The sequence below is a fragment of the Cyprinodon tularosa genome, unplaced genomic scaffold (assembly GCF_016077235.1).
Source record: "Cyprinodon tularosa strain WSP-4 unplaced genomic scaffold, ASM1607723v1 ctg45, whole genome shotgun sequence".
NCBI classification, from domain to species: domain Eukaryota; kingdom Metazoa; phylum Chordata; class Actinopteri; order Cyprinodontiformes; family Cyprinodontidae; genus Cyprinodon; species Cyprinodon tularosa.
The window spans coordinates 1803757-2092114 of NW_024039174.1; the positions used below are offsets into that span (position 1 = coordinate 1803757).

The 288358-nt window shown below is 38.2% G+C and overlaps 1 protein-coding gene across 6 annotated transcripts; it reads right to left on the reverse strand.

The window, feature by feature from the left end:
• Positions 1-52600: 52600 nt before the first annotated feature.
• Positions 52601-235804, reverse strand: rnf220a (ring finger protein 220a). 6 transcript variants are annotated; one of them, XM_038300446.1, is made up of 17 exons: positions 235374-235801; positions 224017-224153; positions 223330-223417; positions 219475-220554; positions 99440-99569; positions 92784-92832; positions 89221-89316; positions 84588-84630; positions 82279-82403; positions 79156-79285; positions 70857-71049; positions 70714-70769; positions 70462-70573; positions 62927-63038; positions 59759-59953; positions 59300-59374; positions 52601-54272 (listed from the first exon to the last, which is right to left on the reverse strand). In XM_038300446.1, exons 4-17 carry the CDS (start codon positions 220127-220129, stop codon positions 54201-54203), a joined length of 2043 nt encoding a protein of 680 aa, XP_038156374.1. In that variant the 5' UTR covers positions 220130-220554; positions 223330-223417; positions 224017-224153; positions 235374-235801; the 3' UTR covers positions 52601-54200. The 6 variants fall into 6 exon arrangements, with proteins under 6 accessions (XP_038156374.1, XP_038156376.1, XP_038156373.1 ...); XM_038300448.1 differs by lacking the exon at positions 224017-224153 and having other exon boundaries at positions 82357-82403; positions 235374-235804; XM_038300445.1 differs by lacking the exon at positions 224017-224153.
• Between the last annotated feature and the right edge of the window lie 52554 nt (positions 235805-288358).

Genomic DNA, 288358 nt, shown 5'->3' on the forward strand with positions numbered 1-288358 from the left:
CCTCTGCAGCTGTTGACACTGCAGAACTGTGCTGACTTTTGCAATGTCTGTGCATCAACATCCATTTACCCTAGTCTGTGATTTTACATGCCCTTCCACATATGGCTGAGCTATATACTACCACTAAGAGCTGGCAAAGAAACATTTTGTAGCAAGGACTTTTAGTGGCCCGGCCTCTTACATAGATATTGATTGACCCTAAAGCTTATTCCTTGACAAATTGTCCTATGAGCAATATACACACCTACATGCTGGATTGTATATGCATGTGGTGATTTAAAGCACTATAATCCAATGATATGGATAGGTGATCGTATATTTTTGCAATAAATGTCATGCTTAACATTTTCAATTTAAACTAAGATTTGTTTGCAAGGTCCAAGTGCTGTAGACACAGAAACAGTGTTATACATAAAATAAATGTTATCAATGTAGTTTGTTTTTTGTTCTGTATTTTAAACATGTTAACTAAACTGCCTAGTGTAGGGTGATCAAGTTGATCTACAGACCACTGCATCTTTGCATCATATTGTATGATCAGCTTTAAAAATACCCTTTTGTTATTTATTTTTCTTGTTTAGTTTGATGCTGCAAGCCATATCTACCAGTGGTCCCTTGAGGACCTTTTTGTTGTAGTCAGAAGTGTCAACTCCTCTAAAAAAAAAATGTCCATAACCAAATATCAATAATCTGTTATCACTTAAGTTAACTGAGCACCACACATATAGGCTGTGTCCGAACATCCGCCCTAACCCCCAGATCCCTCAGTCATTATATAGAACAAGGACTATATAGTGGACTTTATATTGAACTCAGTTAACTGACTGTTCAGACAGATGATCACTACGGTAAATACTGTACTTATATAGCGCTTTTTCAAGTCAGGAGACTTGACCAAAGCACTTTACACTATATTCAGTCATTCACCCATTCACAAACACACTCACTGTGGCAAGCTACATTGTAGCCACAGCTGCCCTGGGGCTCACTGATGGAATGGCACCACCATCAGTAGACAATGCAGGTAAAGTGTCTTGCCCAAGGACACAACGACACTGAAAGTCGGAGCCGGGGCTTGAACCGTCAATCCTTCGATTTCAGGGCAAATTCCTACATCCAACACCACTGTCCCCCACTACTTTTCACTCCCAGTTGGTCATGTAGCTCCGCCTCCACCACGCAATGTCTGCGCTATTTTTGTCATTAGTTGCCACTGTCGGGTAGCGATAGCAGGCCTCTGTGACAGCAAATCCCATACTGCTTTGCAAGAATAGCAAAGCACTACGGAATCTGCTCGTTTAGTAACCATGGATGTTCACTACTTTTCAAGGTGCATTGTGGGAAATTTCGAGACCACTGCATCTTCATCCCCTAGACCTTGGGACACTCCTTTAAAATGGTGTAACTGCTAAATAGTGCCAGATATAGTGATTAGGGTGGACATTCGGACAAAGCCATAGTGTATGTAAAAGTTAAAACCGTGGTACTCTTGATGCAAATTTCACATAAGTGTAGAGGCTGTGATAAAATATGGACCTTTCTAAGGTGTGCCTAATAAACATTAGTCAATATTTGGCCCAATATATGGTCAGAAAAATAGTCCACTTTGGGTTGATTTTAATCAGTGCACACACTCATTTTTATGTTATTAATTAGCAGTTTAAAAAAAATTACAACTTTTTATAGAAAGATAGCGGAAGCACAAAAACCTGTTGGAGATCTACCTCAGCTATTAACTTCCTGGAATAGCAATCAAAATTCCAGCTGAAATAAACTCAAATACAAGGACATACGTTAAACCATCCCCTTTTCAGAATCAAAACTGTAGTTGAAACTTGCCCCTTCGGACTTAAAAAGAAATGAATCCACATTTCTTACACACCCAAACCTAACAAAGAGGTTATGATTCAGGATGTTAACCAACTTGTCTTTAAAAACAAAGACCAGTTAAAACTCAACAGCCAAGATATCCAGTAATCTCTCATGTGAGGATTCTTCACGTGTTAATAGAAAAGCTAAAACAACAGTGTGTGAGAAACAATGTAAAAGTAAGCATTGTGTCAATAAGGCAGGGCAGAGTTATCCTGGCGTGTATTTAGCAAAACCTGTCCAGTTGTATCTGTGTGGGAGAGTGTGCTTGTGCATGCAGTCAGACATCTGTATTTAGTGACATTTTATTTTAAGGTTTGCTCTTTTTTTTTTAAACATATGTCCCCACAACATATATCTGTTCTGTACTGTATGGATGTGAATACAACAGTACAACAAGGAGAGAGGGAGAAAACCTTTAAAGTCTGAGAAAACCTTTAAAGTCTGTGTTAAAGTTTTGAAAACAAAACTTTAACACAGAGCAAAGACAGAACCGAAGAAGACCTTGAACTGTAAGGCAGTCAAAGGCTTTAGGCTGACTTTCACCTCCCTGCAATCAAAGACCGATTCTATCCTATGTATAGTTTGCATGTTTTCCATGTGCATGTAGGTGAACTCTGGTTTGCTATGATGTTAAAAAACATCCTGATGTTTGAGACCAAACTTTGCCCTAAAGTGTTTGGCAGGTCTGTAAATGTTTGATTTGTTCTGGTGTTACCCTGTGATGGATTTTTCCAGGGTTTTTTTTTTATCTCTGGATGGATGGATGGATGGATGGATGGATGGATGGATGGATGGATGGATGGATGGATGGATGGATGGATGGATGGATGGATGGATGGATGGATGGATGGATGGATGGATGGATGGATGGATGGATGGATGGATGGGTGGATGGATGGATTATCAGATTAAGGGAATCTGCCAGTCACTGCAGAACAATGACCTCAAGAACAGTATGGTGGCACAGAACATGGCCATTGTCTACCACTCAATATAGGGCCCAGGATTCATCCATCCATCCATCCATGGATGGGCTACACCCTGGACAGGTCGCTAATAAGTCGCAGGGCAAAGACACACAACCATGCACACACACATTCACAGCTAAGGACAATTCAGAGGAGTTAATTAACCTAACAGTCATCTTTTTGGACTGTGAGAGGAAGCCGGAGTGCCCAGAGAGAATCCACACATATACAGGGATAACATGCAACTCCATGCAGAAAAACCCCAGACTAGGAATCAAATCCAGAACCTTCTTGCTGCACAGTAAAAGCGCTACCTAATGCCTCACCGTGCAGCCCAGCCCAGGATCCAAGTTGTTTAAATGTACAGGAAATATGATCTATATTGAACATCAAGGACAAGTGGCTTTCCTGATTTCTTTGTGCCAAATATCATAGGTCTCAAAACACCTGTTGATTTGTAACAGATACAGTATGAAAGTAGTATCAAGTACAAGAAAACATGGGGAGCCAGAGAAATGAAACAGATGTCAAAGTTGGATAGGTGTTTATTTTACAAGAAAAACCACAACTTGGCAGTCCAAAGCTCAGCTGAGGTGTTCAACAGGTCATGTTGGAAAAGCACTAACAACCTGATGAAAATCATCTGTCAGATCTCTCATGATTTGGGATGAGTCAGGAGACCTGGTAGCTTCACGCCCCAACACTATCCACTCACACATCCTGCCATTGAGGTAAGTTATAACCTGTCCCCACCTGTTTGTAAAACCTTTTCAAGCTGACCTGACCTTTGATAATTCTCATGCCAGGATTAGTTAAGGTCCACTAAAAAACTGGTTAAACACCATCATTGAGGCCTTGCTGAAAAGAAGCACACGCCTTTCACTATCGAGAACTGAATGCTTCAAAGCAACCAGTTCTGACCTTTCTTTCAATTCCCCCATCATTCTCTTCCTGCTGCTCTGCAACAGTTTTATGTTCTTCTCTATCCTCTAGGCTTTTTCCTTCCTGGTAGTTCTTGTACCTGATGTTCCTTGGTACACTGACGCATGTAATGCACAGCCAGCTGTAAAAACACATAAATCCAGCAGAGGGGGGCAGGAAAAGTGGATATTTGGAATTTGTGGAATAGAATCAGTTAATGTGCCAAAAGATAACAAAAAAAAATGAGGATGAAAGCAATACAGTTTGCAATGTTTTGGGGTTGTTTGACTTTTTGTGTGTAAAACTTGAACTTTCCACCTGCTATTCATTGTGATGTTTGGGTATTTATTTTATTTATTTATAGAATTCATTATCTCTTTGGAGTTTTTAGGCTATTCTCTAAACTTCTTAGCTTATGGCTTATTCTTGTTAGATCTCTGTTCTGTTTTAACCCAAGTTCTGTTAATTTTTCAGTATCTGTTCTGCTCCATTCATGTTTAAATACATTTTTTCACTCAAGCAAACAGCACAGTCACATTTAGACTACCTGCACATCACTTATCCCTTCACCTTTCCATCATATACGCACTAATCATTAATAGGTGGGCTCTTGCTTCTGGAAAGCTGATTAAAGAATGAAACACTTTCATTTTCTTCGTTGAGCAATTGGCTGGAAACTGGGGATACTCTTTGTACACCCTGCTCACTCAGAAATTTGCCCTTTTTAAATAATTTTAATCTGCATATAAGATATCACTAAAGAATACTGCACGCATACGGAAATCCAACTTTATTTACATCTACTTTTCAAACCATAAAGGTGATTGCCCATCTTTCTTCAATTTTATTCACAAATACTTGACTACTCCCAAATGGGAAATTAAAAGTGGAAGTAACTCATCAACTTTTTTTGTACAAGTTAATTGGTGTAGACAGAAATGATCTGTAGAGATGTACCTTGCACTGAGAAGCCTATAACTGAATCCCAACAGATCAGCCATTACAGCTTAACAACATGATGAAATCAGGGGAAGGCAAAATTAAATTTTTTTGTCTGTTATCCCATGGTTCCAGTGGAAGTTGCATGGACACACCACATTTAAGCTGCACCACAACTTTTCAAAGACACCATTTTCCACTGTGATTGTTTTCAAAGTGGAGCATCTCTGACTAGTTGGATTTTGATAATGTCAGGATTGCAGTACCCCACTATAATGGTGTACTTACATGCTTATAATAGAACAATGAACCAGCAAAGTGTTTATTTAACCAGTTTTAACAGCGGATTTAGTCTCTTATTTGTAAACTTGACTGGATCCGCTTTACTTTTCATCAACTGACTTCCTGCCTGAATGATGCACTCAGCTCTAAATTGGTGCATATGCACCACTTTCACTTCCAGTGAAACATAGGGGTAAATTAAATCCTGTTGTTGGGCCCAAAAAAAAGATCAAAGAGTTAATCATCTGAGAATTAGTCTTTAAGCCACTTGCTGACTGTCCAACTCCAGGCTTTTTTGGAGTCATTTACCAGGGACTACAAAAAGTCTTTATAACTTAACAGAAAAAAACAGGAAAATGTCACAGAGAGAAACACTCAATACACATAACAATACCTTTACTAATTGGGGGCCTGAGATGATCCAGGAGAGGGGACAGCCCAAGAACCAAGTTGTAAAAGACATAAATAGTGCCACGCCAACCAGGACACCATTACTTAGTTCCACTTCTGAAAATGCCTAGAAATCTCTCTCTTAGAGTCACAGTTTTGTCACTTTTATGGATATCTTCAAGATAATTGCAAGATGTATTAAATACATTTATTGCATTGAACAAAGATATCCTTTAATATCTCAGGTGTGCCAGTGGCAAAGTAAATAAACAATGAAAACACACGGATAAAGACAAGACAAAGGTAGTTAAAAAAAAGATAAAATACACCTTATAGTAACACTGAGGAACCCATCTCAGATTGTTAAATGCTGTGCAGTTATTAACGAATTGCATTCTTAGATTAAAGGAAAAAGATTCAAGAGAAAAAAGAAAGGGAGGAACTCAAGAGATAACAGGTGAATGGAAGCATGGATATAGAAAGTATTATGAACTGGATAAAAATATGCAACTACCAGAATTATAACAGCTGTATAACAGCAGCTAGAGAAAGGGAATCTGTTGTAGATCTCCTTTGTGCTCCTACAGTGGAACAGTCTTTTGTTACATAAACTCTCCAGTTCCATAATATCTTCATGATCAGAGTGGGAGAAATTGTCCCACAGTGAACAGCAGAGCAACTATCTATTGACTGTCTGGAAACAGATGTGATGGATATTTCTGAGTGGCATTTACAAACAATGACCTTGACTTGTTGCAACTTTTCTAATGACCCAGATTCTCCTCTGTCTGTATCTTCTTCACATAGCGATCGCACATGCCATGTTTTCAGTCGGTTGCTGATTGTCACTGCCTTTGGGATGTGCAAATAAAATCTGCTCTATTCGAAACTGCTCTCAGTCTTGCTTTTGCAGCAGTTTTCTACTTTGCTGCTCTCTATTATCCGTGATTGCAGCTTTTCTAGTGGATTTTTAGGGCTTGCAGTAGCTACTCCTCAGCCACCGAACAAAGGGCACGAGGAACAACAACAACATAAAAAAAAGATATTAATAAGCAAAGCAACTGAAAATTTGACTCAGTTACACCAGTTCTGTCCCAAGGAACAAGCAAGCAAGTTTAAGGAGAAATATGCACTAAATATTTGTCCCAGGTCACACAATTTAAAAATGGTTGTGTGCCATTTTATACAGTGTAATGTCAACTCCCGGTTTGGCAGGGAATGTTGTCTAGAATTCCTTAACGATATTATAAAAACTTTTTTTTTGTTTGGCTTTGTAATGGTCCGGTAAATTGTCCTGGGTTTAGTCGCCCTCCTGCCTGTTGGACGAAGCTCCAGCCCCCAGCAAGTCCTCAAGGATCATGCTGGCATGGAAGCTTGATGAAAAGATGTCTAATGTTATGTCATTTGAATATCACTATTGGCATTTTATTAATATTTGTTTTACTATTACCACTTGATCAATATGATTTCAGTACGATTTGATTGCTCTATAAAAAAAATAACTCCCATCAGAACAAACTCTTTCCTTGTGATACTTGATAAGCTGAATAATGGACTATTTTTATCTATTATGTTTATATTCTCTTGCTGCTATAGTTGTGTTGCAGATGGAAGTAGCACAAAAGCCAATCTTATAAGAAACTACTGTAAATTGTTTTACAGGCTCGAGTTTTATCCAGCTGAAAGCTTATGCCAGTGATGAAAGAACAACCTTGCAGTGCCATTTCTGGATTATCTGGCATAAATTGTATTTGAACAGATATTTAAGTTTCTTCACATGTCAGTCTCTAATTATTACAAAAGAACAGCCTTAAAGCAGGTACCAGATGAGCACACACCCTTTGGCCAAAGCTATAATTACTCTGCCATCTTAATCATCTTATTTCAAATAGTCACAGCCAATTAAAATTCTTGTTCCCAAAGTTCCTCAGTTCACGTGTGAATTGGTGAACCTCATATTAGAAAGTCATTAAGGTCAGAAATGTGAATAGAACGATTTTCTTTTCGTAGATATTCAAGAAAATCTATGAAAATCTCTAACACAAAGGATTATGGGAGGTTTTAACCTGGAATCACAGGTGTTATTTGTCAGTAGCCTGATGGCTCTGATGAGCTGCTCATCTCTCCAGGAGTCCAAAGACTGGCCAGTATAACCAACACACCCATCTCCTGCTGTGCCAATTCGAATTCCTTCCTCTGGCGTTCCCATTGGCATTCACTCACTTCAACAAACACGCCCCCATTCAGGCACCCTTATACATGCGTGTGTTCTCAGTCCACCCAAGTGTTTGATCATGTGCTAGAACGACAGTAATGAAGGTGGTTTGCTCAAGCGAGTCAACATAACTTTGTCTTAGATAATAGCTCTCAGGTATTTCGCTGGAGGGGAAGAGGTTTGGCATGTTGTCTCTGGGAAAAGTGACTCTTGAGAGTCGAGTGAAGAGAGCTCATGGAAATATGTCTAGGAAATATACTTTTTGAAGAATATATTTTGATTATATTTATTTATTTTTGTGTGTTTTAGAATAAAAAGACTCACACTGCGTCTTAACTGATAGCAATTACTTTTTTAATCTTTTGTTTGCATGCGTACTTTGAAATAAAATGGTGGAAACAGAATTCCTGACAGCATGCCAGGAACAGCAGTTGCTGCATTGCTTCAGGGAACCTTCAGCAGTGATGTTATAGACACTTGTAATGTTTAATTAGCATGTAGTTCAATGAGCCGTAAACAAACGATAGAGGGTAGTATGCAACTCTTTTTGTAACTGCCACGTCTATTAAAGCTAATAACATTGTAAACATCACAAAAGGGATGCAAATATTCAATGCAATTGCAGGAGCGAAAGTGAATTTTATGAGAAATAAAATTACACCTGAAGTCAAATTGTAATCAAAACATAACATGCAAAACACAAACTCTGAGAACAAAAAAAAACAAAAAACGAAAAATTGTTGTAGCAGGAATAATCAGGAACGCAGGGTTGACTGTGCAAAAAATACCAATATTTTCCACGCTCATTTTCTTTGGGTTTTTTTCACACCAGACTTTTTAAATGGACCAGACCGCCTGCAAATTGGACAAGTGGACCAAAATCATATCCAGCATGATGCTCTTCATACATGAAATGAATAAAGAAGTGCAGGAAAAGCAAGCAGAGAGCATAACTGATATGAATGCATCGTCATGATTTCAAAGATTTTAGATCAACAGATATTTTCTTAAAAACGTGTCACTTTCTGTCTTTGGTTCACTGGATAGTCATGTAGCTTTAAATGTAAATGAATCCACTGACTTCATTTGCCAATGAACCTAGACCCACATCTTCAAACAGATCAGGTTCTGCTTGTTTTATCCAACTCAGAGTTCAGGGGAATATTTAATCCTTCCTGAGAACAGTGCAGAATCTAGGGAAGTAAATTCTGGCTTAAAAAGCAACAAACAACTCTGCTGTGATAGGCTGTGTGGGATAGAGACGTGTTTGTGATGCTATTTTCCAAAGGTATGGACTGTATGGCATCATGGAATCACCAAATTGCCATCAAAGTTCCAATTCTCTCCAACATTTAAATTTCATAGAGTAACACCAAATGTTGTTTGATTAAGTTTGGAGCATATGTGAACAGCACAGATGTACTGAATGCCATGGTATAAAACTAAATGATCTTCCATGGACACAGGACTTTAATTTTCCTGTCTCCAAATGTGAAGTTTTTTCTTTCCTAATTTTTATTTTATTGTAAAATGAGGGATTTTAAAATATTCGCATTTAAGCATGGAGACCCCTCTCGGCCCTCAGAGGCTCGCCACTCAGTGTTTCCAGGACTAGAACAAAGCAATAAGAAACAGAGTTTAGTTTTTTGTCTTCAGCTCTAAACCAACAAATCTAAGATGTGCTCAATAAATGGACCCTGAAAACATCACTTCTTAGTAAAGATTATTCATAAAGTTCAAAGACTATAAATTATATTTTTAAGTCCCGTTTCAGAATTTAGTTTTCTATGTTGGTTAAATTTTACAGATTTCTATGCATTTTTTGCTTTATGGTAAGTTTTCTTTAAAAGCCTAAATGGTTTTTTGTGATTTGTGGACATAAATAAAGTCTCTTTATATGTTAATATTTACGGTATGAATGCTGCATTATCTTTTCTCAGTAACAATATAACTGATGAAGTGAGCAGAGTTTGCCTCTATTGTCTTTGCATTGGTGAGAGCTAATATTAAAAAGGTTTCTCATTATGAATTATTTTGTCAATCAATTAATCACTATTAATTATTTCTTCTTATTTCACCCAATTGATGAGCTAGATCATTATCACATCTGGAGAGTTTCTTTTGTGTAATAATTAGGGCTATAACTAATGATTATTTCGAAAATCGATTAATCTGTAGGTAATTTTTTTAGATTAACCGATTATTAATCGAGCAGCCGAAGGTTCCTTACAGAAGATTTTTTTTTTCATTTTTTTTTTTTTTACAAATTTGATAAAATTACTGCGAGTTTCTCTATCAGCTAAAGGTATTTTTTAAAGTCTCTATACTCCAATTATTGATTATTGATTACTAAATTAGTTGACGATTATTCCAATAATCGATTGACCATGATTAATCTGAAGAATTGTTTCAGCCCTTATATTATTTGTTTCAAATTTTGACTCTTAATCATCACCTCAATCTAAAGAAAGTTATGGTGCAGAGTTTTGCTGGGCATTAGTTTCTGAGTTCCTCAGAAGCTGCCTGGAAATAAAACAGCAGTAAACCTAACAGTCATGCTGTCTGCTCATTGCTGCAGAGCAAACAGTTTTATCACTTAATGCTTTGTTTGAGAAGTTTCATTTCCTCCTAAATTTTTTATAATCATTATAAGATGCTTCCGTTAACTTATTGTGTTGTTTACATATTACCTTAGTCTGACATTTTTAGGGCATTTAAACATCTTAATGATGAGTTAAAAAGTCAGTAAGCACAGAAATACAAAGATTTCTGTATCTACAGATACAGCTTCCATTGAAGCAAAAGAAATACCGCAACAGTTGAAACTTTACTTAACTGATTTTTTTATTTCTTTTGCTCTCAACACAACCAGTTCTGGTAACCAGCATCTAAATCAGAGACATAACACAAAACTGCAGACCAAACAGGAACTACATCACCTTATTAAGCTACAGATATGATCCCTGAGGCTTGAGCTTTCCTACATATCACTTAATGTTCTCTGTCTTTCTGGCTTAGATAAATATTTCCCACACTGGTCTGTCTCCACTGCTCACCTCAACCGTAAATGTGGGATATTGAGGGAAAACCCCCTGTAATCCCCACTTTCTGTGTGGCCTGTAAACCCCAGTTCAAAAGGTCTTGTAATGTTCTAAGAACAAAAATCATCTCATGAAAATTTCAACACAAACTCATCAGATGAAAAATCAAAGGGAATCAAATATTTAAATAAGAATCTTCTCTCGATTTAACCCAGTATGAAGGTATACTATTGCTGTTCTTTATAAATGTAAATGATTTGGGTTAAGATTCAGCTAGGCGAGACCACTAACTAGTCCCCATTGGGCCCTCTTAATAATTTACAGCTAACTGATGGAGACAATCCAAAGTAGGGGAAGGAGACTGGATCCCCTGTTGAAAGACTTCTCTCTATAGAGTTGGTGTGTGTGAGTGTGTATGTATGTGTGTGTGTGTGTGTTTTCTTTCCTCAAAAGAGGAAATGCTGCTTCTCTGGAGACCCTCATTAACATGAAGACGGAAACAGAGCTGTTCTTTTTTTTCTTCCCAACTTCCCAATAGAGCGGAAATGGCACGTATGTGGTCTGCAAATCAGAGACATGGATGGCTGTAATAAACAGAGAAAGGAAATGTGCTGTTTGTAGTTGGGGACAGCTAGAGAAACTAGCCTTTCAAAGCATAGTACCTAAACTTTGGACTTATCATTACCCTGCAATGGTGATCCACTTGAGGTATACCTTTAGACTTTGCAATAAATAGTTTCATGCACACATAATATATGGTTTGAAGTTTTGCAGGCCTGCATCCCCACTGAAACAATAATTTGTGGGAGTCGAATTCAGATTCAATTACATCTGCAAATATTTGGGGGTTTGTCTATATCTGCTTGACATATCTATAAATCCAGAGGTCCCAGCGCAGGAAATATATGCTGCCTCATACCTTTGGTCAAAATGCAGGACTGAGCCAAGATCCAACCAGTGGTTATTATGTCCCACATTATAAGTCCTTAGAACAGCTGGTTTGTGAAATAAGAGCAGGTCTTTTTTTAAGCTGCTGACCCCCTGATTTGTTTTTTTTTATCAGAAGGGTCTGGAGTAAAGGATGCTTTGCTATGCATGCTGTATTGAGGCTACAGTACCCCTAAGTAGATGAGCAAGGAGCTTATTTGAGGATCTTATTTTCTGACTTATCGAGTACCTTTAACAAAATTCAACCAAACATTGTATAAAACAAGACAGAAGACTCGAAAAAGGGACTTGAGTTTGTTAGATTACAAAACTCTGTCTTAATAACTGTTAAGAGTAGTTTGGTTCCCCTGAGGAATGCGCCTGGACCCATTTCTGTTCACATATACACATCAATGATTAAGCATAACTCAGTTCTGTGATTTTTAAATATCCTAAACTCTAGTCGTGCTTATGACTCAAAGTACTTTTAAGGACGTGGGTTACCAACCCCAGATCTGAACAAGAAATTTAGCCATCTTTAAAAGTCATTCTGCTTTGCCAAATAGCTGAAGTTCAGACAAATTAAATGGAGATCATCAGTGAATGGAATATTGTAAAAATTAGAAATATCCAAAAGTGACATTAAAAAAATAGTTCATGATTTTCTCAAAGTGTAATCAGAAGCTATCAGCTAAAGAGTATCACCTGAGTTCTGTTAAATGTAAAAAAAAAAAAAGTCTGATCTTTCATACCTAGGTTCCCTTTATTTTCCCCCCATAATATATAATAATATATAATTTAAAAATATCCTTCTCATGCCCAAAGCAACAAAAAACTCAGTTCTATCTCATATTGATCTGATTGTTCCTTATGTTCTAAACACAGCACTCAAACTGGAAGGTTATTGTGGTTTCTTGAATTTGTAAAACTAGAATGTGAGACAGATATTTTAGTTATCAGGCTCCTCTCTTGCATAACCAGATTACAAATTTAATTCATGAGACAGACACCATGTCTAAATTAGGCTGAAAAAAATCCTTTTTGATTAAAGTTAGAGTCGCTCATGTTTTCTCAAGCTATCTCTATTGTTATGCTGCTATAGACTTAGGTCACTGGAGGACATATGCACCACTTTTCCATCTTACATTGTACTTCTGTTGTTCGGTTTTCAAAATTTTTTACTGGAACTTCAATCTTTATTTTCTCTCTGCCTTTTTCTTGTCCTTGTAGGTTATTCTGGCCTGGTTCTGTTTAGCTGTGACACTAGGAAGAAGAAAAGCTAGGCTGCTGCCATCAACTGCTTCAATAGTAGAGGATAGAGCTGAGCCTCTTTTTCATTATTTACTCGTGTTTCTTTACCAACTACAAACTCATATTTTGTACTGTATGTTTTCCCTTTTATCCTTTTTGACATGAGAACCAGATCTAAACTCATCTGCTTAACTGTTTATTTCCTAGACGGAGACACCTATGGAGCTAATTTACCTTCTTTGACATATAAAGTATTTATAGTACTGTAATACTATGTTCCCTTTGTGTGTCTGCTTTGCTCTGTTGAACTCCCACTCACTTACATTAAGCCTGGTTGTCCTGGAGGCTTGTTCTTGTTAGAAGGGAGTTTTTCCTCTTCATCGTCCCTTCATGTCATTGACTCTGAGTTTTTTCTGTGGAGTTAATGATGCAATACAAAGTAATGTCTACTCTCAATACATTTTAATCCAGGAGAAGGAAATCCTTTTTCAACATATACATTGTTCTGATGTTTGCCAAAAAGTTAGACTTTGTATTTATCTGACTGGTGAACCTTCTTCCACATGTTAGCTAAGCTTTGTTGCTCCACCAGATTTACCCTCGATCTTTCAAATGCATCTGTGATTAATGATTTGCTTCTCTGGCCTGTCCTTTTTGGTGAACAACCAATGTCTTAAAAGGTCTGCTTATTTGTCACAAGTTTTTAATCCTCATATGTTAAATGGAGCAATAATTTATGGAATGTTCAAAGGTTGGAATATTTGGCCTCATGCAAGAAGTAATGTCTTACATCGTTCTTCTGAGTGATTTAGAAGTAAATGTCGCATTCACCATTTTTCTCCCCTATTTAATGTTTTATCGGGCACAAACAAACTTTACGAGTGCTCCAGATTGGACATAGCAGTCCTGTGCAATCAGTCAGCTGTTTTTCAAAACTAGTTTTTCACTAAATTGTTACATTTGATATTACTTAGAATGAATTGTCCATTTTGTTAGGCCACATCATCATATGTTATGTAACTCTGGAATTATAAATGCCATTTTTATTTGCTGATGATAGAACTATTGGTCACTACGCTTGCAGCTGTCTTGTTGGTGTCCAGGAGTCACAGGTTTAATTTGCTGTTATTTTGTCAAAAGGAAGTGCAATCAGCAAGCTCTGTGAGATCAAACACCTGGAACAGAAAATAGTTCAGAAAGAGGTTCATCAGCATGTAGCTGCTTGAAACTCTTCTAATGGTAAGACATGCATTCAGTTCACTTCATGGCATTGCATTGACTTTGTTATATTATCTTATATAAGATATATGATGGTTCTTTATGTCCCTAACAGAGCACTTCGCTCTCAATCTGCAGGTTTACACTGCAAAAATGGAAATCTAAATAAGTCATTTTTGCTCAAATTAAGTGCATTTTTTCTTGAATTGAGGAGGTAAGTGAGACACTCTGCCAATGGAACAAGACGATTTACATGTAAAACAAGAAAAAAACAATTGCATTGTCTTATTTCAAGTGTATATTATCTAATTATCTTATTTTAAGAGTAAAAATACTCATTCCATTGGCAGATCATCTTATTTACCTGCTCAAATTAAGGGTAAATACACTTAATTTAAGACATTTTTTACCTATTTCTAGATTTTTTTTGCAGTGTACTAGTGGTTCCTATAATTTCTAGAAATAGAATGAGAGGTAGATCTTTTAGTTATCAGGCTCCTCTCTTGTGGAATCAACTACTACCAAACTACCAGTTTTAGTCCATGAGGCAGACACCCTGTCTACTTTTAAGGGTAGACTTAAAACTTTCCTTTTAGATAAAGCTTATAGTTAGAGGGGCTTGCGTTATGCTGATCTATGTCTATAGTTATGCTACTATAGACTTAGCCTTCTGGAGGACATAGGGACCTCTACATCATCTATCTCTATTCTCCCAATCTGCAGAATCTGTTAGTTCAATCTCTAACATTTTGCTCTCTCTGCTCTTTCTCATAGTAGCTTTGTCTCGTCTGTCCCTGTTTGGCTGTGACAACATCCTGGAGAGAAATATTATCTGTGCTGCTGCCATCAACACCTCTGTTTAAAGATGGTGGAGATCGGCCTGTTTTTCAGTGTCTGTTTCTCTGACTGTGACTGGCTGGATGTGCTCTCTTCATCCTCTGACTTGGGAGTTGGCTGGGAGCTCGTCTGCCTTGCTGTGTGTTTCCTGGACGGGGCTGACCTTTTACAGTTTCTTTTTATATATCTGCTTCTGTCTCCTTGAACCCCAGTCGGCCTCAGCAGATGTCTGCTCACATAGAGCCTGGTTCTGCTCCTGGTTGTGCTGCGGGTTTCCTCCTGTTAAAAGGGAGTTGTTCCTCTCCACTGTCGCTACAAGCATGCTTAGTGTGAGGGATTGCCTTCGAGTCAATGAGTCGATGCAATCAACTGATTTTCCTTAGATAGAAAATTTTGAATCAATTTGACTGTATGATCTGGGGAACTGTTGTGAATTGGTGCTATATAAGTAAACTGAAATGAATGAATTGTTATTACACAAAATGTGGCTTGTTTCGATGGAGTCTTTCTGAATTCTTCAAGTTAGAGTTTAAGCATTAACATTTATTATGCGTTGTATGAAAGAGATGGCGAGTGTTATGAAGAGATGGCAGACCTGGTCTATAGCTAGAGATGTGCAGTTCAATGTGCATGTGTATTAAAAAGAGATTTTGCCCAATATTGTGTCGTGTTGGCTGCTGGCGAACGCATATAAGCAATTACATGTTGCTCTTTTTGCCTACATCAACAGTTTTCATTGTCTTTCTTGCTTTTGCTAGATATGTGTTTGACACTTTTTTTGATTTTTAATTGATTTTTCTTTCTATTATTAATCTTTTCTTTAGTTTAGTCTTACTTCTGTAAAAATGTATCCTAGTCATTTACCAGTCTTGTAAATACCATTCAATACCATTTCTGTGAATGAACATCCTTGACAAGAGCTGGTAGCTATAATCTTATATGGAATCATCAAGGTGGTAATTGTCCAGACTTTCAATTCTCATGAACACGTGCTCACTCACGCACAAGTGGACTGCATCATGTATTCTAGCATAATTTACTGAAGTTCTGAACGCATGAATCTCATGTGACACACTCGTAGGTGCCCATGGTTGAAAAAGTGTGTGAAATTTATGACAAGAATAGAAAAATGTTGTTGCATAAGCCCAATTGTTTTATAACTTAACCCTACTGTAAACTTCAGACGTTCAACCCTGACTTTTGTGCTGTTCTCCCTTAATAAACTATCCAACAAATTCTTTCTGCTTCATAATTATGCATAATTTTCTTTGCTCTACCAAAAAAAACCCATGGATTTACTGTAGCAAGACAATGTAATAAAATAACAGGGTGTGAATACTTTTGCAAGGCACTGTATGCATTTAAATTTTGATAAAAGTAAATATTCAGAAATCAAGGCATTGGTTATACAAGATTCTTTAATGACATTTGGGACCAAATTTTGTCTTTTAAAACAGAATCTTTCAGGTGGGGTTTGTTTCAACAAGCCTGGAGTCCCTTACTTCCATTAAGCATTGAATCAATTGGTCATGATGTGGCTAATTTGTCATGCATGTCAATGTGCAGCACCCAGGGAGCAATCGAGGGCTAAGCAAGACCCTTAAACCTCGGTTTCTCCCCAGGCATCATGCAATGGCAGCCCACTGCACCCCAAGGGGATGGGTTAAATGCAGAGGTACATTTCTCCAATGTGAAATCAATTAAGTTTAATTATTTAATTATTTTTTACTAAAAAACATCAAGGGGAATTTTATGGGTAGCTCTAAAATAAAAAAGATTAAAATTCTATTTTTGAAGATTCTCTGGAGTGTATATTTGTACTCCATAAAGATCTAATGTAATTTCAGTGTCCTTAAATGAAGAAAAAAATTAATTAAATTAAATTAAACTGCATTAACTTGAAAAAGCCTTCTTTAGTCTACCATCTTAAATGTAAACCAGTGAAGTTTGCTAATCTTTTTTTTTTTGGGGACAGTGTATCGATACATGTGATATAGTGCAGTGACCCTAAGCTCCATTGCAACAAACAGTGCCGACTGATAGGTGGAGAGGTGAGTATGTTCTGGTCCTGTTTCTCTTTTTAAAGTGCCTTGCTAAAGTGTATGCCAACATGAACTCTTTAAAATATCAAGATAATGTCAGAGAAAAAAGTACAATGAATCGATCTCCACCACCGCTTTGTGCTTTAGCCATGTTAAATATCATACAAGGCATCTAGTGGTTTAATGCAATAGGATTTTCTATATGACTAAACGGCAATGGTATCAATGTCATCATGAACATTTTTGATATGTTTTAAATACATCAGGAATTTACACCAAGTCAAAAAGAGAGGAGATGCCCTTTGAAAGGTAGAACTTGTTGTGGACTTTTACAAACTGGCTGAAGTACATATTAGATTCATTTTATGTGCTGCCAACTGCCAGCCAGCATCATTATGAGACTAACATGGCACAGTTTGCTCCATAAATAATTTAATCAACAAGTCTTTTTTCTTACTCTTGGCACATATGGAGATGAGCTCATTTACTAGTGTGTCCATTGCCCTCTTCTGCTGCTGCTGCTTCTGTTCACTTCTGTCACTTCAGTTGCAAGCTCTTTTTGTGTAATTTATCTTTTGTAGACATCAAACACATAAAGTAATTTCGAACAGGTGCTGGATAAAGTGTTAAAGCTATATAGAGTAAAAGAAGCCAGAACATAGGACTCTGAATGACTTTGGGCTGCATGCCCAGACTGATTATACTGCAGTGGATTGTGTTTACTGGTCCACCTGCAGAACGTGGAGAACAAAGCAAATAAGGGATTTGTGTAAATAGTCCTCCTTGCACGTCGTAATAAGGCTATATGTAAACAATTATCCTTTCATCATTTAGTAGCTAAAAAAAGAACATCTAAAATATGTATTAGTACCACTGAATATAGAGTAGCATACACAACTAACACAATAGAAAAGGAGTAATTTCAGGCAGCTGTGAGCACAAAATAACTATAGACAGTGAATTTCAGAAGGGAAGCGGAGAGTTAGGATATCCGAGCATTAGTAAAATTACACCACTGAAACGAGAGCTTGTTTGGTAAGTTCACTGGACAAATATGTTCTAAGCCTACCTCCCCTTCATCAGGACTCTCCTCTTAAGGCCTCTGCTCTTCAAGTCGATAATTCATTGTGACAACAGAGCTGCATGGGACGTCAGTTTTCATTCATTTCGTTCTTCCTGATTCAACATTGTGAAATACAGCCGGTGCACCTGGTGAGAAGCATCTGGCAAGATATTTTACATCAACCGCCTACACGGCCAGGATGAAAATGGCTTGCAAAGTTTTCACATTGTTGAACCCATTTACATTTTGTCACGTAACAATCACACACTTTAGTGTGCTTTGTTGAGATCAACACAGTAAGCGGTATGCCACAATAAAGTTACCGGTAAAAGACAATAAACTCAAAAGCCTTTCTTTTTAAAATAAAAAAATAGGAGAACTGTTTTTTATGGGTCAAAGAGCATTTAGAAAAACTTGCAAATACCAGGCACAGTTTTCTGAGGACAAAAATAAATTTTGCATATAGCTGCATTGCTATTTTGCAAATCTGTTGCTCAGACATCTGCGAGTTTGTTGACAGGAGACATAGTCAAACATGAAGACACCTGTCAGATGTTATTATGAGACTGAGCAGTAATGGGCTAGGGTTCATTTGCAAAATTAATCCTCAGGTAAATGTTTATCACGCTACAATAAACATAAAATAATGCAACCCTAAAAGAATTTCCTACAGAAAAGCTGTAGCTAACCTAAAAAAAATCATGCACAAGGCTTTATACATCAACTGAAAGATCTTAAGAGAAATTAACACAAAAAATACTAACAGATAGCGATAACCCAATTCATTAAGTAAGAATGTAAATTAAAGCATATCTGCAGCTCAGTGCACTTTCTTATCAGGCGTGGGACCGAGGCCAAATGCGTTACACATAGAAGCAAATTAGCCTAAATGTTTTTGTGCATCATTACATATCTCCTATAAAGCAAGTTTTAGTGAAAAGGTATGATTTAACATGAGAGAAAAACAAGACAAGATGTGCTCCTTGTGCATTCCAACTTTTACAATACCAGGAAAAAAAGCCCGCTCATGCTGGCATGAAGCATGGCACGTCTTGTTGATTCCCTCGAGGATGAAGTCACAAACTGGCTCTGTAATGCAAAGAGGAAGTGTTGAGTCTTGTTGCTGACAAACTTCAAAAGCCCCAGATGGGACGCTTATTTGCTCAGGAACATTTTCTTTTTAGATGATTCTGCAGCTCTGGCACCACTGAAGGTATGGGAACCTACGTATTTCAAATCCTGCTGGATTCCCCCCTCCCCCTTTTTTTTTTATAATTTGACCAGATTCCCACCACACTTGGTTTGCTCCTTTGCCCAAGCTTTATTTTTGTTTCTTTCTTCTTATTTGAAGTTTTTGGTCCTTAGTGTGGTCATATCTACACCACATCCATGCTTGGTTTATCCAGGGCTCCACATCAAACAGTAGAAATGCTGATTATACCAACACAGTTAATTTGTTTGTCTGAAACTTTGATATGCATCTCAAGAATTATGTGATGGTTTTTTGCAAACCTTTTAAGTGTAAAACTAATTCATCTGCTGCTAAAAGCACTTTTTGTGTTCATAGATTTTACTTTAGGGACAATTATTGCTCTGATTGGAAGATAAACATGATCTATTCCGAGTAAAAAAAAAAAAGATATTAGTAGCTTAAAGACCCAGAACAACCTATAAATAACTCCATGAAACCAAATATTTCTATGTACGTTGGGGAGGGGGGGCTGTTTATGTATGAGTACAGGCAACTTCCACTGAGTAATTATGTCCATACAGACAAGTCATAAACCTAATTGGCTGATAAGAAGAGGAGACGTGATGAGTTGATCTAAGCTTAGCACACACACATCACACACTTAACTGGAACATGAACAAGCTCTCTTGAAGGGATGTGATAGGTTATCAGAGGCCATGCCATATACAAACAAAAAGGCAGACAAGTATCCGGGCCAAAAGGAAAAAGAGATCAGATGCCTATACAAATATCTTAATTGCCCATCTGTATGACTAGGTAGTAAAATTTGCATGTGAACTTTGGTGAATATACATACAAAATGAGCCAAAAGGAAGTTTTAAGGATGGGGAACATTAGGAAAACACTAGAGTTAACTTGATTTAGATATATGAGTTTTTAGGATGGATTATGTACCAGTAACACTCTAAGCAAGGCTCAGTAAAAATCAACAGACTCAGGAAAATGCCTTATGCTACGTTCACGTTAAGTGAAACACTTTGCTTTGCCAATGGAACAAGATAATTTACATTTAAAATAAAAAAAACAGTGACATTGTCTTATTTCAAGTGTATATTATCTAATTATGTTATTTTAACAGTGAAAATACTCATTCCATTGGCAAATCATATTTTCTACCTACACAAATTAAGGGTAAATAATCGCAATTTAAGAATGTTTTACTTATTTCTAAACTGTTTTTGCTGAGTGAATAATCTATGGGCATTTGTAAATGGAAAGATTAGTGACACCAGACACCAGCAGTGCAAGACTGTACTAAGACGATAACTAAATCACCTAGATAAATATATTTAGATGTAGTGGAATAGGTACAATCATAGAATTGTTTTCAATTAAATCATTCAAATACCTGTCCTTACATGTATACTCTCACTTGCCTCTCAATTCAGTCTTTTTATGAGTGAAGTGAAGGAATTATATTAGTTGAAAATATTGACTATGACATTAAGAATATTTAAAAGTTGTTAAAAAAAAAGATTATTATCGTTAAAAAAGACAGAAATTAAATATGTAACTTCTCAGGTATGATGTGCCTACGTATTTTGTAAACAACATTTATTTACATTTCTGCAGAAATCTGCTGAACAAGTGCCCCTACAGCAATAATGACATAGTAGTCATAAAACGATTGTTCAATAAAAACATGAGCGCACACATCCTGAAACCTGACCTGCACTGAAGGTTTGATGCTCTTGGCTTGATAAGATCTGCTTCATTGAGGGGTATTTAAGGGCAGTAAACTATGACTCTTTTATAGTTTTGTTGCTCTTTCACAACTGTTCACTTTAGGTTGTGCAAAACTTTGTTAATTGATATGAGGAAAGCACTGGTAGTTGCAAGAGCTTTCATTTCATTTCAAAATGACATACTGTTGCGGAGAGGTGAAAGAGATTTTGTAAATAAATGTTTCACAGGAAATTCAAAAAGCTGACAAAAAACTGCAAAATAGCTGACAAAAAACTGCAATTTAGCATCCCATAATGTATGTCCTCCAGACCACTAGGAGGAGAGGGCCATCAAATCATATTGGACCAGCCCCTTAGAATAGACTAAGGGGCTGAGGTCCATTTCACAAAGCAGTTCTAACAAACTCAGACTTGAATCCACGGCTTTCAATTGATCTAGCCTGAGGTTGGAAACTCTCAGTTTTTTGTCTTTACAACGGCTGGTGTTAGTTCATTTAATCAACTGTGAGAAGGTCCACTCAGAGTCAAGAGTGTGCATAACACCTATTGAGGGCCAATTTTCAGTTGAGCCCTGCTTCAACGAGTCACCATGAAAACAGCCAAGAGAAAGTTCCAATTTCACACCACTGTAACTGCAGGTTTTAATGCAGGCATATACTAAGTTGAGGCATGTGTTTAAAAGAAAGAGCAACTGCTACAACTGCGAAGGAGAGGGAGATGGTGGAGGAGAAAATTGCTGCTCGAGTTAATGCCTAAGTTTATTTGTAACCTTATATGACAGGAAGTTTTGACATTTATCTAAAGCCCTCTCCTCTCTGTTGTTCCATTTGTAGATCACTGAAATCTTATTCTTCCTGGTCAAAATCACATTCCTAGTCATAGGTGTAATAATAGACTTCCCAAATTACTTTTTTGCCAACAGAAACTGGAATTTTCAGAATGTCAAAAAACAAAACTGCAACAATAAGAATTAAGTTTCAGATACCTAGAAATGCTTACACATTTTAGTTGCACATTATGACCTTTATCAGCTTCACTGAATTTATATTCTTGATAGATTTAATACATCTCATTTGGCAATATTGAAAATAAGAAATGTTTAACTTTGGTTTTGTACCATATTCCTGTACGGCTGTCACCACCCCTACTCCCCCCCACTTCTCCTGACTCTTCAGCGACTGATGTGCTGATGAGATACAGCCTCCCAGGGAAACTTAGCCTCATATACTTCTGTCTTTGTAACTCACTTGTCAGATGTTGAGTTCTGACAATCATTGTGCGGTCATATTACAAGTGGTCTCTTTTCTCTCTTCCGTTTCACGGTATAGCACAACAGTGTGCATCCATTGCACATATTCACTGCCATAGCAGAATGTGGCCCCTGTTTGAAGATGTGGCCCTATGTAAAGCACATGTTCTACATTTAGGCAGGGGAGGCCTTGGATAAGATTGTGGATGTATGTGATGGATTGTGAAAGTTACAAAAATAACTTTCTGAAAGGGCATCTCTAAGTGCTCTGAGAACCCTCCCCCAATCGACTGGATCCTTGTTAAAAGGACATGCCAAGTTTTAATTTTTTTAACACTCTTCAAACAAGGTACAAAGGTGATATTTAGTAGATAATGTGTAAAAATTTTTTTTTGCTTTTGTGACTTTATCAATGTGTAAATCATATTCTAATGACCATACTGCACAAATTCATAAGCATAGGATATGCTAATGTAAACGTATATTACGTACAAAACCATTTTCCAAATCTAACATCACAAATCAGCCAGACAGACACAATGTATACACGTTGTATTAGTCTGATAAGAAATTTTACAATCCCATTTAAAAGGCAGGACTAATAGGGTCAGTCTTATCAGATTAGAACTAATCAGATAACTACAGATGTGATGCAAAAACTCCAAGCAACATGCTCTGTTTTTTTTATTTTTCTAGTGCGAGAAACATTTTAAGCCATCAAAAAACTCTCCAGTGAAAAGTTTCTGTGGGTTTTGCCTAAGAAATCTGAGGATATAAGGTGGGCTCTCTAGTATGTTCTTATTTTTCATTGCAACATTGCAGTCGCCAGCTTGTTTTTATGCCAGCAGAAAAGGGCTGCTTCATTGCGGGTTGTATAATAATATTAATAAATAAATAGAACAAAGAGCCTGCACAGACACCTGAAACACGGTTATTTTTCTTTTAACTTTAAGATAGGCTTCAAAGTGCACTATGAATGTCTTTGAGTATTATCTTTCTTATATATAATTCCATCCATCCGTCCCTCCGTCCATCCATCCATTTGCCATCACCCTTATCCCTGCTGGATCATGAGGGGTGCTGGTGCCTATCTCCAGCTGTCTACGGTAAGAGGCGAGGTACACCCTGGACAGGTCGCCAGTCCATCGCAGGGCAACACAGAGACAAATAGGACAAACAAACATTCACATAAACACTCACACATAAGGACAATTGAGAGAAGCCAATTAACCTAACAATCATGTTTTTGGACAGGGGGAGGAATGCGGAGTACCCAGAAAGAACCCACACATGCACAGGGAGAAAATGCAAACTCCATGTAGAAAGACCCCGGGCCGGGAATTTAACCCGGAACCTTCTTGCTGCAAGGCAGCAGTGCTATGTATTGTCTCATTTAACTGGCTGTTAAATTATCGCACTGTTTTCCAGCTGTGAACGTAACACTTTCCTTGAAGTGGCAATTCAAAATGACAACCAAGAAATTATTGTTGGAACTATAATTTCTGCTCTAAAAACAGTGATAATGTATGTACAGCTTTCAATTTGTGATCTTCAGCTCTAACACATTCAGGTCAATAATCCTAAACACAAGAAAAAACGCCACTAAAAGGCAAGAAAAATAATATAATACAGTTTGGAAACAGCTTGTTTAAAATATAAACTTGTAAAGAAACCTGGATACTGTGGCATGATATTAACCAGTTTATTATCAAAAACCTGAAATGTTACTAAAATTTAACCATTTTGAAAAGACAAGTGGAGAAAAAAAACATCTTCAGAGGGTGAAAAAGGTGCAAGATACAGCAAATGCCTGATAGCAGATGTTTTCACCATATTAATGGGTTTAGGGGGTAATTATATTGGTCCAGATCTAAATCTTTGCCTAAATTACAATTATACTGAAATTTGTTGCATACAATATTTAAAAATAGGTCAAACAAAAAAAATAATTAAATACTTTTTTTTTTTTTTTTTTTTTTTTTTTTTTTTTTTTTTTTTTTTTACAGTGTCCTGTCTGGCAAGGTGGCAATAAGAATAATTGTCTTGATGCCAAAAGGAGCCCAACAGATTTTACTTTCACAAGTGTAGCGGTATCGCAATTGCCATACCGCTCCACTTGTTTCATGTATATAAATTGCTTTATTATAATTATGCAGGGAGTTTTACAGTTCATATGGACACTGCAATGTAAGTAGAGCAGAAAAACAGAAGAAGAAGAAGGAAAAAGAAAAAGAAAAAAACAGGACAAAAGATGAAAGAAAGAGGAGATAGGAAGGAGACAATGACAAAACATTTTCAGTCTGCTTCAACACCTGTAATGAGATGGAGAAAAAAAAAAAAAAAAAAAAGAAAAAAGAACAGCACAACCAAAAAACATGGTACGAGATATACAATAAAGCAAACACCTTGAAACTATCACTAAAGTAATATTATTAAGTCTGACATGTACTCTGTGTTACCTGAAGATATGAATGTGGGGTTTCTGTTTGGAAGTGAATCTCTAAGTACCTGAAGCCTAGCACCTGTAGTTGTTTGTGAGGGTGAACTTGTGCATGTAAAGTTTTAACCATAGAAAAAAATGCTCAATAGTGGTTGTGGAGAGCCGGAGAGGCACACCCCCCAGAGCACTGAGTCCAGCGCCGGGAGACCCAAAGCCCCAGGCGCCCAAGGGGACCCCAGAAGCGAAGGCACCAAGGCGGGGCCAGCCCCGGAAATCAGACCCCACCAAGGCAGGAGGAGAGACAGCCACGAGGAAGCCCCCCAGCCACCGCCATGCCGGCGCCCCGGGGAGCCGCGGGGACGAGTCCGCGGGCCCCGCCGGCAGCCGGCCACCCCGAAGTAGGGCCGGGCGCCGAACACCAGCCCCCCCACGGCGCCGACCGAAACGCCCCAGCCCCACAGAGCACCGAAACACGCCCCGCCCCCCCGCACCAAGCCCCGGCGACCGGCCGCAACACCCACCGCGACCGCACCACCCAGGAAAACACTAAGGCGGCCCCGCCCCCGGCCGGGGCCCATGCGCATCCGCCGCGAACCGGCCACGAGCGCCGCGGGACCCCCCCCAAAACGCCCCCCCGGCCAAAAGCGCAGCCCCACCCCACCAAGACCGATGCCAACAGCGCGCAACGAAACACACCGCGCACAGAATCAGCCCGAGAGCAGAAAAATACTTTTTAAACACATTTGATGTCTTTCAATGTCAACCCAAATCAAGCTGTAATGTTGGTTACTTCGAGTTAGGGTAACACATGCCTTCAGGTATTGCAGGCCTTATGTAATGAGGCATGTAATGTGCTTATATAACATCATCACACTCTATACAGGATGTTCAAATTCAAATACCTTCTGGATGCCACAAATAATTTACGCTTCAGTACAGGGTACAAGGTGGTGTAGGGACTCCAAATGTTAACATATAAAGATATGAATATCATTGCTGTTTTGTTATCATAAAAGAAAAAAACAAACATGAAATCCTTAAAAAGATTTTTGATGCTTAATAATAATTTCAGATGTTTTAGATGATGTTAAAATGCTCTGCATTCACCTTGGCTGTATTACTGCTTCCTCACTGAAATTATTTACTCAACAACTGGGCTCTGTAACGATATCCTGAATGAGTTAAATCAGCAATAGTCCCAAAAACGAATGTGACAATGACAATTTGGTACATTTGATGACTGTTGAACATTATTAATATTGTGTAATTACACAACACTTGCAGGCTCTCTGATACAAGATATATTGTCTGATCTGTGGCCACAGTTAGCCCTATCTTTTCTGTTAAACTGCTCTGCATACACAAGTATTCGTACAAATGTAAATATTTGTAGAGTATTACAGCAACTATCGGGTTTCCATCTGACCCTTAAACATGTTTACATTGAACGCTCTTCTTAGTAAACAAAGAAACATATTTCTTTTTCTGTTTATGCAAGGCTTTTCAAAGTAACTATGGAGACTGAATGGTGTGGTTTTCAGGGTGTGATGTTCTAGTTTTTTTAATTCTTTACTGTAATTTGTAATCCAGATATCTATCTAAACAGCTATCATTGAAAGACAAAAGCTGAACATACAAATAATTTAATCTTAACTACAATCAGTGAACCGTCGCAGTCTCTCCTGCTTTATTAAAGGATATTGTTTAATAGTCTATAAGACACCAAATGGGTTGAATGTTGTAGAACCCTAAGGCTTAGAGAACACTTCAATCTATGTTTTAAAGATGAATACTACACAAGACGAGGCAGAAGGTAGAGTGTATTCACTCAAGGAATGTCCTTTGGCTCGTTTTCTTTACCTGAACTAAAAGCAGGTTTTTTTTTTCCATATAGTGCAGTTTGCTTGCACGTTTTGCAGGTGGACAACTTATACCAAAGTGTTTTGTGTGGTGGTCATTGCTTCAAGTGAAAATAAATGACAAGGATAAGACAGAGCACACACCCAGAAATAGAGGAAAACTATCAGAAGTCCTGCTTCCACCATATTTCTGCTATTAATTAGACAGTCTATTATTGTCATTTTGTATACAAAGAGTGTATACAAAACAAAATTTCATTTAGTACAACTTTTTAGACAGCATATGAACATTTCCATTCCATAAAGTGCAAGTTCAGAGCATTAATACGTATGGTGCAAATAAGCAGTATTTTTGGTTTGGCGTTGAGTGTGATGCAGAGTCAGTGACATGATTTTGAGTTTTTCAACAGTTCAGCTGTCTGATGGTGGTGGGGAAGAAGCTGTTGCAGAATCTGCTGCGCCTGCATCGAATGCTGCGCAGCTCTTCCTAAAGGGCAGCAGGGATGTGGGGGTGTGAGGGGTCATTGATAATGTTACGCACTCAGGACACACAGTGCTGGGATGAAATGTTTTTTATGGAGGCAAGAGGAGCCCCGATGATCCTCTCTGCTTTCCACACAATATTCTTATGTTGTAGTTGCAAAATCAAATATGCTTTATGTAGCAGTAAGATTACAGATTGCATCAGATGGAGAGTTTCTCTTTAAATAACTTAATTATCTTTCTGTTTTGAGGGAAAAAAATCATGCCACCTCCCTGCTCATTCTCATGTATCACTCTCCCAGTCAGTCCCCTTTGACAGCAGGTTTGATAATAACATATCACTCACATCCATCTTTTATAGGAGGATCCACACAAGAAGATTCAGACACACACACCCATTCACACAACTTCATGTGGTTTCTGTTACAAGGTTAACCAGATGGACACCATTGTGAAGAAAGAGAAGTACTCTAAAATATCCCAGTGTGCTTGTGTCTGCATGTGTGTTAAGCCTGGAATTCATTGTAAAATAATCTGGTCATATTTTTAATCAACCCCAACTCAAATTGTGTTAGTTCACAAGTTCACAGGTTTCAACATATATACTCAAAGATGAAATGAAACTAGTTTGTTGATTGATTTCTGATTGGGAGCTTGTTGTGAGGTGCAAATCGCCTCTTGTGACCCCCTTGTATACTGCATGACTCTCGATTTGGCCAAGAGTCAGCCCGATCCCCAATTATTTTGCAACACTGGAACATTTTCTCAAAATTGACCAAAAATCTTTATGCTTTAGTGTGTGTGTGTGGTGTACATTGCTGGAGAATAAACTTAAGACAAAGAATCCATCTTCACAATAGGTCGAATAGGACAGACATATTTAGTAAAGCTATTGAGGGAATGCATCATTCCTTCGAGAGCTTGCACTGAGCTTGCAAGGCAAGTTTACATAGCACATTTCCGTGGCAAGACAATTCTGTCCATGAGAAAACATCAAGAAAGAAAGTGTTGTTTTCATGCTCTGTCTGATTCATATCAAGTTTTTATGTTCATTTAAATAGCTATGTTAAATGTTTTTCTCCTTACAAAACTCTTTGATTATCATATCATAGGGAAAATTTGCCAAAAATCTTGTCTTTTTCCAAAAAAAAAATGTCCAAGAGCTATCTAACTTTACAAATTAAACTGCAAATATTTTCTGAGAATTTATTTCTCAGTTTTGAGGCAATTAATGTATGTATGGTTTGAAAACAGTATAGGAGCTTCAGCATATTAGAAAAACAGATGAAGTTGATGCTCTTCCCACTTCGATTTGAATATTTTTACACTAAGGTCAGAAACCAGTTTATACAGAGCTAATCTCTGAAATGAACTGTTAAAAATCATTTCAAGCATCCATGTCACAGCAGATTACTAACCAGCATGTAATATCCTTGAAGCGCATTAACATACGACAAGATGTTTACTGCACTATGTACATTTTGCTTTAGGAAAATCAGCCTTTGGTGAAAACACAGCCCCAATAAGAAGTTTAGTAGTGTGTCTAGTCCAGATTTGATTACTTGATATAATGTTATGTTTAAATTTATTTTGAAATTTCTTACTTCTGAAATCACCTTTAGCATTAAGAAAATGTAATGGTTTTGTTAACTTCATAAAATTAGTTAGTTAGTAAGACTTAGAACTGTGACAAGACAATACACGATTTAGAGAACCACATGAGACAATTAAAAAAAATACTTATTGAGGAAAATAAAAACCAAAACCCCTATTTTTATTTCAAGTACAAATATAAAAACATTTCCTTTATTTTGTATTCTACAGTTAGCATAAAGGTGTTTTCTTTGTTTGTCACAATTAGAGGCTAATTATTAATTGATTATTTAATTAATTAATTGCTGAAATGGACTACATGGTGGCACATTTTGTAGCACTCTTTGCATTGGTTTGGTGCTGTCATTATCCAAAATGTCAACCTTGCCCTTGTAACTATGATTGCCAAAAACCAAACTTTGGATGGAAACTTTGACTGTTTTCCCTGAACAGATGTGATGGGGACAGGCTTAGATTAATATGGGGCTTACCAGATGCCCAAGCAGTTGCTTCACAAAAGGTTGAAGAGAAATAGAGATTGAGCTTTTACCAGCAGCGGAATTAGATTTTATTAGTTTGCTTGTTTACATCTACTGAAGGGGGGGACCTCTCACTCTTACACATAAAAACAGAAACTAAACTTAAATTTCTTAACTTAATATCTGACAGCCTTCATTTGCTTTGTCAACGAGATTATTGCTTCTCATTGTGATGGCACATTTGTAACAAGATCTTTTTACACCCAGTTTGTAATAATTCATGTTCAGTGTGAAGTTATCAAGTTCAAATTTGATCAGTAAAGTATCTTTTTTACTGTGAACAAGATATGATTAAAATGCAGTGACAAAACCGTATGAATAGAAATATAGTTATTCAATTAATTGCTGATAGATAACTAAAGCGGATGCTAGCATTCTTAGCAGCTAACTGTTAGCTGGTTTAAAGTAGCCCAACAGCAGCTACATGGGAAACACCTGTTAGTTGACTTTGTCAACATGAGAACTGCTTCCTTTTTACAAAATTCATTTCAAGTTTACTCCATATATTACCCTGTATTAGCAGCATATTTACAAAATTCACTGAAAAAACCTAACCTTAACAGTTCATTTTATCTAAACTTTGAAAACACAGTGCACGTCAGTTTGCTGCTGAAAACAAAGAGAAGATCAACATTAATTGAAAGGCAACTTAAGCATTCAACCCCTCTAATAACCAGAGAAACATAGAAACTCTCTTTAAAACCTTATCTATTATACAACGTGACAAAAGCTATTGTTTCCTACAATGCACAAGTAATACGTAGAGAGACTATCCCTGTGAAAGCTCTGGCTGGTGGTATCAAATACGCAGTTAACACTGCACGTCAAACCCTTCGTCATTGGATCCAATGGATAAACCACTAAATCACACCACAATAGCCGCAGACCTGTCTCATTCACACAGGCCACATGAAAAGGAAAAGGAGAAAGAGGGAAGTCTAACTTCCATGGCTCAGGCCGAACCAGACAAAAGGCTCTCGAACTGAAGTGCCTCAGGACAAAATCATATGACACTGCTGCACAGGAAATCACCCAAATTGTCCTTTGTTTGGGACATCAAAATCCCTCTGCCTCGGTGCAGGTAATGAGGAGTGGGGAGGGTTTCAAAGAAGATGGACGAGAGACTGGGAGAAAGTTGGGACGTGACAGAAGACGAGCGATAGGGTTGTAGATGTTTTCTTGCCATGTTCTAGCCATGTTCTTCAATACATGGAACATGCTTTTATAATGTTTCCACACTGGAGATTGTGCACAGTAAATTACACAGTGTTAAAAATGTATTGTCAAAGTACATTGACTCTTTTAGAGTTATTACAAGAACAACTGGAGTAAGATATACACTACGTACAGTTATTATATAACACAAATTCAAATTGGGACCAAACACTGCACTGGTTTCTTTCTATATTTTTTAGTCTTAAATATTCTCCATCTGACTACACTTGCCATCTAATATGTAGTCCCTCTGCAAATCTGTTTAGAAAAAATTATTATGCATATAATCTATTATTTCAAACTGATATTGCTTAAAGTCAAATATTGTCCTTCGTATATAAAAAATATACATAAAAACCTCTGCCCCCCTTTCATCTGGCTTACAGTTGAGGATTTGATGTTGTGGCCACATCTTATTATGCAATAATAATGTGTTCCAAAATTATTAATACTATTAACCCTAAAATAAAAAATTGTTATATAGACTCAAAATTACCAAAAATCTTTCAGTAGAAAATTCAAAACCAAACAGACTTTTTTTTTTCTGATTACACATATAAGCTTTTTTTGAAAACCCTTTAGATTGATTTAGATTTTGGCAAAGACTCCCACTCTTTGTGCAACTACATGTCATGATCTACTTTGATAGCTGGCCTTAATTGCTCATTTCACTCACCTGCCTAGTTCTGCCCAGTTCCTAATCATCTCTGATCTCATCCACCTGTAGGTTCTGCTTTATATTTGGTCCAGCCCAGCTATACAGGCCAGATCATTCTTTGCTGTTTGTTTGATTTCTGTTTGTTCCCTGTTTGCCTTTTGTTAGTGTCCTGTCTGTCGGTTTTGTTGATTTTAGTTATTTCCAAGATTCATGTCCCTGGTTCCAGTAGGAGATTATTTTTGAGCCCATGTCTTCAGGTTAATTTATCCCAGAACCAGTGGTGAGAGCTTTTCAGCGTTTATAGAGTGATTGTGATTTCATGAATCCATTCCCTCTCATCCACTGGCCCTCTCCATCCCCATTGGATCGGTTTGTCCGAACCTCGATTGGACTCCTGCTGGATTCTGCCTCTCTGTGCGTTTCTGTCGGAGCTCTGGATGGCTCAGGGCTGCTTCTGATGATCATCTTCTGTTCAGATGATTGTGTTGACTTTCCTGTGTTTCTCTCTTAAACCAGAGAGTCAGTGATTGGGCGCTGCCCTGCCCCTCTCCTGCAGTCGCTACAAGTTTGCAGATCTTCAGAAGCCCGTTTCTGTACCGTTGATGTTTTGTTGGGTGTATGTTTGGGTTCAAACACCAAAGTTTATATCACTCCGGTTTTAAAACCTCTACAAAAGTTACCGGTTTATTAAAGCATTAATTTTAAACTCCCGAGGGACATATATGCCCTGTGAGTTATAGATTACTGATGAAGACGTAGACAGCTGGTTTTACTTAAGATGTTTTTGAAAACAATTGCCTATTTATGTGTGTGTGTTTAATAGTGTCATGATCTTGGCACTGATGTCTGGTCTGGTTATTCATTTCACACACCAGCTTAGCTCCGCCTGCTTCCCATTGCCTTCTTATCTGATCCAGCTTTACTAGTCTCTGTATAACCAGCCATCAGTGCCACATATTTTTGAACCGTTGTTGAGAATTATTCTAGCGTGCCTGTATTATGACTGTATTCTGTATTCCTGTGTCTGTTTGTCTTATCCGTCTTCTGACTCCTGTCGGATATCTGGATGTCCCTCCTGCAAAGGTTCCTGCCTTAGACGCCTATGCTGCTCTCTTCGGCTCAGTTTCCAATACACGTTTTGAGAAATCTGTTTTTCCACCTTTAATACTGGAACCTATTGTACTGAGCCTAAAAAACACAATATCAACCACCATTAATCTTCCTATCAACTCTGAATATCCTTGTATGTTCTTGCTGAAAGTATACGTCAGTTTTCCAGTCATGTCAGTTTTAGGGCCTATTACCAAAGTACCTTCTTCAACATCTTTGGGTGTTCGCTATATGGCTTTTAGCTATAGGTGTATAATGCACCAATGCAATGCTAATTGTGGTCTAACCAGTTATTCATTCTTTTTTTTTTGTATTTTTCCTTATCTACTAGTTTTCATGTTTTGGTGAATCCCATGATTAATAGAGTTAGAATGATTAAAAAGACTAGAAAAAGAAAAAGATTTTCCGATGATTGTGCAAATATTTAAAAAGCAAAGAATGCAAAAGAGATTCAATGAGCATTAACCAATGTAATCTATAACATCCAAACCAAACCTGCAGCAGCCCCCCCCCATGCTTACGGATGTATTTGAACAGGTGAGTACAGTCAAAGAGGGATGAGTATGAAGGCAGCCGGCTGGCCAGGCCACTAGGTACTGCCTGAGGCAACAAGGGCTCTCATCTATTCAGTCTCACAACTCATCCAGACAGACGGCTCCCCTCTGGTCTTCCACTTTATCCCTTATGTCCCTGTTTTCCCCCACCTCTGTTCTCTGAGAGCAACAACTCTGAACCACACAAATACACATGAAAAAGCATACATGCAGTCCCACAGTATGTGTGTTTTTTTAGATTTGCTGACTACAGATGATTGTCTCTGTAACTTAGCATGTTATGTTTTCAAAAATGGTTCTTATATAGCGTCTTAAATAAACTAAACAAACAACTTAGTATACACATCTCAGCAGATGTTTATACACATACTTAAAACTGTTTATTTTTTAATACCTGTTATACTGCTGTTCCTATGTATGTTTACTTGTCTGTATCAAGAGCATAATCAACAAAACATTTTACTTGTGCATTAAGACAATACTTGGTAATAAGGCCTTTTCTGATTCTGAGAAGGTTTAACATACAGCAAACAGACATCAGTAAGTACATATATCTTGGGTAATGATACAAAAATACAGGCATGTTATATCCTGTCTATTTGGTGTGTTGTGTGCGCCGTATTTGAAAACACAAAGAAATTTTGCAAGAAACACACCCTTTTTTTCAAAGTTGACTTTTCTTCACAAGGCAAATAAACAGTTAGCCAGCATAAACATACTGCTCAACAGGCTGCTGCAGCAGGGGCATACAGAGCCCCTTAGGAAAATTCTAAGTAACATCCTGTTTGAATGTGCTTTTCAAATCTTGCAACACATTTTCATTTGGATTGGGTCTGGACTTTGATTAGGCCTTTAAGAGATATACATTTTAACGATCTAAATCAGTGGTTCTTAAAGTACTCTTGCGCCGTTTAAACATGTCTCTATTCCTGATCTCCGGATTCAAATGATTGCATGACTAGGTCATCAAGATCTGTGAGATCATCAAATGCTAAGGGAGCCTCTCAATCATACATTAATTTTAGTCAATGAGTGGCAACAAGGAGATGTCCCCAAAGCATCCAGGATATTGGTACTTGCAGCTCTTGCTATATCTAAAAGTATTGCTGTGCTGCTGGGAGGGAAAGCTCCTCCTCCAGATAGGATTTTGCATGTGGGCCAAAAGGTTCAATATACGTCTCTCTGACTAGTGCATATAGTGTCACATGTTTTCTGCTTCCTCTGAAGGGCTTATGTTACCAATAAATCATTTAATTAATAACTTTTTTTTTTCTTCACTCTTTCAAAAACGCCCGATGAGCAGATTGTGCAACTAATAGTTCTTCCTTCACCACATTCTACCACCTAATCTCCTCCTTAGCGTGGTACTATTGGTACTTCTCTGATTGATGATCTCCCTATGGGTTTAGTTTGATTGCCTTGTCCTGGTAAATATCCTATTGTGCCAAGCTCTTTTAATTTTCAAATTATGGATTGTATGCTCAAAGTGTCATTAAAATTACGGTCAGTTCGATTTAGTTCCAAGACATTCTTTTCTTTTTTGTCAGTGTTGACTGATTGGCCAAGTAGTCTCTGGCAATGCCTTTGTTTATTATCATTTTTCCTTGTCTTTTTTACTTATTCTCCAGTTTTACATTCAGTAATCAAACTCCTCAATATATACACCTTCCTTGGTTCAAATACTCTCTGTCAAATCCTGTGTCGATCAGACCCTGCACTGTCCCTGGCTCTTAAGGGCTTTTATTAAACTACTTTATCCATTTTTGCTGTTTATTTACTTTTCTGCATGGCTTGCATTCAGGTCAAGGTAAAGGTCAAGTTTATTTATATAGCATATTTCAAGCAAATCATGTAGCAAAATGGCTTTACAAACTAAGACTGAGCAGAAATAAATAAAATGCTCATCAAAATAAAGAAAAATTAAACAAAACAAGGAATTCCACATTTCTTGACAACAAAAAAGTAGTTAAAGCTACAGTGTGCAATAATTACAGGGAAATACATTCAGAAATGTAATATATTATACATAACTATGTTATTTATCATCATCTACGAGCTCAGCCTCTTAACCTTAATATTTGCGTTGCCTTAGAATTTGTTATTTATAATTACATAGGAGCGGGTCTCGCAGCCATGGAGGCAGACATCTTTGCGCTACGGCAGCGCAGAGCCAACAAACTAGCGATTGCGAGATCGCCCATTACGCTCGAAAGTAACTACGGCAAGTTGAGAGAGATGAAATGAGACGGTACTGAACAATATACCCTACACAGACTAATGAAATACTATCTGTAAAATTATCTATGTAAACAAACCTCATCACTTGAGAAGGTAGGTGATGCGGACGTCGTAGAAGACATTTTGTCCCGTAACGCTCGCCGTGCTGTTGGGGGGGGGAGAAGCGGTGGGGGGGAGATGTTCATGTTGCTGCAGTCTGCAGTCTGGACATTAGATGTCGCTGAAAATTACACACTGTAGCTTTAAAAAAACCCTCTGTCCTGCTGGTCATCTGCAAATCACTGATATGAAAGATTATACATTGGAATAGTTACCCTCAGGTGCAACAGAGTGCTAACAAAGCCAGACCCAATGTTTTAGTTTTAGCCTTAAGGCACTCTAAACTAAAGTGGGCTATATCCAAGCTTTTGGGTCCCATATTCGAATGGAAACGTCCCTCCAAATAAAGAGGACATAAAACACTGAAAAGCATATCCTGTAAAGTCACTACATGATTCCACAGATGATAAGAGGATAACATGCTGTTAGGTCCAACAGCAAGAGGGCAGCAGAGCTTAAGTCACTGATTTTGAAGTGAGGTGGGCATGAAGACCAATAGCTCAAAGGTTTAAGCATTTGTAGTCATTGCTCAAAATGAAAAAAAAAAAAAACATTTATCTGATTGTATTTAAATTGCTCCTGTTGAAAGTAGAAAAAAAGCTCATAACACAACAGGTTAAGAGGTTCAGCACTGCCTGGGAATATCTTTATCTTCTTATAGAATTGACAAAATGGTTTTTAAGACAGTTGTTTTCATAGTTTTTTCCTCAAAAAAGGAGGAATCTCATGTTGCATTTCCCTTTTGATCCTTCCTAAAGACATGATGAAACACAGGGTGCTTATGTCTTTGTGAAAAAGGCCTGGAGCAAGACATTGAATATCACTCAGAAAGCTGACCACAGTCTCCTTCCTATGAGGTGTCAAAATTATTCAGGATCCAGGATGTAGGTTAGTAAACTGGGCTTCACACAAGGTAAGTTAATGGGCACTGTGTCAGTGGGGTTTGAGCACAGACAATGTGAACATTATTAGCTAAAAACAGTAGGGTTGTAATCCATGTCTGCATTAACCCTAAACCAACCAAGCATTGTCTCAGTGTTTGCCTGAGTATGAGTGCTGAGTTTACCCAATAGCCTGTAAAAATCTTTACAACAATAACAGCCACACTGGACTCTTCCCCTTTAACAAACTGACATCGTAGATATAGGATTAGGACATGGATCAGCTTCTGTCAGTTGCAAGTGTTACAATCTGATTACTGAAGGACATCTACAGAAGAGTTAGGAGGGGGCTCCTCAGGAGAGCTCAAGAAAGGCAAGGCTTTGTTCACACAGCTGAACTCCACTAGATATCCTGAAAGAAAATTTACAACATCCTTATTCTTTCAGCTGGATGGATATCAGCTCACAGATCTGACTGTTGAAGAAACTGCTCAAGTTTCCAAGAATTCTGCCTAAAGGTTGCTGTTCAAACTCTTTTACTGCATTTAAATTATCTCTCTCCCTCTCTCTCTATCTATGTACATATCTATCTTCATATAATGGAGATATAATGATAGATAGATAGATAGATAGATAGATAGATAGATAGATAGATAGATAGATAGATAGATAGATAGATAGATAGATAGATAGATAGATAGATAGATAGATAGATAGATAGATAGATAGATAGATAGATAGATAGATAGATAGATAGATAGATAGATAGATAGATAGATAGATAGATAGATAGATAGATAGATAGATAGATAGATAGATAGATAGATAGATAGATAGATAGATAGAAGTGGCCACGATAAACAGTTAGAGAAGCATTTTATACATCTCCAGTCTGCCACATCATCACATCATTACATCATACACGTGCATCATACACAGATCAGGAGACATCCATGGCTCCAGCTTATCAAAATATTACACTTTGGTTTTAGATCAAGGACACCATTCTTATTCAATTCCCAAATCTTTGCCACATGCAAAATGAAGGTGATAACTGCATATCCTGAAAGAGGAACTGTGCTTATTACATAAACTACTGGGAGAAACATTGGTTTTGACATGTAACAGGCAGGTAATATTAGGGTGTAATAAACTCACACATCATTAATGATAATTATCCTAACAAATTACCAGGTTGAATCCCCACAGCCTGCACTCTGGGTCCCTAAGTAAGTCCCTTGACCCTACACTACTCTCCAGGCACCGCACAATGACAGCCCACTGCATTTAACCGCAGCCCACTGCATTTAACCCATCCCCTTGTGGATGCCTTCAAGCCAACTGAAGTCCCCTACTGTGTCACAAAGGCCTGAATCCCCTCAGCTAAATAATCAAAAACACTAGATACAGACTCAGAAATGAAGCCACTATAAGCCACCGCCTGTACAGGGAAGGTAATCCACGTAGATGGAATTGCGCTCCCAGATGGGAGAATAGTAGACGTAGAAGGGAGCTACAAGTACCTTAAAATACCACAGTTAAATGGCAACCCCAAAGAGGGCACACGGAAAGCAGTAAAAACCAAATGTCTGCAAGTTGTAAGGCAAGTTCTAAAAAGTCAGCTCAATTATAAGAACAAGGTCCAGCCAATCAACAGCTATTCCATGCTGGTAATCAGTTACCTTGCTGGAATAATAAGTTGGCCAAGGGAGGAAATTCAACCCACCAGTTTAAAACAGGAAAGCTACTCACCGGGCATGGTGGATTTCACCCCACGTCTAGCATCCACACACCATACAGTAAACGCAACGAAGGAGGCAGAGGCCTGGTGAGTATCAGACACACCATTGAAGATTAAATATCAAACAATACATCAGGAAGATGGCCCATAAGGATGAATTGTTGAGTGAATGTCCCAGAAGATGGAAGATGGAAGAGAAGGAACTGGATGAATCATCATGGAAAGAAAAACTCCTGCATGTGATGTACCTCAGACAGATAGCTGAAGTGACTGATATAACCAAACCCTACCAATTGTTAGAGAGGGTCGCACTGAAACACAGCCTAGAAGTACTGATTATAGAAGCACTAGAAGCCCAGATCTACCATACCAAGCCAGCTCCTGGGTGTAGGCAATGTAAAGAGGCCCCAGAAACAGTCCAGCATCTCACAGTAGGGTGTAAGATGCTAGCAGGCAAGGAATCGATAGAATGCTATAACAAAAGTGGCTGTTATAGTGTACAGAAACATTTGTGCAGAATACAAATGGGAGACACCCAGGTGGAAATTGGAACCACATGGCAAGGTGATGAATGAATTAGGAAAGATTCTGTGCGACTTCCAAGTACAGTGAAAATGGGCGATCATAATTAAAGGAGAAGTTCGGTTTTTTACACTTTAAGCCCATTTTCTGTAGTGTCCAGGATGAAATCGAATGATCGACACCAAAAGTTTGACAATTGCTCCTGTCTCTGCTTTTTGGCTCATGCAGAATCACCCCCTGGCTGCTTTAGAATGGCTTGCATAGAGCATGTCCGATAATGTCCTTAAAACAACCTTAAACGTTCTTTTTTTAAAATATGCTACTCACCGGGTCGTCAGCGCTGTTCAATGACGTTCCAAAAAAGTTTCGTGAAGAAAAAACGTTCCTGTAGTGTTTTATTTAGCATTTTGTAAATCCCATTGAGTTCTGTTGGAATAGTCAATATTCCGCTGCCACCGGAAACGGAAATGGGGCCTGTTTACACAGTTGTAGTCTTTTCGCTTCACTCTGTGTACTCCGACGTCGAGAATCAAGAATCCACCTTTCGTATTCCATTTTCAGAGTTTTTTAAAGTGTTTAACAGAGACGTTAGCACCTCGACGTCGGAGTACACAGAGTGAAGCGAAAAGACTACAACTGTGTAAACAGGCCCCATTTCCGTTTCCGGTGGCAGCGGAATATTGATAATTCCTACAGAACTCAATGGGTTTTACAAAATGCTAAATAAAACACTACAGGAACGTTTTTTCTTCACGAAACTTTTTTTGGAACGTCATTGAACAGCGCTGACGACCCGGTGAGTAGCATATTTTAAAAAAAGAACGTTTAAGGTTGTTTTAAGGACATTATCGGACATGCTCTATGCTAGCCATTCTAAAGCAGCCAGGGGGTGATTCTAAATGAGCCAAAAAGCAGAGACAGGACCAATTGTCAAACTTTTGGTGTCGATCATTCGATTTCATCCTGGACACTACAGAAAATGGGCTTAAAGTGTAAAAAACCGAACTTCTCCTTTAAGCACAGAGGAAGATTCATATCAGAATGACAAAGCATTCCTAGTTGATGAAAATTAAGCATAGTTTTTAATGAGATTATTAGAGCTGTCCAATGTAAGAGTATTGTCTATCACCAATAGTAAATTATCCTGGACTGTGTCCTACTACTAAAGGCATAGTCACCCCAATTCTTAATCCTTGTGATTGGTGCAACATGTACATGGCCTTCTTGGGGTATGGTCAAAATGGAGGTCATTGTGCTTATCTTTATCTTTCAGATATGCAACAGATGAAAGGCTGCATGCATGATCAATAAAAACTAGATGGTTATTACAATAAAGAGAAATCCAATAAAGCCAAAGTGGGCTTAATGCTTTTAAACTCTCTCTCTCCAGTAAATAGATGAGAAGCAGCATTTTTTTATCAGCTGCAAGCAACAAATTAATTGAAAAAAAAAGTGGAAACATGAATCACTCTTTAGGAATCTTGAAGACAGAGATTTGCTCAAATTTCAAACTGGAAAAAGCTTGATTTACAATAGCCCTGAAATAACTGTCCATTTTAAAAGAGCTGGTAAATGTCACATCCGGTTCCTCATAGAGGTTTTACTATAATAAACTAGGGGCCCAAAATGTGATAGGTATGTTTTCAATCAATTTGTTTTAATAGAATTGCCTTAGTTTTGTTCCAATTTAAGTTAAGAATGTCCAAGTTTAGCTCTACTTTTAAGTCATCTAAATTGGGTAATAAAGGCCACAGTAATGTTTATTTATATCCTATTTTTAAGATCAGATAGATTTGTGTATAATCACAGGGAAATAGTCATGGGGTTTGGTAATGGTGGAATCCAAAGGTAGTTCCAATGAAATTGGAATAGGGCCAAGAATAGACCCTTGAGGGACTCCACAGGAAAGTGTCCATTTAGCTGGAAAAAGAAGGACAGTGATCCAAAGTATACCAAGCAAATTTTATCCTTCTGTTTCCGAGCAGGTGCTCTATTATGCAGAGGTTGTAATTTTGGAAAGTGGACATACAACAAATTCACATTTGGGCATTTCTAATTCAAATAACTACTATGAAACATCTCTAGGAATAAGAATTAGTGCTAGACAGTGTCAAAGTGTTTCTAATTTTTTGCACATATCAAAGATACATCAGCTGACATGTGTTGGAATCACATACCATACTAGTTGCATTGATACCACAAGCAAAGTGTTGCTTCATGTTGAAACTGGTAGAGCAGGCATCCCATATACAGAGGCTTACAGTTCTGGATGAAACTATCCTGGGATCAATTCCCAGCTAGTGTCATTAACTGCCTGTCTTCTCACTCTACCCTTTCCTGTCTAGTAAACTGTCAAATTAGAGCTAAAAACTAAATTGCCAAATGTCTTTGAAGTGAATTTGCAACTGTAGAAGGCTATATAAAGCTTTAAATAACTTAAAATGTGTAAGGGACAAACAATCCTGATCAGGGCATCAGTGGAATAAATTTCAGTTTTTAAATCCCACTGAATATTTTCAGCTTGGATTGTATTATTGTAGGTGTGGGGTTATTCTTGAAGCCTGACAAAAAATTTCTTTTCAAAAGAGGCTTTTATAAGCTACTATTCTGTCTATCACCTTCTGTTGATCTTTAGTTTATCCCTTTGCTGATTGCAGAAAGCACCGTGCAAACAAAACCTATCATTACCTTACAGTCAGGCTTTGAGAAGATTAGTTGTGCCTCCAAAAAAGCGGTCTGTTACCTAATATGTTATGCTGATATTATTTGGGAGCCTGTAATGGCTGTAGTAGATGTTTTATCCAGGTGTAATCAAATGCACAAATTAAACATACCTGCCTGTCTAGGTTTTTCAAAATGAAGCTGTTGTCTACTGTTGTGTATTGAAGAACTTGGAATGATACTAACCAACATAAGTGTTCTTTGCCATAGCCCCACCTAATATGTCAACAGTTTGTCTTTTCTCCACAGCATGTAGGTGGGATTAACGTGGATGCTACTTGGGATCAGCGGTGAGCTTGGGTAATGCCAAGCTTGTGTTCTTTCATGCAGAAGCAGGATGTGAGTGTTGCTCTGCGTTGGCCGGATGAAATGGGTGTGCTTTGATCTGTGTAGCAGGTGATAAGAGGATGTCACTTTACACCTGCAGTCAACAGGTTGGTTGGTTTCTGTAGGTTTTGGATTAGTTTGTTTATTGAAAATTTCAGCTAAGGCTTACACTTTTTTGCATGTATGCCACATATTTGTTAAGTGTGCACAGTCTGTCCGGCTGTGTTGTGTGGATATTTTTTTTTTATAAATAAAAATTACTTTCAAAAAGATAAATGCAATTTCCTAAGTTGGTGTTAGTGCGTTAAAGTATCACACGTTTTATGAGCTGATTTTAGGAGGAAATTAGGTCTACCAACTGACACACACTCATGTTCCAACCCTGCTAGCCCATTATCTCATGTTGTCATCTCTCCCTTTCAAGATATGGGGATCCTCTGGCAAAACCCCCAGACCCCCACCTCTTTGCTTGACACACACATACTCACACACACAGTGGGCCAGTGTTCTCCCCTCAGGGGGTTGAACAAGATGAAAGAAGGTGTGGTGAGGGGTTACTAAAGCAGGAGATGAAACGGATGACATGACCTCGCTCCTCATCTTGTCTTTTGCTCTGCTTGTTTCCTTTATAAACCACTGAAATTTGCTTCCAGCATCCGAGTTGAACTTCAGCTTTTGCTTCAACACAAAAGCACATTGCAGATTTATTCATTCAATGATCATAAATGTCAATGAATATTATCAGCATTTTATGTGATTGGCCAAAGAAAATAGTGGAAGTTTGAAAGGGCGGGATAAAAACTCCCATAATTAGTGACAAAGATCAATCTTTGTATATGTAAATGAGATTTATTTATCAAGGTAATGAATAAATAGCCTAATAAAGAGCAAGTAACACGACAGAGTGGTCAGAAATACGTTTCCTGTTATACTGCACAAAGAAAAAAAAATGTTTTGGAAAGGTAACTTTTTAAACAGCTAGAAGTGAGCACAACAATGTTTTAATGAAACAGCACCATCGTGTGGATTCTTAGTGTTACTGCAACTGTCACACGAGGAATGATATGATGCATTAGATATTTCACGGTTATAAAGTCTAAGATTTCATAAATGTAATATCATCAAACCCGTGTAAGAATCATAATGGCAAAAAGAGGGAAAATCCCACCGTTTGTAAGATGGGGACTATAAGCGTATACTTGTTTTTCTGTTGCCCAAATTTTTATTACCACTTTCACACCCATTTAAAGGATACAACTAGAAAGGGTAAGATTGTTAAGATACATTGAAGTGTATTAAAAAGGTTAAATAATTTTTTTTTCTTTTTTTTTGTGTGGAATCTTTATGTCAAAAAGTTGCCTCCCATGATCCCAATCTTACTGATGGGTTGAATTTTGAGCATTTAGGCTTAAAGATTTCTCCAAAATGTTCAGCTTCTCAAGAACATCAACATCATACATTTAGTTGCAGTAATAAAAAAAAAATATATATATATATATATATATATATATATATATATATATATATATATATATATATATATATATATATATATATATATATATTATATATATATATAGTATAAATAAGTCAAAAATGGTTGGTAGATTGTCGAAAATGTTAAGGTGGCTGAAAATCTTAAAAGTGTGGGGTGGTTTTTATAATAATTTCAATTATTTTATAGTGTTTGTCTTTGCACATACTTTTTTATTTTGCCCATTGAAAAATACCTAAATCAGATAAGTCGTAGAGTGTCTTGTGAATGGCAGCTTGTCTGGATTTGGGTCTGAGCATTGTCCTGACAATTCTATCACATGAGTTTAATTTGATGTAAAGCATCTAGTTTCATTGTAGCTCTGACTTCATGTTTTGAATTGTTGTCCAGAACAAACTCAGACCTCCCCCTTCCTTTTGTGTAGCCTCCAAAAATTTTTTTTCCTCTGGAGATACCCTCTTCTTAGCTCCATCTATATTTCCATATACCCTTACCAGCTTTACTGTCTTGCTATACCAAAGCATAACTCCAGCTTAATTAGGCTACCATTACTGTTACAGGTGGTTAGATTGTATATATGGAGTGAACCGTGACCTTTGCCTTACATTTAGGAGACTTCCAATTCATTTTAAAGGCAGCTGGCTGTAAAACAGTAAAACAAAAACTCAATTTTAAGAATGCTTTTTGTTCAACAATCACCATATAACTTAAGCACCTTTCTCTACATATATAGGGGGAAAACTAAAAATATTCCTTCTTATTTTGAACATTGAATAATTGTTTTTTTGATTTACCTTAAAATATCGAGCAGCAATAGTGACTTACGGACTCTTAAGCCAAAGCAAGCGCTTCTCATTCAGTCCTGGTAGTAGGAAAGAAGGCAGGAAGAGGAAGCTGGATGTTTCCTATCAATAGTTCATTTAGCATATCTAGATAGGACCCTGCAAGATTCCAATCTGGCACCTAGCAACTATACGGATTACTACAAGCTTAATGTTTACTCTGTGTTACACATGCAAATATGCATATATTCATATGTTTTTCAGTGTTATGAGAGATTTAGGTATTTGCTACATCTATGTAACTTCCATTTTTTTTTGTACTTTAGAAAGGCTGTAGTCCCAATTTGACCAGAATCTTGTATATATTTCCATTGAGTGATGATGGCCGCAAGGCTAAAGATTGTTCTGATTTAGCACAACAGTCAGTGGTTCCTTTGCAGGAGTTCCTGTTCTATATATGATAGTGTCCTTCTGTTGACCCCAAGAAATGTGACGGAAGAGGAGCTAGGCACTACACAATTTGCAGTGTTTGGATTAAACAGATGAAGAAGAGGAACCCATCACAGGTTTGGATATTTTATTATAGTCCAACCCTGACTTGTATTTCTACTTAGAGAGCTGCTCGTGGTGTGTAATCTTTTGTTTAGTGGGATTGTATCTTCAGAAAAAGGTGTTTATATAATGACATACTATGTGACAGATTCTTATCATGTGGCCTTCATTTCACATTTATGGGATTTTTGAAGATGCTTATGCCACTTCTTTTTTGTTTGTCTTTATTTTTATTTATTTTTTTAATCATATAAATTTTTCTAATTTCTCTTTAGCAACTTAGATTATTTTTTGCAGATCATTAATAAAAATAAGATTAAAAAAAACATTAAGATTACAGGTTGTGTAATAATATTAGGTAAAACGCGTAAGGGAAAAATGTTTTTGCAAGGTATACAGAAAAACGTATGAACCTGGTAATGTAAAATACATGCTACTGTACTTTTCTTTTTACTGTTGTTGACGTCAAATTTCTGATATTGAAGTTGACACATTGGTGATATTATTCTAGATTTGGCTGTAAAATAATCTGGGAAAGGATATATGATGACAACTGATCCTAATGACTTTTAACCATCCTTAAGGGGGGGGGGGGGGGGGGGGGGGTCTTCTCTGATCTGGTTCAATATCCTGCCTCTTTCTCCAGGCGCCTTTTGGATAGATTACCTGGTACCTCTGGCAGCTGACCTGCGGCTAAATAGGTACAGTCCTGTTGGACTTGCCAATGCTTTGTGTGTCAGTCTTTAAATCAATAAGCACTTTGTGTCTAAATTTATGCACACACAGGGTCTGTTCACATGGGCAAACTAGTGGTAACTTTCAGGAGGTAGTTGGTGAAAAGGGTTAGATTGGTGATACTATTCAGTTTCATATTGATTAATCTGTGTGAGCTTGGGCTTAAAAATGCCAATATTGACTACACCACCACATTTACATCCTCATTAGGATGCTCGCTGTGTGACCTCCAAAAGATATGGCTCTGACATCAATAGAAGTCAGAGCCGTACCATTAGAGCAACAAAGAAAATATATAGAAAACAAGTTGTTGCTTTTTTTTACACCTGACATGATAAAAGGGCTTAACTATATTTAATATATGTAATTATAACATTTAATAAGAGAAATAACTATCAGAGGTAAGTTTTTCCTTCTAATTTATGGTGAATGTTTGCCTTTCATACTTTCACACTAAGACTTTGTGTTACTTCATTTTATATCATTTTCAAAGTTTTGGCCTAAATAAAGCACATTCTTGTGATAAACATTTCACTGGGACTCAGACATTAATCAACCCCCTTATGGGATGGTTCACCAGGTCAAAACTAACCAATTCATACCATTATTATTATTTTCAAAGCACTAAATACAGCATCAAATATATATATATGTATATATATATATATGTGTGTGTGTGTGTGTGTCTGTACATGTGGTTATACACTTATTCCATGAGGAAGATATGACGGCCCGAAGTCCAGAGATGGAATTTCTTTGGAGGGCCGAACAGCCCTCCATGTGCTCGCCAGAGGTAGTATGACTGCCATTATGAGACCATATGCTGATACTGTTGGCCCTAGATTCCTCCTGATGCAGGACAATGCTAGACCTCATGTGACTGGAGCCTGTCAGCAGTTCCTGCAAGATGAAGGCATTGAAGCTGTGAACCGGCCCACCCATTCCCCATAACCTGTATCCGATTGAGCAGATCTAGGGCATCAGATCTCTATCAATCAACCAATGTCACATTGCACCACAGACTTTCCAGGAGTTGGTGGATGCTTTTGTCCAGGTTTGGAAAGAAAATACCTCAGGAGACCATCCGCCACCTCATCAGAAGCAAGCCCAAGTGTGGGAGGTCATACACATAATTCCAAGCCTAATTTTTACCAGTTTTAAGGATGTTACATCAAAGTTGGATCAGCCTCTAGTGTTTTTTCTCTTTCATTTTGTGTGTGACTCCAAATCAAGGTCTTTATGGTTAATACATTTGATTTGCATTGAAATGTTAGGATGGAGCAGTTCTCTAACGTATTGAGTTCCCTTGATTTCCTTCCTCAGCAACCTCAAGATATCTTACTGGGAGCCAAGTAAAAAAAAAAAAAAAAACTATTTTTTTTTTTTTTTTGCATAGTCTTTGCAGGCAAATACCTCAAAAGTGTGGCATTGTATTACACCCCCTCTACTCTGATACCTTTTAATAAAAATGATTGCAACCAACTGCCTTGAAATCCTCCCTAATTAGTTTTGATCCAGGTGAGCTGGGAGGTTTGTCAATATCATTGAACAAACAGAATCATGAAAACCAGTGAACAGGGTAGACTGGTCAAGGATAAAGTTCTGTATAAGTTTAAACCAAGGTATCGTCATCCAGCCAAGACCACCTTACAGTCATGAAATCCACAAAGCTGGCTTGAATGGAAAAAAACTGTTGTAGGAAGAAAGCTATCGTTGAAAGAAAGCCAAAAAAAAGTATTGTTTAGTAAAATATATATAGGAGACAGAACAGAAGAAAATGTTTTGGTTAGATGGGATTAAAATTCAACCTTTTACCCTACAAGCAAAAGCATTGTGTTTGGTGGTAAACTAACCCACATAAACTGAACACACTAAGAAATTAAAAGGTAGAAAATGCATTATTTTTGTTACATTTAGCTATTATAACGTTCTTTATGCTGGTAGGTGATAGTTGGGTAAGATGACAAAAGCAGTATCAAAAAATGTGATAAATTTGACATATAAAACCAAAAGGAAAACTGCTCTGACTAGTTTTACAAGCTACATTGTCCTCAGCAAGTTAACAGTCGTAGCCGGAAATAATCTTTTGAGTTTTTTTCAGGGAAAACAAATAAATACCATACAGTCAGTGGTACAGGTCCTCAGAACATTAACTAGCTAAGCAAATTGTAGGTTAATTTATAGTCAGTTCATCACTTTTTCTCAAGAATGTTTTACAAAGCATTGTTCTTTTTTGATAACCTCTCTTTCGTGATGCTTTTAACAACTGACAGCACTAAAAGAAGACCTTATGGTGTTCCAGATATGAGCAGCAGTTGTTAATTACGTAACCTCTAATGTTTGGCACTGTAGGTGTCTTTACAACACTTTAAATAAAGTATACAAGTAAACTCACCCACAAAGGGTTTTTTGCAGAGAGATGTCAATGAAGGACCTGAGTTCAGAAACTTGGCAGCAAGAGCAACTTGTTTTTTGTTTTTGTTTGTTTGAAGGAAAAAGTACATGTCAGGTTAAAGCCTCTAGATGGTGATATTGTCCTGCAGTTGTTTTCATCTGAAAAGCATTTAATCTGTTTCCATCTGCTATCCATATAAGAATTGCCTCTTGCGGGTTTTACCACCCATTTTTTTTTTATTATTACAATACAATAATAATTAGAATAAACACATGTATTACAATACTTTTTAATAATTACTCCCAGTACTTGTCCAGTACACATGTAAAGATCACTTGCAAGTGCAAAATAAAGCATTAGATATAGCCTATACCAACTTCCCTGTTATGAGATCTCTGTCATAACGGTTGAGCTCTTTATCTGTCATTCATTTTTATTTTATTTTTAAATGTGTGTGTTAGTTTTCAGTTGCCATTTTGATTCTTTCATTCTGCCATTTTGCCACTACCTAGTGGTTTTGGGAGCAATTTATACCTTCCTGTCTTGCCTGTTGGAGCAAAGCTGCACTGGTGCTGTGGTTTCCAAGTAAGGAACAAAGACTTTTCAGCACCTGACAACAATTGTCTTAACGACTGACTGACAATTATCTAACACCCATACATGTTGGTATTTTCCCTTATAGAAAACATGGCATGCTCTGTCACAGCAGGGGGTTTGGCTAGTTTGCAGAGGTTGGGGAAAGTGTTTATGAAGCAGGCCTGCTGACTAATGGAATGAGTGATTCACTTCACAAATGAATCAATTCACTGTTCAAACTACTCATCCCTCAAACACATTAATATTGTTGATAGTACATTTTTTATGTTGTTTCTTTCACCAAATCATACCAAACTAGATTTCTATCGTGCTCAAGCTGTTCTTTTTTGGGATAAATCCTGCTGGTTATCATCAGAGACATACGTACTGACCAATACTTGTATATAACTCATGGCTCCTAAGAATGTAACGCAAACCCTTTGTAACTAAAACAAATAAGATCGTCTTAGCTGCTGTTGGGGTTAATATTTAAACCAGTTGTGCAATTGTTATGAAACTTATAGGGATTCTTTTTTTTTCAATTGAAAGACCACAGTGTCATCAGTCAATTGAAAGTGTTATGAAAACTGGTTTTGCATTTTTAGGAAAACATCCACATCCAACCTTTTTATCAGCAGATATTCATCTCATGCCCATATACAGCTAAATAATAATAATAAAATTAACCCCCTACCCCCAGACGATGGTGCTGCTCCCTCTACCTTTCACCTCTGTCTCTAGTGAAGAGGAAACTGGAGAGACTGAATTGTAGTAAGTCCCCAGACCCTGATTATGTCAGCCCCAGAGTCTTGAAGGCCTGTGCAAAACAGCTTTGTGGGATTCTACAGTACCTCAACCTTAGCCTGACCCAGGAGACAGTTCCAGTGATTTGGAAAACCTTGTGTTGTTTCATTACCAAAGAAGACTCAGCAAACGATCCTCAGTGACTGTAGACTTGTTGCCCTCACATCGCACATCATGAAGGTGCTAGAGATCTATTGGTTCACCTCAGGAAACACACAGCCATCAGGACCACCTACAGCTTGCTTACTGCCATGGAGTTGGGGTTGGAAATGTCCGTATACACATGCTTCAACAAACCCCCTGTTATCTATACAAGGCAGAGGATCATGTTCTTTGATTTCTCCAGTGCATTTAACACAATTCCCCCCAACTCACATTGTGAGAAACTCCAGAAGACTCAGGTGGAAGCATCATCAATCTGCTGGATCAAAGACTACCTGACAAACAGACCACAGTTTGTTAGACTGAGGGGTCGGCTGTCTAATCAAGTAGTCAGCAGCACAGTAGTACCACAGGTGACAGTGCTCTCAACATTCCTTTTTACTCTGTACACCTCTGACTTCCAATACCAGACAGAGTCCTGTCATCTGCAGAAATACTCCATTGACTGCAGTCATTGGGTGCATCAAATATGGACAAGAAGCAGAGTACAAAGAACTGGTGAACCACTTTGTGGCATGGTGTGGAAACAATCATTTCATCCTGAATGTCAACAAAACAAGGGAGATGACTGTAGATTTCAGAAGAAACAGGAACAAAATGAATCCTGTTAAAATCATGGGGGGGAAAAAGTGAAGGTGATAGAAGAGTTTAAATACCTTGGTTTTCACTTGGTCAACAAACTATGCTGGAGACACAACTGTGAAGCCGTCTACAAGACGGGACAGCAACGACTGTGCTTTCTAAGGAAACTTAGGTCCTTCTGTGTTTGAAACAAGAGACTACATATCTTCTATAAATCTTTTGGAGAGTAGGGCTGGGTATTTTCCCAGTCCTGAATCAATTCGATTTTGATTCATACAGTTCTAAATCAATTAATTTCGATTCGATCTGTTTTTACAATAATGAAAGTGGTTCAACTGTGTTTCAAAATACTCATGTATTTTGTTTTTTTCCTGTCACATTAAATGCAAAGTGCAAACTTGTAAATCAGACAGTTTAAACATAAGATGTGAACAAAACTGTCTCAAAAGTGCAAACTTGTTTTTGACAAGTAAAAAAAAAAGTGAAGCCTCACTCGAGCAAGCAGACGTGACACAGAAGACATGAGCTGCATTATCTTCAATGCACAAACCGTATTTGCAGCGTTGACTGTAACAACTACAGGGTGTTTTCTGGTCAGCCCCCATTTGTTAATGTCTTCGGTCAACCAATTGGGTATATTTGCAGCTGTCTGGCTTGAAGTTATCTTGAGTGCATCTTTCCTGCTCATTTGAATGTGAATGTCACCATAAAATGAATTGATCTCATTCCCTAGACATCGATTCAAAAACGATTAAATCGATTTTTTTACCCAGCCCAATTGGAGAGTGTGATTTCTTCCTCCATAATCTGCTGAGATAACAGCATCAGATCAAATGATGTTAAAAAGCTCAACAAGCTAAAAAAGAAAGTTGTCTCTGTTCTAGGAACTCCTCCAGAACCTTAAGACTGTTTCACAAAGAATTCTTCATAAAGTAAATGGTAAATATGCATCTTCTTCAGAAAATTTTTAAAAAGTGTCTTCAGGAAGAGGCTTCTCAAGAACTGGTAGAAGACACACTGATACAGAAGAACTTTCTTGCCTACAGCTTCTACAATAACTCAATGAAAACAATATTTAATTTCCCTTTGGGATTAATAAAGTATTTTTGAATTTAATTTATCAGATACAAATTGTGTAGTAGGGTCATGATTCATTTCATTTCGTTCATTTTAAAAAAGTTAATTCAGATTTGCTGCAATCTTGTAGGTCTTGTAGAATTAAAGTCTTACCATGGTCTGAAAGCTAGCTTCCGTGACTAGAATCCATTAGACATATTGGTAGTCTGACATTTTTTTGATAGACCTCCTTTTAAACCCTTTGATAAATTCTCAGATTGATGATAACTTCAAGAGAAATTATGCAATTTGTGGTTGTGGAGTTGCGGCTTGTATCCATACATCAATGGTGATGGTATTAGTTCATTGGTGTCTGATTTATTGTAGGCATTAAGGCAGCATTTACATCTTTTAGCAGACCTAGAGTAGGTGCTTTATCAAACAGCTTGCCAATCATAGGCATCTATTTTTTATGGTCAAATCAGTTTGAACATGTGCAACAAGACCCTACTATAAATGACTAATCCCTGATTTGATATGTCTAATTAGCTTTCCTTTACTGCAAATCATCAACCTCAAGATGTGGATGGGCATTTTTTAAGGCAATGTGTAAAATCTTCTTCCGTCTCCTTTAACCACAGTTGGCTTTTACAGATGGCCGCTCACACTGAGTCTGGTTCTGCTGGAGGTGTCTTTCTGTTAAAAGTTTTTTTTTCTCTCTATTATCGCTACATACATGCTCGGTAAAAGAGAGATTGCAACAGAGTTAATGACAAAATGTGAGTGAATATTGACCCATAAGCTCATCGAGGAGGAGAATGTCTTGGAAGTCAATGATTGGATGTGATCAATTGGTTTTCCTTGATAGAAAATTTAACCCAATCTGACTCTATTGTCTCTGTGAATTGCGGCAATATAAAGAAAATTATTACTATTACTATCTTTCTAGCCCAAATTTGTTTAAGTCTATGTTTCATTCCAGATAAAAAATATATTAAGTTTGCTGTTAATCAGGGACAGGTTTTAACAGGCATGGCCATTTTTCCAGTCATTATATCTGCCATGTATGGACTGTACATAAAATGCGACTAATGTTTTAGCTTATACATTAAGGATTAACATAAAATCAGAGATGGGAAGTAAAGAAGTACAAATACTTCGTTACTGTACTCAAGTAGATTTTTCTGATATTTTTACTTTACTTTACTACTTATTTTTATGGCGACTTTTTACTTCTACTCCTTACATTTTTACACAAATATCTGTACTTTCTACTCCTTACATTTTAAAAAATTGTCTCGTTACTTTAGTTTTGAATCATTTCAATGGAGTTACCGTTATTATTTTTTACGTCATCAATACCAAATTCAATCTAATTGGATGGGAATCTACGTTGCATTTGACGCACCACTACAAGATGAATGGACAGATTCGGCGGTATTCATTCGCGGCAAATCATTGCAGCTTGGTGGCGGTGGCGTTAGCATAGTAGTATGGACGACGAGATGATTGAAATTGAACACAACGGAGATCTAGTCCTATTGGCAGACATCCATTTAAAATTTAGGCAACGGCATGAAAAAAGTAGTTTCTACTTTTACTTTTATACTTTAAGTAAATTTACCAGCCTGTACTTTGTTACTTTTACTTGAGTAAAGAAGTTTAATCAGTACTTCCACTTTTACCAGAGTATTTTTTAACACAAGTATCTGTACTTTTACTCAAGTACGGAAAGTGAGTACTTTTGCCATCTCTGCATAAAATACTGGTAAGAAATAATAATCTCCATTGAACACTACAAGAGACATGAGGACCTACAAAAAATGCAATGGAGGCCATTCAATATACAGAGATTTAATCCATGTCAACCGTTTCTTTCAAATGGGAAAGACGTGTACCATTTTCATAAACATACAAGACAAAAACTGGGACTGACAAACCTTTAAAGTTTATAATGTGAGGGACAGTCCAAGTTACGCATTTTAAAAGTCAGGTTAACAATGAAGTATCAAATCCTATTAACAGTATTTCACCTGCTGAATGAAGCTGCTGATTTATGAAGGAAAAGCTAAATTTTGATCAGTTATGACTGGAAGTGACAGATTTAATCTATAATATAGATTCAAAATGTTCAGTTGTTGCAAAACTGTAGCACAGCATTTAGGCCAGCCTGTGGAAAACCAATTTCTCTTTCAACAATGAGTCCGTTGGATTTAATAAAAAAATCCTAAAATGAGTTCATAAGAAATCTGACTATTTTTAAATATTTACCAACTTTATTTGAAACCACTTTTCACCATCCAGGTTGGGGCAAGAAGTCCACTCGTAATATTTGAGAAGTTTTATTTTTCTTTTTTTTCAATATTTCTTACAACATTACAGACATCACAGATTACATAGGTTTACAAACACAAAGCACACGACCATCTTGGCTGCTGATGCCGCTGCAGTAAAGGGGCGAAAGGGAAAATGCCATGGGTTTTTGAGATTGCCAGTACAGCCTTGGGCATCTTTCTTTTAAAGAGCCTTTACTCATGTCTTACAAAAAAGAAAAGTATGCAACTGGACCTTTTCCTTGGGATCCCTTTATGTAGCACACCATTGTGGGAATATTAGGAAAACTTTCCATTTGAGACAGGTAAGGGATAAAAAATAAGTGTTAACTATGATCTGATCATTGCGTTACTCCAACTTCGATGAGGAAGAAATGGTTAACAGAAGAAGCTTGGCTGGAAAATGTTTCAAAGAACATTATCAATGGTCTGCGTGGTTCCAGGAAATGCTGGACAAGAGGAATCTCACCTTTCAATTAAAAACTAACATCTGTCCTTGCTTTATGATCTAAAATAGTTCCTCAGGGCATCCTGCAGAAAAGCTAGATCACCTAAATCTCAACCATCTAATCTTGAGTATTTATTATTTTATCTTTTTATTCCTGTACATTCAAATAAAACTTCCACAGATCTTGTATGATCTTTTTTTTTTTTTTTTCAAAAATACAGAAGGCTTTTTATTTCAGCCATTTTTTCCCAACCAATACATTACTCCCAAACTGGCCTCTGACTTAAAAAAACAAACAAACCGATTTGAATGTATACTTTGATGTGAGTCTTTTAATGGTGATGTGTGTGAGTGTACAAGTGTGTCTGAACTCCATGTCATTTACACCCAACATTGTAAACTTACATAGAACTATATTACATGTGCTTGCACTGCATTTTGGATGGGAGAGAATTTTGGTTTACTTCACTAGAACACCACAAAAAGGGACAAAAGAGGTTTAGGAAAAGAAGGAGTGGAGAACAGCAAGTGTCAAACTTCTTTTCAAAGATTCTGAGGGTATTCTCAGTTTGGTTGAAAGCTCAATCTTGGGTGGCTGGTCTAATTTTCTTTTTGAAACACTCAAGCAGAAGTTCTGTGTGGAGAGAATTAGCATTTTTAAAACAGGAAAAAAAAAAACATAAAAAAGAAATTAACACAAAGAAGCTTTCTGTCAAGTCATCAGTGTTGCACCTGCTGTCCAGCTAGAGTCAATTTTGAAGAAGCACGGGAAAAAGTTCATCCCCAGCAGCATGAAGCTATCAGGAGTCAGCAGGACTTGTTTTTTTTTTTGGGTTGGGTCGGTGAGAGTCTCCATTGATAGAAGTCCTTCAGCAGAAGAAATCTGTTAAGAATCCTGGACTTCTGGATTCCATATTTCCTTCTCTTTATGCAAATAAACGATCAGTCAGCAAGTATCCACAAGTCACCTCTTAAAGAGTGTCAGCCTCCAAAAAGAGTCAGGGGAGCCTCAGAGACCGCCACATTGTCTCAGAATGCTCTCAGAGGCTTAGAACCTACAGTCCACAGGAGAAAATTAATTGTGACTGGGAAGAGGTGGAGTCCAGAATGAGAGAACTGGAAGAATGAAGAGGCAGCCGCTGAGCTCTTTACAGGTAGACACGCCTCAGGTCTCCAGGTGAGGTGATGGTGTTGCACTGCGGGCATAGCTTCTTGTTCCCCTGTGGTGAATGGAGAGAAAAGTTAGCCGAGGAGCTAAGAACAATTGCAGCTAAAATTTGCCTTTAAATTGAAGCTTTTATCAAGCTACATGCTGTTAGGGTCACACAGGAATGAGATCTCAAAATTGAATGTTTTGGAAAAGTTGGTTCAGTTTAGAATTTTTACTCACAAAGGTTAATCATGCACAAAATACATTTTTTGGATGTACAGATCCATATTTCTTCACTTCTGATCCCAATTTGAATCCGACACATCTGTCTTAGAGCTCTGTTTGCTTCAAGGTGTAAACGTTCACAGGAATTTCATTAGTTTCTACATCAATTGGTGAAACTTTACATTGCTTGTTTAATGACTACAGAAGTGATTCCTCCTGGCAGTGGCTAATGTATTTTAACCTATAGCTAAAGAAAAATGTTTGCGCTCTCTAATTGGGACCTTTTGAAAATGATTGAATCATTTTATTGCATTGTTGCTCATGACAGAGCTTCTACCTCTCAATAAAACGGACTCGCAAAAATCACACCGTTCTGTCCTGCTTAGCGGTGTTTTCTTGTGTTATAAGTTTTTACACTGTAGGGATGATGTGATGTTTCAATCTCAGGTTAATGTAGAGGGCAGAGGCTCTAATTTCACAACTCTGAATTATTTTTACTGTTCATGTATGTGCTTGTTAAACCCTAATATTACCTGCCTGTTAAGTGTCAAGACTCATTTTTTCCCCGGCAGTTTATCTAATTAGGACAGCTCTTAGACAACTTTTATTGTCCAAATAAATTTTTTTCAGTGCAGCTTTTCAGATAGTAAATGAACATTTTCTTCTTTCGGGATAAAAAGTATTGATCTTCATTATGTACGTAACAAAGATTTGGGAAGGAAATAGTAGCATACATACAGAGTGGAATATTCTTGACAGATAGCTCAGTCACTGCACAATCAGGTTGAACTTGATCTAAGAACACTGTAATATTTTGATATGGCTGGAGCTGGTGAAGTCTCCTCATGTACAAACGTGTATGATAAAATTTTGCGAGTTTTGATGTGGCAGGATGTGACGCTGAAAATGTATAAAATGCGTCTTTAACTGGTATTCTTGGCTGAACGTCTGAAGAAGCAAACCCAGTGCTAAGCTCTGCCATCCGTAAACTGAGCCACTTCCCTGGTCTGAGTACGATTACAATTTCTGTCAAAATCTGTTTTCATGTCTCACAGTCATTTAACATATAAACCTTATAAAGTCTTATTTAAAGTGTCAGTCCCAGGTAATCTCTTTTCAGGAAAAAAAATCAGAGAGAGAATGCTTAAACATGTAAATGTAGATCTTTCCTTTACATCGTCAACGTTTTCGAAAGCCTGACATAAGTACAGAAATTCCTGGTGACTCTTATTACATCCTTTCTAAAATGCAGGTCTAACTCAACCTGTTAACAACAGTACACCTTTTTCTCTCTTCACCCTTTCCCCTCGAGAGGTTCTCCTTTCATAACGTGCCATCTGTAGTAAAGCAGCAGGCGATAATATGGAGCTCAGGGCAGGGAGCATTCTTCCACTCTGAGTGGGTGGTCTCAAAAGCTCTCCTCCACCCCTCCATCTTTTCAGCTTCCCTTCCATCCTATTTGTTCCGTTGCAGGTACATTCCTTGTACTAATTTTCAACATGTAATGGTTATAGGAGAAATGTATAAATGACAAAGATCTGGAGATAACTGGAAACAAAAATCAAGTTAGATGTTTATTTCTTTTGCAAGATGTAGAATATGGGTCATTATGTAGACCCTACTCTGATTCAAAGCTTTTGGAATGTTACTTTTCCCTTAAGATTTAACCTCTTGAAACTTCTCTGTCAAGCTTCTGCCAGAAAAACAATCGATTCAAATTATCTTTACAATTTTTTAAAGAAGCACTGTGTGGATCCAAATTATAATACTAAAAATCTAGGAATTAAAATTTAACATCATGACAATGACTATATGTTAAGATAGCCAGAAAACTTCCATATCATATTAGCTTAACCGGGATTGACAGGATCATAGCGCTTTGTACTCATGTTCCATGAAATTACTACATCTACACATTGAATTTACTGTGTAAAATGGAAGCCAGCAAAAAAATAAAAGAAAAAAGAACAATGTTGTTTTTATTAAATAACAGTTATAGAGTCTATCATTATCATTACCAAATTTCTGATTAGAACAGATGTTTTGTCCGGTGTTTAGAAACATAGCTGAACCAGACCAGTGTCCAGTGTTTGCAAAGCTGTGGTACAAAGAGGTTTAGCCTTCAACAGATAATTATCAATCACTCATTTGATTGCACACCTGCTAATGTTTCCTACTACTGTGCAGAGAGGTCAGTAAGTGTGCTCCCATCAAGCTGCGCTCCAGCTGCCTTGCTCATTACAGCAGCCAGGAGCTGGGGGTTGTTGTTAACTAGATTCCTCGGCATTTACTTTGATCAGTTCAGCCCTCCCATTTTTACAGCTGTCTTCAGGCTATGAGTTTAATGCTTTATAAGTTAACGCCCACAGAAAAAAAACAACACATGTAGACAGAACAGTTTTTCTTGAAAACTAAATTACAGTTAAGGTAATTAATAAAACATGCTCAGCTGCCTGCTTCTTTGTACTCGGATGAAGTTCTCCATGAATCAGCATTGATTTTAGATTAAAGTCATGTTCCAAACAATCATTAACACGTATAAATGCCAAATAAAAGCTTATTAAAGGCAGACCATAATACCCCACAATGCTAAATCAGAGATGCTTGAACTAAGCTTTGATTTAATTTGAATCTAGCCTCCATAGGAGCTGCGCCTTTCACTGTACACTATTGCTGCAGTTTGTTTTTGACAGGAGCGGAGAGTTAAAGAGCATTTTAGAGCTTTATAGATACTGATTTAATATGTGATCCAAATGATCTGAAACAGAAAAAAGGAAGTGGAGGCAGATGTTTCAAAGGAAAACATAATAGCTACACTTACAGGGACATAATGGGTCAGAATAATTCCCCTTTGAGTGGTTAGATGCTATCACAGCATTCTGAATTGCATCTTTATAGGACATTTTTTTAGTCAGCTTTTAGTGTTTCATTCTGATCACTTATGTTCATATAAAAGATGCAATCAGATTGCTTTTTGCTTTTTAATCTGAATACTTTCAATCTGGCAATGAAATTTTGTGCATGTAAACGTAGCAACTGAACAAGGGCAGCATTTTTTCGTGGACTATCGCCGTCAAAATTGTTTAGGTATAGTGTAGGGCTTTTCACATTAATTAGTTTATTGATCAAATAGAAAAAGGTTCTTTAAAGAGGACTTTTTGAGAAATTATACCAGGTGAAATTTAAACATTTATACTTGTGGAGTTCTGGACAGAGCTTATTGACAGACAATTAAATTTTTTACAATTTTTGTATAATTGCTCCTCAAGGTGGGTCCTTCTGTCAGCTAAAGGCACGTTTTAGAGTCTTTAAATTCTAGTTAATGATTAATCAATTACTAAATTTTTTGATGATGATTTCAATAATCGATTAATCACGATAAATCCGATAAATTATTTCAGCAATAGTATAATGAGAGCAAATATTTGGTTAATGTAATGGTGAAGCTGGAGGAGTGTTTAATATGTATAGGTAAAGTTAAGAAAAATGTAATGACTCAGAACAGTTGGGAGGCTGTATTCTGGTGATGATAAAGGGAAATTTTCTGCATTGACCAGAGCCTGCTCTCTATGTGTGCTATGGTGGGATTACTGGTCAATCCCACCATTGGATTACTGTTCCCCAAATGGCAGGTCAGGGTGGGCTTGTGCAGAACGAAGTGCACAGAGGGGTACAGACGCTGCGCACAACGCTGCTTGAGACAAAGTTGGTAAATCTGAGTCCTACACTATAAGGTAATGTCCCCAGCACACCCAAATAGGACCATTACCATATAATCCATCTGTGTATGCTTTAGAATGATGCCAGTCCAACTTTTGCATTTACAACACACTCAATTCTTCTTGGAAGATTTTTTTTTATATTTAGGAGTGTTTTCAGGAGTTTTGATGTCAGGGATTTGCAATGACTGGAAAAACAAACCAAGCTAGCTCATCTATGTCTCTTTTGGACCATGCTTTGTGCATGTTGAAACAGAAAGAGACAAACTGCAGAGGTGGAATCCTATCATTGGATGATGGTTGAAATCACTGACCTCCTGAAAGCATCTCATTGTTTTACAAATGTTTGGAGAAAAAAAGTTGCATCCTTAAATGGTGGATTTTAAACCAGCGTTACGATTCTCTAGAGGTAAGTTATTAGTTTTGGCATTGTTTTTGAATGTGGCTTAATGCTTTAACTTTTTATTTTCCTACAATATTCAGAGCATCGGTTGCTACATGTTACATAGTATTTGTGCCCCAGCTCAGCAATACCGTGGTCATTACTTCCCAGAGATTAGAGAGTGTTACTTTTAATATGTCAGCAAGTTGAACAAGACCTGAGGGATAGGATGTGACGGAGTGGGAATAGCAGGAAAAAAGACATTAATAAGCAGCTTATTTAAAGAGATAATCCGAGAGGGAGGAAAGAATTGAGACTGTTTATTTTCCCGACTTAAACAACCCGGTTTTCTTCTACTCTTTGTTACCACATTAGCCATGGCTAATTACACCACAACTGAATATATTAGACTAACTAATAACAAACAAAATCACAGAGCTGGTGTGAACAAGGACCTGGGGCTCCATGTATTAGATATTGGAGGTCTGAGTTCACTACTTTATTCCAACATCTTAACAGGCCTTTTGGGGACTATTCCATCTAAGCTCTTCTCCTACTGAGGCTAAAAGTGTTTGCACTGCCTGGATTGTGTGTGCAATATTAGAACAAGTCATTTGGGGAATATTCCATTTTAGTTTCTCCCTGTTGGGCACGAGAACGGCGAGAAAGTCACTGACTGTGAAATGAGGCTGCAATAATTGCATAAAATGAGGAGCTGCAGGAAAAACGAGTCCGAGGAGAATGTGTGTGTGTGTTTGGGTTGAGACGTACCAAAGTCCTAAGCCAGCACTCTTCACAATGGACATGCCAGCACTGGATAGACGTGAGAGGCATCGTGTAGGAGTCCTAAAGAGAAGAGAAACATTTAGAAATCTGTCCAGATTGACCGGCAACAAACGTCACCGACACAACAACTACAACTCAAGGCTCCCTGACCAGTTCACCACTGTCCATGAAACAACACAGCCAGCAGGGTACAAACCACTGAGCAAGGCAGCACAATGAGGACGACTGAACCGCAAACCTGCAGGTGAAACACACTCACTGACACGATATTGGGCAGGCAACGACTACGGATGAAGGAAGGGCAGGAGAGGGAGGGGATGCGGGACAAAGCCATGGAGAAGCAGCGCCGGCTTTTCATCTCAAAAACAAAATGGAGAGATGACTTGGGGATAGCGGTAAGGAGGGGACGAGAGGTGCAGGAAAAGGAGGGAGGTAGTGCCTTACCCTCCGTAGGGGTTGAGGAAGGAGCCTCTTTATGCTGCTGCCGTAGCCACCAATCACAAGGCCCCTGTACAGACAGTACAGGCCGAGGGGGAGGGACTTAGGTTGCCTCTCTCCAACCTTATTGGCCAGTGGCCGGGCGCCCGACCACACCCCTATGCTCTTGATCTCTGCGCCTGGCTTGAGAGCAGGCTTTCTCTGCAGAAGGAGGGGAGGGTGAGGTCACGGAGAGGAGAATGAGGGGCGAAAGGTTGCAGCTAATCATGAAGCTAAACTCATCGTGCTCAGCGACACCAAGGTGTGACAAACAGGCTTGTGGACAAACACGAACACATACACACAGGGCCACAATGACAGCCATCAGAGGCCCGCCGACAGCCAGATAACCTGGAACTACACTGTAACCAGCAGAACCACTTTGTCTCAGTAGATAATGGTTAATCCAAGGCACTTAAGGTGTTTGCTACCATTGAGGAATTAAATGCCTTACATGGGAGAGAAACTGAAATAAAGAACTAAAATAAAATGGGCATTAAAAAATCCCTACGTGAAAAAGTCCCATGTTATTTTACCAAACAACAAACATTCATTTGTTGCTGGGATTGCATGTGACAGACCAACACAATTAAGCACATCTTTTAAAACATATTTTGCCTTTGATTTGGCTCCAACCATCCTCCTGTCATCTCTGCCCAGCTTTTCTGTTCCAGCTGAAAGACATTCCCACAGTGAAATGGTGGAACCACCATGTTTCACTTTGGGGATTGTTCGTTCAGGGTGATGTGGAGCGTTTGCTTATCACATGGTACTTTGCATGTAGGCCAATATGTAATAAAGCATCTGCTACAGAAGCCTGTACACTGGATGTCTAAAGGATCTTGAACTCAAAAAGATCGATAGATTTTTGAAAAAAAATATAACTGATCGTCCTGACAATTCAATTCAGTTTATTTATATAGCGCCAATTCACCACACGTCATCTTAATGCTCTTTACAGTTCACCAGATCATACAGTCAAATTGGTTCAAAGTTTCTATCTAAGGAAAACCGGTTGATTGCTTCGCTTCATTGACCCAAATGCAATCCCTCACACTAAGCATGCTTGTAGTGACAGTGGAGAGGAAAGACTCCCTTTTAACAGGAAGAACCAGGCTCAGTGTGAGCGGCCATCTGCTGAGGCCAACTGGGGTTCGAGGAGACAGAAGCAGAGATACAAACCCCTTACAAGGGGTTCTCAAACCCAAACTTAGGAAAGCCGCTGCTCCTCCATACTTAGCATACGTCTCTTATTTGCTTTATTTAGTAATATTTTTATGTAGATCTTAAGTTTGGGTGGACGGCCATGTTATGTCTAGTTAGGTTAAATAACACAAGCTTGCTTTATACTTCCCCACAGCTTCACTTCATGTGCACCACACTTCAAATCTTTTTTGCAAAAGCTTTTCAAAGTCATGGACCTTTTCTTTCTAATTGTGCAGCAGTATGTGCTGGTATACCCAACAGAATTCCAATGACGCTTCAAATTGTAATCCAACAAAAGGGGGAGTTTAATGGTTTCAAAGCATAATATTTCAAGATCTGTACTTTTTTGCATTGCTTTCCTACAAAATTACATCTTTTTTCAAATGGCAGTTCATTTTAACAATATGGCGTCCAGAGAAAGCTAAGAATAACCAAACTTTCCAACATGACCAGTAGATGGGGATAGACATCCACTGTAGCTGCTGTACTGAAGAGCCAAGCTGCCCATAAGCCAAGGATGGAGAAAAATTTGCCAACATGGTGGCAGCAGGACTAAGTCTCTTTAAAATAACTACGAAAAAAAAAAAATGAAGGAAAAGTTATAAGTCATAAAGTTAATTATTCAGTGAGAAGCTGTCTTTATGTAGGGAACTCCTTACTGCTTAATAATATACTCTGATCACTAAGCCAACTCTGCTTTTTTTGTATTTCTGTATGAACTTTAAGGCTCAGAGAAAACCTGCAGCTCCTATTCAATCTGCCCGTCCCTGGCAATAAATACGGCTAATCTGATGACTTTTAATTTCAGACAAAGTGACAGGACAGGACGGAGACAACCTTAAGACAGACAGAGATAGATTAGAAGAAGGGGTGTGTACACATATTTGCGTTCCTTTCTGGGCCCCGGAGTGTGAGAGAGATAAGGGACAGTGACAGATGAGTGGTGAAGAGCTGCGTGTCCACGGGGCAGTGAGTGATCGATCGCTGTGCCTTGCCCTCCGCGTCACCTCAGGCACTAAGTGACCTTTAGGAAGCGCAGGCGTTGGTAATTACCCGTTTTACACACACACACAGGAACAGAATGCCAATGCTGAAGTCTCTACAAGCTTGAAGGATGACAGGATGGGTACTTGACATAAAGTGGGGGGCACAAACACTGATCACAGGATGTAACCTCGTGTGGGAGGGCTCTGATAAACATGAATATTTTCCTCCTTTGGAATGATATGGTCACTCAGAGATCTAATTTTTCTGAGCAGTGAATCTCATTAGCTGTCAAAGAAAACTGCAAACTGCACAGCACGTTTTCCATCAGTGTGTGAGTGTGTGTGTGAATGGGTGAATGAATGTAGTGTAAAGCGCTTTGGTCAGGTCTCCTAACCTGAATAAAGGCGCAATATAAGTACATGCCATTTACCATTGCCATGCCAACTCTGTTAATATAAAGAACTGGCACATGGATTTGGTGGCAAAGCATTTATTTGCATAAGAAAACAATTACATCCTCTTCGGCCATGCAAGCCCTAATCCAACATAACAAAAGTTGCACAACACTCAAGCGTGGTGCTGCTCATAGCATGCACATGGGGGCAGAACAAGCAGGCAGCAGGCGAGATACAGAGAAACTGCAGATTTCTTTAATATCAACATGTAGAAAGGTAAGAAATTTTAGGAAGAAAATAATAAATAGAAAAAAAGCACCTCTTGCCTCAGTGACAAAAATTGCTTGTCTTATTAAAAAGGATCAATTGGATTGAGGCCTGGACTTTAACTAGGCCATTCCACCATATGAATCAGCTTTGGTCTGTCTGTTTCTATGCTAAGGGTCACTCCTCTACAACTTATAAAGAGAAAATACTCTTGGAAGATCTCCAAGCTGAGGCATGATGTGCTGCCTGATGAACAGCTTTTCCAGGAGTTTATACTCACCATGCAGATAAGACACTTGTATCGGTCTCCTCGCAGGATCTGCTTCTCCAGCTCCCGGATTCGGGCCTTCAGAGCCTCCATAGTGGTAGCTGTGGACTCTTCCTCTGTCACCCTAGAGCACAGAAAAAAAGATTAGAAACATGAGAAATATTAAGGCAGTTCATAGCTATAAAGAGAACTCTCCTAAGGTTAACCTAAAAACAACATCCTATTTGCTCCTCATATTTGTTCAGCTTGACATTTAAGTAAAATCTGAACTGATTATTTCTACATTAGACATATTTTATGTTGGTATAAGTAAGCATTTACCTCAGTTATTTATTGATGACTCAAAACCCCTTATCTCCATGGTTTTAATATTTTCCCCACATTCATTTATACAAGTCAGATATATTCCCTGCCTTTAATATTATTATTATTATATATTTGGTGGAGCTTTACATCCTTTCTCTTCCTCCTCTTGCCATCCTTTACTCCCTCCAGTTGCCTTTTTTTCCCCACTGCCTATAAGGAGACTCTGACTAATGTGTAGCGTGATGCCAGAAAATGTGCATTTAACACTGTTCAACAGCATATGAAGCAGCCATAACTAAATCAATACCAACCACAAACGTTGATGATAATTCGGTGCAGCGAGTCGAGAGCACACGGCGAGATGTTTATTACAGCCATCCATTCGCTCTCGGCCGAGATGCACTGGGTGTGTTTGTGTGTTTCGTGGAGTGTGTGTGTGTTTATGGTGATGTGGTCATTTTGCAGCCTGATAGCTTGGTGATCTATGGTATTGATCTGGCAGGGGAAGGACAAGCAGAGAGAAGGAAGGGACAGTAAACGCAAGCAGTAAGTAGCTCTGTGTGATATGGCTCCATTTCCACCGTCCGCACACGAAACAAAGACCACAGGAAATATAACGCTGGATAACTTTCTCATTTTCCTTTCTAAGTGTGACACCAATCGTTTCAGGCCATTTATACTTCAATATATACACTATAAAATCTAGTTTATGATACCAAAGTAGCCTAAAATGTTTAAAAGTTTTTTTTTTAACTAAAAAGTTAACTTATGATGCAAAACCACTTTGAAAAAGATGGTATAGAAAGAGTTGAAATTACCAGCTTTTTATTAGCCTGACGTAGTCCGACTCAATTCTAGTCAGAATGTGAGTCTGATACTGCTCCATAGAGCTGTGATTATGGGGCGTGTTTCGAACGAACCAGGAAAAAAAATGCCTCTGCACTCAATTGGATAGATCTACAACCAATAAGAGCAACGGAGTGCGTGACGTATGTTAAGCGAGGCATAGTTGTTGTCCACAAAAATCAAAGCGTGCAGTTTCACGCCTAGAATAAGAAGATGAGACTTGATCGCGTTTCTCTGTTCCTCTTTTAAAATTAATTTGCTGTCGATATCTTCTAGAACAGACCTAATAGCAGAATCTACTCACCCAAACTCTCCAGCGGCAGCCATTATTGTTGTCACCCTAGCGCGCTTTGGTCACGTGGTTGATTACGTTACTCTTGATCATCTGTCCATCATCGTATAAAGCCCGCCCTGACAATTTGATTGGATCGCCTGACAGTGGGCGATAATACTCGCGCTACTATGGAGCAGAGCCAGACCGAACTTCCCCGAACTCAAACCTTGTGGGCGGGACTAAGTTCTGACTGGCACCCAGGCTAGCTTTTTATAGGCGCATCGAGAGGAAGTTTTTTTTAAATGTTACCCTTCACCACCAGTTTCTGTACACTGCTGTTCAGCTGGATTAAGGAAACCTCTTCTATTATTTCTCACTTATAGAGACTAGTTAAATCCAAATTTAATGCTGCAATCTGACAGGTCAGATATTCTTACTCTTAGCGAACATATTCACTTATTGTAATGTATGGGGATTTTTGTTTTCTGCATTATGACCCAACCCCTTGGGGAGCAGTGGGCTGCCATTGTGTGGCGCCTGGAGAGCAATCAGAGATAAGGTTTTTTCCTCAGGAACCGAGAGGGCAGGCTGAGGGGATCAAACCGGGTACTTTCAAACCTTCTAACCACCATGCCAACACTCCCCAGGAAACAGTGTCACCAGTCTACTATTTGTCCAGCAAGCTGATTTGGATAAAAATTGGATAACTTTCTACATTTTTATTCTTTATTTTAACAAAATACGCATTTCATTTGTTTTTGTTTTTTTCATTTTAGCAGATTTTCAATACTACAGCGCATTTCAATAACTGCTTCCAATTTCACTCCAAAATAAAAGTCTTAAAGTTATATTTAGGGTCAGTCGGAAAAAGCACACCATTAAAATAAGAGCCTTAATTTTTTTTTTTTTATGGTGACACTTAGCTAAAAAAGGGATTTGACAGACAATTCATTTGGTTTAAAGGTTTGGGTACTGTAGTAATCTGGGTTTCATGCTTTTGGAATCCTGCAGCATCCCTAGTCTCACTGAAGAGCAGCGAAGAATAACAAAATAAAACAAAACCATATTCAATTTAAAGCTTGATTCTTTCATTTAATTAGATTTCTTTTAGCAGGGAGCTCAGGCTTTCTTCAAGTCAGATGTCAACCACAAGTCCAGCATTAAGTTCCGGGTTGTTTTCTAAAGCTGTATGCAGAGCAGAGACCTCCTCCTCCCTGTAAACCCATCATCGTCCTATGTCTATAAAGACCCAGCCTGATGTGCCACCAACGTGCCCTATAAACTGCCATACCCTCTCCTCTTAATAGTGTCTAGCTTGTAAAAAGCCATTTAGCCTTGATTAGCCTGCCAGCAAATAAAACAGCCTCAGATTCAGGACAAAGCTGGACTGTAACTGTCCCTTAACAGTTCTATTAAGTTTCTTTGCATCTTTGCCGCCAACCAAGCTGTCGAGGGATATCTTCCATTTTCTTGAGAGATGTTAATAAAAAATCGGAAAAACTGTTTTCATTTTCATTTCATATTGCTCTTTTTTCACTTTTAATCTCCCTTATACATATTTATTAAGCACACTTCAGTAGTACAGATTGCTTTGTGTTCCACCAATGTTAACACATTCATCTTCCTTTGGCAGGATGGGAGCTTCTAAGTGAAAGTAGAAAAAGCTATGAAAAACAGTCCTTAGGCCTCACATACAGAAAAAGTTGGAGAGAAAGTAATACAACTTAATCGGGCCACATGTAAAAATCCTTCAATCCTTTGTTATTTCACGGACTTAAACCAGCTTAGGGTCGTTTAGCTTTTAGCCAAAATAGGAAAACTCATATCCCTTTGGGACACAGGTTGGGCAAGCACAATTTGGATTAACCTAAAATGTAAAATAGTTCAATAACAGAGAAGAGTCATAAGTGGTCTGAACTGGTCTTCTTTCAGTGGGATAGAAGGTTTTATTTCAAGAGGATGTTAATGAGGACATCCTGATATATTTAAGGTGCTTTATCCCCATAAGGATGAATTCATACAGTAAATACACCTGCCCTACTCTCTCATACCCACATATGCATATGTAGGGAATGTGAATAAACAGAACTTTTTTTAATTCCTGTATAATATCTTGCAGTTTTAATCTCAATTTAAACGACACACCCAATAATTCATGGCGCACCTGTAGAGGATGTAAGAAGTTTAAATATGTCATGCATATAAAGTGCATTAAAAGAAAAATCTAATTACCCTAAGATAGCTTAGGGTATTGTTTCTTTTTTTTTTGTGGTAGACTTGTGTTCCTGTAATCCCACATCGGCGCGCCACATTTCTTAAACGTTAGTTGAACTTCTTCGGTAGGGTGTGTAACTTTCCCTCAGAAATCTTCCTCGTAGGAAACAGCAAGTGAGAAAGCCAAGCAGAGACAGATAGATGGCTCTGCTTCTCCTCTATTTAGCGCTCTGTTCCCAGCGTCTGTGGGGCTATTTCTCATTTCATTAGCGTGGGTGTATGTGTGTGTAGCGGGAGATCTCCACCATCCATCTCAATCAGCTCAATGTCTTCATCTGCTGTCTATCTACATTTTGGCCTCACTCAGCTTCCGCCTCAGCACCGGAACATACAGCTGATAAAATTTAACACAAATTAATTTGAAATCCTCTCCGGGTAAGCATTTCGCCCTTAAATAAATCCATCAAGTATGTGCTGCTGTAAAACCCTTTAGAGCATAATTCTTTGCATCACCCCGTTAGCCCAGGCCTTAACTACACTGAGACACTATGATAAAACATTTAAGTCACTATTGATTTCCCCTGTCTTTCCCCCTGTGTGAGTGTGGGCAGCAAAAGTTAAGAGATGGGGGATTTAGGGGAACCTTGTAAATAGCTGAGAAGAATTGAGACAGAGGACAGGAGGGGATGGAGGAGAGAAACCAGACAGGGATGGGAAGAAAGATGCACCACACTGTAAAATACGGCAAGGAAAGGACGGCGAAACACAGAGATGACGACTGGGCAGTATGTGTGTGTGTTTCTGTGTGTGTGTAAGGGGGTGGTGAGGTGCATGGTAGAAATCTAGCTTCATCACTTCCAAATTGAGGACAGATTCAATTATTTGCAGAAACCACATGGAAATCACTCCGCATTGTTCCAGCTGGAGCTCCAAATTTGGCAGCAATCGCATTGGCGGCATTGGAGGGGCCATTTATCTTGGAGAGGGAAGAGCGTCTCAGGCGATGTATGCGTATATGTATGTGTGTGTGTCAGAGGGAGAGAGAGAGAGAGAGAGAGAGAGAGAGAGAGAGAGGGAGAACTCATTTATCTTGCAGGGGAATGAGCAGGGGAACGAGGACGCCCCGGGAGGCGACCAGATCATTACCCATCTGGGATCAGAGACAGAGAGAGGTTTCACTAACGCTACCTTGTGGAAAGCCACACACACACATACACACACACAATGTATCAATGTAACAAAAGGAGACAAATCTCATTTTCATTTGAGGATGGAAGGGCACAGAAGCTCCACAAATACGTGCATTTATAGCAAGCTAGGAGGAGTAAGGCAGGGAATTGTTCCAGCCAGGCACCTGACTGCTTGTTCCAATGCAATCATTCGGTATCTAGTTGGCCTCACCCTAAATGGATACTTAGATTAAAGCATGTTCTGCTCCAGGTGCCTGCTAAAGCCTCAACAAGAACATCAAGTGGTAACACACCAATATCTGCTGCATGAAAATGACAAAAAAAACCAAGAAGAAAAAGTGGAAAAGAACAGAAAAGACCCAAAGCAAGTAAGTTCTAATCATAATAATTAGAAATCTTTTCAAAATAGTGGGAACTCTTAACATTTACACAATTTTTCAACCCATCGTCTATATTTGATAGCATTATGCAGTTTAGGGACCTAACTAATTTGCTATTCCGTTAGTTGGACATACAGACAGATACTCCTTTACTTAGTGAGTTATTCTATCAAGGCCTTTAAAAATTCAACCATTTTTTTAGTCATTGAATGAACCACACCTAAGAGCTACCACATGGCACTTAATACTGAAAGTTAGATCAATTTAGTACCAGTAAGGAGACACTGAAGCACAAGATGAACTGGTCTTTTTAATGACATGTTTAAGGGTCTACAGTTCAGCCAGACATAGAAAAGTAAAACTAGAGCTAAACTTTCAGCAGTCAACAGGAAGGCTAAATGTTATACAACAAAGTGGCTTTGTTTCATTGGTATGAGTTATCCACCTCTAGATGTTCTGGGACGTGCTAGATTTAGAAATGTTTGCAATGATTAGGAAATCTCCCCTCATTTAAGGAATGCACACAGAGATTGACATCTATGCTAACTGGTCTAAGCTGTTCTTTTTTTTATTATTTTCATTAGCAGAAGCAAGTAGTACAGATAATATCTCCAGTGCACAAATCAATTTTCACTTCACAGATGCTAAAGTGGAACTATCATTTGTATAAAATCTTTTCTCTTCTAATTGCTTAATTAAATCTACTGTAGACCACCAGCTCGATGCACCAAAAGGTCAATGTGGTATTTTTCAAGCATCCATGCAGGCATGCAAAATAACACAGCTGTGCATGTGTGTCATTTTAACTTATCATACTGGTAACCAAACAAATCTTCATACCACAACAGGCCAAACGGCATCAACAGCATTTCTTAGTAGATTTGGCTCTTTAGATCCTCTACAGCAGCTCCTAGTACTGCTGTTCAAACATTATGTAAAACTAAGCGGGTTTTTTGTACAAGTTTTAATAAAAGCAGATTTCTAGCAGTTGTTCTATGTGGTTTTGGTTCATTATCTGCATAGAAACCCCATTGTCATTATCCAGGAACGTGGAATTTCCCATCCACTTAAATTAACTGATTTATTTTAATCATATCAATAGACAGCGTGGATGTTCAACTAAAATAATAAAACAAAATAGTTTGACTTAGATCCTGGATGCATTCACATAAAGCAAATCAATAAAATATGTTAAAACATAGAGCGCTCTGTAGGGGTTTGTTGGATCTGCTAATTGGAAGCCAAAAAACCCGAACAAAAAATAAAAACACACCTCTAGTTCTTCAATTTAGCTGATAAACATGTTATATATGCAGCTTTATCACCTTTAGAATGAATCATAGGGTAACTGCTTGCTCACTGTAACCAACAGGGAACAAATGGATCGTTTCACCTAACAAACACTCACTCTGCTCTGACAGAGGAGTTTCTAATCAATACATCTCAAGCGGCTCAGTTTATCCACCAATTATCCAATCTGCTGATATTTAATATGGAGAATGTGCACAGCCAGAGTGCTGATTAATTCATTTAAATAATCTATTGGATTGAACTGCCTACATGACTGAAGGGGAAGATGTTAGTTATAGCTGTTTTACAGTGACTTAAATGCTAACAGCTGAGTGGACAAAGTCCCTTTTTTAAAGTTACTACTGCAAAAATACTCATTTGGGTTTTAGGTAACATCAACACAAAATACAAAAATGTGCATCTATCAGCTGTCCACATGTAGCATATGATATATGGCCATGCTTCTTTAGCTTGCTCTCAGCCAGATAGGAGGGACATCATCTTTGAACAGAAACTTCCAGTAGTTTCCACTGGTTTGCTGAAGGATTTAGGTCCGGACTTTGGCTTCATTTTTGTTGGATTTAAAGTGCATCTTTAGATTCGGGGGCGTCTCTATTTTGGGTTATTTTCGAGCCCGAGTCAAGTTTAAACTGCTTCCCTCCAGGATCCCCCCTTTGAAATTTGAATTGTGGAAGATGTAAAATTATATATTTTTTTTTTTCGCCAAACACTGCATTTTGTACATTTGTCCTTATTTCCCATATTTAGTTTGTCCCCTGTCCCGCTTGAGACAATGCACAAATAAGACTGACAAAATTGACAAAACCTTCAACCAACTGTTCATCTTTTAAATCCCTATCAAATAAGTTCCACCAGTGTATTTTATATTAAAATATAAGACAATTAGCCTAATACTGGAATAAATAAATATTGCTGTATGAGGTATGTTAATATAAAGAGGAATTCACAGAGGCTAGCCTTCACATTTTAATTTTCACCAACTACTTTCCCATCAGTTGCCATGTTCAATCATCTAGTTTCACCTACTTCTCAATTTCGCTGTTTTTACAGGTTCGTGGAGCATTCGAAGAAGAAGAGGATGATGATGGAGTGCTGGGCTCTGTCTTGCTGCTCTCCCCATTGCTCGTTGAAGGCATCTCTGTAATCATAAAGAAGGTAAAAGTTCATTGGGAGCTCTTGTTTTACAGCAGATTTGCAAGATCTTCTCATTTTCAAGATTTGCCATCTTCTGGTCTCCTCTGCAGCATGAATAGTACCATTAGTTTTTGCTTTTCTTACCATCGTTTGCCCATTTGGAGAACTCTGGCGTTATTCTGTTGGAAGGCATCCCGCCGCTGCAACAGTAGGGCAACTATCAGCATTTACAGCAATGCAAACTGTGTACCTTTTTTGAGGATTTTAGTTCTATCTTGAGTTCATACTTGAGCACAGCTCCTCGTAGCGCTTCCCTCTCCCGGGCTTCTCCTTGATCCTCGCCGGCGCCAGAGCAGGGGATAATGTCGGCCTCGGTGTACTGTGCCTTTCCGTACTCCAACGTATCGTCTCCGTCCACGTCAAGGTCAGCATCGCTATCTGCCGCGCTCTCCTTGATGCTGCATGTGGCAAATCCAGTTCCTGGGAAGAGGGAAATGTTTTTCTTAGGAAAATTATGTCTTTTACCAGTGGTACACATGGAAAAGTGGACCATTATCCTAGAACACTCTTAAGCCTTCTTGGGCCTTCGCTAAATATTCATCTGGATGATTCAACTCGACATTACTCACAGAACAAAAACTATACATCTGGAAAAAAAAAAAAAAACAATTACAAGCTTAATAGTTTTGAGCTCTCTAACTCATGAGAGGGAAACTATTTTTTTAAACGCTCAACATAAACAACTTCTACCTTAATGTAACCAGAGAAGACCCAACTTTCTGAAACACCATTAGCTTATGTTAAACTGAGCTCCTCTGCATATCAACCAGGTGACAGATGAGGTAAAAAAAAAAAGAAGAAAAAAAAGTAAGATGCAGTCAGAGAGATGGTGTGAAGTGATGAATTCTGATGTGTTCAGAGAAACAGAGAGAGAGGAAGGTTGTGTGTTTGTTTGAATGGCACCTTTATAAGCCTAGCGATGAACGCTCAGACAAACCCTTGCCGCTGCCTCACTGCTCCCTTCAGCTCTACTTAACCACCAAGTTGGCTCTGTGTGTCCATCACTTCCAGGTGTCTCTTCCATGTTTGTTTAAGACTGTCTGTCCCTCTGTCACTTAGGTCCATCTCTCCAACGTTCCCAAGCTGTGTTTGTGGACGCGTGACTATGAGCCTATCAACCTGTCACTTAAACTGCGTCAATCTGCAGCACAAAGGTAGTTGGTAGTTTGGGGGGGGTCGAATGTGGGTATTACTCCCGACTTACTATGTGTGAGTTGCGACTGAGGCAGTCTGTGTGTGAGTCAGCCAGTGACAGACCTGACAGCCATCTTATTTACACCTATTCCAATTTCTACAAGCTCTCAGGTGGACGAGTGGGCTGCCTACGAGTGTCTGGGGTGGGGGGAGGACCAGACAGAGCTGACACCAGTCTTGTTCAACCTGCCTGTCTCTGTGTGTGAGTCTCCAGACTAGACTTCCTTTCCTTGAACAGTTGCTATCGGTAAACAACTGGGGTCTTCGTAGGCGAGCAAGAGTCCAAAGGCAACTTCAACTCTGATGGTAGGTGTGTAGCTAAATTTGTTTGTGTCTCTTTCTTTAAGGTTTTGATCCATAATTTCCATCTAATAGCTAAAAGGTTCCTCTAAATTGGGTCGATCTATAATGGTTTCTTAGAAAAAGGAAAAGTTAAATTTGCCTTGAAAGCTTCCCAACCAACAAGGCATCTATAATTAACCATAAAAAGAAATCTTTCCAGACATTTGTAACTGTCTTGTTAAATACGATGCTGCTCTGTAATTTGAGTACTTGCACTTATACTGTAAGCTGAATCCTCCTGAGCAGATGTGGGTGAATACACACACTGAGTCGGTTCGTGTGGCCTGTTTGCTCTGTGTGTGTGATCCCTGTTCTTCTATCTGTTCCTCTAAGCAGTCTTGGCAGGCCAATCTAATCTGGCCAGGGAAAGGTCAGCCACACTCTAACTGCCTTTCACTCACATTATGTATCAACACCCCCACCTCTTTCTTTACCTTTCTTTTTTCTTAATTCTCCCTTCCTTCCCTTATTTCCACCTTTTTTTTTATCAAATCATTTAATAGCCCATTATATTTTCAAACATCTTTCATTTATTGGTTGATAAATTTATTAAGAGATTAATTTAACTTTTCTTTGCCCTATATTATCTTTTTTCTTCCAATTTTCTATAGTATTTAGTATAGCTGTTCCTATCCCGATTAGGGGTGTGGGAAATAATCGTTTTGGTGATATATCGTGATGGCTGCCCAATATAATATCGATCTTTCACTTCTTAGTATCGATAAAAAAAAATAAAAAAAATGGTTACATAAAACATTGATGGGAAAATGGGCTACCTCTGCACCCCCACTCTGACAGAAAGCACTGTGGAACCCTTTAACTCTATTGCAGCACCAAATCTGTATTTGAGGCAGTCACAGTAGAAGAAAACCCCAAACAACATGGATAATAATACCGAATCAATATTTTCTGATGAAAATATACAGCACTTGCTGTTTTATCTCATCATTTGATTTTGATAGCTGGGGAAAATATGGCAATATATAGTGATACTGCAATATAGTGATAATATCGTATCGTGACCCAAGTATCGCGACATGTATCGAATCGCAACACTCATGCCAATACTTACCTCTAATCCCGATACAACTTTTAGTATTTCTAACACGACATCAACATTGCAGCTTTGAGTATTCAAATACAGACATTGACCCCATACAATAGCAACTCAAATTACATACTTCTATTACTCCTGTAGTAGTGTGAACTGTTAGAAAACACTTTATAACGTTATATTACTCAGACAGAGATCAACAATAGGTATGAGAATTTATCTATACATTATTAAGCCATGTAGGGGTGGGCACCCAGAATTGATCGAAACAGATTTTAACCCTATAATTCTCCTGGAATGGTTCAGAATCTTTATTTTTGTTGATATTTCTATTTTCGATCAGTGTGGCAAAAGCATCCTAATATCAGCAAAGAAGAATCCACAGAATCTTGACGGTGTGCAACCAACTGTTAGGATGTGGCATTCGAACACACAGCTTTAAATTAAATAAAAAAGTGATCAGTCAGCTACCTGTGACACCAGGATTATATTAAGCAAAAGAAGGCAAACGGCGAACATAATTTAACACCACCTAACTTATCTTTGTGGGTAAGGCAAGTTTCCTGAGGGAATTTGTTCCTCCTTCAAATTCCTAGCACACCTTCTGCAGGGAGAGTTGAGCCTTTTTTATGCCTTCTTCTTCTTCTTACTTTCCATGTCAACAGACACCTGCCTCTTTTCCTAGGCATTCTGGATAAAATAAAAAGCACTTTAATCTCAATCGGAGTTATAAATAATTTCAAGAGTGACTTCGATTGTCTATTTTGTTTTATTTGGATCTGTTTTATATGACAAAGCGTGATTGTTCCTTCCCCCACATATGTGAAATATCACTACTTTTCTGTCAGAATCAGATAAATAAATAATAAAATTGTCTTATAAGGCATATGTATGACAAGAATCAGACACCTGATATGTTTAAAGGCATTTAAATTAGGTTTTAAATAATAAAGCTTCTAACAGTAATGAAATTGTGAAAAAAAATCATAAGGTTTTACAATATAGATATACAGAGTTTCTAGGTTTTATATTTATATTAATATACTAGTGACAATAACTATGTGTTAATTTATAGCAACATTTAGAAAAATGTAGATTTTCAAATGATTGGGCTAAAAAGGACACCTTTCTAATTTAAGATTACAGGCCTGAGTTTTCCACCTCCTCATTGAACCCTGGCTAACAGGCCTGAGCCTGCTACTACCCTGCAACATCTTCCTGGAGCCTCGGCTAACAAGTCTGTTTCCTCACACTGATCCCCCAAAGTTTCTGGTAATCCTTTTAAATGTCGACATTTTCCAGTGGAACAAATACATACTCAAAGCGTTAGATCATAGGAAACCTCCTCGGCCAGACATGATAGAACTATATTTTCTTCAAATAAGCTGCTGATTTTGTTTCACAGCCTCTTGTAATTCTTTATAATCTTTCGATTCACAACAAAGAAATTCCTTCCGTCCACTTTCGACAGCTCTTTACTCTAAGGAGATGATCCCGTACTTTCTAACAATCATAGGCTTATGTGAAATTTGTGTGCCTTGTCAAAAATCCTTGAATCTATTCTCTGTAACTAAAAGAGTTCCTATGCTCAAACAAACTTCTCTCAAGGTTGCAATCGGGCTTCAGGGAAAATCACAGTACTATCACCACTTTTACTTAAGTGCTTAATGAAATGCTTGCTGATTTTGATAAAAAGTGTCACTTTACTTATCTTAACAAAAATCTTTATCCAAGTCAATAGTTCCCATGAATCTTTCCTCCTACATGGCAGTCCTTGGTCCATCTCATGATCACAGCCACATTCCTACAATCTTGCTGAATGTTTACCTTGATTATTACACATTTCCTCCTCTCTTTTCTAAGGCTAATAAAAGCATTAAAAAGAGACCCTTAATTTACAAATATGTCAGCACAACATGGCTACAAGCACAGATCTGAACAGGCAGGATCAAAGGCCTCATCAGGCCAACCGGCAGCATGGCTCAGCCAATCCAGTGACCTCTGTTACATCTTGTTTCCATAGCAATTATCCGGACCCCCTAAGAGGCTGAGAGGAGGCATGTCAAAGGTGATCGCACTATCTTTCTGCCATTTACAGGTCACAGGCAGAGAGGGAGCCAGACACAAAGACATGAGACGGCCATCTTTGAAGTTCAGGTACAAAGCAGAGATTCTTCTTCTTCTCAATCCTTCTGGCCCATCTCAACCTGCAGTAATCCCCCTCCTCTCCTCATTGGTCTCTCAGGACAGCCTGATATCAAACCTCAGGATCTGTCTGCTGCTTCCCTTTAAGAATGTATCTGGGCTGTTTTGGCTCACATTTAGTTGTTAAAAATGTGAACAAAAAAGGAAAACTTTAACTTTTAGTATATTTTGTATTTTTTATTAACAGAACCTATCCAGAACTAGTAGTGATCAACTGAGGTGGCTCTCAAACCTATTACTGTTTTAAGTTATTTTTAAAGATCTCAGGTTTCAAAGCAGCTTTTAGATTGTTTTTCTATGGCTCAAAATTAAACGAATTATAAGAAAGTTTGAGACTGATCCATGTTGGTGGCAATCATCAGGATCTTTATTAACCACACAAGCTATCAAAGTGGTCAAACACATCCAGAATTAAAATGTAGCACAAAGGGAAATGTTGTTTTACTGTTGGAGCAATCAAATAAAATGATTATAGAGTGAAACATTATTTTAGATTAGATTAATTCAGCTTATATTTCTAAAATACAATTTGGTTTGGGTTTTTTTTTCATTTCTGAAAGGAAATTAAATAAATCAAAGATTTTTCAGAGGAACTGCAATAAGGTCAAACATCCTGGTTGGGACCTTTTACTTTACCCCAAATCTATCAAGCATCAGGTTCCAGAGTCCGTCATCGGCTGAACCCTGCAGGTCGTCACCTCTGCTGAAAGACGCTTTATGTTCCAAGTTAACACGGCCATTTTCTTGTATTTCCAGTCTACTGGAATCCTTTTATAGACTTGCATTACTATAAGCATTAGTTCTTAAAGGTATCCCTTCACAAATATTGATTAGGGATGCACGATATTGGGATTTCGGCCGATATCCGATATGCCGATATTTTAAAACTCATGTAGCCGATAACCGATATCGATACCGATGTTAAAGCTGGACAAAAATAATTAGTCATTGAAAATAGCAGTTTTGTTATCCATTTCTGACACTTTGAAAAATAATATACTCAAATATATTTTCATATGCTGATATCAAATTGATTTTAAAAAACGCGGTATCGATCTATTTTACTTTCAAAATCTCATGAAATTTCATCGTTCTGTTACAAACTCTCGTGATATTTAGCAAATTCTTGTGAGATTTTGTTAGTAAAATAGATTGATACCACGTCAATATATCAACATATAAAAATATGGCAAAATTTTGTGAATTTTCGGCGTATTTCGTAGCATAACGATGACATATAGCAATATTTCATTAGTTAAAGAGATTGATATGGTGTTTTTAAATGGCAATATATCAACATATGAAGATATTGTGATATTTTAATGTATCAATATTTTAACTTATAATAGTTTTTAAGTCTGTAAAAAAGAAGTTTTTGAGGAAGAAGAAGTAGTATTTTTTTTTTTTTTTTTTTAGACTTTAGAAACTTAGAAGCTGATCAAATATCAGGTTAAATATCGGTGGGGTGGCCGATGTCCGATATTCAGTTTTAAGGCCGATACAGATAGGGGGCCGATTATATCGTGCATCCCTAATATTTATATAATAAAATTATCCTCATCATAATTTTTTCACCTCACTTTAACCAAACAAGATAAAAACAAATGCAATAAAACTAGAACATTAAATTTAAGACAAAACCTTAATGTTAGGAAATCAGTGCTGACCTTGGGTACCATCATAGCTCCATTTAAATCTGCCCCCTACTCTGAAACTTTTTTAAAGTGTCCTCAATACTGAGAAAAGTTACAGATCACTTTGCAGCTTATAGAACCATACTACCAGACAGATAAATAAGGCTCTCTATCTGAGCTATATGGCTTCTTTCAACCCTCCTAAGCTGGTGTGAGACGCAGGGAAGTCTTCACTCACACACACTTGAATCATAAACTGATCTTGTTCGATTTTCTTCACCCCCCTTCTTCTGTCTTTCTTCCATGTGCTCTCAAAGGGAGGGAAGGATGGTGGTGCTTCACAGAGGGATAGGCCTTCTCTTCATCTTGCCAGCTGAGGAGACCCCACCCCACCCCCCGACGTCTCTATATCCGTTTAGCCGGTCACAAGCTCCAGAGAGCCTGCTGGATGCAGCTGTGTGTTAGAACCACTGAGGAGCTTTCAAGACAAATCCACCTTCTGAGCCTTCTGCCAGGATGGAAGATTGAGCGTGTGTGCATGCGTGTGTGTAAGCACGTTTCAAGTTGCTCTCCCCAGGCCACCTCAGTTATCTGCGTCACATCATAAGGTTCCCTATTAGAGCGCGGCAGAAGGGTCCAGGCTGTGGCTGCTCGTTTTAACAATGTGAAAGGCAGACAGACGGATGGAGGGAGCGCCTGGGAGATAGATGAAGAGGGGCTGAATCCACCTCACGCCCTAAGTGCCTCACTTTGTGGTGTTTTAGTTGAGACTTTAGCATTGATCTGCCTTGTCTCCACTTGGCAAGCAGAGGAGAAAGGGAGGCAGGTGAGGCTCAGCGTGTGTGTTTAACAACAGATCGAATGTAGAGAGGAGCACATGAAAGCTGAGCTCGCTGCTCCGTCTGTCCACATCATCCGACTTCACTCCAATCCCTCTATTTCACACTTAAATGATTACAATAAGTTTAAACAGTGACCATTAAGTGGAAACGTTGACCATTGGGTATAAATCACGCCAAAGGAAGTTTAATGATCCAGTTTACAGAGCTAAGTTCTTTGAAGACCAATTTTGGAAAGACCTATTTAATGCATGTATAATAATAAATTCCAGGTTGATTTATTTATTGTTTTCGCAGCTTTAATTTATGCTGGACTTCTAATAGAGCTGCAACACACCTCTTTTCAAAACAAATTAATCTCTGGCTTAGAAATCTAATTTCCTTTTTTTTTCTTCAAAGATTTAAGGAAAATAAATCCTAAAACACTTTGCTTACAGCAAAATAAAAATAATGTACATTAAAAAAACAAATTAGCTAGGCAGAGGCTGTCCGGTATTATGCCATAGTATTGTGAAATTAACTTATATTGATAATTAGATTTGTTTTAAAGCAACTAAATAACATTTAAGAAGGTTTACAATAACTGTCTGCCAAATATGAATAGATATAACTTTTTGGAGGCAAAAGAAGTGTAAAGAAGACAAAGAATTTATGTAATTTCCAGAAACTTAACATTAACGGAGGCCCATAGTGAGCACAGTGCTTCAACATAGGTTATGCTGTGTCCCTGAGCCGCTGCTGCTGTGCTCCCCAATGACCAGCTCTCCTATCCGGCTCCATAATTGCATTTCTGGGCACACACACGAAGCGCTGACCAGTGGGTCAATTGCCCAGCTAAATGTGTTTTCCTTCCTTTCGCACAGAGGGTTGTGTGGGGTTCAGCCAAAGCCGAGTCAGGCTGACCCCAGGCCAGCCTGCGCTGCAGCTAAACCACAAGTACCATTACCGCTCGCTGGTCATATTTGACGCCGGACTCAGAGAGCTAACGGGGCTCACATTGGACAGCAGCGCGGTGAATGATGGATGAGCAGGGAAACAGAGGAGGAGGCGACAGAAGAGGGAGGAGGAGAGAACAAACTGCTGGGACTGAATGTGACGTCTGAGGTCAGTCAGTCATCCCAAAGTACAACATCAGACACCTATACCATCAGATACCCCCCAAAAACACACAACCTTTTTCCATTAGTGGGGAATACTACCAACAATTAGATGAGATGATAATAAAGATGGGAGAAAAGATTGTTTTTTTTTTTTTTACCTCTGAAGCCTCCCTCCAGTAAAGCTGTGGCTCGGATCCTCTTTTGCCCCGCCCATTCATACTCATCGAAGCCCCGCCCGTTTTCTCCATCCATGTCTGCAGAGTCTTCATCGGCCAAAGCTCCCTCACGCTGGCAAGCAAAACACACAAACAAAAAAGGATTTTTTTTCTCCAAACAGATTTAGCAGAAGATAACTGCCTAACTCTACATTCCTTCACCATAAATGCGAACCATGACTCTGAAACCCATACATGCTTTACTTTTTCTTTACCGCAATGTTATAAGATGAGGCTTCGCCACTTCTACTCTACTCAAGTACAAGATTTAAAGCTGGCCTATTTTTTCTCATCTTAAGCTCTAACTCTATACAGTTACACTAAATATTAACCCAGCCTTTACAAGTGTACATGTAGATATTGATCTGCTGCAAAAATTTAACAGACATCTATATACAGACATCAAAATTATACCACTTTAATATATTCCATTCAAGTAAAATACAGTATTTCAGGAGAATCATCATTAAAGGATTTAATATACAATGCTTTGCAAAAGTATTCATACCCTTTTAAGGCCTTCACCTTGTGCCAGATTAAAAACACAAGTTTTATTCTATTGAATAACTGTTCATCACTGAATCACTGTGAAATGGAAGGACGGTTGTGTATGTTTTTGATTCCCGCTATATAAATATTATGAAAATGTTTGTATTAACTCTTTAATCTGATAAAAATTCTGAACAATTAACTCCCTTTAAAAGTCACTTTCTTAGTGAGTAATAGAGATGCACCGATCTGATACCTGGATCGGATATCTGCTCCAATATTGACTAATTAGCAGGATGGGATATCAGTGATTAGATATCGGATATAGGCGAGCCAATCCAGAGCACTCTACATGGGACTAGGGCTGCAACTAACGATCAATTTGCTAATCCATTAATGTGTCGATTCTTTTTTTGATTAATAATCGGATAGCAAAAGGATAGCTTAAAGAACTTTTTTTTGCAGAATTAAACCAGGTGAAACAAAAAATTTCCACTTCAGGAGCTCTGGGTAGATCGTATTAATGGACATATTTGAAATATTTTTTTCTTTTTGCAATTTTGGTATAACTACAGCTCTAAGTGGGTCACTCTGTCAGCTAAAGGCACATTTTAGAGGCTCTATACTCCAGTTAATGATTAATTGATTACTTAATTCATTGACGATTATTTAAATAACCAATTAATCACAATTAATCAAATTAATTGTTCATCCCTACTAGGGGTGTAAATAATAATCATTTTGTATCGATGCATCGATCCAACAGCCGACGATCCGATGCATCGACACGTCCAAAGAGTATCGATTCATGTTTTTTTTTTTGTCTCCCGGTCTATTTTTATCCATTTGCACCTGGGCGTAACTCTCCCTCCCGTGCTGAGGTGTCGCTAAACCTATTTTGCCCTCCTACCTCGCCTCCTGGTTATACTCCTGCAGCAGTGTGTCACAGTAAGCTTGACACAGACAGTTTTTATTTATGCCCAATGTTGAAACGTGGTCTGTGCTACACGCTGGGGGTCTAGATACGGCCGAGGCGGGGAGGCATTGGGGGCGAGTTTAGTCTGACAACGGAGCGACATGAGGGCCAATAAGAGCGGAGATCCAGGTAGAAAAAGGGTCTCAGCGTTCTCGCGCACATCGCTCTTCTAGTGGGTCAAACTTCATGAGTTGTTTTCCGCAATTTCGGCCAGAAAAACAAAACAAGCCAACCTCCTGTCTGCAGTCAGCTACAATTTGGGAGAGGTGCAGCGGAGTGTCTGAGGAGGGGGCGGGGACGTTGACACTCTGGAGCAGAGGTATTGCATTGCACTGATTTTGTGCAGTATTTTTTTGATGCAAAGCCTTTCAGAATCTATAACGCAGGGGCATTATGGAGTACAACTTTTCTACTTCTGTTTTTTGCAGTTTTTTCTCAAATAAAATGCATAACAATATTACAGCTTTCAGTGATAAATTTCTAATTTGAAACATTGTCTAGCCTGTAAGGTGAAAAGAGTATCGAAACTAATCGAATCGTTGGATCAGAAAATCGATACTGAATCGAATCACCATAATGGGTGTTATTTACACCCCTAATCCCTACGTGGAACTGATCTTTCTTTCTTTTGCTGCTTAGTTTTTAATAAATAATACATAAGTAAATTTACTTTTGTGTACATTTTCTTATCTTTTTAAAAAAATGTTTATGTCAAGACTAAAGCCTTCCCACATGAAAAGATGTATGGTAAATCCATTTAACAGTTGAATCAGATCAGTATCAGATATTGGCCAATGCTCTCAGCCCAGGTATCGTATCCGATTGGAATGGAAAAACTGGATCGGTGCATCTCTAGAAAATAAGAGTCAATCTGTGTTTAAATCCGACTGGACTTAAGCCACTTTTTAATGACTGAGGGGCAAAAATGTGACAAAGAAGCTTAAATTTCATGTATAATTCCATCCGTTAATATATATAAGAGAGATCAGCACCTCTGATCGAAACAAAAACTTTTGCAAGGCAGTGTACGCTAGCCTCCCTTTACTGTTACACAACATAGAAAAAACATCAGCTTAGAACACTTGCAAAAGTAAAGTCGCTAATGGATCTAAGTCATGCCGGAGAAGAAGAGAGATTAGTATATCTGTGTAGTTTGACAGCTAGCGATTGGTGACATGAGATAGAGAAGGAGTTCATCAGAAGCAATGATTTATCCCAGATCTACTCTAAAAGAGATGACAGCTGTGATGTATAGCAGGGACAGGTGAGGAGAAACCCATTGTGGGAGCTACTTCTAGATTCCTGTTTGACATACCAAGGGTCACATGGGATAACTGTAGATGAGAGCTGGCTGGTTTAAAAGCACACCATTCTGAATGAAAACAGCGTGAATATTCCAGTATTTATTTAGCTTTATGTTCAAATAATTCGCAGTTAATCCAATATGATGATCCAGTGACTCTTATGGTTTGTTTTTACAGTTGAGGATGAATGGGACTGTTGAGAATCTACAGGAAGTAGAGAGGTGAGTGGGAAAAGAAGGGAAGACACAGGCCGTCCAGGTGGCGGTAGGCGGGGTTCTAGGGCCGGGATTGTACTACCTGGATCAGGCATTGTTCCACATGTCTACTCATCTCCTCCTCGCTCCCAGCCAATGGGGCGCTGCACAGCGGACATACCTGCCCACCCTCCTCAGGCTTCCTCCTCTTCATCTTGCCTATACGAGCTGGAGAAGGACAACAACAGAGAAAAAAAACACATATAAATAAAGATATTTCTCTTTGGAAAAGGCCTAAATCTCAACATGCCACCTTCAGGAAGATGTTCTGCGTGACACAGTCTGACGTGACAGTCTCAACCCCTTCATTTTTCTCTACATCAGTGCCTTTGCTCTGTTCCTTTTGTTTCTCCCTTCTTCCCCTCGCCTCCCTCCTGTCATGGCATACCCTTAGCCCCCCCTCGCCCATCCACCCACACATTTAATTAGAAATTTAACAGGGCCGAACAGCCGTCATTGAACCCTGAGTCTCTGTCGTTTTTTCTTAACTGCAAATGGCGCACGAGGACATTAATTTTTAGCTGGCTGGGAAAGCAGAAGAGGCCAAGAGAGAGTGGAAACAGAGAGGGAGGAGAAGAAGAGGAGGACATAAGGCAGCATGCCATAACTGCAGGGCAAGAATATGGAGGGAACGATGGAAGAAGGGGCTTTCACGCCATTTCTCTCTCTGACACTAATCGAGAGCATCCCTGTTTAAAGAGGGTAAAAGGCTGCTAATTATGAACGGCAAAAATTTAAACACCCTATGCGGACACATGATGCTAATCAAAACTGTGCCTTTGCAAAACAACTTTTTGTTTGACATTAAAGGATAAAGCCAAAAACATTTAAGTCTTTTATTGGGATTTCCTGCGATAAACTAACACAATGCAGCAGATAACATAATATTTAACGTAAGGAATATCTTTCAGTTCATCCCCAGAGAAATCTGAAGTGTGGTTAGCATTGATGCTAGGCAGCCCTGCGATAAACAACTGTTTACAGTCTTATCAGCTTTTAACATTTTAATTATTTTTCTTTTTTGCAAACCTCAGTCACAGACTGGATGGAGAACATGAAGATCAATATGAACCAGATTTAGGTCCAGACTTTGACCAGTAATTTGTCATCTACAGAATTCCACTGCAGCTCCAGCTGTATATTTAGCGTTGATGTTCTGTTGAAAGCCCATTTCCTCTCTTTATCACATGTTATGCAAGAATTCAGTTTTGGTCTCACATTTTCAAAGCACCCCCCCTTTCCCTTTGTTTTTGAGGTTTCCCCTAAATCGCAGATGAGACTCTTCATGACTTTCTTTTAATGATTTATTGGTGCTAAACAAAAAGCTAGTTCAACAGACTACCATCTTTGTGAATCTTGGCAGCTTCTCCAGAGGTAAAACTTTTGTGATTCATGTTATCCTTACCGCCATCCTGTCAGTATAAGGACAGGTAGCTTTGCACTTGGCCCACACTTCTTCCATTTTCAGATAATGGACTTAACAGAGCTTTCATAAGCTAATCTTGACTCAAATTTCTCAATCTGTATCTTTACCTGTGACTGTATTTTTTTAACGGGACTAATGAAATTAAGCGAAGATGAACTGTGTTAACTACTTAATTAACATCCAACATTGTACTGATGTTTATTTTGGGGTATCAGACTGAAGGAGAGAAAATACAAAAGCAGGCCACACTTTTCAGGTTTTTATTTGTTAAAAGCTTTAGAAGACATGTCAGTTTTCCTTAATTATTAGACACTTTGTGTTGGTTTAGCTCACATAATGTCAGTAAACAAACTCAGGATAGTGGATTTAACTTGACAAAATATTAAAATTTTAAGCAGTATGGAGACTTCTTAGGACATTTTTCAAGAACCCCACTTACTGAAACCACACACTTAAATCACTTTTTCATTTTATTTGCAACTGCTAAAGTGTAAAGTGCTTTTTTTTTTGTTAAAAAAAGCTTGTTTTCAGATTAAAAAAAATTGTATACATTATCTAACTGGTAGAACAGATTAAGCAATGAAAAAAGGAAATCATCCACAACCTGTTATGACATCATAACATAAACAACACTACATATGACAGCAAAACTAAAAAAGGCCATTTGTCTTCTCAGTCACAACTCAGTCCATTTATTCAGTTTTTTTTCATTAATTTGTTCTTTAACATTTTGTAAATCAGTTAAAAAGGTAAGTTAATTGTAATTTCCATTCAGCAATATCTATTTAGGTTACATCTTTGCTATTGACATTTTATAAGCACAATCAGGATTGATTTCACAATCATTGTATTACATACAAAGTGATGGAGAGCTGAAGTATATGATTATCAAATTAAACAGGGCATTAACTGATGTGTGTACATACCATTCAATCTCGTTTGCCTGTTTGCCCGAACTCGTAAAAATGTCTGTAAGAAAAGAAAAAAAGGAGAGAGAAGATATATTAATGAGATGGTAATTAGACAAAATGCAGTGTTTTCAAGTGCAAATTTCGCTGTTCTGATTGGGATTGCTTTGGATACTTTCGGGGGCGCTAACGTAAACAGTTCCACCTACTTCTCTCTTGTTTTCCAACTCCTCCATGTCTTTCTTGCCTCCCTGTCGGCGGCCTGCCTTAAACTCGCTGCAGCACAGAGCTCAGGTCTACCAGATACTCTGCATCACAGCAAACTGAACACTAGGACTATAAATTCAAATGGATGGAAAAGGATTGAAAGTGGCGCCCGGCTCGGCTAATAGCTCTCATGTCTGACGCCATGTTGGCTTGTTGTGATCACGTGACCGTCCGGGAAACGGAAGCAGGCAGATCTTCTTCTTCTTCTTATGGGGTTTTATGGCGGTTGGCAGACTTGTGAATTGTGCATTACCGCCACCAACTGATATGGAGTAAAGCAAGAAAACAGAAAACGATTCACCCCCCCCCCCCCCAAAAAAAAAAAAAAAAAAAAAAAAAAAAACCTGTGTAACTTAAACCAACATAATACTAAATCACATTTGCCCATATAATTTTTAATTTACTCTAGGTCATCTTAACTCTGCCAGTTTCTGATGGTCCCATCGGTCCTCCCATCATACTTCCAACCATCTCCCAGTTCAAATCTTTAATGTCCAGATATTTTTCTGCAGCCTTCACTATTATTTTGATTTTTTCCGTTTTTTTTGTTGTCTGTGCAGTACAATTAATTACTTCTACCATGAAAAGAACAAAATTTGTCTTTTTAACAATAAGTGAGTCTTCATCAATTTTTTGATTCTCTAGAGGTTTGGAATTTGCCGTGTGTTGAACTGTAGGTTTGGGTTTTTCTGACTGAGATGGGATCCTTTTTGCAGCTTCAGCGTAGGTTATTCCGAGCTCAAATTTCATTTTTTTAATTTCCTCAGACCTTTTGCTTGCTTCACAGCCGCGATAAGCAGCAGTATGTTCTCCACCACAATTACAGCATTTTATTATAGCTTCTTTTCCACATTTACCATATTCGTGTTCTCCTGCACACCTTCCACACCTCTGTTTCCCTTTACAAACTGCTGCAATGTGACCGAATTTTTGGCATTTGAAACATCTCAATGGTGGAGGATTGTAGATTTTGACATTATAGCTTATGTAACCGATGAATACTTTGCTTGGTAATTGCTCTTCCTCAAATTTAATTAGCACTGATAAACTGTCAGATCTTTCTCCGTTTCTTGTTGTTTTTAACCGTTTTACTTCTTTTACTTTTGCACCGCTTATGTTTTCCAGAATCTCTTTTTCAGAAATTTTTAGAGGAACTCCTCCAATGACTCCCCTGCTGATCTTTTTGTTCTCCATTAGGCTGCACTGAACTCTTATCCCGTCAATTTTGTTGATCCGTATTGCTTTGCCTTGCTGGGCGCTGTCTCTGCAGTTAATTAGCAGGTCTCCACTGTACAGAATTCTGGCACCTCTGACTTCTCCGACAAGTTTATTGATGGTTTTTGTTAAGTGAACCGGATTCCAATTTGTAAAAGAGTCTGCCTGATTAACGACTTTGAATATGACTTTGAATTCATTTTGTTGTGCTGTGGAATGTATGGAATGATCATCACTGGATTGTTCTGAACTAGATTCCCCTTGAACTGATCTCTGTTTTTTCCGCTTTTTCTCATTTTTTGATGTTGCTATCTTCCACCCTTCATTGTCACTATTTCCCTCTTCCATCCCACAAGAATCGCTTCCTGTTTCCTCACTACTCACGGCCCAAGACATTTCTCCATAAGCAGCTTCAAAACACGCGCCATGCACCAAACGACCATCCACATCCGACCGACCAAACAGCACCCAGGCAGATCTTAGTTGTCAGTTCGTCTTTTGGACACTAGGGGGAAGCAGCGGGTTTCATACTAACGCTTCAAGAGATACAATATAATACCGTACTACACATATGAAACTGTCATTAAATAAATAGGTCGTATTATACTTCTGAAACCCCCTCCCCAATTTTCAAAATCTTTATCTTTTTAACATCTTTTTAGTTATCTAATATGGTTTAGAACCATACAACAGGTTAAAAAGTTAATCTTAGATACTGTAGCTATAATTTATTCCCCTATATTTTATATATTACTATATTATATATATATATATAAATCTAACTTTTTCACTTTATAACTGCCTTTGTTATAAACTCACTTTATTATTTCTGCATAAGGTAAATAGAACATTAAAGGTAAAGTGCCAGATTTCATTAGTGTAAGAATGACTAATATTTGTCCTATCTATAGACACTTCAACTAAGTATCTCTAGAGTTACCAAGGACCTGATATTTTAGGTGAATAGTCATATTCCTGTATGTTTGTTAACAGTGCTCTGTGATTGTATAATCCATCATCTACATTCTCTGAGACTCACGATCTGTGTCCTGATCTCCATAAAGAGTTTTTATGAGACCTTCACAGAGGTCACTCTAAATGACAAAAAGGAATTAACAAATTTAGTGTATCATTTACCTACTTCTTTACATTTATAAACAACTTTATGGTTGTTATTAAGAAATATGGTACCCTGTTTGCACTAGAAAACAGGGTTTTCAGGTCACTCAAACCATGGTGAAGAGACTGTAGGTAGAAACTCTCTAATACGTTCCCTGACAGTTATTTCAGTTATCCATATAATGTCATTTAATTTATTCTTTCATTCATTTTGCACCATAAACAATTTAACTGCTAAGTCCTTTAATCACTGATTATCATTTAATTTTAACTAAAAATTTTAATAAACTGTAAAAAATATAGAAATGAAAATGATCTAATTTCACATATAGTTTCAATCTTACATAATTTGAGAGATTAACTCTTCTGATCAAATCAAACCTCTGCTAGTTATTTACATTAAACAATAACTAAAATATGAAATACTTTAACTCAACAACAGTTTAAAAAATTATGAAGCATTCCTAAGTTGGATTCACATTGCTTGCTGCCCGTATTCATGCAGTGCAAATACTAGAGAGTGATGATTAAGCTATTTTGTGAACACATTTTCCAATTAAAAAAATTTATATATCTATATCTATATATATAGATATATATACACAATATGTAAATTACTCAAGGGCAGGGTTGTCCTCTGCAGAGGAGACACAGTAGAATCTGTAGAACTTCTAAGACTGTACTTGAGTCAATGTGCTATTTGTCACTAGCAGTTACAAGATAAATTATTAATCATTTGTGGGGGTGTTGTGGGCATATCTGAGGTCTGAGCTACTTCAGGTTGCCTCAGGTGAATTACCTGCATCATTAAAAATAATGGCTTCAGCAATAAATGTACAGTATTATCCAATTAATTGAGGTCAGACTCATTTGGCCTATCCACCTCTGTCTTTTACAGAATGTATCCCTAAGATCTACCGGGACTCAAAGTAAAGCACTGTATGTGGTAACTATATGCTGACTAAAGTATTTCCTCTTACAGTTATAGATACACTCTCTTTGGTACTGCAACAGCGCACTTATTGTCAGCCCATCTGCTATTAGTGGAGACTATTGAGCAACCAGGCCTTCACCTTCCCCTCTCTGATTTTTTTTCTCCCCATCTTCATTCTTAGAGTTATCGGCTCACTGGCTGTGCATCACCACCACAACCTTATCATTATGATACACTCACTGAACGGCTGAGGATAGGTCAGATTTCCAGGAGACACGAGAAAGCATAGAGCACTCAGACCTGACTAAAAAAGAGGAGGTGGTGAAGTCTTCCATTATGCTTCATTTCAAGGTGTTAAAATAAGTCACCATCGACTTAATCATTTGTATAATATAAGGTGATTTCAGCAGTTTCACCAAATGAGAAAATCTCCTTTATTGCTTTAAGGTCTTTATGAGCTAAGTCATCCCAAATGTATGGATGTAATGTCCACATGGACTTAATAGTTCCTTCTTTATGGTGTTAAGGTGGAAACCCACTTAACCTAGAGATACATCATCGGCAGAAGAATATCCTGAACAAACTTTGATGAATAGAAGTGATAAAAGTCAGGGTGAAATCTGAGATTAAACAAGATTGATCTGTTATTTAACTTAACTGCTGAGAAGGCACGAGAAACCTTACAAACTTACATTTTTATTCGGCTTAATTGATATGTGCGCCATTATTCCTTTACTGCACTTTATGACTAAATACTTTTCAGTACACTGTTTTCACAGTCTAAGTGCGCCTTACTTTGAACATCTGTTTAGATTAAGAGGCCCATTAAATAAAAGCCCATAAGGGAGAAAAGTTAAAAAAAATGTACAGATGAAATACTGATTTTGAGAAATCAAAAAATAATCATTTACCCTGAGCTGAATGGTTTGAAAAAGAATGAAACATACTTGAATTCACAGACCAAATGACATGAAATTACTTATATACATATATTTCTAATATTTCACATTAAAGTGAGAACCTTCTGGTTAAAAAAAGAGTATAACTTCAAAGTATAACTAATGTTGTTATAAATGATTGCCTGGAAGCTTGTGTGTGTGTCCGTGTTTGTGTGACCTGATATCTGTCGGAGTGGTGGGCATCCTCAGATGAAAGTGGTGACACCACCGGAGATTCCCCCTCTCTCTTGATGTGCACAGACAAAAGCATAGACTGCAGAGACAGAAATGCAGCACAAAATAAGTGAAATTGTATGCAATGTAGAAATGTTTAAAATGGAACATGTTGCAGACTGAGAGCTGTATAAAGGAGAACAAGAACCAAAGAAGTACATAGATCTACTGAAAAAATTATATCTAAGCTGAATGCTATTTTAAAACCAGGTGACTTCTTTTACACTCCAAATTATAAGACAAAGGGAAACCAGCAACCAAATAAGTTATTGAATTTGTAAAAAAAAATGTTACTTAGAGATATTTCATATAACATCAAAGACCTCAAATGAATGTACTGTAAAAAAAGACACATATGTATTGCAGCATTTAATTGTGGCTCATTGGGGGATAGCTTCTCTGTTCTGTTTTTCTGCCTAGGCAGCATGGTGGACAATGAATCTAAAAAGTTTCAGTTCAGGGAGAATAAATTAGTACCTGACTACGTGTACATTTCATTTAAAACAGATTTCAATGTGTTTATTGATTAGTAAACAGCAGCTACTATTGTAGCGAAATAGCACAGAAGCAGGGGATCTTCCTTAGATAAAGATTTGAGGGGAGACAATTAAAAGCATCACATAATGTGTTAGAATTGAACCCCAAACATTTGTATAATGCAAATCCAAGCAGCAATAATTGTTACAATTTACTGTAAAAAACTGCAGCAGAATCTTAGAAAGAAGTTTGTTCGTGCATTACACAGGATTAAAGTTTATTTATGTATTACAAAGCTCTATGACATAAAAAAGACGTAGAATCATTACCCTTGGAGAACTCCGGCAGTGTTATTGCCTCAGCTGCTAAGGGCAACACGTCACCGATGATGACTGTAACCTGCCTGACTTTGTCTATAAAATCCCTTCCTCTGATTAGACTTAATGTTTATGGGACGTTAAGAGGAGTTAGGGAAGAAAGAGCAATTGGAAAGTGAGGAAGCCCTTAGGGAGAACAGAAGGAAGTGCAGGAGAGCGTTGGCAGGAGAGAGGGTAAACATCTGACATTACAGAACACTGCCTGTCCATAAATCTGTCCTGCAATAGTATGTGCTGCCGCTCCTGCACACGTATAAAAGAATTTCCTCTTCTGACCCACTCTCCATGTCAAAGACATTCAGGGGACTCTTACAAGTGACTAAGGAGCAAGGGTTGTAAGAAGAAGGTAGTGATATGATGATCACATATGAGAGAACAGGAGAGAAAGAGAAACGTACAGTAATGTCTCTCTTTAACAACACTCAGATCTTACTCTCTCTCCATACTTGTATTTTCATTTTTGCCTATTCGGCTGCTTTCGTTTTTTTACAAGGCAGCTGTGAAATATTTGTATTTACAGTCGTCTTCTATTAATCAAGTGGAAAGGGGCAGAGCAGAGGCTTAAGTGCTCGACAGCAGTAATCTAATAATAATATGTGAGAAATGACCAACCTCCAGTGCTGCCACAGTAAATTGGACATTATGCATGGTGCTTTTCTGCCTGCATGAATGTGTGTGTGTGCATGTATGTGTGTCTGGTCTTTCTCCTTTTTTACAGGTTTAAAAAGGTCAGGAATCCTTTACCTGGGGGCAGTCATGGAATATATTTAAGTTTTATCATTAGAATATGACATTTAATGGTAATCTACAAAGAGGTTGTAGATGGAGGTCTATCTCCAAATGTGGTCTTTAAGAAGCACTAATTAAATCAACATGGAAAAAGATCAGTGCAAAACCAGAAGCATTTAAGAAGTAAGTTACAATATCCATGGCTGATATATCTGACCATGTGGCTCATAGGCTCATATGGCTCACAGAAATTACATTGCAAGTAATTATGAAACTACCTTGCAAGTACAACTCAAAGAGACATAAGGAGATGTTTTAGGGTTAATCCTGGGTATAAAATGGGTGGGTGGTGCATAGCAGCCAGGGGAGAACAACAACAAGCCCATATGCTTCAGACTGCCCCTCTTCATTCTCTATGGCCTGCTGCAGAATACTAAACATTAGCAGCAAGATGCACAGTCACGGCTGCAGAGGAGGGCCAGCGCTCACCCCTCAACCCTCCTCCGCCTGTCTTACTCAAGTACAAGCCCATCCGCACCGCAGTGAGCTCTTCTTTAAGCCCAGGTCAGCACCTTCTACCCAAGTGTTGGGGCTAAAACACCACTGATTTGTTCAGGATCCCTGGTGGATTCATATGCAAGTCAAAGGTTCTTTGCAACACAGTGTTCGACTTTCACCTGTGCTGCGATTAGAGGAAGACAACACATATGGAGACGATTGCTTAGGTTTGGCCTTTCAGGATGTCACCATTCAAATTATTTCTTTATAAAATAATAGAAAATAATTAAGTCAAAAATATGCTAAAAAACTGTCTAAAATCTGTTTGGCTTGAATGGAACTTTTCTATTACGCTTTGCAAAGTTGTTAATTTCTTTTGAATATTTCAACCAGTAATTTATGTCCCTATGGTAACAGAGAAAAAAAATGATAAGAAATTAAAAACTGTAGTGCGGATTTTGCAAATAATCCCTAATCAATACTTTAAGAGCAACTATTTCCTTGGGGGCATGACAGAAGTATACCTCTTCCAACTTTGAACATCCAGACATTTACTTTACAAAATAGCTCTATCTCACTAAGATTCTTTGATCTAAACCTTTCAATCTCAGCTCTGGCTATATATTTATTGTTACCCGATTGGATGTAGGAATTTATTTCAAGTCAATTTAGGTTATTTTTATCTGGATTACCAAACATTTAGCTCAAATCTTCGTAGCTGTCGCTGCTAAAAAATGTATGATGTGGCCACCACTAGGAGTTAGTGTATGGGATGCTGGGGTGCTGTCATGGTGATATCTTTTCGTCTCATCTGATAAGAGGTTTTTCTAGGGCCTACGGTGTTGCGTACATTTCACCAATCTGTTCTGTAAATATCTATCTCTAAGACTTGATAGAAAAGCTGCGTTTACACTCAGATTCAATGACACAGAGAAGCTGTTCATAGTTGTTTTTTTTAGAGTTCTCAGAGTAAAACAGGACAGGATGCAAATGCAACCTTTAGGATTTCTATCAGTAAAAAAAAAAAAAAAAAAAAAAGTTTTTAATTTTCCATCCGGAAAAAAATTATTCACTATGATTGTCTATTACACTATTTTTGTTGAAATACACAAAAGTCTGTGATTTTCCCAGTCTAGGACTGGTTAGTTCAGGAAAAAGTTCTTAATCCTATTCCTCTTTTGATTCGAGTCCATCCTTTATTGGAAAAAGAAAAGTACAATTCCATTCGGACCAGCTGCCTATTGAACCACTGGACATGGATAGTTGAAGGGAGTATAAGAAAATATGTATATGGATTTCTTCTGGGGAAACACATGCATATGAAAACTTGACAGTGATGAGTCATACCAACGATATTATATGTAAACATGTAAATTACATGCATGTATAAGGCAGACACTGTTCTGAAAAATGAGTGTATCCTTACCTTGGGAGTTCCTGGAGTGGCAACACCATCCTTGGATGAGGGGTTCTTACTGCAGTCAGAAAAAAAGGACAAGAGGGAAATAAGTGTGGATTCAGTACACTGAGGTGAGCAGAGTCTGTGCACACATTGCATACATGTTTAGCTGTTTTCCTGGATAAAACAAGCAGTATATGTACATTTTAACCACATCAGCAAGAAATTGAGGGGATTCTTATTAATGCATTTACATATTTACAGGTTTCTTTTTTGCCTTAAGCCTTTTTTATTTATTGCTTGCTTTCCTTTCTTAGAGTAGTAACAGCAATTATCACTTAAAAGCTACTCATTCATCTCTTTATGCTCACAATATGCAAACAGAACAGCAGAATGTGTGGGTGTTGCTGAAGGGCGATCACTAGAAGTCTGAGCTTAAGGCCATCATTTGGCTCGCTCTAGCTGGAAACAAGTGAGACAGCTTAGATTGGATGTTAAGAATGGAAAGTCAAAATGTATAAAATAGACAGCTTTGTGTTTTATTCTGCTATCAAACTAGACATGTGACATTTTGCATTGTTTTTTTCCATTCTGATGGCTTTTTCTGATACACTCATTCTCAATCGATCTACTCTTCCTTCCTTCTATCTTCCTCTCTTTTATTCGGCGCCCTTTTCTTTCCTTTGCCTTCTTTCACTCAAACACAGAGATAGATTTCTCCGAGCCTCATGAAGCGTTGCAACAGGTTTGACATTGACACAGCGAGGCAGGGTTGTCATGTTTGCTTTGAGACCCTGTTAGCAGTCCAGACCCTCGGACACGCTCGCACAGGCGCAGCCACTCACTCATACACACACAGACTAACAGACAGTGGCAGATCGAGGAAGGAACAGTGCCCAAAACTGAATTGAGCGCAACCTCTAATCTGACAGCACGCCTTGGTAGACAAGGGATTTTATTATTCAACGGCTGAATGGGTAAATTATAGAAATAAGAGGTTTTATTTATATGTAACTTCTCTAAGGGAAGAGCTGGTGTAGAACAGTTGGTAAAACTTTTAATCATTTGTTTACACGTCTTCAAAAAAACATATATAGCATATTTTCTCAATCCTTGTCATTAAATTAGAAAAACATCTTCTGGTTTTTTAATTTTTACCAAATTTTATGATCAGCTTTTCTAACCCCTAAGCACTGGATTAATTGATTCGGTTTTCCTCTCACAACAGTTTCTTGGAGTGTTGTCCTGTTCCTCCAAACAGAACTGGTGCAGCTGGTGTTAGGTTGTACTGTATGTCCCCTTCGTCTTAATAACAAATTCAGCTCAGGCTAAGATTAGGGCAGATGTTAATGTTTGGTTCTGAATGCTTTTCTTTATCCACCTAATATGGTTCTTGGGAAAATAGAGCTCATGTAAAAGCATACTTTAGGTCACATATGATAAGGGTTGAGATTATATTTAGTAAATTCTTCTAAAAGGATGATACAAACTACAGAACGGAAAGAAAGGTTATATAAATTCCCTAATAATAGCTTTAGTTTAAACTTAGGAAATGTTTGCTGTACCAATATTATTAAATGAAAAAGAAAAGTTTTGTAAAATTGCTTCTACACTTCACCAGCCCTTGATTTTACACCATGTCCCTCAAAAATCTTTTATCTCAGTTTGAAAAACTTTTAGCTCTACAACTTGCCAAAAGTATGGAAAGACATGAGGATGGATCAGGAAATAAAATAGACGTTTTATTTTGCCTTTATCTTAGATTGTGTTTGTGCTCGCTCAAAAAACTTTGATTCCTTCTATTTGTTGTCATTTGCTGTTAACTGTGGATAGTTACAATGGCTGATCTGTATGTGGCACTGTCATGAAAATTAGGCAAAAAGAAATTAGTCACGTAACACGTGCACATTAGTCTGTGAGAATATGACCTCATTTATGCAAAAAAAACCTGTCCTGTTAAAAGGGAGTATTTCCTCTCCACTGTCGCTACAAGCATGCTTGGTGTGAGGGATTGCCTTCGAGTCAGTGAGTCGATGCAATCTACTGGTTTTCCTTAGATAAAAAACTTTGAATCAATTTAAATGTATGATCTGGTTGAATTGTGTCTGTAAAGCATCTTGAGATGATATGTGTTCTGAATTGGTGCTATATAAATAAACTGAATTGAATTGTATTGTTCATATAGTTGTGTTGCTTTGAAAGGAACAGAGGTAAGGGCTCTAATCTAACGGTGGTTTTTTGTGGGGCCTCCATTGGACTCATCTAAATTCAGTACAATGATCCTCAATATTTCAAAACATATAAAGATAAGCTTAAATTCACAATCTGGTAAATAGCTCACACACTGTGAGCAATAAATTATGACAAAAAAATATCATGTTACAAACTTTTACTAACAATATATGTGAAAGGTATTTCAGTTCTGCATTTACAACTGTGCATGTGCACCTGCTTTTTTACATGTTTGCGCTGGCCTCCCCTTCAGCAACAAAGAAAGCCAACAAGGGCTGACACAACCAGGCTGCCGTGTAATGCAGCTGAATCTGCCAACCTCCCCCTCTGCTTCGCACACACCTCTTTTACTTCGTTCCTATCTCTGCCACTCTCATCTCTCTCGCCCCCTCTCCCTCTATCTCTCTTTTATTCATTACCTAGAACCTTTGCAGAGGCATCAACAATAACAGCCACCTCCACCTGCTTGTTGACAGTGTCAAACAGCGACAAGAGAGGGAGCGAGAGGGGACAGCAGTTGCATGCCTGCCGAAACGGGGGAAAATTGCCACATTGACAGAGAGGGTGATGGAGAGATGAAAGGAGAGAGGAAAAGGAGGAGAAATGTGAGGTGAAAGAAAGATGTGGTAAAGGAGGATGAGCGGGCGACACAAAGAGCAATGATGAAAGGAGACAGAGAATAAGAGAAATAAAAAAGAGGGAGTGACGGGAAAGTTGGCGCTACCTCTTCTTACGGCTTTACACATCGGCTTGTCTGGTTCTATGAATTTTTGATAGTGGGGGTTAGGGGGCCTAAAAACTCCAGCTGGCTGCCATCATGTCAAAGAGAGAAAAGAAAGAAACACGGCGAGCAGGAAGCCACCAAACAAGCTGCTGGAATTGATACAGTTTAAAGTGTGTTTTGATAATGAGGTAAGTGAGAAGAGGGAGGACAGGTGAGGGCATGAGGGTCCCTCTAACAACTACTTCCTACAGCTCTTTGTCCTGTCCCACCACTTCAGGCAGGGATATTATTTTTCTTGAGTCTGAACATGCAGACAAGAACTAAAACATTAAAGAGAGCAAGTGGAACATAAAATAGATTAAGTGTAGATGATTCTTTAGTGTGTTTAATATGGGCAAGCATATTTTGCCTACCTGAAGAATTCCTTTGTTCCTTTGTAAATCACCACCTCCCACCTGGTCAAAAGCTTTGTAAAAAGTTTCATACTTCTTAAATTAAAATAACTCTCGACTGTAAATTCGGCTTTTTCCAAATAACAGAGCGATACCATGATGACATCTTTAGCCAGACAGATTTAACAATGAGGCTGTTTGCTCAGGGTGATAGTTTTAAACAGTCCTAGTTTTTTATTTTTTATTTTATGCAGGCAGGATCACATTTGCTCTCATCTGATCAGAGCTTTTTCTTCCACATTTGCTGTGTCCTCTGCTGGACTTCTTTTAGCTTCCTTTAAACATGTTCTTTTCAGGATTCCACACAGGCCAGATTTGAGTAGTGCACAAAGACTGATGCCCCTACCTAAGCTGAGGATCTATTCTATTCTATTCTATTCTATTCTATTCTATTCTATTCTATTCTATTCTATTCTATTCTATTCTATTCTATTCCCCAAGATATTAAATGTCTGTTTTTGGTTCCAACATGAAAAAAATGTAAACAAAATGTAAGAAAAACTGAAAAACCTTTGTAAGGCCCTGTAACTTGTGATGGACATCCCTGCTGCATTGGGAAGGATGTGAATTTGGTGACGACATGGAGGTAGACTCAAGGAAACAGTGGACTTAAGATACTGATTACTTTTAACTTTTTTGTGTCATTTGGCAGGTATGGGGTTTTTGCTGTGTCGACGTAAATTGATTATGGAACAGGACGGAGAGGAAGGGACAGCAGAGGGAGGATGGGGGGATGATAGGATATGCAAATTTCTTTGCCACCTCCCTGAGCCAACTGACATGTACAAGGCATGATAGATTTCCATTTGCCACACTCTACATCTGTGTGTGATTTCCGTGCCTGAAGTTGTTGCCCATGTAAAAAGAGACACAGCTCATAGTCATAAGGGAGGACAAGATGGCAGTTGTAATCCAACCCACACACATTTACAAGCAGGCAGAACAGGAGCAAAGACAGAAGAACCAGAAAACAAATAGCGACACACAGACCACATCAGATATCAGGAGCTAAACAGATGCAGCTTTTGCAGCCCTTCGTTTCCATACCCGAGGCTCTTTATTTCAGCAGCCGCTGTGTGTCATTAAAGGCAGATCTACTACAAATTGGACCAAATTTCCACTGTCACTTTCAATAATGGCTGCCACCATGCAAAGAACCACAGAGAGGAAGAGGCAGAAAGTGATTTAGCATAAGGTTAGTTTTGTGAAATAACACATAGAAAGCCATCCCTACTGCTTTTTTCCCCTCCAGATTTTGGCATTTCTTCATAAAAGACAGATTTATTTTTGATTTACTTGGGCTCACACTGATAAGATTATCCAGTGACCCCCCTCCCTACCTTTTTTTTTTTTTTTTTACAGTGTATCTCTGGGTTAACGGTGAGTAGGTAAATCAGCCAGGCGTGACGTTAGCCTCTATCCCATCTTACCCAGGGATGATGCGATTTCTTTAAATAACTGTGTGTGTGTGTGTGTGGCCTGAGCTTCCCCAGTTTGGTATCCAGAGGGAAGGACAAACTCTAACCTTCATTATTAATTGAAACACTCTTGCACCCTAACAGCAGGATAAATGGCTTTTTTCTTCACTTTTATTTCATCCTGATGTAAGAAAAGGAATAAAATGGGAAAGAGCCTACCTTAAAAATTTTATAAGAATATCTTTTGATGTATGTAATATTGAAACATTTCCAATAAATCATCAATCTTGCAATGGGATTTCAAAGCACTCTAGATTTTCTGCATTTCTGCTACTTTAAACTTTCATCTCTGGCCACACAAAACTGCCCCTTAATGCTTAAAATAATTCATCTTAATTTTTTTACAAAGCATTACAGATTTTTTAATCTTTTATTGGTATAGCGTCTGTCAGATAGATGCATCAAAATTAAAGAACAACAGACTAGACTCTTGTGCTTACAAAAATACTATTGAACATCATCCCATCACCTTAACATTTTAGTTCGAAATAAAAAAAAAAAAAAAACAACTTAAAAACAACTTCAGTCTTACTGGTAGTTAGACTATCATCACTTAAAGATTTTTTTCTGATGCGTTTTTGCACAATCAACTATGGGCTTTCTCCAACTGGAGATGTTGTAAACATATTGTAGCTCAAACTTGTCTTAGCCCCTTATATGCTAGTCATTAGCTTCAGTCTTGATGACCAATTCATCTGGATATATATTAAAAATTAGGACACCCAAAGTGCTCTCATCAGATCTTTTTTTCATTGAGCAGAAATCAATAGAAACGTTGAAGTTTTTTGGATTAATTCAGTGATAAGTTTGAGCCTTTATGACAAATAAAAGAAAGTCCTGCTGTATTTGCCCTCTGAACTCTATTAAGAGATATAATTTAATGTCATTTCATATAGCTTGTAGCGATGAACTTAAAAAAACAAAAGATTTTGATCATACGCACATTGTGACTAGATGAAAAGAGAGATACAGAAGAAGCCATAAAAAACACAGAAAATAAGAGATAAGAGGATAAAGAGATAAAACTAGAAAAAAGATGATGAGGGTGATTGTAGGAAGGAAGGATAAAGGGATGAGGTGCAACTCCTAGATTTAGAGGCAGAGGGACAGCAGGAGCACAACCAGCGTAATGGTTCAGGAAATAAAGTATGATTTCCATGCGGGGTGATGCTGTCTGCTGCCCTGTTTCCCCGGGTTAATGGGGACTATCATAAAGCTAGGCCACCAAAGTGCACAGTGGGTCACGCAAACACACACAGACATACAAACACGCATGCACAGACATACATAGGCCGGCATGTGTTTGAGGTGAAATATGGATCCTAATGGCTGTGTCCCATCGTTAAAAGGGCTTGGAGTTGATTTATCCCTCGTAAAACGGCTCGTGCAACTGCCACGAGGAGGAGAAAGAGGCGGTGTGGAACCTGGGGTCACAGGTGTGAATCCTAATCCCTGTAGGAAACACTTAGCTTTACATTGACGGCATGCTTCTCCATTTTATGCAGATTTATGGCACCTAAATGTGTGCAAGAGAGAATTATTTCTTGGTGAGCTGAAGGGCTGAACTAAGCTAAAGCCCACTCCTTACAGGTTAAATGACCCCAACAGTAACCAGTGTCTCATATGTTGTTTTCTGGTTTTACTTTTAGTTTCAAGCAGTGTGTTTCTCATCCTGTTTTAAACCATAAACATGATTTAGTATTATATGATGTTATGGTTTGGCACATGCAAAATTAGAAACGAATTAAGTTAAAACATAAACAAATCTTAGAGATTAGATAGGCTTGCACAACCTACCTCAGACATATGGAGGCTAGCCTCTCGATTTCTGTCTCCATGTGTTCCTGCAGCTCTCCGGGCCTCAGCAGCACTTGGCAGATAGGACAAACTGGAGCCTGGCTGTCATAAAGGGACATCTTCTTTTTACCTGGAAACAACAGCAAAGTGGGTAGAAAATCAGTACAAAAACAGATTGTGACTTTGTGTAAGTCAAATCCCAGATTTCTAGAGCCATGACAACATATTAAAATCCACCAAATTATAAACAAATAGCATAAAAACATCTAATGCCATTTGTACTTCTTCCCCTACTAATATCCAGTGCAACCATTTGTCTTTGCTTATCACTTTAAATACACCATCTGCACCCTGAAACATACAGAGGGCAACGTCCTGTGAAAGATGTCATTCTTTAGCAGGCACAGGGAAGCCAGTCTAAGTCAAAAATCATTTAAATAATGCTGGAACATCATCAAAACAGCAGTGTGGATCAAAGCATTTTTATGTTAGAATGGCCAGACCTAATTTCAATAGGAATTTGTTGAAAAAGAGAATGATCACAGATAATTTTCATGCAACCTGACTGGCACTGAGATATTTTTACAAAGAAACACAAGCAAACACCAATGTAACTGCAACACAGGGTGGTTCTAAGAAATAAGTTAGTTTGGCTGAATACATGTGCTGCTGTTTAGATATTTTTTTCTTTTGCAAAAAATACAAATAACAAAAGAAGGTGGTTTTTTACACCTAGTTTATAACTTTATTTGTTTGATCAGACAGAATCCCAAGATACTGTAATACATTGAGGTTAATGATTGTGTCATAACAAAGTGAGAAAAGTTGAAAGAAGATAAATGCCTGTGCAAAGCACAGTAAATTCAAAAACAAGTAAATGCAAACCAGCACTTTCAGTTTAACCATAGCTGAAACACTTTTTTCCCCTCACGCTCTATAAAGTCCCAGAGATTGAGTGAATATACATTAGATTACTCACACAGAAAGCAAACCAGAGTGCTGCTCAGACTTTATTGTGTAATGTTGCTCTGAGGTCAAGGTGAGGGGGTTGGGGTGGTTGGGTGGGGGTTTTTAAAGAAGTGTCTGCTGTGGATGAGATAATGCTGTATAGAGTCTGCCAACACCACCTCACTTCATTGTCCTTGATCAGCGGGGCAGCAGGGTGGGGCCCACCTGTTTTGTGTGTCAGCATGCGTTTCAGTGGCCGTCCAGCGCTTTGGAGGAAAAAACGAAACCTTTGCTCTGTGCAGGCTTTGAGCCTCTTGTGTTTGTACACGTACAGCGGTGTGAAATCTGCCTCTTAAAGTTCCCCATTTGGTCTGTCTGGGTTGGCTAAAAATAACACCTATTGAAACTGTATTGGGGGTTCATTTAGGAGGACTCTTCCTGATTCCCAGTGTTCAGCCAATCAAACATGGCTTTTTTTAGCCCGTGAACAAAAGGCTCTGTCTCAGACAGGACATCCTGTTTAGACTGCTTGTCACCACGGCAACACTGAGAGTCAGGCTGGGAGGACTCTCTTTGTCTTGTCTGTCTTTACGCACTCATACAATCATGAACATCATACAGCCCTCATAGGATGAGAATCTCTGTCAATAATCTTATTGCTTAGCTGTTGGTGTGCGGTCATAAAAATCCTGTCTTGTATGGTACTTAAATCAACCATAAGCTCTAAAAACATTACGTGATAAAAAATAAATCACCTCATCATACCTGGTTTCAAATGGGATTTCTTTTCATATCTTATAACATTTTTACTTTTCTTTTACCTTGCTACCGTTCCATGGTAGTCAGATGGAGAAGTTTATTAGTAATTAATAGCCATAATAGACTCTACAAGCTGTGCTGTTCTGAGATTAAATTGCACAGGTGAACGTCATCTACTGTTGCACTAGATTGCATTTAGAGGCATAAGGGCCTGGTCTTCATAAATCCATTCATCCATTTCTTCTGCTTATCTGAGGTCGGGTCGCGGGAGTAGTAGCTTCAGTAGGGACGTCCACATGTCCCCAGCCACTTGGGCCAGCGGCTCCGGGGGAATCCCAAGGCGTTCCCAGGCCAGCTGAGAAACATAGTCCCTCCAGTGTGTCCTGGGTTTCCCTCTGGGTCTCCTGCTGGTGGAAATGCCCGGGACACCTCACCATGGAGACATCCAGGAGGCATCCTAACCAGATGCCCGAGCAAAAGTATTTTAGATGGGGAAATAGTGTGCAGTTTAGGAGTGGCTGTAAAAGAAAGGTAAAGTTTAAAGCCACCGAGTGGGAAGTAATAGTGTTAATTATTAGAAAAAAAGAAGAGATGATAATCAGCACCAATAAATTTAGGGCCATGGTTCTGAGCCCAAAAAAAGGTGCCTGGTTCATTCAGGTTGGAGGAGAGTTCCTGTCTTACATGGAGGAGTTCAAGTATCTCTGGAATACATGAGTGAGGGTAGAATGGAGTGGGAGGATCAGTTCGGCTGTAATGCGGATGTTTCACCGAATATTGTGCTGAAGAAGTGAGTAAAAAACCAAAGCTCTTGACTTAACTGTCAATCCACGTTCCTACCCTTACCTGCACTCTAAGAATAATTTGGTTTTTGTTAGATTCTTCATTATATTGCTTTCAGATCAACCAATTCAATTGATTAACATAACAACCACTACAAATGGTAACTGATGGTGTAGTCAACTGGTTTTCTTTAGATAGAAAACTTTGTATCAATTTGACTGTATGATCTGGTTGAACTGTAAAGTGCCTTGAGATGACATGTGTTGTGAATTTGGCGCTATATAAATAAACTGAATTGAATTGAAATAGTCAAGTGTAGTGTGTAATACTTATGGACCTAGAGAACAATAACAATGGAGTGTACGTATAGAGCATGCAAATCTTGGTGTTAATCTTTGTTGTACCATTATTTTATTCCAGACACTGGTAGTCAAGTCCAAGCAGCTTAAGTGTTGACAGTGGCATTGAATGCAGGAGTTTACTCCTCAACTGGAGGGTTATTGGTTCAATCTCCGGCTCCGGCCTTTAAACTTGTTACACAAATTGATCAATACTTTGGCCAAAGTGACCAATTTGTATTGTTTCTCCCTTTGACCAGTATAGAAAAAAAAAAAAAAAAAACATTAGCTTTTTTTTTTTTTAACCAAAAGATTAGTTCGACATATAACTACCAACCAGATTGGTAAAATTCAGCCAATTTTGTGGCTAAAGGTAGTATAAGTATGAACAATTAAAATAATGAATATTATATGGAATGTAATTTACGTTTATGTATCTCAAAGTGTTGCATACAAAATAAAAAAATAATAAAAAAATGCAAAAGGTTAAAGTTAAAATTTTTATATGAATAAATATAAGGATGTGTTACTAATATTCAATAATAAATATTAGTATGAACAATCGATAATAAACCTAGAAATGTGAACTTTGTCAGTGTTCCCAACCACGTTAGTCCGGTAAGCAGCCCTTGACAGATTCAAGCTCTCTCACTTACTCCCACTTACTCCCTCACAACAATTAATTAACTCAAGATAAAAATATTGCAAAAAAATGTTTATTATTCTACATAGCTGCAATAAAAAACTATTGAACTCTCCCTGTACACATCATCCCGCTACTTTAATATTTCCTTTTTGGAAATATCTTTTCCCCCAATACAAGTAATACAGATGTTGTTTCTGACAGCCTGAATATGTTAAGATGACCACAGACTCTCTCCCTATTATCTGTCAAGGCACTTACATGCCTCCTTTCTGGAATGCAACATTTTTGTATAGACGTTTTCACCGTTAAAACATCCTGAATACAGATGCAAAAAATACTCTTGGTCTGATTTGATTGGATTTTTAAACATGCACAGCTTTATCCTTTATTATTGCCCTGACAAGATAATTTGAGTCAAGCTAGAGCCTCTGCAGAGCTTCCACTGCAAAAAAGACTATCCAAAGCTCAATCTGCAGCCAATGAGGCTTCATTTAACCTGTAAAGACATGCATTTCTATATTTCTAAGGTAAACACTAATGGAAATGGATGCACAAAAAAATGCCAACATTTTTGAAATTCCGGCTTTTGTAATGATAGGAAACCTCTGAGCAGTTATGGCTCATTTTATGTATAACAATTTGAAATTATTTTCCTTTAAACTTTAAAGTGCTCTCTATAATGTAGATTTTTTTTTCTTTTAGCAATTGAGTTTGAACTATGAATGCAACAATATAACAAACAAGTATTGGAGGAGAAAAAAAAAGACTAAAAGACATTTTTAAAATGTAAATTGATTTGTTCTCTCCTATTTTTTTTTTTTAACAGCAAGCAAACTGTTATTTTCACCTAGATTACATGAATCCAACTCCTCTTTCAGCTATTCCACAACTTTATTCCTGGCCTACTTGTTATTTTCCTTTTTCAGAATAGTGTACCTTTAAGACATCTCTAGTCATTTCTAGAAAAACTTAACACATAGAAAGCCATTTACATAGCTGCACTGTGCTTTCTTGTTTGGTTTCTTAGGATATTGCATTTGATTAAAACGTATTGAAGGGGGCCTTTTAGACATACACTACAGACCAACATTTTCAGATAAATCCCTTTTTATAAACATAAACTGTTAGGGTCTCTAGGGTTTTGAGATTATTCTGGTATGGGTGAGCTTCCTGTCACATAGAAGATCTTTACTGGTGGCTGGGCCGACCCGTGTTGCAGCACACCTGAGAACATTTCTCAATCAAGATAATCAGCTTGTATATAAGTAGATGAAGGATCATCCCTCTTCCCTGGATGATTACCCCTGATGACAACCAGTGAACCTCAGTTCGTCTCTGATCTTCAAGGAAAAGGTCCCACGTGTGGCAGTTCTCTGTCTTCATCACCTTCCTGCACTCTCTCCAGCATGATATTTCTTGCAAATACCAAAGCTCTCGGATCCCATTCACATTCTGCTGGACTTCTGGGGTTCAGTCTGCAAAGCCTACTGACTGAACCCCTACAGATCCGTGCTACGTCCCCCTCATCTCTTAAGTTAGCAAATCAATCGGTCATCAGTTGTCATTAAACAAACTCATTCCTGATCAGTCAGCTTTCTCCCCTCAGACCAACCAGTAAGTTCAACTGACTTTCTGCAGTTCTCTGCTTCCTGATTCTTGCTGCTGTAAATAAATCATTAAAATTCACTGGTTCTCTGTGATTCTGCATGTGGGTCAAAAAACTACAAACCTACATGACATGAACACACTCCACTTGATGATCTATGTTATAAATTGCATAGATAACAATCACTGAAATTTTTTGTTTTGATTTTTTATTAATCTTATGACCTTACTGCATGTTTTCATATTTGATATATTGAAATTTTGACCATCAATCCTTTAATACAGGTAATCCAGGTGTCGTTTTACCTACCACTTCACTGTCAAACCGCATCATTTTGGAATTTTCCTCTGCATTTTCCTTTGTTGGCCTTTGAATGAATGATAGACAATGATAGAGAGAGGCCAGCAGAGAGATAAATTCAGTGAACAAGAAGGGGAACAAGAGGAAAGAGTGGGTTGTTGATGTGATGCAATGTCCCACACCAAGCATGTCAGCCTCTTAAACGTGATTAATGTTGGGCCAAGCTCCTCACACACGTTTGTACCCGCATGTCCTGCTTTGGACCTCACACCTCCAATAACACACTCATCCTGTGGTCCAACAAGGGAGCATTTAATCTTGAGAAGCACAGGGAAGAAACAGCAGTTAGAAAAGCGGGGGATGAAGGCAAGTGGATATCAAGGAAATAGGCCTGACAGGACATTTTAGTTGAGAGATTCCTCAGTGAAAGGGAAGTGAATGACTGTTGGATAGATGCACGGATGGAGGGGAGAACAAAGTTGTTTCCCTTCACGACAAGAATGATGGAATATAGGCTTAATGGGCTAAGATGGATCATCTCATCTCTCTTTGTTTCGATGTATTCTCTGTCTTTTCTTCTTCCCATTTCAATCCTTTCTCTGTATCTTCCATTTCCTTTTCCACCTGTGTCTGGTATCCCCTTACATCATTACATTTCTGCCTTTCCATCGACAGGATTGAAAAGAACCTGTTTTGTTCATGTCGCAGATTAGTCACGTGCAGAAAGCAAGTCCTCTGACATATTTGCTACCTACTTTAGTAGCACTACCACACTTTGTCTGGCTGAACCAAAAACAGCCTCTGTCTGAAACTGAGACAGTGCTTGAGTAGCTTCTTAAGTTCAGTTCATTCCAGAACTTAAGATGTTTTTGTTTTTGATTAAGCAAATATCAGTGTGTTTAACACTCCATTACAGGTACCAACAGTCTAGTCACTTTTGTATGGACTTGTTATTATACCAAACACATAATCTCTTTTGTTTGACATACTTTGCAAATTCCAAGTCAAGCTTTGGATGTGTTAAAATGAAACATGTGGCTAAGCTTTTAGATCCATAAAATAACAGGATAAGTCTTTTAAAAATACACAACTATGGACCATTACACACAGCAGATGGTAAGGAGGAGGAAGTCAGATCATACGGAAGAGTGGACACCAAAGACATGTGGTTTTCTTTTTAACCTGTCTTGTTTTGTCCTTGTATTGTTATTCTCTCCGTTTAATCTATGCTATCAAATACTCTAATCTCCCTCACTTCCTTTTGCTTTCTTACAATCCCATACTTATTTTCTCTTCCTAACTAACATTTTATAAGTACTTTTATTCATGCAATAACCCTTCCTGTTCTTTTTAGGTATGCTAACATGTGAACATCTAAACAATACTAGAAAACCTCTGAAAAATGTGAAATTATTCCTCCAAAAATTGTTAAAGCATTTCTTGCTAGGAAAAAGGGCTAATACCTTTTAACTATTTAAGGAATGTTTTACTTCATTTGAAACCTTATGCTCTCTGTCTCTCAGCATCCCTCTCCTTTCCCTCTGTGGCTCAGGTCCAGATGAAGCGGGAATCAATAGATGCTAGATAGCACAAGCTGCTAGTTACAGACTACAATGGGCTGAGGTAAAAGGCCACCTCCATAGACGACAAGGATTGTCAGCTCAATACTTACTTTCTAAGGGGCCTGAGATAAAACACAATTCCGGGGTGTCCCTCGGCTCAATGGGCTAAGAGGCAAAGCATCTGCTTACTACTTGGAGGGTCCAAATCCCATTAATGACCTGTATTTCATGTTATCTCATCGCTTTTATCCTGCCCGTGACTGCTGCCTCTCACTGTACAGTGCCTCCCTAAGTATTTTTGTAAAGTTTGATCTGTAATATAATTGAAACCAAATAGCAACCAAATATGCTGGTGAACAATCTCAATCATCCAGGTCATAGTCATTCCAAGAGTTAAAAAATAATCCATCAGACAAGTTTGAAGATGTTTTGCTTCCCATCCAGAAAGCTTTTACAAAATGTCAGAATTAGCGTTGAGTTCGAGGCTTTATAGAGTCGACCAAAACAACGCCTTGTTTTGGCTTAGAAAACATGCATATTGAACTGGAAGAATGGGTCTATTGACCCTTATTGGGTATTGCAGGTTAAAAAAGCACCCAAACGACTTCCCATTTCTAAGGGGCAGACCTGTTCTACTGGTTCAATTTGCATGTTTTTTAAGCCAAAACAAGGCGTTGTTTTCATCCACTCTATAAAGCCAAGAAATCAACGCTAATTCTGACATTTTGAATTGAAAAAGCTTCCTGGATGGGATTTTTGAGAAGTGAAAGGAAAATGTCCTTGTCTTTCACAGCTGATTAAAGTGGATAAATTACCACATCAGCATGTCACAAAAATATAAAACTTTTCATTTGATTTTAGTTTTGAATCACTGATTTTGCTATAGGTTTTTTAACATTGTCAAGTCTCAATGATGAGCTTAAACTGTTTTTAGCAATACTGCAAACCCACAATGCTACAATGATCATGTTCAAAGAGGAAATGCTATAGATAAGCTGATATGTAGTTACTTTTATACAGCAGATAGATTTTAGGATTTTGCATTACACCAAAAGGTTTTGTTTTTTTCTACGGTTGGCACCTTCTGCCACATGTTTTCTCCACAAAAATAGTACCAAGTACTTATATCTTTCCTCCAACAATTTATTTCTTCTTTCCAATCTTCTATAAAGGACAGATTTTTGTGCTAATACCGGTAGTCGATCCTTGAAGCTCCTCTGGAGTTCCAACAGGCTTCTTTGTGGCCAATGATCTTGTCTGACACTGGACGTTAGATGAAAGTTAGTTTTTAGGCCTGTTGTATTCCTTTCATTTTTTGATATTATGAAATATTTTAATAAAAAGGGAAACCAAAATTGAAATAATCTTTTTAATAATAAATAAGTTAGAAAACCAAACATCCTTCCACCTCCACTACACATTTAGTCACTTTTTTGTGCTATCACATTAACTCCAAAATAGAACTCATGGACATTTGTGGATGCCAAAGTAAAAAGGTTTCAATACTATAGCATGGGATGCACATCTAAACATTAGAAGTGTATTGTATTCTAAAAGATTCTTGAATTTACTACATAAAGTCAGGAATGAAATGGCCAACATTCCTCCAGCTGGATCTTTTTCTTTTACATCTTTTCTTTATATCTTCTGAAAGGAATTTATCAGACCTGTAAATTATATGCACAATCAGCTAATGACTGCTGGGCATGTAAACTGGATTTAAATGCAACAATAAGAGTCTGATAAGAGAAAGGGACAGATTTATGGGCTGGCACACACAAACAGCATGTATTTTTGTGGGTGTCACTCCAACTCCCGCTCACAATGTATTGCACTGGATACTCTTGCAAAATGCACATGTTGTAAATCCATCTTCCAAATGGACTTGCAAAGCCCTTCCATGTGGAGTCTAAATTGATGTCCTTGAAATAATCTCTTTTTGTGTTTTACAAAGCCATTCCTTACTTGGTTATTCCTCTGTATGAGTTTTTAAGCAGCCGTCAAATGTTTTCCTGCTACCCTAGTTTTCATGTCCTCCAACCCTCTTCCACATCTTTCTCCAGCTTTGCTCTCCCCCCCTTTCCTGGTTAGCTATAACACCCGCCAACATTGGTAAACAAGGAAATCTCTCAGCCGCGGCCTGGCGCGTAACCGCATTACCGTTCCCGATAACCTCTTCAAATAATGTGCGATAAGGGGAATTTGATTTGATTCACGAAAGGAAAAGTGGGGGCACTTCTGCCACCACCACCTTCCTCCTTCCTTTCCCCGTCCTTTATTTCTTTCTTTTCCACCATCTCCCCCTCCACTCCATCGTCTTCTTCTTGTCTCCTTTTCACTTAGCCTGAGGGCCCAGGCCTCCTCCTCTTGCCACACTCCCCTTCTCCAGAATGACACTGCCTCGCATCCGCAATCAAATAAATCCCGCCGAGGTGTCAGCCTTCATTTTGAATCTTCCTTGTCTTCTCCCCAACCGATGCAAGGTGAGGTGATAGGGGCTCTGTAAAGCCGTCATCTCCATAATGGCAAATATGAGCCCTAAAGCCCAAAACCAAGGGCCATATTAACACAAATGGGACTAGCAAGGTGTGTGTGTGTGAAGGGATATGGTTTTTTGCTTAAGGGAGCTGTGATTTAAGCAGACTAGACACTGATCTCTGTCTATGGAAGTGTGTATGTGTGTGTGTGTAAAACAGATGAGGCTGTTTGGCTCATTCAGAGGGCATCTGATGAAATGGAACGGGGGTCAACTTCAGTTTGCCACCCAGGCTGCTTTGCGTTACTATGTGCATGTGTGCATTTCCTGTATCCGTCAGATCTAGCGGTTGGGTCTGTGTGTGTGTATGTGAGTATGTGTGTGCGCAGTTTCACTCCCTGACAATGATGCATGGTGCTTTTAAATAGCACTCCTCCACGCCCTGCTCAAAACTCATCACCAGGCTCTTCCACTATTCCTCCCTTGCTCCCTGGGGTTGTCACTTTTAGAAAAGCAAATGAAATGTCGGCTCAGAGGAGAGCAGGGATGAAGAGATGGCTGGATAGAAGGATTGAAGGGGAAAAGGTGTGTTGGTGTGTGTGTTTAGGCGCCTGTGTTTGCTGTCAGCTTGAGTCCAAACATATCTTTGATTAAATGAGAGGAGAGAATCAAATCTAAAATAAAAGATGTGATTTCTTTTTATGAATAAGACAGTTTTTGAGGTTAAAAACATCAATTATTTTGTCGCAAAAAAAAGGTTTGAAAGGGCTCAAAAGCATTTTCTAGTTTTTTCAGAGCACCCTCTAAAAGTGTCAAGTAAATGGATGGAATGGAACCTGTTAAGTTTTATAACCAGCCTTTAAAAATACATAAATCATATTTAGAAACTAATTTTTCTTTCAGTAGAATAATCTAACACAGGAGAATGTAGAATAGTCAAAGTTTGAAATCGGTGAACTTAATTCAGTTCCAAAAACTGCTATTAAAAGAAAGACCTTTATTTAAGTTTTTGGTACCTCTAAGAAATCTGTTAGTAAAAACATCACGCTTATTATTAATTAGATTATGGAGGAGCATCTTTAATGCTGTAAGCCTCTTTCTTTTCCAAAGGCTGTGGGAATCTTTTTGGAGTTCCGGGAGTAATGACTTTTTATGCAGGCATTTTATAAAAATTCAGTTAAATCAGTTATTAAAAAAATGCTCCATTACTTGGTACTAAGTGTGCATTTAACTAATCAAACCAGACTAACAGCGCTCTTTGGAAACAAACACTTGAATGGGGTTATTATAAAACAGAGGATCAATATGTTGAAAAGCAGTGATTGATCTTTACTGCTGTCAGACGGTTTCTTTACCAGTGGGACTGAGTAGAGTGTATAGCAACATAAACTGCTCAAAATGAAAGGTTTTAGATAGAAATTTTGATAGATTCTAAAAAAAAAAACTGAAAATTGTTTATCAGTTTATTAAAATGTAATCAACATAAAAAGGGGGTTTCCAGAAATCAAATCAGTAATATTTCATGGCTATTACCATCTTAGACATAAATGCAATAGAATATCTGTGGAGTGAAATACGGAGAGGAGATCATAAGAGACACATTGTACACAATATTTTCAGTGTTGTCAATATTTCAGATGTCTGTAAGTTTGTCAAAAACAATTATGCCTTAGAATAGGATTCATTTTCTCAGTAAGTGTACTCAAATTAACGCCTGGGTATTTCTAATGTCTTTGAAGAATTTAAGTGGTTAAAAGGACGTATCTATATAAAGTGTTTTTTTTTTGTTTGTTTTGTTTTTTTTTTTTACATATTATTAAGAGTAATTTGAATAAATATGGCCACTGTTGTTTGTACAAAAAAATAAATTTACCCCCACAAAAAAAAGCCTAGACTAATAACACATTTCCATATCATAAATAATCAACAGCCTATTTGAGAATTTACAATGATAAATGGTTAGTTGATGACCTGTATGTATGTGTGTCTCTGTGGCTGTGTGTGCGTGTCTATAAGTGTCAGGGTGAGTGTAGCAACTTTTACTCCTGGGACAGTGATGCACACACGTGCCTGTCTGAAAGACATCAGTGTGATGCAAGTGAGGTTATCTCTTTCTACTGACAGCTGTTTATCCAATCCATCACCTTGTTAGAGGGTGTGTGTTACTGTGTGTCAGCGTGTGTGTGCCAATGAGACCACTGTGGGAAAGACAAAGGTAAAGAAATGGAGCATCATCCAAGGAGCTACAACTAGTAGTTAAAGGTTAAATCTTGGTTTATGACACTGAATTTACAGCCATTTGCCATTGCGGAAATACAACTGAAAGAAATTAAGGTAATCTGTATAAAAAAAACCCACAGAGGATAAAAAAAAAAAAACAAATCTACAATATAACCCAATCTTATTTTTACAAACACTATCACGTTTCTGTTTAATTTAACTTTCTTTTATAACAGCAGTTCACAATAAATGTAATTTCAAGGACTATTATACAGCAAATATTTCAAACTCATTCATACATTCAAATACATATATCTGAACTTAATCCAAGGTGTATGATCCAGATAAACTATATAATGCAAAAGGTAAAAAGTTACCCAAGTCAGTTATAATTGCCTAACACCTGTTTTATGCTTACTATTTTTGTGCTTGCAAAGAAAACTCAAATCACAAACCTACTAATGCCGCCTTTTTTCGAAATTTGTGGCTGGTCACTTCAGCTGTTTGTGCACAACCACATCTTTGGTATAGTCCATGTACAGTCTAAGTTGTGCCCACAAAAAAACGGAGCCCAAAATAATATGTGTTAATAGAATAACAGATACATGTTTAATTTCAAATCCAAAAATAAATCCTTTATTGCTAAAATGACTTTATCTTAAGACTTTTCTTCTATGACCAGCTGTTGAATAAATGGTTATTCTATCAGCAGTTGTTTCTACTAGAACAGCTCTTTGTAGCTAAACTCTCAAGACAGGAACTGAAGAGGTGGAACTGCTTTCATGTAGCCGTCTAATACCATCTAAAACTCTGTGTGGTTTACCCAAAATCTTTACTTTCACACTCAGCCAAAGGTCATAGACTTGATCTTATGCTGACTTATGGAATCACATCCTTAGTAAATAAATAATATATAAAACTAAAGTTGTTACTTACAGTAAGAAAACCATCATTTTTTACTTAACTCACTTCTATGCAAAATATGGATACTGCAGAATTATCAAGATACATTCATAATTACAGTTCTTGTAATCTAAATTGTTAAAAACAACTAAAATGGGTACACTGTATTGGCTATTGTTGCATGCATTTCATATTCGGTGTGCATCAGTACTGTACAGTAAGGTTTTGGGGCATGCACACTTAAAAGGGAAATCTCTACTGACCTTTACACTGTCCCTACTGCCAGATTGTCTCCCATATCTCCTTCCTCAGCTGTCCGGAGGAAGGACAAAAGAAAGGTGTAGACTAGTGGGGGCCTGTTGACACATATTTCCATCCCAGAGGAGTCTAATCATGAAAGGAACTGCCTTGTCAACAGCTTCCCTGATTCAACATTAATCAGTATTTTTATGCAGAATGTATTACAACGAACATTTTATAGCATTTTTTAATTATCATAATGGATTGTTTTTAAGTTGGTGTGGTTGGAAAGTGGAAAAGTAAATCCTTATGTCAGATAGCAATTATAATTTTCCTGCATTAACTTTGAACTGACAACATCACTTCTATGATAGACAGTAGCCATTTTAAGCCACACTTTAAACTGATACATATAAAGATACACACTGGTATATGAATGTTTTTTTTTCTAGTGATCACTTGTCTCATTTACTCAGTCCTTTCTTTCCATCAGTAAATCCTGCTCTTTTTTTCCCCCTCCCTTCGCTGCCTTTCATTACCCCTCTCCCTGATGCCTTCATATGGTCGAGCAGCTGAATTAATTACCAAAGCCAATTAACGCTAGATTGGCTGATGTTTTAACTAATTAGCTTTAATGAGGGTGCCGTGGCTGCCTGCTCCGTGTTAATTGAATCCTAACAGCGGAGGAGGCAGTCTGTGGAGGCAGGACGGGAGTGATGCAGGAGATGGATAGACTTACACATGATTCCTTATTGATGATATTCAGAGCGCATCACAGTACCACCCATCCTGTTGTTATTGCAGGCTTATCATTAACATTATTAGCCCTTTGTGGGGAATATCTCGACTTCAGGGAGAAGAAGCAGAAAAGAAAGCAGCATTTTATTAAAAAGAGGTGCAATTATGTTTTGTTAGTGTGCACGCTCGCCGCTTTAGCTGGGTAAAAGTTTCTCTTGGCTAACAAGGTTTTATTAATACAACTCATATCCTCGCTGTGTGTCTCCTGGTTATTCCTTGGCGTATTTGGTACAGCAAGCGTGCCTGGCGAAGAGGAGCAGCAGATTAAAATCTTAGATCAATGTCATGCTGTCCTCTTATTCCCCAGTTTACCTGCTGCACGCATGAACTGCATTTTGCACCTGCCTCATGTTAGCAGGATCAGAAGGGAAAATATTGAGCATTTGTGAGCAAGTGTTTGTCTGACAGAGCTTGCATAAGAACCATATATTTAACTTTGTTTGATTTTAAAGTAGCACCATTGATTCAAAACCTTAAATAATGGATTTTCTTAGTTTATCTAGAGTAAATATGGAAAAGTTTGCAATGTCACTCATGATATGGATATGATATTGCACTGCTTTAGAAAAAAAGTTTAATTGATATATTAAAAGAGGACAAATTGAATTTTAAATAAGACTAATCAGACATGCATAAACAGAGCAATATACATTCAACTCATTTGCTGCTAAAAGACACATATCACAGGGAACGCAGTTCCAACATTATCTCTGCCGCCCATATTCGTCCTCTCTCATCTTGCTGATCTTAAGGTACCGACGCCGACAGATTGTGGCCATAAAAATCTGCATGGCTGTGTAAAAGGCTTAATGATTTTAAAGTTACAAGAGAAAAGAGCCTGCAGTTTGTCTCATCCATCAAGTCTAGCACCGCTGGCTTCGCCAAATGGCCCTGCCACCTAACCTGGAGCTGAGCAATGCAGGACCCAGAAACACATCCCCCTCATATCTCAGTGTCTCTAAAACATTCGATTTCTCAACAACTGGAATGACGCTTCTGTTCGTTTACTTTTTCTCCCTCTCTTCTTTTTTAGGGTGAGATCTAAATCTTTTCCTTTTCAAAATCTCAATTAATAAAGCTCCCAGTTTTACACTCATCAGCCACTTTATTTGATATAAGTTGCATCTTAATGCAAATAGCTAATGTAGCAGCAGTTAGGTATCCAGACACAGTGAAGACAATTAAAATAACAGTTAAAACAACTGAAAAGAGGCACCACTGGCTCCAAATTTGGTAGAGACAGCATGAACGCATGGTTTCATTCTGCCTTCAATCAACGGTTCAGCAACAACAGAACGCAACAACTAGAATGTCTAATTTAAAGTCATTGATTTCTATCGATAACATGAATGTAATTCTGACAGTAAACGGCCATAGACACACTTAAGCACAGCCTTGCTGCCAACAATAAGCGAATGTAAATCTGATAAGTAGATGAAATTGAACAGTCATTCAAACAGGCCTATTTAAGTGGGAAGCCTCATGAGCCCTTTTGTACAGCAGATGCTATTGTAGGTGTGTGTGTGTGTGTGTGTGTGTGTGTGTATTTGTGATGTGAGTATGTTGGCTTGTCAGCAATTGAGAATAACCTATTTCCTCTTGCAGAATCCCAGCCTCTAAATGATGGATTGATATCTCTGTCACTGTGAATTGTGTGTGTGTGTGTGTGTGTGTGTGTGTGTCCCAGCCCTCTCAGCCTCTTGCTGCCTCTCCTCTTAGGCCCTTATCAGCGCTTGTCACAAACAGAGGATAGGGGATAATCCTTCATACAAGGGGAGCAGTTTTCCCTTCCATCTATCTAGCTGCCTGCTATATTACCCGTCTCTCAGGGGTGTCACCGGAACAGAAATCAAACGTCCACAAAGCAAACTTCCAGCATTCTGGTAATCTTTGTTGGCATGACTTACCAGTTGAGTTTGAACCACTGAACAAAAGACAGTACTAATGTTTAAAGTTCAGATTGTGTAAAGTTACTTTTAAAATGTTTTTCTTTTTTTTTTTTTAGTTGCTGTTAGTGTAGAGTTTAACAATTTGGGTTGGCTTTATTTGTCACTTTCCAATTTAGTTGTGTACCATAACACTATGACAGTGGTGATGCTGTGGGTCACTTCGAGGCCTGCACAAGTAAAAAAAAAATTTTTTGTGAAAGCTCATCATTTAAAAAAACACCAACTGACATTTACAATAAAAGTAGATGAAAGTCAATTAAAAATAAAAACAATCAAAAGCAATACACAACAAGGTGTGGTTTGGTGCAAGAAGAACCCATATTTATAAAATTTACAAAAACTGTAACATTTGATACGACCAGACCAGCTATAACCCTGTCAGCACACATCAGGTGTTGGATAGATTATACCTGAAGCTACTTTATGCGAAGGTGTGCTTCTGTATGTGTGCTTATCAAGCATCAGACAGCTGCAATTGGACATCATTGTGATCTTTATCAGTTTCTTATCTCTCTGCTCTACAGCACTTCACCTATCAGCTATTCTTCCATCCTTTTTTTATTTTTTCCTTATTGCCTTTCCTCTTCATTCATTCCCTATCCTCTCCTCTAGATTCCTTTTTTTGGTTCCCTTATCTTTCCCTTCCAACCTTTTTTCCCTTCATTTTATTCCTCCATCTGTAAACTGCATGGTAACATCACACTGTCCAATAGAGGGGGTAGTTTCATTAGAATTTGCTCGCGCTGGGCCTTTGCTGTATTTCTTAGACTTTAAAATGTCACATTATTCCACATCTTTAAAAACATTTTCTTTCATGTAGTTCTATTTATAAATGCCCTCATATATCAGAGATAAAATATGACTTGTCCGGTTTCTTGGTCCTCTTTTATGTCCATCAGTGTTGATTTTTTTACCCTAATTTTATGTCCACCTTGAAGTTTTTTTTTTTTGGTTTTATGGTCTGTTTTCCTTTTCCCCCCATTTATCATTCATTCTGTCTCTTCTTTTACACCCGGTCCTAATTTTTCAATCATCATATCTTGTCATAAACCACTTGCATCCTGAAACAGGGTATCTGAGATCATAAGAGATTTTAAAAGCAATTATATCAGACCATTTCAAAGTCAAAATCCTGAATAAAAAACAAGGGTTCAGAGACGTACACTTTTCACCAGACAGTAATTAGGTTGTCTCTGCTTTTGTTTACTCTGAGATATCTTTAGATTCTAGATGGCGACAGCTTGGAGCATCTTTCTCTCTTTCACTCTCTGTGCTGCACATACACATACACACAATCGCACAATTGAGGCGACAAGTCTGCTTCTAAAATCAATAGAAAATTAAAGCTACTGAAATGGCTCCTGCTCACACATTAACCTCCATTCTCTTTTCTTGTTTCTTTGCCTTTTTTTCAATTCCTCCCATCATACCTTTCTCTCAGTGTCTCTTTCTCTCTACTAATAGCCGGTGGTGAGGACGACATTGGCGGTTCAGCTGAGCTGAGTGTAGGTTTAAGTGACAGGATGAGAGGAGTGTTTTTTAAGTTGGAGGCTTACCAATGGTGACCAAAAAGAGGGGGATATGGTCAGGTTGAGGGGATGGGGGCAGTAATAGCATGAAGACGACATGGGCTTTGGATGCTCTGTGTCAGGACACACACACGTGTACACACACACCCTCTCGCCGTCTAGGGACTCAAATCTCAGAGCAATTTTCAGGGCAGATGATTGGCAGCTTGATGCGTGGTCTTCCCTTCCAAGACGGGCTGATAACTCCAGCCATCTCCACCTTACCCCACCATCCCTCCATCTCTCTCTTATTCCTCCACTTTTTTTCTTTTTTTTTTTGTAACTGTTACTATTTCAACGCCCCCTTAACCTGTTTCCCTCCTTTTCTCCTCAACCTATCTGTCTCTCCATCCTTCTCCCCCTGCTCTGTCCCTCTCTCTCCGGGCCTGTTGTGGGGCTAATACAATGACAGAGGCGATAAGGGACATTTATCACATGTGCGATGGGCTGAGCAAGAGAAAGCCCTCAACAGGTCTAGAAGGAGAAACACACACAAATTTCCCAATACACACACACACACCCTACATACGTTTCAACACAGAGATGTGCAGAAAATCTCATGCACTTAATACATGCAAATAGTTGCTCATAAATAAACCCACCACTGGCTAATATTGCACATGCTTGCATGCAACTGCATAAACAAACACATCCACACTTGCCCCCCCTCCACCAAAACACACACAGTGTGTAACAGTGAATCATCCTTTTCCTCGTTTTGTATTTTGCAGTTGACTGAGGCCATTCCTCCATAATTCAATACAGTTGAAAAATGAAACCTCGGTAAATCGCTACAGCGATTTTACAGATCCCCGCTTATCCTCATAATTCATTATTTCCAAACTGTAACAACATTACATTTCATTTGTAATGCTCAGCCTGCCTCAGCCGTTTGCCAATTGTTATATCTTATAGTTTTTTTCCCCTCTCTGAGAGTGAGAAAAGTGAGTTATAGGGGGAGAAATGGGAGCTGGCTGGCTGGTTGGTGGGCCTTGCTTGTGCCCTTCCTATCTACCTGTTTTTTGTCTCCTCATCTATTCACGTATCTATCACCATGACTGCCTCTGGATCTTCCCCTCCAACTGCTTCAGTCAACTAACCTGTGATGGAGACAATCTAGAGGGACCAGCATAAAAGAGAAAAGACTTTTTGTTTTCTTTCAATGGTCAAGTGATAATAAGTCTATTGTTTGCATCCTTATAGAAAAATGCACTTAGTCTCACACTGGCTCATTGTTTCTCTGCACCGTGGTACAGTCAGATCCACAGCTGGATTGGTGCAAGGCAGAGACTGGTGTGAGGATGAACTGCGGTTGCAGAGAAGTTGGAGATTGAGCAGCTAAGGCCCTGCCAATGATGTGGGATGGGAAATAGAAAACTGAGAATGCCAAGTGAAGTAAAGACAAAGAAAGTGTCCTGCACAACGGATGCTCCTAAAGGTTTTATCAATTTCCCACATTGCAACTATAAACTTTAATGCATCTAATCTTTTTTATTACAGCTCTGGGTGCGTTTTTTGGGTATCTTTTTTCATCAGGTTTTTGGCCATATTTGCCTTGATTTCAGCTTAACCCCTTAAGCCCCGTGGGTCTTAGGAGCAAATTCCTCCTGAAATGACATATGTGCATTAAAGCAAGTACGGCTCCCACACTATAAATCTGAATTACAATTGTTTGTATTTGTATGACAGAAAGGCATTGAGGAATAATTTTCAGGTGGAACCACTATTTTAAATGCCATCATGCCTGATTTATAGGTTATTTAACAAAAAAAAAAAGAAAAATATTTAGCCTCGCCAATTTGTTTTCCAAAATAAACACCATGAAACCCCATTTAAAACTCTGGATGAACCCTCAGACTTTATAGATCCACATCCTGACTATAAGTCAAGCAAATTTGGACTAAATAAGTTGAAGCATGTTTTTTCCACAAAGATTTTAGTGAGCAGTTCGCTAGGCAGAAATGTGATTTTGGCACAGTGGTGCCAAAAGTAGCCAAATTGCACCAGATGCATTTTTCCACTCATAAAAGGGAACCTGACTCGACAATATGCTGATTTACATTATTGGAGACCTTGTGCATAAGGCAAAGTCTTTTCTCCTAAGATTTCGCCGTTGTTTTATTGAAATTAAGAACTGATACACAATAATATGACCTATCTGAGTAGCAAATAAGACGAATTGTATAATTATTGTCACCAAACAGGGATATTTTATTGAAAAAGCGAATTAGAAATCCAAAAACTGTACAAAAATGTACAAATAAATTAGAATCAGAACCTTCTGTCAAGAAAATGTGCAAGATATTCATTCATGTGAATTATTATGTAAAACAAATTTGCTAAAAGTGTTTCTATTATGAGGGGTTGCCATTAGATTTTCTTTCCGCTAGCTAGATTGTTGTTGTAAAGTGAGAAAATGCAAGCATTTCTAAATACTATGACAAGTCTAAAATAAATACAATGTAAACTGGTTAACATACAACAATTATTATATTTTATGAGCAGTTTGCTTGAATGAAAAGAGGCCTGCTATAAAGGGAGGAAAGAAACATTTGGCAATCTAAAACTTTACACCAGAAGCCAGAAGCTTTTGTCAATAATGGAGAGGAAAATCCTTTCACGCTCTGTACTGTGAGCTGTGTCGAGAGGGGTGTTTGCAATATTTACAGCTTCAAAAAGGCATTCTTCAAATAGAGGAAAAATCACTTAGATCAAATACTGGAATTGCCATTAATCTCAGGGCTAAAAACACGCTTTGATGTCTCTCTCTTCTCTCTCGTACACACACAGGCAGAGACACCATCCTTCCTGTAATCCCCCATTTATCACAGCTGTAGCCACTCTGCAGCCCTGCCCATGTTACTGTACCCTGTCACCCTGCTGGCTAAACAAACTGCTTCTTGATGTATGAGGGCCTACGCCGGCCATAAACTTATTCACTTTTAACTAGCGTGCTACCGGCTGACCGCGGCCCCGGCATCAGCTTTACCGCTTGTGTGTGCAGCGTTTGAAAACTGCCGGTGAGAAATTAACCCCATGGGTCCTGCTTCATAACTCACTCTGCTCTTTCTTTCCTCTCTCTTCCTCTTGCTTCCCTCCCTATCTATCCATCTTTATTCTTTATTGTGGAGTCCAGGCATTAGTCCAGTATCTATTAGCTGGCGGAGTGTTTGAGTCTGCGACAGTGGAGGAAATGGTTTACTGTTTGAAGACTCAGAGGAAAAAAGCAGAGATGTAGGTCTGGCATGTGTCCTGTCCTGAAAGGGAAAGTAAAGACATCCGTCTTTGATGTCTCACTTTTTCTTTACTTTTTCTACCTTTTTCCAAAGGACGTCACAGCTTTCTTTCACCTATTCTCTTAATTTAATTGAGTAAATCCAGATATGGCAAGAGTGTAAAGCAATAACTAGCATCAGGTTTATGGTCGGGCTTATGATGTTGGCACCTTTGCTCATGTGTCAACCCACACCTATCACCCTGTTCTCCCATGGTGCTTTGCCGTTTTATTGACTATATGTATTTATTGTCTCCGGTCAGTCTGGAGGCAACTGAAATCACACGCTAACGATTAACGATTAATTGATAGCGGCTAAGCTATCCTTACTCTTTCCTTCCATACCCGGAACTTTCTGGAAAAATCTATTTAGACATAACAGATAGAAATCCACAGAAAAAACAGACACATTTATATTCCCCAAATGTACAAATAAGACCAAAACAAAGCCACCCCGCACAAACACCACAACAGTGAGCACCATATAGTACACACCAGCTTGTAAAGGTTAATAACATTATTCTTTTTTTCCCTGCATTTTATGAGTGCAGTAAATTGTAACTGCCCCCCCTTCATATCAAGCAATAAATTCATTAGCAGTTAACACACCTCACTGGGGCAGCTCATTTAGCTCTGACAAACAAGATTAGAGGACAGACTGGCTGACAGGAAGGATCTGGACAGAGAACTCAGAGATCATAAGACATGGATGCATACACAATAAGAAAGAAAATACTAAAAGTATGATTATGAGCAGAGCAAGATATCGAAAGTGCAAAATCCCCTTAGGCCACAAAATTAACAAAGTTGCTGATTATTGAGCTGTGAATGGGACTATTAGTTAAGTATAAACATTGATTGGTTAATAAATACCTCTTTAGAGTTGACTTTTACTCGCTGTGCATTATTGAAAATGCGTAGACGTGGAAATTACCCCCCCATATGAGATGAGATGAGAACATGTCTTGCAAATTAGCTACTGTAAGGCAAACATGTTGCTTAAGGCAAACCCAGACAACCAACGGCAACCATGACATGAAACTTTATAAACTTGTGTTTGTTAGAATCAGTATTCTGGAGTAATCCATGTTATCATAGCATTTATCCCTTACAAAATAAGTATGTATGTTTTTTATGGTCCTAAATGTGTAATACATGATGCTTTGCATGAATCATAAACATGTCTTCCATGCTAAAGTTATTAGATGAAAACAAAAAAAAACTTACAAAGCAAAACCAAATACAACATATAGGAATAATTTTCTTTCAATGTATTAAACCAGAAAATATTTTTAGAGGTAAATATCTTTATATGACTGGGCATGAAACCAGATACTATATACTTTGCAATTCAGCCAAAAGCCTTACTTGCATTTTCTGCATTGTTGGTAATACAAATACAAACTAAAAAACACCTGCTGTGCTCAGATATTGTCTAATGCTCCAAACATACAGACAGTACAGTTTGTTTTATCTCATTTTAAAAGGGTGTCACATAGAGATGTCATAACTTCCATAATTCGCTGGAGGCTTTAATAAAAGCATATTCTAAACACAGGATGTGACACATTTGTATCTTGTCGGATGTTGTTTTGTGAAACCATAGTATTGCAGCTGATCAGCTACTGGTCAGTATGCTTAACACAAAGAGTAAGGTTAGCATTCTGAGTCCTGCACCAATAGGATACTGATGTCTCTCTATGGCACACCATCCTCAAAAGAAACACTTTTTTTAACTTGTGTGGAAACATAAAAATTACACATTGTAACTTTACTTTGATAGAAAAAAATATATAACCAATGTATGTTTCTTTTTCATTTTTAAATATCTATATGGCAGAAACCATGAGAGGAGAACAAGCTTTGTGAATAGTGCATCCAAAATTGATCCTTTTTCAGGATTAAAATAGCCATTGGAGGTTTTTCAGATAAATATTTAAACCTGTAATTTTTCTAAACATTTGGTTAACAACAGGACAAACGTGGCATACATTTCTTTAATGTACTTACTGCTGTTACTTATTACTACTTTCAAAGCACAGAATCACAGCTTTTGCAACTAGATTTTAAACTGCAAAAGAAGTCTTTATTATATAGTACATGATAGTTTAGGACATAGATAAACAACGAATGCTGGGTGATCTTAATGTGGGATAAGTGGAAATTTTATATCTTATTTAACCTCTTAATAAAAGACATTTTGTGTTTCTACCAAAGAAAGGAGCTATTAAACAGAGCGGACAGAGGGTAGCTACAAGCTACTGTACTGATTATGGATGTTACATTACTAGGGCTCCTGAAACAGTGTCCAACAACTCATAAAATAAACAATTAAAATTATGCCTGCAGTAACGAGCAGACAACGTGAATGGGAACTGATGGCTCCCATAGTATTGCAAGTCACTCATATCTCCTTCTTGGTAAGCTCTAGACATTTCTATTAGTCTCACTCTCTGCTTTGAAACAACAGTGGGGCTCTTTCACTTATCAAAGACAAACAAAGGGTAAACCAGGTGCTTTTGACACACTTAAAGCTTAGCAAAAGTTTTGTAAGCGAAATCTGATAGTTGCAATAAAAGTAGGATCTGCATCCTAACTACATATCGCTGCTAAAGAGCCTGTTTTAGGGTTTTCAAATTAGTTTACATAAGACTAATAAAATGCAGAAATCCTCTACGTTAAAAACAAGAAATTTTCAAAGAAAAGGTTTAGATTTATAAAACATATATTTAATATATTTAAAAAGCAACAATTTATTAATTCTTTCTCATATGGAAAATAGTTAATAAAATGATTATTATTAAATAATCTTAAAGCCACAACAGAAAGTGAGACAAAGAGAGACTAAAAAAAAGGATGTGTCATATGTGATTTAGTTTTGTGTGGAAACTAAATGGAGCCTAGCTCATGCTTAGTTGTGTAACATGAGGAAGAGGTTAACCTGCACTGGCATTGAGTGTGCCCTGTAGTGTAAGTACAGGCTATCCGTTAGCTCTCCTGAAACCGCACACATAACACAGCCCCTTTCCTTTCTTGCAACGGCTCAGCAGGTGCTGTAAAAGTGTGTAGCTACAGGAAACGAGTTGTGCCCTGAGAACGAGACTGACAACACGATTAGCTAAGAGTGTGGTGAAAGACAGAAGGGGGGAAAAGAGATGGAGGAAAGAGACAAGGAGTTATGTGACTGTAAATCAAACCAACATAAAAAAAGCCACCAGTCTATGGATTTAAGTAACTTTCTCAAGGTTTAAAGAATCCAACAGACCTACAGTCACACACATAACATAGAATTGGATTGGTGCCATATGGAGAATGACGCAGACAGTCGTGTATTCCTACAATCAAAATGCCATTACAGATCTATGAGAACAAAACTGAAACAACTGCACTTAGCCATCATATGAAATTCATTAAAACACTCTCTACATAAACTCACATTCAGAAAAAAATAGGGGATGGGTCGCCTCCTGCCCTATTATTCTTATGTCAGTAAATGTGAGATAAATCCAAACCTTTTAGCCGTCTTCTCCTCACTATAATATGGCCATCACCATTAGAATGGTTACGCACACACACACACACTCACACACATATATATGAAAGGTTTCTTCTCTATAATAAGGCCATCACCATTAAAGCCGTCAGAGAAGGTGTTGAGGAATACTGCTTGGAAATTACACCTCACTCACCCTCCATGGCCTTGTCCGACCTGCAAACACACAAAAGCTCTCTGGTTGACCCTGACAAACTGCAGCTATGTGTATGTAAAAATGCAGTTACATATGACTGTATGTCCTGATACCTCTACACCCACTTGAACGGAACTAAAAACATCTCTGGCATGCATCATTTTACATGACTTTCGATTAGAAAAAAATTGCTTTCATGGACATTCTGTGATATTCATTGTGGAGTGTTCAACTTAGATAGGAGGCGGACACTCTTTAAGAACTGAAGGCACATTAGTTAGAAAAAAACAAAAAAGCGAGAGGGTATGGGAAGGAGTTTTAAGGGTTGCTACATCTTCGTTTGGGTTGTGGAATGAAAGCAGTATGAACTAGAAGCAGGGCTTAGGATAGATAATATCCCATGACCTGAAAATAACATCATTTAACTTTTAGGGAATTTGAATATTTGACTAAAAATGTTTGTTTATTTCCTGACATTCACTTATTTGCACCCTTTTAGCTACAGTTTACTGAGGTCAAAATGAATAAAAAGGCACGACTCAGAAGAATTGTTTTGTTGTAAAACATAAAAGGTCACATCAAACCCTAAAATTGGGTACTATGTTACAAAATGCATGTACATATATATGTACAAAGACAACATTGTGAATCCACAAAATAAAGCCATATTTTGTGGTGGCAGCATAACAGAAGTGGAGTTTTTGTTGGATTATATTGGATTATAAATCTTCACTAATAAGCATCAGTTTCAAACCCAAACCTTCTTATACATTTTATTCTGCATCGGACTGATTCTGAGTTGGACTTCCCAAAAAGGAAATAAAAAGTTTTAAAATGGCCAAGCTGGATTCTAAACCAAACTCTTAATGGATCTATGCCAGGTCACCAATGCAACAATTGTCAAAACATGTCTCTCTTTCATTACTTTTTATGTATTCCGTTTAATTGTACATGTTGATATGAGCAATAATTAAAATTAAAAATATTTACTCTGCATTTTTTTTGTAAGGGTTCACTTTGGCATGTTAACAGAAGTGTTTACGTATATTTGTGGATGCACTGCCAGTTAAAGCTGTATTTAGAGGTAAGAAAGTGCATATTCAGTTTGAAAAAAGAAGAAGAAAAAGATTGTTTTTTCCTCGACCTGTGGCCTTTAAGTTTAGATAATGCTGTCTTAAAAAAAATGTGACAAAACCTTGGCCTCAGAACCTCTTGGCACAAGCGCTTGGCTCACAGCATATTTGAAAAGCCATCAACCAAATTCAGAGACACACAAAGTGCCCCAAGCGAACGCTGACGTATTTATCACATTAGTATTAGCCCTTCTCTCTGCCACAGCGATCCTCACAGCTGGTGTTGACATGCAGTCCCCAGACCCCCACAGCATCCCCGAGGCCTCAAGCGTGTGTGTTTTTCTCTGTCTCTGTGCAAAATGTTGTTTTCTTTTCCCTAAAATGACAACTCAACAAAAAAGGCGTCATGTTATTAAACCAGGAGCTACAGAATGATAAAAGAGCAACACGAATGAGAGGACAAAATAAAATAAAGGTAAAGACATGAGCAGAACCAGGGTCTGCAAAAGGAGGCGGGGAGGAAGAGCAACAAGGGAGACACAAAGATTGGTGATGCCAGTTTCCATATGACAAGTAGCGATGTTATGAAGATGGACGGGCGGCCGAGATGGGGCGCCTGACCTTTCCCAAAATGCCACATGTCACCATGCTTTTATGTCACTCCCCGCAAAACAATATGTCAGGGGCATAAAAAATCATTACACCAGCGCTGAATTATGCTGTTATGGCGCACCGCAAAAAAATAATCATTAAGACGACATTATTCCACATTTAACTAGCAAGAAGATGAGGACGGGGGTGGGGGCTTGTTGAATTTATGATTTGTCGGGATTTCTTGGGTAATACAGCTGTGGTGAACCATTGCCTTTTGAGATGTACTGTTATGACTTTTTGAGCTTTGACATGGGACTTTAGGGAAAAGCTAAAGTAGCCGTGATGATTGCATAGACATCTCAAATGAAGGGATGACTTTTCACAATGGAGCAGCAGCAGTTATCACGCAGAGCTACTGTATATTAATGGCCTATTTAAAGGGAGGATAAGAGACCTTATGGAGAACACTGACTCAACAGAAATGCTGAAAGGAAAGCAGCTTCAGAGAAAGATTTCCTATGTGACTGTTGAGTACTGAAATTGTCAGGTTTCAACTCTTTAAGGTGTGCAAATTACTGGCACAAGATTTTAAGGTGGAAAGCATTAAGCGTAAATTAATGTAAAACACAGTGACATTTTAAACAGGTTTTTTTTATAGAATGAAAGCTTTGATTAGCATGCTTAGAGAATAACATGTTAGATAAGTTGAAATTAGATTTTCCATTTGATTTAGTATCCAACAGTGTATGGACAAGTGTTGTTTATTTAGCAGAGGGTGTAAATTAGGACCCACTGCCCTGCATCTTTTAAATGTGTCTCTTATCTAGCAAACCTGCATTAAATGATTCACCTCCCTCAACAGCAGCCACTGCAGGCTGCAGGGACCTGCTAATTACCAATTTATTTAAGTCAGGTGTGTGGATGCAGGGAAATACCTAAAACATGCAGGACGGTTGGTCCTTAGGAAACCACTGACTTACGAGAAAGGGGACAGAGTAAAGTCTATCATCATTGAAAACAAAGTACATCTAATTAACAACAAATCTCCAACCATCCATTGTCTTCCTCAAACGGTTGTGTGGGTAACAGATTTAACAGGGTAATCCAAATGTTTCTCTTCCCAGCTATACTCTGCAGCAGGGGTGTCAAACTGTAGTTCTTGAGGGCTGGTGTCCTGCAGCTTTTAGATGCATCTCTGCTTCAACACACCTTAATTCAATAATTAGGTCATTAGCAGGACTTTGGAGAACCGAGGAGATTCTTGTTCTGGTAAATTGGACCAGGGACACATCTAAAAGCTGCAGGACACTGGCCCTCAAGGACAGGAGCTTGACATCTGTACTCTACAGCTTATTTTGGGAGGTTTTAACTTATTCCCATACCAGAAGGGACAGTTCGTCCCTCTAGTGAGCTGTTGGCCCCCCTCAGGGTATTTTACCAATGTCACATGCCAGGAAAAAACTCCAGAGGGCGGTGATAAAGCAATATCCTGACCATAGGATAGAATCACCTCAGCTGACTCATTTTAATCCAGAAAAGCAGCTGCTCTAGTTGGACGGCAGAGCTCTTACCTCTCACACTAAGCTTGACCCACCACAAAAGAAGCTCATGTAAGATCGTTAGGTTATGATCCATATCTAACACCCATGGGTGATCAGCTGTTTCTTCATGACATTACAGGGCAGCACTTGCATTATAGCAAACAAAGCCGTCATCTGCCTTTCCACACCCTAATCCAATCCTTTTCTTTACTTGTGATATTCAACACCTTTTCTTGAGGAAGGGACTGACTCTTTCCAGTACCCAGCATTTGAACATCTCATTAGATTTGAGATTAGGGATGTTTTTATTAAATAGACACCTTGTTGAAGATACTTTTATTCATCAGTGTATATAAGTCCCTCGAAAACAAACAGGATCTATGTTTGCTACCATTCAGGTGATACATGGGGGGTCATTTTGCATTTGGTTACTGTATTGTAAGCGGACAAACTATACTTGTCAATTGATGTTTCTTTCCAAAAATATGTAGGAGATTTTAATCTAGTTCAAGTGAAGCAGTTTAGTTACCTTTTTCTCTACTGAGGTGGTGCTCATTTTGCCCTTTCAGCATATTATTCTGACATCAGCAATTCATTATTTACTACTCTTAACTTTGGTAATGGAACAAAACATTCTTGTCAGAAAATCCATTATAAAAATAAACCATATTTTAAGTTTATCCTTCTCTATCTTGCCAAAGAAAATCAGAACACTGCTGCTTGTCAGCATTTTGCTGACACTTTGACATTTTGAAACAGTTTCCATCATTCAGAAAGTTTACATGTATGTTCATGTTGAATTACTGACATGGAGACGTTGGAAATCTTCTATACAATGACATTCCAGTATTTATAAGTCTTCAAAACATTTCACCATGTCAAAGAAACCAAGTATTGTCTCAGAAAATATTGTTAATTTTTGTGAACTGACTATTTCTGTTCAAATAAAGGAACTTGGTTCTACATTGTTCATTTTGACTTATAATCTACAAAAATAGATAAAGATCATTATAGGTCAAATATCTCTTAGCATGTAAGCAGACTGTCTACAGTAATGCCTTTATGTCCAATTGAACTATCTATCGACGGGATCACCGAGAGGCCGAATCTGACATTTTGCCTGGTATTTCAGCTGGGAGATGTTCCAGTTTCAGACATTTGACCTATGTAACCCTGAACATGACTGAACATTAACAAAAGCAGAAACAAGCACAAATTACTGTACACACAATTGCACAGTAGTGACCAGAACTCCATCCAGTCTGCCACGCCACGCATGTCGTCAGTCATAATAGCCCCTGGCATCAGCAGAATTGAGGTTAGAGTCAATGTGGGCATCCCCTATAAGCCAATCATCCAATCAGAGCTCTCAGAACTGCTTGAGTCAAAGGGCAAAGTGATGTCATACTTTCTGACAACATGACAAAAAGACCCCGAGAGACAAGGGGAGTAAGAGGGAGAGAATTTCTCAGGGGTTTGGGTTGCCGTCATGATGTAGTGGTGGACTGATCGCTCGCAATATGCGCCTCCAAATCTGGCAGAGGACAATAAAGCACTCAGTGAAACATTTATTACTTTCATAAACAACAGCCAGTGATTAATGTTAGCCCTCTTCTTTGGGATTTCTAATAAAGTATGACACATTTACACCCCCGATCAAAGCAGCCAAAGCCCTATAAAACATGTTTGAGAGGATAGATTGCCACGAAGTGCACTCTGACACAGACTTGCTCACGAAAAAAGGAAATTAACTAAACAAAGCATGGTGCTTGTTTTTCCATTTAGGTCCTAACAGGCAAATCCTTGTTGCCTACATTTTGCTATGATATAAAAGATTCCTAGTCCTGTCTGTCTGGACTATCCAATTGGCTGTGAGTCATCCATCTTTCCTGCATAACTGCAATCATTTAAGATCGCTCCTACTCCTCTTTCTCTTGTTTAACAGCTGGTCTGCATAGGAAGCCTTGTAAAAGCCATGATATACGATCATGAATATTAAGAGGGTAAAAAAAGACCAACAGGACTCTTGTGTCTGAAGAGCTTGGCATCTTTATTTGTTGATTTCCTATGGGAAAAAAGCTGAGCAATGTTTTCGTCGAAAAAATCTTCAGCATGCACATTCTGAGTTCTGTCTCAATTATTAGTTTTCCCTCATCCTGATCTCTAACCCTAATACTCTTTAGGGGGTTGGAGTTCTTATGAAGTATGAAATGTCCTGACCAAACAGAACATTCTTGTTGTTTTTGGCATCTTGTGTAAATAGACACATTTCTCTCAGCTCTGTTTTAGATGTGCTAAGTGGTCTGAAGTTTCAGACAACTCCTGAGGGGATGGGGAAAGGGAATTCAGGGGAAAAATAAGGCAAAGCAATTGTATGGAGAGAAGAAAAAAAGTATTAATAGTGTATGAGATTGGCTCTTATTAAAACACTGTTAAAGTAATGTTCACATTTAAAAGGTAAAAAATAAATTAAGCTTCGTGAACAAGTCCAATTTAATCTTCTGTTTTGGATATTGTCAAGTCTCCCGAGGTTCTGAAGGCTATTTGAAGGTCAATATGTGTGTGTGGCTACAAGCCAAGCAGTGACTCCATCTCTCCATTATACAATAATAATCTAAAAGTAGAGAGAGGCATTAAAGTCAGAATGAGTGGATTTTCATAAGGGGGAAAAAAATGACTGCCAAAACCACAAATAGTGAGTGTCGCAGAAACTTATGTTTACCTTTAGCCTCCGTCCCAGTAACACTTTTTTGAACAGTTAACTCTGTTGTGAGGATAATTACTGACTCTGTTGAGACTAACAAAAAGCAGCATTAGCCAAAAATTGCACTACTACACTACTGCAAAAATGTAAAAACTTGTTTGTTCTAGAAACAATTTCTGGGTAAAATGCACCAGAAAAGTGTCAGATTTATGTTCTTTCTCATTTGCACTTTTCACTCAAATATGTTAGATCATTAAGAATTGAATGCTCTATTCAAAACTCCAGCAGCAATTGAACATCAAAGTTACCGATATGCATCAGCAGTCTGAGAAGGATCACAAAGCCTTTTTCAAGGATTTGTATATATATACTCTGGGAAGTGTAAAACTCTTTGTCAAAATTTTGCACTATCCAGAGCTGATACAAACACCTTATGCTAGGAAAAGCTGAAATAATTTTCTTTATGTTTTCTATTATAGAGATACTCTGTCAAAAGAAGACAGCTTATGTTCTCTTGCACCTTTTCTCTCATCTGTGATATTTTCCAGCACACAAAGCGATTCCCAACATCTGTAACCTTTTCTTCTAGTCTTTACCAAGAATCCCACCCTGGTTCCACTTCAAAATGAGACTTAAGAACCACAAATTGTTTTACAGTCCTGTGTTGACTTCTCAACATAAGAAGTTAATGCTTTGTCTAATAAAACCTTAATGCATATAAGGTGGATGGGAAAACAAAACTTTATGTAACTATAAATTCTTTGTCTTAAGAAGTGATCATTTTAATAATTTGTGCATGCCAATAATGTTAATGAGTTTTCACATTGTAAATTGGAACCAACACATATAAAGTCATTGATTTGCAGAGTGCAAAAAATAGAAGAAATGTACTAGACATAAAAGAACCGCAAGTTAGAGTTAGCGTATATGAGATAATAGGAGGGTTTAGGCGTGTGAGCTTTCCAGGCTCCCTGCTGGGCCACCGTTCAAATAAGCTGCTCTTTTACAAGGGACCCTGCCTGGCAGAGAGGGGCCAATCTGCCAGGATAAAAAGAAAGGGTTGGGCAAATCAGGTCAAAGATGCAACTATTGCTATGCAGAGAATATGCATTATGGTGTCTTGTACCTCTCAATTCAATCTGGTTAGAACCCATCATGTGACCCATGATGACCAAATGATAAAAAACGATGCATCTGTTACTAATATCATAAAAATAAGTAACTAGGCTGTAACAAAAAAAGTAAGCAACAACCAAACAAAAACACTCCAAGACTTGACAGGATGTATGAAACTCTTAATGTGGCAGTACATTCCATGTAGCATGTCGGCGTTATGTCTGAGGAGATGTTGGTGGTGAGAGGGAACTCTCATTGTGAAATCCCATTGGTGGGTAATTAGAATTCAATAGGGGTTAGATCATGGCTGCTGCCTCAGTTCCTTTGAGAGAAAAGCTATGGGGGATTAGAAGTCGTTAGCCCATAGTGATGTGAAGTGGAAAGTAACAGCTGGCTCTCAGCTAGCCACATGGTGTATGTGTGTGGAAGAAAAGATAGTCAGCAAAAGAGACTGCCCTTCTCTCTGTTTCATCTCTCCATCTGTGGCGTGTGTGGTACCTGGGGTGCAGCCTTTAAATCAGATACTGCACCACGAGGGATTGAGGTTGGTTTAAAAATCTCCAGATGATCGCATTTTTGATCTAGTCTCATGTATTGTTGATTATTGTTGCTACTTCAAAGAGAGAAGTTTTAGGATTGTAGATTCTGCTAGAATGTCAGTCTTGCATGGTTTTACAAGCTCTGTGCAGGTTTTATAAGGGAAACTGCACAGGTTTGTTGAACACTTTCTCCGTTTTATATGTGAGGATGAAAGGAAGCAAAACAGGGGCAGGGGTTAATCGATCAGTGGTAAATGGCTAGTGGTATTCAACAGCCATTAATTAATCCCTCAAATCTCACAATTACATAGTTTGAAACAGAGGTTAGAAAAGTGAAGTAATAATGATTGGTTTTACAAAGCTAAACACCTTGTCATATACAGATTACAAATAAAAGAGGTAGACTTCCATCTATCCATCCATTTTCTGGCATGCTTAATACCAAGTGGGGTCGAAAGGGGTGCTGGTGCCTATCTCCAGCTGTCTACAGGCGAGAGGCGGGGTACACCCTGGACAGGTCACCAGTACATCACAGGGCAACATAGAGACAAACAGGACAAACAACAATTCACGCACACACTCACACCAAGGGAGAATTTAGAGAAACCAATTAACCTAACAGTTATGTTTTTGGACTGTGGGAGGAAGTTGGGGTACCCGGAGAGAACCCACACATGCTCAAGGAGAACATGCATTCAAATTCCATGCAGAAAGACCCCAGGCCGCGAATCGAACCCACAACCTTCTTGCTTCAAAGCAGCAGTGCTACCCAAACATTTTTAATATATTCATAAATAGAAAAAGTTTTTATTCATAAACAACCCCTTATTTCAAAAACGTCAGTTCAATAAAACATAAGCATTGACAAACCAAGGTGTCCCTGCTGCCCTCTGGGAAGAGGCTTTGCAGCACTCTTTTTCCCCGCTGCCATCAGACTGTTGAACTGTTAAAAAACTCTAAATTAAGTCACAAATCGAGACTCTGCATCACACTGTTAACATCATACTTGCACTACAATGAATGTGTAAATCTTCAAAATAGAACTTACGGTAACTCAAGTTTATTTTACTGCATTTTGCACCATATATACTTATTTATGTTTGCACTGTTCTTAACCTTCCACATCAATACCTTTTTGCACCATGTCTCTCCCATACTGAATACATTTGATCACTGCTACACTTTATGAATGGAAATGTTCTTTTTCACTGCTAAAGCCGGGCATACACTGTGAAAATATACAAAAAAAATTTCAATTGTTGCATGCAGCTACAGCTCACAAAGTACAAAGAAACCTTGCGGTTTCATCTTACAGTGTGAGTTCACAGCTCACAATGTATGTTCTCACACTGTGTGGCCCGATGCTCTGATGCAATCTACCTGTTCACACTGTACATCTAACAACCACGTTGGATTCAGCTCCGCAGTGAGATGGAACTACTTGGACTCGTCTATCCGGAAGCCAAACGAGTAGAAGAGGAATATGAAGCTCACTAGAGTGAAACGCGCTGCCTTGGCATTTTTTGTACAATTTTGCATGCTGAAAGCCCTAAAAAGAAAAGGTGACAATGTATTTGGACAAAGACATGGCTGAGCAACTACTAAGGTCTGTCAATTTTACAGAAAGAACTCCATTTCACTCGCACCCCCACCATGCTTCTGTATTTTCGCCTGAAACGAAGAACAATGAGAATCCTTGTTTGCGCATGCCAACTTAGCAATTTGCCTATGACCACCTGACTCAATTTCAAACATGTTTGATTTTCTCCCGACCGCACAATTCCTGATCGGGAGGTTGTCGTGAGAGGATGATCGCCCCTCTTTACCCCCTGTACACTACAAGATGTACAACACACAATCAGGCTGAAAGTCGGCCCAATCGAAAAATGATCACACGACTGGAGAATCCGCCCGAAAAAGGCAAAAAATCGTACAGTGCCCGGCTTAAGCTACTGTTGCTTCACTAACAGAAAGTTGTATAAAAACAAAAATTGTTTTGTATACACTCTGGGTATACAAAATGACAATAATGTTTGTCTAAGTCTAACTAATTTAACTAATTTATCTCCTGTGTTAAAGATAGGCACCAGCACCCTTTGCGACCCTGCTTGGGATAAGTGTGTCAGAAAATGGATGGATGGATGGATCTCCTGTGTTTATGGCCAGTACTGGTGATGAACACTGTCAACATGAAAGAAGTCAATGAACTGACTTATCAAGTCAGAGGAGTGTTAGTGTTAGTGCAGGCTCAAGTCAGCAAATCAATTCAACTGGATCACCTGAGTCACTGTGATGCTGACTTAAGCCAAGGAAGCAATTCAACAATGAACTGATTCAGCTTACTCAGCCAACTTCACCATGTTTCTGATCAGTGAACTCCAGCGACCAACCAGCTAAATCAATTGTTTCTGATCAGTCCTCTGTCATCAGTCCTTTCTATATGCCTAATAATTTGCCTTGCATACTTAACATCTATTAGGACTGACCGTGATGATATCATTCTTCTTATTTTAAACTCTAGGCAGAGGCTCTGTCTACACGACTGAAGAACAATTAGGCATTTCCAGCAGAATATTTAAGCGTTTAAAGACTAGTGTGGCAAGGGATTTGACCTTACCATCTTAATTAGCTTAGGATGTATGATGCATGTGTGCTTCATTGAGGGATATAACATTTACATACTGTTACTGTCTAAAATTTTAACTTCTAGTTCTTTAGTGAAACATCCTTATCCAAATTTCTCTTCTTTGAAGATTAACAGCTCCAAAAACATGAGTTTTCACAACTGGTCAAATATGTATTAGGACTTGACGTTTCACAAAATATATCTTGTGAACTTGAAGCCCAACATTTAAATATGCCAACATATGTGGCAAGATAGCGATAACAGGGTGACAGCAGCTCTTTATATTTGTTGTTTATACTTGACAGTGATTATAAGTGGTTGCTTTGTTTTATGTTTGAATCAAAATAGCCCATATTACTCTTACTTTTCTCAGAAATTAAGGAAAACATCTACAAAAACTTACTTCTTGAAATAATGAAATGTTTGGAACAATTATGCAGAGTTTCTAAGTCTGTCCAATGAAAGACTGCAGAACTGCCACACATATCTCCTCAGATGATAGGCACGGCCTCAGGAAAGACCTCAATTCAAACACTGTATGGGGTATATCAGACCTTTGCCTCACCCCCCTAGGGGTCAAAATGACAAGATCCACTCCTCTCATCAATGTCATGTTCTCTCTCTTTCTCACTTTTTCTCACTCTCAGACCATCTCTCTCTTCACACAGCCAGGTCAGGCTATTAAATGGTGGAATACATTAGAAGAGAAGGAGGGCTAATAGATTGGAATATTATAACCATACAATAATTTCATGAAAAAGTCAGGGAGGGATCATCGCTCTTATTAACTCCAAGAGAAATTGAGGCTGAAAAATGCTCAAACAGAAAATGTTAATGCCAGGCCATACTACATGTAATTGTTCCGGCCCCATTCCCTGGGCTAGCTCCATCCATGCCACTTTATTAGTGGTAATTGAGGATATGAATTATAAATGGGAAGTGATTTCTTTCCCTTTCCTACTGAAAGTGACGCATAATGTCCACTGCCATTGTTTAACCTTCATGATCGCTTGTTCTCCTTTCTTTGCTTTCCCCTTCTGTCCTTTTCAGTTTTTTCTTTTCCTTCTTCTATTTTCATTCAACCTAACACCATATTCTTCCAATTTTACAAAATATGGCCAATGTTGTTCATCGCATTTGCTTAATCTTTTTCTTTTATTGGTACATCTTTTCTACCTCACTTTTTTACACCTTTTTCTGTCCTTTCTTTTCAGGCTTGTGTTTTATAGACCTAAATTAGCAGGCAAATGCAAGACAAACACAGATAATCATACGCCCACACACACAAGATCAGCCAGCACATTTTACTTTGCTGTGATTGTACAACACACCCTACCAATGATGTGAGTGCCCCAGGCAAAAGACCTAGCAAAAAGGGCCAGAAGTTTTCTTGGCATCCTATCTGAGAAGTTCACTTTTTTATTTAGGCTTTTTAAAGATCAGCAGCTCCACACCTCCCACCCAACAAACTCCATTAGCCCCAGCCTCTCACCCACGACCAGTCTGCTTTTTATTTACAACATCAAACGTTTCACTTCATTAAATTACCTTTTCTTTCCCCTTCCTCATTTCTTGCACACACACCCTCTCTCTTTCTCCTTTCCATCTTAGCTGTCCCAGTTACATTAACTTAAAACATGTTTTCAGAAACAAAAGGACGTGGGGTGAAGGGGGGATAAAACAGCCCTCCGATGTAGTCTGCAGTGGTTTTATAGGGGGAAATAATGGGTAATTTGGAGAAAGTATTTAATAGGAAACCGACGCTGTGCTGCAATGTAACTGTTGTTAAAGGAGACTCAGTCGGAGTCTCTGAAACGTGGAGCACTGCTGCTTACTATTTTCCTTTTTTAAGGCGTTAGCTGGCTTTTAAGTGGTGATGACGGCATGAGTGTGATCTGTAGAAGCTTTAGTGTGTGTGTTTGTCATGAGGCAACCTAAGCTTTACTATGAAGATTCAGAGATATGAAATGTTTACCAAGAAAAGGTTCTTAGCATTTACCTTCTTTAAAACTATCAGTTGCTACTTGCACTTTTGAACAACTTACATTAAAGGTAAGAATCGCCAATTAGGGATATCATTTCCCTGATCTGTGACTCCATAAGGGACAAACTGCAATGCACTGCATTCTCCTATTTTTCCATTAGAATCACTATTAGTCTCTTTAACATTAGCCGTAATTCCATTCAACATTGGAATTTTAGGTGAACTTTTGAAAGTTAGAAAAAAAGGAAATGTGAATTTGCCATGTTTCCTTTTGGTTTAAAGCTAATGAACCAAGCGCTGCAAAGGTGTCCTTCATAGGCATCCATATTACACGTCGTCCATCGCTATAGTAAAAAGGAAGTGGAGCCTGCAATCTAACACTGACCACAGATCAGGAAAGTTTTAATGAATGTATTGTAATCGGGGAAGTTGTTCTTACATTGACATGTTAGTTAGTAATGGTGATGCTGCTTCTAGCCATGTCTACGCTCATAATAGGAACATCAAGGAAGACGCTGATAGCAGAAACAGCTGATCAGTCATAAAGGTAAAAGTTTGCTACGTCAGAGCTGATTCGGGGAAAAATCTTTCCATCTTCTGTTCTGTGCACGAGCCCTTTGTCGTACAAACCAAAAACCAACTCAAGTGAGTGTAAAAGTTGTAATTTTAGGAAGTTTCATCCTATTTTCCATCAAGCTTATCTGATGTGATACTTCGAAATATACATTAGAAAAATGTGATGGAAATGCACTTAATTGGAGCTAAATTGGTTTGTCATTAACATCAAATAAGATCAGCTAGTTTTGCATCAATAAGTCCATAGTCCTGTTATTGTTCACTTACATCTTTCTTTTATAAAAAAACCCAAAGGATGTTCTGATCAAGTCAACATGAGCTGTTGTCAAATTTACCAATTCTAACCTATCCTTTTTTTTAAGGAAAAGGGTTAAGGTGTGCACCCACAAACAACAACAATAAACAGATAATTAATATTTCTCTCTTCACCTTTGAGACATCTCAGTCATATGCCTGAAATTATCTTAAAACATGCAAATACTCTACGCAGTTTCTATTAAGCACTTTTTTTTCTCAAAGATTTGATCACGTCCCAGCCTCCCATTAGATACCCCAGATGCTTGGTGTGAAATCCCGTCTGAAACTAAAATCTTTTTAGCGCATTGATTGCAGTTTTGATTTGATCTTGGTCCCTCATGTACTGCCACATCTGCAGCATGTACTGCTGTGTGAAGCGGGCGTCAGCTGTGTGAGCATATAAATGAAACCAGAGAGGAGTGAAAGCTAAACATTCTACAAGATCAATATTCCAATATCTAACATCAGGGAACTCCAATAAGTCGCCAACGCCAGGGACACTTCAATGGCAACATCAAGGCAGCTGGGTTTACACACATAGATGAGCACACACACTCACACATTAACGATTGGTGGGTCTCAGATAGTGATCAGGCAAGCACCATAAAATCCATCCTACTTAGGAGAAATAATCCATTTGTTGACAGGTTTCAATACAGTCCATACTAACCATGTCACAGTGAAGAGCCTACCAAATGCAAAACGGATAATTTGGAACTGAGACAGGTTGGCAAAGTTTTGAAACAATGAAGTAAGGTCATATCGCTGGAAGCAAAGATCAGAATTAGAGATCAATGCTCATCAACACAGTTAAGATAACTGGTCAATGGGAGGAAACACTAAAGGCTATAATCAGTTTCAGTGGATAATTTTGTTGTAACAGCAACCATAATCTTCCGTTTATTGCTCCAACTTGAAAATAAATAGCAAAGAGACACACCAGACCAAAGAAAATACCTCTTGTGTCCAATTGTGGCATATTTTTCATTGAAATAATTAAGTAGCTACCATCACTTGTGGACATCTTTGTTTGGACATACGCAGTGAGGCTGAACTAATGACCCTTATTCTAATCACATTAGACTCCAGGCAGAGGTGTGTGCCTCTGTACAAAGGTGGCTCAGGCTCTGTGTGTATTTGCGCATAGCAGTGACCCTAACGACCACTGGTCACTGAAGCACTGACCACCACTGGTCGATACCCTCTCAACCAACATACCAATTGCAACCCCCTCCGACCTTCCCATCTCTTCCATCTCTTCTTCCCCACAAAGCCCATTCAAGAGTCCAATCAATGTCGAATTATGTGTTATTTATTGAATAATCAAAAAGGTATTATTGGTCAGGCAGGCTGACTTGCCTGCTGTGGCTGACAATAGGGAAATAGAAGGTGGTGGTGTTGGGGGGGCTATTTATCAGCTTAACTGCCATGCATGCGTTTGAAATTAGGGTAATCAGTTGGCATGTAAACAGTAGGCCCAGCAGCTGGCTGCCAGACATCTAGGCTATTACTCACTTTCCACTTATTATCACTGACGTCTGAGTGTGTGTGGGTTTGTGTTTGTGTGTTCATGCATGTTGGCGGAGCATGGATTTAGGAGTTGGTTGTTCTTTGCTGTATTTTGGACGGTACAGCTATAGTTCGTTTAATGCAATGAGCATTTCTACTTAAACTTACTGTCTGCAATGATCATTATTTACAGTAAGAATTATTTAAATTTGATGTAGTTGTTACTGACAAAGAATCAACTTATCAGGTTGAATAATTTTCAAATGGTTTCTGAACCAGGTTGCTTTTTTAGTAAAACCATTTTGCTTTGCAAATATTTTCCCACTGCTTGAGCTATTTTGGATGTTTTCCCCCTTAGAAACCAAACTTCACTGTAGCTCTGATTGCATGCTTGTCCTTCTGCACAAAACTCGAGCCTATGGCAGCCTGTGACTGAAATTACATCCACACCTCATATCCATTGCTACACCCAATTAAAGACGAAACTAGACAAAGTAAACAGAGTTGAAATAGCTTTTGTAGCATTACACCTTGCCAGCATAAGGTATGGTTAAGTTGCCACAGTAGTAAAAAAGCACGAAAAAAGAAGAATAGTAAGGTAAGAACAAAGTAACCAGAACTAGTATTACATTGATTAGATGCTGAGGCACAACATTACAATTCTGCCATTGTTGATTGAGTTTGTGCATTCATGTCAAGGGAGAGGCACATCCTAAATTTGTTCCTGTTCAATAATCTGACCGTTTGTAGCCAGTTAGGCAGTTTGAGGAACCCACATAAAACAAGAAGCTATATCTGAACAATAAGCTTTTGGGAATCACCCAAACTTAGCCTTGTGTGGAGGGGGCTGCTTTATTTGACATTACAAATAACACTTTCTGAGTGACAGGTATTAACTTTCCAGTCTGCATTACTTGATTGAGAACCATTGCATTCTCATTTCACAATGACATCTTCTATAGGTTTGATTAGTCCCAACAAAGCTTGGTGCATAATGCAAACCAAACTTGTCAAGCCTAAATTTTTACAGTGGCTTTCTTCCGGTCACCATTCTTTAATAGCCAAAATTATGGATTGTGGAGCTAACACTTTTCCTTTACACAGCTTATCCCACCTGAGCAATGCATTTTGCCGCTGCTGTGGAGGTATTGTAGGAATCTTGGAGCCTCTTTGCTCCTCTGCCTTTGCTGTGAGTTTAGTTGGACAATCTTGTCATCAGACATTTATCTTTATGATATTTGTTTTAGTTACAGACCATTAATTGAGTAATCTTTTAAGATCTTGAAAGCCTTTTATAGATTTATTAGCCAACTCTACTTTAAGTTTCTTTGCAACAGTCCGTACCTTGGTCTTTATTATGTTGTTTGTTCATTTATGTTTTCCAGCGAACCTCTGAGGACCTCCCACAACATTTGTGTTTACGAGTTAAAATTACACACAGATGGACTTTACTCACTAATTAGGCGACTTCAGAGGAGATTTGGTATGAGTGGATTATATTCAAGTCTATCAATTAAAGGGGACTAAATACTTTCCCGTTTTTCAGATTTTCATTGGAAAAATAATAAAAATCTGTGTTGATTTCTTTAATCGTTATCATCAAGCTTTCCCTTTTTTGTTTAATCAAAGAAAATGATGTGATTTAAAGTTTCACCTGCATGTCGGCCAATATTACTCGCCAGCTGGAGCAATACTGATGGCATGACCAAACTGAGTGTTTATAATCAATGGAAAAATAAATCATAGAGGTTAACATTTAAAAGTCGCTGTCCCCAGGCTAATTGTAAACTAATCTGCCAGGGCAGCGTTTGTGTTAAAGGTCAACAGACATCGTTGCAGGGGGCTGAGGAGAGCGCAAGGCAGTTCTCTGGTGTGTTTGTCTGAAGGGCAGATGAGAGGGCAGATTTGGCCACTGTGGGAAGATCAGATTTCTCTCCAGAGCTTTTGGCCTGTAAGGGATGGCTACGCTGCTTGGTGTTGAACAGCAGGCGTATTCTTAAAGGGGGGCAGGCTGAGCAAAGAAGTCCTTAAACCTTATAATGGAAATACTCAGACATAGAAACATCTTAATTTGATTGTGTAACAATGGAAAATGTCTATTAATGGTATAATTATAAATTTCTTAAGACTTAAATGGTTCCCATGATTAACTAAACAATGTCCGCTTTGTAATGGTTTTCTACTTTTAAATGTCTCCTCTTAACATAAGATTTTGTACATTTTGTTCAGTTTTGTAGATCTATCAAGCCAGTGGCCTGGAAATGAGGTGAACCCTGGACATTGTGAAGATCTGTTGAAGGGTCAGCTTAGACAAGTTAAAACACTCACACGCCTTATGTTGCAATCCAGTGCAAGTATTCTTAATATTTCACATATTTACACTATTTTATGTTATCAAACTAAAAACCTTTATCCACTTAGTATTTTTTCTGAGAAAAAGTTAATATTTTGTAGTACAAATTACAATTTTCAGTCGTTTGCTGGACAGATTTCTAGCAGTTTTTTTTCAGTATGGAGATATTTCAGCTTGGTGTAGTTGTCAAAATTGTTCAACTGGAGTCTGATTTGTCATCATACATTTACATGGCTTACAATATTTTTCGATGTACAGCTAAATATGAACTCTTGTTACGCTGTTCGAACACATTAATATGCCAATGTATTCTATATTATAATGTATCTTTGGTAGTATATTTGAGATTGTGGACCACTTTTGATGTAGGTCTTTAGAGTTACTATGAGCATCTTGACTGCCCTTTTACTTAATTATTACAGTACTTTCTGGAGGAAGCTGGTTGCAGATTAAACTGTTTTCCTTTTTTTTTTTCTTATATGCTTATCCTATAAAATCAATTTCTTTACAGTTCCCAATTGTGCATTACCTTGTGTTGATCAAGGACAAACAATCCAGTTCAGACATACAGTAATTTAGGCTTTAACATGAGAAACTTTGAGCAGAAATTCAAGGGGGAAAATATATAATGGTATTCTGAGTTTAAGGGCAATTTTTGTTTATCACTTTGCTCACTTTGGTTTCAGTTTGATTTATCTTGATCCAGAGATATAATAACATTGATAAGCTATACACTATACATTCTATGTACAAAGGTAGTATCACTGGTAGAAACATATTTAGTGTCTTTTCTCTTTAAAATAAAACGTTTTTTTAGGCCCATTCGTTTGGTTCCACTTATAGAATTACACATGAAACCAAGGAAGACATAAAGAAAAATAGATAAATAAAAGTAAGAAAGTACAAAATAAGAGGGTGATGGCAATGGGGCGGCAGAAAGTCTTAAAAAAAGCAAAACTATGTAACGGAACACATTTCTTAAAGCTGTTTACGTTTCCATGTATTTACGTATCAATTTTTCTTCCAATTTTGCTTTTAAGACCTCTGTATTGTCGACACTTATTGCATGTCGCCCATATTTTCATAGCTGAAAAAGCATTAGAAAAGCCAATGTCAGGGTGGGGTAAGTGAATTAGGATTGGTTTTTGCCTCCCTCGGCCACAGAGAGAGGTAGGGTTACCCACAATAAGATCAGAATGAGACCAATTTTGTTTCTGTTGCCATTCAAAACAAACAATGGGCACCTAATAGCCCTGCAGCATCTGTGGCCTCGCTCAGGCCAAAACACACATGATGGCCCCTGGTCGATAGACGCCGACAGCTAGATGGACGAGAGGAGTTGTGCACAAGACAGCACACACATACGAAAGCAGGCACCCACTTACGTAGGCAGACAGGGTCACATGATTTTTCCTGATAGCAGTGGGCTGCCTGGAACACTAGTTAGCGGTTGCAGTGAAAGTGGTCTGAGTGCCTCTGAAGACACTGATCATATCAGTGAAAAGGGGAGAATAGAGGCATATCGACTGAAAGAGGGTGACAGACTAGGAGGTACAAGTAAGGAAGGAGGGTTGGGACAGGTGGTCATATCTGGCCTATACATAGTGTTGGTGATCTAATTATGAAGCAATACTGTATTGTTGAGACTAAAGACAAATTGGACAAAAATATGTTAAATTTCATTTACCATGTGTATCCTGCATATTCAGGACTAATGATATCAGCATCAGAGTAACTTTCGAGAAGCATAAAAAAGGTTTTTTAATCTCCAGGTTGGGTGTGTCTCTCGAGCATCCAGCAGATGAGTTTAAGTCTAGTGTTCTAGTGAGTGATGGGTTTGTAGGCAGTGGTATCAGTTTTGCTTCCAAGTGTTTTCCCAGAAATGGATGAATTGGTTTTGGTTCCTTTAATTATCTCCACAACCATAGATGGATAGATGCATGGATGGATGGATGGGTTGAAGAACATTTCTAAATCCTTTAAATTCTGTGAAAACTGATTGATTACAACACTTTTCCATCCTTTACCATGATAGGGTTTACAGTTTACTCCAAGGTAATAATTTGAGATAAAAAGCAAGAGTCTAATCACACTATCTGACAGTGTAATATGCCCTCTGGGTTGCACCTTAAGTAAGTAAGAATGCACTACACTTTGCAGGGTGACCTCATATTAGCCTCACCTAATGATATTAGAAATGGCGATGTTGGCGATGTAAGCAGACATTTCTGGTACACCTTTATTCACACATGCAACCATCCACACAGTGACTTACCGCATTGCACATGATGTCACGAGTCCCATGGGCTTCCCTCTGTGGTTGCCTCCCATTAATGGCCATTAGTTCAGTGCAATTCAGAGAGTGTGTGGGGTCACCCCTCACTGGCTGAGGAGTGGGGTAACAGTGTTAAGGACAGTTAGACTTCAGGAGGAGGGGTGCTGTGGTTCCACCTGCCTACATTTACCCCAAGGGTATCGATTACAACCGCAGATTCACCTTTGCCTCTGTGACCTCCCCAACGATGTGTTTATTTACTCTGCTGCCTCATCACACAGTAATACGCCCATTTGAAACACACTCACACACACATATAAGGCAAAGAAAAGAGAAGCCAAAAAGGATTGTTTCAGTTAAGATAACTAACAGTAGCATGACTTTGCCTTAAATAAACCATAAAGCCTGTTATGGAATAGGAACTAGGGAAAGGAAGAATGATGTCATCTAAATGTAAAGGTTTATGTAAAGGGACAAGTAAAATGGCACATGCAAAATGACATGCCTAGAAAAAAAATATCTGACATTTCCGAAAGAAAAAAAGAAGTCTGGCCATACCCAGTTATTAAGAAGGACATTCTTGAGAGCCATGGTTCCTTCAAGTTTTTTTTATATCGAGTCACATTCTTAAAGCAGTAATAAGTGAAATGTTACCTCTGTGTGGGCTGTTGAGCACTGTCATAAAAAATATGTGCAAAACAAGGTGTCGCTTTCTACCTCCACACCAGCTGCAACCAGGTCCTGACCCCGCCTTTACCGTACCCTCCTTATTCATCCCCTCGAAGCCTCATTTTTGCATAAAATAAATGCAGAGTATGACAGCAACACCTTTCAAAGGAACATTTCTAGTAAAGAAGTAAGTAACTCATAACCTTACTGTATAATACTGTTAGAAAAACAACTTGATTTTAGATCATTTTTTATACTGTCTGTCGATAACTTAGTAATTTTGCCATCAACAAATTGTTTCTTCATTAGCAATATGATTAAATTGTGCATGTTTGCAGCAAATAGTGTTAGTATTTACCTAGTTATGTAATTACACTATGACAGCAGTATGAGCAGCCTTCCTGCAGAAGAAATCTAAGTTATTTGCTCTTATCAATTGCTATGCTGGTTAAGAAATGTAAGGGAAGGGACAGGTTAAACCCTGACTTGGAAAAACACTTTTTTGTACTATACATCAATTTGTCTAAACTTTTGTAGACTGTACATCATATACAAAAAAAAATGCATTTTTCTTACATGATATATTTAATCTGAATTACAGGCACGTCAAAATGAAGTACAATATTTCTCATCAAAAAGTAATTGAACACTCATCCTCTTTCCCACAATTCCCCTCCCTCCTTTTCACTTTCTTATGACACCTTAGCTGATATTGCTATAACACTTTATAGGTCAGAAGATATGCAACATAGATTTTTATGAGTCTGCCAACCCCTTTGTGAACTTTACCTAATCCCCTGATGTCAGAAATAGTGTGCATTGTATGTGTGTATATATATATATATATAACGTAATGGAGATCATTTTCATTTGCAAATCTTGGAGCCTTAGAAAACTGTTTTAGTGTTCATAACATAAAATGATCTCAAGCTGACATGCAATATTTTGATTCTAAGCACCAGATAAGGGTTTTCTTTATTGTTCCTCTTGTAAAATGATCAATGAAAAGTAGTTTAACTTTTCTCTGTGCTGTCTGCTGCAGCCCATACAGCACTGTCAGTTATTTCCAAGCAAAGTCTATTTTTGCAGCTGTACACTACCTTATTTATCTAACATACCTCAGTTTTCCAAATTGTGTTTTCAGAGACTGTACTGGTTTTTACAGTTTCCTTCTGAGCTCACAGAGATAGCTGGAACACTGATCTGACAACATTCAAGACAAGGCACTGAGTTTCAGACCTTTTTCTTTTCCTACCCACCAATACATACAATAATATCAAAATATGTTTTGCCCAATCAGTGAAAAATCTAATCACATATGATCTTTTCAGATTATGTGCAATGAGGAATATGGTTGGCCATGTGGTTTCATAAACCAATTAGGCTTTGTTCACAGGTTTGATTAAGTTATTAGCCAATAGGTGGCTGGGTAGACCATCCATACTGATTAGTAGTAAAACTTTAATAGAGAATCCATACATATGTCTGCCTGTCAGCTTTACAAGGGTGTTTATGCAGGAGAGTCTCTCTATGCCAGCCTGCACTATAGAAAGCTAGAACCCAGCCATCACTCCACAAACACACACACGCATACACATGCAGTCCGTCACCATCTCTTTAGGAGTGCCACTGGGACCAGTACTGTCACAGTATTCTCTGTGCCGGGAGCTCAGGACCCTAAATGAAGGCATCAAACACTCTCATTCCACGCCGTAATAAAACCAAGTCAACAAGCCTCTGCCGCAGGCTACACATAATGGGCTTTTTATTTCCGTTTGGTCATCCCAGCCTACAGAATTAAAGCCCAGTTTGTTGAATGAAGGACAAGGTTGCTTCAAGGTCAGTAGAGCTGTGGGTTGAGAGGGAGAGATGCCTTTTACCATCTTACAGAAATCCATGATTTAGCATTAAAAATTTAATAATCGGTTTTGAAAAGAAACATTACCTGAAGATCTGTAATTTTAAACTGGTATTGTTTAGGGAATCATCAGATTAAAAGACATTGCACTGGTTTTATTCTGCATTACTCAGACTGAAAAGTTGGGTAGAAACACCACATTGTAGTTACTCTAATTAGGAGTACTGTTTGGCAGCTACCCAGCAAATTCACATTGACCCCATGATCTCAATTTTCTTACCTGTTAAATTTAAGAAGGAAAAAGAGGGAAATTATCTTGACTGAAGGGGTCAAGGATCATTCTGTTGTGTCAGACAACACTAACAAGTAGTGTGTGGGTGTGTTTGTGTGTCAAAACATCAGGATATTATGTGTTGTGGTATTCAGTAGTGAAAGGAAAACAACACACTGTAAACAGCGATGGGTGTCTAGTAAGCCTTTATGTTTTTAAAACAAACACAGACACCTACAAACCTATAATAAACCATTTCCTAATACTCTACAGTAAAATTTGAGTTTGCTCTCTTTTATAGATTACAGGATTATTTTATGTGGGGAAATAAAAAATGTTAGAACTACAATAATCTCCTTGGATTTGACAGATTGTTGAAATTAACCTTGTAAGATAACACGAGACTGTATTAGATACACATAGCACGCTCATACCATAAAGGTTATTTTGACCTAATGATAACAACAGATACTCTTGAAGTATGTTTATATGTAATATTTAACTATGTTCAGACCTTACTCTGGGGAGATAATTGTGTGATCCTTAGCAAGTTGTAGATATATTTTTGAGCACAATTGTGCATAACATAATGAAAATGACTAAATAAACATATAACCAACCAACACACCAACCGACCCACCAACCAACTTCACCCACCAACATGACTCCAGATGCAATTTTATTAGGTGTATAAATAACAACTATACATTCAAATATTTTCCCATAAACTTCTTTATAACCATAGGCAAGATAAGAGTCCTTGAAGGACATTCATTAAATATTTGGCTTTGATACCATTTGCGATACGTTTAAGAAGGTGACAAGTGCTATTAGACCGGTGCAATTCATTTTAAATGGATAAAGTTAAATGTGTGGAGCTTTTAGGTAAAATTGTGCAGCACGGATAAAGTTGAGATAGGTGAGGCATCAACAACAATTGGTGGAGAGTGCACGGTGATAATTTGAAGGCAGGTGTGAGCACAGCTACTAATAAAAGCACTGGCAAAACATTGGCCCATGGTACAAAAGAAATCTTGCAGCCCAAATATACTGGTATGTCTTAAGGTTCCCAATGTACATGTATGAAATCCCAAAGACAGCAAGGGATTGTTCTGATGAGATCAAAATCAAACTCAATCTTCTGAGTTTGGAAGAATAGCAATGCTGAATAGCTGCTGAAGAACCATCCCTGCGGTCAACCACAGAGGGGTTTGTTTAGGGTTGTTCAAACACAACAATGTTTAAAAATAAGCACATTAAGTCCATGCAATGGTCAAATTAATTATTTGAAGACTATTTGGGAAGCCAAAGCTTTGTGTTTTGTGGGTTTGTGATCAGTCTTTGGGGTGAACTGGTCAAATCACTGTACTGCCAGACACCTTGATCAATATCATGTTCTTAATAAGCTCCTAAATAAACTTCTTATAGAGGATCACCGGAAATAAGTGGTAGAAAAATAATGTCCCTTTTTATGTAACTTCACTGTATGTAGCGGTTTATTATAAATCTTGAAATAATTACTAATGACAAGTGCCAAATAAACCAACATTTGACAAATGTAGAGATTAAATAATTATCTCTGTGACAAAGCAGACTTAGAAGAGATACTATGTCATTATGGAAGTGACTAACCATCATTGAGGTACTTAGTGCATGCCTCCTGATAATGCCAGCTACACTCCCTTTTAGGTGATACTTTAGTTAATTGAGTGTGAAACCTTTATCACCATCAAGACATGGAGTGGAAGAGGGATGGATGGAAGAATGGAACAAGGGAAGAGAGTAAGATGGTGGCAGAGGATGAAGGAGAGGACAGAAGAAAGGCTTGCTTCATCACCAGAAAAGGAACGAAAAACTGAGAAGGGAGAAGGCAGCAAAAACGGGAAAGAGTGTCCCTAACCAGATGGTCATAAGCAGGTACCCTCCAAATGAACCCCCACCCTCTCCTTGTATTAAGCCCCTCCATCCCTCCACCCCTAGTACACTGAACCCCACCACTCCGTCATGCTATTACCTCCCTGTCATTTTCATTATCTATGGTGAACTCTCAGTAACCTCGTCGTGGCCATTCTTTATGTCATGGCCTGCAACGCGAGCCGTGATTTAGGCCCATCCAGTGCACCTAATTTGATTTCATCATCACAGGGTGCAGTGAGAAATAGAAAGGAGGAGGGTTATGCTGTGGGAGAAAAAAGGAGGAAAGGAAGGATGAAGTGACGGTCATGGAGGGTATGAAGCAATGGGTTTGAAGGGGATCTCTAGAGAGGGTCACATCAGTAAGCACAAACTAAATGACTTCAAGAGGCTCATAAAGAAATCAAGGCCTTCGTTACATGGTCATAATATTTGCCCTAAAACACTGATAACTATTACTAGACCCAATCACTGGCCAACGTTAATAGCTTTCTGTCTCATCCCCTCAGTATCTGTCCTTAAGGCCCCCTTCACACCAAAACAGGACTCCACTATGACGTTAGAAATCAGCCAGAACCTGCATACCGAAGGGTTGTGGGTTCTCTGAGGGGCATGGGATGGCCTTAATTAGTTGTGATGGGGTCCTTACCTTAGAAATTCTGCTAATACACAGTTACAGCTCAAACTGCATGATGAAACCACAGGGTTTAAAAGTTCACAGATCACAATGTACATTCTTACACTGTACTGTCAGGTTTAGCGCCGAGAGATGGCACTGGTCGGACTCGTCTATCTGAAAGAAGAACTCTGTTGTTTGCACATGCTCAGTGCTCAAGGTTGTGGTAAATCAGCTTGCAGAGGCTTCTAGCTCTGCTTCAACAGCAGGATTCGTCCATGAACACGTCACGAGAGCCGATTGGATTTCAAACATGCTTGATTTTCTTCCAACGTTATGATTCCTGATCGGAAGGTGGTTGCAAGATGCTGATCACCCCTCATTATTCCATATATACAACAGGACCACGACCCATGATGAGGCTGAAATTATGCCCGACCGAAAAAAATCTTGCATGACTGGAGAATCGGCCCAAAAAGGGCAAAAAAATTGTGCAGTATATGCCCGCCTTAAGTCTATTGGACAGGATTTAAAGTACTGAAATCAAGACAAATAATTCACCTCTATCAATTTTTCCTTTTATTGTGTGATATGCTCAAGCTATGCAGGCAATGCTATTAAATGTACATTATCAGACTAAATTTTTCTCTGATATATTAAAGTATACAGACAAGTGCCCCTCCTCTGTTAGTCAAACAGACACTCACATTGTTATTGCAGGGCAATCATGAACCATTATAATATTTAAAGGAAGACAACAAAGGAATGTGTCTATAAGGCCAAACCAGTCATTATCTGTCATTTAATAGACCATAAAGAAGTGAGGGAGATAGACAAATGAGATGGTTAATAAAATAGTTGTAGCTAATTTCTACTAAGCCTCAGAAAATGTTACAGAGTTTTATTATTCTGTTATGCCCCAAGAGAGAGCAAAAACAAATAAAGATAGTTGAATGCAATTCCACACAGCGTGGCAGAAATGAATGCTCTTATTTCATCCTGTGTTTTCTTCAACGTGTTTCTTGTTGGCTGGTGAGTGAGCCAGAAATTCGAACTGACAGTTTGTGCTTGAATTTAATTCCAACTGCAATGAGGCGTCTGATTCAACTTAATGGGATATTCTGTATAGAAAATCTCCTTTTGAGAGTAAGGCTTAAAAAATGGCCCTTGTATTGAAAATAAGACACTGATTGAATACCGATCCATAGATAATGACATCAGTATTTCTTGCTGTGAACGGAAACCATCTATCAAAGTCAGAGTTGAGGAGAACGCCTCTTCACTCTTCAATATAAGTCTTTGAAAGGGACAACATGGTAATGCATAACGATCTCTTGAATGCGATTACTTTCCAGCAGGGTAGAAACAAGGATACATTTTCAGGTAGTGTCTCAGCCATAGACAATCTAGAGTGGTAAAAACAGTCCTGCTATATACAAAAGGATATCATTCATGTCTCAAAGTAGCAGTTAGATATAGACAAATGCTCAAATTCAAAAGTATTTTTGTCCCTTACAGTTTTTTTTAACATTTTGTCTTGTAAAAACCGCAAAATTGACCTGATTTCTTAAGGTCTAAGAGGTGTGAAGGATAAAAGAAAGCATTGTGAAGACCTAGATAACTTCTGTTAAATGATGAATAAAGCTATAGAGAGGCTTATATCAATATTATGTGAAAATATTGTTAAAGCGTTTCATCTTTGGTAATTAATATATAAATAATACAGCTGCAAACCTACTGCACATGGAAATGGCCAGAAGCCTAAGCTGACAGACCAACACACTCTCATTCCCAACTGATCACATACTGACATTTGGTTTAAAGCCCCGTATGTCACATACTGACGGAATGGAGGTACCCCTCTCATCACATTATGAAGTGCAGGGTAAGGGATAGGTTGCGGACATTGTATGACACGGTTGACATGCATAACATAACATAACCCGTGACAAAAAGATTTTTAATTTATAGCATACAAATAGTTGGTAGCTTTAGGAGTGTATGTTATTATGTATTTTTTTCCTAGGTTTCTTTTTAGGGGTTAGGGCACTGAGTGGATTAGTGGTAAATTAGTTGGTAAGTTTGGCAAGTTCCTGCCACAACCTATCATGCATTCTGCACAGCAATAAATAATGAGAGGGGTACCCTAGCGACAAGCTTGGAGTAACACTGTGTTTGACAGACTGGGCAAGGACAGGAGAAATCAGAGAAATAGCCGAGACTCATGGTAACTGTGGAGAAGCTGGTGAGACCCACTCCCCAGGAGGGAGAATGTTATCAGGAAAAAATAAAGGTTTGAGTACACCACGGATGATGGTTATAGAAGGAAGGGAAGAAAAGATGCTAAAAACAAGCCATATGATTTATTAGTTTCTCACAAGTCATTCAGATGACATAGCAAACATAGAAAGGAAGTGATCTGGTGATAGCAAAGCAAAACTATTTGACTAAAAAGTAAAACTATTTGAATGAATAGTCTTTAACGTATTCCTAGACACATCATCCTCATCATCAAACATGATGAGAGCAACATCTTCTCTTTCACTTGCAGGGACGTGGAAGATGGTCAAAGTTAATTGGGATTTAAGTAGAGCTAAATTAAAGATAATCCTTGTAAGAAAAATTACTTAAAGGCTGCAAAGATTTCCAATTTGGTTGTCGGTCTTATACAGGTATCAGTTTCAGGTTGCCATATGGAAAAATGTTTAAAGTTTAAGATCTCAAACCTCATTTTAAAGGTATTGTGTATCAAAGACTACTGTTAAAAGCAATCATTTAAGAATTTTAAAGCATTGTTTCCTTTATCAAAATTTGATAAGAATATTGAGGCAATGCCTTACCATGTTGACTGCACGAAACAGGAAGTGATTATCTTTGCTTTGCACACAGATTAGAATCTCCAACTAGTCAGAGCCAGAGCACGGTTAGAAATAAGTGCAAAAACAACAACTCATTTGTTAAAAGTAAATGGAAAATCTAACATTGACTTCAAACAGGAAGCCTCTGTATACATGTGCTCTCAGACAGAAATTGGTTTCTTTTAATATCCAAACATATATGCTGCTTTGCTTTGTGTTCTAAAACTGAATTAATGTTGTTACCCTCTGAACTAAAGGGACCTGTAATTTAATCACAGGTAGAGCTCACAATTGTGTTATGACAAGTAAAGTACAGAAGACTACGTAATGATTCAGAAATAATAGGAGAAACTGTGATTTTTTTTTTTTTAAATAGATTAAAGATAAGTTGTTAGAAAAAAAAAATACAATGTTCATGCATCATACAGTAAGTTATGTCTTGGACTGCATTAAGAATATATTTCAGATTGTTATACTACATCCGGTTTATATGTACCAGGATTATATAATCATTTCATTTTATGAAATCTGTTCACAGTTTTTAAATTGGAATATTTTAATTAGCTTTCAGATTTATGCAAAAACTACATCCTTTGTTTATCTACTACCAATGAATCTCAATAACGATTGCAACAACGGTGATGTGTGTATAAGGGGGAAAGCCATAGGGTGGAGTACTGTACATGATTTGTGATATACGACTTACTCAGTGTAAAGATGTAATCAGTCTTTCTACATTTTGCTATTTTTATATTGACCAAAAGTTACATTGTTTTACCACCATAAAATACAGGCAGCTATTTGGTTGTTTAGAAAATGTAAAAAGTTTTAACAGAATAAGAACTTAAATGTTATCATTTCTGAGTTGGCACATTTTATTATGATTGTGAAATGTAGGAGAAAAAAAATAAATAAAAACAGACTTACCTGAGAGGAGAAACCCCAAAAGATGCAGTCAAAGCCACATGAAAAACAAAACACAAAACAGGACAACATTATGAGTATTACTAAGCAGCATCTGGTACATGTTTCCACAGTCGACTTCTCTGAAACCATGTAATAATCTTTATTTAAAAAGAACTTACTGCACTGCACCGCAAGAAAGCTATAAATCCTTAGTCACATTATACTCAACCACAACAATTATGAGTATAGCATGCATGTCAACAGTTATTCGTGGATGTATGACTACTTGTGTGTTTCGTGTGTGTTCAGTTTTTTAATGCCGCCCATCAGCAGCACGAAAACCTTGTTAAATTCAAGTTGGGAACAGACATAGTCTCTATATAGCCGCAACCTCCCTCCTCCCCATCGCTCCCTCCTTCTCTCTCTATACTGTGGTGTAAACACAGATTGTTAGGTTAGGGGTTAAAAGTGTTGTGCTTAGATTCTCTCAGCGCTAATCTGATTTCTCCTCTCTTTGCGCGTCTATATTTATTTGGTTTTGTCAACACTCACGTTTCCCCTCTCTCCTTCTGGCTCCCTCACCCACACTCACTCATCCTCTCTCCCTCTGCCAGTGTATTGATTGTTGCTAATGGATTGGCTCTGATTCCGGAGACGTCTAACATGCTTTCCTATCCTCTTATTTTCACCCGGGGAAATCAATGAGGAAAGGCCTGAAAATTTAGACAGGATCAGGTTTTAAGAAATCTACAGTTTGCCATGGCCCATTGGGGTGTGAGAGGGCATAGAACTTAAAGGCAGTAGGTGGGAGCTGGTAACGACAGGTACTGCATGGCCTCATGCTAAATAGGCTTGCAGTTACTTTCATTGTGGTCACTTGAAATACAAATCAAACTATAAAGATCAATGGATAATAATTCTCCTTATTACAGTACTGTTGATTAAATAAATTACTGTTGATTAAATAAATTACTGTTGATTAAATAACACAGGTAACGTTGTTAAAGTAAATGTTATATTAGCAAAACAGTTCAGAACAGGGCTGTAATGAATTCCTTTCAGCAAAATGAGTAAGATGAAAAGACAACACATGATTTAACCAGAAGTCTGAAAGCCATTAGTTTGAATACAAGCTTTTTTTTGTAATGTATTTAATTGTTTTTTTTTTGTCAGAGCATGGATGCCCAAAGACGGCCCTCAAGGCCCGCTTACCAAGTTTTAGAGGTTCCCCTTCTTCAGCACAGCTGGATTCTATTAATAGCTGATTAAACAGGCATTTGCTGAACTGCAATCATCAGAATCAGCTGAGAACTTTCAATGTTTTAATTTATCTATTCCTCCCAGTTTTTGTGGTATTAAGCAGTAAAATGACTAGGAGAATGATTTTGTTTTGGTCCTGAAAGATTTCTCCATAATGCAAATCCATCTGGACACATTAAACAGATGCACACACACAGAACACCCACACACAGGCAACACATTTGGGATGAACATGGACAGAGACAGAGGTCCCTGCTGGTGCCCAAACAATACATGGAGCTGTGTTATATCTGAGAAGGTGATCAATGATCAGTAAAGATCCTGAATGTCTGGGTGTGTGTGTGTTTAGGGGGTAAGCAGGGGGCAGAAGAACCCAGCAGGTCTGAAACTCTATCTCAGGGCCAGATCATTTATAAATGGGAGAATATTGATGACTGTAGTGTGGGAGGGTGCTTGGGTATGTGTGTGTTCCTGAGAAAGGAAAAGATTGCTCCTGAGCTTGTGTGTAGGTGGGAAGATATCAATGTGCTCCCAGCCTCTTCACACAGCAGAGCAAATTGGAGAAGTTGTCAGGAGTCACAACATGTGGGGCCAGCCAGGGGACGGGGTGGTCTGCAGGCAGGATGGCGCTGACCTGATTAGGAAGCTCTGGGAGATGATGAGATGCAAGCAAAGGGAGAACTGTAATTGATTCACCGGTGGCATAATTGGAGTATTTAAAAAAGCAGCATTAAACTTACTTTTTGGTTAAAGAAAAGGTTGATTTTTTTATTTGTAGAGTTTTTGGACGATTGTATATCTGGAACCAAGTACTTGCTCTTTAAAAAGACAAAAACGGAAATGTTTATCCTATATTACAGTTTACTTGATTATTTGGCTCAATAGGCCTTATCTGGTTGGAGCAACAATTGTTTCGGTTTTATGTGTTGCCCAGGATTATATGATTCTGTGTACGAAAACATAGAATACATAAGGCCAACGTTCCTATTCAAACAATGGAATAAATTTCCACCCTTAGATAGCTGAAAAAGATACATAAAATAAGGTTTTTAAAATATTTGTGTAAGAATGTTTGGACTGCTTGTTTCCTTGTGACTAATCTCTCATTCTTTTTTATTTTATATTTGTTTCTTTCTTTGATTTGAAACCAAAATATCTAATAAACCGTGATTTTGTGAACCCCAATAGTAGATTCGGACAAAGATTGGGAGACATTTATATGGTCTTCAATAAAAAAGGTAAAGTTAAAGTAAGCATATTTTATTTGACAAATAATATGGTCAACATACACAAATGGATATTAAATCCTTTCAAGCAAGCGTTATCTATCCCTGTTACCGTGTCTCGATCTGAGTTTTTACTCATGATCATATTAGATAATGAGTCATGAGAAGTAACACCCTGATCTAAGTCAGAGTCAGGTCTTCTTAGTCCAAGTATAACCAGCAGTCTTTACATGAGACTTAAGTGGGAATCAAACCCCAGAATGACAGAGAAATCTTGGTCTCAGACTTGAGTCCCACCTTTGGGGATTGGAAACAGCTGTAGAGGCCCAAAAATGTTCTTAAATGAGGTATTTGACAAAGTTTAAATAGAAGTGAATAAGCTAAGTCAGACCTACTGGTAAATCAGAGGTCTTTACATAATGCAGAGTTATAGTGATTCGTCACTAAGAGGATGGATGATACAAAATATATTATGAGACATTCTCTGAGCATCGTCCGTCTAAGACCTATTTCAGCTGTTCTACCAGGCCCCATTGAATCCCCCCCAAAACTTTCACTCTCCCACACAGCAACAGAGTGGCTGTCGCTTTGTCTCCTTACACAAACATTCCCACCAAAAAAACTATTTACCCCCCTTTACTTACTAACCTCTTACCCCCATCCAGACTGCCCCCTAAGAGGTTGTATTGGAATAAAAAAGAAGGCTATCCTGCCTAACTTTCTCCCTCCTTTCCTCTATCCCTGTTTTTCCTCCCCCCGCTTTTAAACAATTAAATGCACACACACATTATAACATGCACACACCCAAACTGCACCCAATTGCTCTACAGCTGTACACAAGGTGACAAATTGGGATCTTTGTCCCCTTAAAGGGAGGTGGGGGAACTCCTACTTTGCACACACACACACACACATTGAGCCATCGACCTCTTTTGTAAGCAAGTTTCAATGTCCTCCAGACAATGGGCATTGCCCCCGATGTTTAAGAGGAGAAATATGGTGCTGCCTTTGTGGGAGGTAGAGAGCCTTAGTTCATTGAGAGATTGATATAGAGACAGACATATTAACAGGGAGAAGGACAGAGAGTGCATAAGAGAAAAAGAGTGAGGAGAGAAATGGATCAGCTATTCATGACTAACTGTAGCAGCAGCATCTTAAGAAAATGTGGTCACATAGAAATTTTGGCTTTACTTGTCTGATAATTACATTTAATTCAATGTCTTTGAATTGACTTCTAGTATGTTATAAGTGCTGGCATCAAGGTCTTGAAAAAAAACAAATTACGTAAATGTGGGGAAAGGGGTAAAGATGTAGACGTAATTCAAATTTGGGTCTATTTTCCAGTTACTGTGGCCGATTTGGTCACAAATGAGTCTTAAAGAATGTCATAAAGGCACCCAAAATAGACAGCGTCTCACCGCATTAGGGATTACACTTCAAACTTCCCAGATTAAATATGCATACAGACATGCTCTGTAGGCACAACAATTACGGATATTCAAATCTTAGCAATCTGTGTTTAAAATTGTTTATTTGGTATCTCCTATCAGTTTTTATTAGCTTGGTTTAACATTACATCATGAATTCATTTTTAAGTTGAAAAGGGGAAAATTACCAGAAACACGTGTGTTTTAAAGAGAAATAATAACTCTAGTTGCTGTTTGTGGAAAAAACATATAAGCAAGCATTTAAGTTCACGTCACCATGAACACAGTGGTTGAAGCATAATACTCTTTCATTGCTGCTTTCCACTCAAAAACTTTGCAGCTGGAATTGCCGCAAAAAGAGATTCTTCAATTTACTAACTTGTGTAGTGGTGGGAGTTGGATGCTCATAGACTAAGAACATCCCTCTCCCACTAAAGCAGACTATCATCCGTGGCTGATGATAGTGAAACCCCTGTTATTCAAAGCAGACATACAGAGCCCATACAGAACCAGCAAAGGTGGACTGACCCTTGGGGTGAAAGAGCTAAGCGTTTGACAGACTCCACCTCTTAACTTGTTAACTTGCTAATTAGACCTCACAGTCACTTCATAGGCCTGGACAATAGACTGCTGGCTGAGCAATGATTGGGTGGTGATACCCCCCACCCCCCTGCCCATCACGAACACCCCACACTCACACACACACACATTGTAACCCTAAAAGCTAACAACCCCCAAACAGGCACAACTGATGTGACCACCTGCCCCCTCTTGCTCTCCAAAGGACAGTGTGTGTTTGACTTTGTGCAAGAGTGTGAGTCTGTGTGTATGTGGTGGAAGCGTTTATGATTGGAGGTCTGGTTTGTTGTGCGTGAGGTCTTGTTGCCACGGAAACGAGAAACAAGGCAGACCTGATATACAGGGTGAAAAGATGTTGTGCCCCCCCCTCGTCCCTTTCCTCCTATAAGTCTTTTGCTCCGTCTCTCCCTTCAGACCAAATCGAAGCCCCAAAACAGGAAGTAGAAGCAGATATAATGGATGCGTGTTTGTGTATGTGCGCAAGTGTTTGCATGTGTGTGCTTGTGTGGTGTTTGCCCAATGGTCTCCAGATCGAGGCTAAATGGGGTTAAACATCTATCCATGTTAGAGTCCCCTTCTCTGAGTTCTGTCATTAGCCTGCAGCTTAGAGAGCTATTACTGACACAGCTGCTGCTGCCTGGGTAAACACACACACACACACCCTACTTACACACTCATGCACATTCACAAACATACTTTGTGGTATAGCCAGCCATCCACAGGGGGTTGTGTGCACTGTCTGTTTGAGGAACAAGGTTGCCAAATATCATAAGACCTAGACAGTCAAAGTCCAACTGGCACCCAGGCATTGTTGTTGTTGATGGAAGTATGGGTATGTATGTGTGTAAATGGATTAATAGACACGGTATGACAAAAGTAATCAGCTATAATGCATTTTGCTTTGAAACTAATGACGTAGCAAAACCATATTTAAAAAGCTGTTAAATGAATAGCCTCATAATACCCTGTTCAAAATGACAATCACTGGATTTTGGATTCTAAGGGGTTTGGAGGAGCAAATGTATAAAAAAAAAGAGAGCTGCTCTACTTTTTTCTCCCATCGTTCAATACTTTGCACTTTACCTTCAGTTCAGTGACATGAAAAAATTACTTGTGCAAAGAGTATTGGAAAGTTTGAAAGATCCTCAATAATGATGAGAAAACACATCAGGGAGTAAGATGGCTTTTTTGTGATGTTTTATGTTCTATTTCTTTAATGGTCACAAATTTAAAAGGAACTACCCTTGGCTGAGGTTAAGGAATATTTATCTTCATGAACTCTACCACAATTTGTGTTAATTAGCAAGAAATAATGTGCAAGACACTTTGCAATGCAGTGGCTCCGGTGTGTTTTTGCTTTAAATTTTGTGACCAGCTGGTTGCACATACCATCTGTCATTGGCATTTCACACCCTCAAGCCACAAAGCAGTCTAACCTTTACATAAGTCCACCATAATAGGGCTGTGATTACCCCTCTTGGCAGTCCAAAGTTGTAATAAGAACAGATTGACTTCAACCCCCTTGCTCTCTTGGCCCTTTCAGAAAACACACAGAGATGGGTGAGTCCCTGCTTGAAGTGTTTGGCGAACAACACTATTGTGTGGTTGTACACTTTGTATTGGGCAGGTAAAATCTTAAAGATAACCGAGAGAAACACACTAACTGCAGCAATGCACCTTCCTCCCTGGTTTATAGGGATCCAATCAAAATCTTACATTTACTGGAAATAGATAGGATAAACATAAGCTGTCCAATGGCCTCTCATGAGATTTTTGTTGCTCCCTCTGACCTTTTGGCATCTGGAAGCGCCATGGGAAGCCTGTGTGTTAAATAAATGACCAGGGAGTTTAGCCCATGTGCTAACCATGTTAGAACAACACAAACAGTGTAAGCCCTGCCGGGCAGTGCTCAAGCCTTGCATGGAGCTCCTCTTCTGGGTTGTCTCCCTTGGGTGAAGCCCAGGCTCCACACCGGGCCTTGTATATTTTTTCCTGGCTGCCTCTTTATTTTCGCTCAGCTGAAACCAGTCAGATCAAAGAATCCCTCAACGTTCTTTCCCTGAATTCCTACATCTTACGCTACACTGTGTTCCTTTTTAGAGCCACCAAAGTTGAGAAGAGAAATCAGAATTCCAAAGAAGGTGAGGAGAGTTTGACCATATATTTAAAACAACTGACCTTAAAATGGTAGCCTTTAAGTTTATTATGACAGTTGTGAAGGTAAATAGATGAAGAGTGAGAGTTGGAGTAAAAAAAGAATTGGGTGAAGAAAAATAAGCCAAACTCTCAGCTGTATCCAGCTAGTCATGAGTCCATTAGAATACCAGACAATAATTTCAGGGGCACTTTCTTATCTTTGCCTTTACCTTTCTTTACAAAAACAAATAATATAATTGAAAAAGACAGATTAGATTTTACATTTTTAAAGACTTGGCCTAAACATGCTACTTAAATGCACAGGCAGGTCAAATCAACAATTAATAAAAAAGACTCTGGAGAAGCAACAGATCACCATGGCTTAGATGGGACAATTTGTTGCCAGGACCTATTCAGTGAAAACTAGTAAGATGAAAAGCCTTGTTTAAAGTTTCCCAGGAGGGAGTCAAAATAAACGCATGCCACACTTTTCAGATTTCTACTTAGAGAAGATTTTTGAAAAATTACAAATTCTTTTTCCTTCCCTTTACAGTTAAAACAATTTTTGTTGGTCTCATTGTGAAATAACTGGTAAAAAAATGACTTGTTCCACGTTGTTCAGGATTTTTGTCACAGTATGCATAATTAAGTTAAACTAACTATCTTTCATAAAAGCCTCAAACCATAAACGTATTTGTATTTGTTGCACAGGCTTTCCTGTGTATCTGTGAGTATGTAAGCCGTTGTGGGAGCGTGAGGCTGGAAAGCAAGTAAGGCACTAGGTGTTGCCACAAAGGCTTGCTCCAACCGCACCATGAGCATGCCATTACACCAATAAGCTTCCATCAGTTCCAAAGAATCTAATTAAATTTGGGTTTTATGCTGTTCACTCTGAAACCCAGATTTTCTTTACTGAAAATATGCAAACACACAGATTACACAAAAAACAGAGAATTTCTGCAATCTTGAGTCCCTTATTTAGTTGCATCCATATGCATGTGTGCATATGTATTTATTACAACAGAATGGAGCAGTAATCCAGCTGCGCTGTGTTAGACGAAGAACTTGCAGGTTGCTGTGGGTCTATTTCTATACGTTTTTAAGTTGGTGTCAATCACGCTATCTTTGTTTTGTTGTAAGAAAGCCATATTTTGTCTTCCTCACATTCCTTCTCCCTCCAGCTTGCCTGTGTCTTCCCTCTTTTATCCCTCCCTGCTTTCCTCTCCAACAACTCTGGTTGGCATCTGTTAAGCCTCTAAAGAGAAAGCGTCTATGCATGCGTGTATTTCCACGTATGTGTGGGGGTGTGCTTGGGAGTGTATGTGGTGGTCTTGCTGGGTTGGATTTGAACAAGCCCATGCCTGTTCTGCCCCGGTGGCCTATGAAATGAGAAAGGCAGCCACTGTGCTGCAGACCTCCACTGATAAATCTACCAGGGTTACCCCTCTATGTGTGCATCTGCGTGGACATGTGTGTGTGTGTGCCACATTTGAGTGTTTGCATACATGTTAACGCGAGTGCCTGCACATGTGCGTGTATGCGTTTGTGTGAGCAGTAATCATCTGTGTTTGCACCTTGAGCTCTGTGACCACAGAATAAAGATCTGGGGAGATTTGATTTCATACACCCCAAAGCCAAACCTGTGTGTGACGGTGTCTGTGTGAGATGTTTGTACGCGTGCACCATGTAGTATAATCTCCGGTCATTGCCTAAAATGCATGACATTAAAACACCAGTGAGTCGATTCTTCCTCAGACATTTTTTCTCCTCTTGTCATTTTTCTTTTTTTGAATTCATGTGCACATATTCGTCTCGGGAGAATTAGAGGTCATGTTGCCATCTATGGAGCACTCAAAGGCAGACTGTGATGTGTAAAGTAGACTGAGACGAATCAGACAGTAAAAGAGAGGAATGTAACAAGAAAGACTCAAAGCTTTGGGCCACCTCGCATATGACAGCAGGGTTGGATATTAGAGAGATGATACAACCCACCATTTAGCAGCTGAATTTTTCTGAAGAAAGACAAAAATCTTAAGTTATTCATATTTCTGTTATTCTTAGTTCAAGTGAAAAATGGGTTATTAAATTATGTGCTTAATAGCAGTGTAATAAAATAAATGCCAATGTAGTATTTTTGCTTTTTTAAATGAAGTATGAAAACATCAGAGCTAGTTTTTCTTGACATCTGCAACAATTACCTCCAAGATTATTGTTTCGTCTTTTTCTGAAACACAATTTCTCATCTGGGTGTCTTTTCATGACACAGACACGGCTGAACTAGTATTGGTCAAATTATAGTATTAGTGACAATGAACAAAGCAATATTCATACTACAGTGGCATTAACTCTCAGTGAAGTAAAAACAAAAACTAACATATTTACTTAAAGTAAAAATGTTATCCATAACAGAATAATATTAACAGCTCTTGCTAAATTAATAAAATACATGCAAACCTGCCTATAATATATGCTTTGTGTCTTAAGTCTATCCTAATGTCTGGAAACTGTAATTACTCATACATACTGTAAGTTCCTGTGCACAATATCTGTAAAGAAATCTCTTGTAAAATAAGAGATATATTTGTCCAATTTTCTCAAAATAGAAAATGAATGGAGAATCTGTCAATAAAAAAAAAAAAACACCTATGGTTGCTAATCTTCATAAATAAATAATTGACTGCTTTAAATTAACATCCACTTCAACTTTTCTCATTTACAGTCAGATTAACATGTGAACATGCATAGGCTGCTAAACACTACTGGGATTTTAACCAGAAACTGTGTCTATTTATGTGGTAAAACTAAGATTTTGCTTAACAGCAACAACCTCCTGCTGCATCTAGAAAATGTATGAAAAACACACCATACCTGCTGTTAAGTATGGTGGAGGATCTGTAGTACTCTGGGCCTGATAGTATTCCAAGGGATTTACGAACACCGTAAAATGCAGGAAAACTCTAATAAAAATAAGAAGCTTTCCGCTAAAAACAGAAAAAAATAAAATCATTTCAAACCTAAAGTCAATGTGCTATGTAGTTTAAAAAAGCTGGGACTGTGGTATAAAAAGCTTTCAGGTATGAAATTAGTTTTTGGTACTTGGAATGTCTAAGAATGACAAGAAATATAAAGAAATTTTTAAAATTTTTGGAGGTGTATCTCAATCCCTAAATCTTTACAACAATGTATATTGATACATTTTATACAAGAGTGCCGAAATTGTTAACAGTAGTTAGGTGATGAGTTAAAAGATTTTAAACCCTTTTTTCAATATGGGTTAAGCCATACAGTTTATTTTTACATTTGAACTCCGACTTAGTGTTTCAATGGTATTTCATGTTCTGGTGCATTTGGAAAACTATATGTAAGGATCTTATTTGTTTGCATCAAATGCTGTAGTATGCACAATTTGCCAACCAACCAGGCCAGGGTTCTGGGGACTCATTAGCATGATGGACATAACTATATCATGCAATATGTACTACTACAAGTCTGTGCTACTGCTATAAAATATGACAGCAATTCTAATTATAGAAATAATGATTAACACTTTCATGCCATGGTATGTAGATGCTCTGTCTTGACTGATGAAGATTTATGTATCTCTGAATGCAATCCAACTGTGTTTCAAATAATAATAAGAATGTTTTTTCAGGGATTTCATACCTCCTCAGGCTTTACAGTACCTGTCAGCTGTAAAGGAGCTTTTAAAGTGTGCGATTGTTCCAGGGTTTTCCCATCAATGTTGTTGATCTGCTGCTACATGAGGAATTCTACAACCATCCTGACTTTCACCAAGGGGCTCATTCAACAAAGCAAATATTGTCACACACAGACTCAAGTGCACGCTAACGTCCAAACACACCTGTGTTTCCACATATCCACACAAACTCATAATTCATGCACAGAGGCAGAGAGTACATCTTTAGTGCATTTACACACAGACACACACACACAGCTAAGATGATGGGAGCTGTTGAGGTGTTTTATACGAGCAAAGGCCTTTCGCTTGTCTGCCGTATTTTACCTCTTCAGTATATGTGTGTGTGTGTGTCCGTGAACGTGTAGAAAAACAGCCTGACACATTATCTTCCAGCCATGACAGCTGTAATTGTGGAGCACATTAAAATGGGTGCAGGGTGACACCTCTAACCACCTTCTATTAAGGAACACACACACACAGTCAACACACTCAACCTCCCTTGTGGATATTCTTTTTGGGTCTTGCACATTCACACACTAATACACATATAAAGGTAGTTTCATTGTGGTCAAAAAAAGGAAATGAGCATCCTTATGCCAGTCAAAGCTGAGTGCTTCTAGGAAGGCCAGCCTTGCTAATGTGTACAAGTTGATGTCTTGATTATACTTGTCAAATATGTCCTCAACAGAAAGGTCTGTCTGAGATGAAAAGAAAGAAGTCTTTCACAAATAGAATAAAATGAATAAGGACGAATTTCTAGTTGCCACAATATTTGGGGTTAAGGCCATGACTGATAAGGGTTGAAACAATAAATCTAGCTCATGGGAATAAGGCATTATTTTAGGCATATTTTAGGTTTTCACAAAAATTAGTAAAACTTTTACCCATTAAAATGCCTGTTTTAAAGAATCCATAGTGAGGGTAGAATATTCCAGTGCAACTAGTGTAATTCTAAAATTGCCATAAAGCAAAATAAAGGCTAAATATTTTTCCACTAACAGAACAAGGGTTTGATAAAGCAGGTGTGTTTGAGAATCTGATTTCAGGAATGATAAAAGTATTTCCAAATTTAAATGATTAAATAGGACATTTTAAAGCAGATACCAACTTAAGCATTATTAGTAGCACATAGGAGTCTTAACTTGTCTTGACCAAGTCACCTGATTACCACAACTGAATATCAATATTGTTGTGTTATATTATTGTGACAGCTCACCATTAGTTATCACGATCCTATTTCATTGTATCAAAGTGATAAAGGTCAAGGCAATTTCAGCATCATTGTGGCATTGGACGAGTACAAATGGAGTTGCGTCCAATTCAAGAGCAAAATATTAAAAAGTGTTTAGAGCAAGACCGCTCTCGAGTACTATAACACTGGGTATTTTTTTCAACCGTGTATCAAAGATGCTTCCATGTCGACTTGCACCGGTTAATCAGCTATGCTCAGTAGTTGGCCCAATTTTATGTGATCCGTCACAGCTGGCGACCAGCCGCTCATTATGGAGACCACCGACTTTTAAACCCCAGTCATTGTGATGCTGATGATTTTTTTCTGAGTGAAAATGCATCTTTCTCCATATTTGTTTTGGTCAGGAAAAACATAACAGTGGGAGTAATCTTCTGACAACACAGGCAGGACATTCTGAGCTCAGGCAGAAGCAGCAGGGGATCGGTGTGAGAACACTGGGAGAGAGAGAACCATAACCAGTAGGAGGGGTGCAGCTGTGCTGCCTTCTGGAGCTAAGGAACCACAGCAGGAGATCATAGGAGCTCGCTGGAGGAGCCAGCCAGAGCAGGGAGATAAGGCAGCTGAAGAGGAGACCAGAGAACCACAGTACTAGTGTAACAGTAGTAGTGTAACAGCACTGTGGTAACAGCCCCAGGGCAGGGAAAGACTACAGCTGACCGAGGTCAGCTAGGCTAACTGCGGAAGATTGAGGGAACATGCGGGGAAGATTTGAGTCCTCAGGGGAAACAGCATGCTGAATGCTGAACAGAGGCTACTGCTGGCTGGGAATATTTTGGAAGAGTACGCCACAGAGACTGAGCAGGGAGAGGCCACGTTTAGCCGAGCCTAGCCTATAGAGTCTAACTGCTGGAGGTGGAAGACAGCAGGGGGTATAAAGCACCTGTCAGGCAGACAGCACGGCGGACCGGGTAGAGAATGTGACTGCTAGTTGATGTAGAGGCCGGACCACAGAAGAGACCTTATAGGGATAAATTAAAACATATTTTTTAAAAGCCACCTAAAAAAACTCAAGATCATCCCATACTGATTTTTGTCATCGATGATCAGCTCCAAAAATCCTGACATTCAAAACTGAAACTTAGAGAAAGCTTTTGTCGCTGTCTTTAGCCAAATCTTTATTAGTCAACTCTGTTGATAAAGAAAGTCACCACCAAAACTACTGTGCTTTCTTTCTCATTTCAAAATTAGTCTTAACCAAAGATATATTTGGTGCTTAAAAGTAAGTTTTTGTATCTTGATAAGCAAGTAGATGTTCAGATAGATAGATTGAAATTGTTAGAATTTACTTTTTTAGTGGGATGTCACAAACCCTCTCTGAACCAATCAAGAAAGAGAGTTAGCAGCAAGTAATCCCTAGTTTATAGTTTATATACCGGTATGTTTAACAGTTTGTTGGGTTTTTGTGTAAATATTAATTTTAAGCACTACCATTTCTATACAGCTTTCCTCATTTATCTGTAAACACAGACACTCAAACACACAGTGCCATCAATAAAGCTCAAATCTGTGCAGCCGATAAGCCAAAGTCATGGCTTTGATTGTGAACAAAGGCGAGGGCAGCATGTCTTTTATAGATCCCCCCTCTGCTTTGTCCTCACTAAATCTCTTTACCTTTCACTATCTTTCTCTCTCTCTCACACACACACACACACATGCTCACAAACACACCCACACACACACAGGGGAACCCTTTACTCTACAGGAATGCATGTACACAACCATGCATAGAAAGATTTAACATGGCCAAGTGGGCATTTGGAAGGAGAATTCAATTGGCCTTCTCCCCCACGCTCTGGGCCTCTCAGCCTCTCAGAGTGTCACAGGACATGCCAAGCCTTAATGCCTTCCAATCTTCTCCCCAACACACACTGTCGTCTTTCATTTAAAGATCTGCCGACAGTGATGTCCAGCATCTCCACTCCTCTGTCCCTCCCACTCTCCAGGCTCTTCTTTCTCCTTTAACCCTGTCTCTGTCTTTCAAACACTGGTTATCTCTTCTTCTGTTTCTCACCTAAACCATCTGTCTGTCTCTATTCATCATTTGGATTATGTCTTTGGTTGTTTTAGGGCTTTTCTGTGTTAATTTCTGCTTATTATTAGTTCTTGACTGTCTTTAACATATTCTTCCCTTTCTTTTCAGCATCTGTTCTTTCTCTCTGTCATTGATCTCCTCTGTCTCTCTCTGTGGTTTAAATCACATCTAATGCCATATATCAGCAGATTGTGCACCTAGCTCAACCATCCTCCCTCCCACTGTGTCCTCTCCTCTCTAACAGCTTTCTATCTATTTGTCTCAGTGTCTGTGGCCACATTGGTACTTTAACTCCACTCTCCTATTGTGCTTTCACCGGCTGCCAGGTTGAGTTTTCAATTGGCCAACAAGAGTAAACACTGGTTGCTGAGCATCAATCACATGAAACACACCGACAGATTGAGAGTGTGAGTCCCCAATTTCACAGTTTCTTCTTTACCACTGCTTTTAGAACACGGTCAGGCCAGTCGAAGGTGAGACAATGCTCATGGTCACAGAGGCTTATTGATAACCAGGTGACTGGATCCTAACCTTATTTCAATGTGATTGTTGGTCTGAAAAAGAGTATTATATAATATTATTAAAGATTTGTACAATAATATGGTTCTCTGCACTATATTGGCAATCCTGGTAAAGATTTGTTCAAAAATCATTCAAGTTTTAAGACCACATATTGTAAAGAAAAGTATCTGTTATATTTTGTTTATTGCAGTTAAACATACATATTCAGTAACTTAAATGCTATTATTCTCTTGTGTTTCTTGAAGAATAGGTAAGAAATATGGGCCTCTTTTTAATGTTTTTTTATGGACATGGAAAAGGTAGGCATGGATTGCTAATTGACTTCTCTGATAATTCGATCAATTTTCAAAGAACATTGTATTGAAAATAAAAGAGATGCTTCAGCATCATGTACTGCAAGGGAATCATATTTGGCATGCCAACAAATATGGTATTGGATTCTAAAATGTAATTTTCTTTACAACAAAAGAAAAGAAAATTCTATTATTGACATCCTGTAAGGCCAACTCAACTTAATATCTACTCTTAAAAGAAATCTATATAATATGACTCATAAGAGTATTCAGATGCCATCATCAAAACTTACCAGTTTCCCTATCCCTGCTAAACAAAAGCAGGGACACAAAATGGTGCTACCTCATTCATTTTTTAATATCGGAGTGGTTTGGTATTATTAAAACCCTATTTTAATGAATTGCATTTAGTTCAAAATGGTTCAAGTTTGGTCTCCAGAGCAGTTTGCCTACATATGGTGAACTAAAAGTGTCACTTTCTATGGTTGAGGGTTTCTTCTTGCTTCTCTTCCAAAAAGGCCATTTTGTGTAGTGTACAGCTTTTACAACATGTAAAACTATTAATAAGATTTAGAATACTAGTTCATGCAATACTGTGCGATAAGGGTGAATAGAACATTTAAATATGATAATTCTGTTCAGTATATGTTAGATTGGATTTAATTTGGGATATTAGAAAAAAATGGTCCAAAAACTCTACAGTTTTCTGATTTGTTTTGTGGAAAGAAAATCTTCTTTACCTAGTTTATTCCATGTTGATATATTACATCAAATCTCAATCAAATACATTGAGTTTTTCTACAGTAGAGTGAAAAAATTTGGAAAAAGATAAAGTTCTAATTGCTTTTACAAAATCCTGTATGGCTGAGAAGTTTTCATTCAAAATGGATTTGTTGTTTCTTTACAAAAAAGTTAGTAGGTTGTAAGAAGTAGTGTAAAATAAGTGCCTCACTGAAGACTCCCTAAAAAAGAAGTAGGCACAAATATCTGCGACACACAGTGAACTGCGTGGCACTGCAGAACCCTTGTTAAAACACCTAACATGATTATATGCTGCTGGTGAGTTTGCTCTTATCTACTCTACTTTTCACTTCATCTCTCCTCTCCATACCTCAGCCAACCTTAAAGATGTGCACACACGTAAACATGTAAACAGACATGGACGCCATTCTGGTTTTAATGTAACACAAAATTATTCCTTCATTATTCTTGGCCCCTCAGTCCATTCCATATGCTCTCATTCCACCAAATTCGATTTTCAGGTTCATATGCACATATTACGGTGTGTTGGTATAAGTGTATGACACCTTTGTGGTTTGCACAACAGTGTTGTCCCTCGAGCGGTAAATCAGCGCTGTGTTAATTGGTAGGAACAACAGCAACACTTTGGCAGTATATAATGTTTTATGTTTGTTTCTTTATTACCATCTTCAGTACTCATTGCCACATCTGTGTGGGGGTGTTTTTGCAAAGTTTGTGTGTATGGATGATATTTGGCTTGTGTGTCTGTGTGTCAATGTACTGCATTATGATCATAACGGCATGCCGTAGATGAGAGAGGGGGACTGGAAAAGCACAGAGGAACAAGAGCATGATAAGCTTCTTAACGATGATCACTCAGTGTGTGAGAGTGAGACAACGTGTGCATGGGAGATACACCTGATTGTGTATGTGAGTGTGTGTATGAATCTCTCTTGAGCCTCTCCACTCACAGACAGAACACAATCAACGCACCTCTCATTTGCAATCGGTAATTAGAATGCTAATTAGCCCATGGGAGCTAACGGGAACCAGTGTATTACAAGGGCTTGATTAGGGCTGCTCTATTCCTAAGGGAGGGATTTACACCTGCATGCTATTGGTTCAAACATCTGTCTGTCACAAACTACCAGCCAACTGGGTTTCATTATTACTATAATTAAATAATGTAAATACTGCAAACAACAGTATCAACACAACAGTTTACTTTAATATACTAAAAAAGGATTGAAAATACCAATATAACTAAAACATTTTTCTCCTGTGTAAAATGACTTTGAGTTTGTTATGGATACTAAATTTAAGAGTCAAATTTCAATCGATTTGCACAAAAAAAAGTCCAAATCATTACCGGTGCTATTTTGAAGGAGTTTTGTAAAGATTTAGAGATGAATTAAGTAAACTCTTGCTTTTGCCAATATTAATCCTTTTAAAATCTGTTTTTTTTATTGCCTTCAAGTTTTCTATCAACATTGAGAAATACTTCAGAGATACTCTATTTATGTACAACTCCATTGCACCTTTCTCTTGATTTAGCATTTATAAAATAGCTATATCCCTAATACCTTTTTTATTTCTCCTACTAATCTCAGTCATTCCTTCAGTTGGGTTACTGAACGTCAGAGTCTCCTCACACCCTCTTCATTAACATTTTTGAACTGCGGCCACCAAGTAAATGGAACCGCAAGATCAAAAGCTGCAACCACCGAACTGCTGCAAAGGTTTCTGCCATGAGCTGATAAAATGTTCAACAGCTGTTAAGGCTTCATGTTTAATTTCATTGTAGTTCTTTTCATGTTTTATTCTATTTAATAATGTTTTGGACAAAAGTGCATAAAAGCTGTAAACTTGTATGTGTAGAATGTAGTGACGGTATATTGATTTGATGTGTTTTCTTGTTCAAATATGGAAACTTAACCTGTTTAACCCAAATTTTGCAGAGAGAAGTAATGACAAAAAATGTGCCTCTCCCTATTTTTTTTCCAATGCCATGTATGGACCAACAAACCTTAACATGCACAAAGTTTAAAGAGCAGATTTCTCCACTGGTTGGCAAAGAGACACAAAAGAACAGTAAAACGTAAAGCAAAAAAAAAAATAAAAAATCCGTTACCTTTTCTGATATCACTGCATTGTTATTCAGCTCCCTATCAAATTTCTTGGATATTTTACCATCTTTGTGCAACTCTGAGCTCCAGTGACCGTCATCGCACTCTGATACACACGCACACAGACTGTGTGAGGCATGACTATCGTATGAGGCCTAATTTTCTCCTCCATTCAGCCAGCAACATAACACACTGTGAGGATACACATGTGCATGCAGCATACATCGTCACATTTGCACACGTACTTTGTCTACATGGATGAGAAGTTGTACAAGCGCGCACACACACTATGTCTCCCCTCATCTTTCTGTAAGACAGATGTAAGTGTGGTTGTATGATAGTGGGAGAGCCTAAGTGCAAACTGATATAGAGCACTGTGCATATGTGTCTTTGAGCTTGATGCTTCTTTGTACCTCCAGGCTGTAGTAACTGCATAGTGAACCCACCATACATTACAGGCTGTTAACAACACACACACTCAGGTTGCAGCTAAGCACCTGCACTCATGCTCACCACACACTCAGCCACACTTATCAAGATACATTGCCAGCCTATTCATTATTTGCATCGGGACTCTTCAATATTTCAGCAGACCCTTCTAATCCCATTATAGTGACTCTCAGAAGTCAGTGTGCTTGTGTGCGTGTCCATATTAGCAAGCCATACACACTATATTGGAGAGCACAGGAGAGGTTTGCTTGAAATAGTGGGAGAGGAAATCAATCTTGGCAGAGCTAAAGAGAAAATGAAGGGATAAAGACAGAGGTGATAAAAAGGCTGCAGGCAGGGAAAAGGGGCAGAGAGGAAAAGAGAGAGAAAATAAGAGGGACCCCCCCAAAAGAGATACATTTTTTCATGTATTTCGAACTTTAAAAAAAATGTTCTCTCCCAGAGGAAACTACAATAGAGAGCTACACAAAGAGGTGCATATTGGTGAAACAGAAACCAAAAGAAAACCAAGTGTTAGATGCATTTGAATGCAGCCACTGATTCTTTGTCGAACCACCTATCATTGTAGTTACAGCTGCAAGTCTCACAAGTTTTGGACAAGATGAGACTGAGGTTATTTCGAATACTTTCCAGCAAGTAGCCAAATCTCAATCAGTTTGTATGGGAAGCGTCTTTGAGCAACTTTTGAAGCTTAACTTGAGGCTCCCCAACAAGTTTTCTTCCAGGTTTACATTTCATTTATCTTGTTCTATAATCCAATTAACTCTTTCCAGAATCCCTGTACTTGCTGAAGGAAAGCACCCCCACATCATGATAATGCCACCATTGTGACTTACTATGGGAATAAGGCATCCGGGAGGTTGTGCAAAAATGTTTTTCTGCCAGTCGTTGAATTTTTTATAGAAGCTTTGTCTCTATCTTTGCATTTTATTTCTTGTTCTCTGTTGGGCTTTTTTTTTTTTTCCTTTCAGTAAAAAAATTAAATAAAAAAAAGTTGTTTGTGAGTGTAATCTGACATAATGTGTAAAAGTTCACGAGCTATAAACACGTTTCTAAAGCCCCCTATGCCGGGTCCCTCACAATGGGGCCTCTAGAACGAAGGTAGGAACATTTATTGCATGGTACAAACTCGTTTGCAGCGTAATTGTTTAAACTTTGTGAGGGGAGGTGCTGTGTGGCCACAGCTGAGAGATAGTTGTAGTGTCATCCTGGCAACCAAAAAAACACCCAGGTTTGCATAAGGTCAAAGTGAAATTAGCACTTTGTGTCCCTATAAACGTATAATACTTTGAATTTTTTTAAGTTAATTGTTTCTTGCACTTCAGTTTCTTGATTTTAAGGAGAAACGTACAAACATTTTGAATGGTGCAGTTAAAATAACAGCTCAAGAAGAAAGCAAGCAAGAAAGAAAGGAAGGAAAAAAGAAAGAGTGTGTGCATCTGTTTGTGTGTATGACAAGCCACCCATTTCCAGCCTGCTGTTACATATTTAATATGCTGCCAACCCTGCATATAGACCCCTCATTAATGGGACACACACACACTCATACACAGCAATAGACATGAACTGTGTTTCAATTTTAGGTCGTAGAGGAAATGTCACCTTGGTCCCACCAGACGACAAGCGATCTGTAAAAACCTTTGACATGACTACCGTCACCCTGAGGAATTACAGCCTCTGTATGTCATAGTGTGTGTCTGCATGTCCATGTAATAGAGACACGCAAAGAGAGTCAAATCAGTGAAAGAAAAAAAACATCAAAGCAAGAACATTAAAGGAAATTGAGACGTGAAGCCTTGAAATAGAACTACCGTAGCTATTTTTATTGGTTCTGATTAAGTGGAGCATAGTAAAGTTAAAAAAAGCATGAGGTTCAGTGATAATACTATTTATGTGCATCGTAAAGAGTGAAAGTAAGTCCTACTGATTCATCAATCAGTAGTGTCTGGTTAAAATAGTTTTGTAATCCTTCCCTCCGGAATGGCCTGGGACTGTTTTAACTACTAGCCACACAAGTTGAGACTATTTCTCTCAGCGACTTCATAAAAAGCCCAAACCCTTCAACGCCACACTTTAATCCACCCAACACACACACACTTATTCTCCATCTTTTTTTTCCATCACTTCCCATCACACGTCTTCTGCCCCAATGATTTGTCATCAGACATTTTTAGATGTTCTTTAAAAAAACATGTTTATGTTTATGAGAAAAATTAAAGTTCACTTACCTGAAATGAAGAGATAAAGGAGGCGATGATAAAACCACAGGTAACCAAAGGCAAATGGAAAGAAAGAAAGAAAAATCCAGTCAAATTCAACAAGAAAACTAACTTTACATTAAGGAACATACTGCTAAGAGTCTATCTACCCTGATAATCAGGAAGATTTGCATGGCCAGCAAAAAACAAAATATAAATTATTATTTGCCACAGATTTGAGGATGCTCAATTCTCTCCCTGCCCTGCCCCCCTTCGCCCCCCCCCCCCCCCCGACCCCCCAATATCCCCATCTTCCACTACTTCCCCCACGTCAGGACTGCTACTCTATGCACTATTTGCACCATTCACGCTACTGTTTACATATTTAATATTTTAATATTTATTTTTATATCTTAGGTTTTTATTTTTATGCTATGGTTCATTTTATATATATATATATATATATATATATATATATATATATATATATATATATATATATATATATATATATATATATATATATATATATATATATATATATATATATATTTTTTTTTTTTTTTTTATATTTTATTATGCACCGTGGGGTTGAGGGGATGGAAATTTCATCTGTGTTGTATGTTTACATGTAGCACATTTGACAATAAAGTTGAGTTGAGTTGATTTGTATTAGAAGCAATTTAAGTGCTTTGCACACTTTAGAATTAATCTCATGGAGAAGTAGATGACTCCGCTTGTAAAACCACCAAAAGACAAATTGAAACGCTAGTCAATTAATTTTACGATGTTTAAAAAAAAGTGCAAAGTTTCAATAGAAAATGACATTTTGAGGGAAGTTTTCATCTATATAAAGATTAACTCAAAATACATTGAAATACTGTTTATCTGTCTGTTCAAAAAGTCATATAAAAACAGAGTAAACATTCTAGCATTAGCCTAGCACTTCAGCAAACTGCTGCACAGAAATCATTGTGCAAAGAGCTGATTCATTTATCAAATTAATTGATCTGTGTTTTGTCAGAAACACTGATACATAGAATAAAACTATGCAGGTTTTAGGTGATGTCACATTATAGTACCGTAACTTTTCCTGACAAAGGCTTTGCATTTGAGTAGTATGGGTCAACATACATTTTTTATTATCAAAATATGAAAGAAGAAATGGGAATAGTATTAATAATTAAGGTAAGCACTATTAAATCAAATAACCAGTGGAATTTATTTACTTACAGACTAGATTTATGTATTAATATACTATATAAGACATTGGTTTGTTTACATATCCATATGTAGGAAAAGCTTTGCCAGGTCTGCACGAGGAGTTATCTTTCCCACTTTAACCTCGATCCACTCTCCTTCTAGCTTGATGCTAAAATTGAATAATCTAATGTACTCACAGCACATTGGCATCTAGTCTGTTCAGTGTGATTAAATAAGCAGAAGTGCTTCTGTAAAGTAGGAAATAAGTTACTGAAAGAGGGGTGACACTCCCCATAAATGATATACCTCGGGACTGGCTGAGCTGACTTGAACATCGGTGCGTGAAAAACAGCACAACATATGTGCTGGTTAAACAGACGAGCCCACCACTGCCTAACTGCTCCTTGTAGACCAATAAAAAACAAATGCTAGATGGAGCTGTATAAAGTGAAAAACAAGGGTGGGGGAACACAACCATCTACTCCTCAGCAATGTGATCCTACAGGACAAGGCAGAAACAAGAAGCATGAGCAGGAAGAAAAGAGCAGCGCTCATTAGCAGATAAAGAGAGCTAAGTATGTGCTATCAGGTGTAATGCGTCGCTGTTGGAAATAACCCAGTATGCCCACTATGCTGATGCTTTTCCATGTGGAGGGTGAAACCTTGTTGTGGTTTGAGCATCACAGGCCACCTCCTGCTAACAGCTCCTGGTAGACCTATAAATTTACCTTCATAAACAGGGTAGACTGGAAGTGAAGGGCAGAGGAAGGAGGTGGAGGAGCGTAAAGATGGAAAGCAGGGAGAGAAAGAGATAGAAGAAAGGAGACAGAAAGTGGGAATCAGAGAAGAGACCAAAGAGACAGGTTTTGGGGAGGAAGGAAATCTTTAATGGCATAAGAAAACATGGATTAAAAGAGGATGTAATAAAACAAGAACTTCCTGTTTTTTGTTTTTTTTCCCCCAACATAATTGTGTCATCCTAGACATTTTGTAATAGTTTTCTGATGTATTTTTGATTTGTTGACTGCATTTCTGTTTCCTGGCAGCTTAGGCAAAGGCTTGGTGTATCTAGTTGCCTTGCAGTATCGGGTTCAAACTTGCTGTACAAAAAGAGAAACATTCATTTATTTATTTATTGGAATAAGAGGCCATATCTGATTAAGGCTGTGAATTAGAAGGACCCCAACATTTAAAAAGAGATGATGATACCAGTTAAGGCCAGGGAATCAATGCCAGTCTCAATCCACTGTTTACCACTTTACATTTTGTCTTTGCAAATTTTTTGTAACTTTATCAATAGTCTTCTCATGCTCTGTATATCAAAGTAAAGTAAATTAGATTTTACATCTCTGATATTCTTCCTGCTTAGAGTCATTTAAGTTTCTACCAGGAGTGAATGTCTTTAGAGGTCATCTGGTTTGAACACAGATTAAAACATGAAAATGAAATATGATACAAATATTAACAAAAATATATTAATACTGTTTTAGTTTTGTCTCTGTTTGAACCAGACGTCCTTAGAAGATAATAATGCACAACGTTCTGATCATGTGTTACCTAATAGGAAAAATATAGATGTTTTATGTTTTATTCATTTTCTATTATTATAAATGTAATGTAATTAATAAAAATGTCCCTTAAGAGTTATATTGGTTTGATCTAGGATTTTAATCTGTTGTATCCTATTAAAGTCAAAAGAGACAATGTGGATCGGTAACAAAATGAACAGGAAACCAAAACCAATGTATTGAATCGAGATTTTTTATAGATTTCTCTTTAAACTATTGTATTTCTCTTAGACAAAAACATTATTAAAAAGCTTAATTGCAGGAACTAAATGCAACAGGATGGATAAAATGAAAATGACAAAAAGCACTGAATAACCAGCACCCATACATTATAAGTACATGGGTAGATAATAAGAGGGGCCAAATGGCAGGATGTGAAGCCCAAGTGGGTTTCGTGTTGTCTTTTCTTCCTGTCTTCCTGTCTCTACTCAACTCTAATTTAGTATATTTAATTCTCCACTTTTTTAATAATTCTGTCCCTGTTCCTATTTAACCTCTACCTCTTTGCACATCTTTCCTCTTTATCCACACCTACATTTAGGTATAGCAATATTTTTATTTTTTATTTTACATCAATATTACTTTCACTGAGGGAAATATCTGAGATCTTTTAAGTTGAAAACATTTGTGACTCAGCTGGTTTAATCGTTAGCAGAGGTTCTACGATTCATTGGAGCAACGGGCCTCGACAGGTTAACCTGCGGTCACCTAACTGAAAACCTTCTCTGGAGACTTCTTTTTCTTCTCAACCAATCACTTCCCCAGATGGCTCTAGGTCATCCAGGAAGTAGGAAGCAGGGGTCGCCCAATGAAAAAGCAGACCTGGCCTCTCCAGCTGACCCGTGACACCCTCATCCCACAAAAAACAGACGCAACCTGTACATCAGTGTTTGAGTGGGAAGGAGGAAGGGATGAGAATAGATGGGTGTCCAGCATCACTTCCCAATTTGGACAAAGGAAAGACTTAAGCATTGGGGTTCTGTGCTTTAACATGCACATGTTCAAAAGGACTAAGTCTGTTTTATTGGCCAAACCTTAAACATTCCAAATGAAATAACAAACAAAACAAACAAACAAAATGGTCATAAGCAGATAAACAAACAGGAGTGAGACTGTTTTATGCAGGAATGTCCCCAAAATTTCAGCCAAAATAAACTAAAGGTACTAAGGTATATATTGAATTTCTCCTGCCAAGCAATTTACATAAGCAAAAAAAATATAAAATAAAAAAGGTAATCTGTTTTGCCTGAATATTTGTTCCCTATCTAAATGAAAAAATCCATTATCCACCAGTAAAAGAGCTTTTTGTTTGGTTTATTTAGTTTTGTTGTGTTTACGTCTATGCTGTGGCTTCACTACATTTTTCAATGAGGGCGTTTGGGTATGTGTGTGTTTCCAGTTTTCTGTTAAGCTGGTGTGTATCCTTTGAAAAGCAGCTGGAAACTTCACAAAGATCTGAGACTCCAACTGAGGTATTTATCTACTATTAGTTTTACTGTTAAGCCCATCAGACTGAATTTCCACCCACAGACCCTCACCTGTCACAAGCACCACCACCACACCACAAACATTTAACTTTACAGTTTAGTATTTATGCCTTGCATGTTTAAAATGAGCCATTCTGGGTTTTTTTTTGAGACAAATAAAGATAATAATTGCAATTTCTGTCAGCTTTTATCTCACTAGATATTTAGCATTGCTTCTTGAGTAAAGTCGCTTTAGGTTAACAGCACCAAAGCCTTTGCCAGGAATCTTCTCATGTGCAATGGCAGATGTAACATCCTCCTAAAGGGACCAAAACTGGGTTTTGAACCTTCATATTCATCTGCGTTCTGAACGATTCTTCAGCCCGGGGGAATATTTACTGGATTTATCGTCTCTATCTCCTTGACTTTTTTCTTGTTCTTTGCATCATCTCCTATTCCTTCTTTTAGTTCTCATCTTTTCTCTGGAGCCAGGATACTTTGAGTTTCTCTCCCTTGCTTTCTTTGAACTAAGATCAGAGGGAGAATTCTGGCTTATATACACATATCGTTCAGGCACAGCAGATTGCATGCCCTGCAAGCTTCTCAGTGTTTTTCCCTTTAAGTAACTAATGTCAATTAATAGATGCACCAAATCTACTTGCCCCCTGGTAAAGGCGAGAAGACTTTATAACAACAGGATAACCTTTGTCACGATCTCCATATAAAATCATACTTTTGGAGTGCTGATTACCACAAAGCTCCCTTCTTTTTAGGCTGGTTTTATGGATGGATGGATGGATGGATGGATGGATGGATGGATGGATGGATGGATGGATGGATGGATGGATGGATGGATGGATGGTTATTTGATTGAAGCCTTTATATACAAAACACTGCATGGTTTATTTATGGTAATTTCCTTCAATACATTGACATACATAAATCAAATTGAAGACATTAACAGGAATCCTCTTTGGTCATCTGTTTAGTTATTTACCTGTATAAATAAGTTTTCTTTTTTAATGTTTCACATCTTTAAAATTAAAACATTAAAAAAGTAATTTATGTCCCGTATGGATGAGTTTGTTTCCTACTAAGAAGGAGAGAATAAAAGACAACTATAGAAGCTAAACACAGTATCGTTCTATGTGTGCATCTTTAGACAGCATTTAAAATGGACCAAAACAGAAAACAGGTGGGAGGAGAACATGCTTAACTGCTACCTTTTACACCTGTCAGGAGTCAAGTCATCTGTGTTTATACAATATTTCTATCTTATACACACGTCTACACACTCACAAACAAAAGCATAGAAACAGGCGATGGTTGCAAACAAGCGGTTCAACAAGCCGCCTGCAATTTTGTGTAAATTTCTCCTTAAAGAAACACACTAACACCCCCATGCTGACGCACACACACAGAGGCTGAGCTGTGTATATTGTGCAGCTATCATATAGTTGCTGTCAAAGCCAGCACCAATTATGGCCATTAGGAGTCCCATCATGTCACTGGCTGTCCCTGCACTACCACCCCCTGCATCTCCCTCCACTTCTCACTCAGAGACCAGACCCTATAATCTAACGTCACTTTGCTGCCATCGAACACACACACGCAGACACACACAGGCAGCAGATTGTTCCATTTTCCTTCTTTCCTCCCCGTGTACAAAGAGGTAAATGGGTCTTTGAGGTACAGAAACAGAGACGGAAATGTCCCCCTTTTCACAAATAAAGGGGCAGCAACAACAAAGTAGAATGAAAATAGTTTTCTGTTTCTCTGATGTAAAAGGGACTCTAATGACTTGCAAGTGGTAACAGAATCAATACCTGAATCATGTTTTTGTTTTTCAGTGTGTATTTCCAATGCACATTGAGCTATTATGAGCAGAAGTAGAAGTTAATTGTGGCACATGTGTGGCAAAAAGACAGAATACTGTAGGACCAGTCATTAAGGGGAACATTTGCATTCTCCTGTCAGTCAGAGCATGTATTATACAGAGACATGTATGCCTGTATGAGTGTGTGCAGGAAGCCATTTGCCCAGCAGCCAGTCTGGTATTTAAGCCACCTGCTTAGGTTAAAAGGTAGTTTTGTAGTTTATGAGTCTAAATAATCTGCTTCCTATGGAGAGACACACAGTGTCTGAGTAAATCCAGTCCTAAGGGCTTCTGTATTTAACTGTCTCGTCTAAAAAGCACTTTGATTATATAAAATATGGTAACTACATTGATGTGCAAAACTATAAATGATATTAAATACATGTATTATAATAAAACTATTTGTTTTTATTTACAAATTTGAAGGAAAAGGTTTGTTAAGAAACATTAAGTTAATAAAAAGCATAATGAAGACAAGGAGCATAGCGGCAAGGTCAGTGGAAAGATTATCTGCTAAAAAGTTAGAAAGTTTAAAATATAACGAGGCTTAAACAATTATTAAGGGCCACTGTTCAATCTATAATCCAAAAAAATTTAAAGGGTACAACACAACAGCACCATCCACAAAAGCCTGCCTATCCGTCTGTATTTACAGGCTCAGGAAGGGAAAGAAATTGCAAAAGAAAGGATTAATCAGAGAAACATCCAAGAAGGCCACAGTAACTGTGGATGGGGTGACAGGAATTACTACCTTAAGAGAGAGAACCTGTTGACAGAAAAACTATTGTTTGTGTACTACAAAAATCAAGCTTTTGAAGACAGGAGGCAACAAAAGGGAAACTTTGTGCTGGTTGGCAGATTGGTGTTGTGGGGATGTTTTCCTTCAGCAGACACAGAGAAAATTGTCAAAAGTGATGGGTACATGGATGGAGCTAAATACAGGATGATCTAGTGGAGCGTTTGTTCAAGGTTGCATGATACTAAACACCTGGGTTGGAATTTTATTTTTTCAAAAACACCATGCCTAAAAACACAGTAAAAGTTACATGGTAATGGCAGAGATCAAGGGATATTCATGTGTTAGAATGGCCCAGTCAAAGTCCAGATTTCCATTCAACTGACAATCTGTTGCTTAAAAATGTCTCCATCTAATCAGGCCGAGTTTTAAATACGACTATGTGGCTAAATACAACTAGTTTTATTTTCTTTATGTATATATATATATATATATATATATATATATATATATATATATATATATATATATATATATATATATATTTATATATATATATAACAAAAACAACCATGTATGGTTTTCTGTCCAATTTTCAATAAAGCAATGCTTTCTGTTAGCCTGTAATTTAGAATCCCAGGAGTCACAAGAAACTTTTCACTTAAAATGTGACAACTTTTTGCAAATGGTAGTGTGGTAGTGGTAGGAATAGTTTACAACATAATATATATGAGGGGAAAAATATACTTCTGAATGTAAAAGGCACAAAAACATGACAGGAGGCAAAAAGTATGCTTTTACTGTTAACCTAACTTTTATAGACCCACAACATTAGAGCTTGTTCTAATTTTGTTGGAACTCCTTGAAAGGTGGCCTCTTTCTTTTTAACACACCTACAAACAAACATTGATTCATGCACTTTTTGCATCTGCTTTGCTGAAACTTGCTGAAAACAACACTGATAAAACTGCAGCATCACCTCCTCTGTGCTGCTGGTTCAGGGCCAGAGCTGGATGAGTTTCCATTCGATTTTCTTTTAAATCACATAGTAAAAGTGTCTTTTGTCGTCCAAGTTAGACAAACTAATAGTTTAGCCCAAAATGCAGAGAAAAAAAAAGGTAGACAAAAGTCAGGCGACAGAAAAAGTATCGTGTTTAAGTGTCACAGCAAGCGGTAATGACTCCAACACACACATACAGGTGCAGCACCCTGTAGTGTCCCAGTGTGTATCATTAGGGCTATCAGGGCCACTCTGGAAGGATTAGAGGACTGTTAGAAGAACAATGTTTCACACACACACATTGACAGCTCACCACTGAGTTTTCTGCACACTGCTGGACACCAAATCCCTGCTCACAGATTTATGTCTATGTGTGTGTGTGGTACAGAGTTGGGAGCACGTGCCAGCATCCAGTGTATCATGCTGTGAGCACTGAGCAAAGATATCAGTGCACCGCTGAGCCCTTTACAAAGCTAATCCATCCAACCCACACACTCACAAACATCCAGCATAGAGATGATTTTAAATTTTAGCTGTGGAAGTTTTTCTTTATCTCCTGCAGTAACAATTTTTTACCTAAAATTTTTTTGCAAAAAAATAGAGAGAGTAAATAAAAACAAAAGTCGATGAGAGGAGAGGGATAGATGATTTAGACAAGTGAAGATCGAGTCAGCGGTTTGGAGAAGACAACACAACACAAAAAGAGATGCTGTGTGTGTCGCTCTATTCAAGCCTGGTGTTTTTGTGAGAGCAAGTGTGCGTGGGTAATGTGTGTGTATGGAATCATCTGCCCCCCCACCTTTCAAGGGAACTTTTAGGGTGGGGTGCATTAAGCTCCCTCATAGCGAACTGAGCGCAGCCAGCGAGCCAAGGGGATGGTCATTTTTTTCATGGAAGGGGGCAAAAAAAGAAGGAGAAAGAGGAGGTGGGGGTCTCTCAATGGTGACAATTTCCCTCTTTTTTTCCCTGACTATTCTTCTGCTTCCTTACAGCTTTTCTTTAGGGGTAATACAGCCTGCAGCTGAGGGTAAGATGGGCTAGATTGGAAAAAAGAGAGGAAAGCTTTCAGCCAAGTTAAACCCCTGAAACCCTGTAGGATTTTCTTACCATCAAGAAATGGCGAAGCTCCACAGTTGTAAAGATTCTAGTTAATTTACTTTGGAAATTTATCTGATCCAGGCGTTTAATAAAAGATGATATATAAAGATGGGAAAAGCAATCTTAGCAAGTCTTTACAACTACACTTAAAAACTGTAGAAAGTTATCAGAACCAGAAATGTCTTATCAAAAGCTCATTTCCTTTACAATTTTCTTTATGAATCAAAATTTTTATAAATATGTTGGCTGCTTTCAATGTGTAAAAATGTTGATCACTTGGAGATGTTTTTTTAGCTGATTTGGTCAACACAATGGGTTAAGGGCTTAATAACGACTTCCTTTGTTATTATATGACTTTAGAATGTAAATCAAGGATCTGAAGCTTATGGTACATGGTTTTATTTTTTGGTGCCGTAATTATAGCTTATACTTGTATTGTAGGACAAAAACTCCACAAAGCGTAAGGACAGAGTATAGTACAGAAGTTCTATCTTGCCTTAAAACCATAAAATCTCACATAAAGCAAGTTGCACTCTGAGTTAAGATACGTTTAAGATACCTATGACTTTTAATTTCAAGCAGTCAAGTTCTTCCGCTAATGTTGCAGAATGGAAGGATAACAAAAGAAAGAGAGGAAGAGAGAGGAAAAGGATGAAAGCTGTCTCCACTTTAAAGTGGATTAGAGGCACACAGCGCTGAAACAATGGGAGGTGAAAAATCAAATTAGGCCTCCCCGAAACATCAAACGAGGGAGGCTAGGAACAGCTAAGCTTCCTCTGTCACTAATCTGTTGACTCAATGTGAACGATACACACAGCTATTCACCAGTGGAGACAAGCTGTTCTGCTTCTCTTCGTCCTCTGTGTGCTGTGTTTGACTTCTTTTCTCATCTGTTGCCCATTTTTTTATGTTCCTTTTTTTCCTCCAGCCTCATCCTGCTCTGCCTTAGGCCGTCTGGCTTCAAAGGGCCTCTGTACTCAGGTGCGGCTGAGGTCAAGCAAGAAAATGTTGACTGCTGACAACGATGTCATGCGGTTGCATTCAAAGAAAATATCCTAATCATTGATCCTTCCAGCATAGACTCCTCTTATTTTTTTTACTTGTGCTCAAGGTCTCAGTTTTGTGCTTCCCTGCTGTCACTTGCGCTTTTCAGCTTAAGTCATTGGACGTATTTCATGTTAAGATCCTTCTCCCTGTCTTCTTGTGTGCTTTTATCTTCTTCCCTTACTCCGGCCTTTTTCCAGTGATCTGATTTCAGTAGTTTGAAACATAGATGCCTGTATTCCACACACAGATTGGGGATTTGCGTAGATGTGGGCCACATGAAACATGAAACTAAAATACATAGAAAAATAATGATGCCATGACTTTGAATGAAAGAAATCTAAAGCTCTGCATGTGGCAGTCTGATATGCCGTCTTCTGTCATGGTTCATTAGTTTCCCACATTACATTATATACAGTACTAGCAACATTTGTTCTAGTAAAGGTCCCTGAAAAAATCCTTAAATATTAGTTTTTTTAATATAAGTATAATGTTTGTCCAGGGTCAAAGAATTTCCATAAAAAAATGAAGTGTTTACAGGTATTGTCGAGGATTTTAAAAGCAAGAGAATGCGCTAGCCCATTTCTGCCCGTTCATGTTTAAAATTTGTTGTTCTCATTTGTTGCAGTGGGGACTATATAGTGTTATATAGTTACGGCGACCATTATAACTGACCGTATGTATGATGACAGTGGGCTGCTGTGACAGCAAATCCCATAATGCTTTGCAAGGAGAGCTCTCTGTGCAAAGCAGTCCGGGATATATCTGCATCTTCTGAGGCTTTTCTTTTCTTCTCATACACTTCGTAGACACTTTTTCTCTTACGACCCTCTGCCATTTTCAAAGAACCACGGTGAGAAAGTTGAGCTTCAATGATTGTCTGAAACCGTAGCTCCCCAAAAGATACGCCTGAAAGTGCACATGTGCAAAAAAGATAACTGACGGGACGAGAGCGCAGAACGGCTTGCTTTGGTAGGCTGATATTAAATTTGAGTTTTTTTACTCATTCTCCTGGTGGGTTTGATGGAAAAACAAAGGATAGAGGTGTGGAAAGAACCTAATGTCCCTTGTTAAGCATGGTAAAGGATCTCTAATGCTGTGAGCCTGTTTCTCACCCAAATGACTTGGGAACCTTATAAGAACACCAGTTGTCATAAACTCCTAGCAATAGAAAAATATGTCAAATAATAATAAAAAAATATGGTTTTGTTTTTCAACTAAATAATGCTCAAAAAAATATTGCCAAAACGTCACATTAATGTCAATGACAAATTATATCAACAGTTTTCTGTGGCTATAACAGTCGCCAGATATACCGTAAATACAGGGCAATCTAAATACCTAGATACTGGTCAAAGTGATCCCTCTGACTGTTTCCAACCTTGTAGAGACAGCTAAGAATCTCCAATTAGTAGAGTTGGTTTGTAAACTCAGTTCCATTAACTTGAGTAACATCCTAGATACAAAAGTACTTTTAAATGCAGCTTTAGAGTAAAATTTAAACCACTTTCTACCACTGTATGAAGTATAACCAAACCATCACCAGATAGAAACACATTACCAGATTTTGTTAAAAGATCTTGTTTTCATACATTCCTTATTGTTTTAATTGTCTGTTGTGAACTTACAGGATTGTCAATCAAAATACTTTATGTTGTTTTAACATGTATGCATTACCTACTCTAAGTACTAATGGTTTTTCAAGCTTTGTCTTTTGAAAGGGTATGATTTGGAATTTGGAATAACTTTTTTTGCAACTCTACTTACCTCAGCCAACCAGCAAAGGGAAGTTTGAAAACATGTTAACGCTAGGAACACAACTAGTCTTTTAGTATTTTTTTATTCAATTTAATAAAAAAGATCTGTAAATGTGTTATTAGCTGGTGTGAATCCACCACATCGTTCTCTTAGACGCCCACAGTCCGCATCTGATTCACCGTGACCCAGGAGTTCCCATATAAAATGACTTTTTTTCCCTTTCACCCCTCCCACTGGTCCCAGTGAAGAAAAAGAATGTCCCAGCAGCGAAGCATGTTCCATTGTTCACGCTCTGCCTCCAATTTGCTCTTCACATTCTGCGGCCCCGGCCGAGACGTTACGCTGGCTTAAGGGACAAATCGCACACACAAGATAGGGGAGAAAGGGAGAAAGAGAGTTGTGTGTGTGTTTGTGAGAGAGTGTATTGGGGGGAGGGTGGGGGATGCTGTAAGAAAAAAGATGGGGGGGCAATTATAGTGCTACATTTGAAGCCGATGGGGTTTTTGTGGCAGCCTCGCTTGCTCTTTCTCTCTCCATCACCCTCTGTACTTTAGCGCCGAGGCTAATAGCCATAGCCACAGCAATTTCTACGGTACATGACATTAACATGGTGGCGTGTCGCCGACAAAGGAAGGCTTTCAAAGGGACTTAAAAAAGAGCAGCGGCTTCCCCTGGTTAAGTAGGCCTCAACCTGCCAGGGCCGCAAGACAGACAGACAACTTGTGTGTTTATTACCAGAGCCAACAAGGGAGGGAGAAGGCGGAGGGAGGGAAGCAGATAGACACCATCAACATCCTGGCATTTGTCATTTTTCCAGGTTCTCACCTTTGAGCTCTGCTATGTAGTCACTTTTTAAATACACTTGGCAGCTGAAAATCAGAAAGAAGTCACAGGAGTGAATGAAACTTTACCTCCACTATCCAACAGGAATGTAGACCCGTAAAATGACAGCAAAAGAACAACATGATACTGGGAATTGCGCACCAACTAGGATTGGGTTTCATTTTAAGTATGAATAAAATTTAGCGCATAACTGGGACCACCAACTAAGACAGCTGGCTGCTACTGCTGTGTCTGCATGAGCAGAAAGAAAATGCCTTCTAGAGATGTGTCTGTGCATGTGGGTTATTGAGGAACAGGTGGCTGGTTTTATCATTTCCCGTACAGTAGCAATGATGTTTCTTCAAGTGTTACCCGAACTAATTTGAGTGAGCATGTGTTTGCCTTATTGGCTGATTTTCCACTGGCTCTTGAGATGAAAATAAAAAAAAGTCAATACTGTGCTTTATCAGGGTGTTCCCTCACTCATGCAGATGAGATTTGTCAACAGAAGCAGGAATCAAATCAACACTTATCCAGAAACTGTGTCTAATGATGACATTATTAATATCATTGGATATGATGTGTAAGGTGAAAATGGGGGCAAAGGAGCAGAAGGCAAGTTTAGATAGTGGCTGTTGGTTTGACACAAAAGACATGCCCCCTCCATCACACCAACCCCCCCTCCCAAAAAAGAGACTTTGGAGGCACAAAGAGAAAAAGAAACGAAGGAGCAAAACGGCTGCCTGGACACAGAGGAAGAGGAGGAGGAGGAAGAGGGGGAGCAGGCTAAAAGGCGATGGTAAACTCCCACATTCACAGCGGAACCCCCTGCCCCATTGAAAAGACCATCTGTGGCTTGAAATGGATGAGTGTTGTGAGTGCGTTCAAAAACATTTCTGTTTTAATTCTTCAGCCTCCCAAGTGGGCGGAGCAAAGGGGGGAGGATGGGGAAAGGAGTGGGGGTCTAGGCGGGCGTGAAAAAGGTCCCGATTCTGCACCCCTCTAAGTTTTATAAATGGGGGTGGGGGTTCGTAAACAAATAAATGAGAGATACGAAGGGAGTGTGTTCTAGTGTGTGTGTGTGTGTGTGTCTGAGGACCCCTGTAATGTAGTGGCCAGCTTCACAAACCAAATTACACGGGGCGAGGTGGACAGACACAGCTATTTTGAAGACAAAACAGCTCTGAAATCTGGAATTAGGGGCACATAGAGTGACGAACTACGACAGACATTTAGGGCCAGCTTAGGAGATTCAACTCTCCTTGCTTGTTAACAAAATACAATGCCACATTCACCTGTTTTAAATTGGCCTTAATAATCATTATTTTCTCTCATACATATAAATAAGACAAGAATAGTCTTTAGCATACTCTAAAAATTATTGATATTTTGTCACGTTTCCACAGCAATCCTCAATTTAATTTATTGGAATTTTTTAATGATACACCATCAACATAAAAATAGTCCAAGGAACCACATTAACAAATAGAAATTAGAAAAGTCTGATTTGCATTTGATTCGGCAACCTTTACTCTGACGAACCTAAATAAATACACACTCAGGTTTTTTTGTGTATTATTATTTAGAAACCGCTTTATTCTTCCCATTCCTCGTCACTGTTATAGTAACTCTGTTAGATACTTGACAAAATGTGATAAAGTTAATCTGTCGCGTTAATATCTGTGCTGTTCTGATGCTTTTTTAGCAGAAACCAAAACACATATTAACACAAAAGAAAACCAACAATTGAACACTTTCAATTCTTGTCATAACTTCTTGCTAAATCTCTGCCCACCCTCCCTCTCTCTGTTTTGTCTCCATCTCTCCAGATTGAGTGCCTCTAATTCATTTGCGCCCCCCTCCATGTCAATTAATTAAGTGCACGCTTTTCTTCGGCCGTGCACGGCAATTAGCATGAGATAAATATGCATCAGTCGAATTATCTCTTCTTGTAGTCTACTCCATTTGCTCCCCAACCGCACCCCTGTTCTGACGGTAATGCTAATTTGCATCATGAGTATTCTTAGATGCGTGTTAATTAGGCTCTAGTATCAGGATTTTACCTTGATACGGGACCTCAAGAACGTGTTCAAGTGTTTCTGCAAGCAAAGGGAACCTGACATACTTTAATTAAAGGGTATAAATGACTTAGAAGGCAAGGCGTGTGCACAAGCACGTAGTTAATTCAAAAACTGTGTCACAAATTCTTCTTTAGAGATAATCGGCTGTTTTATTTTAAAGCACAGACACAGTGTCTTACTGCTGGTCTACCTTTATGGTAGAAAAATGCGATCTCTTCCAATAACATGATGCCAATAGCTTTCTCCAAACTTCCTGCAAGATAATCAAATTATGGGCCCAGAAGTCGATTTTCTCTAATAGGCGTAGGGGCAATTCAAACGATAGACTTCATAGCATTACATCACTCACAGAGCACTCTGACAAGCCATTTACTGACAACGAATTACCTCACTGCCCATAAAAACTAAACTAATGTGAAATATCACATATTTTAATCAACTGGGAGGAGGGAGGAAAGTATGGCACTCCTCAAATATTTGGACCGAGGCCGGACGTTTCGAAGGAAAGCTTTAATTAAATTAACATGGAGCCCCTTTTTCATTTGTGCCCATTAAATAAAGAAAAAAAAACTGGGTTTTATGGTGCAGTTCCTAAAAAGTATCACTATGGGTTAAGGGCTTAGTAAGAAAAGGACAGAGCTGCTCCTTTAATTACACTTAGACCTTGTTTTACAGTCCAAAAGTAGATTCAGGAAAGCTATTCTTCAAAAGGTTCTTAGTGTAGCTCAATCTTAAATTAAAAAGAGCTTCAAGTGAAGGATGCAAGCTTTCATTTACTGTTCCTGTAAAGCAAAGTCAGGGGAGGAAGAAAGAAAGGGTGCCTGCATTCATGCTGATAAATACTGTTCTACGCAAAATAGTCACTTCAATTGGGACCTGTTGATAAGACATAGATTTACCTTACAAATGGTTAAAACAAAGCAAAAATAATCATGAGACAGATGCTAGATTTAAATGTCAAATCCTTTTTCAATGATAAAGGGTTCTGTGCATATTTCATACATTGTCTTAATATGGAGTATGAAGTGAAGCACAGAATTATTTGTGCTGCTGGCAGTTTCATGTATTTCTGTTTAAAGTAATGTTTTAATTTCCCTTAAATTTTTAGAGTGGCTCTAGTCCTACAGTTAGGATTAGGTGTGGCCCAGGTAGACTCCCAACTTGGATCTGATTAGGTTGATATAGAGGAGGCCTGCAAACCTCAAAGTCCTGCATCTCATCATTGCATTTACATTATCAGTGTTAAAATGGAAAAACAAAAAACAAAAACTTTGCAGCTATTAAAAGGGTTTTATAGTTGTAATTATAGTAATGGCAAGATTTATCCATTGATTTCTGAAAAGGGGGCTGTAAATGAAAAACATTTATGTTGTAATATAAACTTTTTTTAAAATCCTGCATTATTTCCTTTGTAGAGATGTGACTCTAATCTTCTTGGAGAAAAAAAATATTTAGTTTAACAGAAATAATCTAAAATCTACATTTTCTAAATACATAATTTATACGCAAGATTAATGCAAAATATAACTAGTATTACAACAAATTAACAAATTCAAGTATTACAACAAAGCTAAGACTTAGCATTTCAAGTACCCAAAAAAGTCTGCAAAATTACAAAAGTTATGATTAATTTATGAATTGATGATACACTTTTAATTTGGCAATAATTTTAAGTTATTATTAGCCTCTTTCTGATTTAGAATTTATCAAAATGTAATACAAAAGAAAATTAAAAAAGTCCAACATCAGTTTGTTTGTAATAGCCAATGAATAACACTGAAATAAAGCAAACTACATATTAATCTTTTAATTTATAAGTTCAGTTTCTAATTAGTTTTGCTCCTTATTCCTTTTGTCAACATGTCTTGCTTTTACAGTGCTGATCCAGGCTATTTTCTGATGAATAGAGACTTTAATCTACAGTATTTATGTGGGGGTCCCTCCAACATAATGCCATAAATAATATGGAAGCAACAAGTTCCATCTAATTTGACCAAGAAAGATCTTAAAAGGAGTTTTGATAAGTTTCAAAGTTGACTGACGATTTATGAAATGGTTTGCTGGGTGCTCAACTCACAAGAGTGGAAACTTTAAAGAACCCCAAATAAAGAAAACCCTGGTCTCTGTGCGGTATTTAAATATGGGTGTGGGTGGTTGGAAAGCAGGGGGTTTGTTCCCCCCTTTCAAAGAAAGAAAACACTTGTCAGCATTAAAGGTTTTCTTTCTTTAAAAACTAAAGGCCACTAAGTGTCCTTCACACTGGGATCCAAACCCTGATACAGCAAAACAGATCCTTCACTATATTGATCAGAAATGTTTGGATTTTTTCATCACTGCTGATTCCCTTTTTTTTATATCAAAATGTATATTCAAGCATTTGATAATCTTCGGTAAAACAAGAATTTCAATATTAGTAAGGCGGTATAGAAAATTCAGAGAGAGTGGACAGACCACAGGGGATGGGTGTTTGTGAGTGTGGGGAGAAAGGAGATGGGGGGGCTGGGGGGACAACGAATGGTCTGAAAGAGGGGGTGCCTGATGGAGGCTGAATGCCACCACCCAGTAGGCCGTGAAATCAGAAACCTTTGCCAACAAGACAGCCACCCGCACAGCAGCCGTTGTTCTGAAAGTGGGAGAGCGTGCGTGATCGGGCTCTTCTAGGGAGAGCGCAGTCATGCAGTGTATCACCCAGCTCCTCCTCCTCCTGCTATCTCTTGTCACTCTCTGCCCTTCTGTCTCCTCCGCTCATCTCACATGTGCTTCGCTCTCAGATTGCTTGTTTATACAATAAAGCTTCAAACTATTTCACAAATTTCAGGGTAAAGCTAGATACTATACCCAATGTATGGCATTTTCTGTCCTATTGATAGATAACATGTTGAAGAAATACCGATAACTCAAGTTGATCTTTAAGCTTTATGCTATATGTGGCATTGTTACATAAAAAGAAAGTTTGCAGACACGTTATTTTATGATGTGATAAAAATAAATAACATGTACAACCAAAGCACAGAAGGTCTCTACAGGGATGGTATCTAATACAATTATTGAAGAGTAAAAAAAAATAATTTATAGATAATTTGAGGTAATTTTCGTCCTTCCTTCTTATTACTTTCCCTTTCTTTGAAAATGTACCCACAGTCTCCCCCTTTTCTCCTGTCTTTTTTCTTTGACAAACTCTCCTCTTTTCCCCATGTCTCGACCTAATTACCATGCTGCTGGTGACTTTTCCCCTCTTGTCTCACTCTTGCTCTTTCTAAAGGGTACTTAATAAAATTCGAAGTCTGGTTTTCTAGTCTGTGTATAAGTGAAAGACAGAGTGAAGAGAAAGAAGAAGGACTTTTCTCTATTTTCCACTACTTTGCTTCTCTTTTTTTTTAAGAATTACTGAATACTGTGTTTATTATCGCATAGTTTATGAAGCAGACAATAATACATATTCACGCCTACTAAATCTAATTAACTAAATGACTGCAAACTTATAGCAAACTTTTCTCTTGAGCAACTTTTTCTAAAACTCAATCTACCAAAGCCCAAAATGTAAAAGAAGAAAAATGAAACGCGCTTTTAATTATCTGTTATTGAACAAGTTGCAGGAATAACTCAAAGAGGCTTATATTAATCAAAAACAAAAAACAAAAGTTTCAGCAAAAACCCAAACTTGCTGGAAAAATGAAGCCTGTGCAAAAATATACATGTTTTCTTACACAGTGAATCTAAAAGATGTGCTGGCTTTAGGAAGAATAAGATTCAAAATCAGAAAATGTTGTCAATCTCTTGGGAAAATTTCATATTATTTCATGTTAATTAATATTTGATATATCCATAATTGTAAATTGAGAATATATAAATAATATAAAAAAAAACTAAAAACAATTAATATTAATGGGTGAAAACTTAAGTGAAAAGAAACCAAAATCTTAATCATTATTATCATTAGGTCCCTCTCTCTTTATATAAAAAAACTGATATGTAAAATCAAATCTTCTTGAAAATGATTAAACTGCAAATGTCTTTTGTGCTTTGGCTAAAGTTTTATGTATATATTTTTGGCAATGTACTTTACATGTCAAAGATGAAAGGTAAAACTCTGCTGATCATTACTTTTCCCATGTTCCTTTGTCATTTTTAAAAACACTCAGTGGTCCCGCATGTTGCTAGATGAAAATAGATTTCCTTAGCACAAAAAGACAGTGAAGGCTTTCAAAAGATTCTTTTCATAAGAATGATTTCATATATTTTACAGAGAAATTGTGAAAATTTAACTGACACAAAATGCATAATAAGGTAAATATCCTGAAACGTTTGCTGCCCAGAGAGAAGTATAATCAAGGATAGTTACTGCAGTGGTTTAAAGTTCACATAAAATTAAAAACGGCAGCTGTGAGTTAGCACTACATTAAAAATGACATTACTACTCTATTACAAAATAAAATGGTCAAAAGGTTATGCCAAAGCCCTGGAAAAGTACCACACTTACTGGTTTAATCAAGGAGGCTTTTTTTTTTCTCAAGTCTGTTGTAATTATTAGGTTATCATTGTAATTATCATTACATAGTTTTTAGGTTATTGCAGAAAACGTTAATAGTTGTTGCTTTTCTGTTTTGGGTAAAAAAAAAAAGAAAAAGATATTCTTTTAGATTTTTGTACAAGGCCATACTACTATGTTTTTGCTTGATTTTAAAATAATACAAAAATGTGATAAAGGTCCATGCTGATTAAAAGTCAGAAATGAAGATTTAAGCAATGATTTTCATTATTTTCAGTTAATCTGAAATGTTTTATATTACACACAGTAAACATGGGGTTTGAATTATGATTCATTTTCTTATTCTGTCCTTTCTTGGTGTGAAAAAAAAAATTCAATATTTTCAATCTTTTAATAATTTCTGAGGGTTGGGAGTTTCATGCGGGATAACCAAATATGGGCTTCCTGCTTATAGGAAGACTAATGGCTTTAATTTTAATTGAAACTTTTTCTTTTTCAGGCTGAGAAATTAATCAACAATAAAACAGGAGAAGGGAGATATTAAAAGTTTAAATGGGGCTCTGTAATTCATTTTATGCTCAGCTAAGCAGTTGATGAATGTAAACTCTGTAATATTATAAGATTTGTTGCTGCTCTACGCTGCAGAGACCAGCATGTCAGTACATCCTGATAAGTACCGAGGCAAAGAAAGACAGAAAGTGGGAAAACATAAACCAAGAAAAGGAGAGTAAATAAGTAGGAATAACTGTGGTTCAATTTCTTTTATTATTTAGAGAAGTGAAAAAAACTACCTCGGGGGGGCGGAAAAGAAAGACAATAAACGGATAAAAATGGTAGAAAGAACTTAGAGAAAGAAGGAAGTGTTTAACAGATCTGGTACAGGCTGCATGGGACCAAAAAATAAGTTTAAAAAAAGACAGCAGGCAGAAATCATATGACAAATGAGTTGGAAGAGAAGTAGAAGGCTGAACGCGGTGGGAGGCAGAGAGACAAATATCTTCTTATCCACCATCTCCCCTTCCTATCCCTTCCCTCCTGACAGCCTTCCTCTGCCTGCTTCACCCCCCATCCCCACCTCGCTGTTAAATTATTCAGGACCACTTCTGCAGCACGCTTGATTAAGTTTTCATTTCTGCAAATTACCATGCGGAAGCTCGCCACGCCACTGAATCACCTAACCACTACAAGCTCTGAGGCTGTTTACCTGCTGTCATACGCAGAGAGAGCGAGGCACGCAAAGGGAAACAAAGACAGCATAAATGATCGTGTTATACCTTAATCATCTCTTTGTATTGTTGTGATCATTATGTATTGTAAACCTCTTTGTCTACACTGGTAATGTTGGACAGTTATGACATAGAGGTGCAATTCAGTGGAATCACAAATTAGAAACATAGAGAAAAAAGATAAAAACTAGAAGACTGAGTGACAGTGAGAGGCAATTTCTTTAGCTTCTAATCTACTGTAAATGTATAGTGATTGACTGTGATAGCAGAAATGGTCAATAGGTCCCATTTGGAAGAACAATGAGAGCCTGACCAAACATAATGCACCCAGTTAAACCCCTATTAGTGTAAAAGCTCACTGATTGCCATTCAGTGTTTATACTCTTTACTTTCTGAACCGTATTGGAGAGGCTCGCCCCATAGCTGCTATTTAAATTACAGAAATGGTCAGTGAATTTTTATGTGTCTCGGTTAGCAAACCTGGTCTAAAGTGTACAAGTCATATACATACAAAGAAAAACAAAATATAGTTTGGAACTTTTATTAGGGGTCAAAAAAGAATGCTTAGGTCACTCTCATGTCATCTTTATGTTTTGTAGATTATGGTGAAAGCTGAGGGAACGGCTTGTTTGAAAGGAGCTAATGCCACAGAGGTTTTAACATCGTAATGTCTCTAAGTTCACTTTTTCGTTGTTGTTTTTTTCTCTGTGAATTTTTATTCCATTGTGGTGTCTGTTTCCTCTGGGAGATTCTTTGCACAAAGCAGGATGAGTTGCATGCAAATCTACCAACCGCAAGGAAGTGGTGGTAGATTGCTGAGCATCATCAATAATCTTCCTGAACAAAACGGAGCTTAAAAAAACAGAACATGAAAAGCACATCCAGTCAGAAACTATAAAAGGAGATGCATTGTAAGCATCAATAAAATTGCTTACAAACCACATTCACAATTTATTAATATTTTTTTAATTGAGAGGAAACCTACAAATCCCAATAATTGATTCATTACATAAATATCCAATAAGACTGTAACAATGGTATTTAGTAAACAATCAGAAACTATCCCTGCTTGTCTTTCAAGTCTTTCTAACTGTTTGAAACTTGGTCCTTAAACTTTTATTTATTGAGAAATAAAATTAAATTTGACCCTTTCTGACATCTCCCAAATCTTTATTGACAGTGACAGGCTGTGCTTTAAGTAGGTTCCTAAACCGAAATTTGCCACAGGCCTGGTGCAACATTGATTCGGCCTGCAGGCGGTTTAAAAATACGGCTTAGACTACTACTGTCAATGTTTATGATAATTAGGTGGCCAAAATTACTAGTTTGCTTCAGGTACTGGTGATTATTGGCTAATGTAAACCAGCCATTTGTCATGTCCTCCTTAAAATTGTAGAACTATTGTTTGATTTGCATGTTTTATTTTGACAATAGTTATAAATACATAAAAAAAATTGACAGAAAACAGAGGAAATTGCTCTTGCTGGTAGTAATATTAAAGACCCTGAGCTACTTTTATACTCTTGGTCCAGCCATGGAGCTCAATTGAAAAGACAATTATTCAAGAGGTTTACCTTAACTAGTTTTTTTATCAGCTTTGCTTGATCACTTACCGGTGGGTGGTAGGTATAGGCTAACACAAAGCCACATTGTCATACTGTATGTCCATAAAACTATCAAAGTTCTGTTTGTCCGACATGTTTTATCTTCACAACCGATTTAAATCTCAAAATGATTGAGTTCTTTGCTGCAGAACCTTTTGCTGCAGGGGTCTGAGCAACCTGCACTTTGGTCCTGCTCCCTGTAGTGGCTCCTGCATGCAGGGGTTTCATGAGTATGATCAGCACATAGAAGGGCCCCTCCATGGCGACGCAAGCAGCGGTTAGGGAAATGATGGTGGTTAGGATCAACAACATGCATGTTTAGACCATGGAGAGTGCGGCAGGAGGCGTAGCTTTGATTTGTGTGTTTTTTTGTCTGCTGATGAACTGGACAACAGGAGCCCGTCTGTGAGTCACAGTATGCTGATAGAAGGGGAAGGTCTTAGTGAGGGTGAAGAACACAGCTCTGCATAGATTGAAGGTTATCTCCCCATGTCTCTGTGTAATTTTGTTGTCTCTACGGCCCACTTAGTCAGCAGCCCTTCAGCTCTTGTGAATCAGCCATACAAATATCACAGAAAACCTGAACAGGACCCCTGTGGTAATGACAATGCAATTATAAACACACACACACAAACATGCATCCCCACATACACTTCCTTTTTGTATGCCTCATTAGTGCTAATATTGGTTGCAGAGAGATTGGGTGGATTTATGGTCGGCCATGTGTACAGACAGCTAATCAGCAACAGACCACAAAGGGCCCCTCTGTGGCTACACGATAAAGATAACCATCGCACCATCTACACACATGCACACACCTGTAGCTGGCAGATAAGCGCTGGCCGTTCATGACAGAAACAACAAGTTCTGATTTACTACTTCGGATAACTGCAGCAGAATGTCTACTGATTATGCGTCAGTCAGCAAGACAGCGAGGGAGGTAGATGGCCATGATTTGTGAGAAGGCTCTGATGAAAGTAATTTGTCATCAAATGGCTACACGTTTGTCAGTCAGTATCATGTGCCACATAGGGGTGCATCTCCGCTGTATTGTGCCTGTGCCGTGTAAAGGTTTCGAAGTAGATTTACGGCTCTCTCCCATGGCGAAACATCCAGCGAGGGCCTTCCTGTAGCAACTGACAATGGACTGTGGATTAACGGTCCACCTTCAGCCCGTCGTCCTGCCTCTCTTTTACCGCCGTTGCTGTTTCACTCTTCTTTTAGAGCTCTGCCTCTAATTAGTGATTGTTTTGTTGAGTGATATACTGTCCACTATCTTTCTTGCAGGGGATGGTAAAAAAGGGTACATTTATTTTAGTGAACTTTGGCCTTTTTCTTTCTTTAGCGTGTCACCTGGACGGTGTCAGATTTCTTATCTTGCTTTTATGTTACTCTTCTGGCTTTTGTTTCTCGTCTAACAGTAATGGGTCTTTTTATTCTGCTTGTCCGTTGCTACATTAGATTAGAGTGTGTTCACACAGCAGACAAAAGTACTGGCTCGATCAATTACCCTATTTAAATTCAAGCAGCTCAAGTATTTACACACCTTAAAAACATCTTCACATTTTGTCTTGTTGCAACTACACAATGTAATGCATTTTGATGGGGCTTTATAGGATAGAGCAATATTGTATAGGTGTGAGGATATGATATGTAAAGTGTGGAGTGCATTTTTCCGCAGTCCACTTTATTAATACTTTGCAGATTCTTCATTCTAGATTGAAATAGCTGCAAGTGCTTTTGGGCATGTTTTTACCAACGTTGCACATCTTCAGAAGGACATTTCCAATCCTTTTAAATTAGGTCATTGGGTGACAGTGGCATTGGATGAAGGACTTTGCCATACAGCGAGAGGGTTGTCAGTTCAAGCCCCGGCTCAAGTTTTCAGTGTCTTTGTGTCCTTCGACAATTTACCGGCATTGCTTTCTGCCAGTGAGCCCCAGGGCAGCTGTGGCTACAATATAGCTTGCTACCATCAGTGTTTGCGTGAATGGGTGAATGACTGAATGTAGTGTAGAGCGCTTTGGTCAAGTCCTCTGAGTTGAAAAAGCGCTTTATAAGTACAGCCATTTACCATTTAGGTCAGTGTCTTTATTTCACTATTCTAGAATCCATATACTGCAATCCAAACCATACCTCTGTAACTGTGGTTGCATGCTTAGGGTTGTTAAACATCACCACAGAATCTCATATCTTTAATGTCTTTTACTGTCATTTATCTACATGTTTTTTTTTCCAGGATTGACCTATTCTTTGTCCTACCCATCTTCTCATCAATACTAACCAGCTTTCCTGTCCCTGCTAATCAAAGCAAATCCCACAGAATGATGCTGTCAATACCATGTTCTCCAGTGGATTGTGACATTTTTTTTTTTGCTTCCATGCTGAAAAGATATTCTGATCTCATTTTATCAGTGGATCCTCTTCTACATGTAAGCTTCTTTACGGCATTTGATGTTGTATTTCTGTCTTTCAAAGATGTTTTTTTTTTCTTCTTTAGTCACAAAGGCTAGCTTTGTGGAGTAAATGTTGCTGACCTAAAGACTCTGACTAAATCTATGGATGATCTCCTCTGAAGTTACTGTGGAGCTCATTATACTCCATTTGTCCAGAATATCATTTTAGGTACCGTATTTTCACGACTATAAGGCGCACTTAAACGTCTTTTTTTTCCCTCAAAATGTGCGGTGCGCCCTATGGTGCGGTGCGCCCTATGTGTGTTGTAACTGCGACTTTTGAGACCACCTCATTGAGGAGATGATGAAAGAGTGGCTGAATGTAAGGAGACCAGGTGTTTTTTTTTTCCACCCCTCACAATCGCTGTTAATATGTATCTCCATGCGTGCCCATCTCACAGCTGATGTGAAAAACATGGGGAAACAAATTAACCCTGTGCTCGCTGTTCAACCGCTCGACATCGGTGTGAACCGGACCCAGCAGGTGCAGCAGAAGCAGCGAGTTTACATGCAAAGTCAATGGTTGACGCGCGTATAAGGCTGGGTGGCTCCGTATGGATGCGTGGCTGAGGCAGGTGTATCTGAGAAGACTAGGTGTTTTTTTCCACGCATCACCATTGCTGCGTGCCCATCTCACAGCCGATGTGAAAAAAAAGGTGAATCAAATGAACGCTGTGCTCGCCGTTATCCCGGGGGTCTGACAAAGGAGCTTCCACCGCTCGACATCGGTGTGACGCGGCCGTTCAAAGTAAGGCTGCGAGCGGCGTGGGAGCGATGGATGACAGACGGAGACCACAGTTTCAGGAAAAGTGGGAGGCAGCGCCGGGCAAGTTACGCCACCGTTTGCGGATGGATTGTAGATGCTTGGACTAACGTATCTGCTGGCTCTGTTGTTCAAGCTTTTGCAAAAGCCGGCATTATTTCTGAGGAGCTGCGCTGCACGGAAAGTGACTGACAGCGCAGAAGGGGAAACTGGCATGTCGGATTTAGCGCAGCTGTTTAATTCAGAAACAGAGGATGAGGACTTTGAGGGGTTTGATTAATACTCTGTAATAAATACTTGAATAAAGCACAATCATACTCAGTTTTGCTCCCGCTGTATTTTTCTACCTGAAAACTTAATTCAACAGCAGCCTATGGGCCGCGGGGCATACGGGCTCACCTCCGCAGGTGTTTTTTCATCTAAATAATCTAAATCTTTTTAAGTGATAAAGCCCACCTGAAAATTTAATCATTGCAGTCAGTTCATCCAGATTATTATCCTGCCTATGTTTTAAGTTAATTTATGCGTCAATAAACGAAGAAGAAGGGGAAACTGGCATGTCGGATTTAGCGCAGCTGTTTAATTCAGAAACAGAGGATGAGGACTTTGATGGGTTTGATTAATACTCTGTAATAAATACATTAATAAAGCACAATCATACTCAGTTTTGCTCCCGCTCTATTTTTCTACCTGAAAACTTAATTCAACAGCAGCCTCTGGGCCGCGGGGCATACGGGCTCACCTCCGCAGGTGTTTTTTCATCTAAATAATCTAAATCTTTTTAAGTGAGAAAGTCCACCTGAAAATTTAATCATTGCAGTCAGTTCATCCAGATTATTATCCTGCCTATGTTTTAAGTTAATTTATGCCTCAATAAACTGTATCAGAGGAGTAATCACAGCCCTGTGTCATCAGCATGCCGGTTCCCAGGTTTGAATAATACTTTGTAATAAATACACCTTGCAGCTTTATTTGCTGTGATCAGTGGGAATAAAGTAGTTTTAATATGTTTTTAAGTGGGAAAATCCACCTGAGAGGACATGTACCTGTATATAAAAAACGCGCCCTATAGTCCGGTGCGCCTTATGTGTGTGTTAAATACAGAAATGGCACACATAACTGAGACTGCGCCTTTTAGTCCGGTGCGCCTTATGGTCGTGAAAATACGGTAAATGGTCGAATCATTTTTTGTTTGGAATTGTTCCATTTTCGAAAAACTGAACAGTGTCAATGAGTAAAGCTTTGAATACTCTTCAGATGGTCACTCGCAGGTTTGCTGTGTGCCCTGTTTTTTATGATATTGATGTTGATGATGTTTGCTCACCTTTTTTCTCCAAGAAACCTCTGAGGACTCAAATTAAACTAGAAACAATTGATTAAATTAATTAAATGACATTTGAAGCCACGTGGGGGGAATACCCTTTGTTTAGGAGTTATTTAGAAGTATTAATGCCAACCTTTTCAGATTTGTAAAAAGGAGAAAAGTGAAAAGCAAATCTAGAGCTTTATATACTCCTGCAAAGTGCCTATAGAAAAGTACAGTGGGAATCACTTGGGAAACATCATTATCTTTTCTTTTATTTGGCAATTAAGGATGTTTCACGATTTGAGTATGTTTGCAAGGAGCTTCTATTTAATTGTATTTTAATTATGGTTGGCTGTAACATTGAGTGACTTTGGTTTTAACTGAAAAGCTTTACTATAGTAAGCAAACAAGTCAATGGCAGAGAGAAATTCAAACTGATAAAAAAAATATGTCTTTATTCACCAGCTACTTTGTAATGACAACATTTGCATCTACGTTTTTTGTCCAGCAACAACATGTAATACTCCCTGTTTTGGGAAACATTGCCGAGCGGGTATTTCGTTTTTTCGACATAAAGTCTACTTTCATTTCCTTGTGTTTGCCCAGATGTTTTGTGTGTTATTGCATCTGAAAACCTGTGATTTTACCTCATTAGTATCATGTTGCAGTTTGTTTCAGGACTTTACAGGAGTGCTATTTGTCATAATGACTAAAATGTTTTGCAAAGCAGCTTTAATCTTTGCTGTTTGTTCTGTCCCCTCGTCTTGTATCTTTCTGCCTCATTCACAGATCTTTTACTCTCACTCTCCTCTGTTCTGCCTCTTTCTCCAGGCTGAGGCCATAGATCTCTCTAACAGGCACCATCTACAGCCCTAAGCCCTAATGAGGCATCATAAGGCAAACAGTTTGCAGCAGCACCGCGCTCTTCTTTTATTTGCAAAACCATATATCCCCTCTGCCCTCTTCTCGTTTCTCAATTGCTCTATCAGTCTGCCCTGTTCACCATATCTCTCCCTCTCTGTCTCTACCCGCTGCTTCTTCCTTCCATCTCCTCCTCCTTTCTCACCCTGTCTCTCTCTCTCTCCATCTTGTGCTTCTCAGCATTGTGTTTTATCTCCCTTCTCATTCAACCGTTGAGCTCTTCTCTCTCCTGTCATGGTGGTTTGAATCATATCTGGCCGTCTACATATGCTAAAGCCTGTGTAATTACAGCAGCTCTTAAATAAAGACACGCTCCTAAAGCTGTCGGCTGGAATCACAGCCAAACAAGGCAGGAGGGGCCTCCCAGCAGCAACAAAGCTGTCATAGATCGCTATAGATTTATCACCAGCAAGAATAAGAGGAGAGGGAGGGAGGAAGGGAGGGATGAGGAGAGAAATATATTTTTCCCATCCTGTGGAAGGTACGGAGGAGGGTAGGATTTAAATTTCTGTGATTTTTCATAAGAAGAAATGTCAGAAAGAAAATATGTCAAACAAGAGGGAAATAAACTAATACAAATATGAAACATTTATATTCCATATTTCAATAAAAAGGAGTATTAACAAAATGTGAGCCAGCAGATTTGTGTGCAGAGGCATGTCCTGCATCAAAAGCTCTTCTTTCTAGGGCAATAGCCCATGTTTATTGTTTTCATAAATAAAGTTTCACAAACTATGTTTTAAAGAATCTCAGAAAGTGTTGGATACCCACGGCTCAACCTACAGTGATCCTGACATCAAAAAAAGAATAATAAAAATGTACATATTTTAAGAAAGTGATCAGCTCATATTTCCCTAAATCATGTTTAATCTTTCTGAATATGATGTAGTTATAATGGATGTTTTTAGGGAGTGTGGCAGCTCTTTAACTTGGTGGCGAATAGGAATCTAATATAATTTTTCTTCTTTATAGCAGTTTTTATAATAACCCGTCATTTTATTTCAGTATGTTTAAATGATGCTTTGTGATAAATACTATGTGAATCACCAATCCTGAGCTTCTGGTGCAGTTTTTAAGAAATTTTATTTTTTAAAGTTTCCATTTCCTAATAAAAAAAAAAAAAAAAAAAAAAAAAAGACAGAATGTTGCATTTAGGGTGTAATTCGTCCCTTTTCTACTGAACAGAGACCTGATAGGGTTCATATTTGCATGTTTAGTTGAGTTTGATGGTTTTCTGCTGATTTTTCTCAATCAAAATTTCCCGGGTGTTCTCTTACTCAGCCAACCTGTCTCATCCTTCCTGCTACCTTTTCCTCCTTCTAGACTTGTGTAATTCATCAGTGCAGCAGCGGTTAGGATTGATCTAACTCTTAAGCTTGAGATGCGCTTGCTGCTGATGTTGCAGTAGCCCCTGCTGAATGCTGAGGAGCGTGTGTCCCTGTATGGGTGTGTGTGAGACCGACAAGGGGGAAAAGTGAAAGGGACATTTTTTAAAATGTATTAATCGTCCTGGTAACAGCAGATGAAAGTGGCTGCGACAGGCCCATCTTTTGAGAGAAATCCACCATATGTGACACATATCCAAACATGCCTGCACTCACACTCAGCTGCATTCTAATATCCCTGGGGTTCAATCCGAGTGCTTCACAGTGTGGTATTATCCACCGCTCACACACATCCGAACAAACACACAAGGCAATTTATCACTAATCACTAAATTCCCAAACTTTGCATTCGTTTGGATTTTCTATGATTAATAGCTTTCTGCAGTAAACTTTATCTCTCAGGAAAACTGCATTTGAGGATTTATCTGTGAGTTTAGAGGTAAGTGCAGCAGAAGATTAGCTATTTTAAACCAGTCTTTATTAGTTTGAGAAAAGAAGGTTAGATTAGATGCAAGCTGGTTCTTTTCATATTATGTTTTTTTCACATATATTCCACCAATTTATCATATTTTTAAAGTTCTGCCCTGTCAAAAATAATCAAAAGAGTCAAAAAATCAGATACCCACTTTCAGCTAACAGCAGTGTACCGTTAGGGATTTCTTACAATTTCAAATATAAGGAAGAAACACCTCCTTAGGTGGAAATACATCCCTTCTTTTTGTGGTCTTGCCTTTGCTATCCATTGACGAATCGCCCTTGATGAATCGGGATTTTGGTTGGTGAGCCGGATTCTCTAAATTAAAAACTGCCACTGTTCACTGAACTGCATAAAAAAATAAGGATTGCCAAAATCTACCTTTTTGGTCCTGTCTGTAGTTTAAAGATTTCATTCATTTTGCACATATTGCACATGTAGACCAAAGTAGAAGTCCTTAGTTTAATTATTTAATTTTTTGGGGGAAAAAGCAACAATTTAGTCAGCATTTATTCCTCCTACCATTAATTTACAGATGTTCAGGGGAAATTTGGCCAATTTGTGGGTGATTTGTGATATCATTAGAATAATAAATTTAGAGTGTTTTTAAAAAAACACATTCAATTTAGATGAATCTATGCAGAGTACAAATCTTTAACATTTTGAACATTTTGATTTTTGACATGGTCGTGTGTGGTAAAACTTTGTGCAAGACTGGAGGAGGGGAGGTGAGGAAATGGAAAGAGGAGATGAGAGAAAAGAAGAAGGAGGAGGAGGAAGGGGTGAAGGCAACGGAGGAGAGGAAGCTGAGAAACTGGCAAGTGCTGGAGGAGAGGTGACAAGGCTTTGGGGACAGACAGAGGCATGAATAATTTATCAACACTTCTGATGGACAGATTAGGGCGAAAAATGAACAGAGATGAAGCAAGAGAGAGAGAAAGAGTCGGAGGTGGTGGGGGGGACGAGAGGAAGAGAGATTGAAAGCAGAGGAAGGGGAGGAATAAAATGACAAACAGAAAAAAAGAAGGAGAAGAAGAAAGCAAGTGAAGGGTGGAGGGGCCACACACTGGAGCTCTTTGATCCTAACAAACCCCTCTCACCCTGACACCACCATGCCATCTGTGGCCCGCCCTGAGTGTGTGTGTTTGTTTGTGTGAGAAAGAGAGAAATAGAGGACACAGTGACAAAGGAACAAGAAGACAGAAACAGCAATAGATAGGTCCTGTTTATTGTGCTCAAACGATGGACAGTAAGTTCAGTCAGAAATTCTAATGGTGCAACTGTAGTAGTGGAATGCCATTGGAACTTCTGAGATTACCTGTGAAGGTACTTACAACTAATGTTATATTAGTTATCTTATGGTAAATATGTGCTAAATAAACATTAGTATAGGGCTTGGTTACCTCTTATGCTTTGCTTTATTTGTGTATAAATTCAAGAAGAAGATTGGGAAATCTGTTGGAACTGTGCTCCTGTTGCAACACTACACAACACTGGCTTTAAAAGGAAGAAAAATACAGGATATTTTTAAAAAATGTGTAAAACCTCCCTATTTGCTTAGATTTTGACTATAAATGTGTAAAAAAAAAACACAAACTATGAAATAATGTGAAGCAGCGTTGAATGTCCCTGTAAGGTATATTGTTCTGGATGAATGCATGTTGAAAGTTACTGTTTCTTTAATAGAGCATTGCACATATTCAGTTAAACTGACTCTATATGTCATTCTTGTCTCCTTATGTTGTCTGTCTCTCTGCTATATGTGGAACACCTGTTTCGGAGACATATTTAACATCATTATCTGTCGCTTTTCTTCACCTGCTTCGACTTTCACATGTTCTTTTCTCCCCATCTCTCAATTTCTCTTCCTCTTCCTGGCCCAGCATCCAATGCACCTGCCTTTCATTATAGTAGCCAGCACTTTTCAGCTTATACCGCTCACGGTGCATGTATTACGTGAGTGTTTGTGTGCAGCAGGGTCAGCATGTGGCCTGTCGACATTACACCAAAGCAACCCCACCGTGTGGAAGACTTTACCTCTCGCTGCACGCTGCCCTCAGCCTCATGCTAAACGACCTCGCCAGCTGCCCTCAGCGACCAGCCATTATCGGAGAATTTACACCACACTGCCGTGCTGGGTTGCAAGACATGTGACCTAATGTCGAGTTAGAACCCGCACTCATACAAACTGTATTCTCAACGATACCCTCTGACAAAGTCATGGCTGCCTTGCTCAGATTTAAGCTTTTTTTCCTGTAGTCTGAAACTCAAAGGTTAAAATGTTTACTGTGGAGCCAGCCAGAATATTTTATATCCTAACTTCTCAGAATAACTGTGAATGTGAAAAAGGTGTACATATTTCTATGATACAATCACTGCAATAAAACTCTGTTTAAACATATTTAGGTCTATTTTGTTTGGTCTGTTAGATGGATAGGATTACAAGGTGAAACCAAATAATAACTACTCCTTTAATTAAGATCAAACCTGACTTCTCCTGCATCATTACTTTAAGAATATTTAAAATACAGTCATGTTTTAAATGGGTGGAAACCCAATTATGATAGAACACCAATGGCCGCCCTGTATGACACATCTATTCAAATTATGCCAAGCTTTTGCAGTCAAACTAAGTTTACTTTAACTGCAAATTAAAGCAGTCTAATGCATAGATGTATGGAATCAAGCCATATTCGGTTGACTTTTACATATTTTACTCTTCATTAATGTTTCTCACAGAATGATTGCTAATGATATACAGCATCCTTCTTTCATTTTGCATGTAATCTTTAGTTTTTCTGTAAACAACCACTGAATGTGAATAATGATCACAGCTAAAAGGCTCAATAAGTATAATTTGCAAAAGAAGATGTTCAATTTTTCAGAGTGAAGTTGGTTTATAGTGTTAAAAAATGTGTTTTGGTTTTGACCCCTCTTTGACTAGATGTTGGCCTTAGCCTTTCTGGCAGCTTATTTAGCTTTTTTACTAAAATACATTATTTGTATTAAACGCTTATATCCTTTTAACAGAACATTACCCTATTTGGTGTGCCATTAAGAAATGTTCTGTTCTTATGCTCTCGATTGCAAAATATTGTAAAATGCATTTATGTTATCGCTTAGTCAAACTAACGGAAAAATATTGATATATACACACATATACTGACAAAAAAGCATCATTTATCTTTAGTAACTGTTTAAAGTAATAGTTTGGATACATGTATAGAGATGCTGGGGGAACACATTCTTCAATAAGATTTGTGTGCTTTATTGTTATCTCCTCACTTGGCTTTAACTCATGACCCAGCCTGTGTACGACAATGCTCCGACAATTATGTCAGAGTACACATATGGCCCCTAACAGTCTGCAGAGTCTGCAGAGCACTGATCGGTGCCGTCCCACAGGTCATTAGCCTTCTTCTTGGGGAAACAAGGCAGATCTAACAAGTGCGCAGTGAGGTTTAATGTGCTGTTAGTGTGGAGATAAGAGGAAAGCTCGTCTCTGTGGCATGCTCCGTTTGTTATTTTCTCACCCACTGATGCTTTGTTTTACTTTCTACCTAAAGGGAAAACGCTATGTAACTCACAGGAAATAGAGCAAGGCAGATAAAAACCCCAAAGATGAGCAAACTAAATCAGAAAGTGAATCAAGATCTGTAGATTTATATAAACGCTGAGCTGGAGTAACTAATTAAAAAATAAAGAAAATTTATTTGCTGGAATCAGATAAAAAAAATCATAATTTTTGCCTATGAAGAACGAAGTTATGAGGAAAGAGGCTATGTTAAGCACTCTCTCACACGCGCACACACCCTCCCCTGTTGGGTGTAGAGGAGAATCAATATGTCTTTGAATGAGGGTCAGAAGGGTTGTCTGCCCAGGGAGAGCTGACAGATTTGCTCTCTTTTGCTCTGCTAAGCCCCTGCCTACTTCTAACACCCCCTGACAAACACACACACACCAATACAGATGGAGCTCCGCTCAGACATAGAAGAATCCCACATACACAGACGCAAAGAGAGAGAAAGCGCACACATTGATGTGATGCATTTCCAAAAGGACAGAATTCCAAACATTTTTGCCACAGGGATGTGATATTAGACGCTTCACTTCGAAATCTGTATTTTTGTGCTATATATGCACGTGTGTGTCTTTGTGTGTGGGTGTGTGTCTGTAGGCCAGGTCTTAACAGCAAAATGATATTTAACACTTTTGGCAAGTGTTAAATAGTCATAATATACAGTAAGCAGGACTGTTGTAACAGTAGGAGATTTACTTATTACTTTACCACAAGGAATAATGAGCATAATGTAAATATATACAGAGAGATCTTAAAAGTAATTTGATCAGTTTTACGGCAGACAGCTATGTTCTACATAGAGTAAGGCAAACTTTGTGTTGGATTTTGTGTACGGACCAAAACCCTGAGGGTGTAAATTTAATATGCTGTCAATCACCTAATTTTTCACTCTTCCCTTTGGACCAAATCAGTTGACACCTCTTAAATATTAATAATAACAATGTCATGTTTTATTGCTCCGAAGGTCATATTGTTTAACACTGAAACCTGCTGTAAAATACAGCATTACCTTCTTTCCCAATATTTCCAAACAGATAAAGCTGAATAAAGAATTCTTTTGTTCATCCATTCATTGTTTTTTTTCCCCCCAACCCAATAAAATATTATGTTTTAGTTGGCCCTGCTCTTAAAAAACAATCCAGAGGTTTTAGGACAATCAGCATTAGGGTAGACACTCTATTAGGTATGTCCAAAGTCAGTTGTCGAGGACTGCTGTCCTGCAGGTTTTAAAGGTTCCCCTGCTTCAGCACAGCTGATTTCCATTGAAAACTGATTAACAGGCTTTTGCTGAACTGAAAGCATCAGAATAAGCTGTGCTGAAGCAGTGACACATGAAAAACCTGTAAGAAAAAGGCCCTGGAGGACAGACTATGGCCAGCTCTAGATAGTGGTGCCCATCAGGGCTCTGCTTTAAGACAAATTATATTAATCATAAATATCAATGATGTTAACATTTACATTTCTATGCTTTTGACGCAGTTATGAATAGCATCACATCCACAACCAAAGGGAATGGCAATCAACTACAAAGTCATATTTATGTGATTTAAAACTTATTTGAAACGTTTATAAACTAGAGCTATCTCCCTCTAGGCTTTTTTACATTCTTTTACATCTTACATCTCTGTTGTGAAAGGTAAATACAGAATTCCTGTTAGGGTTTGTAGTTTTACGTATCCAGCCATTGTTGAATTAAAAGAAAACTGAAATTGTTACATAACTATATCTGTAGTTCATTGTTCTGCGATTGGTCTTTACCTATACAAACGCCTTTTTTGGACATGTCACTGTTGTACAATAGTTTTTTTTTTATTCTTTTAGTTATAACACATTTCATACATAACACAAATACTGATAAATTAATATGAATTCTTTAATTTAAATGAAATAGGGATAGTTATAAGTCTGAGCAAAGCATCCTATATGAAATGTGAGGATTTCAAGTTAAAATATGCACAATGAGGAATTAAACAATTAATAAATTACTCATAAGTATTCTTTATGGTGTCTTTTTTCCGTGTTGCTTCAGTAACGTATGTTTTATGTATTTGTGTTCAGTCACTTCCTATTTATCGACAGGCAAACCTGACACAGGGAGTCGAGCCAAAGAATGAATGTGTGCTGGTCTTTGATAAATGTCGGGTGTGTCTGTGTGCGTACGTGAGCCTCCGTCCTGTGTCGTTAACACACCGGAGCAGCAATTAGTAATCACTCATGGAGCTAATGACATCAATCAATGAGCTTTTAAAACCAGCCATTTGATAATTACAACCATCAATGGTCACCCATGAATTCATTATAGCACAATCTGCAATAGCACTATAGTCTTTTTTTGCATCCTTATTGCTTCACTATATCTGGATCTGTCTTTAAGATTAAGCTTTCTTTAAGGTTGTTACAGTAAATACTTACTTTTTTTTTCTAAGACTGTCTTTTTAGCAAGAATAAAGTTAATCCATCCCTAGGCAATCCATTAACACAGTGTAATAAAGTAAATGAGGTGGGTTTTTAAAATTATTGAAAGAAGTATGGTGATTTTATTGGAATTGGTTAGAAGTTCTTACAGGATCATTTTTTACTGTAAAAATTGTAAAATACAAGGAAAAAGATGAAATAGTTGGGAAAAAAATCACTTACATTGAAGCATGCTTAACAACTTTACCTGTTTTTAATCTTTGAATTATGGTTTGTCAGTATCAACAAGGGAATTTAAAGCTAAAACAAAAAATGAACAGAAGATTCTTCTTTCTCCAATCAGTTTTTATCACATCCTCTCTCCCCTGCTTAAGCATAAAAGCTGTTAGATTTGTTTTTTAGAGAATAAAATCAAACGAAATGTTAGATTGAATATTAACCAAGGTATTTTGATTCTGATTTAAATGAGACATTCAATTAAAAAAGCAATACATATTCCACAATTTTTCATTCTACGACTCTTAATAAACATTGAGACCCTCACAAAATTTCTGTGTTTTTATTTTTAGTCTAATGTTCCCCCATTTATTAACAGATTAGGTGACCAATTAAAAGACCAATTGGTTTTACTGCTACTTTAAAAGACTTTAAAAACAAAGAGAACTTTACATCAATGCATATTATATCTTTTAAGATTTTTTTTACAAAATCATGTGAAAACCTTATTTCCTTTTTAAAACAATGTCCTTGGCTGTTTTGGTCTACAACATAAAAGCTTAGAAAAACTCCTCGGCTTGTAATTGATAACGTATGTGTAAGATCAAGTTGTGTGGATAGTTCTTCAAAGCGCTACGCACATGAATCCAGAGCAGTTATGGAAAAAACAAAACATAAAGCATCTAAAGCTTTTTCATCCAATTGTTTTAGTAACCTTGACTCTAAATTCAGCTTCACGCAGTTAGAATGAGGTGTCCGCCAGGGGCTGCTGACAACTCTATGATTGGAATATGAGCTAACTACAGATCATATGGTAGCACAGATGTGTGTGTGTGTGTCTTTTAATGTGTGCAGGCTTGCGTTTGCTCATCGCTGTGTGCATGTGGCACGGATGCACAATTACCAGGCAGGCGCGAATCAATAGGTGCCTGCTGACAGATGGATTAGCACGGTAAACAGATGATACACACACCGCTAAATTATTCATCTGCTGAACAGTGGGCTGGGTGTTCACACACACCCAGTGACAAGGGAGAGACGGGTGTGAGTAGGTATAGAGGAGTACGATGAAAAGAAGAAGGAACATTTCCCTCTTAACTTGAAAAAATTCCCCCCTTGCATGTGACCCGTGACACCCGCGTAAAGCACAATACACGTCGGCTTCACTTCTCGACTCAAATGTGAAGACAGCATCACACCGTTGCACATGTAGACTCACTCTAATGCCTTCTAGATATGCGCCGGCACCAAGGGGTCAAACTGAAGTGTCCTGGGAGGCGTCTGAGCTAGCAAACAAACATTTGTGCAAACATCAACACACTCATCCTTGGTGTATCTGCGTCTTTTCTGAAGTGCAAGCAAATCCGTGACCATCGACTGTTTATGCCTTTCAGAAAGTCTGACGCACACGCAGGACTGTGGATAAAACTGATCATGACTCCAGGATGATATGCACCATTATGTCTAATGCTGAATTGAAAGCAAGGAATATTTTCACTGCTTGAATTTATGTTTCCATGCTCATACAATTTAAATAGTGTTTATTGTTAAAGAATGCTGTTAGGAAACCTGTTAGGTCCCAGTGCTTTATAAAACCTTGAAGTCCCCTCAGAAAGCCACATCTACATCCACTATTGAGTTGTATAGAGTGCATGCAAATCATATGAGGATGCACACTCACATACACACCCTGGTATGCATATAAAACATCCATTATTGATTTGTTTCACCTTTACAAGGGACTTTGAATATGTTTTTCAGTAGATGCAAAGCTGTATTCCTTTGGGGGAGCTGCAGCTTTTTCGACGAGGAAGGTGATGAAAATGAACAATCTAAGTACGAAAAGTGAGTCAAATATATTCAAATATTAAAACGAAATTGGGGCATGCTTCGGTGGCGCAGTGATTAGCGCTCATGGCCCATGTACGGAGGCCTTAGTCCTCATTGTGACCGACCCCGGTTCGAATCTGACCTGTGGTCCATTGCCGCATGTCTTTACCCCTCTCTGTCGCCCCACTGTATTAAAAAAATAGCCACTGGTGCTGTAAAAATTTTTTTTTATCAAAGCAGTTTTTTAAACATTTTGCCATTTTTTTAAAACCAAAATAGCTAAAAATGCTTTAGCTAAATGATTTCCTTTCTTGTGCCAAGTAATGTATCAGTCCAGCTTTGTAAATTGACAGAGTGTTAGGAATCTGTAACCCGGAACACATCCTCTTGACATGAACACACAAACCAGTGGTTCACATCACGGCTGCCATCAGTGGGATCCAATCAGATTTGATGAATAATTCAATATTAAAGAGGCTGTAACCAAGACCGAGTTGGAAGGGTACTGCCAAGAAAAAGTGCTTGAAAAAAAAAAAAAAGTAGGCCTGCTGTTTGTGTGTGTGAAAGTGAGAGAAGTGGAAGGGGCGGCTGTCACACTAGGCTGCATCCACAAACTGGCTGCAGATTAGATTACTGAGGAGAGGAAAGAAGTGGAGGGAGGAGGAGGGGGTTGGTTTGTTGGGGGAATAAGGAGATGAGGACAGAATGGATGGAGAGTGGGAGGGGTGAGAGAACGTAAAAGGAAAGATTTAGAGAAAGGATAAAATGGGTAGAAGAGGAGTTTCTTAACAAATTGTGATCAAGGTATTTTGTCCTGAGAGTTAAGCGCAATTCAACTTCTACTCCTCTGTGATTTACTGTAGGAACATGTTTTCATGATTCATACAAAAAAATTAAAGCTTTTCATTTGGGATTCTTGTAATTTTAATGATTAAAACCAACATACAAATATGAATTCAGTCTATTTTAGATGAATCAGTTGACAAGACAAATGTTAATGTTGAACTCAACAAATTGAACCCTTCATCCTCTGACATGGGAGTTGGCTCAGAGCTCATCTGCCTGGCTATGTGTTTCCTTGATGGGGCCGCCTTTTACAGTTGCTTTTTTTTTATCTCTGCTTCTGTCTCCTTGAACCCCGGTCGGCCGGCAGATGGCCGCTCACACTAAGCCTGGTTCTGCTGGAGGTTTCTTCCTGTTAAAAGGGAGTTTTTCCTCTCCACTTTCACTACAAGCATGCTTAGTGTGAGGGATTGCATTTGAGTCAATGAGTCAATGCAATCAACTGGTTTTCCTTAGATAGAATATTTCGAATCAATTTGACTGTGTGATCTGGTGAACTGTAAAGTGCCTTGAGATGACGTGTTGTGAATTGGCGCTATATAAATAAACTAAATTGAATTAAGATGGTGAAAGAATGGTGCATAAAAACACACAAAAACTTCCTACTCACTGCAAGGATTTTTTTCAGGCTTTCCAAAGCCTGAACAGTTTAAAGCTCATCAAACACACCAAATGTATGTTTTGTTTATTAAAATGTTGAGAAAGTTTATTAAATGGTTTGAATTGTGCTTTAATATTTTGGAATGTGTTAGCCGATGGATCATGCAATGACAAAAGTCAGCACACCTTAGGGGTAGGTTTGGGCTTAAGTCATGACACAAATTTGTATATTTCTCTTCCTCTGAGCGTGTATATGTGTGGGTTTACATGTGTGTACACATATTAAAAGTTAAATGTGTGTTGTGTTGCCAGGTGTTCTACAGTTGTATGAGACTCGGTGGAGTTTTAACGCGGGACCTTTTATTGGCCGAAGCTTAGATCACCAAGGGGAACAAAGTGGAATCCTGAAAACTGGGATGCTATGAATGTGTGTGTGTGTGTCTGTATGTGGGTGGGTGTGAAACAGAGAAAGCAAAACTGACATCCTGTCCTCTGAGTGCTCTGCCTGAATTTTATATGATTCATAAAAATTCCTCAAACGACTAAAACAGCAGTGGAAACAAGTAAAATATTCAGTAACAGGTTGAGAAAGTGACTTCACTAATCAATTACTGGTTTAACAAAAGATTTTCACACCCTAAGAAGTTTTGCTCATTTTATGGCAGTATTTTTTTCTTTTTCTGGTGTTCCAACACAGAGTAGTCCAACATTTTTTTAAGTGAAAAGATAAATAATTTTTACGATAAGGAAAAATAAAATTTTAAATTCTAGCCAATATTCTTAAGTGAATATAAATCTGTTTTTTTATGTCTCCATTTAGGTCTGGTTGTCTGTTATGGTTGGAATCTAAACATCTGCTGCAGAGGTTGCAGTCTCTAAATCTTCTATAGTTTCCATGTATTTTGCTTTATCCTTGCTCTTATCAGCTTTACTTAATCTCTGTGGTGAAAAACAAATATCCTTACAAATATCCTTACAGCTTGATTCTGCCAACACTGTGTTTTATAGCCTTGTCAGGAACTTCAATTTAGGCTGACAGCCATGTCTTTAGAAGTTTACAGTTGTTCCATAACCTTACAAGTATTTTAAGATAAATTACAGTGCTTTGTCAGCCCTTGACCTACAGAGCCTAATTTAATAATAACCTAATAATAACCTCTTGTTTTATATCTTCCTTTGATGAATATTATGCCGGTTGTTTGATGATTTTCTCTAACAAAACTCCTAAGAATGCAGTTTGGTTTATATTGATTACGTGAACCAAATTATCCTATGTAGGTGATTTTAAAAGGCCCACTAGTGAGACACAGTTTTTTTTAGAGGTTTTAAATAAAGGAAGGCTAGATACATTAATGCATGCAACGATTTTCTAAACCAAGTATCCTACTCCTTCAACTTCAGAAATATGCACACCTGTCATGTAAGGTCTTGATAAAATAATTGGAAGTTTGTGGGTTTCTACTTGATGTTAACTAATGAAAAAAATCAAGATGTATAAACTTTTGAAAAGAACTGTAGGTAAAGCATGTCAGCTCAACTTATCTTTCTCGTGTGCGTTTGACCATGTCCGGCAAGACATTTGTATAACCTTCTTTACACATGCAAACACAGGCATATACACACACTTATCTAAGTCCAAATGGTGTAGCACAGCTAACAAAAGGATCAACAGGAAGCAGCTAATCCTTGATCTGGGCGGCGTTGCAACAATGACCAAAATGCTCACACTGAGTGACAGACACCTGTACAACCCTATAAAACCTAAAGAACTCCAGTTTGTTTCATAAAATAGGGTAGGAGAACTTTAATTATAAATAAATAATTTTTCGGTGCCAGATTGCATCAGAGCTCATCTTTTGCACTGCATATGGGCCTGGTCCACAGGAGTTGGAGCAGAGGAGATGCCAGAAGGGCAGCAGGGCACAGGCATTGGTGTAAAAAAAAAAGCCACCATGAGGAGGACCGTCTCCAGTGTGCATGGGTATGGGGGGGTTAGTGTGTGTGGGGGGGCACCGTGTGTGGCACGCTGTGAAGACTGACAGGGAGGCAACATGAGAGGGACAAGCCTTTTAACATCTGGCTAAGCACTGACAGGAAGACACACACACCAGGGAGCAGGCAGGCAGGTCCCAGTCCTAATTATTAGAACACTCTTACTTAACTTAACCCTGCCACCAGACCGTGACAGGCAGAGATGGAGGGGGCGGAAGCGGAGGGGGGAGAAGGGCAGATTTCTGTGAGGACAAGCAGAGGGATGAGTGTTTCTGTCTCCTTGACTGGTTTTTAACTCAGACAGAAATGGGAATAACTGACATTGATATGAAATTGAAACATAAATAAAAGAGAGAAGTTAATGGAGAAAAGAATATGCCACCTGCTTTATCTTTAAACAGAATCTGACTGACAGGTGGGGCGATGGGTGTGGAAACCTCACCAATGAAACTATGGACAAAGAAAAAAGTATTTTTTCCCCCTGCACTTATTTTATTACCGAGACTGTTTTAGCAGCAGGATTTATGCAACTATTGAGGAGGAAGCAACATGCCTGAGGTTTGTGCTGTTTAAGGAACAGAAGGCAAGAGCAGAAGAGGATAAAAAAAGGATCTGTCTGTTTTAACAGCTGCACGTCTAACGTTCAAAATCTTTTATACCATTGGGGATACAATAAAAAAAATAACATTCAAATTTAAGCTCTGATTTTTTATTTATTTTTTTGGCTGTTATTGAACCAGAACCTTTGATTTTACCGATGAGTTTATATCTTGTCCTTTTTGTAAAACCAGGGAGGTGGGATCTGCGTTTTCGCTCAGTATCTCTCGATCGTCCCTCTGTTTGCCCTATCATTCCTTCCCACAACCTTTCCTTTTTCTTTTTTGGCTTTTATCTTTTCTTTCAACTTCTCCCACCATCCTCTCACCAATCTGATAATCGCCTTACTCTGGGTTTGGAGAGTTTCTGCTTTCTTGCTTTTATGGCCAAAAAATATTTACTTTCTCTAAACCACCATTGAAGACCTGTTTTGGATGACACTTTTGTACTAATTGTCAGACAGTGGAAAATAATCTGTGGTTCAGATATTGCCCTCAACTAGTTGAAATATTTGTACACATAAACATGCATTTGAAAAACACTTTCAAAGACTTGTGAAAACTCTGTTTCTGAGCATTAAATGTGATAGGATGTAGCCTCACATAGTGCATGGGCAATGTTGCTTTCTGGTTTTCTTCCTGTCCTCTCTCACATCATCTAGTCTGTTTCCAACAAACTTTAATTTTAGTATTAAAAACAATGAAAGAAGTATGCATAATATGAAATAACCAAGGCAGGATGGCTCCATTTAGTACTTAAAAAGTAAAAGATAAACACTAAAACTAGAAAAATAATCCAAACTACATAGTTTAAACAAACATGTTAAAAAAATGCGACAGGGGCCTGAGAAAAAGCATTGATCAACAAGAAAAGGGAAAAAACAGAAAGAAGGCTTGATTTAGCATTTAGGGTCAGGTTCAACCCAATTCTCAAAGCCTTGTAAATGTGTGGAGCCGAGAGAACGTCAACAAACAGACTACAGCTGTCGCACTCGCACTGGGAGATTTTCATGCATACGAGAGGAGGCGGATGGTGGTGGTAAGGGAGGGAAGAAGGAGGCAAAGAGACAAGAAAGAAGCTGGTGAAAACAAACATGACAGAATGTGGTGATACTGATGAGCATACACACACTCAGACCTCCGCACTGACACCTCATCCAACACCAGCAAATCCCCTCAACAAACAAACAAGTGCACCACTAGGGTGGATTGTTCAATCTTTCTGCAGTCCCATTAATTCCAGTCTTATATCCCATAATTCCTTTTTTTTGTCTTTTTTCACACCCTCATGCCCTTCTTCCTCTGTATTTGATGTCATTTGTTCTCATGCTAAAACCGCAGCAATCTGTATACAATAAATGATAATAGCTTTTACAATAAAACAACGTGAACAGTCCTCTTAAGGCATGATGAGGCCTTTATGTGCAGGTTTAGCGGCTGACAGGTTAGCGGGTTTAGTTAACAGCCGACGTGCCTGCTGGTGCGGTGGGGGGATTTAGGATGGCTTAGCATTGAGAAGGCCACTGTTGCCTGGAGTGGCAGCGGACTCAACAGAATTTCACGGAAAGAGCCAAGGATTGCAGGGTTTTTGAGATGTTTAATGCTTTTGTTGTAATGCGTGAAGATAGTCAAGGGTGGCTCACATTTACACTTATGAACTTGAATAAAAGAATGTAATCAGATTGTAACAGGAAGAGAAAGATTTGAAAAAAAGAAAATATGCTTGTTACCCTGTATGTGGAATATGGCACATAAGAATAAAGATTTTGATTTTGCAGAGGAACCATGTAGGCAAATATCTGACTCCTGTTTGTTTGTTTATTTGTTTGTTTGTTTTGCTGCTGCACAAAATGTCTGCTTAATCTTCATATCCCTGGACAACAGACTGCAAAATCCCTTGGTTCCTGGCTTTAATTGTGTAAATCCATTTTTTTTTTCAGGAATAATCCCTGTAATGTCAATCTGGTCAGGTACAAGCAGTTGACATGGCATTTAGTCATCTCAAAATAAAAGGTATCTTACTAGGTATATATATATATATATATATATATATATATATATATATATATATATATATATATATATATATATATATATATATATATATATATATATATATATATATATATATATATATATATATATATATATATACCCACCTATTTAGTGATTAATGGCCACAGAGGTTTATTACAGATACAAAACATCACCAGGATCATCAAGGTTGACAATAGGCACATAAGGGATAATATTTTTGAAACTTTTTTTTTTTTTTGGGTGGGGGGGTGTGGCGGTTCATGGATACCGCTACAGCATTACAAACAAACATATATTAGAAGATTGCTTCCTGATTCCGTTATTTATGAGGGTTAATAATTGTGCCAAGGTAAGACATGGAGATCCTGCCCTTAAACCTTCATTACGATTTTCTAAAGCAGCAACCGGAAAGCTGATCTCCTTTCAACAGGATCGTAACCTCAGATATCCAGCAAGAGCTAGTATGGAATAATCTGACTAAAAACTTTTTCAGGTTTTAAAAACAGAGTCACAGTCAAGACCTAAATCTTAATCCACATTTGAAATCTGATGTGCACAGATGTTTTAGATCCAATCAGACTGAGCTTAAGCTATTTTGTGAGAAGGAATGGGCATGATTTCAGTCTCTAGATAAATATCGCTGACAAAAACATACCCTTAAAACTGTTGTTATTAGTGTCATTATTAGTTTACTGCATCCCTGAAGCCACGTGTAATTAATTTCACATGGGCGAAAGATATCCGCACTTTATTAGCAACTGTAAATTAAAGCCAGAGATTATAAATCCTATCACTACTGATAAGTTACCCATAGATACCTCAGCACACCAGTACAATAAGTTCCTTGTTATCTTCAATGTGTCTGCCGCCCTACAATGTCTCTATGGGACCATTCATCAAACATATGTTTGATGTGAATAAAAAAATAATAAAAAATCTAAAGTACAGAAATGATACAAATAATCACTTGATTTTAAACTGATTGTGTAACTTCTATATTATGAATTGGCTATATGATTACTCTGTGACCTCAGTCAGTCTTTAATTTTATGATCCCCAGCACATTAAAGCTTCTAATCAGTATGGCAGTCCAAAATAGGTTATTGTGTGAAGTAGTTTGAGAATTGCTTGCTGAGTGTTGTATGGGTGTGTGTGTTTGTGTGAAACAGCAAAGCCATTACCCTCTAGGGACTGCCCCAAAGAGTTGTTTGTTTGTTACAGCTCCTCTGGATTTTTGTGGCCAGTGAAGAAGAACCCGTAACTCTGCTGTAAGAAGCTCCTCTACACTACCAATTGTGTTTAAAGCCTATAGCTGAGGTGGATGCTACAATGCTGAAAGTAAATGTATTTAGATACAGATTTGAGGCCACCTAAAGGCAGCACAAAAGCCTTGCACTCACAGTTTTTACTCTAACCCTTCACCCTATTTTACCCTTTTCATTCTGCTTGATCTTGTCTCTTTATATTAAAGCTACAGTGTGTAATTTTCAGCGACATCTAGCGGTCAGACTACAGACCGCAGCAACATGAACATCTCCCCCCCACCGCTTCTCCCCCCCAACAGTACGGCGAGCGTTACGGGACAAAATTTCTTCTACGACGTCCACATCACCTACCCTCTCAAGTGATGAGGTTTGTTTACATAGATAATTTTACAGATAGTATTTCATTAGTCTGTGTAGGGTATAGATTTCATGTAGACTTAAGATAATAAATATACCCGTTATTTTTTCTACATCGTTGTGACGTCTTGGTGAGCTGCTTTGCATGGTGATATAAACAGACGAAGTAATTGTAGTCATTAGTTTAACAGCGAGATTGTGTTCGCTGGAAGAATATATATCCCCCGTTTACAGAGTCCAAGTCATTTTGGTGGCACGGGGGTTACAACGCGAGGGAGAGGGAGAGGACGAGGGCGAAGGCAGGGAGGCCGTGCAGCTAGGGCCAGGCGAGAGAGGGGAGCCAGCGGGGTGAGAGCAGAGGAGGAAAGGCTTGAAGATCTCCAAAGGAGCCGGAGAGAAGTAACCGAGGTATATATCCAGAAAATTATTTTACAGAAAATTACTGAATCATTACCTGTGAAACGTCAGGGACGTTGCTGAATAAGTATACTGGAGAGTAACAGCATCATCACGCAGCATGTTATTGTTTTAGACAGGTCTGAGCATCCTGTACTCCAAAAACTGCAGTGATATTAGACAATTGTGTGTGTAGGATTAATTACCTGTCCAAGAGAAAACTGGCAACTTGAGCGTCACTTTGAAAACCTTTTTCCTCCATCAGTGACTTCCATCGTGTAAATGCCGTGCCAATGTTGATCCGTGTTTTTTGCCGTTTCTTGTCACGCTTGCGTTTATTCTCGTCGTGTTTCCGCTTCTTAGATGACGGGGGTTCGGTGTCCGCCGCTTTTCGTTGTGATACAGAGTAGGCATGATCCTCCATTCGTCTGATGTTTGGCCACACAGTGCCAAACAGTTTGCAAAGTCACTCACGCCTGCCGCCTTGTTCACCTTTCTTGTTACTGATGCGCAGTATACCTGCTTCTTCTTCTTCTTTGGTTTCAGGCAGACTAAACGCTTCTCAGGCATAATACTGCCATCTACTGTTCAGTACCGTCTCAGTTAATCTCTCTCAACTTGCCGTAGTTATTTTTGAGCGTCATGGGAGATCTCGCAATCGCTAGTTTGTTGCCTCTGCGCTTGCCGTAGCGCAAAGATGTCAGCCTCCATGGCTGCGAGACCCGCTCCTATGTAATTATAAATAACGAATTCTAAGGCAACGCAAATATTATGGTTAAAAGGCTGAGCTCATAGGTGATGATAAATAACATAGTTATGTATAATATATTAAATTTCTGACTTTATATGCCTGTAATTATTACACACTGTAGCTTTAATATATTAAATCTTTAGTTTCTCTCTTCCAGTCCTCAGCTGCTACCACAACCTTTGCCAGCCTCTGGGTGTAATTTTCCCAATTCCCCCCCTCTACTTTTCTTTCTTCAGCTCTTTCTTCCTAACCCTCTCTGTCTCTCCTGTGGTGGTCTTTTTATCGGATCAGTCTCAGGTCGTCGCCTCTGTCTCTCATCTCTTCCATCAAGGACAAATCACCCACTAACAAATTCAAACATGTAAGAGGATAAGAAGGAGGAAGAGTGATGTATCGATAAGAGAATTTGCAGAAACTATGTAATATTTTTTTAATTGAAAATGCAGAAAGAGACAGGCCATTGTAATTAGATGCCACAAGCTCACATCTCTGTCTTCCCATCTCCCAATTTGTCACCAAGATCCAACGCAGCTTGTTGACATCTGTAGGAGATGTTGCTGGTCATGCTAAAAAGCTGTTTGTGTCTCTACTGGAGTGTTTGTGTGTTTGTGCTTGGAGCCTTTACAACCCATCTACCACAAACTCCCACACATACACCAACAAACATGGTCTGCCAAGTGTTGGGGTATGTGGGTAAATCTTTTGGCAGTGCGGCTGCCAGCGCGGAGCGATGATGAATGCTGATGGCAAAGAGCACGCCCAGTCTCTGAACCAGTCACACACACTCACTTACTCGTATATACACACACTGAAGCACGCTCACACAATCAGAATCCCAGTGTATGAGGGCCAAATGGCAACCTTCCACTGGTAAATGCTAATGTGACCAGTCAAGCTTGTGGACTTGTGAAAGGATACCAAGAGCCAGGAGAGATGATGACAAGAAGACATAGATGGCTTGTTCACTAGTGCAATACAACTCAGTAAGTTCCTTAACAAAATGTAGCAAAAATTTATTATTGTTTTTATTATTATTATCAAATCAATGCAGGAAGGTAATCAATTATCTAAGCTTATCTGAACCCCAGTTACAACATTGAGGGATGTGACTACATAAATATAGAACTCATTCCTTAATTTTGTCATTGTCAAAACTGGCAAAAACTACCTAATGCAGTCACTGTTACAAATGTCTTCATACTAAAAGTATTAATCATGATTTTAATTTTCACTAATTATTCATAAAAAGATGTTCTTGTGCTCTGCATAAACAACAGGAAGTTGTGGTTGGAAAACAAATTAATAAAACTAGATTAAAAAAAGATGCCTACTGATGTGTAATTGTAATATAATGGTCTTTGGGGGTTGGTCAAATGGGTTTACCAAGACTGAATTTCAAGTTTTTTTATACATGGACCTTGAGATTATTCAACCTTCCAATGCAAATTTCAAGGCTACATAAAGGTTTCTAATAAAGGGTTGAATTGGTTGCCAATTGGTTTGGTTTGTTAGTTATCTTACTGTGTTTAAATGCATCATGTATGTAGAATTATATTCCTTACAAAAGATTGTAGTGGGAAACATGTAAATCAGTACTCACAGCGTTCAATGCGGTCTTCTGGGCTGGAGGAAGTCTCTCGGTCGGACAGGAGGCCTGACACGGCAAAGATCTTTTTCCCGCTGTCCTCGACTGCTTTCAAGGCGCTGCTGGGTGAGCCTCCAGGAGGGATCTGGGTGCCACCAAAGTCATACTCTTTCCCTTCAGCATCAGAGTAACGCAGGTGAGGTGAAGCTTCTGCATCCAGGCAGCCTTTGAGGCGCTTGGCTGGAGTGAAAGCCGACTGATAACCCCCTGGTGCCCCATCTCGATCTTCCGGAGGTGAGGCAAAAGGCCTAAAGGCGCCTACACCGCTGTGGTTCAGCATGCTGATGGGCGAGCAGTCCAAGTTGGGTGGGGCAAACTGATGATGAAGGTGGAGGAGAGAAGGAGGAAAGTCCCTGTTGGGAAATCCTGGTGGAACTGCACCTTGGCGGTGATACATTGACGCAAAGGTGTACGAGCCATTATTAAACGGCAAATGGACATCCTTTTCAACAGAAACAGGGACGCCAAATGGACGAGGCTGCTGGCATGGAATTGAAGCATCACGGGAAGCTTCAGCCGTGGAGGCCAACACCATGAGGGCAGGAGAGGCAAGAGGATTTGGGAGATAGGAGGAGCTCTCCATCTTGAAGGCTGCCCGGTGGAGGTCCATGTTTGGGCGGTCAAAGGATGTCTTTAAGATTTTAGGTGGAGGAGGAAAGGAATCCTCCTCAGAGAAACTGAAGACGACACTCAAGGCCCTTGGAAAGGGTCTGAGGACATGCAGGAAACCTAAGATGGCGACTGAGGTGTTTTTTTCTTTGGAGGAGGGATCTCAAGAACGTCCAGTCATACAATATGTCAACAACCAACTTCACCTAGGAATGAGTCAGTTCAGATCATTTAGGTTGTTGCCCCTAAAGATTTCTGGACTGGTTTGTTCTTATAATCAAGATAGGTGTTGTCTTCCAGGGAAAGAGCAAGTAAAAGCTTTTCTTGCTTATGAGTGCTGGATCTGATGTCGAAGCCAAATGGTCAAAGGAGTAAGGAAATCTATGGGTCATCAAATCTTGCTCCTCATTTTCAGTCAGTCAGCATCTGAAAAGGTAAAAAAAGAAAATCTGGTAATGATCGCTATCAAAGTATATTTTGTATTCACATTTTTTTTAAAGTTTATGTCATTTGTGTATTTCTTTTATCTTTTCTTTAAATGTATCTAAAATCAGCTCATTGGTCTTTTAACATTCATTAAATAAATTATCAACCCAACCACCATCTTCTAATGGTGTTCCTAGAAAAGCCATTAAGAGTTTTCAGATGACAGGCTGACGTCTATAAGCAGAGAATATAAAAGGCCTCCTTGGAAAAAGTGTCCTCAAGTTGACACTGTTGATCCGATTCCACAAATCCTTTCTTTCTGGAAAAAAGGCCTACAGTATAACTATTTTAGACCCCTAATTTTACTTTACTCATCCAAACCATTCTCACATCACGTCTTCTATTCCAGTTTTCACCGACTTCCACAACTCATATCCTTCAAGTTGTTCCCATATTGCCTTCACAATCCCACTATCAGTTCATCTCCTACTCTTCATTTTCTTTCCATCCTCATCACATCTTCTCATCTCTCTGCCACTATCTATTCTATCTCATTCCTCCATGTCAGATATTGGGTTAAGAAGCTTATTCCTACCAGCTCCCTGGATATTATTGGACCAGAACCACTTGTCTTAAGATAAGGACACACACACACACACACACACATCTGATAAGAGCTTGTGTAACTCAATGTTCAGCTCAACAGCTGACTCAGTGGGGCGAACATACCCCCACACTCCTGCCGGCTATGTCGCCCTATCTCTCTATCTAACCACTTTTAATTCCCCAATTTTTACTATCTGTGCCCCCTTTCTTTTTGAATCTTTCCTCTCAATCTCTTCTCCTCTCATCCCTACATCTGTCCTTGCCGTCTCCACCTCAGCCTCTTCTTTCTCCCCTGGGTGATTCAGATGGGTGATATCATATCGGCCTCTCCATCTGCCATCCACGAGTCAGAGGAAATCTGACTGAGTGAATAAATTAGCCGTACTTGACCTCACGACCCCCACCAGCATCCGTGGCAAGAGAGCAGAATTTTCTCTCCTGGGGATTATTAGATTGTTGGAGGGTACGGTCGGTTGGAGGAATGCAGAAAGAGAGCTGATGAAATGCAAAATAGCATTTTAGAGATTTTTATCCTCACAGGGCAATTTAAAGGTGACTGCCTTGTTAGAGGTTCAATATGTTAAATTTAGAGTTGGTAAAGATATCTCTCTCATACATGTGTGATAGCAAGATTATTAGGAGATTAAAAAAAAGAAATCTAGCTTAAATGCAAATAGGTAATCTTATGCACCTGAAACTGATTTTCTTAAATCTGATAAAATGATAGGTCACTTATCTATAAGATGAACCGTGAAAAAGCAGTATACTAAGGTCTGTTATGGAGGTCGAAATGTAAATAGAACCCCATACTAATTACATTTTAAAGTGGATGAAGAGGTAGGAGTTCTTATGCAATGACATCTCTTAATATTAGAAAAGCATGACTTTTTTTTGAGAAGAGGGAAGTTTCTAAAACTAAACACTCCTGCATGCACTGTCAGCCCATGACATCATCTGTTGAATTAAGTCTTACTCATTATTATTAATAAACCTTTGCCTCCAGGTCATTTCTTTGAGCTTGAAATTTCTTTAGATCTAAAAGACTTTTATTTTGAAGCAAGAAAGGAAGTAGGTCTTGAGCTTCCCTCTTCTCGTAATTTAACCAATTAAAGAGAAATGCCTGTGAAATGCATAAGGGCTGCAGCTGGTGCCTAAATTACAGAACTTCAGCTTTGTAGTTTTAGTATAAAACTCTTGAAACTGTTTTGAAAAGGATTGCTGAGTGCCTTTTATCAAAGCATAACCCAGTCCAAGAGCAAGTCTTGTATATGTCACCAAAATGAACACTAAAAAGAGACACTGGGGGCCACCTTTGTCCCCTCAAAGTCACTACGATTACCCGGTTCTGAGTCCATAGGTAAGTAGAATGCACCATTGTAGCTGTGACTCAGAAATAAACCAGCTGTATTTGTAACTTCAGTTAATTCTGGAAATGAAAGAGGTACCACTAAGATGGTTTTATAAAACAATTTACACAAAAATATTAACCTAAATATGGTACTCTAAAGGCCCAAGTTATACAGTTTTTCTGCAAAATAAGTTGATTTGTGGTTTAGCTAAAAAAAAATTCACCATAAGTAATTATCTGGTAAAGCAAAGTACTTCACATCCCTTACCTATGTTTAAGGCTTATTTGGAAAGATAAAAGTAGTTATTGTAGAGCCCAGCTTGACTTTTGCAGTGCCTAAAATATGGCCGCCATCTTTTGATGGTGGCCCTACCTACTTGGCTAAGCCAAAAAGCAGACAATTATGGGTAGCACTGTTGCCATGCAGCAAGAAGGTTCTGGGTTCAATTCTATTGAGACCAGACTGAATTTTATGATATCCTGTTTAGTATTTAAATAACTTAGACTAATAAAACCAGAAATGCATAGTTTTACAAAGTACAACAATTCTTTCAGTGCTACTTTTAAACAAATCACCATTTGTTGACTAGTGAAATTTGATAAGAGCACCCTATAGTGGTTGAATATCCTATAAAACATTTGGTATCATTTAAGTATTTGCTTGATTTGTGAACTCAGGTAATCTTAATTTTTCCACATAATATTGGTTAAAATTCATCACTTTCTCATAAACTGAAACTTCATAATCATGTCCTGAGAGCTAGATGTGGTGTCACACACCCCCAGCATATATGCATGTCTAAACACACAACAAACTTTACCTCACGCAGAATCGAGTAGTGCAGTGAGACGCTCTAGTTGAGCTTCAAAGGTTTGCAGACTACCATCCAACATCAAAGGAGAGACTCCCTGGGAAATGAAAGAGGAAGAAAAAAATGTCTTTTATATCTATCAGCTGTCCACAACAGTCATTTAAATCAATTTTTAAACCTGATCTGGGATTTGGCATGCTCCTGTACTTCCCACACTTAGTATACACATCCTAACACGAGAGAACAATGTTGCAGAGAGGGAAAAAAAAGAGCTTGGAGGGGAGAGATGAGGAGATGGTGGAGGATGTTTTACATTACCACAAGTGTACAGTGGACGTGTGTTGGGTGAGAATAGCTTACAATAACACACCTCTGGTCTGGAACAATGCCACAGAGTCACATTACACATCTCTCATCCTAATTCAACCACAACATCTTTTCACTTTCCTCTCTATCTTAGGCCTAGAAGTAACACCTGATACATTTCATCCTAATCAAATTCTTTCTTTTAACCATTCTTCTGCTACTTTCTCATTTAGTTTAACTAATCTCTTTTACACTTTCCATCTGTTTCCTCTCTATATTAGTTCATGAATTATTTTATGCAACCTTTTATAAAGGAGTGTATCTGAGGTGTTGATATACACAGGATATACTCTGATAAGTACTGGGATATTTAAATGATATTATCATTACCCAAACAAGCCACAGGGCGGCAAGTGAAGAGCTGCCAAAGTGAAACAGCCAATCCAATAAGAGGATAGCAGATTTTCCTCCCAGGTCCCAACAGACAAGGAGGGAAACGAGAGGGAATTCAACTACAGCATGGGAGTCTAGAAAAGATGGAGAAAAGGTATGGAAAAAAAAGAGAATAATAAAACCGAGTTAAAGTACGGTAATAAGGTGGATTCCATTTTATCACAGTGACAAGAACTAGCACAGCTAAGTAAAGAGGAAAAGATTACAACTTTGAGTGTAATGAAATAAAATGTTATTTGAAAGAAACATTTAAGAGAGAAACAGCAATATGTTTTGTTTATATATTTTTTTAAATAAGATTGCAAGAGGTACAAGAATTAACCTGAATACCTTTCTTTTTAAAGATTGAACTGCTTTGCTTTCAACAGATTACAACATTTTTTTTTAAATCTGGTTTTACATGGGGAGAAAGGGGTGCAACCATTCTTTTTTGCTATACAATATTCTCGCATGAGGCTAAAAATTTTTGCTAAAGCTTTAAGAAGTAAATGCAGGAATTTACTTTAAAACACAAATAAAAACAAAACTCATTCAGACATTTAAAATGTCTCCCCTTGGTTGGCTTATGCCACATATGATTTCAGACAGAGGTATGAAATTTTGGCTATAATTTTTATCAGAAAATAATTTAAAAGCACATAGAAAGAGTTGAACAGGGCATGTTGATCTACAATAAAATTTTATGTCTGTACGATTTCCATAAAAGTATGGCTGATAGCTTTTAGGAAATTAGGAGAAGGAAACAGAATAGAAGAAAAACTTGTGGAAACAAGATAGGAAATATGTTGATATGTAAAATGAGCAAATGTCTACAACTCTGTTAGACAAACTGGCTTCTTGGTGGTCAGCTATTGCTCACAAATGCATGCAAATGCACATATTTAGCCATACATGGTTGTTAGATTGAAATTAATCTTTGAAACCTGGAGATGCTTAATATTTCTGTACTTTTCTATCACCGGTTTACATATCAAACATACCTTTATGTGTGATTTAAAGTGCAATCATACACACTTGTAATATCCCCCCCAATAAAAGTGTCAAACAGATTTTAATGGAGAGTGATGTGATTTCCCCCCCTTATTTCAAGAATAACAATCATAATTCCAGATGACATACACCTATGCATATCATCAATATACTAGTGCAATTACTTCCAATGCAAACACGCCGAATGTCATCCAGATGCCACTTACAATCCCATTTGCCACTGAGTGATACCACCCACGCATTGTCTGACACCAGGCTCTGTGCATTTTATAATAGGAAATGTCACGGGGGAACATTTACCACGGTGTCATTATTTGATTACAGTGTGCAGGAATGATACAGTTGTCAGCGCGATATTAAACACAGAAAAGCAAGAGAAGGGCTTTTCATGTCAAATTTGCACTTTAAGTGACAATGTTGTGCAAGTTGGCAAAATTCCGGTGTCAACAGTAACGTGCTTTAACATGGTTTCGAGGGAGAGTTTGGCCCTTGAAATATGAGCCTTTAGGAGGATGAGGATTCCACTAAGAAATAACTAACATCCTGGTCATGCAGATTATTGTTTTCTTAAGAATTATCATGTAATGCCATTTAAAAGTTAAGCAAAGCAGGGGTACATTTTTGGAGGAGGTATGGATACACAATTTCAATGGTATGACATTTAAAAAAAAAAAATAAATAAACTGTACATTCATTGATCTCCGACATAATTCAACAAATGTATCCTTTGTAAACTGCGTCAAAATGTAAAAAGCAAAAAATTAGGAAGTAAAATTAGATCTGAAAAGCTGCACCAACAACAGCGTCTTTTCTTCTTGAAGACATCCTTTCTGTTGACTGTTGTCAGAATAGCTATTTTCTTAGCATGACTGCTTTGAGTGTGTAAGTAACGCATTTTGCCTCAACACAAAGCCAAAACATGTCACTTTGAGTTTTGAGTGCTGCTGAGTTTTGGAGAGGAACGAGAAGAGAGCATCCAATTTTTGCCATGAAAACGTCTCGTTGGCTGTGACTGCTCAGTATGTGTGTGCCCACTGTCAGGAAGGAAAGCGGCTGAGGAGCTAAGGGTTGGTCTTTTCTTTTAATGGATAGAATAGAAAAGCAGTCAGAAACAAAATAAATCTGAGTGTAACTTAACGTGTGTGTCATTCCAGCTCCCTGGGTATGTTTAGAAAGTGTTGACAAGCATCAAAGTTCTACTCTTACATATCAGTACAAGACAGAGTGAGTTATATCAGTCCTCTGCCTTTTGAAGACAGAGACACCCACAAATAAAAAAATTATAATTCAAAGTCACACAGCTCGGGCCCCAAATGTAATCATAAAAAAACAAAATAGGAGAAACTAATTAAATGTGAACATAAATCATTTGACTAATGGACATTACTTTATTAGAAAACAACGCTATTCTGCTAATTTATCTAACCATAGTTTAAAAACTTTGTCACCATTATTATTATTACGCGAGAAGTACATTCCATTTGAACTTTGAGCATTTCATTTGAAGCTACGGCCCCCACCCATCAAAACAGGAAGAGTTCTGAGGTGATTTTTATACAAGCGGAAGTCAATTATTCTGCAGTGAGAAAGATTACTCACCAGTGGAAGAGCTTTGAGACAGCGAACAGCAGCAAATCAGACCATGCAACATGCAAAGAAATAAAGCCCCTTCTAGACTCTACAGGTCTCTGTTACCCGTTGAAAGTTCTCTTTTATGATAATACAGTTAGAAAAAGTCTAATCAAGACAAAAAAAATGCAAGGATAAGGAATATCTTTTAGAATTTGACAGCACAACTTGAGTTAGCAAAGCTATATAAAGAAGGACCATGAGATCTCTGGTACAATGTCCTTTAGACGGATAAGATCACACTAGAGATGTCTAGCCATTAAGCAGAACATCAGGATTAGTTAAAGCCAAAAATTATATAGCAACTTTCAGCTTAAGAAGTGCACAGATGAGGAATTTGGTTTATTTCAAAGGCATCTGGGTAAATTGCAGCACTTAGAAATCAAATATGCAGCTTTCTTTCTGACGATTAAAGCTTAATCCAACAAAGTAGAGAAAGGAAACAACCAATAAGTTCTAATGCCCCATAAAAAGAACTAAGTCTAACCTTAACCTGTTTGAGCAGCTGTAGAGAAGATAGCATAGCTGCTCAGAAACCTGACTGAACTACAAGGGTTCTAGAAAGAAGGGAGGAACAAAATACCTGCACAAAGATACAAAAAAATGTTTAACCTCATGCTGCAAAAGCTGGTTCAATAAAAACTGATTCAAGGGTACATTTAATTATACTGCAGCTTGTATATTTGAGAAGAAGTTTACTCTAAAAACTAAAGTTTAGATGTTGATCAGACTGTAGATTCCCATAAGACAAAAAGGCCGATCCCATTCAGAACCTTTCAGTTTGTAATGCTGTTTTTATTTTTTTATTTTTTTTAGCAGAAAATCCTGAACAGCAGACAGGTCCATTCTGTATTCCAGACGGTCAGTCTTTATGCCTGTGCGGGAGTATGTGTGTTTGCTGATGTCCAAAGCAACAGTCGATACTATTGAAATCTACTCATTCATGTCTGGCCATGAGGCAAAGCTCAAATGTCCTTGTGAATAAGAATCACAACCATTTATCTCCCCGCCCTCTTCCTCGTCGCACATATTATTTGTCCTTGTCTTAACGTCCAGCTGTTAAAAATCTAATATTGTTTCCGAATGCCTTTCGAATATCCAATATCATATTTCCTTCCTGAGTTTTTTTTTCTGTCTTGTTTTCTCATTCTCTCTGATATGAAATCTGTAACCCTGTTATTCACTGCAGTCAACAGCTGCTGCGCCACAGAAGGAAATATGCAACAACAGAAAGATGTATTACTGTATGATTTAATAAGGGGAAAACTTACACATCACCGTAAGGTGGATAATGATGCTACGGCAATACTCCACCAAAATCAATAATGATTGGATAAGCTTGAATTCACTTTACTGGAGACAAATATTTTTGCAGGGTGTTTTATTCTAGTAAGCCTGCATGTGCTTTTAGTGCCTTATTTCATTAAATGTGCCTGTAAAAAATACAAAAGGATTTACTGCTTAATTCTTACTTTAAATTCAGAGACAAAGTCATGGCCAGCAGAGAAATAAATCGCTTTGGAAGACAGCCCCGACCTGTGGTGGGGATTTTTCTTTTTTACGTTGCTTTCACCAGGAAGGCCCAGTTGAGCAGGGCCAGCTAATTCCTCGTTCCAGACAGGACTAAACCATTCCATTGCTCATAAATGACTACCTTCACAGCATAATTCTGGCCCACTGGTAAACTGGTTCTATTCCTTTTGCCAGACTTTTATTTCGCTCCCAGACTCAGCATCTCTTTAGTTGTCTCCTTTGAGATGCAACCTTGGTTCTGACCTGAAGTTATAAGGAGCCTTAGGCAGATTAAGATTAGGTACTTCATTTCCATTTAGCTCATTATCTGCCAGTAACCATGGGACCACTGACCAGAGGTGTACAAGCTCATACGCAATATTGGGTTTATGAAAACGACATATTATTTTTTAGCAACATTTAAAAAAAAAATACTTTGCAAACTTTAAAATCTGTGTTTAAAGGCTGTATCTGATTTTGCCAGATAAAGATTCAGTTACTTCAAAACTGTACTTTGAAGAACTGTTGTTATGGTTTTATCCAGTTGATTACAACTGGATCAGGTTTCATGAGACAGATTTAGTTACATCACTTATACAACTATTTTAATATATTAATTATGATTTATTTCTGTCCCATACCAAATTACAACCTTAAAGAAGTGGCTTGGATTGTTGTAAAATTTAGTAAAATCTACTATAATTAAAGCCAGTGGCTAATGAGAGACTGCACTCTTGAAATGCAGTTTATAAGAACTGTTTGTTATGAAAAATGAAGCTTCAATTTTTGCATTTTCTGTTTGCAAAAATTATTTTTCCTTTATAAAACAAATTTCTGTTCACACACAATAATTTTCATTCTGTCTTTTGCTCTTAAGAGCTCTTAATCTCCCCTCCCCACAAAGCAGCAGAGTCCCAAGGCAATCGCACCTAATGCTTATGCTTTGGACCGGCTCTGTGCAGCATGATTCGGTTACACACTATTTAGAGAGCTGCAGATTTTCTCCATCCTCAGTGATTTGTGTTGAGTTTCTATCAGCTTAAATCTCTTTAAAATGTCCTAATATAACATAATTCGTAATCATAGATAAAGATGTGGCCAACTTTCAGTTTTACCTGTCAGAAAGTGACTGAGTCAAAGTGTGGCACCAGGCGCCCTCCTATGAGTCTTTATTACTGTGTTGGGTTGTACAACAGCAGCCTCTAATCTAGCCGGCTGGCAGGCAGACAAGCAGCAGGCCGGCCAGTTGTTTCTGCAAGCCACATGCAAGTCAATTAGCTGCAGTTTAACGAGGAAAAACTGTTGCCAGGTAAAACAGTTTTCACTCACTGATTTCTGCTGGAGTAATCCTCTTTTGTAGAGTTTATGATAGCGATTTAAACAGAGGAAAAGTTCTTTTTGTTTATGACTGTGTCCTATCTTGCCAGGTTGGGCAACAGTAGGGCGGGGCTGATTGCTGTTCAGTATTGGAGGACTTTACAGATTGTCAGACAGGCAACATTTGTAGAGGTTGTATAGAAAATCTAAAAGAGGCAATGATTAAGACAGAAAAGCATAAAGTTATTTAACATGACATGAAGCACTTATAACCTGGCTGGGATTTCTGGGATAAACACCAGCTGGTTTGCGGACAGCAGACATGTGAAGGGATCTGTCTCTGCAGGTACGCGTGTCCATTTACATCCTGACCAGTCGCCACCCCCACCACCATCGGTTTGGTTTCCTGTCCGCATAAGTTACAGGCCGCACAGAGAAAAAATATAACCAAGCTACAAAGATAGCGCCTGTATGTAATCGATGAGAACAAAATGCACCAACAGTGTCTTCTGGGGAGCTGTGTGGAAAGGGTGAAGTGGGGGGATATTAGCTTATTTTCCAAGCAGGGAACTTGGTATCCGGCTTGCAATGCAGCTGATAAATGGGCACAGAAACCTGAGAGAGATGTGATGTGGGGAAGGAGGGGTCAGTTCGGCCGCTCGAAGGTTGGATAGACACACAGAGACAGAGACACCGAGCAATAAAGTATCTGACATCCGACACAACTCTCCCCATTAGGCTAATTCTTCGACTTTCTCTTGTTGCCAATAGCGTCTCCAAGTGATATTTCCCTATGTAACGGCATTACAAGAGGCTGCCTTCTCCAATGCAATCAAACCATTAAGCACAGCACAGCAACCTCCTATATGGAGTGATTTCCCTCCAATAGAAAATGACTGGATGGAAGCTACTCCACTTTCCTGTCATCAATAACAGGAATAATTGTGTCTGTATTCATATTTGCAGGGAAGAGGGATATAACTCAGAGCTGAAGAAATCATGTTGCCAAGATAATTCCATTAACAAAGGAAATAGAAGTATTTCTACAAAATGGCAGGGAAATAGATTTTAGAAGGAGTCATTCATAAACGGGTGTGAGGAGGCAAAGCAAAAGAATAATTTATAGCTATTAAACATTGGCAAAACTTGAGGAAAACAAACAATCACAAAAAAATAAAGAGGCTTACTGTGGGAATATCCTGAGGCATTAAGATTTATGATTGGAAGTTTTGTATACACAATTTATTTTGTTGAATTGATATGGAGAAAACCAAATGCAAACTAATTGATATAAATGACCCGAGATGTCATGACAACAGGCTTTAACTAAATGCTCCTGTCCAGTTACTGTGTTATAGTACATTTTTCTGCATGTTTATAATGAAAAAATCTTTTGAAAAGCATAGAAGACACAATATTGATACAGATTGTCGTTAAATCATAAGTGCACATAAAGTTGATTTGTCATTTTTTTTTGTAATTTAGAAGAGTAAAATAAACATGTGTTGATAAGGCACACAAACTGGCTCTAGCCCCGGGGGCCTACAAAAATTACCCTGGACAGCACACCAAAAGTAAAAGCAAAATTTCAGGAATTTGTTGTTGAGGCAGAAATCGAAATGAAGGTCCAGTGCACCATCATACTTTTTAAACCATCTAATATCCTTTAAATTCTCAATTTTGAGATGTAAGGACAGGCTAAGTGCCTCTGGAGGCCATAGGGCTGCCAGCAAATTAAAGGATTGGACATTCCCCAGCCTCACTGTGTACAGCCACTGAAATACAAATCTCACTTAGTCATTCCAAAACAGATTTGTACCCAAGAAAAAAAAAAGCAGCAGAACAGAATGATATATTAGATAGAAACGCCATGTCAGTGAGAAATGTCAAATTCAACTTTACTAAACGAGTTCAAACACAGAACAGATAAATCAATCATAATGATCAAATTGTGTCCAAAACTCAATCTGTGCAGCGGAAAGGCTGTCATTTTCATAGTCGCTTTAAAAAAACAGAAAAACAAACAAAAATAAAAACAAAAGAAGTAAGCTTTTCTTATATTTGAAAAGTCAGACAGTATAATGACTGCATCCGACCGCGCATTTAAACATAATGATTGTCTCTATTCTAAGATAACAATAAGGCAAAGTTTGGAGACGCAAAGCGCGCCCTGCGCACTTTTTCTCCTCCTCACACAGTGTATTTTCCAACGATGCGTTTATGTACAATACATCTCTGCATGCAAAATAAGGTCTGCTATTGGCGCAACAAAATAATGCATAATAACACAGCAGTGGTGGGGGGGCGGGGGTGTTTCAAGAAGCAGAGAAGGAGTTAGTTTTGCTTTTAATGAAGAATTAGGATTTAGTACATATTGATAGGACTTAATAGACTGAAGGGGGTCATCAAAGCAGTCGCGACGGAGCGGCTCGAGGGTAATTTACTATCGGCGTCATCTTATGGGACGCAGAAGGGGGGGGATAATCTGTGCGTCACGACGCATTAATATTTCCATATAGGGGGGAAAAAGGGAGACCTTCAATGCATTTAGCTGCAAATATCATCTGTTTTATTTAAATGAGCTTTGTGGCTTTTAATGAAACAACTTTTTAGATAAAAAGAAACGAAATCGGATTAGTAAAGCATTCAAAATTGAAATGAGTATTACATTTATTACTTCAAGAAAACCAGAGAAATTGAGAGAAATGCAGGCCTTGCCGCTGTTGTATTTGTGCCAAACACAACAGAAAAACAAAATAAAAAAAATCATGTATTTTGATTTTCGACGTTTACATAACTAAAGTTGTCCATTTGGAAATTAAACACGCAGAGGGATTTTTTCTTTTTTTTTTTTTTTTGTTCTTCCTCACACCCAAATTCAAATAAACTTCTCTCCCTGCGCGCATCGATTCCGTAGCAGAGGGGTGTGAAATAGACATTAATTTTAGTTCACTTGTCGCCGCGCAGAGAGGAGAGCGAGCAAAGGGGAGATCAATGGCGAGCAATAACAGCTGACTGCGGGGAGAGAAGTGGGAGAAAACCGGGTGCCGCTGAAGGAGAAAAACGCTGACAGATAAATCATCTTCTACTACTTTTCCTCAAACATCGACACTTTCGTTCCTCTCTTTTTTTACGGTTATATATTATGCCTTTGGGACGAGAGATAAGGTAAAGAAAAATACAAAATGTATTCCTTGAGGGAAAAAGAGGAATCTTTGAATAAAAAGCAACACGGGGAGAGGAAGTTTAGACGTCCAAGTTAGGCCCTTTCACCTAAACAAAAAATACAAAATAAATACTTTCTTAGTTTTGTAAGTTTCTAAATAACAACTCTATAGAGCTATGAATCCACTTGCAAAATACTATTGATTTAATTGAAAGCAAGATAATCAAAATTGTCCTAATAAAACAGACTCATGCAATAAATGGGTGAGCAGTTATAAAGCACTCATTATAATAATAAAAGCAACAATTTTAAAAGAGACGAGGTCACATGAATTTAAGTGAGTCAAAATATTTTGGACTATTAATTAACAATTAATTTAAATATTAAATAGGATACAGTTTAGTCCGAATTAAAACTGCCATTTGATTGAAACATAATTTGAAAAATAAACAACAAATCCTTTTAATTATAAATGTTATTGTTATTATTAATATTACAGTTTTATAATTCTACAATAAATGAAATTTATTCATAATTATGAATTAACATATATTCTGTAAAAGAGTTTAGGAAGGATAAATATTGAGAAATCATTTTATAAAAAAGATTTAAGTCTTTAATGATTTAGTTTTTTATATTTAAATATATTTGTGAGTAAACTGTATAGCTCCGTCCATAGAGGCCTGTGATTCAAACGCGAATAACTCACATAAAAATAAAAATTGCCTACATAATTCTGTATTCTTATTTAAATCTAATAATTAAAACATAACTTTAAAATCAATGAATAACTTTTATGCGCGTCACTTTATCTAATGATTTATCCGCACTGCTTCAACAGGTTCTGCGTCAACCTCACATTTTAACATAATTAAAACTATCTAATATGTTCAATGAAAAAATATATAAAACGCCCTACCGATCGAAATAAGTCAAAGCTGATTAATCAGATCAGTGAAATGAAACAGAACGGATTTGTTGTGGAGTTTAACGACCATATAGTTCCGGACCCGAACTTAAAGTCTCCGAGTTCCTGTTTTTGGAGGAGCTTTAACTCAATCATCGGTGACCCGCCCCGGGCGCACCTTTGCTCCGTCAAGTGCCTTTTTTACGCACCGTTTATTGTTGGCAGCAAGTCGGAAATTACTACTAATAACTCTGCCGTACTTTGAGCACAGTGTTCTAATTTTATTATGATTCTTTCCTCTTCTGAATGTTGTGCCACTGCGCGCAGATTGCATCGGGCGTGTGCGAGTCCGTTACGCGGGTTGGAGTCAGTTCTGTAAAAACATACGGGTCAAGAACAAAATCATCCACTGATGATGAAGAGAAAAGCCCACAAGGTTTCATTTCGGAAGCCAAAGTTATTTTAGTTTAATTTAATTTAATTTTTTTTTTATGTTACCCTGGAGTTAGACATAAACAAGTCTCAGCCGTGTTTTCTTTTATTTCTCCTTTTCTCTCTCTTCCCTCACCTCAAATTAGAACGCTGAGCAACCCGCGGGAGCAGCAGCGCTCACTCCCTATCCAGACTCCCTTTGCCCGGCCGTCAAACCAGAGGTAACCCCTCAGGGGTCTTCGGAGGGTTGCAATGGGTGAGGGGGTGGGAGGGCGATGGTGATGTAAATTATATCCTCTACCCAGTTAACAGGTGTTTCCCAACTGCTTTATCCCTCAAAAGCGTGTTTGCGTGCGTGCATACATTTATGTGCACGTGCATCATCAATGCAAGCCGTCTGCTTCTCCCTGAGACATTAACTTTGCACAAAAATGCTAGATTTTGACGTTAAAATGTATGCCTGCAATTTTATTCATATATCACTTCTTTTCTTTTCTTATATTTTCATTATATGAACAAGGCCAAAACAGATTGTTAATCAGAATAAAAAGCTATTTCTGCAATTAGATAGAAAAGTTATACATCGACTTCTTCTATGAAAATCTGACTTATTACAATCTTTATTCAACCTCAGCAATAACGAGGTCAGTATATGGCTCCTAACCCCACATGCGCTTCTTATTATGGCTGCTTTACTACCCTAAAGTCAATGCAACTAACACATCCTGTTAATTCTGCGTAAAGAGAGCTGCCGGGTTCATGTTCTTTAATTTTTACTGAACATATCCAGAAGCAGGCCTGTCCGGATGATCACTGCGGTTCAGCTGGGTGGTCCTGATAAAAACTGAAGGATAAAGTTTGATTTTCTAGGTTCTACTGATGCACAGAGATCAATGGGTGATAACAAAAATCTTTTTCAGTACACTTTCATAATGACTCATTATTACGAATTCTCCCCAAAAAGTTAAAGAGCATAAGCTGCACCCTGTGAAGGGATGCCATGCACTTTGGTGACAGTAACCTGTGCGTAATGGCATCGAAGTCAGCACCACAACAAATCAAGATGCCACTTTCTTGTTGGAGGAACCCCCGGCATACACGATTTCACGCTTGCACGCGCGGCTAAATGAAGAAAACATAAACAGATTGGAACACACGCGCATATGTGGCCAAAAACACATGTCGTGACATTTTTACATACTTTTTGCGCAACCGCGAAAGAAAGTTAGAAGCGCCTCAAAAAAATCAGAAAGCTGCGGCAGAACGTGAAAAAAAAGCGTAAAAGCGGAAGGTGTTTGTGCTTCAAACCAAACAACAACAAACAGACAGGAGTAAACTCACCTCTCCGTGGCGAGAATCCGCTTCTATTGCAGACGGCTGCTTGGTTTCCGGCTTTTTCTTCTTTCTTTTTTATCCTCACAACAACCGAAAACTTTTCTGCGGAGTAGTATCATCAGTGCGGCACCGGCCCTTTTTCGCGAATGCGCGGCAGCAACCGGGAGATAACGGGAGGGCGCGTAAAAGGAAAAGCAACAAAAAAAAGTAGTTAACACCTCCTCTGTTTGTTAGTTTGCCACAGCGCAACCAGAGAGGAGGACAAGGGTGAGCAAGGGACGCACAGACTTAGAGAGAGAGGCTGACTTTCCACAGACACGCTGTAAAGTGGGTATCAGTGGCACTATCGCGCACCGAGAGGGACAATCAGGGAGGAAGGAGCGGCGGAGCCGGCGAGAGAGAGCGCAGGATCGCAGAGATGGTGGCAGGCAGTGGTGTGAGGGGAGGGTGGCGGTGCGGGGGGGGGGGGGGGGGGGGGGGGGGGGGGTCATAGTCCTCAACAGCGACGTGTGTGAGGCTGGAGCTGAGCAGAGAGCGTGGGGGTGGATGAGGAGGAACGGAGGGAGGGGGGGCGACCGGGGGTCCAGGGCGCACCGAGGTGCAGTGCTGCCGCGCAGCGCTCGGGTCGCTCAGTACCTTATAGACGCACTCACAAGGAAAACCTCAAAAAAGCAAAACAAGAAAAATGTTTCTAAGGTTTTTGTTTCCATCCAAGTATTTTCTTTTTATCTTCTTCAGACTAATTTAAAGTATCCTAATTCCCCAAAGCTTAACGGATCAAAACACCATTTGTTTCTCACATTTACAACATTAAACGCGACAAATCTAAAAGGACTTGAGTTGCATTTTAAATAAAAGAAACATAAAAAGTGTTCATTTTATATCGTTTGCGGACTGTAAATGGGTGCTTTCTCTCCCCCCGGCTCCTTTTCTGTCTGGCGTTTCGTTCCCCTGGGTGATTTCTACTGCGCTTTGTGGGCAAAGTGAATGAATTATCCCCCCAACCTCCTCTCTTTCTCTCCCTCCATCTCCCCCCGTTTTTCTCTTTCATTCGCTGGAGAGACTGCTACTTGCCATAAAGCCAATGAAGTCCAGCTCTTAACAAAAAGAAGTGGACTAGCAGACACTCTTAGAAAGTGCGCACTAGAGACTGAAGTTAGTGAGAAAGAGTCAGAGTTCACTAAAGTGGTTTTGGGTTGCGGGTCTGACAGTGATAAAACAGACTTATCAAAACCTTTAATTTTATGTTATGTTGAAATCGGATTCTTATTTTACATATTGGATGCCAGAAATTGTAAATAAGCATAACACCACAGAATAAGGTTGCAACTAAGTTATAGCACCAATAAACAGGATTATTTTTTCTGTTGCTCAATTTAATTCATAGAGAAAATTTCTTGTTTATGTGCTTTAAAACTCAAAAAGAAAAACATTCCTAAGACTACTATGGTCAGATGTATAAAAGTAAATAAAAGAAATACTGGGTCTAAAAGTTTATTCGACTGAAGGAAATGAGAAATAGTATTAAATGATACAATGAAGAAAATGTGAGGCTTGAAAGATAGAAGCTTTTATGTTCTTTCTGTACTCCATCCCCCTGCTGGTCACATGTGGAATTAAACATTTTTCATTTTAAGAACAGAGCTTCTTTTTCCTTCTGAACTACTTTTTATAATTAATGTATTTCTTCCCACTAGGATACATATTAATTCAACAAAGTAATATTCTGAAATAGAATCAACAGAATATATATGACAAAGGAACATTTTTATAACAACAGCAGTACTATCAGTATTATTATGTGAAAAATATAACCTCATTAGGTTCAATTTGAAGGTGCATTTTCCTGTTGGATCGCATGGCCCTAAAATTAATACAGGAAGTCTATTTCCCAAAACTCTCAAAACTTTTGGTCTGAGTATCAATATTTAAAGGGGTGGTTCGGGGATGGTTTTCTTTTCATTTGACCTAAGGTTCTTTTTAAAATGTTAGATGCAGATAAATGTTTGTCTGCAGTAAAATTTTATCTGACATCTATATTTCACATATGCTTCAGCTGGTCTTTAAGGCTAAATATAACGTCTTGTCGAAGAGACATCAATATGAAAGCAGAGTCCTATTTTAGACTTAGAGACAGACTATGTTTAGTGTCATTTTGCATACACCGAGTGTATAGAAAACGACAATTTTCTTAAAACAACTCAAATCTTAAAAATGTCATAGCATTTATGTGCATTTATTACAACATTTTGTTTTCTGGTGGTTGGTCAAATTAGGTTATAACCTATATAGCAAGTATAGCTGTAATAAATTTGGCCCATAAAAGTAATTTTAGGTGATTTTAGAATTGTATAAAAAATATTTATAAGCAACCTTGTGGACTGGCACTGACAAAGATTATAAAATTACATCAAGCTTTTCTCCAACTCTGAATGACAAAGAACTTCACCAGGTGGGTAATAGTATGGCACGCTGAAGAATGCAAACATTGAAGAAATCCAGGGCTATTGTCTGTTTGTTTTTTCACAACTTCAAATGAACTCAAGTCCTCCTCTAAAATGATCTTTCATCTCTGTGTCATCTCTCTGCTATAGCAACCCATCAACAGAAGTGCTGGAACTGTAGAACTATGTAATGGTTCTTATTGGAAATTCTGATTGTTAAACAAGTGACTATTTTACTTTGACAACAAACAGAACTTTGATATTGTTTTTGATGTTGTTTATAATAGTATTTTGTGGTTTAAAAAGATAAAATAACTTAAATGTGCTTTATTTTAATCCTCCAATCCAATACCACTAGCCCTATATAATTTGAACATAATTATAAAAGTTTTTTTCTGCAAACTGATGTCCTTGTAATGATGCCACAGTAGTAAATTAGAAAATATATACACACTGATGCTAAGCTAAATTTGAGTTTCAGCTTATGCATTCTGACATTTTTGTATAATTTACAGAATTGTTTATATAGATATTACAATTTTTAATCTCTGTTTAGGCATTTATTACTTTAGAACAGGCAGTTTTTTCGACTTCCTTTTGGATCTAACATTCTTCTATATCTAAAAGAGTTCTTGCTTTGCTTTTACCTCGGCTCTATTGCTTAGTGGGTAATCTGGATTTATATGAGATTTAAACAGCAAAGAGTGCAGGTAAGATATAAACTACTGATAACCTACAATGGAAACCTCACCAAAACCCTGCAACATCTTCTTAAAACCATAAACCACCTTTTACCAGGAAATGTAAGACCTCATTTTCCAGATGCTGTAGTATCCATTTATGTAAAAATGTCTTCCACATCCAAATCCTTGCACAGAACCACAAGAACACACTGTTATGTTTTCTAATGGAAGTAACACTTTGATGTGGATTCCCTCTATGATATGTAAGCGTGGGAAAAGAAAAAAAGGGAAAGTGAGTGTGTTTAGTGTGTGTGTATGCTGGGTGGTCTCCGTGCACATGGAGGGGCAGCGGCAGCAGTAACACTGCCATTAGTGGTGTGTTGTCTTGCTAATAGGCTCAGTTTGGAGTCAATGGGCTGCTTGAGGAAGAGGACCATCCATGTCTTAGATCCTTCTCCATTCAAAGTCTAATGCCACCCTTTTAGTCCAGCCCCCTGATGTTTTTAAATGGTCCCTCTCTGTGTATTGACTAGGAAGCACTTTGATTGCACCTGTTTCACCACAGAAGCCTTTGTACTTCTTCTTTTACCTCTATTTTTATCTAAACTTGATTTTACCTGTTGAAAGAGCCAGGTTAACACGAGGGCTTGTTCTGTTCAGAAATTTCTTGGCATCCATCTGAACTGAGTCACGTCCTACTGTTATGAAGACCCTGACATCTCACACGAAATGGCAGAGAGCTAATGAAAAGCCAAGCTGACAGTCGAGGGTCGGGGATGGCCTTTGGCAGCATGCTTTCACCTTTGCCTTGACCAGGTCTGTCTGCAAATGGAATCCAACTTGTGAAAAAGTAAAAGAAGAGGGCTATAATGAGATGAATGGAGAGGCTGTGAAAATATGCTGGTCAGGAAAAAAGACATTTTTTCCCCCCCATAGTTTCACTAAAGCAAAAATTGTTTTCTCCTTTTATTGTAACTTTTTGTTAAAATGACCAAATTTGTTTGTTTCAAGTCTGTTTAAAGAAAGCTTTTAACAATGCTGCATGATTGATATGCTTAAAATTTATGCTACATTTTTTTTCAATCAAAGATACTTTCAATCTTTCCATCTGGTTAAATGACATAAATGCATCCTATGCATCAAATTGAACATAGACCGGAGAAAGCACAACTGAGAGCCAGCTGATAAGTTTAAAAATGTGATTATTGGTGTTGGTGTAACTTTGGCTTTGGGCCAACTTAAGTGTATTAAAGTTCCTTTAAGTTGCAAGGTGGACTCTCAATTAATCAGACTTGTTTGTGCGGTTTGTGCTCAATTGGATGATATCAAAAACATCATGTTGTCCTCCTCATATTATTGCTGAAAGGATTTGCTTTGCTCCAGGGTCCATTATCCTTCTCAAAGGGAACATAACCACCAAGGACGGACTTGTGCACGTCTCAGCCAATCCTTGCATTGTTGGTAGATGTTAGAGCAACAGCCATATAGGTGGCATTTCCCAAGTCTTCCAGCAGAGTAGGGCTTAAGGCATCTATAAACCTTCCATTTGCACCTTCTATTGAGGCACAAGGATAATTAGCATAAGTAAGCTGACTTGTCTGAAGTGTTATAGAAACAGGGTTAACATCTTCAGCAATATTAGCCATGTTGGATCAGTACACACAAGCCAGCTGTTGTTCCCTAAGGTATTAGTGAACCATTAACACCCTTTGCATCTTTTTATACCTGAAACACACAACAAGAACTGCAGTTTAGAAGATTCTCTGACTTAGCTTTTTTAATAAAAGAATGCTTGTTGTGAACCAATTAGGGGATAGGTTCCATGTTGTGTTAATTTTGTATTATAGTAATTTTTTTCTCTTTGGACATGTTTTATTCATTCATTTCAATGTTTCTTTTTTTTTTGGTATACCATTCTTTTTAGTTTTACATTACGAGGATTATGTTGGCCATGTGTTGTTGCAGCTAAGATGCTAATTTTTCCAGGTCATTTTCCTTCCTCTGCTCGCAGCCACTAAGTCCCCCAACATCAAGAACTTGTTTAGTTATTTAGCTATTCAGATTCACCTGTTTCCCATACCACCAAGCCACCTTCCACACCACCCTCTTCTGTATGGATGCCCATGGTTTTTTTCTCAGTCCTTGTCAGTTCTACTTTATACTTGGCATGTTTTGCTGACCAGCTCTATTTCTTTCCCTCCTATGTCTTATGCAATTTTTCAGGTTGCTCAATAAAATTAAGACACGCTGCACATCTTCTACCAAAGAGTGGCAGAATCAAAGTCTTGTCAGCTGAAATATACAAAACTTACAAAAGACATGATATCCTAGCATTTGTCTATATGAGGATTACTCAGTAAAGCTGACAACTGATCAGTAAGCTCAAGCTGTTTCTGTTATTGCACTTCTGTATGTCTCACATTCAATCATAATCCAAAGCCACATGATTGTTGCCTTGTTTCTGCATTTGAATCATCCAAATGCTAGGATAACAGCCCGTAACAAACAACTAAATACTCTTGGAAATGGCAAAGGAAAATAGGACAGGACCATCTGAAATGAAATACTTTCTTAGGCCCATGAACAAAGCTGCAGTGTTGACAAACTTTAAACCTTACATCCTTAGCAGTTTGCTTTGGAGCAGTAGGTCAACCTACTTTTTGGCAAATGCAGACGCCTTATTCTAAAGAATAGATATAGTTAAAAAATTTTTGCTGCTATGGTTCATTAGATTAGGAGTTTTATCATTTTTATGAATTAATTGCTGGTGTTTTCTATGAATTATTAAATCATCTCTGTGATCAAGAGTACGTTTTATTTGTACTGATCAAGGCTAATACAGTTAGAGATCCAATTTAACTTATCTTAGTTTATATTAGTTAGTTTGAATGGAGAGATGTAAAAAAAGACAATAAAATACGTGGACCTAAAAATTATAAAATAGAAGAAATGCTTATGTTTTCTATTATCTGGTTGAAAAGGCTGTCAGGACACCTGCCTTTATTTGTCGAGATAAACCCACAACCTTTAGATTCAAAGCAGCTATAATTTGACTCTTTTTACCACCTTTGTGATGTAGGCGTGCCCTTTAAGGTTGTTCATACAGCATAGGACTTAATTCCTTAAACAAACCATGTTTGAGGGTGAATTACAGCTAATCCGGACAGGCAGTGGTCATTTCTATCTTTCCTTTCATAATTTATGATTGGTGGAATTTATAGCTGCGGCTCCCCAGCCGTGCATGCCACCGAATCCGTATGTCGGTAATATAATGAGATTTTAGCACAGCGAGATTATAAATTATGGTCTGAGTTGTTCTCATGCTGTTTTGTCAGGACATTGCCTTTGAGTGTGTGTGTGTGTGTGTATCTGCCTGTGTGTGTGTAGCTTGGGGACATGGCTGGCATTTGGCTGCCACGATGCTCTAATTGCTGACGTACACACAGATAGATGGAACCTGATGGTTGGTGTCGCCACTGGAGGGAGAAGGGAGGGAGGAGGAAGGAAAACGGGATGAAGAGAATAAAGACAAGGAAAGATAACAGATTGGAGGCGATAAGGAGGGGGCAGATGGGGAGCAGAGGAGAGGAGCACAGCATCTGAGATGGATGGATGGACGGATATATAAAGAGACAAGTGAGGGCTAGAGATATTGGTTCACGCGGGAGGCACAGCTTCCAGCAGCTACACGGCCAAGCGCTTAACCACACTGAGGAAGCTCCTTTTAAAAAAGCATAGCGGAGAGGCAGAGAGAGGAAGGGGACAGAGGCTGTGCCACATTCATCTCGCTCTCACATCGTTTGCTCCAGGGAGCTGTTGCAAAATGAAGAATTACATGGCCCTGATCAGATTACATTACAGAACAAGTGATTACATGCATTTGACTCGTGCACAAAGGAACAAAAATGAAGGAAGGGAAACATACATGATCTGATTAATTATGTAATTATGTGGTATTTGCTCTGGCTATGATACATGGCCAACATTTTGAGAGAAGGTAGATGCGTAATTTCATCAATGCTTCACTGCTCGCTGTCTAAGGCCTCTACAGTATAAATATTGAGTTTGTTTTAAGTGCTATTTACAGGCTCAGCTAAAGTATGCGCAAAAGGCTTTATGTGGTTGAGATCTAAAGCATATTAGGTGACACAAAGTAAAAAATGTCAGATGTCGCTGCACTAACACGGGTGTCAGCACAGAAGATCTTCTATCCAACAATGTGTTGCTCATTTTTTCATTTTGTTAGCGAAGACCAACCCCCCACCCCCTCCACTAAAAAAAGAGGCACCTAATGCCCTGTATTTCTGTTTTGAGTGACAAGTTAAGTGCTTGTATTTACAAGAGCAGAATATTTATTTTTTTGTAATTACTAAGGCCCCGTCCACACGAAGCCGAACCCTGGCCTAAACGCACAAATTTTTCACCAAACCAGCCTCTCATCCATACGAAGCCGGCGTTTCGGGGGTCTGTAAACGATCTTTTTTTTATTCAGCCTTCAGAGTGGGAAGATTTTGAAACGCCGTTTTCGCGTTTCCATCTTTAGGCTCTAACCGCATTTTTTTTTTACACGCATGCGTCATAGCGTCGCCTCTAAACACGCATGCGCGACACAGTATCACAACAACAATGGCGCCGTACTGTGTTGAATGGTTGCTGCTCATGCTACTCACCCTGCTGTCGGGCTTACAACAGAATCTTTTTCTTCTGGAATATCTCCAGGAAGAACAGAGCAATATCGACGACGTAGTTCAGCACCTAAATTTGACTGAACCACGAAAATGGACCCGCAGGGCAACCATGTGCCAACCATATTAGTGCGCATGCCCAACATTTCGTCACCTATTTTTGCTTTGGCACGACAGCGCCACTTACAGGCCTGGCATACATTTTGCAGCGTTTTCATGCATTCGTGTGGACGATCACATTTATTTTACGTCTCCGTCTTTACGACAGATGTTCTGGAAAATATTAGCGTTTCGTGTTCGTTTTGACTTTGTGTGGACGGGGCCTAAGAAGGGTGTTAAAGGAAAACCAAAAGTTAAAGATTCATCCTTATTTTTATGAGCAAAATTAAAGGTAAGAACACATTTTCAATGTCAGGGTTTTCTTTATTCAGTACCTTTAAATGGTCTTGTTAAGTTCGATCCAGATACCAGAAAAGGATGGGAAAACTGAAAACTATCCCATCTAACTATTGCAGCTGCTATCACCAGCGGTTGTACTATCACACTGCTGTAGACAGACCAACATTAACTGATGCTTATTGGTAAAGAATAACCTTTTTATGAATAAGAATCTAAAAAGTATGTTGTGTTTGGAAATGTGGCCCCTATATTGTACTTTCAAAAAAATGGAAATATCTGTCTTTCAGAGGGGCCCTATTTTTGTATGTTGTCCTCTGTTCAAAGAAGTTTTCTACTAAACATTACTGAGCACATCATGACATGGAGACCAAAGGACAGCTGACAGACGAAGGTATAAGTTGAGTAGAGATTTGAAGAAGGGGTCAGGTTATGAAACAATATTAAGGCATCCCCAACCTCGGTCCTCGAGGCCCGCTGTCCTGCAGGTTTTAGAGGTTTCCCTGCTTTAGCACAGCTGATTATAATGATTGCACTAGACCAAAAGCCTGTTAATCAGCTTTCGATTAAAATCAGCTGTGCTGGAGCAAGGAAACCTCTAAAACCTGCAGGACAGCGGGCCTCGAGGACCGAAGTTGGGGATGCCTGATCTAAGGCATAAACATCTCCCAAAGCAGCATTAAATCTGTCATGTGTGAAGCATGTTCATAACATGATGTCGGCACCATGGTGTCAAGGTGGAGTAAAATGGACCAAAAAAAAAAGAGTCTAAAAAAAGATGTGTATGAATATATATTGTGGTTATTACTGCTCAAAGAGCCTTTGGAAAAGTGTTTACCCTAACATTAAAACTCCTGTGTTCTTTTTTCTCATAAGAAACAAGGCAAACTTGGCTCTAGGTCATTTTACTCCCTCACAAACTCACAGCCAAGCTTTTTCATTTCAAGGCTTCTGACTCCCACTTTTCATATATTGTTGCTGTTGTTGTTATATTTGATTCCTGCTTCAACATTATAGTGGAGTTTATGGACTCACAGATAAAGCTTGCCTTTTAAATGTCACCATCACATTTTTGTACCTTTTCTTACAGGCACGATAAAGTAAAAAAGAAATTGTTCTCCCATGTGCTTAAAATGCAAAGTCACTTTTAAGAACACAATCCTGAGTTAATCGTACAGTAAGTGGCAATAAACTGCTTGTATTCTATACAGCAGTTATGCACATTGTTCAAGTATTACCATGCTAATCCCTTAAAAGTTAAATAACGTTTATGAGGCGATCAAATTAATATTCAGTCATTATGACATTAATTAATCATCAATTAGAATTTTATGATCAAGACAAATCTACACAGCACATGCAATCTTTTCCTTCACGGCCCTTCTATACACCAGGTGCTTTACTCATTAATCATTTGCCTCAACAGGAAAAAATGGCTGCTGAGCATCAGAGAGTAAATCACATTTATTGTTATGAGTGATAATGAAAAGAAGAATTAAAAAATATAGATATTTTTAATAGAGGTAAATAAAAATGTGTTCCTGGGGAAACATCATTTAGGTTTCTACCTCACAAAATCAGCACCCCTATTAGAGCTTACCTGGAGTAAATTCCTTTATGAATACTAAACAAATTTTTGTAAAAAAAATTTAACAAAAGCTGTTCATGGTGACATTAAAGACTTGGACCCATGGACCAAATCAGAAGAAAACATATCAAAACAGTCCCCCAACCAACCTTCAAAAAAGAACCAAAATAAACAAAATCCAATGCATGAAATGCAGGGTTGAGATATTGTGTTCGTTTCAACAAGGGGAACGATCAGAGTGTGTTTTCTCCCTCACCGCTCCGGTCGCTCTGTCAACTTCAAACATATACGGGAGCTGGATTGTTATTTGCTCTGAGCAGTCTGCGTTGCTAGGCTTTTTGATTAGCAAGACACAGAAAGACAGAGAGAGTGAGCAAGACAGAAAGAGAGATAGAAAGAGGAAAGATAGGGAAGAGAGAGACAGCCTTGAGGCACATGTCAAGCAATGTCACAGATAATCACACATTGTCTTAAAATAGCTTTGAAAATGACAGCGTGAGGGGTAGGCTGTGGAGGCACAGGATTGGTGTTTAGGGATGTGAGAGAGATGCGTAAGAGAGCATGTACCGCAATTAAAGGGCAGATAAAGTTAATTTCTGACAACTCCCAGAGGGACACTTTCAAGGGCAACATATAAAAGGTTTTATCTGAGAGCATTTGGTGAACCTTGATAGTACCACATTTTACCCTGTGTGACTTTAACACAGACTTAATCATTTTTTGTATTGAATTAAATTAATTGAATAGTCCCCTCATCATGTATCTGTCTGTCTGTCTGTCTGTCCCATTCTTCAGGTTCAGTCTGCACCACCTTTTCACTCATTGAATGTAGCAAAGGGAAGCTTCCTTTATTTTGCTTAAGTCATAGCTGGTTTGAACAGCATTAAAAAGATCTAGAAACTTTTTGTGAAGAAATCTACAACCATTAAACATGTTTCATAACCAAAATAATACTATCCTTGATGCAAGTTGCAGTAAGTGTCATGGTCTTTGCGCTGATGGTTGGCAGTTTCACTTACTCCTGTTCATGTGTCTTTTTTGCCTTGCGCCTCATTAACGCTTATCGTTTCCACCTGGTTTACTCTGCAATTTATGCTATTTGTCTGCCTACCATCGGCGGCAGATTATTTGCGCTGTTTTGTGAGAGTACCTGATTGTGACCTTTTTCTTGTCTTTGAATATTCAAGTTTTTGCCTGGCCCTTTTCTACTTTGTTTTGTTTTTGGACTGATTTCCTGGATTCTGCTGGTTTACCTAATATGGACTGTGTTACTGACCTTTGCTTGGATTCTCCTGCGGTGCCACTTCGGCTCTCTGATCCTCTGGTCTGTCAACCTGGTTTGGATTCGACTTCGGCTCTGGATATTCCCTCACGGACAATGTTGGCATTGCCTGGTGCCAGGTCGTCATCACCCTGTGCTCTACAAGCGGCTACGGCCGCAAGCGGTGAACAATCTCCCAACCGGATTTCTCCCCTTCCTCTGGGATCAGAACCAGGTCCTGAGTTTTCTATTTCTATCTCTCAGGTAATTTGCCCCGCTGACGACCAGCTGCTCACCATATTTTGTATTAATAAACCTTGTTTATAAAATCGTCCTGATCTGTCTGCTTGAATATTGGGTCCAAGGTTCTGAGGACATTCCAGTAAGGAGCCTTCTCAATCAGATTAGCAGCTCCATCATTCAAGAGGATTGCAATAGCTGATTTTCCTTCAATCAAAAAAGTCAGTTTACTTAGTTTGGGAATCTGATAGGGATGTATTTAAGGCTCTCTCATTGGAGGTTTTCCCAGTACTTTCCTATTGGAATGTCACCCTGGGTTAGACCCAGAATGAGCTGGGGGTTTCTAGGAAAAAAAGAATGTCAGGGTTTTCTCCTCAAATTCTTACCCAACTAATCTTAGATAAGACAAAATAGCTGGACATTTTAAGTATTTTTGTTTTTGTTAAAAAATGTAATTTAATCCAAAGATGAATTACATGTTTCATAGAACTTTGAACTGTTAAATTAAGGGTCTTAAACTTTAGTTCGCAAGGCCGGTGTCCTGCAACTTTTAGATGCATATATTCTTCAACACAATGTATGTCATGATTGGGTTCGGGGTTCTAACCCACATGCAGAACACACCGGAGGCAGGGTAAAAGTTTGACTGTTTATTAAAGATAAACACGAGTGAATCAGAGAAACAGATCCGGGACTGGTCACACAGGGTTCTCTGTAGAGAAGGACAGTTTGATTAGCCAGGATGCTGAAGATCTTTGTCAGAGGAATTGTGCAGGTTAGTACATGTGACGTGATTCAGATTAGCAGTTGAGGGAGGGAACCGAGTTGGGTCCAGAGGCTTGAAGTTGGCAGAGGGCTAAGCAGCGACAGGGCTTGACTTCAGACTTAACAGCGTTCAGATCCAGAGTCTTTCTTCCGATCCTCTTCTTGAGGGCGAGCAGGCAGGTTCAGACAGTTAGATTCTGCTGGTAAGTTTCTGAGATTTCAGCAGATGAAAATCTTCCAGAGTTCCAGGGTTCAGTCAGGTTTCTTCCTAGGACGTAGAGAAGACAAAAAACTGATCAGGTTCAAATTCAAAGTTCTGGGAGTCAGAGAACCAGACAGGCTGGTTGGCTCAGGCTTTGCTAACCATAACTGGCTTAACACTCTGGCGCTGGAGAGAAGTCCTGCTGCAGCTTATAAGCTGGTCTCCTAATGACTGATGGATCTCAGGTGTGGTCATCAGCTCAGCTCCAGGAGACCTAGAGGCGCCCTCTGCTGGAGGAAGGTGGACAGACCTCCAGATCCCAACAATTTAAGCTTATTATAAGAACGAGTTAGGTTGTTTAGCCATTTGATTTAAGCATGTTGGACCAGGGACACATCTAAAAGTTCATCAGGCATCCAGCATTTGAGTTTGAGACCAAAGTGTTAATGTTTTAAGTGTGTTTCATCAACCTGATAAATTTTAGATAAAGTAAAATCCATATACAGTAAATTGAATCCTAATTTAAGGTTGTCTTATGAGCCTGTCATGCTATTTCTGCAAACCAAAATATTACCTTTTTACAAGTTGGATAATTTTCCTAAACAATCAAGTATAAGTATATGTTTCAATAATTTCAGATAGCATGTATGATAGATAGGATGTTTAGCAGTCAAAAGAATATATATAAGATTCATACCCCTTTCTTTCAAAAATGTGAGAAAAGTAAAAATATGACAGCAAACAAAATCCCCAGTTGCAACAAATGGAAGGAAGCCCAGACTTTGCCCAAAAAGGCCATCTCTCTCTCTTTTTTTGTTCCCCCCATCTGCTTCTTTGCTCCATAGCTGGCAAAGGCTGGTAGCTGAGCTAAAAATAATATTTATTCCTGCTGATGTTTAATGGTGCATCAAATGGGATAACAAGGGAGGTTGATTTGTGGGCCTCTCTGCAATTACCCTGCCTCCCCATTTACTTCCTCTTTAAATTAAACAAGCCATTGATTTTATGCCGAATATTATTGTGCCATATTCCCAACTGCTGTTTTGATAGAGATGTGGAGTGATTGGACTGAGACTCACACATTTTATTACACTTCAAGTAAAGGCTAAGTCTGAGAAGCAGACTAGACAAATTCATGGATTATCACTATTATAATTTTTAGATCTATTTTTTGTGTAACCCCTCCCCACAGAAAACAAGAAAAAACAAAACAAAACAATGAATCTCATTAATGAACCAGATTTTGAGGATGTTATAAAGATGGATGGATGGACAGACTGACGGATCCTATGCCTTGCTGCATGGCTACCAAGAGGTCTATTGCAGTTTTTGAAGAGCTGCACAAATTCTCTGCTCAGGCATAAGGATCTCATAACTCTTACTTATGCACTCTATAACCGACCTTTGTGGAAAAGCTGCAAGATAAAAAAAAAAAAAGGTTAAGTAAAACTATGCGTATGTGATGTGCTACTACACATTTTATCTTCATACTTTTCGGTTTGGTTACTTTCCCTACAGCCTGTTGTGGATCCCCCCTAGCCCCCTCCCCTGTACATACTTTAAAGAGGGTTTCTAAAAATCATTGATTAATGGGTTTAATTGTAAAAGCCACTCTTTTTTATATACCATTTTTTGATGATTTTGTTGTTTATTGCACATCATAAGGTTATAGCCTCATTTTGAGGTAATGGTTTTGTAAAAAACAATATACGAAGATACAGAGGAAAGATAGGAACATGAGATGGGTAGAGTTAATGGTGGTGGCAGTGTCAGAACTGCATCTAATAAATTACCATTTTTTTTTAGGTATTTTTAAGAACTTGTTCTGGTGGCAAAGGTTGAATTTTGTTACACAGCAATATAAACAGTTAACGTCCATGGGCGGTTTTAGACAGGGGCACTGAAGACATAATACTAAAGGATTGAAATTCTAATGATAATATGCGCTGGAATAGACATGGTTACTGATAGGTCCTTTGGATCTATTTCATTTTTTTCTTTACAAATTCTGTTTTACTAATTATTTAAAAACAATAAGGTGGTTGCTTCAGCATTATTGAAATAGGATGTGGTTTTTCTGGTAATTTTTTTTTCAAAACAAATTTAAAAAAATACTCAAATTTTTACAGCTGCATTTATCAGTTTTTCTTGAGTTCTAATTCAGATTGTATAGAAAACAGTTAGTTTAACTTAAATTAAGTGAAAACTATGTAAAATTCCTAAATTATGAGTGTATATTGACCTAATAAGACATAGCATTTTTATCAAACCTTACTGAATCAAAATTTTACCTCACGCAGCTATCTTAATATATTTGAATCCCTTGCCCTGTTTTTTATTTCATGCTTTTCTGTGCCCCCATGAAAACACGCTGGCCCACTCCTGCCCCCCTGCTACATTTGGTCTAGAATCGCCACTGTTAACGTCTAATATTTTAACTTTAAAAGGTGATAGTTTTGTGCTTTAGGAGATAGCAGTTTTTTTTGGTCACATCATGTGCACTTGGCTTTTCTTTTTTTACCGGTAAGTGTTGAAAAGTTTGGGTAAGGGTAGATGGGGGTGTTGGGGATGTGTGAAAACTTTCTTGTAAACCTAAAGGGGTCCAGTAAAAACAATATGGAAACTTCTGTATTATCTCATGGAGTTAAACAAAAATAATACTTCCAGGAAAGCACAAGGAGAGCAGGATGTGGAACCATTGTGGACAAACATGAAAAAGACTAGCAAGAAAAAAATCGTGACCAAAGAGTTAAAACTGAGAAGTTACATTAAACCAGGTGATATTAAACTCAAGGTTGCACAAAAGTTCAGGAAGTCCTGAACAAGTAAACTCAGGGAAGAGAAAATTAGATTAAAAAACAAGTGGAAATACCCAAGGTGGTGTGGCTAATTTCCTAGTAGACTTCTAGGTTCAAACCATAAAATGGTAATGGCCAAACAACTGGACATTGTGCCAATTTAAAAAGCAGAAACAAAAATTATTGGGATTGATGTACCAATCCAAAATAATGGAAACATCATGAAAAGGGAAATGAGAGAGTGGAGAAATACCTAAGATTCTGAGAGGTGTTAATCAGGGCCTAGAAGGTAAAGGCAACAGTAGTGTATTTATGGATACCAGATACCAAGCAAAACATTGCATACCTCAATCCATGAGAGTGGAGTCCAGCATATACTGTGAAGGAACGTCAAGTATCCAGGTCTCTAGCAAAGGACCCAAGATAAGGTGAACAACCATAGAGCAAAGAGGACATGACAAATCCTACACCCTAGTTTTTTCACAATGCAATAAAGAAATGTGTATTTGAAAGTTTAAATGACAGTTTTTGTCAAAGTGGCATTTTTAACTGTTCATATTTTAAACAATACATAATAATTCAATGTTACTTTGATGTGTTCACTGCAAAAAATCGAAATTTAAGAAAGTAATTTTTTCTTAAAATAAGTGCATTTTTTCTCGAATTGAGGACGAAAGAGAGACACTTTGCCAATGGAACAAGACAATTTACATTTAAAATAAAAAAAACAAAAAACTATTGTATTGTCTTATTTCAAGTTTCTATTATCTAATTGTCTTATTTTAAGACTAAAGATACAAATTTCATTGGCAAATCATCTTATTTACCTACACAAATTAAGGGTAAATAAACTTAATTTAAGAAATTTTACTTATTTCTAGATCGTTTTTGCTGTGATTACAAAAAAAACTGCTCTAAAGTAAAGCTTGTCTTTTCTCACTTTATCTGTTACAGCTTGCTATGGATTTTCTGCAATAAAAAGCCTCACACTATTTAATAAAATGGTGTAAAGTATATAGGCAGCAAACGTGACATTTATAAGACATTTAAAACAAAGTTAATTTTGAGGTGAGTTGCCCTTTTATCAATTTTTACTTTGGAACAGTTAAATTATTAATAAGATGCTTAATGGATACACAGTTTAAATATGAATTTTTTCTTTTCTTTTTACCTAGACATCTTTGAACTAATAAAATTCAGATGAAAAAGTTTAAGTGTGAACTAGGTGTCAAAAAACATCGTATACGAACAGTCATAGCTCATACTGCCTTATGCACTGTGTTAGTCATGCCTCTGCAGGCGATTAAATGTTATTGTTGCTTTTTGAAGGAAACATGAGATCGTCTATGACAGGTTCATCATTGAGGCCTTCTGGAGGCATTTTCTCTGACTGGCCAGCCTAACAGTCAACAACTCTATTAGCCATGTGTTTTCATCCAAAACAGAACCCTGTTAGCCAGGTTTCAAAGCACTTGCACACAAGCTGAGACCGCAACTGAGGAGTGAAGATTACATAGAAAAAGAAGTCAAGTGACAAATTCAAGTGGCCAGAAGAAATATCAATTCATTTAGGACCAGTGAGCAGCAAGCTAGCTGTCAGACAGAGAAGGAGAGAGAGATCAAAGGGTTTTATCCCTGAAATGACAGATGCATTAGAGTTCAGAGAAAGACAGTTAATTTGGTGTGTCAGAGTGTGTGTGGGTGTGTGTGTTCATCCAGCAGCCTGCTCTTCTGTGGCCATTAAAGTTAACAACTCAATTGATTAAATGTGTTCATTCTGTTTAGGTGTAAAACATAGTATGTGGAATACTTTTAGGTTATTTCTGGAAGATTGACAAAAAATCCACCAAGGATTTGGAGGCCTTCATCTTTGCTAGTCAATTGTCATATTATGCTGAAGAGACCGTGTGACCCTAAACAGAAATAAAGGAAACAGAAGAAATGTGTGTGTTTTTGACAGACGTTATACATGCATAGTTTTGCTTAAATCGACAGTCTAAACAAGAATACCGTCAACTGATTCCTGGCTGAACTTTGATAATCCAAACGTTTTAAACAGAACCCAGCAAACATTCACATAGTGTGGCAAGTTTTGGTTTACTGTCAGCACAGTAAACACATGACATAGACATGATTTTTCAGAGTGGGCCCCACAACTATTACATATCTTCTAAATGGTGGCCCTAGAATATGGTTGCCAATTTTAAGTCCTGTTGACATGCATTCAGACAGAGCACAGTGTCCACGATCCTTTCCATGAGCACTGCTGGGAGTTCAGCTCTGCATCTCAGATACAGTGTTCACACCCCAGACTGCACCATCAGATAACAGGAGCTTCAGCTGCATGACACCCCATCCATTTGAAAAAAATCAGTAAATAGGCTGAATGATTAGTGCTACCTTATATGGTCATTAATGAAATAAATAAACACATAGAATTCAAAAAAAGATCATGTGTGCATCAGTTGTTTCAGAGATATTAAAGATATATTTTTTTACGTCACTTTTCCCCGATCAAGCTCTAAATTGAATGAAAATTATCTAGCCTTCTTTTCCAGTTATAGTTGATTTGGGCAGGTAAAACTGTTAAATGATTTTGTTTGTGCAGCAGGGATAAGATGTACCAGTGCGAGGAAGAAAAAAACCCCAAAACAAAACATGCAGAAGAATGAACGTTAGTAGGGCAAAAAAATTATGGTGCAAAAAATGGCCATAGATTTCAGTTCTATGCATGTGCAATGCAGAGTCTTTAGAGTTGAACAGTCTGATCGCGAAAAGGTTCCAGTAGCTGCTCGACCTGCAGTGGATTTCCAAAGGGCAGTGGGGAGAATAGTCCATGGTTGGGTGTGAGGGATCACTGATCACTTTACAGGCTTGCAACATGCAGCACTGTGATGAGATGTCCTGAACAGAGGAAGGAGGAGCCTCAATCAACCTCTCCGCTGTCCTCACCCCTCTCATCACATTTTTCCAGTCAGAGTTGCTACAGTCTCCACATAACACAGACAGCTGGTCAGCATGCTCTCTACAGTGCTCAAGCTGCTTTTTTTTTTTTTGTCCATCTAAATACCTCTTGAAAGCATTCCTTATGTTGCATTTTAACTGAGAAAAGCATTGTCTTGGCTGGACTTTTTTAACCTGCATCACAGTTACAACCAGTCCCTAAGGTGGATATTTAAATCCAGCTCCCTCGCAGCAGACACCGTGTTTGGTCTGACTGCACCTTTAGGAGTCAGTACCACCAGTTATTTTATATCACAATATTATCAAAAGTTGCTAGTATCTGAGGTTGCCGACAGTCCACCTTGTCCTGGGCCCAGTAAGGTCATTTGCTGTGGTACCTTTATGTGCCCTTCATCTAATGGTAGTGCATGGTTCCACAGAAGTAGGCATGTGAGGCCTGCTCATGTATGTTGCATTTTACTCTAGACCTTAGAAACAGGCCCTGGTGTCCTCCTTTAACTATGGTGCAGACATGTACCTTTAATTTATGCCTGTTCTCTGGTCTACAAGAAGCCCCACTTGGACCAAAAACATGTTCTTTATATGCTGTGCCATTCATGGTGACCTCTCAGCTTGCAGATGTGGGGTTCACACTTTGGATTTACTTTAGCCTCAATATGTGTGACCCCACAGACTCTACATCTCCCCCTCCAGAGGTCCTGTGGTTCAGAGCCAAAGTTAAGCGTCATTTATACTGCTGGTCATATCAACGCATCAGTCAAAGGAATGGTTGTGAGAAAACTACCTTCAATGATTTGGTTGGGTTTCACCAAGAGACTTTTAGACTGTAGCAAGCAGTTGTAAAGGATTCTTTTAGAAGCAGTTCTGCTCTAGTACTAATCATGAGAGAAGACAAGTATGAGGCGAATAATCTGCTTTTCTTTTTTTTTTCTTTGAACACCATTTAAAATATTTTTTAGCCATCTGATTTGGTGATCAAGACTGTGTGATACAAACATGGACATGCTAAAAAAAAACTCAGTGAGGCTGTGGAACTGTGAAATATCTTGTGAAATAAGCTGCTTGATAGCTGCTAAGAAGAAATCAGAACATTTTACTGACTTATGTATAGATGGACATTTTGAGAAGTTATGCTAAGATTCTGAGTTTTGTTTATCATTCAGTTACTCAGGCTGCAGGTTTCTTAAAAACTTCCTTTTAAACAGTACTGTACATTGTAATTGTAACACAAAAAACATTCCAAAAAAAGTTACCAACACAATGCAGGCAAATGTTTACTGCTGTCACATGCTTACTAAGGAGGAGCGTATCTTGCATAGTCAATGACTCGATCAAATCAGCTAGTATCTCTTAGAAAAATAATGAATCTGACTGTCTGAACTAATAAGATTGTCTCTGTAAAGTGCCTTGAGATGGCGTATTGTGAACTGGTGCTATATACAAATTTTTTAAATTATTTTACTTGAACTGAATTAAATTTAATTGAATTCAATTAAATTGAATTGGCTGTGACATTTTATAATGCTATATTGTTACTTAACATTTAACGTTTCCCCAGAAAATATGTCTAACATAATATTAATACCACAAGCATGAAGCAAATATGTCATCCAGGCTGGATGCCGGTGCTGATCATCTGAAATTAAAACCATAGCAGTAAAAGCTAAGCTGACATGAGAGTCACAGGTATCTATTGCTGTAGACCAGTGCTTTTAAAACCTGGTCCTCAAATATCACGGCCCTGCATGTTTTAGATTTCTCCTCGCTGCCACACACCTGACTTTTATAAATGAACGATTAACAGGCTTCTGCAGCACTTGAAAGCTGTTAAGGAGGCCATGCAAATATTTAAATCAGGTGTGCTGCAACACAGAGACATCTAAAACAATGCAGGGCTGTGATACTTAAGGAGCCGATTTGAGAACTTCTGCTGTAGACCATGTACTTCAATTTCTTGTGCAATTAAAGATGTTTCTTTGCATGCTTAGATTTTAGTGAGCGTTTGTTAGATCTAAAGCATTTCATTATTTTGAATCAACGTGCCCATCCTTTTCTGACTCAGCATAGCAATTTAATTCAAATCAGTTTATTTATATAGCGCAAATCACAAAACATGTCATCAAGTCAAGGCTGTCTTCACACAACCACACAAAAATGTTTCTCTTTTTGGACCATTCTATGTGATACTTTTACACCAGGCTGTATAGCACAAAAAAACTATGCAACATATTAAAACCCCTTAAATTACATCTCTACATTATTCACATGTAGTTTGATCTTCAGCATGTTACTTTACCATACATAAATGCCAAACACCTTCTTATGTCTGCTGTTTGTACTTACAAGCAATGCCTAATAAAGTGCTCGGTAAGTGCACACATTGTAGCCTAACACCTTCTCTTGGGTCTCATAGATACATCGGCATATATAACATTTAACTTAGCATGTAGCTTATTGATTCTTGCCAGTGATTATAGCATTCATCTTAAACAGGTATGCAGTAAAGCAGCACTATAACCCATACCTTATATTTAACATATTGTCATTGTGAGAAACTCATTTAACCATAATGGCATTTTAGTAATAGTAAAATCAAAACCGCATCACCATGATGGGTATAGTGGTGCTTACTGTATGGCTAAATCAATATTCATGTAAGTATGAACCCATTATGGCTCTCTCTCAGTAAAGCAAAAATATTTTGGAAAGATGGCAGCTTGGTTAGGCCTTTTCAAGGTGATTTTAGGACATTTATATTTATTACTTCAACCCCTCTGTTTCTTTCATAAAAGAAAAAGAAGTGTACAGATGTTGAGGTATGATGACATGCCCTTGTGGAGGGATTTCAAGCATGATGCTAATAACAATAATTAGCTCCTAAGTGTTTGTGGAGGGGGAGGAAGATACATGAATATTCTCTTATTGTGCTGCTGTAAAAATATGTGTGTGTGTGTGTGTGTGTTTAAGGACAAATGGCTTCCCTGTCTTTCTAAAGGGACAAATTAGGCATAATTGCTTGTTTCAGGGTCTAAGGATGAAGGCGGCTTTTTGCTACTTCATTATGCTTGTTTTAACTCTCCAAGAACACACATGAACAAACACACACACTTTGAATTTATTAAAAACATAATATTGTGACTATTTATGAGGAAAACAGCAATTAAAGTGAAAAAGGGCTCATTTACTGAGGACCAATGCAACTGACTGCAGCTATTTATAAGTAAAATCTTTTTAAAGGGGGTTATGATTCTGAGGAAGTTCAAGCAAAGATTTATATCATGAGTAATTGATTGCTTGAATTAATACATTCATTTTATAGTGAGAGCGGTCACAAAGGAACAGAATCCATACACCACTTACGACAATCGGGAAGGGGAAACTTTCTGATGTGCAAAGACAGACTCTCCCATCAGATTTGATTAGTGTTACAGTACGTCTTTCCTGGCTGTTAGATATTTGAGAAATTATTATTAATAACAAAATAATTTTCACAGATTAACCCCATTCCGGCTTTATTCTTGATCCCTTGGCCTTTAGGAAATTGATCTAGGAAAAGATTGATGGCTCTCGCGCTGTTTTAAAACATTTGTCCTTGCTGGTCTTTTTCTTTACTTTTCGTTCTTCTGTTGCAACCAAGTTACACTACAGACTTCAGGTTAAGGATACAATTGTATTTCTAAATGTCACATTGAAAGAAAGTACATTCGATTAAGTTTTATGGTATGATTTAAACAATTATATTCTGTTACAAATCCATAATGGCATTTGCCTACAGTAAAAGCACTAATTACCATAAATCTAGACAAAACTATCAAAGCTCAGAACAGAGGACCCAGTATTCAAGGCGGACAGTTAGATTTATCAAAAAGGTGTTTAATAAAGTACGGCAGATCTGCAGTAAGTGCAAGGACGTTTAAGGCACGAAACTCTGCAGAAAGGAAAAACAGGTTAGTGACCACATTAATCTAATAGAGGATGATTACAAATGTGTGAGTCAATAACCTGGTCTTAAATGTCAGTACGTGCCCAGAGGAAGAGGTGGATTCCAGCTAAACAGCTGCCAACACCACGCTGCGAATACTGCCCAGAGAGTCCCAGACGATGAAGCCTTGAAGACTGCAGAACTAGAAGGAGAGCAAATGGGAAGGTGGGGCTATCCAGAAGCCAAAGCCAAAGACAGTGTTGAAGAGGTTCACAGTAGGCAGAGCCAGAAGATCAGAGCTCAAAAGAGCTACCCAAGGGAAATCCAGGTCGGTGTCAGCAAACAGATCAAGGTTCGGTCAACTGGCAGAATCCAGCAGGAGTCCTAAGACAGGTCAGGCAAACAGATCAGAACATGAACAGGCAGGCTCAGAGGTCCAAAGGCAAAACGGGTCAGCATCAGGCAATCAGAACACAAACAGGAAAGCTAGAGAACTCTCATCAGTCGAGAATAATGTCGCCTGATGACTGAAAGCAGGCAGGTAAAAGCAGATCACACGGGAACAGAATGGCTCAGTGGTTGACAGGCAGAGCAGGTAATCTGAAACACTAAGGTTGCGCTGAACCACTCTCACCACTGGCTCAAAAATATTTAAACAGATGACTGGAAGCAGGCAGGTTAAAACAGATCAGACTGAACAGGCAGACTCAGTGAGTGAGAGGCAGAACAGGTAATCAGAAACACTAAGGTAACGCTGGACAAACTCTCCCCACTGACTCCTGTCTAATCAGCACTGATGACTAGAAACAGGCAGGTTACATGGAAGCAGGAGCAGGTGGATCAGATGAACAGTAATGAGAAAACGGATGGAGCTAGGCAGGTAAATGAAATGAGTAATTATGCCAGTCATCAGGGCCAAGATAATGACAAAAACAAAACAAAAGAGAATAATTTAAACATGTATTTCTCTTTGATAACATGGATATTGGTCCTCTGATGTTTTCTTTATTTGACCTAGTGTATGTATCATATGGGTATCTGTTTAAATTGGTTGAAAATGCCTATTTTGTGATAAAAAATAAATTAATTTGCAAAGTTAATAACCAGCATTGATTTGAAAAACAAAAAAACTGTTAAAATTCAGCAATGCTTGCATTGAAAAAACTTAAAGACTTTGACTCAAAATAAGTCAATATATACTTCAGTATTAAAGAGAATGTTCTCTAAAATCCAAGTTCCTTTTACACATAATACCCAGTAATTTACTGGGACCATATTCCTGGGTCACATAAACATTTCTTTTCAAATGTGTAAAATAGTCCCAGTAAATTATAGTTTTTTCACATTTAACCCAACAACAGTGGAATGGATTACCCAATATCACATTCAATAAAACTTTGCTCCATCTCTGATGTCTTATCTGTTCTAGTTACAGCTACTTTTACATCCTGTTGTTGTCAGAAAATTTAGATTTCTCTTCTATTATATTTTAACTTATCCCATCTACTCACTATAGAAGTTTTCACTCAGTCTGATTCACCTTCAAGGCCACACCATTCTCTGCAAGAGGGTGTTTGTAGACCAGACATAGCTTCTTCCCATAACAAACCAGATTCTTTGTCAAGGTTTATTCATAACATGTTACTGTTAACCAAAGTGTTTGTAACTTGTTTGGACCCTGACTGCTTTCCATTTTTGTAAGTAAGGGAGTACGAACGCTGCTCAGGCAGAACAGGGCTGAATATTGTGCCATAAATGCTGTATGATAAACCGTTCTCTCTTTGCAAAGATATGAATAAATGTGCTGACTGAGTGAAATCCATCAATCTCCGTTTATTTAAGTGAATAAACGGAGAATAGTGTGAATAATTGAATACGTTTTTCCCACTACACTGTTTATTTAACAAAAGTAAATAATTTAAAGGCTTTTTAAAAGGTCACTAGGTGTTGCAGGAAAAGGAACCATCTGAAAGTGAAATCACCGTGAGGAGGAGAACATGGTTAGTGGCCAAGAACAACTCAGTGGTACATTGAGTGATGATTGATCCTGATGATTGATCCCACTTGCTCTGTTTAGATCACTGCTAATTGATCCAAATCTTGATGGTGCTAGACTGTGTTAAGGCTAGTAGGGGAGTTGGAGTCAGCCTGGGGGCCATCCACAACACAAAGAATTTCCAGAAGAGGAATAGGAAATCCAGGCAATCCAGAAGTATTGGTAACATGAGGCACACATGAGGCACAAAAACCAAGCAGAGGTTTCCAGAGGGAAAAATTAAGTAGGCAGGTAGAAAGAAGGTCCAGGCTTGGGTCATGCACTAAAGACAGAACAATCCAGACAGGGATAGAGGAAAAAGACTCAATCGTGAGGTACGGCAGGATGTCAATGTCCAGAGATCAGAAGTCAAGAAAAGCATTTAACAAGGACAAGGCAGGTGGGAGAAAAACGGGAAAGAGACAACTCGAACTGGACGGTCTACTTAAACCAACAGTTTTGAAGAATCTGGATATTAGCCCTTGGGAGAGAGGAATATATAGTGCTTATACCAGGTGCAGCAACTCTTGCAACAGGTGAAATCGCTCAAGCCTTATTGCCAGTGTAGCAGAGGACACAGAGTGATGTAATGTGACTGCACAAATCAGCTCCTTGGGCAGGAACTCACAGGAATCATTACAGAATGGCCTGGTTAATGCACCCCATTTGATGGAAACCCGTATAATTCACATTTTCTTGTTTTTGTTTTTTTGTTGTTGTTTTTTTCAAGTTTGCTTAAAATTTGCACAAATTTTAGAAGGAAAAATAGTTTCTACCACTATACCAAATTACATGACTTTAATTTACAGTACTTCCTTAGTAGACTTTAAACCTTATTCACAATTCCTTTCCTATTCCTGGTGTACTCTGCAGTCCCAAAGAGCAGCAGTTATCTTGTCATAAAAACCGAGTCCCAGACAGTTCCTGACAGCTAATAGTACTATTTCACTCTCTGCACTGACAGGCAGTACCTCTTCTTTTCCTATTCCAATCAGTTTTCAGCCATCATTAAAAATGTGTCTGCTGGCTTGAAGAAATATTGCTTGCCTGTTGGTTAATTGTGCTTCTGTTCTGCATGCAGGTAAACAACATGTAGAGGGAGTTAGGAGTCTTGCTAGGCAACACATCACTACAAACATTTTCAACATGAAAATATGTGCCCTACTCAGTAGTGTAACAGCTTTGTTCACACAAGAGCATACCCGCTAAATTAGCAGGTATGATTCTAGGTCTTGACTCGAGCGCTTCCCTGGTTAGTTTTACCTGGTACATCAGCTCTGGCATCCTTCTCACATAAGTCTTGTACTTTTTCACTTCAAATGTTGAATGATTGACTCAGACTTAGTCAACTTTTACTGCCATTTCTATATACACAGAGTGCATACAAAACAAAGTTTTGTTTTGCTAGACCTCTCATGACATTTTCATTTCTTAAAGTACAGCAGTGATCAAATGTAAACAGTGTGGGAGAAAAAAAAAACATGGTGCAAAAAAATGCATTAATACGGTGGTTGGGAAGAAGCTGTTGGGCTCTCCTCATCCTCCGGAGGAAGTGCATGCACTTTTGCGCCCTTTTGACTAGTAAGGTGATGTTTTCAGTCCAGGTGAGGTTATCTGTGATGAACAACATTTTAAAAATTTAATATACCACACAACAGAAAAAACAGGCCTAAAAGTAAAAAACAAAAAAAAAACTGTGTTGTACAAAATACTTCCAAGGCAGGTTAGAAAGTGCGTAAATAGCCAACCTTTCTTACATTTGAAGGAATTGAAGTAACTGAAAAGAAACTGTTCATCTAAAAGCATGGTTTTACACAGTTTCTGTACCTCACACTAGAGTCCTGCACGGGTCGAGTTTTACCAACCCGCACCCGCCCGAACCCGTTAGGATGACTACCGAACCCCACCCGTCACCCACGGATATCTTCAATTCAAATCCGAACCCGACCCGACCCTTTGATATTTAACCCGCAACCCGACCCGTTAACACATCAAGTAATAGGCTATAGTACGCTGCACTGCAGAACAGCGCCATTAACACTGCAGCAGACGTGTATGCACTGACGGTGGCCTTTTTGGAGGGAAGTCCCCACACTGCCGGCAGGGCTTTAAGCTACAACAAGGGTGACCCCAGTGCCTGATTAATATAACATTTCTGATGTCCATAACAACACACATGCATAAAAAAAAAAAAAAAAAAATCACCAACTACCCGCCCAAATCACCCGCCCGCACTAAAAAAATATCCGCCCGACCCCCGACCCGTTTATTTTTATTTATGTATTTTTCACCCACAAAAGAGCATTTTAGCGGGTGACCCGTCGGGGACCCGCGGGTACCTGACCCGTTGCAGGACTCTACCTCACACACAGCCACACACATTAGAAGCAGTTTGGAGAAGGAATCTGCAGTAGATCTTCTTTGAATGATTAGGGAGTAACAGTCTTTCACAGAGGGAGCTCTCTAGGTCTGCTTCATGCACAGGGTTAGAGAGAGATTTTCCAACAGTAATCTGGTTTTTTTCTAAAGTCCTGTCTCCCACCATGTGGACTGCGTCCATGGACATCCAAGGACAACTACCCTCCTTAATGAGTTTATGCAACTACTTTCCCACAGTTACAAATTAATTGCTACTCCAACATGCCACAACATAAAAGATGACTAACATTACCACTACAAGATAGCCTCCAGCATCCCAAGAAATCTACTGTGGCTCATCTAAAACATTCTTTGAACCTGTGGTGACATCATCCATCTTAAAATTTGAATATTTTGGAAAACATAGATATAAAAAAGCAAATATTATGGCACACCCAAAACCAGGTAATTAGCTCAAAACCTGCAAAGGGTTCCTGAGGTTCTAATGGTCTCTCAGTCTGGATCAGAATGCAATAAAATTATGGTTAGGCTGTGGACTTGACAGTTGTTCACAGTTACTGACACCCTCATCAAGAAAATTTAGCCACAAATTGCCATTGTTAAATGAGGTATCTGCACAGAATGATGTATGACAGCATATCAATGGGAAGTTTAAAAGAAAGAAAACTCTGTTGAGAGACATTTTAGTATGAAACAACAAATGGACTAACCCCAGGTTTGAGATTTAAAGGACTCTTACGGTTGCTAAGTTTACAGTAGCAAAATTTCTCCAATCTGATCTAAATTTTGGATGGTCGAAAGTTAAAATTCTCTTTGCTATGGGGTAGAAGGCAGGGTGGCATGCTCATTGGCAGATTACATTTAGAGCTACCTCCTTAAACAAAGGGCGGGAGCTACTGAATAAAGGTTAGTAAAGAGAAAAACATCACACTGGTGTTACATGGAGTGAGTTGTAAAACCTAACCCATGGTGAACTGTCCTCATAAACATTCTCCATCTACTCTGACTCAACCTTTAGATGTTTTGCAAATTGTTGAATCTTTAGATATTGAAAAATTGAAGAGCAAAACCATAAAACACCCATGACTTAAGCTGTGGGAGCTGCACATGGGAACTGTTCGTAGCACACATGCGAACTCTCCATGGAGTTTGCATATTCTCCCTGTGCATGTGTGGGTTCTCTGCGGGTACTCTAGCTTTCTCCCACAGTCCAAAATGACTGTTAGGTAATTTACATACTGTATCAAGATTGTCCTTATGTGTGAGTGTATGTGTACATGGTTGTATGTCTGAGTGTCCCAGTGTTGCCCTGCAATAGACTGCCGACATGTCCAGAATGTGCCCCGCCTTTCACTGATAGATTGCTAGAGATAGGCACCAGCTCCACCTTCAACCTAACTGATGAAGCGAGATAGGATGGATGGATGGATGGATGGATGGATGGATGGATGGATGGACGGACGGACGGACGGACGGACGGTAGGACGGACGGATGGACGGACGGATGGATGGATGGACGGACGGAGAGACGGACAGACTTTAGTGATAGGACCTTGTCCCCCAAAGTGTTGACCGACAGGGATTACATACATGATACATACAGTAGAACTTTTTTATATAAATATTTTTGTTATCAATTTAATCCATTATCCTTGCCATTTATGAGAGTTAGTTTTTGTAGATATAACATTAAATCCTAGTTAAAAAAAAGTAAATTATTGCCCTTAAACTTTACAGAAAAAGGAACTTTCTACCACATTTAATACTACACTGTTTAATTATTATTACTGGGATATAATTTCAACAAAATGCAATATATCAGTTGCTTGCATGTTCTAAGACTCTTTTATGTATCAGAGTTAAAGCACATGATATTTGGAACATAATAGTTCTTAAATGTTTGACTTCAGTGAGGCTGGAGTCGGCAAGATCCCTAATACCATGGAATATGGAGTACCTAGACTGAAGTCAAATTATAAGTGTTGACTGAGAAGATATCGGTTGGCCACCTCAGTGACTGCAGGGTCACTGTGCAGATTTCCATTTCCTTTAGGAGCCTAAATGAGCTCTGTACAAACATGAGGAGATGGATGGAGAGACAGGGATAGAGAGAGCAAGTTGCAAAGAGAGAAGAAGAGCATCCTTATTTATTGTTCATGCATTTTTAAACAGCAGAGCGGTGAGGTCAAATGAGTAAATAGGAGTTAACCTAAGGGTGACAAGAAAAGAGGGACGGCGCACAGTAGAGATGGACAAACTGAATGCTTCAATGTAAATGGATAGAAATGTAAATGTGAGCATGCAAAAAAAAAAAAAAATGAGCCCCAATATGATGTTTCAAAAAAGATGAAAATTCTGATTTACAACTTATCTGTTATTTTGGAACATGAAATATAGTCTTGGAGGCCCTTCTAATTCGATGTAAGAGGCTTGGTGCCTTAGTTCAGATTTTTTCCTTTTTAATTTCAAACAAAATTTTAAATGTTTAAGTTTTGTTGAATTTTAGAATTTATGTAAGTTCAGAATTAGAATAAAAAATAATCAAAAGAGTTATTTTATATTTTTCAAATGATTAAAATGGTTAAAATGGTGTGCCAGTTATGACTCCTCATATTGTCTAATTTTTCATCTGCTTGAAGTCGACTTAGCAGTGAATTTGTTGCATTGTGTGTACGTTTGTGTGTCAGAGGTAACAAGGGGCAAAATGAGCCAAGCAGGTGTCCCAACCTTTGGCTCTTGACCTTTAGACTTAAACACTCATGCACCAAAAACCACACCTACACAAAGAGGGCCTCCAGCATTTGAGTCTGACTGATGTTGCTGAGATAAGCTCAACGAGGAGAAGGCAAAAGCTGTGTGTGGTTTTGTTGGTGTGTGCGTGGGTGTGTGTGTGCATGCATGTTTAAGTCAGGGAGGGAAAGTGTAAAAAAAAAGAGGGAAAGGCAGTATTTATCTGATAAACTGGAAGACAAGATGGCTGCAGTGACCTCTAAAGAAATCATGTCCTTTGTTTGTTAGTTTTGCTTTGTGTTTCTTAATGAGAGTTTTTATCCATAAAATTATGAAAGAAAATTATCCTTATATTGCGAAAACCAAAGACAATGTATATTTAGGTAATTTACAGACCCCTTGACATTTATTTTTTACTTATGGTAAAGATGTGTAAAAGATAAACTGTCATTGTTGCTTTAACCGTGTTAGGTTGATTGGCCTCTTTAAATTCTCCCTAGGTGTGTGTGTGAATGGTGGTTTGTCCTGTTTTTCTCTGTGTTGCCCTGCGATGGACTGGCAACCTGTCCAGGGTGCACCCCGCCTCTTGCCCGTATACAGCTTGAGATAGTCACCAGCACCCACTTGGGATAAAGCATGTCAGAAAATGGATGGATGGATGGATGGATGGATGGATGGATGGATGGATGGATGGATGGATGGATGGATGGATGGATGGATGGATGGATGGAAGGATGGATGTTACTTTAACTACACAAAGTACAAATTACTGCAACAGACACTATAGATAAGTTCCTCTCAATGCTTAAATGATAAGCTTTCTGAAGTGAAAAAAAACATGCAAAAAAAAAGATCTTTAATTATAGGTATAAACCATTTCATATCACCTATAAAATGTCTAAAAACAAGTTTGTTGTACTCATACCTGTCTTCTGCTTATGTGGAAACGGGTTACAGGGCAATAATCTCAACCTCCTCTCATCAAATCCAACTGTTCCAGCTCCCCCTGGGGAAAGCCCAGGGTGTTCCAGGGCCAGCTGAAAGCCATAGTACCTTCTTTGTGTGATGGTCCTGGAACCCCCCAGTGGGACATGCTTAAAATGTTTCCTGGAGTGGGTGGCCAGTGGGGAATCCAGACACCTAAGCTAGCTTGGTTGACTCCTTACAGTATGGAGGAGAAGCCACTTTACTCCCAGATGGGTAAGTTCCTCACCTTGTTTCTTAGGGAGCATCTAAACAAATTCACCAGTGTTTGAGTTTTCTTGTTCTTCCGCTCATGTCCCAAATTTCATTAACATCTTTATCTCAACATATCAATGTAGCGGCTGTCTTACAATTACAGCCATACCAATACGAATCTCTCATTCTATTCTGACCATGTTGCCCTCAACTTGTACTATATTTTTGTTTAGCTAATTTGTACCTACCCTCTGAGATTTCCTTAACAAAATCTCACAGAGGGCTGCTGGTAGGCAGACGTGTATTGGAAGAAAAAAGGCCATAGAATTTTATCAAAAACGTATTTTCTACTTTCCAAGTTAAAGTATTTTATTTACACTCAATCTTAATTGGAGCTGTTCCATCAATTTCTAATATGTACATTTTTTAACATTGTTCTATTGTAACAACACTTCCTATTTTATGAAGAAACACACAAATGTGAATAAAATATGAACTGTAGAGGAGAGTTTTGAATTTGTCATTGTTGTTTTGTGATGTAATAATTATTGTATTTATCTGAATCAATTCAAATCTGAATGGTCTGAATTTGATTTAATAACAAAGGAAATTTGAACCCAGAATCTCAGACTGAATAGGTGGTGACAGATTTTATGTTATGGAGTGCTAAGCCATAGTATTTGCAAATGTGTGTGGATTCAATATGTAAAATCTACATGAAAATCAAAGATGGGACCTGGCCCTTGCACTGAAAACTATTTGACCGTTGGAACACTTAGTGAAAATGCTATCATTTGAATACATTTGATTGTGACTCCTGCTGTATTTCATGTTCTATCATAACATTAGGTTTAAATAAATATAGAGATAAGCAGAACTGTGTTTGAGCATTTGAACCACTACATTTATGCCACAAGATTAAGCAAAATGTTATTTGCCAAGACTTTGTCCTCTGCCACTTGCCTCCTATCCGTGTTGCCATGGCCCTGAAGTGTGATTAGAGCTCTGGCTAACCAAAATGGCTGATGTTATTGACTTTCCATCTGGTTCATGCAAACAGGATGTGACAGATATAATTTGTTTGTCAGCTCACCTTAATTTAAACCGAGTGCTGAAAGTGGCAGAGAAGGAAAGACTGTGGAAGGCTACAAGGATAACTTAAGCGTTTTACACAGGGCTCCCTGCTGAGATGAAATATGTGTGTGTCCCAATGGGAATATCTGATGATTTTAAGGCAGCATATCCCTTTTTTAATTAGTCTTAGAATAAAATTGCTTTCAATCCTTCTCCTTTTAGACAATGGTTATACATGGAAAAAAAAACAACCCTCTGAATCTCTGAAGTTGAAAATAGAGAAAAAAATTTTGTTTAAAATCTTGCAAGAGGATGATACATGGAAGAAGATGATCAATGAGGGAAAACTGAAAGTAGGAGATGGACAGCCAAGCTCCTGATAGCTTTAAGATGGCTCATGAGCCAGATCGACAGTCAGGACTCATGTGGATCTTTAAGACAATCCTGAAGTCTGAAAGTGAGAGTGTGACAGTGAATACAGAGGGTTGCATTATTGTTTAAATCATTGATCAGTTCCATCTCACCTGATCTCCTCTGCTCTTCTAGTGCCTTAGCTTGGGGATACACTGGGTTTGATGCTCTATTTTCTTATATACTCTACTGTGTATATTTTGGCTGGCAAAGCCTTTATATATATTATTTAATTTTTTCCATTTTACAACTGTATCGATGTAGTTAGTCAATTTATCCATCGGGAAAGAAATGATAAAATAATTGATAAAATTGATTAAAAAAAACCTGAAACTAACACACAAAACACGTAAAAGGAAACAAATTTGAATTTGAACTTTCAAGTATGAAAAACAACTGCAAGTAAAGAACTGCTGTAATCACAGAAAATGCTGCAAACATAAAATGCTCAAAAATACTTTGCTGATGCAAACACAGAAACACACAACGACATGCAAAAGAAGAATACTGTAAGTAGCAAAAACAATTATGAGTGTAAGAAGATCTTATTTCTAACTATGGAACCTATTTAACTATTTATATGTGCAGCATCAAGCTCAAAAGATTCAATCAACATTTAACCTTTTATTTAACCAAGTGTGTATCTCCTTCTTTTCCTATTTTTCAGTCTATTTCTTGTCTCATATGCTCTGTATATATATGATCCCTTTATTGATTTGTGATTATCTGTCATATGTTCATGAAGACAAACCCTGATAAACACTATTGACAGTGTTTAACAGGGTTGCTATAGGCTGGAACAAGGGGGGTAATGTCCCTCAAAAAATTGCATTGCCCCCTCAAGTCAAACCCATCAAAAAATAACACCTTGCACCTTTTGGTCTACAGCAGAAGTCACGGATTAACGGACCGCGGTCCGGATTCGGACCCACCTGCTGACCCAACCTGATTTGAAACATTTATAAATTACCGCATGTTGTCCGACGACAGTGTCTAACTTCACTTGCGCCGCTTCTCCTGTTAATGTGGTAAAGCCCTCCAAAGCATCCGGCATCAGGCTACATGTGATACAAATTATCCAATGAGCTGCTGTCAGTCTGGGTTGCTGCTGCTGCTACTTTTAGACACAGCAGGCAAACTTGTGGCAAACTGGGTGGCAGGAAAGAAGGAGAAGATGATGAGAAAAAGAGAGCAGAAAAAGTGTGGACTGCTGGAAGAACTGCGGTGAACCGGTGAAAGAAAAGTGAAATTGCGTGCTCAAAGATGACTCTGCACATTTTGAGTATGTTTGGCTCAACCTGCTACTGTGAAGCAGGTTGAGCCGATATTCAAAAATGAATATCGATCCAGGCTCAAAATGAGCACTTTGATAAGTGCTTGAGAATGGTTTGTCGTCCTAATTCTATCATATCGTAATATGATACTAAATTCTATTAACAGAATTTGTATACATATAGATCCAATAAAAATCATTGTTTTTATGAAACCAGTCACATAGAAAGCCTTTCACTTCACTGCACACATTAAGTACTTAATCATGTTTATGAATTTGATCTATATTCAGTTATGCTCTCATGGAAATAACAAGGCAAAAAAATTAAGAAACCATTCTCAGAGTTGTGTTTTTTTTTTTTTTTTTTTTTTTTTTAAATACCAGTAATCAGAATGTATCACTGGAATGTAAAATCAAAATTTTTGGCATAATAAGATTATATTTTTCAAAAGAATTAATGCCTAGCCCTGGCTTATCTCTAAACTGGTTTGGTTAGATAAATGATGTCCTTGTATAACTTACCTGGGGAACACATACAGTAGCTCCAGTTTGAACTATGGGGATATGGCAGTTTGCAGGAAGTTTAAATCAGTTTTCCAACTGGTTTAAAGGGAAAAGGGATAAAACCAAATTATTGGAGATGGGGTCGGAAGGTCAAGCCGAAATAGTGCCCTGCCCAAAACCTTGAGACTGTCCTCCTTAAGTGGGACACGAAAGTCTGTCTTTGGAGGATGCATATAGAAAATGTGACCGAATCCCTTATTCATGCAAACTGACACTTCTCAAACATGAAAGCTTCTTTTCTGGACTGCTCAGTCCGTTTCTAATGTCTGAGTATTATTCCTGTTCTCCTATCCTCAGTTAGGATACAATCATATGTAAAATTATATTTATATCTAACCATTATGGAAAGATTGTTTATTTGAAAACACAAAACAGATGTACATTTTAGGTATTCAGAATGAAAAAAATCTTATTTCAGTTTAGTTGGACATAAAACCTTAAGCTTTTGTTATTTACTTCAAGGGCTGCTGCCATTGACACCTTTATTTATACAGTAGATGTTGGAGCTTGGCCTATTTTTCAGTGTAGTCCTGTTTCTCTTACTGGGAATAACTATATGTGCTCTCTTCCACCCTCTGACATGGAAGCTGGCTGGGAGCTTGTCTGCCTGTCTGTGTCGATGCAATCAACTGCTTTTCCTTAGATAGAAACCTTTGAACCAATCTGACAGTATGATCTGATTGAATTGTCTCTGTAAAGTGCCTAGAGATGATCTGCATTGAATTGATGCCATAAAGATGAACTGAATTGAATTGAAGACATAGCTAATATTTTCTATTTTTTGATGGGTCATGAGAGGTTAAAGTCCAATATTATGCAAAATTCACAAATGATCAAATGTGTCCTGAAGCCTGTGTATGACATTCACTAATTAAAAGAACCCTTTCACCTCTATGATTGCTTTTCAACACCTGGTGTGAATCAAAATGCTCTGTTTGATAGAAAGATTCCCCTTATGATGTCATAATGGGAAATGAGCTGTCCAGAGCTGCCTGTAGCATCCCATTGGTAGAGCTTCAGCCTTAATCTAATGCATTATTCTGTGCTCCTAGGCTATATTTACAAACTCTGACTGGTTGTCATGGTTGTCAGTTATGGGGCGCGGCCATTGGGAGGATGGGGAGTGGAAAGCCAGAACAGCTCGTCTATAAGGGTGCTGAATGAGAAGGTTTTTGGTAAAGGCTGTGTGCCATATCAGAGAGGATCAGCACAATGGTAATCTGGAGGCCTCATTGTTAATATTTTATCATTTTCAAATGTAGCATAATTTCAGACCTTTCATGATATATTTATTTGATTGGTCAGGCATTCATCCGTTGCCACTCTTTTGTAAGTTTTGTTTAGGTTGTTACTGTTTATTTAGGTAATATATGCAGGTTTGCAGAGACTTCTTCCTTACATCCAACCATTCATTTTCTCCTCCTTACCGTATCCATCAGGGTTGCAGAAGACTTCTGCTGAATAAAATAAGCAAAATCATACTGGGGAACATAAATCACAATTTCATTCACAACAGTAGTATCAACAAGTACTGACCCTGGATCAAATGGACAGTGTAAAGACTAAAACTAAAGACATAAGGCACATGTAACCCGAGATAGTCCACTTTTGCTGTTATGACAGTTTATTGTCAACATATGATTTTTTTTTTTTACATTATATTTACCTATGTAAAACAATACCAGCTTTTTGAATTTCCCCCAGAGTTTTCTCTTATCCAGACCTTGGCATATTTGTTGTGAAATGTACAAGATCTTCCCAAAACATTATTTTGGTATCCAGATGGCAAGTCAACCTCCACCACGCCAACACACTGCAGCAAGGCTGTGGTTTTGGTTTGTTACCACAGCGATGAGCACACAGAGCGACGATGCAGTGTGGCAGCGATCTTCCTTTTGGCAGGGTGCCGAGTGACAACCAGACGCACACACAAACACATGGTCCGTCTCTCCTCAAGGCTCAGCAGGCAGGGCGGGTGGGCGGGATCTGTGTGTATGTGACAGTTTAAAGCAGGCGAGGGTGACAGTGACGTGACACTGGTGAAATAATTATGAGTCCAAAACAGGGCTGACAGGGAGCAGCCCATGCCCTTCAACTATCTGTCAACTGTCATTAAGTTGGAGTCCTGATACACAGCCTGAGGAGAAAGAGGGAGAAATGGAAAGAGAAAAGGAGATAAACCAGGAACTACAGAGGGCAATAAAACTGGGCCTGAAAATTCTTGTTTTACAGGAAAAAAAACAGAGATCTCATTTGCATGAATACAGATTAAAATGGCCTCTAATGACCTAAACCATTATGTCATGAAAGTGAAATGTCAAAAAACACTGATGAACTAATAAGGAGTTCAAAGTGGAGAGTAATGATGGTAACAGAACAGATTCATTAGCTTTTTCCCTATTCCATTACTGAGCAGTAAATAAAAATAAACAAAATACAAGAAAACAAAAGATAGCAATATATATTTTTCTATGGACTCCATGTTTGTAATCAAGATTTTTATTGATTAAATTTTTAAACCCTAAAGACTATAAAAGATAAAATATAATTGTTTTTAAAGTCACTTGATGGTACATGTAGTATTCTTTCGAAGTTATCCCAGTGTGTCCATCAAAGCATTTTTTTTTTTTATTTATTAATTAGTAATTATTATTTGATTGAGTTAGTTTTGCTTTTGTTTTTGCAAGCAAATAAATGGGAAAAAAGCTAAACCAAAAAAAAAAAAAAGAAAAAATTGAATTTACACAGGCAGTAATAGTTTTCTCCCCCTACATTTATTAGTCAGGTTGTTTTATGCAATGTCTGTTGAAAATCCACTTGAAATTCTGGCTGTATCTGATATGTTAATAAATGATAATAAGGATTAGGATCATTTTCTGCATTTTCTTTTGTACATTTTTCAATTTCCCATTCCTATATGTAATATGAAATAACTAGATTAATAAATAAATACATACTAGATATTAAAAATTTATATTTTTTTGGAAGCTGAAAATTTATTTGGTGAACACAGATAAGGTAACTTACATTAAGACAGAAAACCTACAGCGATACAATCAGCAGAACAATCAAAACTACCATTCCAAGCTATAACTGCGGTTATGAAAAAAACAATGAATATTATATAACCTGAAGCTTGGCTTTTGAACCTGTAAGAAAGAGGGTCTGTTTCATGTTTTTTTTTTTTTTTTGGATGATATGGTGTTGACTTGTCAGTGTGGAAAAAAATGGATGCAGGCAAAATTAATTACTAATTAATTCCCCCAACCACCCACCCACACAAGTTTGTATTGCTATCCATATTATGACTTTACATTGACTTATATTACATATAAATAATGCTTAAATGCCTTTTCATTTATTGCATTTATGCACCCTGACATCAACCATATCCCTAACAATTCCCAGTATATTTCCAAGCCTAACCTTAACCTAAATTTAATTTGCACCTCTAAACTGACTCTCTCTGGTTTAAAATAGAGTCTGCCACATTAGGAACAACCTTCAGGCCCCATAAGGCCTGTTGGTCCTAAGAGGGTGGATGAAAATGCCAAATTAAGTAACATAAACAAGTCAACAAGTGGTTAGCACCAGAGATGGCAAAAGTACTCACTTTCCGTACTTGAGTAAAAGTACAGATACTTTTGTTAAAAAATACTTTGGTAAAAGTGGAAGTACTGATTAAACTTCTTTACTCAAGTAAAAGTAACAAAGTACAGGCTTGTAAATTTACTTAAAGTATAAAAGTAAAAGTAGAAACCACTTTTTTCATGCTGTTGCCTACATTTTAAATGGATGTCTGCCAATAGGACTAGATCTCCGTTGTGTTCATTTTCAATCACGAAGTATTTGTAGCCTACTTCGTTACTTCCCATCTCTGGTAAGCACACAACACCCATGTATGGCCTCGACGTGGGCGACCATGGTTCGGATCCGGCCTGTGGTCCTTTCCTACATGTCTCTCCCCCTCTCTCATACCCTCTTTCCTGTCAGCCTACTGTCCATAAAAAATGAGCCACTAGTGAAAAAAAATAAATATATAAAATAAAAAAGTACACACACTTTCAGTTAACTTTAAGTATTACCTACAATTAAAGGAATGCTCATCATTGTGACATATTGACATCAATATATGAGGATGTTCACAGACTTCCATCCAAAAGTTGGAGAGTTTTTCCGACACATAAAACTGATGATCAAATGTTATTGTGTAAGGTTGGGATTAGGAGAATGGACTAGCTTTACTCCTCTGCCTCATATCCTGTCCATACGCACATTGTTTTATGTGACTTCAGGACTCTATTCACACTGTGTGGGTGTGTATCTAAAGGACCATGACGTCAAAGAGCGGGGTCACATCCTGAGAAATTAGGACAACAACAGGACTTTGGTAGTGGGTTAAGGTAAACGCACTTGAGTGTTCTGCAGATGTTTTCTGGTTCTAACTATATATTAAGCCCTTATTTGTAAATATGTGTTCTTCTTCAAATCAAAGTGATTTTGAACAGTGAAATAAGAGCAGAATTAAAACAGAAAAAAAGTTAAGATATAAACATGATAAAAGCAGGTAGTAAAACAAATTGTTGGAACGCAAACTTCAATTCATGAAAACTCAGATAACAGTTTAACTATAACATAAATCCAGTTCTAAAACAATTGTTTATCTGTCCCAATAAACCTGACACCAATGATCACATTAACTTCTCAGCAACCATCAAAAACTGCATAGGCCTGTTAATAACCTGTTTAATTCAGTGTTGGAGTGTTGAGGCAGGAAAACATGTGATCATGTAGGGCAGTGAGTCCTGGAGACAGAAAACCTCTGATTTAGATCGTTCAGAGTGTTGGTATCTTTATTACATTCTGCTGTTTTTCATAACACAGGTCCTTTATAACGTGTATCTCAAAGAGTTCTTAATCACATACACTCTTTAACAGTGCCAAGATATTTTGGGGGAGACACAAGCAAACATAACTAACACATTCTCTGCTAAGCTTTGGAAAGGGAAGGCAAAACTATTTCTAAAGTATATTTCAGTAGTACAAACATTCAAAATGCTGTACATAAGAAAAAAAAAGAGAAGAGCAAGGATGAAAGATTAAAGAGAATAACAATGTATATTAAAAGTGATGATTAAATCTAAAAGAGTTGAAATTATTGATAAAAAAAATGAAAGAAAAATTAAGGAATTTAGGATTGAAAGCTTAACTATGTTAAAAAAGGCAAAGGCCACTTTAAACAAAAATGTTATAAATCTGGGAAATTACCAGAATGAAATACTGCAACAAGATCCAGTAATACTTGCACTGTGGTGATGCAATTCAACTCATGTTAATAAACACCTTAACATGGGCAGCAGTCTCTGTACTGCTCTGAATACAGAAGCCTGAATGATAGAAGCTGAAGCGGCTGGTCATTGTTATGAAGAACTGCTGAAAACCAGCTTTTTAAATAATCATACTGATGAAGGGGAGATTTGACATGGAGCTGTAGTTCTGCAGGAACAAGTTTGTGCAAGTTTGTCAAAAATCTACTTTGGTACTGAACTTGATATGGATGTAGAGACTGTCATTTAAATATATATATATTTTTTTAATAATTAAGTTAGCATCCTCGTATAGAGTTCAGATGCTACATTCAGAGAAGCGTTTTTTAACCCATCAACTATGGCAAATAAGGCACGGGTATTGTTATTGTTTTTTTTTTTCTGATGATCTCAGGGAAGATTCTCTTGCATATTTACAGTTGTACCGTATATATTTAGAGTCTTTTTTATAGATGTTACAGTGAACCAGACGTCCAGATTTTTGGCATCGACATTCAGCCTTTTGACTTTTTGACTTTAAACCTTCTCTGTGTTATGCCTTCAAAAGTAGGCAGATATGGCAACATCAGTTACAGACACTTTGGAAATGTTCAGACTCTTAGTGATTTTGAAATCCAAATGTGTCCCTGTTTGTGTGTTTGGTGTTTAACATGTTACCTAGAGTATCGCACAGTTCTATTGCACTTCTAACCTCAGGATAGTAAATATGGATATTGAAGTCTCCCACAATAATTAAACGCTAATAATTTATAGGTCATTGGAAGTTGTACATTGTTATTTTTAACTCCAGGGAAACATTGACCAGATTATTATATATTGATTTGTAAAAGTGACTAAAAATGACTACAACTACAACTATTTCCACATTTAGCTTTAGGTGGGATTGGTTAATTCTAAATTTCCAATTAGATTGATTTCTTCTCTTCTCAGAAGTGTGTCTGAGCCAAGGAATTATGTGGGCATTAAGTGAAGGCTCAGGTGAAATATGTCAAAGAACAAGAGTCAGGGTGTAATGCACCACATTGTACATAACTCTTCTCAACAAGGAGTAAATCTCTCCACAAACCAAAGAGTCAGGAGTACATTTTGCTATTAGGTAAATCAAACAAATCAAAGAGATGGAATAATTAAGAATATTTATTGAACGTAGGGGGTTTGTTCCCAGTTCAGACAAGCCAAATGGTCAGTGATGGTCTGACACGTTTAAAAAAAAACACAGAAGAAAGCCATTTTTATGATGTGAATGGATGGGTTCCTTGGAAGACACTTGGCTGGATTTTATTTGGTCATGGCTTTGACTCGTACTACTACATATTTCTGTTTTATGAAGAGACTCGAGCACTAAGACAGCAGCTTACAAAGGGTTGCAAATCTTCTTAAATCACTGGTGGACAAAACTGTAGTATGGAGAAGAAAAGTCAGTGTAAAGGAAGAAAATATTCTAACATAGTTAACTTTGGAAAAAGATTGGCTTCTGATTCTTCCCTTCCCCAGGTCCACTCGGCGAGCTGCGTTTGGTAATAAAACCAACATTGCGTGTTGACGTCACAGAATTACAGAGTTTAATCCAATATAAGACAATGCATACACTTTAGAAATAAGACAATGCACAAACCTACACCAGAAACTGCAGAACAACAGAGACATACATTCCATTACCTGACATAGGAGGAAAAGAAAGCAAAGAGTACAGAGACATCTTTGGAGAGTTGCAAGGGCAAATCTGATCTTTTTCTTCTATTTAGAAAGCTTTATCCTCTTGTATCTAATCCATTCAAAAAGGGCTGGCCCTCGGTCCTCCAACCAAACGCCATCTCTGACACTGCTAGGGCTTCCCCTTATTTACTGCAAACATCTGGGGTCATTTGCTTCTTTGTTTTAACAAGAAAAGGCGGAAAGCTTGTCCTGGCATCTAGAATTCCTAAAGTCATAAAACACAAGATAAGCTCTCACAGACAGCTTGTGGAATGCGGGGGGCCTCCTGTGCTTTGAATACTTACCCATTAGTAGTTTTAAATCATTAACACAGCCTTGTTCAAAATTAAGAAATATGTTCAAGTGAGAGTGTTTACACATGCCATAAGATTAACTGTAATAAAGTCTAAAAAATAATCATTTTTCTTTAACATCAGATAAATAGTGGATATAAAAAAAAAAAAAAAAGGACTGTCACAGAATTTATGTGATACTTAAAAACAGAGGAGTACCCTTGGTTGTTTTGTCTGTTGTCCAGAAATGAACAGTTTGTTTTTCTTCCAATACTAAGCACAATAGGAATGGATAGTGCAGATTTTGTTAAGCTAGGTATTTAAGGTTTGGATTGCAACCTGACCTTCCAAAGGCATAGATGGCTTGATCCATGCCTGTCTTTGCCTTAATGTAGTTGTAAAATTATGCATTAAACGGTTTGGAGGAAAGGCTGAGTCCCTGTATTGTAAAACCAAATTCTTGTGGTTGTTGAAATAGCCATCACTGTGAAATTAATTGCACCCGCTGCCCAGATCTTTGACAGGGACCATGTCACAGCTGCTTTGAGAGCAAAACCTTAGTGAAAGCAAAGATGACTCTATTCCATCCCCCGCCTTTCATACAGTATCTCTTTCAATCTCTTGCACACATTCTAATTGTTCCTGCTCATTTGCATCCTAATGATTTCACTCTTTCTTTGTAGCCCTTGTCTGATCCTGCAATTAGGACGTCAGACTCATGCGCTCCCTTACATGTCTTTCTCTGCAGACCTTTTTGTCCATGGAAGCCTTTTTCTGGGGGATGTTATTTGAAGGATTTTAGTCATTTATGTGACTCCCTTGCTCCCTTGCAGGCCAGCATTTTGTGATACCTATAGACCCACAAGGAAGCTAAACGAAACACAAAACTAAGCTCTATGACTAAAGCTAGCATGTTAACATGGGCACAATAAACTATAAGTTCTGTATAAAGCTGATCAGACAGGTCCAGCTGATCCAGAATGCTGCTACTTGTATTTTTATAAAAACTGAAACAATTGAGAGAATTATTCCGGTTCTAAAATCATTAAACTGGCTCCCAATCTCTCAGAGAAGAGACTTTAAAATACATGCATCTCATGATTCTGATTCTAACCTACTCTTTATATCCAGGAAAAAGAAGCAGTGTTTAGTTTTTATGCTCAACAAATCTGGAATACATTCCCAGAAAGCTGTAAAAGTGCCGAAACTGTAGCAATAAATCCAGATTAAGATTAGAGTTACTTTGAATTATGCTATCTAAACATTATTACTTGGCTTTCGAGACTGCTTCTTTCCATTTTCTTTATTATTTAGTTTTTTTTATCAATCATTTCATCCTTTTATTTTTAATAAAAAATCATTTTATTCTTAATAATATTAACCTTGTTATCTTAATGCTTTATGGGTTTTTTTCTCTTTATTTTGTTCCCCTATTCCACTGCAATATAGGTTTCTTTTTCTAATATGTACAATTTTCAATTATCCTGCCCCTGGAATGTGCTAAATAAACTTGCCTTTGTGTTTTTCCTTAAGTCTTTTTTATTTTATTTTATTTTTTTTGAAGAATCCAGTATGAAAAGAAAATATATCCAACATTTCATCATACATTCAAAAACTTTTCCTCTACAAGCATGGAATATCCTGACATGCCCGGTGACAACAGTACATATCATCTCCCTCATGTATCAGACAGACGGCACACATGGAAAGGATGGATGGATGGCAAGTTGTCAGGAGAAAATAGTGCAGGTCAGAAACTGACATAAATGATGGCAGCTGCACAACTGTAACCACGTCTACGGAGAAGCAGTTTCATCTGACTTCTGGCTTGCATGCTCATATTGAATCTACATTTTATAAAATTCAGAAACAGCTAATATCTAACAGTTCAAAAGCAAAAATGGACAGATATTAGAACATAACCAATCACTGAGATGGATTCAAAGGTTACTCAAAGTGTCTTGCCATAATAGAAAAGGTTGTGCTTGTTTCTGATCCCTCTTTCAATTGTCTATATAATTTAGATAAATCTGAGAAGACCATAGTATGTAACCTTACTTGGAATAAGGGGTTGATAGATTAATGTGTAACCACAAGAAGCTTGTAGATCTACAAGGACAGTTTGTTATCAGATCGTTTTTCTTTTTCTTTATTTCATATTCATTTCTTTTAAGTGGGGCTGCTCAATAGCTCAGTGAGTAGCACTGCTGCTACCTGGAACCCGCAACTTTTTTGCTTCAAGGCAGCAAGAAGGATCCGATTTCGATTCCCAGCCCGGTGTCTTTCTGCATAGAGTTTGCATGTTCTCCCTTAGCATGCGTGTGTTCTCTCTGGGTACTCCGGCCTCCTCCCACAATCCAGAATCATGACTCTTAGGTTAATTGGCTTCTCTAAATTCTCCTTAGGTGTGAGTGTGTGTGGGAATGTTTGTCTCTGTGTTGCCCTGCAATGGACTGGCAACCTGCCCAGGATGTACCCCGCCTCTCGCCCGTAGATAGCTGGAGATAAGCATCAGCACTCCTCATTACCCCGCTTCGGATAAACGTGACGAAAAATGGATGGATGGATGCATTTAAGTGTTCTTACGCTGATTTTATAAAAAAAAAAAAAAAAAAATCTGAACAATCTAAACAATTGACAAAAATGTTTATAGGATTTTGTACAAATGCAAATAAAAATGTTGGTTTATGTTGTATTAAACACACTTTCATCTGACAGGCCCAAATAAAATGCAGGTGGTTATTTTGTAACAGTGTGTTACATAATAAATTTGTGCCAACATCTGTAAAAAACTAAATCTGGGTAAAAATCCAGTTGTTCCTAAAAGGCGAAATGAAACGGTTACCCAAACTAACTTAATTCTTTAGATTGTGTTTTACGACTATCAATATTTATATGAAATATGGGAAAAATATAAATAAAAAAACAAAAAGCATTTTTTAAAATAATTTTTAAGGACACCATGTTGCAGTACTCCAAACAGTGACATCATGGGGTTGGTTGATGTTTCAGCTAGCAGTTGAATATATTAACAAAACTAGCTATACCTTACAACTGTAAAACGCTTAAGAAACTTGGTATGATGGAACATGAAGCTGGAAGGACATTCAAACATCTAAATCTATTAGGTTATGCTTGCAAACCTAATCATCGTGTGAGCTGTAGTATGGAGAGAAGAGGCGGTTTTGGAGCCAGGATTCTGACTATCCTTGCTACCCATGAAAACAACGGTTATGGAGAATATGTAGAGCAGAAGACTTTAGAGTCTGGCAAGCTAATGGTCCATGGGAAAGCTGGCTAAAGCCTGAAGCTGCTCCAAGTGTTGTTTATGTCACCGCCTATAAGCTAGGCTCTACTGACCGGCCAACACACTCTGACAGCAGGTCAGCTGCATCAATCTGACGTGATGACAGAGTATAAAAACATGCTAAGCAGGCAGAAGAAATAGATGCAAAGTTATGCTTGCAGGTGCAAAGGTATCAACTATGCCCTAACTACAAAATAAACACGCTTAGTTCTCTGGCTTAATCCCAGTTCAAGCTTCTTATTAAACACACATTTGTATAGCTCAAAACATCTCGCTTTGCACATTTAATAGGGATAAAGCTTGACACACTTCACCACATAGTAGGAGCTTCTTTCTGCTTGCCTTTTGTCTGTTCAAATCATCATGGCAGAAATGGATTGTACAGGGTGAGTCTTGGTGCTGTACAGCAGTGTATCCCAACCTTTTTTGACTTTGTCTTACTATGTGTACCCCTCTGTCAAAAGCATTGATGAATGTCCAAAAGTCGAATGCACAATAACTGATTATAAAATAAAAACTATTTTACTTTATCTTTTAATTTGTTCCTTAAATTTTCAGGCATTTTATGTTTTCCATCTCAAATAAAAACAACATAAATATGTTGCCTGGAAGTTAGTAAAGAATCATGATTAATACAAAATAAAATCATATTATAAACCTGTATTTTAAAAACTGGAGCTCCTCCGAGTAACTCCCCTATAATCACATTTAAACTTGATGAATTTGGAACAAAAATTACTTTCAGTATGACTATTAGTTCTACTTTGTTTTCATCAAGATACCTGAGCTGCTTTCATGAGCTCTGATAACTCAAATGTGAAAAACAGCTGATAGCAGGCTATTCTCTACATGCAGTCTGTTCCTCTGCTTGTCAAAGCTAAAGGTGAACTTAAAGAAATGTGTTCTTTTACCGGTAAGTCGATAAAAGCTTGTTTAATGTTTTCAATTAGGTCCTCAAAAAACAAAACATATCAGAGCACTACTTTATTTTACTACCTAAGAAATTAAATATTTAACTGTACCCTTTGCAATGCACTCACAGACCACTATGGGTATGAGTAACTCCGGTTGAGAATCACTGCTGTAGAGGGCAGTCAACTCTTGCACACTGAGCATGTGACACATACATTTCATCAAATGCACATGCTTACATGGCACACTTGTAATTTCTCACTATTATACAAATGCATGCACATATTAATGATGTGTGGAGCAAAACTAAAATATATAAACCTCAGATACCAGAACTTTAGGCTCAGAAATCAATTCTCAAATCCTAAACCTTTTGATACTGTAATTATTTTTAGATAATGCATAAAATTAATTAACGTTTGACGGGAACTCTGTTTTTTTTTTTTATTATTCTGGTAAGTACGTAATGTGTCAATACGTAATGAAAAGCACAGCATGATGTGTTGCTCAAACAAACAGATCATAGAAGACGTCTTCTGAGGAGTTATTTTATAACCACAAATATTCAAAATGCAAGATGTTTGTGGAAAAACAGTGAGAAGTTGTTGCAACACGAGAATCTGCAAACACTGCAGGTTAAACCACAATACAAAATATGCAGAATTGATTATGATGACAAAAGAGGAGAGCACAGGTGCACAGACGCGAGGTACAGCGCAGTTACAGAGATTCAATATGTAGAACTCTAAAGAAAAGTAAACAATGCTGGAGTTGGAATTGCTCATATTTTAAAGTGGTTATACAATTAGTCACGGAATACTACAAAGACCTTCATTACTTTTTATACAGGCAGAAATGTCGAGCATATTTCATATGAATGATTAATTTATGTTTGATTAACAGAGCATTTGTCAGGTGATCAGTTAAATCAAATGCATCTTGTAGCTTTCAGTTTTTTTCAATAGAAAAACTAAATCATTATGCAATCACTTAATGCCAAACTCTTTTATGGGAGTTTGTTCAATGTACTTTATTGTCTAAGAAAAAGCGAAAAAGTTTCATCTACACGAAAAAAATTTAATTAAATTAAAAATAAATTAAGGATGAAGCTGACGGGGCATTTTTTTAAGATATTCTAATCAAAAATACACCTTTATCTTTAGTTGCTTTTTATTAATCTGTTGTCAGCTGTCTTTAGGAATAACACCTACAAAAAAACCTATTTTGTTTATACACTGATATGTGCAATTGTAAATATATGCTATATTCAAAGTGGCTCTACAGAAGCTGGTTTATGAGGCTTTCCCTTGTCGCTGCACGCATGCTTTTCCAGGATCATACTATGACTGTGTGTAGCGAGGACCAGACTGTGGTTTAACAATTACCAGCCTCTGTGAATATTAAGATATTATTAAAATGCCTCTCTCCATCTGCGTTTCTGCCCTGATTGCTATCTTAACCTCTGACTGGGGAAGAGGAGGGGAGGTGGGCAGTGGTCTGGTCTCCTCAGAAAGGGCTCCAAGACAGAAATCAGTTCAATTCTCTTTCCTGTGATTTCTGGATAATAGAAAGGATGGATAATGTATGCGTGGCAGATATTACTGTCAACCACACTAATCGCTGTATTTTCATATGCACACACACCCACACTCAATTGAAACTGAACTGTGCGATAACAGATGGAAGGCTTCAATACAGAGGGTATTGAATCATCATTGACCAAAAAATCCCTCATCACTTTTACCCCCAACCACCAAATCCCCCCGCCGCATGTCAGAAGATATCAATCAGATTGAAGTCCAGACTTTAAGAAGACAAGACCGTAGCCTTTGTTCAGTTCTTTCTTAACTTGATATTTGTCCAGTTTCATAACCCAGTGGTGTTTAAGATCATAAACTGATAGTCAGACATTCTAACTTTCTGCCAGAGTGCACATATCATGGCTTCACAGGGTACTCGTATCATACAGTAAAACTGCTCCAGACCCTGACACTAGCACCACCACCAGGTATGATGTTAGATTTTTAAAATGCTTTACTACGGTAATTACCGCAAAGTTTTGGCCTTGCCGCATTGCCACAAAAAATATTTTTCTCCATTGGGTCTGCTGCTAGCATGTTCTTGTGCAAAATTTACCCCCTTATTCTTTACTTTTTAACTTCAAATTCCCCCTCTGGCAGAAAAATCCACAGAAAAGCTGCACCTTCCTATACGGTAAGCCACATGGTTCAAAGCGTGGGAAAAAAGTTGTGGCATATAGGCCGGAAAATACGGTACAGTCTGAAATGGACACTCACTTCTAGGAAATCTTGTAGTTCTCTGTTTTCTATATTTACTGGAGTTGAAGAGCCCTAAATTGTTTGTAGTATACATGGAATGAATTGTTTGCTTGATAGTTCAGTAAAAAAAATTAAACACCATCTCATGCAGAGAGGAGACAAAAAGACTAATGTGTGGTTGCGCTAATAAATCACTGATATTACAAGAGCAGCATGTGGAGAAAAAAAAAACAGGATAGGCTGAGATATTTTAATTATAACTTAAAGATCAAACTGTGAGCAGGTCTCAGGGGAGCCAGCATAATGACTTAATATCTTTCTTTGTCTGCTGGAGCTTCGAGGTGTTGATTTATTTCATTATTTGTGTTGTGAAACTCGAGAGACAAACTTAGGATACCGCCTCTCCAAAAAAAAGTGTAAGCAGTTTCATATACTTTGTCTTAGTAAAATACGTAATTGCTATGTCCTTTCTTCCAGAATAATTCAAGTGAATCCACATAAATAATAAGCCAATTAATTATAAATTCATCATGTATTACGTTTGTTTTGGCATCTTTTACTTTTTCGTCATTTAAGACAGACATAATGGACTGTTTCATTTCTTCTTTTGGTTGAAAAGCCTGCATAACAGTGGACTATTTATTCTATTATCAATAAATAATGCAATCTGTCTGCTTGAAAAGAAAACACAAAGAACTTGTTTAATAGCTGTGATACACTCAGTTTGTAGCGCTTTAATGATAATGTCTTTTTTTTAAGATACAGCTTATAACCTCTAACTTAAGACCATAAATACTTGTTTTATCGCTGTTTGAATTGATCTAAAGGATAACTAAAACGAACGACCCACAGGAACCACGTCAGCATTCTCTCCTTTTAGTCTTCACCTCTACTTCTCTCTTACTTCAGCCCCCTATGTCCCCCTCCCTACCTCCTCTGGCACCATTCCTTTTGTTCTGTGCACCCCTATTTATCACGGTGTGAAGGTTGAAAGAGATATTATTATGGGGTGTCGGGCTGGAGAGAGGAGACAGGGTTAGCCACACGGATCGCGTGGGGAGAACGCGGGGCTAATGACGGGAGGACAGGCTTGGTCAGTGGCCTGTGGTACCCGCTGGATGTGATAGATGGGGAGAGGAGAGAAAACAAGAGGAGGAGGGCGGGGAGCCCCTCAGCTGCTTGTACATGGATTTGATTTTATTTTTTTCTAAGAAAAGACTGGCTGACACACGAATCATTGCACAGGGCCATTCATGTCCTGTGAACTTTTTCACAGTTTGTTGTGTTTGTAGTGGATAGATGGAATATGTTGTCTATATAAAGCTTAAGCATGTAATTAAATCATATCAGACTCATGAAATAATTTTTTTTTTGTTTATCCATTTCAAATATTTACATATCTTATTGAATTCCCATGTTAATTGATAGACTTTTATAGAACCTTAATTCATAAAGTCTGAACTAAAATATATAGTGGCGAATGCCCTGCCCTCTGTGTTTTAAAAAAAAATGTACATGCACAACCCTGTACCCACTTTCTGTGAGGGAATGCCTAATAAACATGTCTGAGAGCATGCACGAGCCCATTTCTCATTAAGGATGTACGGGGACGCAATGATAAGACAATTGCTCGAATTTATCTCATCTCAGCCATATTTATATATAAAAAGCTTCTCTGCAAATAAGACTTTTGGTGCAATTTGGACATTTTAATAAGGATCTGTGGCCGCTGTATAACTTCTAACGATTTAAATTACAAAATAAGTAAACTTATCTTCACTCAAAAGTGAAAAGGAAGCCCGACCTCTGCTTTCAGTGTATGCCATTGTGTAAAATGGTTATAGTTCCTTTAAAATATAATTTGTACTTTTTCAACCTTTACTCTATAAAATGCATGTTTTTACAACGCTATGAACTGATTTAGAAGGATTTGTTCATTGAAGGTTTTCTGCAAATCTTGCTCCCTGTTGTGTATCTCCCGTAAACGATATCGCTGTAGAAATTATCTAGAAATAGGTCAACGTTTCTTAAATGAAGTGTATTTACCCTTTTATAAGTACGTGGGTGAGATGATCTGCAAATGGAATGAGTATTTTTACTCTTAAAATAAAGATAATTAGTTAATATGCATTTGAAATAAGACAATTCAATATTTTTGTCTTATTTTAGGTGTAAATTGTATTGTTTTATTGGCAAACTGTCTCACTTACCTCTTTCAGGTAAAGATGCACGTACTGTATTTTAAGAAAAAAATACTTATTTAGATTGGAATTTTTTGCAGTGATGGGGGACAGGCTAACCCAGAACCGGTTACTAGTCCATCTCAGGAATATAGTGAATATATTATGGATAAATGTTATCCTTTTTATCAATGATTTATGAAACAAACACAGGTCCTGCAGAAGAAGAAATAACCAGTCCAGTTAGATTAATGAAGATTTATAAAATAACCTCTGTCTTGTATTGTATTGCTGGCTTATTGGTTTTGCTCTTTTACTGAACTTTAGAGAACAGTGTAATGCCATAAAGTGTTTAAAACAGGTTTTCAGGAAAATATTTGGACATTTTGTTCTTTTCGTAATGACCTTAAAATAATGAAATCAGTGTTGTCCCCATCTGCCTTTTTATGGACATGTTTGGTGTAATTACATGCTGTCTGCATATTTACATAATGCTTCTAATGATAAAAATTAGGCTACTTCTTTTTGAGCCGCTGCTTATTTTATTAGCACAAAATGCAAGAAAAGAGAAAATAATTGCAAGAAATTATTCATGATGAGTAAAAATGATATATTTGAACAAAATAATACCCTCAGCTTCCTCTCAAGAGTGACAGTGTTTTGTTTAATTGTTCAAAAAAACAAAATTTATATGTATTTGTTTAGTGAAAAATTAAACAAGGCAAAAATCATTATCTTAGTCATTCATTCAATCATACCTTCAATACTTTGTAAACAGAAAACATATTGCATCTCCCTCTTCTTGCACACACGTGCAGCTTTGTCTAGAAGCAAAATAACCAAGACAGCAGATGAATATAAAGCGTAGATATCAGACTATTCATCACTGGATGATTACCGCCTGACAGGAGTAATTGAAAAACACTTATTGGACTGGTTGGGGAGGAGGGCTGGTTCAGTCCTGTCTGAAAAAATAACCCTCTGAGGGTAAGAGCAGTCTAAAGATGGCGAGAAATTGACATTTCTGTATGTGAGCTTCAGGTGTGCCTTTTTTTCTCTTTTGTTTGTTTAATTTTTCCCCTCTTTTAATTACATTACTGAGCAAACTCTAAATGATGCATTCTAGACAGATTTCTTTAACATACACAACACAAACTATGCTTAAAACACAGTGGCACTGACAGATGGCATTGACCTTTCCCAGTATTCTAAACTATTTCATCACCATGGTTAAAAAGAAATAATATCAGGGTTGCCATGAGGAACACAACAAGAGTCTAAGATGTCAACTGCCTTTATAAAAATTAGTGGCCAGTTTTGTTTGTTTATTAATAGTCTCTGGAGTTTGGTAAATGACTGGATTTTAATCTTTGTGCAACATCGAGCTAAACCACTTTCCCCAAAGCACACACTAACTGATAACTAATTTCTATGACTACAGGTGTTCAAAGTTCAGCATCTAGACATTAAGACTTCTGGTTTATGAAAGAAATGTTGGGTTCCTCTCAGGCGTATAGTGAATTTCTTCATGGTATCAAGATAAAATATGCATAAGGGAATGAATTGTAAGCATTACGATCACAAACTACTGTAAGACGTAAACTGCATGCTGTTACCGGAGCATCTGACGTTCAGTGGAAATTAATGAGTGGGAGGTCACCAATCACAAATGGTGCCTGTACTTAATATAGCTTTAGAGAGTTATTTTGCATTATACATTTTTCATATTTTCAGGCTGTATAGTGATACAAGAGCTGGATTTTGAGCAACATTTTTTGGTCAGTAAAGGTTTATGTAGGATATTGCTATGATATGACATTAATGTATGTATATTACCCAACTATTTTATGCCACATTTAATATTATTTACTGAAATGTCTGAGAAAGAAAAAAAAATTAAAGATGTGAGAGTTTTCTTTCTGACACGTTTTGTTTTTCATTTTATGGGTAAACGTAATTTTGAAGAATTAATAAAAAATATCTAAATAATATTTATATTATTGTAAAAAAAAGTAATTATATTTATTTACATTTAATGTCACAAGATAAAACTATTTTGGTCACTTTTTGCATTGCATTTAAACAATTGTTTGTACTTATATTCATGTTAAGGTATCCGCACTAGCCCCATTATTACTATACTAACAGACACATTCATATTCTGATTTTTTCACACCTCTCTCTCCCTCCAACCTTCCATTTGCTTTATTCATTCCCCGGTAATACTTAATCTCTCTCCCTCACTTCAGTATGTGTCCTGCACTGCTTCTCTATCACCAAATCTATCAAGATGCTGTTACTTAAGAAGCCATTCATCTCTTCATGCCAGCACTCACTGATATTCAACCCGGTCAATGCTTAACACTGCTTTTTAACCAACTAAGACATCGTCATTACTTTGAGGGATAGGGTCCATCTGAGTGGAGTTGTCCGCTTATTTCATCAGACCTTAATTTCTTTGTCCTATTTCCAACTTCCTCTCCTGTTCCTCTCTCTGTCATTCTCATCTCTCATGTCTCCAAAGGAGCTTTGATCACTTTATGGTTCGTCCTCTGTGATGTCTTGTTTCTGGGTAATGATGGTCTTGTACCATTATGTTCCTACAATGTCCTGTGCTGTCCACGTCTGTCTTCCTTCATGTAATGTGTGCCCTTGCTCCTCAGATAGCTATTGTCTTCTCATAGTATATAATTTACATGCATGCATTTATCACAGAAGTATTGATTGGATGGCCACAACTGTATGACAGTGGCCACCTTCCAAGAATAATAAGGTCCAGACCTGTATATAACATCTTATCTATCTATCTATCTATCTATCTATCTATCTATCTATCTATCTATCTATCTATCTATCTATCTATCTATCTATCTATCTATCTATCTATCTATCTATCTATCTATCTATCTATCTATCTATCTATCTATCTATCTATCTATCTATCTATCTATCTATCTATCTATCTATCTATCTATCTATCTATCTATCTATCTATCTATCTATCTATCTATCTATCTATCTATCTATCTGTTTAAGAGGGAGTCTTTAATTTTCTTCATGAACGGCTGTCCTGCCAGTTTTCAATATGTCCCTACAAAAAAGACATTGAAATGTATGGCTTTTTGGCAGGAATCCGGAACCTGATGAAATGCTCAGAACTTAGCCTTATCTTTTTTGATTCAAGGGTATCATGACTCAGAACAGATGACCCAGTATTCTACTCAAGACAGACAGTGGGATCATTCAAAAAGCGTTTATTAAAATGATGGATGTTCAGAGTAGTAGCAGCTAGGGTGTTTATCAAGTCAGGTCAGGCAAACGGATCAGAACAGGAACAGGCAGGTTCAGAGGTCCAGAAGTCCAAATACAGTTCAGGACAACCGTTCAGACAGGAACAGGTAAGCT

Bases quoted from the DNA above. Each gene is read 5' to 3' on its own strand.
- rnf220a (XM_038300447.1), bottom strand. From the start codon at position 220,129: ATGGACCTCCACCGGGCAGCCTTCAAGATGGAGAGCTCCTCCTATCTC. The intron at 89,317-92,783 runs GTAAGGATACAC...CTGTCTCTGCAG, and splicing joins CCACTCCAGGAACTCCCAAG to TCTATGCTTTTGTCTGTGCA. The intron at 54,273-59,299 runs GTACGTCTCAAC...CATTCACCACAG, and splicing joins AGTGCTGGCTTAGGACTTTG to GGGAACAAGAAGCTATGCCC.